A 282,601-nucleotide genomic window follows, 5' to 3' on the forward strand; every position below is an offset into this window, starting at 1 on the left:
CGGCGGAAGATCCGGAGAGCGAGCTGGCCAGGGAAGCAATTCAATCTGGCGATTGACGAAGAACCTTTGGACAATGCGTGCCACGTGTGGTCGCGCATTATCCTGTTGAAATATGGCTGTGGGCAAGCCCTGAAGGTAAGGAAGGACAACTGGCTCCAACACCAAGGAGATGTAGCGCTGGTTTTTTAAAGTACCGGCAATGCGTACTGCGAGAGTGATATCCAATACCGCCCCATACCATAATACCCAGTGCAGGACCAGTGTGGCGGTGCATAACGCAGCTGTTCAGCATCCTCTCTCCACGGTGTCTCCAGACTCGAATCCGACCATCGTGGTGTTGCAGACAGAAGCGTGACTCGTCAGTAAAGACAATTTCATTCCATTGTGCCGTCCACATCCTTCTTTCATCGCACCATTGGCGGCGGAGACGTCTGTGGTTCTGCGTCAAGGGTAGACGAAGCAATGGACGTCTTGCGGACAGACCACTCTGCTGTAAACGGCGTCGAATGGTACGCGCAGACACTGGATGATGCGGTACAGACTGAATGTGCTGTGCTATGGTTCGTGATGTGGCTGAGCGATCCGTCACTGCCATACGCACAATACGCCTGTCATCACGTGAAGTGGTGCACTGAGGTGGATGCGATCGAACACGTCGGTCAGCCGTACCCTCCTGCATCCAACGATCACATATCCGCATTACAGTTGTTTGGTTTCGTCCAACCCGACTACCGATTTCCCTGAAAGATAATCCACAATCTCGGTAGGCCACTATCCTTCCTCTGTCGAACTCGGATACTTGATCAAAAGATGATCGCTGTTTTCTACGAGGCATAATTGATCGTTTTTTTTGAAAAAACCACAAGAAAAACACAATTGCCGTACTTCTAATCGTCGAAATCTGCAAGCCTTAAATAGCGCTTTGAAGTGGCGCCACAGGCGCGCGTGATGTGCGTCTGCGCTGAAATTCTAATCATTTGCATATCTCACCTCCGCTAATGCATGTTGTAAATTTCATATTATTTGCATGCTTCCTTCAGGGTGTTGCATTTACGGTGGCCAGCAGTGTATTTCCTTTATTAATTATCGTTCCGGATAATTTTTCACAAGTCCTTCAAATAAGCAGAGGACGAAGCAATCTTCACGACGTCACAAATTCATCTACAGCAATTTTTACATGTATTTACAAGCAGAGAGATAAACGCTGACCAGATCAGAGTTTTTGAGCATCTAAAGATCTCTTCCAGATCTCTTTTTGAGCATCTAAAGATCTCTTCCAGATCTCTTTTTGAGCATCTAAAGATCTCTTCCAGATCTCTTTTTGAGCATCTAAAGATCTCTTCCAGATCTCTTTTTGAGCATCTAATCCACCGACTCTCTCTCTTGTGATCGCCTCACTATTTATAGGTACGGTCGAAACTTCGAGAAAAAGAATATTCCATTCTATTTCACAGTTTCCAAGTTGGCGGCGCCACCGTACAGAGGGAGGGGATAGAATCTTCTGGAATGTTCTCCGCCAATCGCACCACTTTCCGATAAATAGAAACCGGTATCAACTGTCGATGCTAATAGAAGATTGCGATACTTTTTTTTTGAGAGCCCCTCTAAAAAACATCATCCACCTATCATCTATACGTCGTAACATTGTTCCCCTTTCTTAGAATTGTTCGTCTCGACAATTCAGTCCTTAAGTCGGCAGGTTGCATTCACTGTGGTAAGAGGCCAGTCTGTTGAAGTGGACCACCTTGTACTTCAAGGATGGTGTTTTCTGGATCCAAGCTACGACGTCGTTCAGTCTCTTCACGACTCTGTAGGCTCCTTCCCATGACTGAAGTTTCGGGCACAGTCCTTTCTTGCACTTCGGGTTCCGGAGCCGGACACTGTCTCTTTACTTGAAGTCATGAGACGTGGTCTTCGCATCGTAGCGGTTCTTCATCTCCTCGGTGCCGATGTTGATCCGGTCTTTGGCGATTCGACGGTCTCGTTCCATATGCACCTGCGTTGACGAGAATTCAGCACTCTCATGGGCGGTTCTCGGTAACGGTCCCTGGCGATTTCCTCGAACGTCGCTCCAACGTTGTGGTGTTGAATACGGGCCCGGTGCGCTTCGGAGGATCTTTGCGAGCGGCGCAGTCGTCTCAATTCTTGCATCACTCTTCCACATCGGTCCTGGATTTGCCCCAAAAGAGTCATTCACGGACTTTCTGGAGAGTCTTATTAATTATGCCGAAATGTCCACCGGTCGGGCTTTCGTGCAATACTTTTAAAACTTCTTTCACATGACTCCTTGCCAGGACGATGAGTTGGCACCGGAACGTCTTTCCACCCTCCGACTCCCATTTGCGGTACAGTACGCCATCTCTCATCTCCAGGGAGTCCCAAGCACCCAGTACCTTTTGGTCGTCGGACTGGAAGAGGCGACGTTTTGCCACGCTGGTTTCTTCTAGCTGGGTCTTCCGGGTGTTCTTGTTGCTCAAAGGATCGTCACTAGAGACTAGATGTTATGTCTCTCTACAGGGTTCACCGGTCCGTACTTCTCTTCTGTCTTGAGACAACCACGAAGGTTCTGTGGACCCGGTAAGGGCATCGGCATTTCTATGCGCTTTTTCTTCAGAAGGCTGGATCTTCCTCTTCATGCCAACGGGGATGAACCCTTTTACTGCTTCCGGCGGAATGGCCATCACGTTCTGTGGAGGGAATTCGTCAGGACCACACCCGAGTAGGGTGATGTGTTCCCTCGGCGTGTGCAACTGGTCCTTCCTCATGTCCAAGGAAAATCCATGTTTCTTCAGGACGTACGGTCCGATGATACACAGGTCTTTTATGTCGGCCACGAAGATGGTGTGTCGGTAGACGAGCGTGGCGAACTCCACTGAGACTTCCACTTTTCCTCGCACAGTCATTTTCTCTCCAATGACTGTCTGCAGCGTCAACGATGGTGGTACGTACAGAAGTCGTTGCTGTAATTTTTGAGCCAGGTCAGTACTGACGATGCTCACGTTGGCTCCGGTGCCAATTACCATTCTACATGGAAGTCCGTCAGTTTCGCCTCTCACGTAGAATCCATGGTCTGTAGCTGGGAAACGTGGTACACTCAGCATGGCGCCGAGTGAGCGTGAGCTCCGCAAGTGGTTTTTTCAGGGCTTTTCCAGTACATCCGTGACTTGTCTTTCCGGGTCCCACGATCGTTGGTGGCACTCTTCAGGAGATATTTCAGCTCTCTGATGATGTCCACCGTAGAGTCCTCCGCAACAGCACCGTTGACCATTCGTCTGTCTCTCCTCGAAGCTTGCTGGGGCTGCTTCGAATTTCATAGCGTAGACCAGAGCACTTCTCACGGTTTTGTATTCGCCCAGATGCATAACTGCTGGATGTTGGGGTTCTTGACGGAATTATCTCTTTCATTAATTCTGGAATTATCTCATCGATGCTGGAACTATTTCTTTCATTTATTGTTTTAAACTCCTGTTGATGCCATAAGAAAATAACGGGGGATTATTTTGAACATTTGAACATTCGTTATCGGTCGCGGTAGAATACGCCACTCGTGAATCAATGGCAACTTCGTGGATTTCTTCCGCTTGTCACTCCGCTTACCAATCACTTTTTGGAAGTCCCAATTATCCTCAGGCAGGAATTGGCACAGCTATGTCTTACTCCGCTTAACGAGTCACTCCGCTTGCTAAGTCATATTTTTGCGCTCCCAAGAGTGACTCATAAAGGCGCGTATACACTAGCGCGCGGATCGTGCAATGCAAGCATTCCCAAGCGTTCGCAATGCATTCAGTGGGTACGATATCCGAAGCGAATCATCATCATCAACGATGACTCCGTCCGAGAGCTGTTTCAACTCCATCTGTAGGTTTTGAGCGGCAGTAACAACTATTAAGGAACATGATATGATAAACGAATTTAAATGGCTGTTAATGACGAATTTAAATGACTCAAAAATGACGAATTTAAATGACGAATTTCAATTATTATGACTATTAAATTAAATGACTTTCGCGAAATTAGACGAGGGAAAAAAAAAGGAAGGCTCTAGATAGGCTCAGAAGTACGTACAAACACGCAAACCGATAACGACGCCGTCTTCCTCCTAGATAAGGAGGAAGAATTCCTTTGTGTTCGTCGAAAAAACTGACTCCTACTGAATCGGTTCAAACAGAGCACTCGTCCGGCAATCGAGGGACCCGGGTTCGACTCCCGGTAGAGGCAGAGATGAGTTTTTTCCTTCCTTAAAAAAAAAAATAAATAAAATAAAAAATTAACATCTGAAATAATAAATATCTTCACAACATCCAGTCTTCCGTATATCTTGATTCGTTAATCGTTCGCAACACCGTACAAATTACTGAACAACCGATTGCGAACGCTTGCATTGCACGATCCGCGCGCTAGTGTATACGCGCCTTTAACGAGGTTTGACTGTATACACAATTTCGTAATAAAAAATGTGAGGACATCGACTTTATATAAAACTGAAATTTACAGTTCCTATATACATGGTTCTGACAGCTCTCCCGGGACTTATGTGACCAACGCTGAGCGATCTTGAGAAGTAGAAGTGCTCACAGCATGCGATTGCGTAAACATCCAAGCTGTCAAGCGTACATCCTTGGACGATGGCGACGTACGATGTGAGTTGCCGCTTGAATTGGCTTCACAAATTATCCACAGGTCTGGTCTAGAGCGGTGCTTCTCAACCGCCGGGTCGCAGCTCGGAACCGGGGCCCTGGCATAAGTTAAACTGGGCTGTGAGCGATTTGTCTTTTCATCCCCCCCCCCTTACTTTCCATAATAGTCGAGCGTATGATCGGACGTTCCACTTGGAAAAATAAATCGACCAGGCCGCGGACTTGAAAGGGAGAGAACCACTAATTTTTGAGTGTGTGTGTGAGGATGAGTGTGACCTAGAGAGGAACCAAGTCAGTGGAAGATGAAAAGAATGACCTTAGAGAGCAAGCGACTGGCTTAGACAGCGAAGCATGAGAATAACCTAGAGCGTGAGGGCCCCAGATAAGTGAAAAACCAAAACAGTAACCTAGAGAGCAAGGGACCAGGTCAGTGAATGACCAAAAGACTGATTCATTTCAACTTTTTCCGGGGGGGGGGGGCGCAAAGAACATGTACTAAATGTATGTGTGTGTATATATATATATATTGTTCGAACTATCGACGATAGATAGCGCGATTCGTTCGATGGCTCTCAAAATGTCGAAATCAGTTGATACCGGTTTCTGTCTAAGCGCAGAGACATGCGATTGGCGGAGAACTGGCAGGGCGTGTAGAGAAAAATCCAGAAAGTCCCGCCCTTCCAGACATTGGTTCAACCCCTCCGTACGGTGGCGCCGTTGACTAGGAAACTGTAAAATAGAATTTTGTGAAACGTTCTTTTTCTCGAAGTTTCTCCGGGGTTATAAATAGTGCGGCGCTCACAAGATGGCAGGCTGGACAGGCTCAACGAGATTTTAGAAAGATTCAGTCAGTTGTGTTTAAACTTTGCGATAAAGTTGTTAGCTCTCTGATTAGCCGGTAAATTGCTGTTCTGTAAATAAATCTGTGTTTGTCCGTCGAACCGCTTCTTGTTTTGCAACCTCGAAGTCTTGTGAAAAATTATCCGGAACAATTTGGTGTCGGGAGTGGGGTAATTCAAGATTTGCATGAAGACGAGAAGGATGGACATGGACGAGATGCGAGAACAGCTGAACCAACTGATGTCTTTGATGGGCCAGATGAAATCGAGCATCGAAGAAAAGCTGATGGCCATGAGGGCAGCCGTGAAAGATGTCACCACCTCCATTGCTGCCGTCAGAGAGCCGAAAGATCTGAAGAGTGCCAAAATCGGTCGTGGGACCAAGAAAAATGAGAAAGACAAGTCGTTGGGAACCTGGAAACGACACGAAAAAGACCACCTGCGGAGCGTATGCTCAGTTTCAGTTACCGGTACGGAAGATCCGCCATTCCGAGTGTACCACGTCTCACAGATACACGGAGAAAACCACGGGGTCCACGTAAGAGGCGAGATCGATGGACTGCCGTGTAGGATGGTCATCGACACCGGAGCCAACGCGAGCATCGTCAGGACGGACATGGTTCGGAAATTTCAGCAACCACTTCTCTACGTACCACCATCGTTGACGCTGCAGACAGTCACGGGAGAGGAAATGACTGTGCGTGGAAAATTGGAAGTCACAGTGAAGTTCGCCACGGTCACCTGCAAACACACCGTCTTCGTGGCAGATATAAGGGATCCGTGCATCATCGGAGCGGACTTCTTGAGGAAACACGGTTTTCCTTGGACATGGGAATGACCAGCTGCGTGAGCCGAAGGGATGTATCGCCCTATTCGGATGTGGTCGTAACGAAGTACCTCCAAGGACAGTGATGGGCATTCCAGAGGCGGAAAAAGAGTGCATCGCCGATGCAGAGAAGACCAATGGCAGGACCGGAACTGTTCTCTCACGAGGGTCAGATGGCATGAAGAGAACGATCCAGCCTCGTAAAGTAAAAGAGCGTGGAAATGCCGACGCCCTGACGAGAGGACTGGGTCCACAGAACCGTCGTCGTTGCCCCAAGGCAGAAGAGAAGTGCGGACCGGTGATTCCTGTAGTGAGACAGATAACATCTCAAGTCTCAAGTGACGATCCTTGGAGCGACAAGAATACTCGAAAGGCCCAGCTAGAAGATCCCGACATACGACCGCTCATGGACTGGAAAGAATCCACCGGGAGTACACCGACATGGCAAGACGTCGCCTCTTCCAGTCCGACGACCAAGAGATACTGGGCGCTATGGGACTCTCTGGAGATGAGAGATGGCGTACTTTACCGCAGATGGGAGTCGGAGGATGGAAAGACGTTCCGGTGGCAACGCGTCCTGCCAAGGAGCCGTGTGAAAGAAGTGCTGAAAGAATTGAACGAAAGCCCGACCGGTGGACATGTCGGCATCATCAAGACGCTCCAGAAGGTCCTTGAACGATTCTGTTGGGACAAATCTAGGACCGACGTGGAAGAGTGGTACAAGAATTTTGACACCTGCGCTGGCCGCAAAGGACATCCGAAGAGCACCCGGAACCGCCACAACGATAAAGCGCCGTTAGAGAGAATTACCCCGAACATAATAGGACCGTTACGGAGACGCGTTCGCTACCCAAGACATCTCGTGTCCTACGACACTGGAGGGGAGTACTGAGGTAACTCAATGGTACATGTAGTCTATCCATAATGTACGTGTGGGGGAACTCTTGCATATGCTTCTCGCTTGCACCTGCCTAGTCCAGCAAGCGACAAAAGATAAGGACACTCATATACATTCTCTTAACTATCTCGAGACCAGTCGGTCGCGTGAACCAGCTCATTATTATATTTAAAAATGTTTAATATATTCCTGTGAAATAAATTGTACTAAATTCCAACTTCAAAGTACGCTATCAAAATATGCGTCAAGTGCAATGTTGTCCATTTCCTTTATAAAATAAATTTTATAAAAAAAATTTGAATATAAAATTTATAAAAGATTTTTTCAAGTTTTATAAAATAAATTTTATAAAACTTGTAAAATGCCACCAATAAGATTATCAGTTTCATTTGCTCGAATGTAACCTATGAACTTTATTGGTTGAATTTTTTGAGTTTTATACAAGGGATTTTATCAAACTTTTATAGTGTAATACCGGCCTTACGCTCTAACCACCGTACAAATTGCGGTTATAAAACTCCTGTAAAATTAAGCATATTTATCATTAAACGTCGCCAAATATGTTGGCGTCAATCGTGCCAAATAACCAAGACCGTATCTTGCGATCAAGCTCCAGTGAAGACAAAGCTGCATTAAGAGTAAGCGTGAACAGTCCTACGGAAAAACCGGAATCCAAACATGACATCAGCGCCCCCTATGTTCAGGAAGGACAAACTCCTGCTGCTGGCCTGTGATTGGCTGCTTGCGTCGGGAAGGAATCGTCTTTTTTCCACTCCACGTCATTTTGTTTACTTTACTCACGCGAAGACGCTTGGTTAGGTTGGTTAGCTATTGCTCTTGATTTTTTTCGGCGAATTTTAATCTTTAAAATTCAAAAAAGGTCCTTCTAAGGGCCTACTAAAATTCTCTACACACCTTGTAGCTATATTTATTGAATTGAATTGGATATGTGTGGTATACTTTTCTGGTGAAGAGGGCTGATGTTTGTCAGCACAGAATGGACTGATATTTTTCAGTTGAGCATTGGCTTTAATCAGAGCATGGCTTGATATATTCATTGGAGAATGGACTGATATTTATCAGTCAATAGTGGGCTGTAATTACCATAGAATGGCCTGATATTTTTAGTACGGAATGGTTTGGTATACTTTTCTGGTAAAGAGGGCTGATGTTTGTCAGCACAGAATGGACTGATATTTTTCAGTCGAGCATTGGCTTTAATCAGAGCATGGCTTGATATTTTCATTGAAGAATGGACTGATATTTATCAGTCAATAGTTGGCTGTAATTACCATAGAATGGCCTGATATTTTTAGTACAGAATGGTTTGATATACTGTTCTTGTAAAAAGGGCAGATAATTTTTGTCTTTATCTGAAAATGAATAAAACTAAACATTTCCCTAGTGCGAGAATCACGAAATATGATCTAAAATAATTATTGTATTTCCGTTAGCATAATTTTCAACTTATATTGAAGCTTTTATCATCTTTATGTAATTGTATACTTTTATGCATTAGTAAAGAAGTTGGTAGATATGCGAAAACATACTAAACTTGCAGTCATGTCCCTGACTTTTATCAGGTTTTATACTGAAATGTTTGATAACCACCTATATTGTATGTATTTGCCAAGCGATTTATCTGATTTTGAACAATTACACATTTGTGCTACTTTCTAAATGCTGCAAAAATAAAAGTTTTGTTTGAAAATTGTTTTTGTACTTGAAGCATTTTGTGTGAATGAATTTGGAGTGTTACAATTTACATGCATTAAAAACGTCAATTTTTTTCGCTAATTTAAAAAAATTAGCTCATTACTACACAATAGCGAAATATTAGAGTTGATCGTGCTGGGAAGATAATAGAGTATGGATTGCAAATTGACTGATCTGTATTTTTTAACATAGTCTCCTAAGAAAAAATTTCCGGCTGCTCTGAGAAATTTCTCGATTTCGTAACAGTAGACTTCAATAATAAAATGTCAAGGATGAAATCGGATAGCGAAAGCAAGGGGGCGTGGGTGCCACGCCCATCAGTCCGAAAGTTTCTCCTTCCGCAGTTCAGATGGCGCTGCTATCAATTCCGCGGCCATTCTTTAACATTGAGTGGATACGCTTATCTTTCAAGCGGCTTTGAGTGAAGATGAGAGGAAAAAACCTTCTCCACGCCCTATTTACTGACGTCATAAAATGCTGCTTTTTCATTGGTTGCTGGTTTTGGGTCTGCCGTAGACTGTAAACTTTACTGATAGCTCAGTGGTAGACGCAAGTGCTCGTATGGGTGTTCTACAAAAAATTATTTTCATTGCAACTCAATTCATTATTTATCCTGAGTGGCAACACCACTAGTTGAAAACTTTAATTTTCGTTGGTATAGCGATAGCCAAAAACCCTGTTAAAACAACGACTTTGATTGTATGTAGATATTTACAATTTCTTGTAAATTTATGACGAGGCGTCGTGCGACGGTGAGTTCATAAACGGACGTGCTGTGTTTGCTCTTCGTGATTGAATTCATTTTGTTTTGTGAATTTGTATTTTCGTTCTAACAATTATCAAGTTAAGGAATATAAATAGAAAGACACGGGCCTATCGTGTCTAACATATGTGGTACCAGCGTTAAGCCAACACCTTCTAGAGCAAGTACCTTCTGCTTTAGAAGGTATTGGTTAAGCCGGGTTTTTCCTAGGAATAGGTTTGTTGCGCAGCGTGAACCGAATTAGACCATTTTGCGCCGGCAGAAAAGTTTTACATAATTACGCTACGCGTTTTGTGTTTTCCTAGCGTGGCGCATCAGATCACGTCGGCTATATTATAGTATATGGCCTTGGCATCAGCTACTCTGTCGTCTGCTTGCTCCGGTTTGAAGGGAAAGAAAAGAAAACGCACAAGAAGTGGAGAGAACATCTGCAAAACGCTCGAGCAACGTCGGAAGGTGTTTCCACAGGCCACGGTTTTCCAGTTTATACATAGGTGGAGATAGACTTGGAAGTCTAGGGGGGGGGGGGCACGATGATGTCAATTCATACACATACCTATCCAAAAGTTATTCACTCCAAAGTATATGAAGATGATAATTTGTTATTCCATAGTAACAATACAGTCATCAGTGATCCTTATAAATAAATTGGGACTCTCTCTTACAGCAAACCCTTATCAAACCTTATATCCATAAAGACTTGTCAGAACTTTGCTACAGATATGAATTCTCCAATACAAAGTTCTGAATTGAAGCCAGCAATTATTAAATCGCCACATTCGAAAAGGCCTATTCATTAATTCCAGATAATCATCTAAAATTCCTCAATTCTGAACTTAATGAGATTTGGTCATCGGGCACCATTCCTTTGGATTGGAAACTGGGAAAGATAATCTTTCTTCTCAAACCCAACAAGACACCCACTCGCCCTTCACCATATCGACCAGTTGCTCTCACAAACACAATTATGAAGATTTTTGAACGCATTGTTTTATTCGATTGAACTGGATATCGTTGAAATACAAACTGTTCCCTTCAAATACACATGTTTTTAAATCTAAATCTGGGACACAAAATTTGTTAAATGATTTAAAGTGCAATATTGTCAATACTTTCAAATCTAAAGAGATTGGAATTTTAGTTTCTCTAGACATAAAGGGTGCATACAATTCTGTAATACATTCTGCTCTTATATGGGTCATTCTCAGATAATTGTAATTTTTGGCTTTAAAAAAAAATTTTAATTTTATTGTTTTAATTCCTGATTTTTTTTATGTCAATGCAATTATCCATGTCTGCAATCATGAAAAAAATTACCGGCAGAGATTGTCTGCCTTAATTACAGCCATAATTAATTTATTAATTTTCTACTTGGACATGGAAATGACATTTTCGACCATGGTAATGACAGCCAGAACCATGGCAATGACCCATGTCTAATAATTACACATATATTTATTTTATAAACAAATTTATTAGTTTTTGTAATTTGGTACAGAAAAATTAAAATTGCACATTAATAAATAATGTATAAAATGAACATTTAAAAAAAAAAAAACTTATTTTTGTAAGCTCTTGTCAATTTTAAAACTTTCAGAAAAAGCGAAATGTCTAGATGATATCGGGTAGGGGCTGATATCTATGAAATGATATTTGCTTCAGAAATCCCAAGGCAATCTCTTTTAACTGGCCATTTGAAGTGATTTACACTTTGCTTCCCAGCACGAACCATGAAAAAAAGTTCACTTTAATGTCTTTGTTAATGATCTCAACAACCTCTCCTGCAAGAGAAGTGAAATGTTAAGGAATGTACAATTTTTAATTTATGTATTTGAATGAAATTTTTTATACAGAGGTATACAGGAGGCCTCCACACACTACTCGGGAGATCAAGCAAGTAGTCTATCCTCACACTCAGAATATTCAGGGGAAAAAATTTCACTGCACATGCTAGTATCATCGTTGTGCAGAAAAGAAATGATCGGGCACAGAGTTGGAGAGCTCTGTCTCCACGTCCAATCACCATGCAGTGTTTGTGATCTAACCTAGAAGATTCTAATGGCATAATAAGAAACTAAACAGATGCTGTGGTTTTCAAAACGTGGCTAAGTAGTCTTATCAGATTTTTTTTTTTATTCAAGCATAAAAAGTACGTATACAATTGAAGGAGCTATACCCAAGGAGCCAGAGTGAAAATGATACACAATAGAATACTTATAGGAAAGGAAAAAAGGGGGGGGGAATTAACAAGATATATAATTAAACAGTGACAACTATGGTGGTGGTGTTTTGAGTAATTAACCATGGAGGAAAAATTTACAAGGTAAAAAAAAAAAAGAAAAGTGCTGAGGATGTGTAAGCTCAAGGTGAAGAGAAAAAAAATATATATATACACATATATACACACAAATAAGTTCAGAGGACAAAAAAACAAATTAAATATATATACACCATAATTAAAAAAAAAAAGTTCAAAAGTGTTTTTCTATGTTAGTCTCAGATAAGAGATGGGATTTAATTAATTTTTTGTAGGTTGGCAGAGAGACATTTGTATCGAAATTTAAAGAAAGTGAATTATAGAACTTTGGAATAATATATGTAAAGTGTTTTCTAGCTATTGTTTTGTGTATTAGTGGTAGAGTGTAAGTACTATTTATTCTTGAGGACGAGCGAGTGGTATTAAGGTGGAAGGAAAACTGATTTTTGTGAATGAGCAATAGTGATTTGTAAAAATAAAGATGGCGAAGGGGTAATATTTGTAGGCGGTTATAAAGGGCAAATGTAGGCGAGTGATAATCATTAATAATAAACCGTAAAATTCTATTTTGAATAGAAATTATTGGTTGAAGATTAGTAAGGTAGTCGCTGCCCCAAGCAAGAAGACCGTACATTAAATGGGAATGGAAAAAAAGCATAGTAAAGTGTTAATAAAAAGGTGTTGGTTGAACATTGTTTTAAGTAATAAAATTTGTAAAGCATAAATCTAAATAAATATTTAATATGCGATTTCCATTTCATATCTTGGTCAATATGCAAACCTAAATATTTTATTGTACTGACTTGCTCTAGATCTTGACAAGTGCAAGAAAAATCACTGTTGCAGTTGATATCATGGAAAGTGATACTCACGCCAGATTGGTTAGTAGGAATTAAAGAAAAATTAATAAACTTGGTTTTAGTAACGTTAATTAGGAGGTTGTTAGCGCGGAACCAATTTCTTACTTTTAGGAGATCATTATTAACAGTATTTTGGAGAGATTGGTAATCAGAAGCAGAAAAGAGAAGAACCGTGTCATCCACGAACGCAATTATTTCACCTTCAATATGAAGTTTACAAAAATCATTAATGAAAATAGTAAAAAGAAGTAGGCAGAGTACTGAGCCCTGAGGAATACCTTTTATTATGTTCATGGGATCACTAATGCTTGTAATACATTTAACAGATTGTGTTCTATTGTGTAAATAAGATTTAAAAAGATTAAGTGCATTACTTCTAATACCAAGTTTTTCAAGTTTATGGAGAAGGATGTCATGATTTATGCTATCAAATGCTTTTCTTATATCTAGAAAAACTGCAAGTCTTTCTTGATGCATCAAGATTATGTACAACAGAGGAAGTTAATTTAAGGATGGCAGATTCAGTGTTTTTATTTACGAGGAACCCATATTGATTTTCAGAATAAAAATTATGGTTAGATAAAAATGAATGGACTCTAGTTTTTAATATAGTTTCAAAGATCTTGGAGATAGAAGACAGAATAGAGATTGGTCTAAAATTGTTAAAATCATTTTTATCACCTGATTTAAATATTGGGAAAACAGTAGCTGATTTAAGTGAATCTGGGAAAACACCATTTACAATGCAATTGTTAATCAAGTCGGCCAGGAGCACAATAGTGTCACCCGGTAGACATTTTAGAATTAATTAGGTCAGTACTCGAAACTTTGTTAGATAAATTATTTATGATCTTTACTACTTCATCAGGTGTAGTTGGGTAAATAAAGATGGAATTGCTGTTATTAGAGATATAGTTTTTGAAGTCATCAGATATTGGGTGAGATAGAGAAGAAATGTTTATAAAATGTGCATTGAATTCATTTGCTATTCGAATCATATTAGTACCTGAAGGCAACGTGACAGGGTTTTCGTTTGTTCGTAATATTTTATTAAAAAATTTCCAACATTTGATAGGTGAATTGCAATTAAAGAACTGATTTTGAAAATAAGTGTATTTGGCTAGTTTTATTTTTGATTTGACAAATGATGTAATACTACGGTAAGCTGTTTGTATCCGAATATCAAATGGATATTTTTTAGATTTTAAGTAAAGTTTTTCTTCAGTCTTAATATAGAACTTGAGTTCTGGTGAAATCCAAGGTTTAAAAGCAGCTTTCTGTTGTGTAGGCTTAGTTGTGATATATTTTGTAAAGCCGTTGATTATATTCTCGAGATAATATATAAATTCACCAAACCGAGAATGGGCAAGCTTATGCTGAAGAGTAAATTTATAATTATCTAAATAAGATGAAATGCCACTATAATCAACAACTTTGCATTTTTTGTTAGAAAGATTGGGGGATGGCTTATTAGAGTTATTCACAGTATAAGAAAGTTTACATAAGATAGGATAATGATCAGTAATATCCGTTAAAAAAACAGATGAATTAGATGAATAAATGATTAGAGATATTAGTTAGGCAGTTAGAGTTGCGCAGAAAGATGTGATCAATACAAGTATTAGATGAAGGTCTTGTTATATGACAGATTAGAGGTAAAAATCCATGATTTCTTAGAGTGCCAATATATTCGGAATTAGTATTATGTGTTGGAGCTAATAAATCAATATTAATATCTCCAATAAATAAGATATTTTTATATCTAAATTTATGTAAAAATTGATTTAATTCATTGACAAAATAGTTAACTGTGAATGAATGAGATCTATAGAGACAAATTATATTTAAATTCAATGAAAGATGATGTAAAACACGTTTACTCTCATGATGTTAAAGATGAACTTGACAACCCGTGCAGAAGCCTTCTATCTGTAGGAGGTGTTGCCTAAACAGGGTTGTATGTGAATAGCCAGACCTAATTTGGGCCAAAGCTCACAATCTCTGATACTGCCTCCAGTTGGCGACTTATCCGAAGATGATGTTACTCTCCGCCAGTGCCGTCTTAAGAGTATCATGGGCCCCCGGGCCAAATCATTTTTCTGAGGCCCTACCAGGCAAATTCTCAAAAATCTCAACCAGATCTCATTTTTGTGAGGCCTTTTTTTCTTGAGGTCCCCGGGCCGTGCCTTAAGATGGCGCTGCTCTTTGCTATTACTTCGAAGCTTTTGCCTGCTGGCTGATATGAAGATAAACCCAGGAAAGAAAATGCAATATGCCATTGTGGAAAAATGAACCTACATTCTCTCACTTCCCGAGTGAGCGCTCTAGACCACCAGACTACAAAGTCACAGAATCCTCTACCCTTAGAGCTCGTGTGTGTGCTGAATTGGGGCCATACACGGACAGTCAGGATTAACTCAGGCAAGAGCTCACAATTTCTGACACTGTCCCCAGATGGTGGTTTATCTGAAGATGATGTCACTCTCCGCTATTACTTCAGAGGTTCCAACAACTGGTTAATGCGAAGATAAGGCAAGTCAACTGGCTTTCCCCGCAAAGCCAGTTGAATTTTCTTTCCTGGCTTTATCTTCACATAAGCCAGCTTTCGAAGCCTTTGTAGAAGCCAACTTGTTTGAAGAAGTATCAAAATGGGTGAATTGAACATGATTGTTATAATCGAGAGCTACTGCATTAATTTTGTTTTGCACCAATCTTTTATTTCTATAATCTTGAAGATGTTTGGCAATCAAAAGACTCCAAAAGGGGGGAACCTTGGATTTTGGCAGCGAACTCTCTTTATGGCATCTTAGCTGCCAAATTTTTTTCAGAGGACTTTTTGTGCATCCTTGTCACCTAGATCAACACGCAACAAAAATTTAGAAAATTTTGTCCCTTCCCCCAGAACTTGATTCAGTTATCTTTAGCCACCGATTTGTTTCAAGTCCGAGATTCATCAAACCCTGCTCTAAATTATAAATTTGTATTTCTAGGTGCAGTGAGAAATGGGACCGAAAACCAAGGCTGAATCGAATGAAAGTGAGACAAAGTTCAAGGTCATCATACTTGGCCCGGCAAACGTTGGGAAGACTTGCCTATTGATCAAGTACTGTGACTACCATTTTCCCAAGTTTGTTCAGAACACTCTCAGTATTGATTTCCGTGAGAAGATTGTCAAGGTTGATGGGATTGATGTGAAGGTAAGTAAAAAATCAATTTGGGAAATTTTGTAAAGGGGAGGATACAACAGTTATTAATATTATCTGTCCAAATGAACGACTGAAATATTTTTCAGAGGCTGAACATAAGAACCTTCAAAGGAGTCCGAGAAGGCTTTTTATCTTATCTTCTTTTTGTGCCAGAAGTGTCGAACCATACTCAGTAATTTTGTTGCCCACTCATTCTAATAATTTGTTGTCCTGGGCTATATCCAGCTAAGTCCCTTGAAGCCCCCTCTGAAAATATACCTTGGTCGCTAAACTACTCTATTTGTCACTCCACACTTGCACACTTTCTTAGTAACTCTTTTGAGCTTCCACTGACCTGGTCCCTCGCTTTCTAGGTTTCTGTTTTGGTCTTTGAATGACCTGGTCCATGGCTCTTTGTTTACGCACTCTCATGCTTACCCATTCTCTAGGTCAGTCTTTTGATCACATACTGACCTGGTCCCTTGCTCTCTAGGTCACTTTTTTGGTTTTTCATTGACTTTATCCCTGGGTCCCTGGCTCTTTAGGTTACTCTATCTTTCTTTAGGTCACTCACATACCTGGTCCCTAGCTCATTTTTGGTCTTTTTATGATGGTCCCTTGCTCTCTGCATTCATTTCCCCTGCCGTGCGTATGTGCTTGGTTGACGGCCAAGTCTGCCTGGAGAGTGCGACAGCTGCTGTCAAAATCAACTGTTAGCAAAAACCCAAGTTCTGCTTTTGTCGTGTGTAATTCACGGTGCATATTCTGGATAATTTTGACCACGCTATTTTGACGTACAGGACTGATTTCAAGGAACAGAAAGCAACATTTTTGTGAGTGTGTATTCGGGTGTGGACCTTTTCAACATGGGATACAAGCGATATTTTTATTTGACAGTTATATGTCATCCTCGCCTCTATTGGATAATCATGGATTAATGAATCGTATTGGATGAACGGAAATGGAAATCCACTGATGAATAATGGGGTAAGTCTTCCGTTTTATATTTTTTACAGAGTAACCCCTTAGGGAAATAGATATACTTCCCCATCCTAAATTTCTGATGTTCTCAATCACTAGTAGTGTAGCATATCCAAAGACTCGGAAAAAGGCGCTAATCCATTTTAAAGATTTTTGTCTCTAGATCAAGCTGTTTAGATTTCATAACATTTTTAAATGTTCTTCCACCATTTTATTTCCACCGGCTTAAGAGAGAAGAATACACCATGAGCATAGACAAAGAAGGACCACGAAGGAAGACAAGCTGGCTACAACGACCCCCCTCTCTCACTCAATCTGTGAGGAAGGGAAGATATCAGCTCGAGGACTCAAAAGGATGGTCAGACCTCTCATTAATGAATACGAGACAGGAGAGCCCAACTAATTGGCAGGTAGGGGAAGAGGTCACAGAGAGCAGCCACAAGTATCTCAATGACGTCCCTCTGGTGGAAGTAAAGTTTAGTTCCTCGCAGAGAAGACTGAAAATATTTGCTAATAAGTTCGGGAAGCAAGCCACAGACTGGCTGGACAAAATATCAAATTGCAACAACATTGAGCAACTGGAGCATACCACTACCTCTCTCATGCAGACGTTGAAGTTAATTGGTGAAAGAACACTACAATCCCAACACAGACAGACTAATACAGAGGTGAAGTGGTGGTCACCTAAGCTGGCAGAAGAGAGGAGAAAACTAAGGGCCCTACACAAAAGATGGGAGAAATCAGCTGATGCGAACAAGGCAGAAGCCCAAACCAAATATAAGAAGCAGAAGGCCATTTACACCAAACAAATGACAGCATCAAAAACGGACGCATGGTGTGCATTTTGTCATAGCGCAGTCAACCCATTTGGCGCTGTCTACAAGGCTACTGTGAGAAAGTCCACGTTCTTCCCGCAAGTGCTACTTCTAGGTGATGGGAACAAAACGATCCTCGAAGCAGTAGAGGCCCAACTACATACACTATACTCAATAGATGAGAGTGCAGATCTGGCTGAATATATATCTAACAAAGATGGAAATGTTTCTCACAGAGCAACCAATGACAATCCGGAACCTAGCATTACTAAAAACAAAATTGGGAGAGCACTAGCAAAAACAGGCAAGAAAAATTTGCCAGGGCCAGACAAAATTACGATCCCCATGCTGACCATTATACACGAAAAATTTCCAGATATCCTCGATGCCCTATACAACAAATGCCTCAGACTGAATTCAGTGCCAGCGGCTTTTACAACGAGACAAGTGTTAATGTTCCTTAAGAATGGCAGATCCCCCGACAACCCTGACTCGTTCCGGCCCATCACATTGCTGCCACACATGGGCAAGATTCTGGTGCGAATTCTGGTGCAACGTCTCAAGTATCACCTCGACAAAGTGAACTTTTTACACCAGCACCAATATGGCTTTCGCATGGGCCGCTCCACGGAAGAAGCACTCTGTGACCTGCTGGACGCCATTGATGCGGCAAAAAGAAGCAACCGCTATGTGGCACGTGTCCCTGGACATAAAAGGAGCATTTAATTCTCTGAGATTCCCCATTCTCAGAAAGCTCCTAAAATCGATTCCGGCGCCACATGAAATTACAGCAACTCTGGAAAATCTGTTGGACAGAGTTGTAGGCATGGAGACACAAGGACAGTTTGTCTCTCATCACCAGACCAGAGGCTGCCCGCAGGGGTCATGCTCGGGCCCCATGCTATGGAACTTGGTGGCAGATCAACTGCTCAAATGCAATTGGCTGGAAGGAGTGAGAATACAAGCGTATGCAGATGATGTCCTCCTCCTTTTATCAGCCCCGAAAATTAATGGCGTGACGGCTCATGGGGCGACTGCGATGAAGATAGTCAGTGATTGGTTAACAGAGTATGACTTAGAAATTGCTGCAGATAAGTACTGGTACGTCCTACCATCAAACTGAATGACGACCCAATTTGAAATACAGCTACCCTCAAGTGTAGGCCTAACCATCGATGGCAAACTAAATTTTTTAGCACACATGAAGGAGCAAAAGGCAAAGGCAATGAGGACCCTACAGCGAATGCAGTGGGACTGCAGTGCAGCCTCAAAACAAAATACCAAAGGATTCTCAATACACAAGTTGCGGTCAAGATAATTACATATGGAGCAGCCGCATGGGGTTCCTCTATGACGGTTAGAACGCAGCTCATGCTGAATTCTGCACAAAGAGGATTTCTCCTGTACATCACTAGATGTTACCGCATGACGACTACCATAGCAATGCAGGTGTTGGCAGGTACTCCTCCATTGGCCTTGATCACGCAATTCCTTTCAAAATCAGCCAGACTCACAAGGCTGGGAAGAAACATCACGTCCACAGGAATACATCTTGACTCAACCAATTATGAAAGAAATGTGATAGGATGAACCCAACACCCTGCCAGTGAGCCCATCAATGCCCAGATAACAACTGATGAGCAACTTGTGGACCCCAAAGGCAAAGCAATTTACACAGATGTCTCCCAACCCAATCACTACCAATCAATGGGCCGCGAATCTGCAGGACAGTTGCAGTATCTTTCAAGTGGAGCTGTGGGCTCTCAAAATGGCTAAAGAGCAAGCAGTAAAGTTCCCCTCTTCTTCTTATCGGTCGTAGGTCCTCGGCTGTACCTCCACTATGATTCCAGGGCGAAATAACTGGATTCTAGACTCCCAAAAGGAAGAAAACAACACTTTATTTAATTTATTATCCAACACCTCCACGAAACCGTCCTGTCTCTTCGGTACAAACTTTTACACTACTTCTCTTTTTCGAATGTCTCAACTCGTTCTCGTTTCTCTCTCTCGCGACTCCTGTTTCTCCTCGGCCTTTTTCCAACCTCTTTTCTCCTGAACCTTACACGTCCCATCATCGAAAAGCACATCCATCATTTTTAAATGATGATGATGCTTCAAGAGCATAACTCGGTTTCTCACTGCTACTGTGACAGGGCGTCGGCATTATCTTGCGTATCACCCTTTCGGGACCCCCAGGCCAACGCATGACGCTATCCGGTAGGCGAGTGTTGTACCGTGCAGTAGCAGCTACTTTGGCGGCGGCCATACCTCCCTTGAATGGCAAATAACGGTTGTTCATCCAAGAGTTTATGGGGTGGTGGTCACCACCGGCACAAGAGAAGGATGACCTTTCCCTGCCCTGATTCCTGGGTACGCCGTTGTTGACGATTGAAGATTTAGCCGGTTGGCTTCTGGTTTTCTCGGTCTTCGACTGCCGGTTCGTAGCTCTGTTGATTCCTTTGGCAAATGGACACGAAAACAATCGCCAGTCCGATTGCTTGGACGTTTCCTGCCTAGCCGGGAACTGGTTCGTTGCCGATCTCCTCCTGTTGACAGCATGACCATCGTCGTATCGTTTCGAGTTCATCTCCTTGAGCTGCGAGGCCTTGCCCTCGGATGCGGACGCGTCCCGATTGGTCTTGCACTTGACGAGGGCGAGCGTCTTCTTCATGATGTTCCCGTTGACGTAGGGACAGCGCCTCGTACTGACATATGGTATCTTGGATCCTCGATTGACGACTGCCACGTCGACGACTTCTCCGTGTTCTGATATAAACTGCGACACTGACTCGGGTGTCATTCCCTCGGACGGCATGTTGCAGACCGGGGTCATTTTAGCGCATCTGGTCTCGCAAGCCGGTACGGGCACAATACAGCGCCCTTTAGTGCCTCCTCCGTTGACTTGGAATTTGTTCGAGTTCCTGAGACAGTGCCGGACGACCCTCCAGTCCTTGGTCAGAGTCTTGACCTTCCTGAAAGATGAGACCAACCTCAGGCTGATGTAGCCCTCCTTGTTTCTCTGGATTTGTTTCAGCGGAAAGTTGTTCTTCATGATGTTGAAGTTGGTGAAGTAGCTCTCGACTTGGGATATGATCCTCTCTTCAAGTTCTTCGTTAGGTATGCAAAAATCGTTGTTATTGCCGTTGTTGGCCTTCTGTTTGTCATCGGCAGATGAAGTACACACACCGTCCCTACGGCTCGGCTCATTGATCGGACTTGGAACTGGTACATTTTCCAAGAGTGCGTCGTATGCCGTCGGACATATTAACATTTCATTTATCAAGCGACTCGACACTGCGCAAGTAATTGGCACGTATCCGTGTTTGCCGTCGCTGATCTTCATCATACATATTTTGAGAGGGGCTATCTCACTTTCGCCAAATGCGGACTTGATCCTTATTCTCCCCTCGCCTTCACTGTCGTCGATCTCAACCAAATCAGATCTAACGACTGAGATCTGGGTCCCAGAATCAACTACGCCTCTTATTGTCTTCTGACCACATTTCAAACTCACGGTCTGCGGTGTGTCAATGTCCGCCCCAACACCAGCTGCCGGCACCGTGATATGTGCTGTTAGAACTGTGGTTTCTTCAATCGTGTCCCCCTCTTCTGTCTGGACAGAGTTCACCTGGGCCCGACTCAATGGCTCCTGCTGGCCTCTTGCAGAACAAAACCTTGCTATATGGCCTTCTGCTCCACACGCGTAACAAGTGACTGCAGCTCTCTCTCTGGAATTCGAACCCATCGTCGCCTTAGGTGTGAGGGACTCACCCTGAAGCCTCTGGTTTCCGCTGGCTTTCCATCTCGGATTTTGATGAACCGGTCTTGGGGTTCTCGTCCTGTCACTAGGAAAGGGTGTCTTCAGAGTCCTCTTCACATCATCGAATCTATCTAGTTTCTCCGATAGCTCACTTGGTGACACCATATCACTCCATTCGTCCAGATAGTGTTCTTTAAAATCTGCTGGGACGCGTTTTTTCATTTGATCGGTGATGATTAAATCTCTTAGTTGCTCAAACGTCGTGACCCCCAAAGCCTCCGTCCATCCATCAAAATAGGTACACAGTTCGTGGTAGAAATCTCTCCAGGTGCCCTCTTGATTCTTGTGGCACGAAGAAAACATCTGTCGGAACTTCTCTGGGGTGAGTTTGAATCTCCGCAATAACAATTCCGTAACTTGATTATAGTCCTGTACTTGCTCTTTCGGCTCGCGGGCAATTAACTGGTTCATCTCGTAGGGTAGAAGTCCCAAGAGCTCAGCTAACCAATCTTCCCGTGCCAGGGCCGCGCGACGAGCTTGCCGCTCGAACAGCGCCAGGTACAGACTTATGTCTTCTTCCATTCTGAACTTTTGCATCATGTTCTGGAAATCCCGGCTGGGGGTTCTGCCGCGCCCAGCTTGATTATTCTCCTCTCTTATGGCTCCTGTCTCGATCCTCAGTCTTTCGAGTTCATGTTCCATCTCCTTCTCTCTACGCCGCTCCTCCATCTCCTTCTCTCTACGCCTCTCCTCCATCTCCATCTCTTTCTCTCTACGCCTCTCCTCCATCTCCTTCTCTCTACGCCTCTCCTCCATCTCCTTCTCTCTACGCCTCTCCTCCATCTCCTTCTCTCTACTCCTCTCCTCCATCTCCATCTCTTTCTCTCTACGCCTCTCCTCCATCTCTTCTCTTTCTTTCCTATTGCCTATGATCGTTTTCAGCATCTCTCTGCACGTCGCTTCGTTGTACAGTTCACTTTCCTGTATGGTACTCACTAGTTGCATTAAGTTGAACTCCAGTCGGACTTCTAACCCCAAGTTGGCGGCCATGGTCTCCAGATCCTCCTTGTTCCCCTTTGCCAAATACGCCATCTTTATTTATCGTCTCGATACCGCCGTACAACACTTGCTCCTTTTTTGCCTGGGCAGGATTGCCCCTCTCAGCACCGGTAGTCGGGTTGACTTCACGAAAAAAAAAAACACAGCGTGGGTGCTTGACGCTGCTACTATCCTTCTATACGAACCGGGTGGTTCCACCGTCGCTAGGACACTCTTCTTCGAATTCAGCTCGCAATCTTGAGTCGTTGAAGCTACGACCACATCCTGTCGACTGCGCCAGTAAAGTTCCCCTCTTCTTCTTATCGGTCGTAGGTCCTCGGCTGTACCTCCACTACGATTCCAGGGCGAAATAACTGGATTCTAGACTCCCAAAAGGAAGAAAACAACACTTTATTTAATTTATTATCCAACACCTCCACGAAACCATCCTGTCTCTTCGGTACAAACTTTTACACTACTTCTCTTTTTCGAATGTCTCAACTCGTTCTCGTTTCTCTCTCTCGCGACTCCTGTTTCTCCTCGGCCTTTTTCCAACCTCTTTTCTCCTGAACCTTACACAAGCCATAAAAACAGAGGACAGAATAAGGATCTACACAGATAGCAGAGCTGGCCTGGAAGCAGTAAGAGACCCACTCACATGACACCACAATGCCAGACAGATTCGTAACTGTCTGACCACCAACAGAAATGTCAGCCTGCACTGGGTGCGAGGTCATTCAGGTATCCATGGCAATGAGTTGGCAGATAAGCTCGCCAAGAAAACCACTAAATCTGTTCAGAGCACAAAATCAATTAAGCTTCTCCCTTCCCATGCCAAAAGACTTCTCAAAAGCCACTTAATACAAATGTGGCAGGAGGACTGGGACGATCCTGAACACCCAGGCAGACTGATTCGTGATATCCTACCTCGAGTTGGATGGAAGGTTGTGGGATGGTCACGAGAGAAAACCATTTTCTTTACTGGTCATGGACCATTCCCCAGCTACCTCGAGAGGTTCAAAATATCTAACAAATGTGTATGCGGAGAAGTCGGCACACCACTTCACTATGCCACCAGCTGCCCTTACACAAAAGACTTCCACCTAATCAAACCAAGGCAAGGGCTGGTGAAGGAGGGATATAGAAGGATGAGCCGGCTCGAAAAATAATCACAAACTCTTAGGAATCTCATGCGCTACCTCGAAAAAGAGGGTATCGAGAAACTGTTCAGGAGAAGGATAGACAGGCCACCAGACGACTAAACCAGAGCAGATTACGGGAAAATCCAGCAGACTGGCAGCACAGGCAGCCACACAGCACAGAGAACAATAAGTGAGTGGCCACGTCACGGCCCAAGAGACCTCTGGGACAAACTGTGACCAGGACTTTGAATGGATGTGCAAAAAAAAAAAAAGTTAGTTTACATAGCGGCATAATATCTTAATGTATAAATGTATATATCATGTACATATTTTCTTTGTCTTGCATTGTAAATATTTTTCATAAACAATAAAAAAACCCGCATAAGCCCCCCGAAAGGGATTCAGCATTAAATTGTCCCTAGACGATTTTCCGGGGCTATTATTGGCGAATTGAATTGCTCTCTGCATTTTTCTCATGCTTACAGACTCTATAGGTCTTGCTCTCTTGGTCGTTCTTTTAGTGTTTTAATGACCTGGGCCTCTTTGCTCTCTAGGTAACTCAGACCTGGTCCCTCGTTCTCTAGATCACTCTTTTGGTCTTTCAATGATGTCATCCCTCTGTCTGTAGTTTTATTCTTTTCATTGTTTACTGACCTGGTACTCTCTTGCTCACTAGGTTACTGTTTTGGTTTTCCACTTACCTGGGTCCTCGATCTCCAGGTTGCTCTTTTGGTCTTTCAGTGACCTGGTGCCTAGTGCTCTAGGTCATTCTCATGCTTACACCACAGGCCTGTCATTTGGGGGGGGGGGATCAGAGGGGGCGTTGCCCCCGGCTTTTGAAAATACACTAAAAATGGTGTGTATATATTAGAGAAGTAAAATTCTCTGGTATGATTACTATTATAAATAACTTGAAAATATTCTTATAAGTTCTTGATGCGAATATTCTCCTGTTATTTACACTGGTGTAAGAAATTAAGAGAATTTGCAGACTTGGTTGATTATCTCTAGAACTACTGTACTGATTTTAATGAAATTTGATATGGTCATACATTGATGCAATACAAAACAAATAACCATTCAATAATTGTGTGTGTAATACACATGCATGATCGTGCGTAACACTCGTTGGAGTTGGAAGGTATGAAACAGCGGTTGCAGAATAAACAAAAAATTGCCCTCCCCAGAGCGTCCCAGACATGCTCTATAGGGTTAAGGTCTGGAGATCTGGCTGGCCAATCCATCCGGCAAATTTCCTCACTCTCTAGAAAATCGTCGAGCAGAAGAGCTCTATGTGGCCTCGCGTTATCGTCCATTAAAATGAACTCAGGGTCAATTGCACCCCTGAAAAGGCGAACATAGGGCTTCAAGACCTCATCCCTATACCTCACACCAGTCACGGTGCCTCTTTCAAAGACATGGAGATGTGTGCGGCCATCCAACATGATGCCTGCCCAGACCATTAAACCATCCACCATAATGGTCGATTTTGCTTACATTGGAGGGTAGGTAGCGGGTCCCTGGTTCTCTCCATATGAATGTATAGCGAGAATCAGTGCTTAGGCTGAAACGGGGCTCATCAGTGAAGAGAACGGTTACCCATTGATCCATACTCCAATCTCTATGCAGCATGATAAACTGATTCTCCTGTCCATAGAAGTGAGCGGGACGCAAAAAGCAGGTCTCCTTGCAAACAACCCTCTCTCAGGAAGTCTTTTGGAAACAGTCATCCTTGATACACTGGTTCCTGTGGCTGCATACAAGTCACGAGAGAGCTGAGAAGCTGTAGCACTCCTGTTACACCTCGTTATAATCGACAAATGGCGATCTTCTCTGGCTGTCGTGGCTCTTGGGCGACCTTACCCAGGCTTTCTCTCGATGGATCCGGTATCCTGGAACTGTTTCCATAAGTTACACACGACGCTGGGCCTTGAATTGAACTCAAATCTACAAATCTCAAAACTACAAATCTAGACTTGAGATTGGCCTGCTTCTAGCCTTCCCCACAATTCGCCACCTCATTCCATCATCTAAACGTTGGTGGTTACTCATTTTTACTGTTATAATTTGAAATTAACCTATTGCTGCAAAATAACGCCAAGAAATTCGCCGAGATGTGCTAGCGAACGAAATGCGTCTTAACTTACGCGCGCTTATAAAGCCTGTTTCTCTACTGGCTCCGCCTACACACATGTGTACGCTTACGTATTTGGTGTACAAGATTTGCATTTTTGTCTAGAAGCAGTGGTTTTACATTCAATTCAATTCTTTTCATGAAATTCGATAAGATATGTAAATTCTCTTAATTTATTTCACCAGTGTATAATATACACTGCTGGCCACCGTAAATGCAACACCCTGAAGGAAGCATGCAAATAATATGAAATTTACAACATGCATTAGCGGAGGTGAGATATGCAAATGATTATAATTTCAGCGCAGACGCACATCACGCGCGCCTGTGGCGCCACTTCAAAGCGCTATTTAAGGCTTGGAGATTTCGACGATTTGAAGTACGGCAATTGTGTTTTTCTTGTGGTTTTTTCAAAAAAACGATCAATTATGCCTCGTAGAAAACAGCGATCATCTTTTGATCAAGTATCCGAGTTCGACAGAGGAAGGATAGTGGCCTACCGAGATTGTGGATTATCTTTCAGGGAAATCGGTAGTCGTGCTGGACGAAACCAAACAACTGTAATGCGGATATGTGATCGTTGGATGCAGGAGGGTACGACGGACCGACGTGTTCGATCGCATCCACCTCAGTGCACCACTTCACGTGATGACAGGCGTATTGTGCGTATGGCAGTGACGGATCGCTCAGCCACATCACGAACCATAGCACAGCACATTCAGTCTGTACCGTATCATGCAGTGTCTGCGCGTACCATTCGACGCCGTTTACAGCAGAGTGGTCTGTCCGCAAGACGTCCATTGCTTCGTCTACCCTTGACGCAGAACCACAGACGTCTCCGCCGCCAATGGTGCGATGAAAGAAGGATGTGGACGGCACAATGGAATGAAATTGTCTTTACTGACGAGTCACGCTTCTGTCTGCAACACCACGATGGTCGGATTCGAGTCTGGAGACACCGTGGAGAGAGGATGCTGAACAGCTGCGTTATGCACCGCCACACTGGTCCTGCACTGGGTATTGTGGTATGGGGCGGTATTGGATATCACTCTCGCACTCCTCTAGTACGCATTGCCGGTACTTTAAAAAGCCAGCGCTACATCTCCGAGGTGTTGGAGCCAGTTGTCCTTCCTTACCTTCAGGGCTTGCCCACAGCCATATTTCAACAGGATAATGCGCTACCACACGTGGCACGCATTGTCCAAAGGTTCTTCGTCAATCGCCAGATTGAATTGCTTCCCTGGCCAGCTCGCTCTCCGGATCTTCCGCCGATGGAAAACATGTGGTCCATGGTTGCTCAACGATTGATCCAGATTACATCCCCAGCTGCCACACCAGATCAACTTTGGCAACGCGTGGAAGCTGCTTGGTCTGCTGTACCCCAAGAACACATCCAAAGTCTCTTTGAATCAATGCCGAGGCGTGTGGCAGCGGTGATCTCCAACAATGGCGGCTACTCTGGCTACTGATTTTGGCAGGAACCACACTTCACAGAAGTCTATAAATATAATCATTTGATGCTTGGTCAACATGTTATCTACAAAATAAATATTGTTGCGATATCTCTTGTCTTTCTTGGTGTTGCAATTTGGGTGGCCAGCAGTGTAGTTACATATAATATCCTTGAGAATATTCTCTGGGAGGACTACTTTCATAAATTACTGGGAATATTCTTATAGAAAATAAGAATTATTCTGAAGTTATTAATAATAGTCCTTCCAGAGAATATTCTCCTTGATGAGAATATTCTTCAGTTACCGAAATCTTTTCAGAGAGTATTATCAAGAATATATGTAATAACATGTATTATAATAAATAATCTCGATAAATAACTTGAGAATAATTATTATTTTCGATAAGAATATTCTCTAGTAATTTATAATAGTAGTCCTTTGAGAGAATATTCTCTGTCACCGTCTCTCTTCCCGTCAAGAAGATGGGAATATATTGAAGTTTGTAGACCACAATATTAAAGTTTGAAAGCAAGAAAATTAAGCCAACAGGGCTGAATTGCACAACTTTTAAAGAAATATGATACAGAATTTAACTGTATGTGCATTGAAGAAAACAACAGTTCTACAGCTGTAGTTGTATATCTTAGAATGAAGGTGATTATATAAGAATAGCTTCCTTCATCATACAACTTTGGTTTAATTTCTTTGGTTAATTTCTTTTGTTTTGAACTTATCTCTGAAAATTTATCTAATTTTAAAATAATTTTTTAAGGTTTTAATCTAAAGGTTTCTAAAATCTTTATAACCAAACTTTTAAAACCTCTCATCATGGACCTGGAGAATATTCTCAAACTAAAGTTGTCATTGGGGGTGATTATACCAAAAATTGTTTTGTTGTAAATGTTTCAGGCAATAAAAACTGATTTATATTTCACAATATAAACAAAATTATTAAAAAAAATTAAATTATTTAAAATAAAAATGAATATTCTCGATTATTCTCCAATTTTTACATCCAGGGGAATAGGTCTATTCTCTGGAAAATATTCTCACCTCACATCTCTAATATATATACATACATTGAGTACATTTTCTTTGCTCCTCCCGGAAAAGGTTTTAATGAATCAGGCTTTTGTCATTCACTGACTTGGTCCCTTGCTCTCTAAGTTACTGTTTTGGTTTTTCATTTATCTGGGTCCTTGCTCTTTAGGTTACTCTCATGCTTACGCTGTCTAAGCCAGTCCCTTGCATTCTAAGGGCATTTTTTTCATCTTTCACTGACTTGGTTCCTCTCTTGGTCACTCTTATTTTCACACACACTCAAAAATTTGTGGTTCTCAATCTTTTGAAGTCTGCGGCCTGGTCTTAATTTATTTTTTCAAGTGGAACGTCCGGTCATACACACGACTAACGGAAAGTAAAGGGGGGGGGGGGGGTAGAATGAAAAGACAAATCGCTCACTGCCTAGTTTAACTCATGCCAGGGCCCGACCTGCGACCCGGCGGTTGAGAAGCACTGCTCTAGACCAGACCTGTGGATAATTTGTGAAGCAAATTCACCCGGGAACTTGCATTGTATGCCACCATTGTCCAAGGATGGACAATGGTCCCCCCCCCCCTTGACTTTTGAAAATACACTAAAAATGATATATATATATATATATATATACACATACATACATACATACATTGAGCATATGTCTTTGCCCTTCCCCCCCCCCCTGGAAAAAGTTGAAATGACGGCTCTGGGTGCTTCTGCTCAAATCAATCGTATAGGTCCAAAAATGCCACCTTTTTGGTGTCAAGACCATCGCTTTATGGTTTTCCCTAATCAAGAAGTTGTTTCTTTCATCAGGCATCACGAGAGACGATAGTCGTTTGAAGTTTTGGCTTGGAACGCGTGGTTTGGTGTTACGCCCCCCTCGTTCTGCATTTGTGCCTTACCCTTTACTTAATTTTTTTTTTCTTAATTTTTTTTTTAGTGTTTCCCCCTTTAAGTACAGTTTTCTTTATTTGGTGAATTTTCAGTAATATTTTTATTTAAGTTCCTGAAGTGAAGTTCATTAGGTCAAGGCTCTTGGTTAGGGCCTTGCCTGTTTCTGGGGTCTAGCTTGACTCCTTCAAATGTGCAGCTATGGCTGTTCTAATAGATACACAGCCAGCGGGCAGTGCAGACAAAGTTTCGTCTACAATTCATAATTGGAATGTGCCGTTAACTGATGAAGACATCATGGGCAGTATTGGTGAGTCCCCTAGCATTTTGTTAACTTTCAAGTTTTCGGGTACAGAAATTATTCCCAGATCCAGGCCGTTGAGCCTGAAAAAAGATATTTGCACAAAGATCTCAGATCCTAAACACATCTCTGAGATTTGATTTACGCACGCTGGAGAATTGCTAATTTCTAAGGAAAATATTCACACTGCGAAAGAGATTATAAAAAAAGAAAATATTTTGAATATTCCCGTTAAATCGTTCCTTCGGAAGGATTCGATTACCTCCAAATTTCTACTAAATATTCCGTGTGATATTGCAGTAGTGGAAATTACGGAAGAGCTGCAATCTGAGGGGTTACAGGTCATCGGTATTCGAAGGTTTGTAAAAGAAAGAACTCCCTTACAAACTGTTCTGGTTACGATCCTTGGTAGGAACATTCCGCCGGAAATAAAATTATGGTTCTTGATATTTCGGCCACGTAAATTTATTGAGCGTCCTAATCAATGCCTCCGGTGCTGGAGCTACTTCCACTGCTCAAAGTTTTGTAGACTGACAACTCAAGTCTGCAAACCATGTGGCCAAAATCATAACCACAAAACCTTATCTCCTGCATTAACTGTAAGGCTTCTACTCATCTTGCTTCTGATTGTCAGTGCCCTGCTTATGTCTTGGAGTCAAAAGCATATCAATATAGAGCCGAACATCATGTTTCAATAAACGTAGCTCGTGCAAGATGTAAAATTAATTTCTCTTCATATGCTGCTCGGACCAGCATTTCCATGTCATCTGACTTTAGTGCTCTCAAGGCTGAGATCAGTTCCCTGGTCCAAGCGGAAGTGTCTGCCATTAAAAAAATTGTGCTTAAAGATCTGAAAATAAGTCTTCGGGAATCGCTGAATGACTCTATCAGAGTGTTGATTCCCGAAATTGCCAATTCGGTCAACCTAGCTGTACATAAGATGAATATAATACCGCCACTTAATTCGAATGTGAATATGGACACTTCTGGTTCTTCGACTGCTATCTTCAATCAACCTTTGCCCCCTGAGCACAATGATGATTGTGACTTTGCAACGTCCCTTATGGGAGTTGCTTGCCCGGTTCGAAATATCCAGCAATAAAGTGGCAAACGACAAGTGGAAAATGATTGCAACAAACTTTCGCATGAAATATTATTATTCATTCAAATTAATTATAGGGTTAGTCAATTTTAACAATGGATTAGTATAACGTGGAGCCCTCTATTTGACGTTAACAGTAAAGATACTGGCTCACCAATTGATGATCATCAACAGTCAACTTGTACAGTGATCGGTCATCCGATGTTGTTAGCCTTTCCCGTAAATATCAGAGGAGTTTTCTCGGTTGAGAACCGGAACACCTTGATCAGTTCCTGGGGGCCTCTCGGTTGAGGGCCGGACCACCTTGCTCAGCTCCGGGGGGCCTCTCGGTTGAGGGCCGAACCACCTTGATCAGCTCCGGGGGGCCTCTCGGTTGAGGGCCGGACCACCTCGATCAGCAATGAAGAACTTTGACTGTGAAGATTATTTTATATTTTTGATTCCGGACCTGCCGGAAAACAGATTCAAATAATGTAGATTATTGCATTTTAACAATTCAGCCTAAGGCCAATGGATACGGTAGCAAGACGGTGAACCGTCCTACTAGAGGGCTTCAGTTGAATAGAACAAGATTAGACGAACGCGATGTGAGAGACAAAGAGGGAGGAATTTATACTCCCATTTTACAAGAAGTTTGGGACCACATGTCCTCGCAAGGCCTTTTCGCCTCAACAAAAATATCGGATTTACATATTCATGCGTCACTATTATAAACATTACAATTTAATTATTACATTGGAATCTGGCAACATGACACAATCCGGAGAGCTGATCAGACTCTCCCGATTATGTAAACATTACCAACAAGACAATAAGAATTGAATTGTTCCGACGGAGGTCTGCAGCCCCCCGCCGAAAATAAGTGAGTACAACACTATATTTTCCGTACAACGAGACTTGTAACAACTCCCCCGGGAGGTTCTTCAATGAAAATAAAATTAACTGGGCAAACCCTTAAGCCTCGCCCAACTATACATATTCTGGATCAAACCCCTCCACGAAAATAGCGGCATCGTCGTCATGAGGGAAATTAATTTATGTGGGACATCAGTAGCCCGACCTCTGGCCCGTTCTCGTTCGACAGCCGAAAGACCCCACCAGCCGAACTAAGCGAACATTCTGGCCCTTACCGGTTTGCCAGCGGGTCCTCGGGTGGTTTCCGGTAACTGAGAGGTCCCTGGGGTCTAAAATAAGAAGGAATTTCCCACATAACGACAAGATCACCATTAACGTAGAGGGATCGGATCCCGATACGTTACAACTTTTCTCAAGATCCTGAGTCGAACATTTTCTATATTTCTCCTGTGGAAAGGGCTAAGCAAAGACGCTTAGCTAAGAGGCTGAAAAATGACTCTGCCTCAAATGTTGGAACCGTTGTGTTGTATTTCATTTTTTGTCTCCTCCCCCCCCCCTTTTTTCCCCCTCTCGCTTAAATTTATTTTTCGCTTGATCTTTTTTCCTTTCTCACTGTTATCGAGTTTGATAATGGTTTTTCTTTACCTCATTAAGAGCTGACAGAAGTTCAGATGTTCTCTCATTTTTGTGATAAAATCGAGTTTGGTTGGATTTTTTTTCCCTCCCTTTCCTATTGTTGTTTTTCTCGCTTGATATTTCCTTTTTCTTTCTCAAAAAATATATATATATGTGTGTGTGTGTGATTTTTTTTCATTTATTTCTTTTTTTTTTACTGTGAATTGATGCTTTTTCCCTCTCTTCAGTTAAATATACTTTTCTAGTTAATCCTTTCCAAAAAAAAACTATGAATAATATGAATTTTAAAATTCTTCAATGGAATGTCCGAGGCATCAAGTCCAAATCAACCTTTATCAGAAATTTTTGTTTAAACTATGATATGTTTACAGGAGACTTTTCTGGAACCGGAGGACCATTTTTTTCTTGCTGGTTTTCAGATTTTTAGAAATGATCAACTTCTCCCAGGTGGTGGTTTAGTGACCGCGGTGAATTCATCTCTTTCTTCATCCTTGATATGGAAAATTTCTGATCCTTTTTTTGAAATTATGATCAAGTTTTTCTAAACAATTTTTCTATGTATGTTGTTAATTTTTATTTTCCTCCAGGTGTTTTCAATATCGCTGCTATCGACAATATTTTCTCATACATCTCTGGGAATTTTATCATAATCGGAGATTCCAACAGTCATCATTCAAATTGGGGAGGACATTTTGCATCTCCTGCAGGTACTATGTTATTTAACTGGTATCTCAATCGTAACCTTTGTCTAGTTCCTCCTTTTTGCCCCACCTTTTATAGCAAGGACTCACAATCTTATTTTGACTTATGTTTCTGTAGCCCAGGTCTTTATAGATATATTATTAGGTCTCCCTGTGACTCATTATTCAATAGTGATCATTTGCCAATTAAGATTTCCGTCTCCTTGAATAGACAATTCATCTCTCAGGAATTCCGTTATATTAAATGATCAGCGGTAATGGCAGGTCTCTCTGTCATCCCCACTACTAATGATTTCGACAACATTTACAATCATGTTGTTTCCATTGTCAACTCAGCTAGGTACTCTGTGTACCGGAAGAAACAACCTTAGCTCAAGTTGGATAAAGAAGGGCGCATTGCTCTTATCGAAAAAAACGAGCTTTCCGTTTGTTTCGCCGTGTGCCCTCTCAGGACAACTGGACTAAATGTAAAAGATTAGCTTCTGTTTCTCGTCGCCACCTTCGCATTCTACGATTGAAAACTCTGGCTCAAGAACTTCATCCTTTTACTCAGCCCTCAGTTCTTTTTTCTGTCTTGCGTAGACACTGTTATATCGTGGCGAAAACTTGGGATGATTCCCGACACATTTTCAAGATTGCTAATAATAGCTATGTTGATCCTCTCGTACAGATCCAATTTTTAAAATCTAACCACTTTTCTTCACCTGGCCGGTCTCACACTGTAACTTTTCATGGTCCTCCTCATGAGTTCCAGATTTACATGGATGCACCGTTCACTTCCACGGAAATTCGTAGAGCCACTTGTTCTGGTCGTTCAACGACCCCTGGTCCAGATGGTATTCCATTGAAGGTGTATAAACTCCTTCCAAATAAGGGGATTGAATTTCTGAGTGCTTTTAATACCCTTTGGTCTTCATCGCTGGTGCCGCCGTCTTTTAAAGAAGGACGTATTATTTTTATTCCCAAGTCAGGAAAGCCAACAACTGATCCGAAGAACTTTCGTCTTCTGACTCTTATAAACACTATTAGTAAAATCTTTGAGAGAATCATTCTTTTTAGGATCACTTGGATTGCATTACGATTTGAGCTCTTTCCAAAAAACTTTTATGGTTTTCGACCGAAAACTGGTGCCGAGGGTTGCATTAAAGATATGGTGTTCTTTATTTCATATGCCCTCCAAAAGGGCTACACTAGTTACATTATTTCTCTGGATTTGAGAGCTGCTTATGATTCCGTGAAGCATGATTTGATCATTTCCAAATTAGCCTGCTTGGGCTTCCATGGTAAATTTTTAACTTGGCTCTTTAATTATCTCTCAAACCGTAAACATGTTATTCATTGGAGGGGTTCCAGATCTGGTGCTTTTGCTCCCATTACCAAGATTGAATCTACGACAAGTATGTCTAATCTTGCTTTTACAAAAAATGATAACAATACTGCCCCCAAGCCTCAGCACATACCTAAAGGAAGAACAAAAATAAATAATACGAATGTTTCTAATGAGACAACAACTATTGAACATAATTACTCATTTCCTAGTAGAAGATGAAAGTAACATATCAGTTGAAGCCACGCCTTTTCCAATTTAGGAAATAATAATTCTCATGAGTAGGCTGACCCTATTTCCTCGAGGGAAATACGGGACATTGGGATTCCAAATACGGGACACCGCCAATTATCGCCAAAAATGATGCCAAAACCAAAGTTGCCAGATATTGTTGAAATTACGGAAAAATCACAATGGTGGGAAATGAACCATTACTGCAAATTGAAGTGGATTAAAATGAATTCCACGAAGAAAACATTCACCAAAGACGAATGTGGGAGATTAATATTCTCTTTTATAGTTGTAATTATCCTAAAATAATTTATTAGTTGAAAAATGATGTCAATCTTTGACTTCAATAAAGAATAAAAATTCAAGTAGGCTTCGTGTAAAATGCGGGAAAAACCGGGACACTTTTGCCAAAAAGTCGGGATGACCAAAAAAACAGAAAATACCGGGACTGTCCCGGGAAATACGAAACGTATGGTCACCCTACTCATGAGGGATTGCTTCAAACGTATATTAATGGCAAAGACAAATCAGGAAAAGTATACTATCATTTACTACATCTACTTTTTTGATACTATCATGAATGCTTCCATGAAATTACTCACAAATAACATTAATGGCTAATAATCACATCTATAATGTTAAATATTTAAAAATGATTGCCTGAAATGCCAGAAGCATAACAAATGATTTGCATGAAATTAGAGAAGTACTCGAAAATGAAAATATTGACTTGGCACTTGTTGGCGAAACATTCTCAAAACCTTGTCATCAAGCCAAAGTTGCAAATTTTGATTGTATACGTAGGAACAGAAGATTTGACCATGGAGGCAGAGTTGCCATATACATTAAACAGCATATTAATTATGATGTTATTGAACTACCAGACTCCAGAAGTGGTGAGGCACTGGCCATTGAAATTAACAGAAATAATAATTCTAAAATTTGAATAGGTGTTATTTACAAACCCCCTGATAACAATTTTGATAAATTATTGGACTTTTTCTTTGATTGCTCGTGTCCTGCAGTACTCTCTGGTGACATGAATGCAAAATCACCATTATGGAACTCCACTAGAAGAAATCAAGCTGGCAGATACTTGGAGCAATACTGCAGACTCAATAACATAACATATGGTAATGAAAGACCAACATATTATCCTGATAATACAAATTTCTTGCCTGATGTTCTAGATATTGCAATAGCAAAAAAATCTTCAAATTCCCATCTCTGTTGAAGCTATTTCTGTCTTCACTTCTGATCATGATCCTATCTGTATAGAAATTAATTTTGAAGTTCCTGTAAGCAATAAAAGTAAAAAGATCACCAATTGGCCCCTCTTCAAGCCAAAATTATCTGAATTTAATCCACATAATGAAGCTAGTAATTACGCCATTGATATTGAAGAAGATATTGATTCTATCACTTCAATAATAAAAGATACAATAGAGAATTCATCAAAAACCAAGACATCCAATAATCCTCTTGCGTTACCAAAATACTTGAAAGAGTTAATAAGGAAGAAAAAAATAAAGCAAGAAGGAAATGGCAAAGAACTCAGGATCCTGCTCACAACAGAAGGTATATTAATTTAAGAAGAATCTCTAGAACAGAAATTAGAGAATTTACAGGTCAAAGATTCATTAACTTCATCGGTTAGATGATGGTCGGTGAAGATGGTTGGTTCATTCTTCAAGATTTATAATTCCTGCAAACCTAAAGCAAATAGGATGCCTTCAATCCATGGTCCAAATGGATTGGTTTATACAGATATTGACAAAGCAGAGGTTTTTGCTAGCGTTTGAGCTTCAGTTCTCGCCGAATACTAATACCTCAAATATTAGAGTTGAACATGTCAGGCGTACAATCAATAGATACTTCAATAATCCACCTATGAATAACATTGAAACACTTTATCCCACGGATACTGATGAATTAAAAGCTATCATCAAACACTTAAAAACAAAAAAGGCTGCTGGACATGATTTAATTACCAATAAAGCACTTAAGTATCTTCCAGAAAATTTCATTTCATATTTTGTCAAAATTTTTAACAAGCTTATGGAACAGATATTTTCCTAGGAATTGGAAACATGCAATTGTTAAAGTTATACCTAAGCCCAGACAAGACTTACATTTTCCTAATAACTGGAGACCGATATCTCTTCTAAGTATATTAGGAAAATTATTTGAAAGAATCATTGTTACAATAATTGATAAATATGTGACAGATAATTCTATTTTGGGTCCTGAGCAACATGGTTTCAGAAAAGAACATTCGACATCTACTCAACTGCTAAGAGTTATTGAAACCCTTCAACTGGCTCGGATCCACAAAGATACAGCGGCCGTTGCATTCTTAGATTTAAAGAAAAGCTTTGATAAGGTTTGACGTAAGGGCCTTATCTACAAATTAATTCGTACAAATTTTCCTTTTGCCATAATTAAATTTGTACGTCATTATCTTCACTCTAGAGCATTTTCAGTTAAAATAACAATAGTGTTTCTTCCACAAAAATAATCAGATCATCAATTGCACAAGGAAGTGTTCTTCGGCCTCAATTGCATAATTTGCACATGATGGATTTTCCTATTGCTCCAGTAGGTATAACAGCATTATATGCTGATGATGCTATGATTATTTCTACCAACAGAAAACCTGAAAAGCTCTTAGTAATTTACAAGAGTTACTCTACTCAGTTGAAGAATGGTGCGAAAATATAGTGGACTAAATGCTAATAAAACAGTATTTATGAGGATAACATCCAAATTAATACTTCCAACACCTGCTTATGTTGAAATTGATGGCAACTTAATCACGCCATCTACGCATAATCATTATCTTGGCATAACCCTTTATAAAACGCTTAGTTTCAAAAAACATTGTAATGAAGTCATCGTCAAGGCAGATATTGCCAAACAAATGATTAAAAGACTGTACTACAAGATCTGCTGTGACTGTCAAAAACAGAATACATTTATATAAAATGGCAATAAGACCCATTTTTACATATGCAGCCCCGATATGGTTATATTCGGGGAATTTAGTGCATCTCGAAAGATATCAGAATAAGCCTTTACGACATTTACTTAATGCAAGTTGGTTTGTATGTAACAAACATATAAAGAAAAGATACGAAGATGCCTACAATACATAAATTCACTCAAAAGTTGTCCAAGAATCTCTTCAAGAAATTGGACAACTCGGAATTTGAACCTCTTAGAAATATCTCGGCATATCCAGAGGACCAGTTCTTAAGGCTCAAGAGACCTAAGAACTATCTAAAGATGGAAAGACCTCAACTGACAGGACTTTGATTTTGACTCATTCGATGGCAAGATGTATAAAATCAAGTAAAAATCTTATTTCTTCCTGGTAAGTAGTGCAAATAAGTAAGTTTCTTGCTCTTTATAACTTTAAAAGATTTTCTGTGTTATTGTATATTCTCTTTTGCATTGTATAACGTATGTAATATTGTGTATTCCTTCTAGCAATGTATATAATATTGTGTATTCTTTCTAGCATTACATGTAATATTGCGTATTCTTTCTAGCATTGTATGAAATATTGTGTATTTCAATATATAATGTATTGATATGTTTTAGTAGTTAACCGCTATTGGCCCTGATGAGATTCCTTTAAAAAAAAAAGTGTGTACTTTGGCTTTCTTTTCGGTTTTCACTGCTATACTTCAAAAAATGGATGTTTTTGTAAATATGCATATGGACTAATATTTTAGTATTTATCACGATATTATTCATTTAGTAGTAACGCTGTCACTGTCAAATTGTCATGATTATCCAATTACAAATGAACTTCCCTACTCATTATTATTAAGATTTCATGGAAACAACCTCCTCTATATGAGGCTATTGAAATTCTATGGAATTTCACACCAACTGTCTACCGACCACGTGCACGACTGTCCCGGATTGGCAGGGACACCACCCAGGAGGCAATGCCCCCCCCCCCGTATCTCTGCCCATGATTACCTACAACCATTCAATCTATTTCCGCCTCTACTAAGGAGCTCACGCAGCTTATCACGCTGGCAGATGAAATCAACAAAGTTGGCTTAGATCCGCAAGAGATTTTGCCTCTCATAATGGACATGCAAAAACAAGTTTCCATATTTACAGAGCAGGTCGATCATCTAAATTTTCGACGCTCACGATCGACGTTGATTTTGTAGGTGCTCCGATGTGTCGCAACAGCCACGTCAAAATTTTGCATCGGAACGACTGACATTGTTATTATCATGCCTGTTTCGGAAATTTAACTCGCAAATGCAGAGTTCCACGAAGTCAGGAAACGAGTGGCAACTGGCAGTCAGCGGGTGGTAGCTTACCTCTTTCCTTACACGTTTACGACAGGACCACAAAAATCGTTGATATTTGATTGATACTACTGGCAGTGACGTATCATGCATTCTGGTAGGTTGTAACTCGCGAAATCACAATCCACTTGAACCGTACGCCGCAAATCAATCCAGAATCAAAACTTATGGTACAGAACGTATCCGTTCCCATAATTGGTGCTGATTTTCTTCGACATTTCGTGCTCTTGGTCGATCTCCAAAAGAAACGGCTGGTTGACTCTATCACCAACCTCAGCAATTCCGGCATACCTCAAGCTTGTTCCCATTCTACTGTTCGTGTGATTGACGACGACTCTCGCTACCATACAATTTTGAAGGAGTTTCCAGAGTTAACTAATCCATCTGAAACGTTTCACTCTCTCAAACACAACACCGTTCATTATATTCGGACCACTGGCCCGCCTAGAAGGTTTAATTCACAGGTGCTTTACACAAACGAATTCGAGTACATGGTAGAACAGGACATTTGCAGGCCTTCCAAAAGCTCTTGGGCCCATTACACATCGTGACGAAAGCTAATAACCGCGGAGTTCTTGGTTCCGAGTACCGAGCAGCCCACGGATCCACTAATATTTGCTGCAAAACTAGCGAACAACATTCATAATATTGTGCCCTCTCCTACTGCTAACCACAATAAACTGAAGGTCTTCATCCATCTCCAGCACTACAGACATCGACTCACTGTGTTTGCACGCAAAGATTCCGCTCCAGTGCACCTATGATAGCCCGTTTCAAATCATGCAGTGGACGCCCAAATACTTTGTGCTACGGATGAAAGGTAACCATGAAATGGTGTCTATAGACCAACTAAAGCCAGCATTTTTGCTGCAGGTAGATGTGCTACCAGAAAACTCTCAGCCAGTGACAACGACCACCGAACCTAACCTACCACTGGTAGTGAGAGAAAAGTCTGATTCCCCCTAATCGCAACTGAAGTCACTGGTGGGGGAGGACTGTGTGGGGTCTGCCGTCAAGTAAAAACCCAACAGATGGCAGCACAAATGCTGGCAGAAGGAAAAAATCTTTGTGAGGACACTGTATCTGTCGACACCACTAATCTACGAACGTTAATAGTAGTTTGTTTTCGACCGTTGAGTTCGCCATGCGCATTTGTCATACTTTGTAAATATGTTTAATAAATAACAATATTTATTCCTGTAAAAAACCATCGAGAAGAAATATAAGTATGGGGCAAAAGCCCATTCACTCGCTCTTCCGAACAGGTGCTCAGAGTGTACCACGTGACTTATATATGCAAAGCTGCCATGTTTGGCGGTTATCTTATGCGCTTCGTAATTTGGCGAGTTCATAATCGCACGCTTTGTCCGCGGAGCTTTTTGCCGTGGTATGCAGAGTATCTTCAGAAAATGGATGAAAACTATGAAAGACGATTAATTCTAGAATTAATGAAAAAATAATTTCAGAATTAATTGAAAAATATTTTGGATTTAATGAAAATTCTAGGACAAATTCATGAAAATTCAGAATGTCTGAAAGAAATAATTTTAAGTTTACTGGTTTTTAAAATAATTTTTCAGAAGTTAAAATCCTATCCTAAATTTACAATAATATTTTTTTTTTTTTTTTTTTTTTGTTACATAGGAGATTTCCCCCAATCACAATGTTAAATTATTTTAAGTGGATGCTGTTAATTAGTTTGTATTGGTTAAAAGTTGAATGGAAAGTTAATGTAACTTAATCTTTGTAAAGGTTTTAATTTAAGTAAACTTTGAATACTTATTGTAGGGTTTTCCCCCAACGGGAAGGAGCGTGATGAGATTAGAAAGCGTGGGTGGGGGGAGAAAGGCCCTCGACGGGAAGAGGAAAGAAGCTTGGTGCGTTTTCAGTTAGTTAGAGAGTGGCTCCTGTGGACTCAGGAGATAATTTCAAAGGCTCGCTGTAAGCGAGGAGGACGTGTTAATAGTATAATGTTTATTGTGAAAAAGTATGATTAAACCAAATATTATATATAAAAGTGACAGAGAGTGCTTATGATTGTGGCAATCATTCATTGAAAACGAACCCTACATAGTGGTGTCAGAAGTGGGATCAGTAGAACTATACTGAATTGAAACTGACTATTTTGTGCGAAGGTGATCGCAGGAATTAATCATCGTTAAGCGATTGACAAAATAGAAGGATCAGGACTGATCACTTGGCGTAGCTAATCACACATTGGGTGGTCACCAGTGTCTCAAGACATCGGAATATTTATGTGAAAGCTCGACCATCGGCAGAAACGAACGAGCATCAAGACTTTCGCCTATACTGAGGTGAGCGGTCACATTTTTTTTTGTTTGTTAGGCGAAACCGAACTATTTTCGTACAGTAATTTCATTAGATACTGATTTAAGAAAAGAAAAAATACTAAAAATGGCCATTTTAGCCAGAGGACGAAAAGCGGACCTGCTGATTTTAGCAGATGAGTTACGGGTGGAAGTCCCCAAAGACGCAAAGGTTGTGGATTTGAAAGAGCTAATTGTGAAAAGCCCTCATTATGAACCTGAATTTGTGAAAGAATTACTAAATAGTATTATTGACGAAAGAACAGAGTGAGAAGCAAGAAACCACGAATTAGAGGTAGAGAGAGAGAGTAAAACATAATGAAAGACGTGGAACACGTGGCAACAATGATTTTATTGGGTATTTGAATTTAATGAAAGGTGTAATGCCAGAGGTGACAGAAAACATAGAGGATTGGCCTTTTTTCTTTCATCAAGCAGAAAATATGTTTAAGTTGTATGAGGTCCCGGAGGAATACCATGGGAAAATTATACTGTGTACTTTGAAGGGGAAGGCTGGATGCATAAGCATGAGACAGGCAGAACCCGATTTCGATGATTACAACAGAATCAAAGAGATGATTTTGAAGGAATTTCAAATCACTCCCATTGAACATAAAAAGAATCTAGATACGATGAAAAGGAAAGCAGAAGAAGCGTGTAGTCAATATGTGGTCAGGGTGGAAACAGCTGTAGATTTATACCTCAAGTCGAGGGAAGTTAACACGTTTGAGGATCTGAAACAATTGGTGATCATTGATAAAATAAAAGAAAGCCTGTCCCCAAACACCAGAACCTATATACAGTTGAAAGAAACAGACAGTTGGTTAGATGTAGTCAAACTCGCGAAAGAAGTAGATAATTACACGAGTGCAACAAATAATAGCGGTTCGCATTCAGGAAATGAGACAAATTTTTCTGACATAGGATATTATGATAACCAACGGAATAGATATTTTTGTGAGCGAAACCATGGAAAGAAATATTCTGATCGGAAGCCACTTCGAAAGGAAGGTTGTTTCATTTGTTTGTCAAGATTCCATGTAAAAAGGAACTGTCCTGAAAATAAGAACAGAGTCAACATGAGTAATAAAAGAACGGGTAATTTGGATACGAGAGTCAACCAGATAGAAACAGAAAATGTACCACAAGATCCAGAAGCGTTTTCAGTAAAAGGAATCGGTATCAGTGACGATATCAGACAAAATTCGGGATATATCCAATCTATCACCGCATTGAAGAGAATGAAAGTTAGCATTGAGGGAAAATTTGTGAATGCATTGATTGATTCAGGTTGCCAAATTTCTGTCTTAAGAGAAGATTTGGTCCCCCACAAGACAGAGTCTAAAGCAAAGACATATTTGAAGCCTGCATTCGGAAAGCCTATTTTGGCAGGTTTGAGACACATCAATCTGGCCATTCCCAGAACGGACAAAACAAGTGTAGTCCACCACAGAGCTATTTTGTGCGCTATTACGCCCCACATAAGTGAAATGTGGCCATATTGCATCCACAAATTATCAGCTTACTCAAAGGGGAAGTGAAGGCCCAAAAGTTTGCAGCTGTGAACAAGAAGGATATAACGGACAACGAAATGCAGGCAAAGCAACAGGGTGGGAGAGATGAAGGAGTAGATGAGAGAGAAAAACAGAACACACTGTCACCCCACAAGAAGAATTTCGAAGAATTCAAAACATTAGTGACCCACTGGTTGCCGAATGGGAGTCAGCAGCGAAGGGTGAGCAAGGAAACAGCGGACTTTGCTCTTCCACAAAGAGAAAATGGGGGTTGGTTTTACCAAAAGAAAAAAAAAGTTTTTTTGTGAAGGGCCCATAAAACTTCTTTTGAGGGACATGTACAAGAGTTCTAAGAAGCAAATGACAAAGTCTGGTACTCATTTTATTGGGAGGGGATTGTCAAGGATACGAAGGAATTTTGTATGTGCATGTGAAGCGTGCCAGTTGAGAGGAAAGAATGAAGTCTCAGGCAGAGCTCCAATTACTACGTTAGTAGGGGCAGAACAAAAACTCATACTGTGCCCGACCATCATCACAGCACCTGGAAGCGGACATGGTAGGGACAGATAATGTAAGCGCAGACGTGATATCGCTTTTACGAACGGAATGAACTGATAATGAACATTAATGTTTACTTGCGTTTTATTGCAAATTATGTAAATATTTATTGCTATCAGTATCGTGTTATTTGATCATATCCTAGTTTCTATTACCCATATCAATGTATGTAACCAGTTTGTCTTGTAAAATATGTTATGCATATTTCACACTTAGGAAGGGGGTAATGCAAGGTTTTCCCCTATCGGGAAAGAGCATGATGAGATTAGAAAGCGTGGGTGGGGGGAGAAAAGCCCTCGACGGGAAGAGGAAAGAAGCTTGGTGCGTTTTCAGTTATTTAGAGAGTGGCTCCTGTGGACTCAGGAGGTAATTTCAAAGGCTCGCTTTAAGCGAGGAGGACGTGTTAATAGTATAATGTTTATTGTGAAAAAGTATGATTAAACGAAATATATAAAAGTGGCAGAGAGTGCTTATGATTGTGGCAATCATTCATTGAAAACGAACCTTACACTTATGAAACATAAAACCTCAAGAGTGATATAATAAAGCAAACACAGTGAAGAACACTTTATTAGATATTGTGTGCGTGTGGCACCAACTTTTATTTCACAAATATAATCATCCATTCAAAATTCAACTCCAAGTCAAATTAACATCAAATTGTTTATTCAATAGTTTTGATGATATATGATGCAAATAACGGATGTATAAACACGATGTAAATAAGATGCAAATAAACATTATGTATAAACACGATGTAAATAAGATGCAAATAAACATTATGTATAAACACGATGTAAATAAGATGCAAATAAACATTATGTATAAACACGATGTAAATAAGATGCAAATAAACATTATGTATAAACACGATGTAAATAAGATGCAAATAAACATTATGTATAAACACGATGTAAATAAGATGCAAATAAACATTATGTATAAACACGATGTAAATAAGATGCAAATAAACATTATGTATAAACACGATGTAAATAAGATGCAAATAAACATTATGTATAAACACGATGTAAATAAGATGCAAATAAACATTATGTATAAACACGATGTAAATAAGATGCAAATAAACATTATGTATAAACACGATGTAAATAAGATGCAAATAAACATTATGTATAAACACCTTGCTGCAAATAAACATGAGGTACAATCTCCCCCCCGTATTCGCTGGGGTTACGTTCCTGAGGTGACCGCGAAGAATATGGAAATCCGTGAATAACTGAAACCATAGGGGTTTTTTTTGTATATCTCGTTTATTGAACATCAGGAGAAGAGCAGGGTGACGCAAGGGTAGAAAGGATACGTAAAAGAGGGTGGAGATGCTTTCTTGAAAGAACACTGTGATTTCTGTTTGCCGTTTCTTCTTCATATCATCAAGTATGTTGGAGTATGTTTTGATAAGACTTCCTCTACTAATTTTCTACATGTGAAGCACATACCATAGAAGGATCTATGTCATGAAAATAATCTATTGCTGATTTAAACTTGCGAAGCCCTTCCGCTATGTTACATATGTTGAACTGGTCTTTACTTCTTTATCTTGATCATCTTCATCTGGTACAGTTTCAGGAGCAGTCACTCAGCTCCATTACTTCCTCTTGGGTTAATGTCTCTAAATTGCTATTAATTTTTAGCTGTTCATTTTCTTTATCCATATCATTGAATTTTTCTCCCCTCACCTGTTTCGCTAACGTGACAATGTCTTTTATAATTTCCTTGGAAATTTTTCTAGCTGCCTCCTGGTCGGCAGAGGCTTGATCGTAAGTGATTTTTTACATTGCGTTATCTAAATCGATTCTTAAACCTATGAAATCAACCTTTTACTTGCATAAAGTTCTGATGAAATAGACGTTTCACCAGCTCTTTCCTTTATAGAAGAGTAAAAAAATTTTCGCCTTTTAATTTATAATATTTCAATCAATTGGAATACCTTTTCTGTGGCAGTCTTGACCCACAAAAAACAGCATTTTCTCTATGAGAAACACATGGGTCCCATAGGTACTGCAAAGTTTTCGCTGCTATAGGTGTAGCTACAGCTGATTGAATTTCAGATAGAATTCACAGTAGATTTGTTGATTTCATAATGGTGGGCAAATACAGCAATTGATTTACTTTCTCCACAAGCAACTCAAATTTTGTAAACAAAACACGTGAATGACGATTGTTAGTGTTGACAACAAACTTTTTTCAATGAAGGAAAAAAAACAGTGAATACAAAAGGGGGGGGTGTCAACTGTATAAACACTATGCTGGGAATACGATGCATAAACACGATGGGAATAAATATGATGTATGAAACAATGCTGCGATTAAATAAATGCTTGAAATATGGTTCCATTTTTTTTTGGTTGTTGCAAAATTACAGCTGGTGCCATCAATAGTCATAGAGACTACTTCCACACCAGTCTCTTGAACAGATTTCAAACATTCATTCATCAGGTTGGCCATCTGATACCACTTTTGCATTGCCAATGGGTGTGATAAACATTTTTTGAATATCTTCCTCATGAACTTGTAAGCCTTGCTTGAATAAAACTAATGTTAAGGCAAAGGCTCCAAACTCCTGTGGATACTTTTCCATTTTTGAGCTTTCGTAAGTTCTGCTGCTGGACCAGGCAATGAAAACTATAAGGAAGGTGAAAACGGCTATCAGAAAAAACAAGTACCTAATAAAGGAGCAGTTTATTTTCAATAACAAGCGGGGATGTGTGTTTATTTTCAGGAATTGGGGGGTCATTCAAGTATTACGTAAGCAGCGATTTTCAGCCATTTTTGACCTCCCCTTGTCAGCAACACTGACTTTCTCCTCCCCCCCCCCCCAGCAAAATTTCATCAGCAGCATAGAATATTTCATATCTTCAAAAAGGGGTGGTTGATGACGTAAGCAACCTTCAAACCCCCTTCCCCCTTGTCATCGAAAGTCAGCAAATCTGAAACTACCTCCCCCCCTCGATGCTGACGTAATACTTGAATGACCCCTTGGTTCTGAACATTTTTATATGGCACTGAACTAGCATTTTGCTATGTGTATTCAATCAAATAGCAAAATGCCACAAGTCAATTTTCCCAAAAAATTGATTTGATCGCATTCTGGAGTCTCGCTCATCAAAATTTTGTCTATCTTTCGGTTTATGAGGAACCAATGAAGGCAAATTGCAGTAAGTCAAAAAGCCACAGTATCACATTTTTACGAAATATTGTTTACAAATTTCATGAAATTTTGAAAAAGTGACATTTTGCCATCAGAGCACAGAAATGAGAATATTGAAAAAAAATTTAACGTGGACATACATAAAATATACATGATAAACAAAAAAATTAATTGCACATATACCTTGAATACTTGTATAAATTTCTATAGTGATTTCAGCAATTTTTAATTCTCTCTCTTTTCATTCATATTTGCAGTCTTGCACGAATAATTACCATGTTTTACAAAGTCGTTAAAAATAATATTCAGGAAAAAAAATTTAACGTACGAACATTTGAGATATGGATTTCTTTCCATTTCATTAGGCGAATAATTTTTTTTTGTTTCAAATCTAAAACTTTACTACTTTGGCATTTTCAAGAAAAGTCTATATTTAATCAAGATGTATTCTGGCATTTGTGCATTACTCACAACTGAGCTAAAAAAAACTACTGACATGACCATACATGCAACAAGAGATTTGCAAGCACTGTTGACCAAGTTGATTGTCATTGGTTAGTTTATTTACAAAACTAGAGAAGGGAAGTAGGAAATAAAAACAAAATGTCTTAAATATATGCTGTACCTAAATTCTTCACTCTAATAATGAATTTAATTCATTTCAAACCAAAAACTTCGGCTTAAAGAAACGTGCAACTGAAACAGATATTTGAGTCATCAGAGTTCAACTGATAGAAAATTGACTGTAGGTCTATATAGAATAACCTCATTAAAAATGCAACCATACCTCTAACATATTAGAAGCAGCATCAGAGATTGGAGACTTTTTCTTCATGATTTCCAGCATTTCTTGAAGAGAACTGACTTTTTTTTTCTGCCCAATATTGTAATTTAGCTATTATTAGCTTATCCTGTGGTTAGCTATTTTCAAAGCTTCAGTAGCTTATGGGCAGGGGACTTCATACCATCAGAACCAAAATCTCCAAGGTAGTATTTCTTTTTGTTTTTGGCAACTGCAAAATATGTTAACAGTAAAATTAGTGACAAGCACCAGTTTCACGTCAATCAACATGAAAACATAAAACAAAGTTTCGTGTTAAGAGAAACATGTCCACGAGTTTTCACATCTGCATTTTGAGAGACGTTTCTTATGGCAGACTAGAATCAAATTCATCTATGAAAAAATAGTTTAAGCTGGATCATAACAGAAAACTAAATGTGTTTTGTTACCTGCATTACTAGGCACATTGAATTTTCATCACTTTTCCGCTTCTTTAGTGACTTTCCAACAAGCTTTTTTTAGCCATGAACTTCTCCCGATCAAAACAGTCTTCTTGCTTGGAGCAAATTTTGGAGTAATCAGAGGTCTTCTCTCCAAAGATTGATTTCCCAAAGCTGCCTTTTTCCATGATCTTTAGGAAAACTGAAAAATAAAGAATATTTGTGTCAGTTCAAGGCGGAAAAACGAAACTATTGGAATACAAATCCAAATAACATGTTAAAATTGTTATTATTAACAAATTATGTTTTATGAGCAATATTTTTTTTGTCCCCCAGCTACTACTTTGAAAATTGCTTTACTGTGGGCTCTGAATCTATTTTTTTGTTTATTTATTTATTTAACTTTTTATTTATTTTCACTTACTGTTACTTTTTAAATTTTTGTAAAAGCTGGGGGTGGGGAAATCGCCCTCTCCAAGAAATTATCATTTTAGGTACAAAAAATTAACTTTGATTTTTCAAAAATCAAAATTCATATAATTTTTTCCATTTTTTTTAAACTGCTCAGGTATGTTAAGTAACCAGTAATCATGTGCAAAATTTGGTTAAAAATCGGAAGATCGGTCGAAAATGGGTTGAGGAAAACGCATCCGAGCTGCAGTAGTTGGCGAAAAATTTGGTCGCCAAGAAGAATATCAACATACTTGTGAAACAGTGACAAATAGATCAAAATTTAATTAAATTTTTATTCAAGAGTGCAGAAATATTTATAACCATTTAGTTGTTAAACTGAATTTCAATATTTATCCAAAAATTAGCAAAAATGTGCACCTTATTGAACAAAAAAACGCACGTTTTAATGAATGCACTTCTGCATAGCAAACTTTAATGACTAATATATATTTGAAAAAATTAAAATAAAGAACGATTTTACGTACCTGTGAAACGTTATTCGTCTCCCTTCCACACTCTTCTCATCACAAGCGTAAGTATAGCACATTAGCACCATTATTAACAAAAATAACACGCGAGAGCAGACGATGCTTCCAAGAGTCTAGGGTAAACACCCAAAAAATGGCCGCGGAAGGAGGGAAGATTGTTTATAGGTCACGTGACCTCTACTGTCTGCACCCGAAAAATAGGGTTTCCCTCACTCTACTGTATTTCTCCTCAAAGCGGTAAACACGTTTTTTCGTCCGCAGCTTTGTAATTTGAATTTTTTTAAATCGTTTCTTCCGATTAAACATCTTCACAAAGAAAATATAAAACTTTAAGCTACACTGCTCAAAACAATTAGGGGAGCACATGGTTTTAACAAAATTACGCAAAGATGCATACCGATAAGTAACATAAAATGAATCGTCCATAATTTAAAGCCTAGCAGGAAACGGAAGAAAACTTCATATTCAAATCAAAGTTCATGACGTCAAAAACCAGAAAAAGGAGATAAGGGCAGAAACGTCTGTTTTACTGCCGTAACTGTGAAATTTCGATTGTGCAGTATTTTTTTTTTTTTTGAGACAAGGTGACTTGAGGATGTCTCAACAACGTGATTTACCGGAATCCATGGCATGGCGTGTTATAGGCAGACTGGAATCCGGGCAAACGCAACGTAGTGTCGCGGACGCTGTTGGAGTCGCCCGAAGTGTTGTTGCAAGGCTGTGGAATCGATTCCAAGAAACAGGAAATGTTAGACGTCGACCAGGGTAAGGTCGGCCACGTGCCACTACAGCAACTGATGACCGGTATGTACGGTTAACGGCCCGTCGAAACAGAACAGAGAATGCTACGCAACTGCAAAGACGGTTGCTCTTGGCAAGAGGACGAAGGGTGTCCAGCCAAACAGTACGTAATCGGCTTCATGAGGGAGGGCTCTATGCACGTAGGCCAATGGTCTGCATTCCGTTGACCCCACGCCACCGTGCGGCCCGAAGAAGATGGGCTGCTGAACATCGAGATTGGAGCCAAGTGCTGTTTACAGACGAGTCCCGATTCAGTCTGGAGTGTGACACCCGACGTGTTCTGGTATGGAGGGACAGGGGCACTCGAAATAACCCCGCATTCGTTCGTGAAAGGTCACAATACAGACGAGCTGGTTGGATGGTATGGGGTGGAATCAGCATAGGCGGACGTACGGACCTGCATATCATTCGGAATGGCACTTTGACGGCCCGAGGGTATGCAGACGAGATACTGCGACCTCATGTCATCCCTTACGCTGGAGCCATTGGAGATTCCTTTGTTTTCCAGGATGATAATGCCCGACCGCATAGAGCTCGTCTGGTGGAGAACATGCTTGAAGCTGAAACAATACAGCGTATGGAATGGCCAGCGTGCTCTCCTGACCTGAATGTGGACGACGCATTGCTGCGCGACCAGGGCCGCCTGTTACTGTCCGAGACTTGCAGATTGCACTTCCGGAGGAGTGGAACAGTATTCCCCAAAGTCTGATCCACGAAAGGAAACACTTATAATTTATGAACAGTATGTAGATGTGATTTCTCTATTGCGCATCGAAAGACTGACATGGAATTATATTATTCTCAGGGGCAATGCAGAACCTGCCTTGGGGGGGGGGGAGAGAATGTAACTTTTTCTTAATTTATTTTTAAAAAAAAACCGAATTTTTTTTTTGATCGAGTCTATGAGTGTCGGGGGAGGGGGGTACCCCCCTCGGGAGAATCTCCGGATTTCTGGATGCCAAAAGTTGGCACGTCTGAAACCGGATCCGTGTATTGTCCATTTTCATTAGTTTCCATACCGTTCGCCATGACTAAGTATTCTGGATAATTATCCTTCAGTGTAACATACTAAGTTCACAGTGAGGAAAAGGGGAAAATTAGTATTGGACGTCAACTGGACCAAAAGCCAACAACGTGGCTAGCCAAGCCTCGAAAAATGTACTTATTGAAGTAGGCCTAAATATACTCGACACTACTATTATCAATAAATTACTTAAATATATATTTTTCAAAACCACAAAATATAATATAGAGATAACCCTAAACACAAAAATAACCGAGCAAAGTTAATTTCCAAACCAGCTCCGGCAAAAAACCACTCCTCCTCCCGAGACAAGACTTGATTAGCAGGAGTTCCTCGACAGCAATGGAGTCTATCGTAAACACATAGAAAATGGCCGCGGGAGGGGGGAAGATCGTTTATAAGTCACGTGACTGTCTGTACCTGAAAAATAAGATTTCCCTCACTCTACTTTATTTCTCCTCTAAGTAAAAAACCAGTCTCGCTCCAGCCTCATTGCCCAGAATATTTTTATTTATATATTTTTTCGTTATTGCATGCTTCTTGTTCGAATTGTTTTTTTGATGAGAACCAATGAGTTTCCATAGCATAATTTTTTTACACTCGTTTTGCAGCTACAGATCAGGAACTCTTCCGAAACACCCTCAGCCCGTCATTCTTCCGGAACTCACACGCCGTGATGTTCGTATTCGACGTAACGGACAGCAGCTCCCTGCTGAAACTGGTTTACTGGATAGAAAAGTGCGCGGAACACGGTCTCAATCCGGACACCGCAGCGTGCGTCATCGTCGGCAACAAGTGCGACGACAAGGCGAGGCGTTCGGTCACCTGGGACTACGCCATGACGTTCGCGCACGAGCAAAGGATGCCGGTGTTCGAAACCTCCGCCAAGGAGGACGAGGAGTACAGCAGCATCAATTCGATCTTCGAGGCCATTGCCAACAAACTCGTCAACGGCAAGAGGAACGGCGGGAAGAGTGAAGCGAAGGGCTTCAAGTTGACCGATCAAGTCGTGGCGGTTAAGTCGAGGTCTCGGTGCTGCTTGTTTTAAGAAGAATATGGTCAAAAAACTCGCGCATATTATCGTTAACGAACCAATTCAGCTAAATTAGCGTGACTCAGCGTGTGTGTGTGTATTGTATACAAAACATGTCATTGCTACAAAAATGTGTGTATCATGGCCTTCATGTTACTGAGAAAACGGGGAGGGGGTAGCGTCAAGGTCGTGGGTGCTTTCACTATAATTGGTAGCATACTTCCGAGTAACCCCCAGAATATATTTAGATATAAAAATTTCTCGTATAAAGCTTAGATTGATAACCCACGGTGGGGGGTTTGAAACATTTCCAATGCTCCTGTCTTATCGGCGTAACGGGTCCATGGGAACACGGGTTGAGAACTCGTGTTGTACTGAATTTTATTCTATAGAAAGGACTGTGTGTGGACTTCATTTTACTCACGGGAAGTTGGGGGGGGGGGGGAGAACCCCGGTGTTCTCATTCGTCTTATTGACGTAAAAGGTCTGCGGAACATGAAAATATTAAGAACTCCTGCCTTTAAACATTAATCTGAAAGGGCCTATGGACTTACTGGGGCAGAGAGGAAGGGAATTCTTGGCCTTCATCTTATCAACTTCAAAAGGTAAGTGGAACACAAAAGTGGAAGAACGATATGCTGAATATGATTCTGTAGAAAGGTCTCTGGCTTTCATCTTATTGTGAAAGAATGGCCCTCATACTATTAGCATAAAGGGTCTGTGGAACATGAAAGGTCAAGAATTGATATGCTGAATATGATTCTGTAGGGTCTGCAGCTTTCATCTTATTGTAAAAATAGAATCTCTGGCCCTCATCTTTCTTTTGGTCATTCACAAAATTGCATTCTTTCTGAGTGACTTATGGTCACTCAATGGTTACAGTCTTTCTTGCTCACTTGAGGTTGCCCCCCCCCCCTCTGCTCTCTAAGCAAAATCAGATTTTGCGCACCTTTCTAGTTTTCTTGACTACTCATTTCTCGAAATTGCCGCCCTGGGCTGTAGCCTGCTTTGACTCCCCACCCTCTTCCTGTAAATATGCTTCTGCTCAAGCTAACATTTGAAATAAGATGAACTATTCCTGAGTGACTGGGCCCTGTGAGCCTGACTTGTGTGTGTGTGTGGGGGGGGGGTAGGCATCGGAATGGGCCTCATCGATATTCTCACGCACCTCTTGGCGAAAGATTAAGGGATACCAATCGGGGTTTATATTCAACATTCCAGATCTGAATACTGAATTACTTGATTTTTAAGACTCAATTACATTAGGCGAGTTTACTAGCTACTTACTGCTACAAAAGTCACTCTGTATAATGTTATCTAGTACACTTGTGCCGCTTGCTCTGCTAGTGCGAGTAAAGTTGCAGGGTGGGCTACTTTTGTCGCTACTTGCAGTGGTTTTTGCCAGCCGCTGTGATGGTGGTCATAGTGACGGACTCATGTCGCGAGGACCCAGATTCTAACCTTGCTGTTACCACAGTGGTGGTCGGTTGAAGCTGTTTGTCTATGGTTCCCAACATCGAGTTGCAAATGCGTGCTGCCCCCCTTCCCCCAACCTTGTTAAAAAGTGTCGGCACAGAGAGCAACACTCTTACAGTGGTACAATTATTCAATCATTACACTTCACTCTTAGTTAGAAATATTGATGGCAAATGAGAGCACTACACATAACAAGCATTACACAGAAACCAACTTCACAACACGTGCTTGCACATTCGGTATCATGGGCGGAGATACGTGCGGGGGGGGCATTGACCCCCAGCATCAAAGGTGAAATCGACTGATCTAATGCATATATGTATAGATGAATTGACACATCATCATCGTGCCCCCAGCAATAATGACCGTGCCCCCCTCCAGACTTCCAAGTGTATCTCCGCCTATGTTCGGCGTGTACCAATTCGTTAGAAATCCCGTAGAGCAGCGGTTCTCAACCTTTTTTTTTGACTCGCAGAGCCCTTTTCAGCATAGATCCCTGTTTGACCAACACCACGTATAGAACAAGGCCATCGCACGAAGCTCGGGACGTCACTGAAGAAGGCCATTTCACCTATTGTCATTGGATATAGCAGGTCGACGCATACGATATCTTTACCTTTTTTTCGCAGTGTATCCAATTGCAATACGAGAAATGGCCTTCATTGACGTCACAAGCTTCGCGCGGAGGCCTTGTTCTATAGGTGGTGTTGGTTTGACTCGAGGAGCTTTTTATATATATAATTTTTATGGCGGACCCCATGTAGACCCCTTTTTTTTATTTATAAAATTTACTGAATTATTTTATTTTGCTCGAGTCGCTGCGGTGCCCATGGGAAGTGCACACGGAGTCCTAAGGACCCCGCGTGTGTAATTGAACCTCGCTAGGCCAGTTGAAATCGGTTCTCTCGTCATCTACTTCACTCGCCCAATGTGAGTGAACCTTTAGTGAACGCTTTCTGTTTTCTCTGCTGAAAATGTTTGTAAAGACTTGACATGTACATGATTTTTAACATGAGGTGACCCCCCGGGTAGTTCATGAATTTGGGTGGGGGGGTGTTGGGCCCCCTGCGATCAGGCTCAATGTTGTTTCTTAAATTTGTGGATATATATGTATTGTTTAAGTTACAGGGTTGTATATTGCCCTATTATAATTTTTTTAGCAGATTCGTAAAGCTTTACTGTATACTGAGGCACCGGTGTCTCATCAAGGACAAAAGTCTATTATATATATATTAAACTACTTTTTTCATGAACATGTTACGTTCTTAATTTGTTGTTGTTTTGTATTTGTTCTGGATGATGTCTCTCACAAGTTTTCGAGATGGCAAAGCACGAAGCAATTTCAAAGACACCATGGATTTGTTTTCCAAAACAGCCGTTTAGGTACGAATCGCTAAACAAAGAGTGGCAGAGATCTTGTATTGTGAAAACTCTACAGAACTCCTCATGGTTCTGCTGTAGCGGTGCTTATACAGTCGAATCCTGTTTTAACGAATACTGATATAGCGTAAATCTTGTTTTAACGAACACTTTTAATCACACTAATCCGCCAGATAAGTTTTCATAGGAACAATGCAAAAAACCTGGAATTCCTTTATAACGAAATTTCATTATAGCGAAATGATTTCTGCGGTCTCTCTTGGAGTTCGTTATAACGGGATTCGACTGTATACAGGTGAAGAAAGGTTCGAGAGAGTTCTACCATAATCTCTTGATAACCACGATGTCGCCAACTTATCGGTGCTGTCGTGGAATTCGCCAAGTTCGTCGTCAATTTGGTGGGATTTACAAAGAAATGCGCTAATGATAGCCATAACATTTATACAAATACAAATACAAATACAACGCCACAACAGGCAAATTGCCCAACGAGGTGGCTGACTTAAGAACATCATGGATCCCCTACCTACTACTGCTACACCACACATGCAACCCCCCCCCCCCGCGGAACCCCCCAACGAATCGGTACATGCGGGAATGTGCGTGTACGTGTAGTGCAACCTAACGTAAAGTTTTGTTTCTGTATAATGCTTGTTATGTGTAGTGCTGTCATCTGCCCCCATTACAGGCGAAAAAATTCCATAATTATATAAAATAACAGGTCCTGACTAATTGACTCACTGGCTGATTCATCATCGCCGAGCCGAAACCGCTCTGGTGCCATATTTACGAAATTTGGTCAGTAGTTTTGCTTTGTAATGTAAAAACTCACAGACGAGGGATTTTTCAAAATTATACTGTGGAGGGGGTCAAAAGTTATGTGGGGCAATCAGGGCCGCAACTATGCACTTTTTCAGCCGGGGCAAGGATGCATTTTGGCGCGCCTCCTCGGCGGTAGGGTTGCCGGACTTCAAAAAGCGTTTGGGCCATTTATTTAATTGATAGATACAACTACTGGCAAAAAATCATCATCGATGAGCGTTTCCCCCATGTGTTAACCTACAATATTCGTTGCTACTACACATACTGAATTTTCAAAACTCTTTCTTCACCAGGATTGTTCGTGCAAGAAATTATTCATTTTGCTGACCAATGTGCCCTTTAATAATTTTTTTTTTTACCTGAGAGTACCTATTACTCTGCGCGGAATGACAAAGCAACGTGGTACCATAGCTGTATAGGCTCACACGGGGGCTTCGGGTGCATAGGGGAACCCTCGTTGAAATTGTTACCCCTGCGCCGAACGAAGATAACGTGATTGTTGTGGACAGGAAACAGAAATGTAAGTATTTTGTACAGGAACAAGTAAAATAACTTTTTTTCGATAAGTCAGAGAATGAAAATATTTACTTGTGTGAAATCTATTTAAATTCATTAAAACCACTATGCACGATACATAGTACACCGCTCAAAACAATTAGGGGAGCACATGGTTTTAACAAAATTACGCAAAGATGTATACCGATAAGTAACATAAAATGAATCATCCTGGATGATCCATAATTTAAAGCCTAGCAGGAAACGGAAGAAGAAAACTTCATATGCAAATCAAAGTTCATGACGTCAAAAACCAGAAAAAGGAGATAAGGGCAGAAACGTCTGTTTTACTGCCGTAACTGCGAAATTCGATTGCGCAGTATTTTTTTTTGGAGACAAGGTGACCTGAGGATGTCTCAACAACGTGATTTACCGGAATCCATGGCATGGCGTGTTATAGGCAGACTGGAATCCGGGCAAACGCAACGTAGTGTCGCGGACGCTGTTGGAGTCGCCCGAAGTGTTGTTGCAAGGCTGTGGAATCGATTCCAAGAAACAGGAAATGTTAGACGTCGACCAGGGCAAGGTCGGCCACGCGCCACTACAGCAACTGATGACCGGTATATAAGGTTAACAGCCCGTCGAAACAGAACAGAGAATGCTACGCAGCTGCAAAGACGGTTGCTCTTGGCAACAGGACGAAGGGTGTCCAGCCAAACAGTACGTAATCGGCTTCATGAGGGAGGGCTCTATGCACGTAGGCCAATGGTCTGCATTCCGTTGACCCCACGCCACCGTGCGGCCCGAAGAAGATGGGCTGCTGAACATCGAGATTGGGAGCAACATGATTGGAGCCAAGTGCTGTTTACAGACGAGTCCCGATTCAGTCTGGAGTGTGACACCCGACGTGTTCTGGTATGGAGGGACAGGGGCACTCGAAATAACCCCGCATTCGTTCGTGAAAGGTCACAATACAGACGAGCTGGTTGGATGGTATGGGGTGGAATCAGTATAGGCGGACGTACGGACCTGCATATCATTCGGAATGGCACTTTGACGGCCCGAAGGTATGCAGACGAGATACTGCGACCTCATGTCATCCCTTACGCTGGAGCCATTGGAGATTCCTTTGTTTTCCAGGATGATAATGCCCGACCGCATAGAGCTCGTCTGGTGGAGAACATGCTTGAAGCTGAAACAATACAGCGTATGGAATGGCCAGCGTGCTCTCCTGACCTGAATGTGGACGACGCATTGCTGCGCGACCAGGGCCGCCTGTTACTGTCCGAGACTTGCAGATTGCACTTCCGGAGGAGTGGAACAGTATTCCCCAAAGTCTGATCGATAACCTCATCGCAACCATGGCAAACAGGTCTTTTTTCCGTCTTTTTTCTGTATTGCGCATTGATACGCGTGTACTATCCATTGTATGCCAATACGTGGCTGTCTCGCACGGTTTTCTTCACTTTTTTGCTTGCTCCCCTAATTGTTTTGAGCAGTGTATATATGTATACTAGATAGGGGGCTTTGCCGCTTGTGTGGCGGCCAACCCCCTTCCCCTTCTCTTCACAACATATATTGTTTATTTCGTCCCACTTCATCAGAGAGCTATGAAAAGTGACATGTGAAAGCACCAGCATAGTGACGAATTTTACAATAATAAAGGAAAAAAGCAAATGTAATTAATCAAGTACCCCCAGAAAACTTGGGGGTCCCCAGACTGGAGCCCTGTTGGACCACGAAAAATTTTTACTTGTATTCATTTTACCAACATATAAATTCCAGGGCTCCCAATCAAGAACCCGGGACCTAATTCGCAGAATTTTAGAATGCAATTCATCCAGGGTCCCAAAATGAAACTTGTCAACTTCCACATGTGGCCGCGACCTGGAAGCTTGTCGGACATCCCCTCTGTGAGGGCCACGAAAAATTTTCGTTTGTATTCATTTCACCAGGGCCCCAATCAATTACCCTTGATCACAATACGCAGATTTTTAGTGGGGCCCCAAACTGGATTTATCTCGGGCTTCGCTGTAACAAATTTCACAATGTTAATGAAGGAAAATTTCAGATGAGCATTAATGAAAGAGATAATAATAAAATTAATGAAAGAGATAATAAAATTAATGAAAGAGATAATAATAGAATTAATGAAAGAGATAATAAAATTAATGAAAGAGATAATAAAATTAATGAGAGATAATAATAGAATTAATGAAAGAGATAATAAAATTAATGAAAGAGATAATAATAGAATGAAAGAGATAATAATAGAATTAATGAAAGAGATAATAATAAAATTAATGAAAGATAATTCCAAAATTAATGAGAGATAATTTCAGAATCAATGAAAGAAATAACTCCAGCCTTAATAAAAGAAATAATTTCAGCATTAATGAAAGAAATAATTTCAGCATTAATGAAAGAAACAAATCCAGAATTTATTAAAGCAATTACTCCAGAAGTAATGAAAGAAATAATAATTAATAAAGGAAATAATTTCATACTTAATGAAAAAAATTTAAGAAATAATGAAGGAAAATTTCAGAATTGATGAAAGAGAAATTATATCACATTAATGAAAAATAATTTAATCTTTTTTTTTTTTTTTTACCGTTAGATGAGTTCTCTTATTACATGAGTTAGATGATCTTTTTTTTAATCTTTAAAATCCAATATTTAGAGACGAACTGTACATTTCCATGTGCAAATTGCCAGGCGGGAACTTTGTTTTCACCAAGTCACGTGATTTCCTTGCATTTGATGTCGCTACCGTCGCGGCGGCTGGATGCTCCCTCCAGTAATATAAGCTCGATACAAGCCTCAGAATCTTTGTCGTCTGCTTCTCTCCAGGTTACCTGTTTTGGACGTCTCCTTGTGTCCTGAAAAAATTACTGAACTGGCAGTGCGAACTTCCAGTTCCGTTAGTGAACTTAGCTTATGCAGGGAACCGAACAAACCGACTTCTTGTCTGTCGTCTGCTCATTAAGAGATTCTTTGTTTTGGACGTCTCCTTATGCTCAAATAAAATAACCGAACTTTTAGTTTGAATTTCCAGTTCAGTTTATGAGCTTTCTTTATAAAGAACTGAGCGGAATAAAGAATATAGTTTTTTTTAATTTAAACTTCATCATCACCACTTGAGACACTTTTAAATTTGAGATTAGATGGCAGCACATTACTGTAAAGTGGAGTGTGGAAAAATTCACATTTCACGATCTTACCTGTCGTCTGCTTGTGTGGAGGTCCTTTGTTTTGTATGTCTCCTTGGGTCTTGAAAAAATTACTGAACTGGAAGTTTAATCTTTCAGGTCAGTTTATAAGCTTTGTTTATAAGGAGCAAAGCTGAATGAATAATTTAGTGTTTTATACCTGAGCTTCGTCATCACCACATAAATATTTTTAAAAATGAGTGTCTTAAAGTATTCTAGAGCATTAAATTAATTTTAATTCCTTGAAAATTGTTAGTGCCATTGTGAATTCGCTGCAAATGCTACAAGGCAAAAAAAAAAAAAAAAAAACTGCTACGGCATAACGTTTCAAGTCACTAGGTATATACGGGACTCATTACTTCCTAGATACAATATCTATAAGACGTACTGGCCTAGCGGGAAGACTGAATGCATTTATCGCACCCACGTCCTGCAGCAGTGTTCGCTAGTCTGGGCTCTTTGTTGGGGCCTTTGTTTGGGCATCTCTCTACGAAAGGGTGCCAAATCCGAGTTTGGAAGGTAAAAAAAAATTGTTGAACTGAGAAACGCCATCGGGGGCACCAAAAATAGATCCTGCACGGGCAAAGATTCCTTTCTCTTTTCTGCCCCTACCCATTTGTACATCAAGGCCACCTTAAGACCATTGTAGACCCGGGGCCACAACTAGAGCTTTGGTCAGCTGTGTCAAGCAAGCATTCTGGCACTCTCCTGTAATGTTGAAGCAGAATTGGAAACAATTCAGAAAAGAAACTATAATCGGTGTTCTTAACTAGGGACGGTTCTTTGGCCGTGCGACCTGCGCGGCTGTATGGGGCACCGCCAGATGCGGATTCAGGTCGGCGTGTCGGGAGAAGCGAACTGTGTAAGTTCGCTTCGTCCGTCGATTGGATCGTCCCTTTTTTTACGGGACAGGAAAATTTTCCATTATTCGGTTCTTACCTATCGCCCCCACCCTAACGCAATCCGTTCCTGAGCAAAGGCAGGCATCTTCAGCTGCTGCGAATGGAGCACAGGCAGAAATATTCATCTTGGAAAGAAGCTGAGACAGTCATCTTAAACTGCGAAATGAGTGGAGGCAGAAATATTCAGCTCCGAAATGAGTGGAGGCAGAAATATTCAGCTGCGAATAAAGTCGAGGTAGAGATCTTCAGCGGCGAATAGATCCTAGGGAGAGATCTTCAGCTGCGAATGGAACAAAGGCAGGTATCTTCAGCTGCTAATGAATCCGAGACGGATATCTTTAGCTGCGAATAAAGCCGTGGCAGACATCTTCAGCTTCGAATGGAGTGAAGGCAGGCGGATCCAGGGCGATGTGTCGGAGAAACGACTTCCTGTGTAGGTGCATTGGATCATCCGTATTTCACGGGACAGACAAATTTCTGACATATTATTCGGCTCCTGGGAGGGGCGATCACTCCCCGTCTGGATCCGCTCTTGGGTACTGCTCTAAGAGGAGTGCGAAATTCGAGTTGAAAAAGTGGGAAGCTTTGTCGACAAAAAAAAACGGGCAGGGGACATCAAAAATAGGTTCCGCACAAGTACAGATATCTTCTCGCGTCACCCCTGTTCTTCACGCATATAGGTGCACCAGGTCCCCCTCCACCAGCAGGGTCACTGTGTCAGATTTTTTTCACCGGATATTCATTACTCTGTAATGAATTTAGTATAAAAACCATGGATCCCATATCCTATAGAGCATGACTCCTAGGCTGGGGATGTCTGTTACGCCTCCAGGCCAAACTTTTCATGCCCCACCTCTGTAGTAAGTTTATAATGTGGGAAAATACACAAAAAAAATGATAATTATCGTCCCGTGTCTGCTCCCCTCTAGTTGCGGCCCTCGGGAGCAGCGTATCTTGTGACCCGGGCGTCGGATCAGAGGGGGGTGGGCTCCAAAATGCGTCCTTGCCCCGGCTGACTAAGCATCTAGTTGCAGTCGTTACAGACCTGCCTATTTTTGTAGGAAGGTCCGCAACTAGTAGGGGTGGACAAGCGGGTTCAGTGCCCCTGGCACCGGACCAGAGAGGGCACCAAACAATACAAAGGGATTCACCCAGGGACGTATGTCGTAGAAGGAATAAGGCGGTTGACGACAAACACTTCCTTTTACGATTCAGAGATATTATTAAACATTGATTAAACACAATTAAACAGAATCTACAAGAACGAGTGAACCGCGTGACTGTCTCGTTTGAGCGGCAAAGTCCAAGTCCAGTTCCACCATCGCGCAGGCGCGCTCTTTTCCCTATTAGGCGGACAGCGCCATCCAGTGGTGGACGCTGTCACCACAGTACCCCTTCTCTAAGTGACGGAGTCACATCGTTGAGTAATTTAGTCTATCAGGAGCTCGGACTATTCTGCCGGACCGGGTACGTTGAGTCGTAGTGGGCGCAAATGACACGTGTCGGGGGGTTGGAATAGTCGTTGTCATCTTCTGTTCTAGTGTTGATGGAACTTCGATGTCTGGCCCATCCAGGTACTCGTCGTTGAGGAGATAGGCCGGTTTGATTCGGTCGATCGAGATGACGGATTCCCTGTTCTTGACACGTACACGGAAAAAGTTTTCGGAGAGAGACCTTCGTAGGTCGGTTGTAGAGGGCGGCGAACTGCGTCGGTGCGAACGAAAACGTGTGTACAGGTCGTCAAGGCTTGTGGAACGTAGACATTACGTGTGATGCCATATCTCGAAGTCGGGATCGGCTTGAGTGTGTTCATGGTGCGTTTCAATTTGTCGAGATAGGTGATTGCTGGCTCCGGAACATGTTGTTCGACGAAAATCTCTCCAGGCAATCTCAGCGTTTGACCGAAGACCATTTCGGCAGTGGTGGCGTTGAGGTCTGGTCGAAAGCATGTTCGGAGGCCGAGGAGAGCCGAAGGAAGACTGTCGACCCAATCACTTGTCATGCTAGCCTTCAGTGCTTGTTTGAGCTGACGATGTTTGCGTTCGATGAGCCCGTTTGCTTTAGGGTTGTAAGCAGTCGTATGGATGTGATTTATTCCGAACTGTTGAATTTGTGGAATAGGTGCGATTCGAATTGCGAACCCTGGTCCGTCGTGATTGTCTTCGGAATTCCATATCGTGAAAACCAGTTGGAGTATAATGCTCGAGCACAAGTCTCTGCGGACGTATCTCGGATTGGGATTGCTTCGATCCATCTTGAGAATCGGCAGATAACGGTTAGAAGATATTCGTAACCTTGGGAATTCGGGAGTCTGCCCACAATGTCGATGTTCAGATGAGCGAATTTCTCCGACGGCACAGGAAAAACTCGGAGAGGCGATTGGGTGTATTTGTGCACTTTGGTTCGTTGGCAGGCGATACAAGCACGGGCGAAGTTAGTGACGTCTCGTTTTATGTTTGGCCAGACGAAACGTTCGGTGAGGAGTTTCACAGATGCTTTGACCCCTGGATGGCATAGAGAATGAAATTTTCCAAACACTTGTTTGCGAAACGCTAGGGGAACAAATATTCGCGGGACTTTTTGCGAATGACCAGCATAGAGGTTCAGTCTGTATTCGGGGAAGAAGGTTCGCTGAATTTTTAGTGAATTTTGATTGTTTGTCGAACTAGAGTCGAGAAGTTTGGCGAGTTCTGGATCGGTCTGTTGGGCGTCGGCCAGAAGAACGTAGTCGATTTCGTCGAGATGGAGTGCGTCAGCTTCTAACCGAGACAGAGCGTCTGCTGGAGTGTTGAGAATGCCAGGCAGATATCGGATGTCGGTAGTGTACTCGCTGATGTAACACAACTGTCGTTGGACGATCGGAGAAGCTGACTCGAGCTTCTGGTGGAATGCATGGGAAATTGGTTTATGGTCTGTCACGATGGTAAGGTGACGACCTTGTAATTGATGGCGAAAATATTTTACTGCGAGGTAAATAGACAGTAGTTCGCGTTCGTAAGTACTCTTAGATTTCTGAGTAGAATTGAACGAGGTACTGAAGAAAGCTAAGGGTTTCAATCGATCGAGTAAATCGACGGGATCCTTATTTGAGGCGGTTGTGTGTGGGAGCTGCCAAGATGAGCCTTGCCGATTGGCTACGAGCGTGGACAGCTGCCGGTCGTGTGTAGAGCAGTCTGTCGAGAATCCGGAGGACGCATTGGTGTGGTTGTCATGAGCCGAAGGAACATCTGAAAAAAGTTCGCAGAGAGCGGCCCCAGCATGCGTACCACTGGCATCGGTAAGCAGAAAAGGTCGAGAGTTCGGTTGCGGATGAGCAAGTAGAGTTGGTCGGCGAGCGCTTGCTTGATGTCGGTGAAAGCTTCCAGCTGGTCGTCCGTGAATTCGAGCGCACGTGTTGGTTTGTATTTACCTTTAAGGCAACGTTGGAGCGGATCGATGATTTGAGAACATAGTGGGATGAATCTTTTGTAGAATGCGATCATACCAATGAAACGTTTCAGCTGTTTTAACGTTTTAGGCGGTGGATAGTCTTTGATGACCGCGACTTTGTCGGCGAGCGGTTTGAGACCGTGAGCGTTGATGGTATAGCCCAAGAAAGTCAATTCAAAGACAGCCAGAACTGATTTGTTCGCGTTGAGCACGAGACCGTAGGAATCAAGACGTCGGAAAACGTCTTCCAGGTGACGTTTGTGGTCATCGGGTGAGGCACTGTACACCAAGATGTCGTCGCGATAGCAAAATGTGGAGGGTAGACCACGTAGCACCGTGTCCATAAACATCTGGTACGATGATGCGGCACCTTGCATCCCAAAGTTCAAGCGGGTAAATTCGTATTTGCCTAAGGGGCACACAATTGCAGTTTTGTGTTGATGAGGGCCGTATATCGGGATTTGAAAATAAGCCCGAATCATATCCAATTTGGAAAAAATTGTGCAGCCGGCTATCTGGTTGTTTACGTCCTGAATGTGCGGTACGGGGTACAGTTGCGGTGTCGCGTTGCGATTCAGCATGCGATAGTCACAGGTGAGACGAAAAGAGTTATCTTTCTTTTTCACAACATGGATTGGTGACGCATACTGCGAGTTGCTGGGTCGAATGATACCAAGATCTAGCCATGTTGCCAGCTCGTTTTTGACGAACGCATATTGTTCAGGATTGAGCCGTCTGGACTTACATTGCACTGGGGGATTTTCCTGGGTGTCGATATAATGAAGGACATCATGTTTAGGTGGGTCAACTTTCGGGTTGAACGGCCGGGTAAGCGACGGGAATTTTTTCAGATGCGAATGAATTTCGGAAGTCCCGGAAACGCACAAGACAGGCGAGATTTGTAAATCTACTTGCTTACCTTTCGTTAACAGTCCTGTCGTCGAGTCGATCAACTGATTGTTGCCGATATCCACCGTCAGTTTGTAGTGGTTCAGGAAATCTGCGCCGATAATGGCGTGCGACGTTTTGGCGAAGATGAAACGCCAGCTGAAGTCTCTACGAAGACCGAGATTCAGCGAAACGACTCGCGTACCACCGTTTGGTATGATTACGCCGTTCGCGGCGTATAAACTAAACTCGGCTGAAGAGTTGAGCGACGTGGGTGAAGGATGAGGAATAATGCTGACTTGACTGCCATTGTCGACCAAAAACACCTGGTTGTCGTTGATATTACGGACGAAAAGGCGACTTGCTGGTTTGAAAATAAAGTTTGAAAATAAATTTGGGAGGAGTGCGCCTCATTTCCCTCCCCGCTCACAAGTTTTTTTTTTGTGCGCGTGGGCGGCGCCGTTGGACGAAACGCGAAAAAACGAACACGGTGACCTACATTTGCGCGCTTTCTCTTTGAAACACGAATGGTAGTAACACATACCTGCGTTATCTCGCGGTGGCGATCGGCTCTCGCGTCGAACCGGTACATCGTTGTGCTGTTGTTGAGACCTGGAAATCCTGTCGACTTTTTCGGTGAGCGCTGAAAGTTTCTCCGTGAGTTCTGTGAGTTCCGCGATAGCACGAGCGGTTGATGTTTCCGATGATACAGTTGCGCTTTCGGCGTTGGTCGGAGTCACTGCAAGGATTTGGTCGGCTTGTTTCGCTAAGGCGTCGAGAGGCTGTTCCGAAATAGACAAGATACTCTGCACGTGCGGCGGGAGTAGGTTCAGGAACAGTGGTTTCAGAAAATCGTCGGCGGGTGAATTTTCAGAAAGTTCTCGCATGCTTCGTAGAAGGGCTGTAGGACGTTGACTTCCGAGAGAGAGCTGTAGCAGGAGCCTGGTTTTGGCTTGCTTCGATTGGCCGTATTCGGAAAGTAAGGTAGTTTTGTAGCGTCCGCGGATTGAAGTAGCGGTTTCGCAAGCTTCAGTTCGTCTGAGCCAAGCGCACTGATGATGAGTTGGAACTTTGTGAGATCATCTTCGATCTTGTGAATGAAGAACAATGCCTCTGCGCTGCTGAAGAAAAGTTCAGGTTCGCGGCTCCAGAAAGGTGGCAGTTTCACATTCGTCGCCATGACAGTAGGTGACGGTGGAGGCGGAATGGAAATTGAGCAGAGGAGCGTTCGGGATCGGTCGGGTCACCACTTGTCGTAGAAGGAATAAGGCGGTTGACGACAAACACTTCCTTCTACGATTCAGAGATATTATTAAACGATTAAAGGCCCCTTTGTGAGGCCCCTTTTCTATTGAGGCCCCACGGCCCGTGCCCGGGTGGGTCCATGCGTTAAGACAGCACTACTGACACGACTTCAGCCTTGATATCCCTGCTCCAGGATGTGGGGAGGGGGATGCGGAATTCAAAAAAATAAAGAAAAACATTCTGAAACACACGTTAGAACTACATTTGGAAATGTAGATTGATTCAAAATTACTACAGCATATTCTTAATACGTTCCCGCTTAAAAAGTTTTCTCGCTTAGTACGACTTATTTTCGTGATCCTAACTTTTACTAACACTTATTGAAATTTCCCGTTTAAAACGTTTTCCCGCTAACAACGTTTTTCATGAGTTTTTGGAAAACGCTATAAGTGGGATTCACTTTATATGAGCTCTTCAATGTTATTTACTTGTGTTTCTTGCCACAAACAAAATCCAAGATTGCAATCTCAATATTTGAATATTAAAATTTGAAATTCAAAAATTACGGTCTGGACTAGATTGTGTCGAATATTAACAACACTAGCTGCAATCAGCCCAGGGGCGTCGGAAGTGTTTCGAACCTGTGGGTGCCCGTCTTGAGATTCATGCAGGAAATTTCGATTTTTGAATCAATACTGTGGGTGCTCGAACCCGTTCTACAAACTTGCGTGGGTGCTCGAGCACCCACAGCACCCCCGGCTCCGACGCCACTGAATCAGCCTCTCTCTCTCTCTCTAAACCTCAGATATAATTTATTTAATAGTAGGCAATGAACTACTGGGGCTGTAAACAACGTAGTTCATCCTAAATGTTCGGAAATTTCTGCTCTTAAATGTTTTCATGCATGAACAGGGTCGGTTCTGGACAATTTTCAAGCGCAAGCGAATGATGTTTTGGAGATTTAAAAAAAATAATCACCCCTTTCAGTTGGCGCCATTTGCGGCCGCGTAGTTCTCAGGATTCAAGATCCGGCTCTGTTCACGAAACGAAATATCTCTTAATGTTGGTAATGCACTAGGTGAATAATTAGATTGCGGGGGAAAAAAATCAGAGAGAAACGTCTTACTTTTTTTTCTTTTCGTAAGCTCAGTAGTAAAAATTGTCAGAATTCAGAATTTACACAATTGTATATCCGTCTTCCCTAGGGAAACATGACAGTTTAGAAGTTTCCAGGAAGGCATGTAATTAACACTCCAGAGGACAGTCGAGGTTGCCTCGCTCCGGGGCAGAACATCAATAGTGGAAGCATCGCCGAATGAAACTACAAACATTCACCTTGTGCGCACTATTGGTACCTGCAGACCAGATGGTAACTCCAACGAGAGGGGGAAGGAGGTTTTCAAGGGGAAAAAATTGCTAGATATCTTATCTAGTTTCCATTTTCGTTTGATGCTCTAAGCATGTTCTTTTTGGTAAATATAATGTTATTCTTTAACGGCAGAAAGAAACTCCAGACTTTTTTCAGGGATAAAGAATGCGACCGTCTGCATAACGCACACTCTTTTTTCTTTTAGAAATAAGCCACTGCCATACCTAATAATGCTAAAAATAATATTGTTGGAAACTGAAAGCCTCCTTTCACAATCAATAATAGTTTAATGGGAAAAAAAATTAAATTTTAATCAAAAGTTTTCAAAACATCTGCTGAGAAAGAAAATGGGTTTCTTTTGGAAGAATTGCGGCCCGGTGCGACCGCACCTTTTGCACCCCCCCCCCTCCCCTAAGTCCGGTCCTGATCGGAGACAAGTTGGGAAAGAACAGCATAGGTGAGGGAAAGAGGCGTTGTCCCCCTTAGTTTACGATGTTCTTTCACAACTTTTCGCAAATTTTTGAATTTGCAACAACTTTCCAATTGGGTTTTTTAGGACAGGGTGTCCATGTAAAATCAATTTTTTTTTTATTTTGTGACACACTGTATTTTCATTCTGAAAACCGAAACAGAGTAGTTTCTGGACACGTTTTTAGCATTTTTCAAATTGAAACCTTACCTCTACGACAAATAGTTGATGAGATGAAGGGCGAGGCCACCCTATATACAGTCGAATCCCATTATAACGAATACCGTTATAGTGAAAATCTTGTTTTAACGAACACTTTTCTAAACCCCCAGATAAGTTTACATAGGAACCATGCACATACCTTGAATTCCTTTATAACGAAATTTCGTAATAACGAACTAATTTCTTCCGTCTCTTGGAGTTCGTTATAACGGGATTCGACTGTATTAAATCCATGGTCTACTGACCAAATTTCATAAATATGGCTCCAGAGCGGTTTCGGCTCGGCGATGATGAATCAGCCAGTGAGTCAATTAGTCAGGACCTGTTATTTTATATATTATGTAATTTTTTCGCCTGGTAAATAGCCATTAACGCATTTCTCTGTAAATCTCACCAAATTGACGACGAACTTGGCGCATTCCACGGCAGCACCTATAAGTTGGCGACATCTCGACGCCGAGGGTGATATCAATATGGTAGAACTCTCTCAAACCTTTCTTCTCTGTATATAAGCACCGCTGCAGCAGAACTATGAAAAGTTTTGTAGAGATTTTACAATACAAGATTTCTGCCGCTCTTTGTACCTAAATAGCTGTTCTGAAAAACAAATCTTTGGTGTCTTTGAAATTGCTTCGTGCTTCGCCATCTCGAGAGCTTGTGAAAGACATCATCCAGAACAAATACAAAACAACAACAAATTAAGAACGTATCAAATCGTTTAATCAAAAAAGTAGTTTAATATGTATATAATAGACTTTTGTCCTTGATGAGATACAGGTGCCTCAGTATACAGTAAAGCTTCACGAATCAACTAAAAAAATTATAATAGGGCAATACGCAGCCCTGTAACTTAAACAATGCATATATCCACAAATTTACGAAACATCCTTGAGCCTGATCGAAAGGGGGGGGCGCTCCCCCCCCAAATACATGAACTACTCGGGGGTTCACCTCATGTTGAAAAAACATGTATGTCTTTACAGACATTTCAGCAGAGAAAAAACAGAAAACGTTCACTAAAGGTTCTATTACATTGGATGAGTAAAGCAGATGACGAGAGGACCGGTTTCAACTAGCGTAGCGAGATTCAATTACACACACGACTAGTAAAATCGCTCACTAGATGAACTAGCATCTTGTTCCTCTACCCTTTCCTTTTTTTAACTGTCGTCCTTCAGTTTCGTTGGGAGCCAGAGCGAAGAGAAAGAAAAGCAGTCTACCCGGTATAGCATCCAGGATACGGGAAAAAAACCCGACCACCCCTACTACTCAACCGTATATGCACCTCTTACACATTCCTCAACGGGATTTCTAACGAGTTGGTGAGTGCCGGAATGTGCGTGTAAGTGTTGTGAACTTAACGTGAAGTTGCTTTCTGTGTAATGCTTGTTATGTGTAGTGCTGCCATCTGCCGTCGATATTTTTAAGAGTGAAGTGTAATGATTGAATAATTGTACCATTGTAAGTCGGTTGCTCTCTGTGCCGAGACTTTTGAACGGGGCTGGGGGAGGCAGCTCGCATTTGCAACTCGATATTGGAAACCACAGAAAAACAGCTTCAGCCGACCACCACTGTGGTGACAGCGAGGTTAGAACCCCGGTCCTCGCGATGTGAGTCCGTCACTATGACCACCATCACAGCGGCTGGCAAAAAACCACTGCAAGTAGCGAGAAAAGTAGCCCACCCTGCAACTTTACTCGCACTAGCAGAGCAAGCGGCACAAGTGTACTAGATAACATTATACAGAGTGACTTTTGTAGCAGTAAGTAGCTAGTAAACTCGCCTAATGTAATTGAGTCTTAAAAATCAAGTAATTCAGTATTCAGATCTGGAATGTTGAATATAAACCCCGATTGGTATCCCTTAATCTTTCGCCAAGAGGTGCGTGAGAATATCGATGAGGCCCATTCCGATGCCTACCCCCCCCCCCCCACATAATTAAGGCTCACAGGGCCCAGTCACTCAGGAATAGTTCACCTTATTTCAAATGCTAGCTTGAGCAGAAGCATATTTACAGTGGGTGGTGGTCAAAGCAGGCTATAGCCCAGGGCAGCAAATTTGAGGAATGAGCAGTCAAGAAAACTAGAACGCTAGAAAGGAGGGCAAGGGACAACTACCCAAAGAGTGAGCATGAAAGTGTGCAACCACTGAGTGACCATAAGTCACTCAGAAAGAATGAGAGTATGTGAATGACCAAAAGAGTGACCTAAAAGAGCAGAGATTCGGGTCACTGAATGACCTAAGGGACATGCTTGTCCGACGAGTTGCAGCCCGTCAACCACCTCCTACATGTGTACCGGAACTTCGGAGAGCATTGCTTGCTGAGTGGAGTGATCTTCCCCAAGATCACATCGATAATTTGATACTCAGCATGCCTAGGCGTTGTACGGACTGTATTTCATCGCATGGGAGACATACAATGTATTAACCATCATACCAACCATGTAATAGTAAGTTTTTGTGAAGGAGATATTTTTTACAATTGCTCCAGGGAGCAAAAATCGTAGTTTTTATGAATGGTATCATACATACACCATCGTTTTTGTACTTTATCTTTTGTTTAATAAATGCGCTTTATGAATAAGTAACGTTTGTTTTGTTTCTGAACCTTTATTTGCCGGAGATGGCATTATCTTTAATTTATGGACATGAGTGTATTTTTACAATAAGATGAAAGCTGCAGACCCTTCTACAGAATCATAATCATATCAGTTCTTAACCTTTCACGTTTTCATATACCCTTTATGCTGATAGTATGATGGCCACGGACCCTTCTTTCACAATAAGATGAAAGCCACTGACCATTTAACACGGGGTTCTCAAACTGTGCGCCTCCAATCTTTTTTCAGGGGCGTCACAGAGTGGTGACACTGACAAAGGTTTTTGGAAAATATTTTTTATTAAAAAGCTCCAGGGAGCCGAAGCATTGAATAGGGGGAAAGGGGTGCCTCGGGTGGGAAAAGTTCGAGAACCCCTTCTTCAACAGAATCATATTAAGCGTATCAGTTCCTTTCATGTTCCGCAGACCCTTCATGGTGATACGATGAGGGCCAAAGAGTTTTATTTCAAAATAAGATGAAAGATACAGATCCTTCTACAGAGTCATACTCAGCATATCGGTTCTTGACCTTTCACATTTCCACAGACCCTTTGCGTTGATAAGATGAGGGCCAGAGACTTTTTTCACGGTAAGATGAAAGCCACAGACCCGTTAACAGAATCATGTTTAGTACATCGTTCTTCCACTTTTGTGTGTTCCACTTGCCCCTTGAAGTTGATAAGATGGAGGCCAAAAGAAACCCCTTCCCCTCTGCCAGTAAGTCCTTTCGAAGGTTTTAACAACTGACTTTTGCGAAGATATATTTTGGAAAGAGAGAAAATTCAACTGTCCCAGCGGGGAATCGAACCCACGTCCTTTCACTTTCCGGGTGAACGCCCTAGACTACAGAAGCACCGAATCTCTCAATCTTTCCTTGGAGCTCGTGTACACTGAAAGGGACCGTACATGGACGGCCGGACCAGACTCAGGCCAAGCTCACAACTTCTGACGCTGCCACTAGATGGCGACTTATACAAGGATGACGACACTCTCTGCTGCCACACGAAGGTTTTAACAACTGACTGTTGCGAAGATATATTTTGGAAAGAGAGAAAATTCAACTGCCCCTGCGGGGAAGTTGGGGATCGAACCCATATCCTTTCACTTTCCGGGTGAATGCCGTAGACCACAAGACTACAGAGGCACCGAACGCCGGGGCAGTTGAATTTTCTCTCTTTCCAAAATATATCTTCGCAACAGCCAGTTGTTAAAACCTTCGTATGGCAGCAGAGAGTGACGTCATCCTTGCATAGGCCGTTTTACAGATTAATGTTCAAAATCAGGAGTTCTTAATATTTTCATGTCCCGCAGACCTTTTACATCAATAAGACGAATAAGAACATCAGGGTTCTTGCTCTCCCCCTCCCCAACTTCCCACGAGTAAAATGAAGTTCACTCACGCAGTCCTTTCTATAGAATAAAATTCAGTACATCACGAGTTCTCAACCCGTGTTCCCATGGACCCGTTACAACGATAAGACAGGAGCTTTGGAAATGTTTCAAACCCGTGGGCTATCGATCTAAGCTTTATACGGGAAATTTTTATATCTAAATATATTCTGGGGGTTGCTCGGAAGTGTGCTACCAATTATAGTGAAAGCACCCACGGCCCTGACGCTACCGTGATGAGGGCCTGGTACCCCCTCCCCGTTTTCTCAGTAACATGAAGGCCATGGACCCCTTTACAGAAGCATATATTCAGCATACAATAATTTAAAGACAATAAATTAAGTGTTATCTCATAAAAGTGCACCCCCATCCTCTCGAAATCTCTAAAGGGACCACTAAATGATCCATAGATATTGGTGTGTAAGTGCGCATAATATAAAGCTGTGGGTGAAGGGGAAAGGACATGCAAATCCATCTATGGGGTAAAAAAATCTGCAGCGGGAGTGGCCGTGGTTGGTAAAAAGATTAGCCACCTATGGGATATTTTATAAATGCCTGAAAGGAAAAAACAAATTTCAATCATGAAGCTTTCGCAACTATAAATACGGTTCTCCGAGATACACACATTTTTGTAGCAATTACATGTTTTATGTACAATACACACACACACACACGCTGAGTCTAATCTAGCTGAATTGGTTCGTTAACAATAATATGCGCGAGTGTTTTGACCATATTCTTCTCAAAACAAGCAGCACCAAGAGCTCGATTCAACCGCCACGACTTGACCGCCCAACTTGAAGCCGATCGCAGCACTCTTCCCGCCGTTCCTCTTCTCGTTGACGAGTTTGTAAGCAATGGTCTCGAAGATCGAATTGATGTTGTTGTACTCCTCGTCCTCCTTCGCGGAGGTCTCGAACACCGGCATCCTGTGCGCGTCCGCGAACATCATGGCGGAGTTCAAGGTGACCGCACGCCTCGCCTTGTCGTCGCACTTGTTGCCGACGATGACGCACGGTGCGGTGTCCGGATTGAGACCGTGTTCCGAGCACTCTTCTATCCAGTGACGCAGGTTCAGCAGGGAGCTGTTGTTCGTTACGTCGAATACGAACATCACGGCGTCTGCGTTCCTGAAGAAATGCGCGGTGACGCCGTGTCGGAAGCGTTCCTGACCTGCCGTGTCCCAGATCTGTATCTGCAAAACGGGTGGAAAAAAAATTATGCTATGGAAACTCTTCATTGGTTCTTATTGAAAAAAAAAAATTCTAACGAGACGCATGCAATAATGAAATATTCGGGGTTTGGCAAAGAGGCTGGAGCGAGACTGGTACGGGAATAAATATTAATATTTATTAAACATATTTACAAAGAACGATAAATGCGACGGCGTCGATGGCACATGACGAACTCAACGGTCGAGGACCGAACTACTATAAATGTTCGTAGATTAGTGGTGTCGTCTACAGAATATATTGTGTCCGCACAGAAAGACTTTTTCTTCTGCCATGGCATTTGTGCTGCCATCTGTCGGGTTTTTACTTGACGGCAGACCCCACAGTACCCCCCCCCCCCTCCCATTATGACTTCAGTCGCGATTTACAGTGATCAGGGGAATCCGACTTTTCTCTCACTACGAGTGGTAGGTTCAGTGGTCGTTGTCACGGGCTGAGAGTTTTCTGGTAGCACATGTTCCTGCAGCAGAAATGCTGGCTTTAGTCGGTCTATAGACACCGTTTCATGCTTACCTTTAATCCGTAGCACGAAGTATTTGGGCGTCCGCTGCATGACTTGAAATGGGCCATCATAGGCGCACTGGTGCGGAGGCTTCACGGCATCTCTGCACACAAACACGTCAGTCGATGTCTGAAGTGTTTTCCTTCAAAAACCTTCAGTTTTTATTGTGGTTAGCAGTAGGAACGGGCGCAATATTAGGGTACGTCCATAGTGAACCGCTTCTCGCTACTCGCTTTATCGCGGCTGAAAATAGATCGTGAAAACTCATTGGGGCGACCATAGTGCGCCCGCCTACCTGCTTTTACCGGCTGAAACTGCTTTCACCCGCTTTAACCGGAATAAATTGTTATTTCTTTTTCTCGCTTGACCGGCTCACCGCTTGCACTTTAAAACGGATACTTTCCTCTAAGTGTTCGTTTTATAGTGGAATAGTAAATCGACGGAGTTGATTGACTAATCGTTGATTAATTATGACATAATAAGAGCAAAATCGTTAATCATCAAGTAATTAAGGAAAATTAACAATTATAGTGAATCCTATTGGAGTTTTTGTGATAATTAATTATTGTCAATACTAATCGTTAACTAGATATGACATAATAAAAGTGATATCGGTGATTAATCATTAATTAAGGTTAACTAACGATTATACTGAATCCAACGGAGTTTTTGTGACGGATAATTGTTGCTAATACTAATCGTTAATTAGTTATGACATAATAAGCGAAATCGTTAATTAATCAAAATACCGTTGGATTTCGTTTTAGCGTTAATTCGTTAATTAACTAATTAAGTTGATTAACTAATTAACGAAAAACGAAATCCAACGGATTTTGCCGTTAATTAACTAATTATCGGCCAGTTTAGTTTTATCGTCATTAGTTAATTATCGATCATGATTTAGTTTTATCATTAATATAAACTAATTAACGATAAAACTAAATCAAACGGAATTTTGTAACGATTAATTCTCGTTTTTCTAATCGAAAATTTGTTGTGGCACTAAAAGCGAAATCGCTGATTTATCATCAATTAATTAATTAACTATAATTAGCGATTACACTAAACCTATTGCAACTTCAAGGCGAGTCCTATTCATTTCATGTACGTATTTTTTGTTGTCAACAAAAACACAATAGATCCCCACGTGATAGCTCTATGATACCAACTGCTCATGCAAGCAGACGCTCCCGCGAGCGGTGCACTATAACCACCACCGGCTAGAATCGCGCGAGGTCATCTCGCCTTCTACAACTGCCGCGGTTTAAGCAAGAAAGCAAGAAGCGGTGCACTATGGACGTACCCTTACGCATGGTGTTCGCTAGTTGTGCAGCGAATGTTGGTGGATCCGTGGGCTGCTCGGTACTCGGAACCAAGAACTCTGCGGGCAATCGCAGTGTGGCACCATAGAGCAGTTCCGCGCATGTGGCCCCGAGTTCGGGTCGATAGGTTGAACGGAGGCCAAGGAGAACAATTGGTAAGGCATCCATCCACCCATTGGTCGGTGAGTTGGCATTTCAGAGCTGCTTTTAGTGGCCGATGGAAGTTTTCGACCAGGCCGTTGCCTTGAGGATAAAATGATGTCGTTCGAAGTTTTTCTGTATTCCTAGCAGCTGCGCCAGTTCTTGGAATAACTGTGCCTCGAACTGTCCGTGGTGTTTCTGCTAGGTACGATGAATCGGGAAACCGAAGTTGACACAAAAGATCTTGAAACGGTTTCCGCCGAGATATCTGCGACAGGCACAACTTCCGTCCAGCGTGTGAATCTGCCAATTATTGTTATTGCGTATCGTTTGCCCCTGGCTTGGTGGAAGTGGTCTGATGATATCGATGTGTACGTGGTCGAACCGTGCGTTCGGTAGCAAGAATGTACCGGAGTCGTTGCACTTTCTTCAGTTGACATTAGTATGCATGGTGTCACCCATGTTTTACAGTCCTTTTTGACCGGCGGCCAGATGAAGCGTTCAATGATGAGTCGCGCGCGCGTTGCGTTTCTTTCACTCTTGGATGCGAGAGTCCGTGAGTTACCTTGAAGACTCGTAGTCGAAAGTCCTTTGGTATATACGGTCTGACTCTTCCGTCGGAAATGTCGCATAAAACTTCGGCTGAAGTTCCAGGTAGAAACTTCTGAAGCTGCAGTGAAGAATTCGATCGGTCGTCTGTGCTTGAGCAATTGCTTCGTAATCGATTTGGCTGGAAAGTTCGATCGCATTTATTCGGGAGAGAGCATCAGCAACCTGATTGTCAGAACCTTTCACGTAACGAATGTCAGTCTTAAATTGTGAAATGAACGAAAGCTGTAGTGTCTGTCGAGCTGAAGTTTTTCCGGTTTTTGATTGAAGGCAAACATTAATGGCCTGTGGTCTGTGAGTATGCGAAATTGCCTTCCTTCCAACATGAATTGGGAATGTTTCGTAACAGCGAATGCAGCGAGCAATTCTCTCGATCATAGCCGCTAATACTTTTGTTCTGCCTCACTTAGTTTTTTCGACAAAAAAACCAGAGTGGCTCGAGTTTATTGCTGTTGAGTTGTTGAAATGGCATAATCCGATGCATCGATATACAAGGCTGTCTGAGCGTCTGGATTAGTGTGCACGAGTAGTGTCACCTGAGCTAACTACTGCTTGGTTTGTGTGAACGCCTGACGATCTTCTTCTGTCCGCGGTACATCCTTTTTTTCGTTTTTGTTAGAGCCTTTGAGAAAAGCAGTTAATCTGGCTTGTTTGTATGCAGCGTGTGGAAAGAACCTTCGATAAAAATTTAAAAGTCCTAGAAATTGTCTCAGATCTTTGATGGTTTTCGGCAACGGGTAGTCTAGGATAACTTGTACTTTTTCGGGTAGAGGTCCAATGCGGAAACCTTATGGCCGAGGAACAAAAGTTGATTCGTTGATGAAAGCGACACTCCGAATTCGCACTTGGATACGTTGAGTTTTATACCATATCGGTCTAGCTGTAAAAATTTGTCGGAGATGGGATACACGCGAATCTTCATCGGCTGAAAAAACGAGTATGTCATCTAGGTAAGCGAAACAGTTCGGAACGTCACGGAGAATTTCATTGATGAAACGTTGAAACGACTGGTCAGCGTTGCACAGACCGAAATTCAGGACCGGAAACTCAAACAGTCCAACAGGAGTGATGGTAGCGGATTTTTTGAATGTCCAGTTCGTTGACTGGAATAGCGTGGTATGCGCATAAGATGTCTAATTTTGAAAAGATGTTCATACCATGAAGAGCATGTGAAAAGTCCTGGAGATGAGGTATCGGATAATGGTCATGGACGGTTTGCACATTCAGTCGTCGATAATCTCCGACGGCACGAATTGCACCATTAGCTTTCGTCACGATGTGTAACGGGAAAGCCCAATAGCTTTTGGAAGACCTGCAAGTGTACTGTTCTACCATGTACTCGAGTTCGTTTGTGTCAAGCACCTGTGGATTAAACCTTCTAGGCGGGCCAGTGGTCTGAATATAATGAACGGTGTTGTGTTTGACAGAGCGAAACGTTTCAGATGGATAAGTTAACCCTGGAAACTCCTTCAAAATTGTATGGTAGCGAGAGTCGTCGTCAATCACACGTACAGTAGAATGGGAACAAGCTTGAAATATGCCGGAGTTGCTGAGGTTGGTGATAGAGTCGACCAGCCGTTTCTTTTTGAGATCGACCAAGAGCCCGAAATGTCGAAGAAAATCAGCACCAATTATGGGAGCGGCTACTTACGCGACGATAAAGTTCCACTGGAAGCACCTCCTGAGCCCAAGGTCTAAGTTAATGAGTTCGGTACCATAAGTTTTGATTCTGGATTGATTTGTGGCATACGGTTCGAGTGGATTGTGATTTTGCGAGTTGTGCGACCTACCGGAACGCATGATACGTCACTGCCAGTAGTATCGATCAAATATCGACGATTTTTGTGGTCCTGTCGTAAACGTGTAGCCTGTGACTTATGGAAAGAGGTAAGCTACCACCCGCTGACTGCTGAGTGGCAGCTGTCGCGCGTTTCCCGACTTCGAGGAAGTGCGAGGATCTCTGCATTTGAGCGTCGAAATTTTAGACGATCAATCTGCTCTGTAAATATGGAAACTTGTTTTTGCAAATCCGTTATGAGAGGCAAAATCTCTCGCGGATCTACGCCAACTTCGCGGATTTCATCTGCCAGCGTGGCAAGCTGGGTCAACTCCTTGATGGAGGCGGAAAGAATAGATTGAATGGTCGTAGGCATCCATAGTAGGAGCCCACAGGTTCTTCAAAAAGTCGTCGCCGATTTCGTCCCGGCACCAACTCTCGCATTTGACGGAGCAGAAATGACGGTTAGCTGTCGCCCAACTGTAGGTTCCCCCAAAAGCTCACGTATTCGTATGGCTTCGGAATAAGCGAATTAATCTTCGTTTCAATGCCTCGTATTTATTTGTTTCCGGAGGTTGGAAAACGAAATCAGAAACGTGAGATAAAGTATCTGCGTTGATTGAGGTGATGAAAGCGGCATATTTAGTTTCGTCTCTCGTGATGCCTGATGAAAGAAACGACTCCTCGATTTGGGAAAACCATAAAGCGATGTTCTTGACGCCAAAAAAGGTGGCATTTTTGGGACCTCCAGGGGTGCAAGTGCCCCTCATCCATTTCGGAGCAGCAAATTTCATTTTTGGAGCAGAAATTTTGAAAATGGAGCAGAACTAAACACGAACTATATCTGCAATATAAGGAGTAATTTTTCTGTGAAATGTGAAAAGTTTTGCCAAAAATGGTTGAAACAAATAATTCTAAATAAATTCCATTCACAAATTAAAAGCCATTTAAATTTTTTCTGAATTATCTTATCTGTCATTAATAAAACGTGTATTACTGAAATGACGAATACAAATTATTACTCTTTTCAAATTAAGCAACATGCATACTGAAAACCTAGGCAGCAAGAATTTCTGCTGCTTGAACACCAAAATCTTATTCCTCCTGATATAGCAAAAAAAGTGCGTGCAGAATATAATAAGAGTTTCCGTGAAAAAAAAAAAATTGGCTTCTCACAGAATTTAAAGGGATTATTAAATTTAAAAGCAAAATGCAAAAAATGAGAAAAATATAAATACCTTATTTACTTAAAGAATTTCTCAACCTAATAGCATGTTAATAGATTACAAATCACGATTCGCTTTCAGAAGTACAGCATCTCAATGAATATTTTTTTCCAATTTTTTATGCCCTTGAACATAAGATTTTGTATGTCTTATTCCATTAAACATTAAAGAATTGCAAGGACAGATTTTTCAATGTTCGAACAGACTTTTATTTATTTGTTAACAATGAACTCTTTTTCACTGTCTGTGTTACCATGTGCTGAAGATAAAAAAGTCTTCACCAAAACTGGCAAAATTTTGAACTTTGGGCAGCTTTCAAAGTTACAAAGTTTGAATATGTCTGCCCAATATCTATCTATCTATTCTCTGAACTGATTTCACTTCTTGTAATTGTTTGGATTGTAGTACAACCCATTCATCACACATAATCAATAGTTCTGTTGGTGATACAATGTTAAACAACATCCCAGCAATACGTGAGGGAGTAATGTACCATCCCAGCAATGCACGAGAGGGAGTGCGAAAAACAAGAAAGGGTGCAAATATTTCATTCTCTCCAACATGTTTTGGAAAAGTAGGACATTAATATATATTAGGTATCTCACAGAAGTTATGTAAAATGAGCATGCCCTAGTACAAACTCCTTCCTCTGACTGTTGTTAAGAGCATGCCACTCCCCCACCAATGCAGTGGCGGACCGTGCGGCCATATTGGGCGCCGCTCAAGGAGGGGTGCCAAATGGAGTTGAAAGGGTGAAAAAGGTTTGTCAACCAAAAAAAACGTGGTCAGTAGCGCCAAAAAAAAAAAAGGTTCTGCATGGGTAGAGATTTTTTTCGCTCAAGCCGGCCCCGTTCGCCAAATCCGGATTTTCGCGATGTGAAATTGTTACGATCGGCAACCGCCGATGATAACCACATGACCGCATAGTGGCTAGATGACAAAACTATGAATATTTTAGATGGAATTTTTACATTCTATTTTTTCCCAACGATCTCCGAAAAATTTCGGTAATTTAAACGAGTAAACCAATCCTCTTTTCGATGCATGCCGTCTTAGAACGCAGATTGGCAGCCGCGAAATTACCGTTATTTTCAGTATATAGCAGGAGAAAAAACGGTCTCCGAAATCGGAAAATTCGGCATATTTATTCAGGGACTTTGATAGCCCGCCAGTTATACCAATAACAGTACAGGACTTTATACTTCAAGGTAGTATAACTACTTTCCAAGGTCACGAGATAACTCGATTGTGGTAGATGGTGGGAAGTGAAAATAAAATTGAAGTTTCTAACCCCCCCCCCCCGTATCTTTTTCCGTGTCTCGGAAAGAACGTGTCCCGTGAACATCATTTTCATGCGAATTTTTGCTTAATTAAGGGTATTTGACGTACTACAGTGCATTAGCGGTACCTCCGCGAACCACAAACAAGAATTGGCGCAAATGCGCAGGGATTCGGCGCCTTGGCGCACCATGTAGCAAGAGAACCGTTTCGGCGCAGTTTGGCGCAATTGGCGCAGCTCTTGCACCCCTGGACCTCTGTACGATCGATTCGAGCAGCGGCACCCTCGGCATTAGTGACAGACATATTGCTGATAGCGAAAGTACGATGCGATACAATATACAAAATTTCGTAATAAAGTGAGGACATTGACTTTACATAAAACTGAAATTTACAGTTATTATATACATGGTTCTGACAGCTCTCCCGAAAAGAACGAAATCGGGACTTATGTGACTATCGCTGACCGATCTTGAGAAGTTAAAGTGCTCACAGCATGCGATTGCGTAAACATCCAAGCTGTCAGCGACGATGGCGACGTACGATGTGTGTTCCCGCGTGAATTGGCTTCACAAATGAGGCTTTTCGAATAGACGTCATAATCATCACCAGCATCACTACTGAGGGACGTACAGTGGATGATCCCCATAGAGATTAATGTTAAAATTTCCGATTTTAAGCGTAAAAATGCGGAAATTTAGTAAGGTTTTCCCCTTTTCCGCCACATCAATAATTTAAAAAATTGAATTGAATCTTTGGTTTTCGAAATATTGAGCTCGCTTAGAGATACGAAACCTAGAAAATTAAATATAAAATAATGAGCCAGACCCACTTTTGAGGTGGATATCCATGCAATAACATTAATTTCAACTTTTTATTTATATCTTCTCAAGAGGGAAAATGAGAATTAATGTCTCCGTATTGTCTCATATTATCCAATTGCATCAATCCATATAGTTTAGGATGTTTTTAAATTAAAAACATTCACAAGCACGTGTAATTCTTCTCACTTAAAATAAGACTCCGTTTCACTCGTTCCGCTGCAAAAATGGGCCGGAGTTGCTGGTAGGCAGTGGTACAAAAATGTGCGGAGCGCTAAGGGTCAATTTAGATTTGTTTCTTTCATGAATCGCACATGAAGTTGCCATATTGGTTACCTTGTATGTCCCTCAAGAAAGAGGGAAATATCATGTGATCCAAAAAGCCTCATTGTCCATAAGTCCGGTCTAGAGCAGTGCTTCTCAACTGCCGAGTCGCAGGTCAGGCCCTGACATGAGTTAAACTGGGCCGTGAGTGATTTGTCTGTTCATTCAACCCCCCCCCCCCCCCCCATTTACTTTCTGTTAGTCGTGTGTATGACCGGACGTTCCACTTAGGAAAATAAATTGACCAGGCCGCAGTCTTCTAAAAGAGACAGCCACTAATTTTTGAGTGCGTGTAAGGATGAGAGTGATCTAGACAGGAACCAAGTCAGTGAAAGATGAAAAGAATGACCTTAAAGAGCAAGGGATGGACTGAGACAGTGTAAGCATGAGAGTAACCTGGAGAGCAAGGACCCAGATAAGTAGAAAACCAAAACAGTAACTAAGAGAGCAAGGGACCAGGTCAGTGAACAATGAAAGAATGACTTACAGATGGAGGGACCAGCTCAGTGAAAAACCAAAACAGTAAAATAAAAATTCAAAAATTGATCCATTACAATCTTTTCCTGGAGGGACAAAGAAAATGTACTCAATGTATGTAACGTTTTCCAAAGCCGGGGGTAACGGCTCCCCACGACCCCCCCCCCCCAAATGACGGGCCTGGTGTAAGCATGAGAATGATCTAGAGAACCAGGCCACTGAAAGACCAAAAGAGTGACCTAGAGGTCGAGGACTCAGGTAAGTGAAAAACCAAAACAGTAACCTAGAGAGCAAGAGACCAGGTCAGTAAACAGTGAAAAGAATAGGCCTACAAACAGAGGGAGGACATCATTGAAAGACTAAAACAGTGACCTAGAGAACGAGGGACCAGGTCTGGATTACCTAGAGAGCAAAGGGGCCCAGGTCATTAAAACACTACAAGAATGACCAAGAGAGCAAGACCTATAGTGTGTAAGCATGAGAAAAAAGCAGAGAGCAAGGGACCATCATTGAAAGACCACAAAAGTGACCTAGAGAGCAAGGGACCAGGTCAGTAAACAGTGAAAAGAATAGGCCTACAAACAGAGGGAGGACATCATTGAAAGTCTAAAACAGTGACCTAGAGAACGAGGGACCAGGTCTGAATTACCTAGAGAGCAAAGGGGCCCAGGTCATTAAAACACTACAAGAATGACCAAGAGAGCAAGACCTATAGTGTGTAAGCATGAGAAAAAAGCAGAGAGCAAGGGACCATCATTGAAAGACCACAAAAGTGACCTAGAGAGCAAGGGACCAGGTCAGTAAACAGTGAAAAGAATAGGCCTACAAACAGAGGGAGGACATCATTGAAAGACTAAAACAGTGACCTAGAGAACGAGGGACCAGGTCTGAATTACCTAGAGAGCAAAGGGGCCCAGGTCATTAAAACACTACAAGAATGACCAAGAGAGCAAGACCTATAGTGTGTAAGCATGAGAAAAAAGCAGAGAGCAAGGGACCATCATTGAAAGACCACAAAAGTGACCTAGAGAGCAAGGGACCAGGTCTGTGAGTGACCTAAAGAAAGATAACCTAGAGAGCCAGGGATAAATTCAATGAAAGACCAAAAAGTGACTTTGAGAGCAAGGGACCAGGTCAGTATGTGATCAAAAGACTGACCTAGAGAGTGTGTAATCATGAGAAAAACATAAGAGCCAGGGACCAGGTCAGTGGAAGACCAAAAGAGTTACTAAGAAAGTGTGCAAGTGTGTGAGTGACAAATAGAGTAGTTTAGCGACCAAGGTATATTTTCAGTGAAGGGGCTTAGCTGGATATAGCCCAGAACAACAAATTAGTGGAATGAGTGGTCAACAAAATTACTGAGTATGGTTCGACACTTCTGGCACAAAAAAAAGATCAGATAAAAAGCCTTCTCGGACTCCTTTGAAGGTTCTTATGTTCAGCCTCTGAAAAATATTTCAGTCGATGATCAACGCCAAGGATCGCATCGCCATGGGCTTCAGTTGGAACATTTGGACAGATAATATTAATAACTGTTGTATTCCCCCCTTACAAAATTTCCCGAACTGATTCTTTACTTACCTTCACATCCTTCCCGTCAACTTTGACTGTCTTCTCACGAAAATCAAAACCGACAGTGGCGCAAACCGACTTGGGGAAATCGTTGTCGCAGAACCTGAATGTTAGGCAAGTCTTCCCAACGTTTGGTTCGCCGAGCACAATGACCTTGAACTTTGTCTCACTTTCATTTGATTCTGTCTTGGTTTCCGGTCCCATTTCTCAGCAGTCAGTTGCTCCTTCTAGAAATACAAATTCATAATTTAGAGTAGCGTTTGATGAATCTCGGGCTTGATACAAATCGATTGCTAAAATTATCCACTTGTGATTACTGAATCAAGTTCTCGGGAGGAGACAAAATTTTCTAAATTTTTGTTGCATGTCGATCTAGGTGACAAGGATGCACAAGGTCTTCTAAAAAAAAATTTTTTGGCAGCTAAGATTCAGTAGAGAGAGATTGTTGCCAAAATCCCAGGTTTTTCCCTCTTGGCGATTTTCAATTGCCAAACATTTTTAACATTGTAGACATTAAAGATTGGTACAAAAGAAATTAATGCAGTATCTCTCGTTTATAACAATCATGTTCAATTCACCCATTTTGATTCTTACAAGCTGCTTCTACAAAGGTTTCGAAAACTGGCTTATACAAAGATAAAGATAAAAAAGAAAAAATTCGGGGTAAAAGAAATTAGTTTGTGGGGAACCTTGCCTTATCTTCGCATCAACCAGCTGTTCAAACCTCTGAAGTAATAGTGGAGAGTGACATCATCTTCGGATAAACAACCATCTGGTGGCAGTGTCAGAAATTGTGAGCTTTTGCCTGAGTTAATCCCAGCTGTCCATGTATGGCCCCAATTCAGCACACATGAGCTCTAAGGATAGAGGATTCTGTGACTTTTTAGTATGGCGATCTAGAGCACTCACTCGGCAAGTGAGAGAATGTAAGTTCGTTTTTCCACAATGGCAATTTCATTTTCTTTGCCGGGTTTATCTTCACATCAGCCAGTGGGCAAAAGCTTCATAGTAATAGCAGAAAGTTACATTGTCTTCGAATAAGTCGCCATCTGGAGGCAGTGATTGTGAACTTTGGCCCAAGTTAGGTCTGGCTATTCACGTACAACCCTGCTCAGCCAGCACCTCCTAGAGATAGAAGGTTTCCGTACAGGTTGCCAAGTTCATCTGTAACGTCATGAAGGTAATCTGATAAGACTACTTAGCCATGTTTTGAAAACCACAGTATCTGTTTCGTTTCTTTGCAACGGATCAGGATAACGTCCTTCTCCATTACTGTTGTTAAATTGTTATGTGGGAAATAGTCATGTTTAAGCCCCAGGGACCGCTCAGCTACCGGAAACCATCCAGAAGTTCTGCTGGTATACCGTCACGAGCCAGAAAGTCTGCTTAGTCCTACGGCCATAGGGTGGGGTCTTGCGGTCGTTTGACGAGGGCGGAACCAAGGTCGGGCGGCTGATGTCCCATCAAAATTTATTTCTCATGTGACATATGCTTAATAATTATTTAGTTTGGGGATTCTCCCGGGGAAGATATCACATCGTCTTGTTATAATGTTATTGTAATTTTTACTTACCTGTTTTGGCGGTTGGCTGCAGACTTCCGCCGGAATAATTATTTTATTTTTGTGTTTTTCAGTGTTTGACGTAACAGGCATGATCGGAGAGCCTAGCCAGCTCGCCCGATTATGTTTAGCGTTGCCACTGAGGAATTTTGAAATATTTTTTGACTTTGTTTTGCATGCAAATTATTTTTGTGAATTGTTGAATTTTTTATCGAGAGATGGAGTGTTGCCGGTGGAAGAATGGTCATGAAATTTTAATATAATATGATCTAAATAACTACCATTCTTGTTCCCGGCGGGTCCGGTGAAGATGTTTTTATAAAAGCTAAATAACCAATTAAAGAGTCTTGCAGTTCAACCCGTGACTAGTTGCCCTCTGGCAGATGAAACCCTGAATGGTCTGGTTCGTGACGAAACTTCTGGTCTAACGCTATAGAAACGTCCAGTACCTCTATCGTCGACGTTCAACTGGCTGGACTCCGATGAACTTAAAGGCCAGTCGTAGTCCAGGCTCTGTCCCTGGTGGGATGTAAGCCATTTACCCGGGGAGTTGGACCACGCTGGAGAGGATTCCGATGAACTGTCATTGATGATTGCTGGGAGGTCTACCTGAAAACTGGCTGCTGACGACTCGCTCTGAAACTTGGGACATTGTTCTTCGGTTGGTTCCAACGACGTGATCTACATCGCTATTGTATCTAGTGCACTTGCATCTCTTGGTCTGCGAGAAGAAAGGTGATGTCCGGCTAAATGGACATGGACTTCTGCGGTGAGATCCACGCTTTTTTATAACTAAAATTGATGTCAGAATAATTGACTTTAACGCAAAAAATATTGTTTTAATGAACGAAGTCTAACTTAAATATGTAAAATAACCATAAAATAAGAAATGTAAAATAACCGTTACTGTAATAAAGCCTTTTGAAGTGATACAAAACAACTTGTTTGTTTGTTTCCTGCTTGTTGTCTGCCTTTAACTGGATAATTCAAACCGGGCACGTGACCCCATTAAGGGATGTTACATCTTCTTATTTTGCCGTTAGAATCTTCTGGGTTGGCTTACAACAAACACTGCACAGTGATTGGATGTGGGGACATAGAGCTCTCCAACTTTTTGCCCGATCATTTCTTTTCTGCACAACGATAATACTAGCATGTGCAGTGGAATTTTTTTCCCTGAATATTCTGAGTATGAGGATGGACCACTTGACTGATCTCCCGAGTAGTGTGTGGAGGCCTTCTGCATATCTCTAGGAAGTGCTGGTTTAGCGCACATGAGCTCTAAGGAAAGAGGATTCAGTGGCTTAGGTAGCCTAGTGTGCTCACTCTGCAAGTGAGAGGACGTGGGTTAGTTTCCCTGTGAGACCAATAGGATTTTTTTTCCTGGATCTATCTTCGTATCAACCAACTGTTGAAACCTTTGCAGTAATAGCGGAAAGTGACACCATCTTCGGATATACAGCTTTCACTTCTGTTGTCCCGAAATTCAACAAGGTACCTGCATCTAATGTGCGATATCAATCAAAATATATAAGGGGTGATCACAAATGAAAAGGTACGAAACGACGTAAAAACGTAACAGTTAAATATTGCATATTCCGCCATGGGAGAACGTAGCGAGACATCTCGGGATGCGATTGGAGTCTCTGACTGGGATCGGAGCATGCGCGGGCGCCCGCATGCGCAGGAGAGAGCAGAGGCTCTTATCAAAAGCGGCATCCAAATGATGCGGCAGTCTGTATGAGGACAAGATGGTGTTCGTGTTGCAAAATTCGACGATTGAGGAGCAGCGAGGTGTTATCCGATTTCTGACAGCGGAAGGTGAGAAACCAGCAGCTATTCATCGCCGGATGGTGATAGTTTACGGGGAGAAATGTGTCTCTGACAAGTCTGTCAGAAAATGGGGAGCCCGTTTTCGTGCAGGCCGCGAGAGTGTGGGTGATGACCCGAGACCAGGCCAGGCAAACACTGTCATCACGAGCGATCTCATCGACAAGGTGGACGACCTAGTGAGAAGTGATCGGCGTGTCACATTGCGAATGTTGGCGGTGAAGGTGGATGTCAGCTATGGAACCGTGTGGACAATTGTTCACGACAGGTTGCGATATCGGAAGGTGTGCGCCGCTTGGGAAAAGGAACTGCGTATGGGGCTAGCACTCCAACATCTGTTTCGGTATCAGGAAGACCCCGCTTTCATGGAGCGGATCGTCACAGGTGATGAGACCTGGTGCCATCACTACGAGCCAGAGACAAAGCGGGACAGCATGCAGTGGAAGCATTCATCGTCACCTCCCCCTAAAAAGTTCAAAGCCGTGCCGTCAGCAGGCAAGGTGTTGCTCACCGTCTTTTTCGACGTTCAAGGTCCGCTACTTGTGGAATTCCTCAAACACAGAAAAACCATTAACTCTGATGTGTACTGTGAGACACTCCGACGCCTACGCAGGTCCATCAAGAACAAAAGACCAGGGCTGCTCACGAAGGGTGTGGTTCTGCTCCATGATAACGTGCGTCCACACGTCTCCAAAGTCACACACATGGAACTGGCCAAGTTCAAGTGGGAGCCGTTGGACCATCCGCCTTACAGTCCGGACATGTCGCCCTGCGATTTCCATGTGTTTGGTCCACTGAAGAAACACCTGAAAGGGAAGCGCTTCAACTCGGACGACGTACTCAAGGACGCTGTGAAGGACTGGGTCTCGTCACGGCCACAGGAATTCTAGAAACAAGGAATCCTGCAGCTTTTCATCAGTGGGATCGTTGTGCTCAGGCCTATGGTGTATATTTTGAATAAAGTCTACATTTGTACCCGCCGTGTCGTTTCGTACCTTTTCATTTGATCACCCCTTATATATCAGAAATGCGGGAAAACTATGAAAAATTGTACACAATAATTTTATTAATAAAATACTGGGATAATTTATGCGGGGTAGATAAAGAGTTGCCAAAACTAGAAAAGACAGATTCGGCACGAAAAAAAAAGTCACCAAGTCGGCATGCTTATAGAAAATTCATGGCAACAGTTTGTCACAAGTGCATGAGTGATCAAGTGATTGAGTAAGTGAGTGACAGAATGAATTGGTGAATGAGCTAGTGAATAAGCGAGTAACCATACAAATAACGAATGGTTCTACAAAAGTCAATGTTTCATCCACTCTGGAGAAAACGCCCTCTAGATGCTTTCCGACACCACATTGTATGGCGAAAAATGTCGCCAAAAATCGCCAAGTGGGGGGATCATACCAAAGCTTCAAAAGGGGGGGGGGAAGAAAGGGGTGCCAACAGCCTCGGTTTCAGGATGTGGGGGGGGGTGTGCAAGCACGCCTTGCAGCCCTTTCTACTAAATACTGAAAATGAATCGATATTATTTATGTGTAGGAAATAGGAAAAAAAAAAATCCCTTACGCAACTGATATATTTGGAATTGAAATTTTTTTTTTACACCACTGATTGGGATAATAATATTGTAAATTTTTGCAGTTATTTAAGACTACGAGGAGAAATAACCGACTATGGTTCCATCTAGTGTAGTGGAGACTAACAACGTTATTTCCACGATCAAAACAAATTTACAGGAAATTGTAAATATTTACACACGGAAAGTTTTCAACTTAAGTGCTAAACTTTTAGTGGTGTTGCCACTCAGAATAAATAATGAATTGAGTCGCAATGAAAATAATTTTTTGTAGAGCACCTGCCAAAATATTCAGAGTGATTATATGACACTTATTTTATAGAAATTCTTATATTCTTGCACATCCATATTATTATTTTTTCAAAAATGTCCCATTTTTTTTTTCCCAACAGGACATCAGCTGACATTCAGGTTGCCATATTTCAAAAGAGAGCAAGGAGGACGTTCGCGCGTGCACCATCAGTGTGACATCATTTTCCAACAGATCGCGCCACTATGCTGACCAAAAAAAGATCCAAATAATTTTTTAGAGAACAGTGAAAGGACAACTATACGCGATGATTCGGCGTTCAGCCACGTTACGGGAAGGACGCTCGAGTGTTCGCTGCGAGAAAAACCGGTTATCCTTTGTTGAAAGAGAATATTTTTTTTGTTTTTGTCTGAATCGTATTTATTCAAATTTGTTTTTTTGTGGTTTTTTTCTCTCTCTCCCCTTTCGTTTGCTCTCAACTAGAAATTTATTTTATGATAGATAAGAAATGTGGTGATACATCAAAAAATACAAACATGGAAGTGGATGACCCATGTGTTTTCCAAACCAATCATTCACATATGGATATTTTTAAAAAAAAACCTGACTTTCTAGGATTTTCTACGTTTCATATCATGTTGGTTCCGATTGATACCAAGTTTCCGAAATCGAAACCGAAAGTCTTCAGCCAGGCATTATCTGAAGGCTTTCGATCATCGAAAGATCTACAGGCTGTGAAATACACAGCGAAGGGCGACCCAATAATCGAAACAACGAACATTAATACAGCATGTGACCAGTGCCGTCTTAAGAGTATCATGGGCCCCAGGCCAATTGATTTTTCTGAGGCCCTACCAAACAAATTCTCGAAAATTTCAACCAGATCTCTTTTTTTTGAGGCCCCCTCTTCGCTTGAGGCCCCCCGGGCCCATGACTTAAGACGGCACTGCATGTGACCTTCTAGACTTGAAATCCATCATGGGTATTGCAGTTAATTCAAAATTCATGCTGGAGGAATTGTCATCAAGATTTCTCTTGCGTGACGTCGAAGTTGATGAAGATCTAGGAAATGTTGCTGACGAAATTGAGGGAAAAAACGATATGATGGTTCTATCAATACGTCGTTTCAAGTATAAAGGTAAGCCAACAAACACAATACTCATGCAATCGTTGGGCCACTACCTCCCAGAAAAAATAATTTTATGGCTTGAACGCCACAACATAAAACTATTTATTGATCCTCGACAATGCAAAAAATGCCATAAATATACCCATGCAATGAAGCATTGTTCTAACCACTATTGTTGTGTGTGGAAAATGATCAGAAAACCATCCCACCGAAACTTGTGTTTCTCAAAAATTGAAATGCAGTAATTGCATGGAAGAGCACGCAGCGAGTGACAGATCATGTGATTACTTTAAACAGGAACAAAAAATTTTGGATTTTAAGTGTGTCAATCACATAACATTAGCCAATGCACGTAAGATTTTTGAAAATCGAAAAAAATCTCAAAGCGAGAAATTATCTTCGATACAGCAAAGCGACATTCCAGATACGTCAAATTGGATCACCAAAGCTGAGATCACAGACATGTTTACCAAGTTGCATGAGGATTTGGGTTTGAATAACAAGAATTCTCCGATCACAAATAACTTTTGTTCATTTATAACATAAAGTGAATTTAATGAACTGTTTGAATCATTGAAGTTGGAAATCGCTGCAAACATGAAAGCGATGATTGAATCGTGCGTGGACGAAATTCGGAACTTACAAGATAATGTCACTCCACCAAGGAAAAAATCAAATAAGTATGGAGCTACAATTTCCCCTACTTCCGGTACTTCTACTTCCTCGACCCGGCACGGTTTTCTTCACTTTTTTGCTTGCTCAAAGATGTTTTGAGCAGTGTAGATATAATGAATACGGATCAAGAACCAGCAATATTTATTCAATGTATTATTCAATGTTTCCCTACGAGAAAAGCTCACAAACTGAACTGAATAGCTAGCTCAGTTCTTTCTTACGAGCACAAGGAGCCATCAAAAACAAAGCACCTAGAATGAAGCAGACGACAGCAGAAGTTTTTGTTGACAACAGTTCCCTACGATCCAAGCCCACAAACTGAACTGTACTGCAAGTTCAGTTCTTTCTTAAGAGCATAAGGAGCCATTAAAAACAAAGTACATAGAATGAAGCAGACGACAGCAGAATTTTTCGTTCACAACATTTCCTTACGATCCAAGCCCACAAACGGAACTGGATGGCAAATTCAATTCTTTCTTCGGAGCGTAAAGCCGGGTTTTCCTAGGAATAGGTGTTTTGCGCCGCGTGAACCGAACAGTATAATTTCGCGTCGGCAGCAACGTGTTACATTATTCCACACTTTTCTGGTCAATCTTTGGTCGCTCACTGACCTGGTCACTCCTATGCTTACAAACTCTCAAGATCAATCTTTTGATCATTCACTGCTCTGCCCCCCCCCCCCCCACTAAAAATTCCCTATACCGCATAAGGTAGCGTGTTATTTTGTCGTTCAGCACGGATAGCAAAATTCTGTGCTCAGAGAAACATCAGGTCTGCGAAGGTGTAAAAATTAAATTAAAATGCCCCCCCCTTTCCCATCTGGTGGTGGTGGTGGGGGGGGGGAAGTCAGAAGGCAACATTTCATGTAAAAATAAAATTTTTCCTTTCTCTGCGAGAGTGCCCCTCCCTCCCCCCCACATCCTGGAGCCAGGTCGCCCTACACCAGAGTTTCTCAACCGCCGGGCCCTGACATCAGTCTAACCGGGCCGTGAACTGTTTTCACTGTTTCATTTTTGCCAATTTATTTCACATTGGTTGTGTGTATGACCGGGCTTGCACTCACAAAAGCAAAACCAACCGGGCCGTGGGCTTCTAAAGGTTGAGAACCACTGCCCTAGACTGAGTATTTGAGTGGGCGAATTTATAGTGTAAAAAATCAATAATAATACTTGTACCGGGCCCATTGTGTGTGTGTGGGGGGGGGGGGGGGGGGGTTGTAATGGAGCTCACTTAAACCATTGAGAGTGGATATAGTCCTCAGATCACGAGAAGAGTTACGCGAACCCCCCACTCTGTAGAGGGTCCATTTCGGCACGGGGAAAGGATAAAAATTATCCCGGGTTGCCACACGGTAAAGGCTGTCTTGGCGCAAATCTCGGGTATGCGGGTATTCTTCACGCTTCAGTGAACTCCGTCAGTCGAAGACACGTTTGAGGGAGCTTTTTGTGTTGGCGTTTGTTAAAAGAAGTACTACTCGAAAAATTCGAAGGGAGTGGTGATCATTTAGTAATGAAAGGAGTGAAATTACTTTAAATTAATAACTGAATTCCTAAAATAATAAAATAAATTAATTTTAAATTACACTCATGTCCATAAATTAAGGATAATTCAGAATCACACGGAAATCGAAATCTAAATTAAAAACTTCACCTGTAGAATTATCACGCACATCTGCAAGAATGATATGCAAATTTCAGGAAGCCACCAGATGATGCCGATAGTACGTCACAATGACGAGAGTGTAAGAGGGGGGGGGTATATAAGGAATGGTGGCAAAGAAGTGAAATTGTTCACAAGAGTTCTGTAAGGCGCTCAGTGCCATAAGCGAATAGTTATGACACAGAGGACGCATGTGGATGATTTTTTACGTGGTAGAATTATCGGCAGCCTGGAATGTGGGCGTACTCAGATGGAAGTATCCGAGGAACTTGGAATTGCCCAAAGTGTCATCTCTATGCTTTGGCAACGATTCCAAGATAACGGAAATGTCAGTAGACGTTACAGTACAGGTCGCCCCCGAGTTACAACGCCGAATGAAGACCGGTATTTGGCAGTAACTGCCAAAAGAAGCAGACGGAGCACAGCATCTGACCTGTCTCGTCAGCTATCTGCAGCCACGGGTACCACAATTTCAAGGCAAACCGTGTACAGACGTTTGGGAGATATTGGTCTATATGCTCGCAGGCCTGTCAGATGTGCTCCGCTCAAGGCAACTCACTGTCGGCAGCGATTAGCCTGGAGTAGAGAACATGCAAGCAATGTGGACATTGTCACAGTGGGCTTGTGTGATGTTTTCCGACGAGTCCTGGTTTAGCTTGCAGTCTGATTCACGTCGGACTTTCATATGGAGAACGCCAGGTACCCGTTACCACCAAGACAACATCATTGAACGACACACAAAGTTACGGTGGTGCAGCATTGCTCGTTTGGGGTGGAATTATACTGGGTTCCAGAACAGATCTGCATGTTCAAACCGGAACCACGAAAGCCCAAATTTATCGGGACATCATTCTGGAACAACATGTACGTTTGTGTAGGGGTGCCATGGGCGCAGAATTTGTGTTTATGGATAACAACGCCCGTCCTCTCCGAGCAAACATCGTAAACGAATGCCTTGAATCTGAGGATATAACCCGTATGGAATGGCCAGCATTCTCACCTGACTTGAATCCGATAGAGCACGTGTGGGACATGCTTGGCCGACGAGTTGCAGCCCATCAACCTCCTCCTACATGTGTACCGGAACTTCGGAGAGCATTGCTTGCTGAGTGGAGTGATCTTCCCCAAGATCACATCGATAATTTGATACTCAGCATGCCTAGGCGTTGTACGGACTGTATTTCATCGCATGGGAGACATACAATGTATTAACCATCATACCAACCATGTAATAGCAAGTTTTTGTAAAGGAGTATTTTTTACAATTGCTCCAGGGAGCAAAAATCGTAGTTTTTATGAATGGTATCATACATACACCATCGTTTTTGTTCTTTATCTCTTGTTTAATAAATGCGCTTTATGAATAAATACAAATACAAATGCAACGCCACAACAGGCAAATTGCCCAACGAGGTGGCTGACTTAAGAGCATCATGGATCCCCGAGCCATTTTTTTTTGGAGGCCCTACCTACTACTGCTACACCACACATGCACCCCCCCCCCCCGCGGAACCCCCCAACGAACCGGTACATGCGGGAATGTGCGTGTACGTGTAGTGCAACCTGACGTAAAGTTTGTTTGTGTGTAATGCTTGTTATGTGTAGTGCTGTCATCTGCTCCCAGTTTTTTTTTTTTTTTTTCTAACTATGAGTGAAGTGTTATGGTTGAATGATTTACCGTTGTAGGACTGTTGCTCTCTGTGGCGAGACTTTTTAACGGGGAGATCGGCTCGCATTTGCGCCTTGAAGTTGGGAACCACAGAAAACCAACTTCAGCCGACCACAACGTTTGTTTTGTTTCTGAACCTTTATTTGCCGGAGCTGGCATTACCCTTAATTTATGGACATGAGTGTACTTTAAATTAATAATTTAATACAAAAGGAGTATTATTTTGATATAATAATTTATTGCTACTGTAAATTATATGGCATTTTGTTCGGTTTAATTTCTATACCGCAGCAAGAGAATGCCACCTGCTAGCAATTAGCCATTCTTCGTCTGTTTACCTTCTCTTATAGCCATATCATCGTTAACATGCCCGCTTGTCAAATTTGCAGTTACTTCTATAGCCACCTTAAGGGCATGCCCCCCCCCCCCACCAGAGCAGAGCTGACAGGGATCCAGCGCTGGATGATTCTAATCATTTTTTACAACTATAAATTCATTTTAGAGTGACCCGTCGAAGATTCCAATCTGAGAGCCCGGCTGCAAGATGTGGGGGCCATGCTTAAGGGCATCGGAAGAATGGTCCTCTCATGCTGTAGCTGGGATCCTGGCTGGGATCTCTCCATTCTGAATTTACAGTGTGGAAAAAAAGAAGAAAATTATAAGAATTCTCCTATAGGCTGAATTTTATCAGCCCATCCAATGTGGGGGGGGGGGCATGGTCGAAAATGATTTATACAATACAAATACAACGCCACAACAGGCAAATTGCCCAACGAGGTGGCTGACTTAAGAACATCATGGATCCCCGAGCCATATTTTGGAGGCCCTACCTACTACACCTACTGCTTTTAGTAAAATTTCTAGGAGGCCAAAATAGCGCTAAAGACGCCAAACGTTAAAGCACCGTTGCTAATGCGCTATTCTCGATGGGCAGTTGCTTTACCTAAAAGTAAATAATAGAATCGTCCGGCGTGACGTAGCCAGTGTTCTTCTCGTGATCGGTGGACTATACTTGATTTCGTATTCAGGAGAGATTCACCGACAATTCAGTTGAACCCCCCCCCCCCCCACACACCAATGAACATCTGGAGGGAGGGGCACGATGATGATGATGTCAATTCATCGCATGCTTATGTGAAAATTCCGGTGCGTATATTCCTATGCACATTACATACAGTCGGCTACGTATGCAGAATTTTCTCGAGGTGGGGGGCTTTTCATTTTTTTTCTTCGAAAGGGGCGGTGGGGGGGGGGGTTAGAACCAAGGCCGTCTTAACAGCATCATGCGCCCCCGGGCCAAGTGATTTTTCTGAGGCCCTACCTGACAAATTTTCGAAAAATTCAACTACTCATTTTTTGAGGGTCCCCCTTCCCTATTCTCGAGTCCCCCGGGTGGGCCCATGCGTTAAGACGGCACTGGGTACAATGAATATTTATTTTCCACCGGCCAAATATACACTCATTGCCATAAAAATTTGCGCACCCAGAAGAAGTCGTCAAAATGAAACGAAATTTTACACATGTAAGTACTACGTTGATATAAGTAAGTGATTAGAAAATCCAAGAAAAAGGATCATTTATTGCAGAAAAAAGTACAGATGAACAGAAGTTTTAGTTCTCTGTTGGACCCCCTCTAGCGCGAATGCACGATGCGATACGAGCGGGCATTGAGGCATACAAGTTCCGTATGATGACATCTCGTACCACAGTTGCTGTAAATGCGCCTCTAGTTCGACCAACCTCGTAGGGTGTTCCACTTGCCGTCCCAAATGATCCCAGATAAGCTCGATTGGTGACAAATCTGGAGATAGAGCAGGCCAGGGAAGGGTGGTAATGTGGCGGAGGCAGTCTTGTGACATCCTTGCTGTGTGTGGCCTAGCATTGTCTTGTTGAAAAATGACTCCTGGGAGCCCTGCCATGAGTGGCAACACATGTGGCTGAAGGATGTTATGGCCGTACCGCTGGGCTGTCATTGTGCCATGGATCAATATTAGGGGTGACCGTGTATCGTAAGGAATGGCACCCCATACCATGACACCAGCTGTGGGAGCGGTGTGTTGCTGTAAAGCGAAGGCAGGATTGAAGCGTTCACCACGGGGCCTCAGCACACGAACACGATTGTCATCACTGCTCAAGTTGAATCTCGATTCGTCGCTGAAGACGACCTGGTTCCATTCCGTTGCAGTCCAATCCCGTCGTGCTCGACACCACTCCAAACGGAGGCGTTGGTGGGTGGGTGTCATTGGCAGCACACGTAATGGGCGCCGCGATACCAGATGTCCTTCAGCCAGGCGCCTTGCGATGGTTCGGGAAGACGCAGGGGCCCGTAGTGAAGCTGCTGCCTGCGTCTGGATAGCGGCCAATGAGGCAGTTGGCTCTACGCGTGCGTTTCGGATGGTGTGACGGTCTTCTCGACGACTGGTCTGTCGAGGGCGTCCTGAACCTGGTCGCCGTGTAAATGACGTCTCTTCTGTCCACTGGTCCCAACGCCTCCTCACAGTAAAATCAGAACGGCCTAGTTGACGAGCTAACCACCCAGCAGCTTCCATCATCCCGATGATTCTTCCCCTATCGAACTCTGACAACTGCTCATATGGTCTTCGACGGCGGCGTAACGGCATGTCTACCTCAGCATTTCCTTTGCAAACGATTAAATACACTCCAGCAAGCTCTGCTTACCTGTTTTATTCTCCAAGGAGAACGAAGTTCAACGCCCTCTAGTGGCATTATGCAATGCGCAATCACGCTGCATTTCTAATCATTTGCATATCTGCCCGACATGTACTTTCAGGCCAATTTTCATTTCGATCCCACAATTATTTCTTGGTGCGCAAATTTTTATGACAATGAGTGTATATATCGGGTCTGGGAATCGATTAAAAATTTTGACTGAAATGAAATCAGAAATGTTTAATGGAACATTGTGAAATTCTAACCATTGTTAACAAACGCAGCATATTGGTGACTTTGTAATTAATATTAATTGATGCTATAGGAAATATTTTATTAATTTCGCGCGCATTCGCTAGCTGTAAACAAATATAGGAATAGATTAAGTATTAAGAGAAGTCGAGGGGGGGGGGGGCTTTTTCCACTCATTGAAAGAGAAATTTGATATGTTGAACATATTTATTAAATCTATGGGTGGAGATACGCCCCCCCCCCCACCCTCCAGAGTCAATGACGGAACCGGCTTATCTAAATGTAAATGCATACATATAAATTGAATTGCTAAATGTAAAAAGGGGGTCGTCTCAAGTTTTCAGGAGAGGCAAAATATGTATATCTTGTCCAATAATTTCTTTTAGTAAAAAATTCAATTGCAGTGTCTGTGGAATACATTTAATGAATCCCTCAGAGGGGATTTTAAATTTCAATTTCTTAAGAATAGCCACGAGAGAGTAAAGTCTGATGCGGACATGACCCCCTTTTTACAATTAAACATTTTAGAGCCCCAATTTCCCAATGAAGTCTCAGGAAAACACATGAATAAACAAATGTACGCAGTGAAACAAACTTGTGTATGTACGTTTGGCGGTAGCAGTTCATCTTGCCTACACCATGTTTGGCATAGACACTCGGATTCGTGGTGCTTGCCTTCCTCCCCAATAAATTTTGTAATTAGACGTAGCCTGCTCCCCGTCCCCACCAATTCATGGATATGCAATGTATAGCAAACTTGCTGACCCGGCACATATCAGACCAGGATGTGCCACATTACTGGGGCTCCAATTGAAAAAGCCTATTTAAATAATATAAACTTCTATGTACAGACATAGTGACATGATTTCCTTTTCTACGTTCGAAGAAAACCCTCAAAAAACACTGGATTACTGAACGGGCCAGACTAGCTGACCGCCGAATTATCCAGAATCTTTGCATGTTCCTCATGCTGACGATCCTGAATCCAGTACACATGGGACGTCGAATAACTAATACTGAAAAGTGAAAGATTGTTTAATTGTAAGAAGGAATATCTTGATTGAAAAATGAAATTTCTTTAATATTTGAAAATTGTTCGCGTACCTCTCCCGATACCATGGGATTTGCTTTCGACGCAATGGTTGATGAGATAAAGGCCATGCTAGCACTTATGGGACATCTTGTATATATTATCTTTTCAGTTTGCCTTAATCAAAATAACGATTCATTGGCCATTGATTCAGTCACACACGACATAAAAGTTTCAATACAAACCCAAGTTTTTATTCAAGCATTTAAGAAAAACAAATTTCATGGAACTAAAGCACGAGTAAGGAAACAAAAAGGAACTTGTAATTCGAAAAAAATATCTATATATTTTTCCAATAATCATCGGCCAAATTGTTTCTTCGATACAAAAAAAAAACAACACACGAAACATCTCAGTATAACAAATTCCCTCGATGGAGGAGGGGAAAAATCAACTATTTTACGATAAATATACAAATTGATCGACTGGTTATTATTTTCGAAATGCGATTATATAAACTTCAGTCCAGAATATTTATATATATGTATACGAACATGCGGTTGTGTGGGAAGTAATACAGAGTGGACAAAACTAAATGTTGTATCAATTTAAAAAAAAACAAAAGGTAAACTGTACAAACGACGGGATAGTTAAAGATGATCTATAGGGTCCAGCAGGTCCCCTAGGACAGACAACCTAACGAAGAGCTTTTACAAAATAACATTATAAGCCTCACAATATATATATATATATTTAGATATATATGCGTTTATACTTCAAAAATCGATACCTCTAAGAAAAATATACAAAAATATTGTTCCGTTTTTTTTCTTCTCTATCTAGGTCTTCATAGCAATTAATTCTTCAGCGTAAGGCCCTGTAATAACATCCCGAAATATACACTGATTGTGGTCAAGTGTCGAGAAACTGGGGAGAAAAAAAGAAATGATGAATCACACATTTACATAAGCGAAACTATGCTTGATGAGAGTTATTTTTGGGTTTTTGTCAATGTTAACTAACTATATCGAGCACCACGATGATAGTTCAATCGGCGGAATTATTATCACACGCACACAATCTGTGTTTATACATGACACAAATATTTCAATTTGTAGAATATCTCTCTCTCTCTCTCGTGAAAAATTCCGAAAAAGCTATCATTTATTACATTGGTCCTCGAGGAAAAAAAAACATTTCCCATTCGAAATAAGAACCACGTTCGACAGCCAATCACAAACCTGAATAGAGAACATGTGATAATTAACATTGGAAATTAAAGTGCTTTAAATCGAAAACAGAAAAAAAAAGGCATTCATGAAAAACATGCGTCTCATAAAACGGCCAACAAATTAACATTTCATTTGTGGCAAAGTTTAGATTTTGACAAAAATAGATGTGTATTAACAAACATACATGTTTATCTATACCAGGGGTTCTTAACCAGTAGTCCATAGACCCCCCCCCCTTCCTTTGGTAGTGTCGCCTTAACACATGGGTAAACCCGGGCATGGTTCATGAGCCTGGAGTGCAGGGGAGCCCCTTATGAAAATTAGGTGAAATCCAATTGCATTTTTACCAACATAGGCATTTAAAGATTGGTAGGCAGACATTTCTAGTGATATTGCGGGGCGGGGTGCTTTTTCAAGACAAGCCTTGAGAAGGCTTCATGAGTTAGGATGAGGTCGACTCATTTTAATAGCGATATTTTTATTGATATAATGGCTAGACAACCTTCATTTTATAGACAAAAGGGATCAACAGCTTTCACTTTATCAATTCAAGGGGTAAGAAACCATTTTATTAATACAAAGATTCTGCAACATTCATTTTATTGATACAGAGGGACTATATAATGCAGGGGAGGGGACAACACGTCAGCAGGGTTGTAAAAAACCCAGCCCGGGCGGGTTTTTTTGGGCAAAATTGAATTTTTTTTTCCCACAACCACAAAATATCTAATTTAAACATGTGTACATCTTACACTTTATGCCTAAATATATATTTTTAGTGCATGTTAAACTATGTATTTGATTAATAAAATAAGAGAATAATTGTTCACTTACAGCCCAGGCGGGATTTTTGGGCAAAATGGGAGGAAAATTGAATTTTCTTTTTCCACAACTTCAAAATGTATGTACAACAGGGTGGGTTGAAAAAAAAATGAAGTTTCATTTTCAAATTGCTATAGTGCGGAAAAGTTGCCTCTTTTAATAAGAAGAAAAACAACATAAAAAATTATAAGATCAGTTGCTATCTTCGGGTCGCGCATAGTACTTGAAGATTATGAAAATTGACAAAACTGAACATTTTTCTTAATTTTTTAATATTACTTAAAATTTTACGATCGACATGCAAAAGTTTGTTATGCTTATTTTATGGTTCAATAAAGTAAAATAAATTAAAACATTGATATTTCAATTTTTATCGGTCGCGCAATGTGTTCGAAAAACTGGAATTGACTAAATTTTTGCAAGTTTCATTGTGCAAAAGTTAGACTTTAAACATGAACACTTGGAGAAGAAACAATAGAAGAAACTGTAAACCGGTAAATCCTAGTCAATTTTGGTAACTATAATGTAAAGTACATACACTCTCCTACTTTGGATGGTTGATTGGATAGAGTGTAGGTGAAACTCAATGTGCAGCCACTTCTTCATGGTAAATTCTGGGTCATTTTGTTCTGACAAAGCATGAAAAGAGCTGTACAATGAAACTTGCAAAAATTTGGTCAATTCCAGTTTTTCGAACACATTGTGTGACCGATAAACATTGCAATATCAATGATGTTTTAATTTATTTTACTTTATTGAACCATAAAATAAGCATAAGAAACTTTTGCACATCGATCATCAAATTTTAAGTAACATGAAAAAAATTTAAGAAAAATGTTCAATTTTCATAAACTTCAAGTACGATGCATGACCGGAAGATGTCAATCGAGTTTAAATTTTCTTACGTCATTTTTCTTTTTATTAAAGGAGGCTACTTTTCCGCACTATAGCGATTTGCAAATAAAATATTTTTTTTCGACCCACCCTAATGCACATCCTTTATGTGTACATTATCTTATATTATGTACATTATCTTATATTACTTAAGTATATATTTTTGATGAATGTTAAACTATGTATTTGATCAATAAAATAAACCATGATTATAAGTAAGGGAATAATTGTTCACACACAAACACACCCACTTCTGTGTAATTATATCTGAACCTTCAGTTGTATGCAGAACTGCAGCAAGAAAATTGTTTGTGGTAAAATAAATGAATTTGGAGATAATGAAAATTTTGAGAAATCAGAAGGGTACCTGAATCTTTTTTTTTTTTCTCCAAATTTTTCAGACCCCGCAGAAAATGTAACCAAAAGTGTCCTGATAAGTCAAAAATAAAACCTTTCAGCTATGTAACCAGAACCACATTTTTTTTTTTATAATTGAACCCAAACTTTCAGGAGCTTAAGTCTCTCTCATGCTTCTCTTTTTCTTAAATTCCTCACTGTTAAAGAATATCCCTACTTCATTAAATTAAATTCTGAAATATTTTTAAAGGAGCAGTGTGTGTGTTAAAAAACGATCTGGCTAAGAGGAGGAGATGTCATTCTGAGGATTCATTACTCTGGAGGTGTTTTCCACTTGTCCAAATTAGCCATTTTTTGGGAACTTAAAACCACAGGATAACTTGAATTATCATTAAAAATAAATGTCAATAACATTATTATATATTAATTTCCCTTTATACAAGAAACCTGTCATGTATAGCAACTGACCTACAGAATGCCTTCATCTGGCTGACGATTTTAACAGGCAAATTTTCTGGGGTCGGGCAGCATCTTGACTTATTACCAGCATCTTGAAAAATCAAGCTAAGGCTTATTTTCTGCTTAGGTGTTATTTTCACATAAGAAAAACTATACTTTTTGTTCTGTTTCAATTGAAGATGTTCGTTGCCAATGTTCAATTCAAGAATCCCACAGTTATTTTCTTTTCATTATAAGATAATGTTATTTCTGTCTCTTGATATTTCAGTTATCAAAGTCTGATGTACCTGTATAAAACTTATAAAAAAGTATTGCAAAAACATGTAAATATTTTTTGAATGAAAATTCAGTTTACATACATTGGTTCGCTTTTTCACAGATGCTTCAATTTATCTATACAAAGATTTGTGTGTGTGAAAAATTGTGTATTATAAATAAATTTCTGTAGGTATGCTTATCACATATATCAGGTATATTTTTTAAACTAAGGTCCGTGGTTACAATTTTCTGTTTGTGATTTCTTGTAAAATATTTTAATATGTGGATCTCATACCTAAATGCTTACATAAAAAGGGTAGAGGAATTATAAAAAGTGTGTTTGTGATTCCAAGAAATTATTCATTATCACATTTTTGTTCCTAAAAAATCATTAAAAAATATTTCAAAATATACTAAACACTGCACTATGCAGCAATTTTTGGAATACATAAAACTAAGCTCAAACTAAAATTTTAACCTGAAAGTAACACATTTCCTTCGAAAACAAACAATATTCCCTAAAAAAAACCCATTTTCCCCAAAAAAACCAGGTTTTTTAGGCAAAACAGCCCGGAGGAGGGGGGGAAATGGGCATCTACCCGGGGAGCAAATTTGACAACCCTGCATGTCAGTGGCCTTCCTGTTATTGGTACAAGGGATCTGGGCCTTCATGATACAAAGAATAAGTTGCTTTCATTGTATTGATACAGGGGGAGGGGGTCTGTGGCATTCATTTTATCAATACAGGGGGTCGGTGGTCTTCATCTTATTGGTACAAGGGATCTGGGACTTCATCTTAATGATACAATCAATAAGTTGCCTTCATTGTATTGATATGGGGGAGGGGGGGTCTTTGGTCTTCATTTTGTTCATACAAGGGGGGTCTGTGGCCTCCATTTCATTGGTAAGAAGAGTCCATATAATGCATAAGGTTAAGAACCCTTGGTTTATACTAAGTCAACAGGTAGTGACATGTTTAGATAGACCCATCCTTCTTGCATGAAGATGGGTTAATTAACAGGTAGGATCAGGTAGGTGGCCACAATTCAACAGAGTAATGTGTAAGTGTATAACAAATTACATTTCAAATGTATGAAAAAAAAACCACTTTCAATACCTACATCAACACATTTTAAGCAACTTAATTATATCCCGACGACTCTCGTTACACATAAATTTCATACACTAATATCATGCGTCAATTACTAAAAAAACAGCAACTGTTTTCAACATAGAACAAAAAAAACAGCGCAAAACTGGACATAATTTTGAAAAACTCATTCTTCCCGATTTCACATAGCGAAAAATATTGTAATCCTACCAAAGAGCATAACTGGTCAGAAATCAGAAGGAGGGGGAAAAAATATCTATCAGCCGTATAAAAGGCCAAGTTCGACACAACTGATCCATTTCTAATGAAAACAGAGCTAAAATATTTATATATGCATCAACGTACATCCCCCCAATGCTATTCACTATAAACATTTGTTTTTTTTTTAACGGACAGAACTTCGCATGCAATAACGTATACAACAAATTGAAACACGTAATATATAAATTATACAATCAAACACATTTTTTTCTTCTGCCATTTCCATGAAAATTTCAAACAACTGTGTATATATATATATATATATATATACACACACACACACACATACACACACGCAATTTACATGCATTCATGAAAAAAAGAGGGAAAAACACAAAAGGGGGGGATATTACAATAATAACCCTTTATCATCAACCAGCGGGAGAGAATAAGGAAGAAAATTGTGCACTAAACCACATTGTCGCTTCCGCCCCCCTAACAACAACAAACATATACAATGTAATAATAACTCCCGAAACAAACAACTAGCGTTAATAACTAAAGCTGCAAAAAATTTACATTGAGCATATTTCGGCCGTGATGTCACAGACAACCATCATCAATATATATAAAGCTTGTGATCAAGCAAAAAAAGGGAAGGGGGAATACCCCACCACCCCTGCATACATGCAACGCTGATCACAATACTGTACTTCATAGTTTGTGCTATGTATACATATTTAAAATGAAAACGAGAATCGTCCGCAAGTCTTTTTTCTTCTTTCCCCATCAACAAATGCAAATCACTCTTGTTTGTACCATAAATTTGTTATCGTCACAAAAGCGACAATATTTTTGTCCGCTGGGAACGATGGTTCACGTCGGTTCGGACAGCAACTGCTGGAGCAGGCTCTTCTTCTGGTCAGCTGCCTTTGGTTCGTCCACCTGCAAACGAGAAGAGATTCAAGTTGAATACTCTATTTTGCATAATGTCGCAAGAGGGAATACTACACATGGGTAGCTCCAACGGTATCAGGAAATGGTATGAAAATGTTCATGCAATAATTTGTTTGAAGTCAGATGTTCCAATTTTTTTAAACAACTTTTGGGACATTGAGTTGTAAGCAGTTTACGAGATATTATATATTCCGGGCCATGGTCTAACGTTTTTTTCCTGGCATTTCCCCACATCTGAGGCAGGTATCTTCTGAGGTTAAATGCATGTAGGTTTCTGCAACAAGCGAGAAACAACACATCTAGTGTAGTTATTCTCTATGTAGGCTTCTGAGGATTGACTGGCAGCAGAAGAGCCACATTGGCTGGCTTGGGTGAATGTGTCATGCTATGATTGGCTATGTGTGTGTGTGTGGGGGGGGGGGGTGTCTAGTGGCAATTGGCTGTCAAGATCTATTGTGGTTGTCCTCTATGGCTCTCGTCAGGCGCAAATCTGGGTTATCTGCCCCGCTGAAGTAACAGGACCTAAACTGGATGCACCTTCATTGTCTCTTCCTTTTGATTTATGTTGTTGTGCTTGAATATTTCAATAGCTTCTCTATGAAGGCAAGCATAGCAGTGCACCTCGAATGATAATATCTTGGTTTTTAAAATTTAATTTCATGTCCGGTCCACACATATGTTCTGCAATGGCTAAAAGTTCATTTAACTTGGCTCCCATTACTTCAGTGGCACAGCAGAGAGCCAAGATGTGCCCCGGATGAGAGCATGAGACGAAATGACCTTGACAGCCAATCACCACTAGACTCCCATGCACAGCCAATCAGAGCATGACACATTCACTCAAGCCAGCCAATGCGGCTGGCCGATTAAGCCTCAGAAGCCTATATAGAGAACAACTTGACAATAGATGTATGAAACCTTTGCCACTTGTTGTAAAAACCTAAATGTGGCCAACCTCAGAATATGCCTGCCATAGATGTGGGTGAATGTTGGGAAGAAAATGCATTAGACCATGGCCCAATAGCGAAACCGCTTGCAACGCATTGAAAGCCAGCCATTAAAGCCTCAGACAACAACTTTCAACACATACTATTTTTTTGAAACTGTGTATATGGCACATCTTCAAAAAAAAATTGTCGTAAATTGGTTAGTTTAGTGCCATAAGGAATCAATTTCTACGGTAGAGCCATAACCAAATTTGAAGATTCATTTTGGCATGGCTGCGGAGCACAGGTAAGGAACCATTGTGTTAGATCATAGGTACACAAACCCTGCCTCGCTGGCCTAAACTATAGCCTGTTTAAAAAGTTTATATTTTTCTTTTGTTGGCATCTCTGTGTATTCATCACATTTACAATTGCAAAAGCTGGGTTTTCCTAGAAGTAGAATTTCTGCACCGTGTGTGCAGTGTGAAAACGCTGACGGATCAAAAACCTGAAATTCAGGTTCTTTTACCAATCAGCATTTTCACACGGAACGTACCCTAGAAATCTGCTTCTAGGAAAACCTGCTCGAGAAATTCAACACCCGAGTAGGCAGCATACAATAAAATCGAAAAGGAAATCCACAAAAACCCGAACTTTCTCCGAAGATATGTCACATTGCTGTACTGCAATGCTGTTGCCAACAATTAAAAATCCATTCTAAAATCATAGACAGTCTTTGGCAACTTACCCTAGAGCTTGTAGAAGCTGCATTAGGATCAGAAATATTGTTGCTTTCGTCTGCAGGAACATTCAGAAGTGACTGCGAGAAAGCCTGTGGTGAATTCAGTCGCCCTTCGCCTGTTGAATGTTTAAAAAACAATCTTCAGAAAAATGGAGGTAAAACAAAACAAAAGAAAACTGATTGGTAGACATACACATGAATACAACAGTAATAAAAAGAAAATGCACAATCTGACTGGCGCATGATAAGTGCTTACCGGGTATTTGTTCTATGGACAGACCTAATTCCTCTAAAGCTTGCCTGTTCAAGGAAATCGATCCGCCAGCTGCAAGTGAAGAGGCCAGTGTCATTTTAGATGTCGAAAGTCCCTGAAGCTGTGAACAAGAACAGGGGGGGGGGGAAAGTTTATATAGATTCAAACATCACACAATTACTTCCAACATGATATCTCCAATTAATGAAAAAAAATCATAAATATATGGCTAAGCCTGCTTATAATAAAACCGGCTGTTACAAAGTGTGAATTGCTGAATTGCAATAACATTTTTTTTCCATCCCAGTGAACCTGCAATGCCAAAAAATAAAGTAAAAAATATCGCTTATGAAGAATTTCCATATTTAAGAATATCGGATGTAAAGTTTTTCGCAAGAATTTAATTTTTCTTTATCGGATTTAGTCCCATAAAATCAAAAATTCACTTTCAAGAACAAAGCCTGAGTGTGAAGTACTATTACTAAGGAAGTCTATGAATGTGTTTTGTCCACACACACACACCACCATCTACAGCTAAAAGGTAAACGCTGGTTCTGTTCATTCCCAAACTTGCTCTGAATATAGAGAAATTTGTAAAACCAGTTTCATTCATATCTCTTGTTTGTCTTTTTAAACCCCAGGACATGCCCTTCACACCAAAAGATTCAATCCAGTGCCCCCCCCCCGAGATAATTCTTACGATCCCCCCCCCCCCAAATTGTAAATTCACTACACAGAGGCCAGTGAAAAGTCTGGTCCAGGGCCCCACCAAAAATACCAGCCTAGGAGCCCTGCTGCATGATGTGGCAGGATTCCCAGCTAAATCTGCTTGATCATTCCCCTGAGCAAACTCAAAATTTTCCCTGACCAAAAACGTATACCCCACTCAAAAACTCAAAAAAATTAGAGAAATTAGGTTTGTGGGGGGGGGGGGGGGTATCCCCCTAGACAACATAATCATAGCGTAACATTAAAAAAATCCTTTTTAAATTTCAAAATAAATTTTACCAATTCCCACCCTCACGATACATGAAGAAAACCTACCCCTAAGAAAATTTGCTTTAACTTCCCAGATAGAATAACGGGTCTCTGTCGTTTGAGGAAAATAAAAAATTCTCCCTTTCAGCTATAACTTTTATTGTGCCTCCTCTAACATTTGAAAAAATGGCACAGACCATTGTTCGGCCGAATGCTTCAATATATTTATGTTTTAAAATAGAAATTTGTCATTTCAAAATTTCAGAAATAGACTGGGAACAGCTAGGAGAAGGACATTTCCTTAAGCCGGGTTTTCCTAGGAGCAGGTTTCCTGTGCCGCGCGCAACATGATTTGCCCAGCGCGACACACCGTCCACTCACCATTAAGAAAAGCAGTACGACGGTTTTCCTACAGAGCGCACTACGGCTCGCGGTAGAGCTTTATGGCGGGCGTGTTTGGCCGACTGCTTCTGGAGGAGTCAAATGCGTCGTGCACCGCGGTTTTGCCGATATTCTCTTCACTCTCTCTTGTGTTTTCTTTCCCTTCAAACCGGAGAGCATGCAGATGACAGAGTAGCTGATGTCAAGGCCATATACTATAATATAGCCGCCTTGATCTGATGCGCCACGCTAGGAAAACACAAACGCGTAGCGTAATTATGTAACACGTTTCTGCCAGCGTGAAATGGTCTAATTCGGTTCACGCGGTGCAAGAAACCTATTCCTAGGAAAACCCGGCTTTAGGAAATGAAAATTTGTTCAAAAGAATTTGAGAAAAATCTATTATCGAAAAGATTAAAAACAGAGTGGCGACTTTTCAGAAACTGTAATATAAATAGAAAGTGGCAGGAAAAAGTTCTTTATATATTTGACAGAAACTACTGCGGACACAACTTAGGCAGATTTCGTGAGAGTGACACACACGAAAAGACGGGTTACAATGATTCAAAAGATAAGCAACGAAAAGGCTACTCAGGAAGACTCATTTCGTGTCAGTACAATCAAAGAAACTCTCACCATGCTTCCCGCAACTTTTACAGCATGTGAGTTGGACATGAATGAATGAACAAACGCCAGGGTTACGGCCACCAGACTTATCCCATTGCAGAGATCTCTTCCAGCCCAGTTTCATGGCAGAGTCTAGAACAAAGTGAGTGCACCTAACAGTCTGAGTGTGTAGCTAGTGTTGTGTCTTATATTTCATTGCTGCCATCTATATTTCAAATTGTGAGTGAAATGTAATGATTGAATATTTGTAACATTGTAGGCTTGTTGCTCTCTGTGGCAAGACTTTTTAACAGGGAGATCGGCTCGCATTCGCGCCTTGAAGTTGGGAACCGCAGAAAACCAATTTCAGCCGACCACCACTGCGGTGAGGTTCGAACCATGTGAGTTGGACAATAACAATTTCAACTGGTTCATGTGTAGAGAGGAGAAATCCAAAAAAAAAAAAACAAAAAAAAAAAAAACCAGGCATATGTATTAATTTTTAGGGGGGGGGGGGGGAAACACAGCGAAACAATACTCTATATAACACCAAATCCCTCTACAGTGATATTTTTTTATATACTTATAAAATAGTTCGAGAGAGAATATGATGCACAAATCACCTGGGTAGGAAGTGCCTGCTGCGCTCTTGCACCAACTATTGCTCTGAGTTCTTGGCGAATATAATCTGAAGAAACTTGAGCATTGTTCGTCAGTCTGGCCCTTTAATTTTTGCAATAAAAAAAGAAAATATCAATGGTTCAATTTATTCATGATATTGCATTAATACATACAATGTGCAAGAGAAACCTCTTTACATAATTATTTGTAACAATTAAAAACTCATTTTGCTATTTACAATTGAGAAGGGAGTGGGGGGGGGGGGGGAAGGAAATAACTTGTGCATGTTAGTCCAATATTATTAAGGTTGATGAAATGAAAATTCAAATTGAACTCTTTTGTGCATGAATGGCTATATAATTTCAGTTGTCTTTGAGTTTAACCCTTTGGCAATCCTGAGATATCTTGTCAAACAAGTTTGATGGTAATCACAGAAAAGTATGGCAAAGAATTCCTATTTCATCAGCCGAGACTATAAGCGGGGTGACGTTAAAAACCATCGATATCATACCAGAGGTATTACTTGTACATAACCATACATGCAACTTGTAAATATTTGTGTGGGAAATTTTTTAACAAATTAGTACATGGCAGAACACGTGTTCTGTGTGCATAGGCAGATACAAGAGGTGACAAAATCGCCTTCCCCTCCAACTAAAAAAAATGTGTTAGTGGCATAGATAGCATGGAGGAGGACTGTCGCCACCCCTGTTCATTACACACACACCCTAGTGATTCGCCTCTCCTTCCCATGTTAAGAGTCTGTGTTTACAAACATCTGAGTGCACGTATGGCTATAACGTATTTATAATATGTTGTCCGAGTTATAAATATTTTGTGTTTGGGTGCTGTTGCCATCTCTCTTCTATTTTTCAATAGAAAGTGAAAATGGCAGATACTAGTTTCTGCATTATATATAGAGTTAAAGTTTCTATCTACAGCCCAGGGCGACTACAATCCTTGGCACCCCACCCCTTAGTTCTGGTCCTTACTTGGCCTGGGGACATCCACAGGTGCATGGGCAGAGATATGGGGAGGGTAAGAGCAGGGTCAATAACAGAGCTGGCTGATCTGATGTATAGAATATATATGAATTGGCATCATCATCATGCCCCCCCCCCCCCGCCTTTCATGAATATCTCTGCCTATACCCGGGTGCATAGAGGGAAGAAAGCTCATGTACATGGGAAAAAAAATACTTCAACACAACACGATTCCAAATGTGGATATGCAACTTCAAAATCTCAGAACATCTTTTGTGTGTGCTGTCATGGCAGCTCTGTTTATAAAGAATTTTGTGCCCCTGTACGTAACTTCTGAAATTGTCGCCTTTTGAAGATCTGTCAAATTATAGGCAGGGGAGCATCAACTCCCAAATAAATTTTTTATACGAGGGTAAACTTTAAAAATAATTGTAGGGGTGATAGTACTCATTGAGACAAGCAATATTTACAATGGAGGCTACGGTTGCAATAAACTCAGTGTAGCGAAACTTAGAAACAAGTCCAACAATCCAACAAACACAAGTTCTCACTTTGGGTATCATTTCTGCTCTGAGAGAGAAGAAGCAATTCTCCAGAACATACCTGTACAAAGCTGCCAACTTTGGAGAGTTAGAATCAGGGAGGTTTCTCCATGCAGATCTGAATTATGTACAAAAATAAATATTTTATAAAGAGATTTTTGAAAAACACCAGGGATTCCCCACTTTTTTGAAAAAAAAAAGGAGGCATCGCGCAAGCCATCGCAATCAGTGCCAGGTCACCAATCATCGCCAACCAGAGGTTAAATTACCTGTCATTACTACTCTCAAATCAAATCCCACAAACAAAAAAATCACCATCGAGTCTGAAATGGGACATATGGTCAAAGCAGATACAAGTCATCTTGCTAATTTTGGATGTGAAAAGACCGAATTAATGCTGGCTGTTTGGCAAATTTTGTTTTTCCTCAACGAAAATGAAATATTTTTTGTGATTCGACACAATGGCAACAATTTATGTTACACTTTATAACGTCATTTCGGGGATAAAAAAATTCTCAAGTTTTTTTTCTAGAGGTGAACTTTTTGGGAGCAATTTTTTCCCTAAATGTGCAGATTTTTAACAATCATGGTCAAAATTCAAGAGGTATAAAAAACTTTCTAGAGTATCTCCCAGACTAGATATTCAGAAGCCTCCCAGAAAACCTGTTTGCTCAACTATGCATGTACGAGACACCCATAAATTCTACAGAAAATCTTGTTGCAAGAACCCTTGTTGCAGCAAATAAGATTAATATAGCACCTATAGTCTATGAGTCTTTCATTTGTCATGCCAGTCTGTCATTTGTCAATGTGAACTGTGCAATAGCACCCTTGGATGTCACTTTGAACATTTTCATTGAGTCTTTTGCTGATCTGCATGGGATTGTGCAACTTATGATTTTGTTACGTCTCAAAGTTTTCACTGTTGGAACTTCAACATGGACAACACTTTTCTCACACTCTGACTAGATCATGACCATACGTTCCATTGTAAATATTGTTTGTCTTTACAGGCAATGTCACTCCTCCAATTAATTTATGAACAATGCATATATCCATCTGAATACTACCTGAACTAGTTTTTATGGAAATTTTTAAACATTTCTCCTAGTAGCCGCTGTATCTGGTACACGTGTGAGTGTGCGCGCACACACACACAAAATCCATGTTTTGTTTTCATTGGATAGCAAAAAAATAGTGAAATAATGTTGCTCTCACCGTTCTCCGATGCTGGTAGCAAGAACCTGAAGGTTTTGCCTGTCGAAGGTGAAATAAGAACCGTCCTGAGTGACATTCAAAGTCAAACCTCCAGCAGATACCGTCGTTGGCGTGTAGCTGGATACTGGAACAGCTGAAACAGACTGAGAGAAGCTGGGAGATTGGAGAGGCTGCGGAGACAGGAGTGGTTCTGTACCCGGGAAGTTAGAGGCTGTAGCCTGCTGTTGTTGGCTTTGCGTGTTCCTGACAGGAGCTAGACGTGCTAAATATGGATTGATGGAATTTTGTTTAGCTGTGATCAAAAACAAATGAATGAAATAACACTCGAGCATGTATATGTAGATTATAATGTATGCAAACAAGTATGCGAAACTTCCTTGTAACTGACCTGGTCCAGATATAGTACGTTGAATCCTCTGTTGTTGCTGCTGTAATACCAAGTGCTGCTGTTGCTGCTGCTGCTGTTGTTGTTGTTGCTGCTGCTGCTGCTGTTGTTGTTGCTGCTGCTGCTGCTGCTGTTGTTGTTGCTGCTGCTGCTGTTGTTGTTGTTGTTGCTGCTGCTGCACCTGACTTTGACTCTGGTAAATGGCGGCTGGAGACAGTGGTGGGAAAGAGCCATCAGGCTGGGTTTGGAATGGTGAGCTCCGAGGATTTTGCTGTCCGGAATTTGGACTCGGCAATGACCTCATTAAGAGCTGTTGCCTCTGCTGTGCAGTCAGTTTCACCTGGTTGGTATTGAAAGTCTGAAAAATGACAAGAATATATGAGGGAAAAAAAACGAACCTATAGTACTTTTTGGAGGAACGACTGGACTTGTAAAATTCAAGCACTTAACCATTCACAAAACAAAATTTTGGACAAAGAGAATTGAATAATACCTGAGAAAGTTGAGCATTGAGCATAGGATTCTGCTGCAGAAGATTATTGGCAGCATTCTGAGCTTGTCTCTGTTGCCACTGGGCCACTGTTGTAGCTTGTTGCTGTTGTTGTGGAGACAGCTGCTGTGACGACAACTGTAAATGAGGTGAGAGAGATCCAGAGAGCTGGGACACTGGCGAAGAAGAATGACTAGAGGTAGTGCCCTGCGAGAACGAAGCTAAAGCGGCGGCATCATGTGGAGAAAGTCGGGACTGCTGCTGCTGGAACGTGACGGGTGGCGGAGTGGGACTAGCAAAAGCTTGTTGAGAAAGTGGGGAAAAGGGTGATTGCGCATTTCCTCTCTGGTTCGGTGAGAGCTGGGAAGGGGTAGCTGGCTGACTGACAGGGCTTGGGATACGACCAATGAGATTGGAGAAGCGTGGTGAAAGTTGAGCCTCTGATAAGCTGGTGGAACGCTGAAATATATGAACGATTGTGATTACATTTTATTCTTCCTGGTACAAAATAACAATGCTTATCAAAATCAATTAATAACAAGTCACCCTCGGGTGAAAGGTTAAATCATCCTGCCATGAGTTAATTTGCTCCTCAATTTCTTTACATGAATATGAAGATTAATTTTTTTAATATAATTTCATTGGCGAAAATTTATTGTGAAATTGTATAATAGCATTGATATTTGTGAAATTAATTTTCTCACCTTCCATAAATGACCTTCCACCATTCATGGAGGTGCCATATACATTTTGGATCAAAATACAATAATCCTAAAACAGTCTTGTGTCACCTTGGCCACAGGCAACCCAACTGGTTCAATAGTGTTGCCATCTAATTTTTCATCATATTTTACGATCTATTCGTATTTCCCATCTGATATGCAAATGTACTTCCCACGACGTAATGAATGTATTTATGATGTAATCAATGTTCGGAAGATTATGATGTAAAATAAAGTTTTTGATGAAAGATGGAAGGTCCATGGAGAACAAGTGGTCCTTTCTATTGTTTTTATAACTAGCTCAGCAGAACTGTATTGAGTCACTTGTGTTAATGCTAATCGTCATGTCTCAAGTTGTCTCGCCTAAACTACCTCCGTAGTTTACAGCTGAAGATGTAACCCACTAAAAAATCTTTCATCATGTCTTAGTTCATATCCATTGCATAGTCGTCATTTTGTAAAGCACGTTTATTTAAGGCTTAGGAATCAAATGGTCTTCTAATGGTTCTGTGAGCTTAACTTATACTGACATATTTGGTGCGAAAATGTGTCACTAAACTCCAGGTTCCTGTATCGTCACGGTGCGCGAATAATGTTCAGACGGATTTAAATTACTCTCTTCCGGCTTCAAAAATTGTTCCTGACCTTACATGAGTAAGTGTCTGAGTGAGCACTAAGTACTCTCTCCCTGGTGTGTAAATTTTCTGGTCGTGGTCCGATAATGTTCATGAACTAAACTCTCACAGAAACTAACCCAGTGATCTATTTTTTTGAAGTTGATTCAAGCAGGTGGCATGTTTCTCGTTAATGATGGAAGAAACACGCCACCTATTTCGTCAGCTTGGACAGGTTTTATTATCCTCAGCCGAGACAGAATTTTCAATACTTTGCAACAGATGGCTCTCTAATTTGCATCCAAAGATCACTCACACTCAGCAAATACAAGGGTGAACTCTCCAGACGACCAGACATAAACATCACCCCTCCACGACTCATTTTGTGTGACTTCTGACCATGTGGTCCTGACGATAGCTCTCCATTGTAGAGCCGAAACGTGTCGACCAATTAAAATTTTGTCTTAAAATCGTGCCAATTTTTCATATAAATTAAAACCAGTCAAAGTTCTAATTTTTGCGATAATATTGTTTGGTCTGCTGAAAAAAGCATTAAAGGATCACCATTTTTACTCGGAGCATGGGCAATATTCATAACTGGTTTCAATCTCAGCCAAAGGATTTCTACAAGTAGGGTATTCATAGCTTGGTGAAACAGTAGGATAAGTACTTGTGTAGCTATAGAGATTGCGTTTGAAATAAAGTATGTAATTTCTCAAGTCCTTCAATTCCGAGGCTCTAGTTCTGTTTTCATTTGATCCACCCTTATTAGTTGAAAAATGAGAAATCACAAAAACAACTATTTGCAGCTAAGCAGTCTTACCGCTGTATGTGCTAGTGACCATGCCTGTTGCCGCAGGACCTCTCGATAATTAACATTATGGAAAAGAAATTAGCCTTCTAAATATAGAGTGTCCATTACATGGGAGCTCCACTATATTAACTTGTTAATCACATGAAGTCATAAGAATATTACCTGAAGAGCTACATTAGGTGGAGCCACTGTATTATTGAGCAAATCGTTAATATTCTCAGGAAACGATGTGGAACCCTGGGCATTTGTAACATCCATAGGCTGCTCGGTCTGCATAGTCAGCTGCTGCTTTTGCTGCTGTTCGAGAAGTCTCCTTTGCTCAAGGTAGAGTTTCTGTTTGCGTTCGATCAATGACCGTCGTATCTGTGAAACAAACACAAGCCAAATTAAAAGAAGGAAATTGACATTGAGATTTTAATTTAGTCTTGAATATAAATACAAAAGTATGTTCAGCCTGCTCATTACAATCACTCTGGAGAACATCTCTCACCTACAGTGAATTTTAGAATATATGAATATTGGCAAATGACCCTTTGTAGCAAGATATCGTTTATATATCAACATCCAAACCATAACTAATTGCCATGAAAAAATTTGTGTTCATATTAGACAGACATAAATACAACCCCACAACAGGCAAAATGCCCAACGAGGTGGCTGAGAAAAAGATGCCCATAAAAATATGGATGTCATATTTCGAAAATACAGCAACCCAATTAAAAATGCAATTAATAAAAATTATAAACAATATATACACATGATAAAAATATTATACGATGCCCATAAAGAATATTATGGTTGTCTTATTCTAAGTATGGATAGCTTCTCGATTTACCCCACCATGTTTATCGTATTTCCTTTTAAACGTGTAAATTGTGTTACAATTTACAACCTCCGGGGGTAAGTTATTCCATTTATTGACAACCCTATTAGAGAAAAATTCCCTGCGACACCATAACCTTGCATTGTCCCTTACCAATCGATACTTGTGTCCCCTTGTAAAAGCAGTCAATTGGCCGTGTACTAAAAGTTCATGGTCCATCCCATTGAAAATTTTGAACACTTTGATCATGTCTCCTCGACACCTGCGTTCATCCAATGTAAACATATTTAAAAAATGAAGTCTCTCTCTTCATAACTCAAACCCTGTGTGCCAATAAGGACACGCGTAGCTCTTCTCTGCACCCCTTCAACCAAGTCTATGTCCGTCTGTAGGTATGGTCTCCAAACCCTTACAGCATACTCCAGTCCAGGATGAACTAAGCCTCGAAAAAGTGGAAGAATGATACCACTTGAAAGCCGCCATAACCCGAAATATGACACAAGGGCCTTACCTGATTCACATTTGCTCCAATATTCTGCTGCAATCCCATCCTTTGCACCGCAGTCAAGCCGAGAATCTGCTGTCCGTTGCCTATGATGGTGCCACTTGGTGTCACAACAGGCAACCTGACTCTGCTGGTAACCAACGAGTTTGTGTAAGTGGGAGGCTGCGAGCCATTGGAAACCTGTTGCAAGGCAGAGAGAGCAGAAGAAGCCGTGAGAGCAACTGGGACTTGCGCTACTTTCCGCACCACAGTGTTCGGAAGGTGCCCAGACTGAGAAAAGGTCTGGAGGAGCTGGTTGTTCTGCAGAGTCAATTGACTTGTAGGAGCGACTTGTAGAGATTGTGTAGTTCCCTCAAAACTCATCAATTGTTTTTGGATGGCACTTATAGCTATCTTTTCACTGATTTCCTGCACTGTAGGTGGGGCAGCTACTGGCGGCGCTGTGGCAACAGGAGCAGCTGGGATAGTTGAAGCATTGCCTGCATCTATGACATCTTCCAAGATTTTCAGTATGTCACTTGCTTCATCGCCAACTGTGGTGGCGATATTCATTTCTTCCTGCAAACTGTATATCTGTGGGGGATAACAAGCAAACAAATTAATTGTAACAGAAGACAATTATAACAACAGTGAAGATGCTCTCATTAAAATATTAAAAAAAACTAAGATGACATTTTTACCTGATCTAAAATTTCTGCCAGCCCAGGATCAGAGGACTGTGTTGTCTGAATAGTACCAGCAACAGCCAAGTTCGGGTCATCTACAGCCACAGCAGCAATGCTATCACTCAACATATCCCTGAGTCCCCGACTAGAATTCTCTGATGCCGTTTGGGCAAACTGAATCCCGAATGCGTTGGGCACTACTTGCTGTACAGATGATGTAGACGGCACAGACAGGGACCTGGACAGGAGTGTATTAGTGTCCATGCTACTGCTCAAGATCCTATTCAGGAAGCTTTGCTGCTGTTGAGGTGTGAAGCTTGTCTTGTTCAACAAGTTACTGGCGGCCTGGAGGTTGGCGGTTGGGTGCTGCGTCACGTGCCCTCTAGTGTCAGAGGTCACAACATCCTGTTGTATAGACGCCGATGTCAGCAGTAGCCGATTCGAGGTCTGGATGCTGAACGCTTGTGCACCACTGCTGGTAGAAGCTGCCGATGATGAGGTCGAGGATGCGGTGGTGTATGGAGTGTGGATAAGTTTTTTTTCTAGGTTCTTTGGCAGTCGCTCTTGAGGTAACTGTGTCATTATGGTGTTCACGATGCTAGTAGGAACTGAAGGAGGTGTACGAGGAGTCTGTGCAAGCATTGAAGCTAACATTGGATTTTGTCCAGCAAGGTGAGCCTTAAAAAAAACCAAAGAAAAATGAATTCTTATGTCACCAGGTACTATGTAAAAGTTTAATGCATTTATATGGATAGGAGACTCAACGACATGATTCTTAAGAAATCATAAAACTGGAATATATAATGAACAAAATGAGGTCGAAAAAAAATAAATGTCATATATATACCCATACATGGTTTGCACTTTGTCTTTTGTTAGGAAAATCGCTCGTGGAAACTGCTTTTCGCTTGTTAGAAACAGCTTCGTTCAAGCTGAACACAGCTGAAGAAGCAAGACTAGTATCCACATTGGACGATTTGAACCCGGAGTCCTCCATGGAGGTTACATTCATGATATCTACACTGCCCCTGTTTGACTGCTGGATAACAAAAAACATATTTCAAAAACGTAAGTAGTAAAGATAATCAAGTTTTCATAGGCATCATGAAAAATTTTGTATGAGAAAAAAAATCTACACATAATGACGCAAATAACCATCACATGCGATCAAGATAAAGTTTATCGTAGACTAACTGGTCCAGCGCGCGCGAGTAAACATTCAAGTACCTTTTGGTTTAACACACATTACAAATTTAAAGATAAACTAGACTAGTTACGCATATAAGTTCCTTTTCATTCATATTTCACCCTTGAAAAGAGGTATTCAGCTCGTGTATGGCGCCCGAAAAATTTCAAGCAGAATGTGATCTATAACAGTGGTTTTCAACCAGGGGGCCATGTGCCCATCCACCCCCGCAGTCCAGGGATATTCTAAGCAGGCCACAGGGGAAAATCAGGTGAAAGGGGGATACAGAGATGGGAAAAAATAAAGCTTTCAATTGAAATATGGTTTTGGGGGGGGGGGGAAATGCGATTGCTTTCAGAATGCAGCAGGGCTGTCCACAAAACCAGAGAATATCTTGACCCATGGGGCCCCATGACCTGGGGCTTACATGATAAGATCTGGTGCTATGATTTTCAAATGTAATTATGTAAATATGCAAGATGTTACTTCTAGTTAAATGTTAGGGCCCCAGAACATCACTTTACCAAGGGACTCATTAAAAGCCATGTATAAAACCCTTACAAGAAGGAAGCTCACTGAGTGCTAATTCAGGGTGATGTGTTGGGAGATTTGATTTATTGTGTAGGTTCATTGAATAGTCTCACATTTTACACAGACCTATTTTTCCCTCACATAATTTGGCTCTTGGGAGGAATGATTATCCACTTCCTCTGGATTCATGTGTGTTCCAGAGATCAATCTTATTTACAATGATCTTTGTTCATTATAAATTCAGTTCTGAGTAAATTAAATTTGATAAGTAGAAAGATCTTGCTTTTGGATGAAGGTAGGAAGCATAAGAAAAAAAAATACAGTCCAAAGGGGGGAAGCCATAGGCTGAAAAAAGTTGAGAAACACTGGTCTACAAGCCATTCATTTACATGGTTATCATACAAAGCAGGGGGGGGGGGGAACAAGCTCAACATTTTGTTTCGAAAAGAGCCTACCTGTAAAGTTCTCTCCGAAACTTCTGATTTCAGAAGTTGGTGTATTAAATCTTCAGATTTACTGGCAGTAGTAGCATCACCTTCATCGTTGTTATTCAATAGCTGTAATGCATTACAAAAAAAAAGTATGTAAGTTACATTCAACCATTGCTTGAATGATTGCATACATTCAATTTGAACGCATCAGTGTGATAAGAACTGTTGAAAGCTTGAACTCCCAACACATACTTTAACAAACTCATGATTATATACTCATGACTACTCCCTATATCAACAACAAACAAATCCATTCTGTAAAGACCTGTATAGTTAAAAAAATTTATTTTTTCGATACATTCACTTCTTTTCTAGGTAATATGTAGATTATTGAGGCCCGAGAGGTAAAGCACCTGTATCAGAAGAAACAGTGTTAATAGCTCGTATAGAAAAAAAAGGCAAATCAAAATACTTCAACGAGCACGGCCAAAGCAGGTGATAAGAGAGAAAATGTTTCGATTTTTTGAGATCCACACTTAATCAAAGATCATTGAAGAATTTCAGCATTTAAGTACACTTCCCTTACACCACGTGGTGGCCAAAAGACAGATTGCAATTTCCAGCCAATTTCCATTCACTGTTTTGTACAAAAATTCTGCACCTAACTCAAGTTCTGAAATTACAAATTTGTGAAGAAATCGGCTAATATGAAAATTTGTTCAGGTTTGTGTGCACTTTTCCAGGTTTTTTTTTATTTATTTAAAAACGGCTCTCACTGAGTATGCAATGAAAATACATCCCTCATTTTAGTCAATCTTGTTACTTAAAATAAATATTCAAATAGACCGGGTTATGTCAAAATCTGTTTCCCTTTCTCTACATCAAGTATTAAAATTTCAATAATATTGATCCAATTATACTTGGGTCGAACAGAAACGATTGACACAAACCCTCTCAGGTCGTAAACCAACTCTATACGACAGTGAAACACCAAAAAATTTACACGAGAATGTAAAATTTATCAGCTAGTGACTGAACAAGGAGAGTGGCTATTCTTCTCACAGCCGTCATTACAAGCATACACAGTAAAGATGAAAGGCGATAATCACAGCCAGCGATGGACATTAACAGTTTTTGGGGAAAAAGAGAGGTGGGGTTTTCAGGAGGTGATATTCATTGTCATATGGTGTTAGTGTAACAGAGACAAAACATCGTTCACAAGTTTAATAGTGGACAGGAAAGTACAGCCAAAGATATGAACACCACCCACAAGATATTGCGTACAGCAGCGTACTAGTTTGATCTAGCGAACAGGCACATAAAATTTGGTGAGCTGCACAATGAAACAGGATTTTCTTGAGGAATATTGTAGTTGATTATTCACAAAAATTCATGCAAGGTCAATGACTGCAACATGACAAGGAATCACTGGCTATTTATAAGCAGATGGTGCAGCAGCAGCAGCAACACCCACGAAATGGTTCGCCACAGTCATTCAGACACTCCCAGCCAAATGGCAAAAACATTAAGTTCATCTAATCAATATAATATTCAGTTTTTGTGAATAAACTATTTTCCATCCCATGACTGCATTTACATCAATCATTTCTGTATGACCTAAATATAATTGTATTGAACTTGTCAGACTCATATTAAATAATATATAAATACATACCCTTCGTAGCATGTTGTTGTCGCTCAGTCTTTTTTGTCTTTCTATATCAGGTTTATTTGAATTCATATTCAAGAGGCCAGCCATTCGGCTACCAATGTTCCGGTCACCAAAACTAGATCGACCCTCAGAAAGAGGATCATCATCATCTTGATTCAACAACTCCCTTAATATATTGTTGCTCCCAGAGACAGGAGCCTGGGGCACGCCCACAACAGCAGCAACTGGTCTGGGCACCTGGGAACGGTTTTCGAATACATTGGAACCGCGGTTCAATATTACGACGTCCTCATCCCTTGAGCTAGACTTTTGATTATTCAGTTGGTTCATATTGCTGTTCATGTCTGTGTTGTTGGTGGTACCACTGCTCTGCATTAATAAATTACGAAGTTTTTGGTTGGCTTGAACATTACACAGAATATCTTGTTTAACTGTTGCACTGTTTGGTATATTAGACACATTATTAACAATATTCTCTGCAGCAGACGCAGTCCCCTTTTCAGCTTTAGGCGAGACTCCAGACCTAGGAGAAACTTTCTCACTGATCACTTGCACAGGCGATGGGCTGAAGGAGCCACTGTTCCGGCTATACGGCGTCGGAACCCGTCCTGGGGTAGCCGGTGAAGAGTTTGCAGACATGCTTTGAACTGTAGTCACTTCTGGGCTGAAGGCACTGTTTGCTGACAACTGGCTGCTTTGCACCTTGCTCGTCGAAGCACTACCGATTTGAGCAGCCATCGTGCACACAACATTCGGAGCAGGGGAGGCTGGTTCCGAATCCTGGGCAATTGAACTGCCGTCCATATTCCATGCAGTATTCGGGAATATATCGGACATGAGGTCATTAAGCCCCAAATCGGTGGTGGTGGCGGCTGGGCTCATGGCAGTAAATGTACTACCGTATGATGTCGAGTTAGGAATTGATAGGGACGAAACTGTGATGGCCATGCCAGCACTAGAGCTTGGGACGGCTGATCCCACAGCACTTGTCGAGGCACTCACAAGGCTCGGTTGAGTACTGGATGTCTTTAGATTCCCATCAGCTTGAGCAGGCACTGGGTTATCACTTTCCCTGCAATTAAAAAGGGGAGGGAACGCTTTCAATGAAACTTGAATAATAAAGCATTTTCAAACGTGGGTCCTAGATAATTCTCAAGAAACAAAAAAAATCATGTAAACAAAAATAACCTTATTATCGAATGAGTCGACATAATAAATTCTTGTTCGTTCACAGACTGCTTGAAATGAAACAGTTTACTCTTTGTTTGAACAGGAACATAACGATCAGGACCAACTCGAAGCTTATAAATAACTGTGGTATTTGACGATGCTTGCAAGGCTGATAAAATAAAAGAAGAAAAAAGTTATCAAGACAAATAAATGTAAAGAAAATGGTTTAAAAAACTTCCATTGAAATCACTAATTTTTTTTCTAGATCAAAAACGTCATAGAGATGGAATAACATTTAAAAAAAATGCAAGTTTAAAGCGTGACATGAATTAAAAATAACATTCAGTGCATGGTCGCTTATTTTGGTTCGAACAACCCACGGTTCTCTTACGAGTTGAATGGGGTCACTATCCCAGATGCAACTAGGGTCACTGATTTGAAAATTCTCATTGACGAGCGGCTTAGGTTTACTGAACATTGTTCAACAGTGGTGAAAAAAAGCGAATAAAATGCTTGGTTTCATTTTAGAAAAGTTATGAAAGAACAGCAAAAACAAACAGACAATGCTTCTTTTCCCCATTTATGCTGTCCTTTCCAAAACTTCCTCCGATTTTTGAATTTTCATTAGAAACTTGGAATTTTTTCTTTGATAGCCTCGGGAAAGGCAGGGAAGAAAATTTTTAATTTTGTTATACACTGCATTTTCACTGTCAAAAAACTGGTACAGGGTAATTTTTAAACGCCTCTTGAGCATTTTTAAGATTACCATACCTTTATGACGAACGGTTGATAAGATAAAGGGCGCATTAGCACTTACAGGATATCCTACAGGCACTTACAGGAATTTTCATAGTAGTCTCAAAATTTCGAACCCTGAAAGTTTTGAGTTCAGATAATCTGAAGCCCTGAAAAATTGTGAATTTTCTTCTTAACGCACACTTCCCCCCCCCCACCGAAGAAAACTTCACCCCCCCCCCAGGAATGCTAGATAGAATGTAAGCATTATACAGTACTTTCAGTTTAAAAGGGATTAGGCAGCCCTATAATGAGTAACTGGTGTAATAACACATTGGACTCCCTTGAATGGACATAGACCATTCTAAATTTCGGGGGTCGATGAGAAAGAGGAGCAAGTTTGACAATTTTCTTCACAATGGTAGACAATGGCATTGTCCCTTAATTGCTTACGTAAAATCATTTGAAAAAGAGTTGAAAGCTATCAGTGTCTCACCCCGCCCCCCCCCTACTCTTCTTGATCATCTTCACGCCATTTTCAGTCATTTTTTTTACCTTACCATATGACATCATAAGATCTCTACTCTGTGCTGTTTGTTTGCTCCATGAGATGATGAATAACTTTAAGTAAAAGTTCTTTTAAGTAAAACCAACATTCAAAGTATATTTTTTATTGTTTTTTTCATATTCCGAGACGGTCTCAGGCTCATCCACCTCGAACTACGGAGACTACAGATGTCAATGTCAGTAGAGTACTGCTACATGCTCAACCTCTGAGCATTTTCTACACACATCTCATCTATCAAATTCAGCAGATTTTATAATTACAACTATGTCACCTCTTTAACTTGCAGAGCATTTTGGCATCGTGAGAATCAAACCTTGGTCCAAATTTCATGAATTTGCAGTGTTTTAAATGATTTTTTTTTTTAAATTGTGTTGCAACAAATAATGCATTAAGTGAGATAGCGTAAAGCAAGGGATACCTGTACAGCTAAAACTGTTGAATCTTGAAAAACCCCTTTTATAAACAATATGCGAAAGAGTACAATATGCGAAAGAGTAAAAAAACCCCTCAGATTTCTTCTTAACTACAAGAGGCATTGCAGTTGCTATAACGCTCCCTCCCCCACTTCTCAGGGAGAAAGTGAGAGATTTGCTCTCTTAACACAGCATGCAAATTAAACCATCAGTTTTTAAGTTTAAATTTCTGTCAACACTCCCCCCCCCCCCCGACTAACTTTCCCGTCTTTCACTTTGGTCAATGCAAAAAAAAATCCAAATTTCCACTCACTGTCTTTAATATGCTGGACAAACTTTGTGGCATCAGAAGGATGGCAGAGGTCCTGAAACTTACAGTCAACCAATTCCTTGCTCAAATACTGGCTATATGCAGCAGATACTCCACTATAATAATAACAAATAATATCGGACAAAATCAATTAATAACTTCAGAGCATGATTATTTTTGTTTCTTAAACTTCATACTTTGGTTAATAAGAATTCAACTTCCAACCATGAAATTACTCAACTAACCTCACATCAATAGCCGTGATTTTTCCAGTGACATCCAATCTTGTGGTAAACTGTTCAACTCCTAAAGAAGTTGGACTTTTCTCATTCGGTGGTATCCGCCTTGCAACGCAGGCTAATCGATTCTGGCCTTCTGAAATTGAGAATTAAATCTGTTAAATTTTTTCCCCCTCGTTTTCCACACCAACACTACATAATTGAAGTTCATCTTCTATTAGATTATACATGCATTTCAAAAACTCCAGTACATATACTTTTGAATGGCTAACATTTTTTATGGGCATAATAAGAAGCAATACAGATATGATGACCACATTAACTATATTTTACGGAACATAGCCATACTTTCCATTATCATTAGGCATCAGACTATTCTAAAGAAATTTAGTTTTTCAACGATGCTTCCATGAATTTATAATATTCATTGAACACTTTTGTTATGTTGAATGCTATTTTTTTTTCCTTCTATAAAATCATTCTTATTAACCAAGATTTATAGAAGCCATTGATTTTCCACACATTGGCAGCTTTTAGAGACAAATTGGGAATTTCGTTCACAACTGCAGATGCCCCGTATTTTCCAGAGTATTGATTCCCATTTTCTGTAACTTTCACAATACAATATGTTCAGCATAGCAATAAAGAGAGATAATATAGTGATAGAATCATCTACCAGCCATTTTACGATCAAACATGTATAAAAAATGGCTTTCAATGTGAATGGGCTGCCATGTTTATGTTCATAGATTTAGATGGCTTTGATCACCTTTCATACAGGCTACCATGCCTGGAGCAAGGGTGGGAAGTGACTAAGTCCATTTCGGAGCAGCCTTGGAGCAGCAAAATTCAGGAATCTGAGCAGTTTTGGAGCAGCAAATTCGGAATTTGAAGCAATTTTGGAGCAGCAAAATATGGGATTCGGGGCAGATATTTATAAATTGGAGCAGTGAAATTAACAAGAATATTTTCGTCAACCCTCAACCCTTTTCAAAATAAAACTGCACTGTCTTTTGTTATCAAACATCTTTTCATCAGCTTGATTTTTGTTTTTGGTGTTTTAGGCTTTTGACACCTTGTTTGAAAGAGCGGCTGTCATAAAATTTTTTACACCAGTCTATTTAAGATGATTTTTGCTTACTGAGGGCACTATTTGCTGCCTTGAACAGCAGCACTTCAAATGAGCTACAAAAATTTTATAAGTTTTTAATTTTTTTATACTTGGAAAGAAATTGTTGTGAAATGGGAGAGAATTTCGGAAGAATCAACTCGATGTTTGGCGATTCAGCACTCATTATCTGGCGAGATTGGCGATCTGAAACTCGTTATTTGGCTGAGATTGGCGATCTGAAACTCGTTATTTGGCTGAGATTGGCGATCTGAAACTCGTTATTTGGCGGAGATTGGCGATCTGAAACTCGTTATTTGGCTGAGATTGGCGATTTAACGCTCGTTATTTGGCGATATTGATGATTTAACACTCGTTATTCGACAACATTGGTGATTTAATGCTCGTTATTCGGCAACATTGGCGATATTCGGCAAAGTTTCTAAACTAACATTCGAAATTCAGCGGACATGCGCTTCTTACTTCCGGAATGAAATTTTTTTTCACGAAACATCGGAATTAACACAATGTTAATCGACTACGGTAATTTCTGCTGCTTCCAGTGATGACTTTTTTTTAAAACGGAAACACTCAAATTTGCACTTTCAAGCTGAAAGGCATTGCAAACCATCTTCAGTTCCACGATCACGGATAATATCGGGGTTTTGCGATGGAAATCCCGATCAGGGGCCGATAGTTTAAGTATAGTGGAATAAAACAAGCTCTTCTCGTAAAGAAACGTTTCTTGGCTAGCAGGAACAAAAATTTTTTGGCGTCCTTTCCGATATTCTAGGCATACTGAAGCGGAATTCGCTATTGGAGCAGGATGGCACAAGATATTAGTTTTGGCGCAATTGGCGCAGAGTTCCCACCCCTGCTGGAGTCTAGGTGGCAGAAAAAGCTCTTGCGATGTCGCAAGAGCTTTTTCATGTAATAGGGATGGGTGGGCGTTGCTTTCAAAAATTAAAAAAAAAAAAAACAGAGGCAGCAAAAACAGCAATCTCAATATTTCTTTTCTTCATTTTTTGAAGTCTTTATTCTTTTTATGTTGATGGCAATAATTGAAAACCAGCAAAATTGGATTCAAAGTCCGGAAGCCCTGTCAATGTTGCGAAATCCGACATTGCCAGGCTAAATCCTGAAGTTAGCAACTCCGTATATGTAGTCACAGAAACTACTACTCAAAAAATGAATTGAGAACTAGTTTTATGACTTATGATCAAACCAAAATACTAACAAATATACATTTATTCCCCCCATATGCTCTGCCAATAATACCATACAACTAACTTAAAACGAAGCAATAAAATTAAATACAGACCTGACTCCTTTTCCCTGTTTTCCTTGGCGAATGGGAAAAAGACAGCAGAGACCTGCATGTTCTCGTATTGAGCAGCCACACTACTTGAGGACTGCTTGTCTTCCATATTTGAGGCACCATCTGCACTCTCCGGTTTCATAAGAAATCGACAATTGAACGATCCTCTCTTGCCAAGTCCACCAGTTGGTTCAGTTGCCCAATTGGACCCATTACCTGGAATGAAGGAATAATTGCAAAACTGAATGGAAGTGAAGACGACAACTATGAACAAATTTTATGACAATTTGAATGCTTGAGGTGAATCTAAAAAATAATAATTGAAATACACTCTCCCTCTTTTTAACCCTTTCAGACCCTGGAACCACAAATGTGGCGGCTACCTTTTCTTACTGTAGAATTTTTTCTTTTGACCTTAGCCCACGCACATAGTGGGGCAACCAAGAGGTATGAGAGCGTAGAATAAAAACTAGTGACAAAAACAATTCTATTGTTTTGTTTTACAAAGAACATACTTCAGAGGCAAAATGAATGAGAGAAAGAGGCCACTCAACGAGGTGTGTGGCTTGAATAAAAAAGTTTGTTTACACCTTAATCTGATGCTTTTTGCTGTCCACTGATTCGTCCATTTTCTCCTTTTCTTTCTCTCATTAAAAGAAAGAGCTTCGGCAGAGGGATTATCATCACACCCTTACATTTCAGAACCCCTCCAGTCATTTTCTCTATCCTCTTCACCATGCACAAATCTATATATATAAAATTGATTTTCTGTCTGCCTGTGTGTGTATGTCCTCTATACAAATCTACAATTTTAGATCTATCGTCGGCGAATTTTCCATATATACCAAACGGGACCAGACTTGTGAACAATAGGCTATTTTAAAAGTTCGTCAGAGCTGGGCAAATGCCCAAAATGGGAGAAAAACTGTCAGGCAGCAATGGTTTCTCAGCCTCAACAATCACTTTCGGAATTTTTATTTCAGTTACTGTGGTTCCCTAGCAATGCGTTTTAGACGTACATATGCCTTTACAATGGTTTGCCATATTTTCCCCACATTCAGCCCGAAAGAAACACAGTGTTCTTAGGAAAGGAAGTGTCTGTCCTCTGTAGTTTAATGGCAGAACATGCGCCCAAAAAGTGCAAGGTTGGTGGTTTGATTCCCCACAGAGGAATGCGACTTTTCTTTCCAATTATCTTCTCTTGGTATCCAGTCACCTGTACTTCATACTTAGCATGAAAAGTAGCTGAATTTGTCACAGAGAATTTGCCAACTTGGCGTGTACTTTGATTATGGAAATCGTGTTAAAAATCTGAAAAAATAAAGATGAATACAGCGGAACTTCAGTAAACGAGCAAAAACTTTGAACAAATTTTGATTTGGTTAACAAGTGGTGATTTGCATTACAAGCAAAAGTTTCGAGCTTTGTTTATTTATTTTCACGTTTTCACAACTGAAATGATGGTTTTTGCTTTCTTCCATACAGGTAGTGGGGAATTGCAGGTAATATTTTACCCTGCAGTCTCCAGTCAGTATGCCTAACTAGAAAAATTAACACATGTGTGAGCGCGACTATTTACAATACGAAAGTGGATGTAGCATTGTAACTATGTGTATATGCACACGTGGAGAAAACTGTGAGATGATTGCATTATTGGACGTGACTTCGAGAGGCTAGTTCATGTATAAAAGCCAACATTTGTCTAAGAGACCATGTTCCTTACAGAAGACTATGGGACTAGAGGTGCATGGAAGTGACATTCGAGAAATAGTGGTAGAATGTGGCCATAGATGAACTGATGGATTCCCTTTGCACTCAACAGCAAGAGCTTATGGAGGGTATCTCGTCTGAAAAAAAAGAGAAGTGAGGAGGCTGTAGCAGTGTGTGAGCAATGAATCTGTCCAACAACAATCCAATTTCTCATTCCAAAATTACATTGTTGGAAGGAAATCCTAAAAAAGAGGCAAAAGCAAGTGTCATTGGATAGGTCTCTTCTTAAAGTCACACAAAATGGAAAAAGTTTTCAAACAGAGTCTGTAAATTGTCTCAAACACAGTTGCCCTCTTTTTTTTCGTTGTTTGGAGTAACTTAATTTGTAAACATTATCTCATTGTATGTTTATTTATGGGATTAATATACAACCTCTGACAATAAAGTTCGGTGAATGAAGTCAGATCGGCCAATCTGGCAACACTGGCAAAGCAAAACGCTGCACATGCGTAGCGACAGGTGTTAACCATCTGCCACCACCTTTGTTCAGTTGAGCGTCGTTTGCGCTCCGTGAAAGACTTGTTTTACAAAGTGCTTGTTTAGTGCGTTGGTTCTTAACTGAGAACAGGAAAAGGAACAGGAAAATCCACAAGGAATTTCTACTGAGGGAACGACAATGAATGCTGCAAGGTACATTGAAATTTTGACCCGTTTTATGAAGCGTCTACGCATCCAACTAAACGTGACGAGGCTTTTGAACTCCATCCCAAAAGAAGACTTCTTGCAAAGTTTCCAGGACATGTATAGATCTCAGCAGTGCATAGTAATGGGAGGTGACTATTTCGACAATGTAAGGTAACTTTCATTAACATTTCATCTACGTTAATGTTACAGGACTATTCACCAAACTTTGTCAGAGGTTGTATTATTACATTGTTTATTATACATCACGGTGTTGCACATCATTGATTAAATGCCACTTTTCTTAGTCATTTTTATGTTAATGAACAATTGTAGAACAAATTATTCGAGTTTCCAATATTTCTTATGCAAATTTGATTCAAATAACGAGAGATTCAGATCATGAGCACGTTGGCAGAACAAATTAAACTTATAAACCAAAGTTCTACTGTATTGGTTTCCAAGTATAAAAAATGTATAAAAACATTTTGAAAATTCCAAAAAATGAATGCTTAGGTCTAAAAGGGTTTAAAGTTTGGACAGTTCGTAGAGATCCAACAACAAATAAGCAACAAAAACTATTCTGAGCAAAGCCAAAAAACATAGCAGAATGTATGACATTAAATGACTGAATCAATAATAGTTCTTGTTGCAAATGACCATACAAAAAGCTAGAGCATTCAAATTTAAATAGGTATAGAAGAAAAAAAAAGACAATTACCTAAAGACATCATAGGCAAAAGATTACTACTAAAACGAGCACGGTCACTTGGATGAATTATGTTGTATATAATTTCGTCCACAATTTCATCCTAAAAGGAAAAAGAAAACACTCAATTTACCTCTTTCAACAGTCACTGATTTAATATTTCACAAAACGCTTCGGAAAGAAAAAATTCCTATAAATAAACCTATCTGATCTTAAAATACAGAATATAACAATAATTTTTTTCTCAAATACAGTGTTCTTTATAGAACCCAGTCACTGGGTGGACTTGGCAATGCAATTTTAGTTAACTGGGCACTATCATTATACCAGGGTTTGACAAATCCCAGGTAACTAAAAAACTGGCAATTGGTACCTAATATTTTGTGTGTGTGTGATTACTAAATAAAAGTCTGATAAAAACACGAAACTTGCGGAATTTATATCAGCATGTGTTGTCTCAACTTGGAAAGGGATCACCAAGTCCAGGAAAAATATAAAAATAAGTTTTTTTTTGGACTAATTTTTCGAAAAATAATTCTTAGCTCAAAAAATTTGACTGGCATGTAAATTCTTTTCCGATTTGTCAAAGCCATGCATTATACATATTTTTATATACTGGCCATCTGAAATCTTTAACCATACAATATGCAAACGCCTCCCCCCCATTGGGGAGGGGGGGGGGGAGAACAGAGCAAAATGCAATATTGTGTTCATAAGAAGAAAACGTTCAATGCATGATTTAGTCTTAGTACAGTTTTATGCCTCAGCTTATGAAGATAATTCGTTCCAGAGTCACATTCCTCAGATGTTCTCATTGATTTCTATGAAAAATATCATTCAACTCAATCTGGGTACAGCCCAAAATTTCAGAAAGATAAACTTCATAAAAACACCAAGAAGCACTATAAAAAGATCAAAACTGAGTGAAAGCTAAGCTGAACAGATTCAAAAGTGGATGAAGAATTTAAAGCAAAATCAGATACCAAAGATATTTTTATTTTGCACCATGTTTGTAACATAGTCGCGTTCATGGGTATCTTTTTATGTGATCTGGTCAGCTCATATTTGTCTCACACACACAAACAGAAAAATAACAGCCTAGAATATCTAGATCATTCAGTTTGATGTCTTACACTGAGAGAACATTTGCACTGAAAAAAGCCTGTCCAGACTCTTTATTAAATACATTTTTCCATCCTAGCTAAACCATTCATTTTACATGAAATGACTGGAAAGCTTTCTGAAGAGAAATAGAGGTATAACTGGTGTAAGTGTTTATTAGGCAGACATAGAGTCTGCATGTAGAGACAGAGAGTGCTGATTATAATCAGGCTGAAGTAACAGTAGTTCTGGTAATGATTGGCATGAAAATTCAGCTCACAACACAGCTGTATTATGTTATGAATCCCTATTCACCAAAATAATCATTAGGCAGAATCCATATTCCTTAGCCGAGGTAAGAATACAGTGAAAATAATCTTTACCCACCAAAAAAAACAGATATCGCTATACAATGCAAAGTTTTTAGAATTTATCTCCAACATGCCTAATGTAAGAAAAGCTCACCAATTCTTAGAAAAGAATATTGTTATGGTTCTTCATTATGGACAAAAAATATGCTTAGCATCGAAGAAATTTGGCAGGTGCTTATTATTTTTTCCCTCCAAGACTTGTCAAGCTTTGTTCTAGAACAAGATGAACTAAGCCACGCAAAAGCAAAAAAGATCACATGTGAACATGAAAAAAAAACCGGTCTTTTATAAACCCAACATCCTATTTTAGACCACAGCAAATAAATAAAACACCTTAAAGTACCAAAAAAGCTAAGCTACTCATCAATTGGACTAGTCTTACTGACTTGCCGCTACGGTAGTCGAGTGGTCATAATGACAGACTCGCGTCGCGAGGTCCCGGGTTCAAATTCCACCGTCACCACAGCGGTGGTCGGCTGAAGTTGGTTTTCTGTGGTTCCCAACTTCAAGGCACAAATGCGAGCCGATCTCCCCTTTAAAAAGTCTCGCCACAGACAGAAACAGACCTACAAACAGTACAAATGCAATTCAATCATAACATATCACTCACTTCATTTCTGAAACATAGATAGCAGCACTGAGAAATCGAACACAACCTTACGTACGCACTCAGATTGTTAGGTACACACACAGTTACACTTCCGGCACAACTCACTAGGTAGTAAATTGCCCATAGATGGTGATAGACCCGAGTTGTCCTAACAAAAAACAAAACCGACCCAGAAAAAAAAAAACCTTACTGACTTGACAATTTCTCTAATCCGGAATTTACCATTCAATTAGTGAGTAACATGATAAGACATGGGCAAAACAAACATTGGCTCAGCAATGTGTTATAAAACCGCAAGACAAGACTACTAATGCTTCTTTAGTATATACTTTACTAAATGATAAACTTACCTGAGTATATTTTAGAAACGATGTAATATTTTCCGAGACAAATTCTATTTTCCCATCAATGTTTACAACAAAGAGAAAACCATCGAGAGCCTGGAAGAAGAAAGGAGAAAAATTTGCACATACAAACATATACAGAAAAATACACATATATATCACATGCATATCGTTTTTTTTTGTTTTTTTAAAAATTCTGATTTTGCATCAAGATACAGAATCAAAACTAACCTCTAGCAAAAGGGGTCCATAAATATCGTGGGCTAATATAGTAGGCTTGCTTGACGAGACCTCACTTTGCTGCAGCTCATCACTCTGTCCAGGTTCTATAAAATAAATAACCAAGCAAACGTGAGACGAGAGAACTTGATACATATTCATTTTTAGCATTTTTACACATATTTCAAAGACATGTGCTACCTGTGGTGCCCCCTTTTTATGTAGATGTGCGAGTTAGTTTGTCCCATGAATCAAGAACAACCCTGTATTGATTGATCTCGCAATATTTTTTTTTGAGAAAAGTTATGATTCTTGAAAAGCAACTTGTGTGCATCAATTTGTTTCAAATTTGGCAAGACATTAAAAAGAAACAACTGAAAATGTTGGAAGAAGATTATGGAAAACAACTGTAAGCTTCTCCACAATGTTAGGAGTTGTATCAGCTGTTCCACATAGAAAATGATGCAAAACCTGGGGTCTCTTGTTCCCATCATATTATGATGTTTTAGTGATATCGTGTATCTGTCTCGGCATGTTATCACCAGAAATTACTTTGATTGATCTTGCAATTTTTTGTTTCGATTGACTTAATAAAATGCAGTAACTGAGATAAAATAGGTTAGAAACTATACTAATAAATGAGACACCATATCTAGTGTTTAGAACAGTGAAAATAAGTATAATAACCACCTTGTTTGATTCGACGGATCTGATTAACAGTTTCCTGGAGTATGGCACATTTGTCTGGTTTGGCAGAAAGGGAACTCATGTCAGACACGCTAGCAGAAATAAGTTCTGCCAGTTCCTCAATATAAATATTCTCTTGTTCTCTGCGACGTTTTTCATTAAGGCACTTGTTCCTATAATGTCAAAGCAAGTTCATAAAAAAAATATTCCTTTATACACAGGACAAACAATAATGTTCATCTTTTCCACAGGTGTTCATCTAAATGTTCGTAATTTACAACATAGATCCATCAGAAAATTATACAGTGGAAACTCGATAACTGAAATCCTCGAGAGGGAGAGGGGTTTGAAAAATATTGTTACAATTGGTGTGAAGTTGGCAAGGCAGGGTCGCTAAAAAAAAAAATGATTTTTTTTTAATTTTCAGCTTGAAATATCAACTTGTGAGGAATAAAACATTACCTAATTTTTATTATATAAACAGTTAAAGGTTTAAATGTTGTATCTTCGAAAATATGACTGAACAATATCAAATTCTAAAGTGTACTTTCCACATATAGAAATGACTAACATTAATTTTTTAGACAATATTGAAGTCGTAAATACTAAAACAAGTACATAGTCATACATGAAATAGACATTTATTCATATACATAAAAGGAAAAACTTGTATAAAATTTCTGCTTTCTTGAGTCTCTTGAAAAGAAACAAGCTTAGCTGCATTTTCGTCCGATAATCTGTTTCTTAAAATTGATTTTACCATGCTCTACGTGGAAAAATACCCTTTCTACTGAAGCTAATGAGGCAACAACTGTAAAAATTTGTACGAGTACTTTTCTACAACATTCCTTTTTGAAAACAATTGAAATTTATTCCACCACCAGGTCTGTCTCTTCACCTATAAGTAGCATCTCTTTTTTTTTTTTACCTTTCTACTTTTACAATCAAACAAAAAGCAAAAAAAAAAAAGTATGTTTAAATGAGCTTCAGCAATGAAATCATGCAATTTAAATCAGTTTTTTTTTCTTTTAAAATTCACGTAGTTTGAATCAAATTTTTCAAAAAATAGTGATTAATTTTTAAAAAAATCATGTGATTTGAATCAGTTTAATTAAAAAAATCATTTGATTTAAATAATTCACTACAACCCTGCAGCAAGGTATCAAATATTTTTCATCTTCAATTTTCTAAGAACCATTTGTGTATTGAAGATAATAATTTAATCTAATGGTCATAAGACCATGTCCTTCTAAGGTGGAAAAAAACACAACTTAATCGCTGAAAGACCTGTTGTCTACGGATCAAAGGTTAGTCAACATTTCCAAAATGGTTTAAAAAGTTTCTTCTTTCCCATTTGAAAAATCTTCAAGTTAGCTTCGCGAAATTTTTTGTCATACACACCTTTGTTGCTTTTGTAGTCCAACCCAGTTTCCAAACAGAGGGAAATAACTTCACCCTCCAAAGCATAAGGGCATCTTTGACAAGATGAAGCAAAGAATAGTTTAAATACAGTGCAACCGTGATAACTTGACATTCATTATTCCCATGGCTGGCACAATACTAAATTCAATGGAGGAAAAACCTAATCTACCTCAACAAACGGGAGCCGATTCCAACTTAAGCCGAACATGATTTATACTGCGTTATAACAAATTCATTTTCAGAAATTACCTGTGTGTTGATCAGTTTGACAAAGGTTACAACATTAAACTCCTGTGTGTTTCAAAAATTCTGCTTCATTGTTTCTTGATTGATACGTGTTGAAGATTCCCTCACACCTTTGGGTAGGGTTACTTCCCGTTATTCCATTGATTGGAACATAAAAATTCAACCTATAGACTACGAAAGAGGGATTTCTGAAATTTTAACACAAGAGGTGGGGTCGAGAAAGGTAGACTGAAATGTTTCAAGTGAGAATGAGAAAAATTACAATGCTCATTCACAAATAACAGATCTCCCAGCAATCAAGACATGCTTTTTCTGCCAGATTCAAGATTATCCTCAACACAGAAACCTCTAATAAAAAATTGCATATCTAAACATTTTATGAATACTCATATGATGCATATGTAGATGATGGAACAAAAATATTGCTCAACAATGTACAGGCACACATATGCATACATAAATGATTTTTAAAAATTGTCAAAGATGAAATGAAGTAAAACCTTGCCAACTTGACATCCACTTAAATCTACATGTTTTTTGATCCCTTTCGAATATCGAGTTATCAAGGTTCCACTGTACATGAGAGAAATGTTGTAGGATGTGAACCATGCAATCAATAATACCTTCAGATTTTTATTCAATCAATGTGATAATTGTTCATAAGAGAAAGTTCAATAAGAAATTTCAAAATTAGTAACTTTAAAGAACGCACTGAACTCTTGAACTGAAGTACCATTTTATATAAATAAAATACTGCCAATTAACCACAGCGAAAGAATATTTGAACATGCATAAAATCATAGCATGGTTCCTAACAAAAGCTGCTTGATCATTCCACAAGTTCTTACTGCATCAGGGAAACACTTTTTTTTGCACAGATTGCAGCTGTGTAAAGGTACATATAGCAACTACATCAGCTAGTTTCTATATGAACTTACTTTAGGAATGTTTAACAGAAGCTATATGCAGGGCTCCCACTCTGAAAATTTAAAAAGTAGGACAAGGGGGAGGGGAGAGGAAAAAAAACAGAAAAAACCATGTTCAGTCTTTCAACTCTCTTCTTCAATGCACATTAAATTATGAAGACACTAACATTTTTTAAGAATGACACTCCTTCGATACAACTTTCTAAAGCACAATGCAAAATTTGTAAATTACAGGGTCCAATGTAAATAAAGAAACTGGAAGGTTTTACTGTACTATCCATCTTTTTTTAAAGGAACATGCTTCTTTCTTAAAGGGAATTTACTGTTGGCAATGACAGTGTAATTCATTTTTAACAAATGAAGTACTTTCATTTCTATTCCTTTCTGCTCTCCTCACAATATATATATATTAAATTTTTTTTTAGAATCTTCCAACGTGTAGCGTCTGTCAACACTCTTCGACAATGCACACAGCAAATTATGAAGATATGCAAGTTTTTTAAGAATGATGCTCTTTCGATACCACTTCCAAAAGAAAATGTGTAAATTATAAGGCCCAATATAAATACGTCAAGGTGAGGTGGACCAGATAGTTTTACTGCATTGTCCATCCCTTTTAAAAAGGATTTGTTTAAAAACCAAAATGACTTGGTAACAAAAATAATTTTCGGGCAAAATAAGGGTACTAGCAACCACACACAGGTAGTTTTTCTGTCTCCCTTCACAATATATATTATTATTTTTTATTTTTCTTCGAGTCTTCCACAGTCCAGTCTGTCAACTCTCTTCAACAATGCATGCAGCAAATTATGAAGTATAAGAAAGAACCACTTCCAAGAGCACAGTGAAAAATGTGTAAATTACAACGTCCGATATAAATAAGTCAAGGTGGACCAGATGGTTTTACTGCATTGTCCATCCCTTTTTCAAAAGGATTTTAAATTTTAGCGCTCAAAGCCAGTGTAATCATTTTTGACAAATGAAGCAATTTCATTTCTAGCTTTTTGTTGAGCATTGTAAATATTGTTTATGCCTCAGCATGTCCTAAAATACAGAAGACAATTGGGCACCATCAGAATCATAAAACCTAGAATAGGCCTATGCACCCAATTGCTTTGTTATGCAAACTGTTATGTAACCTATACATAAAATTTGCACCATAATTTTGAATGATGAATGTTACTGTTATAAGACCATGAAGTAAGTAAATTTCTTTTTTTTCAACCAGGAAGAAGTTTTTAATCATTACTCTATTTGTTGCAACCCTCAAACTAACCAAATAAAAAATTAATAAACCAGCAAATGGTCCACATACACCCTAGAAAGTATCACATTTTACCAAAAAGTAGGAATAGTAGGACGAATGGGAGCTCTGCATTCATTATATAATTTCCATTGTAGCGGAATTTGATTCTAAGAAAAAAATTACTTATTTATGTTCTAGATAATTAAGAGAAAGAAGTTAAACGTCAAAAATAACACAAAGTAACTCAAATAAATTAGGAATTTACTTTTTTTTACATAAGTTTTACTTAAAATTTTTGAGGCAAATAATACTTTTATTTATACAAGTAGTGTAAGGAAGCCGAAAAAAATATCCCCTATAAATTATGTGCATGCAATGCTCGATTTTCCTATCCAGAAGCATGTGCAAATCTCCCAGCTCCCCCAGAATAGTTTAGTAGATATTTCCATCTATAAAGGAACCATTTCAAAGCATAAATAGGCACACACACACATAGCTGCCAACTTTGGAGAATGAAAATTAAGGAGGTTTCCTCGCAGATTCAAATACTGTACAAAAATAAATGTGAAAGGAATTTTTGAAAAACAATGCAGGGATTTTTCCCTTCGCAAAAACGTGACATCATGCTCGTAATTGCCAATGTAGGTAAAATGACCTGTAATTACTACTCTCAAATGAAATCTTGCCAAAAAAAAATTATCGTACCCGAAACTGGACATACAGACTTAATGGAACATATGGTCCAAGCAAATACAACTCATTTTGCCAATTTTGGATGTTAAAAGATGGAATGAAGGGTGACTATTTGGCAAATTTTACTTCTACCCTGCGAAAATTAAATCTTTTTTTGTTGCGATTCGGCAATGGTGGCGATTCACATTACACTTGTCAAGTCATTTTTGGGATTAAAAATCAAAGCAACAGTGTTTTTTCAGAAAAATTAGTTGAGAATTCCCCCCCCCCCCAAAAGTAGAGATTCTTTTTACAATCAATGGCCGAAATTCGGGGAAAAGAAAAAATTTTCAGAAAATCCAAGAGACATGGCACACATCAATATCTCCAGCTCATCCTGACACTCTTAGGAGCTGCGATAAACAATTACATAAACAACATCAAGGCACATCAATGATAGAAACTTCTACTCACAACGCTGACTGCGGTTTTGATTCTTGCTGCTTCTTTCTCTTCTTATTGGCTACATTGGGCACAACACTCATCTTAGCCCAGACCTCAATGCATATAATAGAGTGGCATGGCCTAAAATAACAAAAGAGAAGAAAAATTGCTTGAAATTTGATTAAATAACCTTTTCCACGTAAAAAAAAAACAACAAAAAGCTATGGATATTTTTTGGTTAACAAAAAAAAAAAAATGTTTTTCTCCTAACGGTGGATACTTTTGAGCTGGTGACACATGAATTTGTATTATCAATCTGAGACACATAACATCTTGCACTCAAGCTTTTACATTGACAGTAAAAACTTGCTTCATACGAATAAAATATGTGTCCAATTAGTTGTATACTTGTCCGTTAGATGTGTGTGATACAGATGAGTCTAGGTAATCCGAGATGAACAGGACAGAGACTACCTCAAATTACTGAAACCCAGGGTTGGGTTTTCACCAGTGGAAAAAACCAGTGCAAAAATTAGTAGAAATGGAAAAAAACAGCAAAAAATTAAGAAAAAATAATTGTGCACAATATTACATTATAACTGCATAATTATCAATCATTAGAACTACAATATTTTGATGGATAGAGTTTTCCCCAATTTATTTTTTTCCATATTTCTATTATTATTGAAGTCAATCAATAACATTAATAGTAATGATTGTAGGAGCTTTTCATGTAAGTGGTGTGTATTTCGATCAGAACTGTTCAAGTACGGGTTTTTAACAAGCTCACTTCCCTTAACAATAATGAAAAAATACTACACACGCAAAAAACACCTCTTTTCATTCTCAGTCTCAGTTGTTCTTTAGTGCATAAACGCGCATTCAATACACACACGCGTTGTATAGTTCTTATACGAAGCGGCAAATTTAAATTATGATTGTTGCAATTATCAACTTAAGCAATAGGGAAAAGATCATAAAATACTACTAAAAAACCCAGAATACAAGGTTTCTCTAATTGTGTAACTCTTTTATGTGCTTTCATCCTGGTTGTAATAACTTTAGTACTGTGCATATGGCTAAATATTTCCCACATTTCGCCATCTTTTTTTGAGTCCTTATATCATGTAAAGTTAAAATAAGCAAGCTATTGTAATGTCTGCTTTTAATTTGAGATATCAAAAAAAAAAAAAAAATGGCAATCTTATGTTGAAAATTGAAATACTGATCTATTTACATATTAGCTATCTAATACTACTTTGGTATGCAACTTTGTGGTACTAACTTCACTGACCTTTATTAAAACTAATGAAATGAGAAGGAACTTTCTACTCTTATTTTTATGATGCAACTCATATTGTTGGGTTTCATTAAGATAAGACATATGCTTTATTAAGAAATTGTACAAGGAGTTCGCTTAGCAAAAATGGTTTTTATTCATACTAATGTGTCTAATTATTTTGCCTAATTGAATGGAGAAAACAACTGATTCCAGAATTAAATTTAAAAAGTTTTCGGGTTTTTTTGGCAGACGTGAAGTAGATTTTGTCTTTCGGTGGTTCGTTCACATGAGTGGCGAACATTTTCAAGAATTACGTAACGGCAGACAAAAGGCTACTACTTATGCCTCCTCTAATTGGTCTGTTGAGCCAGATTTTCCCCTCACTGGCCGAAATTGTTCCTAGGGGCTCTGGATAATGCTTGGGTTTCAATCTCACCATTTTTAAAATGGGAAACCAAGCACTGCTGATTTTCATCCTTTCTGTTGAAGCAGTTCTTGTGCTTTTGAATTTCGATTGCTTCTCTAAAATGCGTGGAAAATATCTCATGTCGTTGGATAGCACTTGGGTGTTCGCAAAGAGTGATCTTTGGTCAAAACATGATCTAGGGCAAGTAAGTGCAAAATCTACAAAACTCATAAGTTTTTTGCGCAACCTGCCAGATGGAAATTTAATTGAGCATGAAAAACAGAGCTTATTTCATTCTCAAAATATAAAAAATTTAATATTAACTAGTGTGATGTATCAAGAGGGATTATATAAATTTATGATATTCACCCACAACATTGCAAAACAGTTAATACAAAACTAATCTATCATAAATAGAGCTCCCAATAACTGGGATAATTATCATTACACAGGGTGATTCAAACTGTTTGTCCCCCCCCCCCACCATGTTTGAGCCCCATGAGCCCTATCTGTTTCAAGGTGAAACAGGTAGGGCTCTACCTAGTTGAAACTTTTGAAAGTTTCTACTCCTGTCAAAGTTGCCGTAAGGGTGCTCTTCTACCTAGTTGAAACTTTCAACTGTTTTGGTTCAACTATTCAACTAGGTAGAAGAGCACCCTTACGACAACTTTAACACGAGTATGCTTGAAATTTGCATAATTATAATCCTTGGATGAAGTTTTCACGAGCACTTGATTGGCTCATGAGCACGAAATCTGACACAAGCTTTGAGCACTCTTGATGCTTCCAAGAGCAACAGGTTGAAGATGACTGGCATAAACTAATGAAAAACTGTCTCCCTTTCCCGTATTTATACTTTTAAAGTCAGCTGTTACAGTGTTAAGTTCTATGGACAAACAATTTGACTCATCCTGTACAACAGACTTCTCATTGTAAGCAAATTTCAATTTTTCTTTGCTCCGTGCGATTACAAAATTGTAAAAAAATTCGTTGTATACCCCATAGGTGCCCATTCCAGACTCGAAAACTCTGTAGCAAACTACAGATTTTTCGACTCTGGTCATGAAACATTTCACTGCTGAGGAAAACATGTCATACAAATGAAAGAGAAAGGATCTCTCCGGATGCCCATATGATCAGTATTTATGGGACATTTCAGTATTTCTCTGTAATTTTTTTTTTGGTATAAAAACTGTCCCGTTCCTTCCAATATTCTCAATGAAGCCCACTTGAAAGTTTTATTCTTCACTGAAATGCAAGCCGATTATTACAATTACGAATATTCATCTCACAGTATGAAATGTGCTGCTTCCTATGAAAATATCTATGAGATAATGTAACTACTAATACACTGGTCTTTTGGATCATAAGACCACCTGTCCTTAGTATGACAGTGAAGTCACTACTGTTGCTGTTTCTTTGTGGAGGGGGAAAAAAGGTCTTTGAGATAATACACTACCACATATGTGTGATGCGATCCTCATTCATGAATTTGCTTAATACAGAGCATCCGAATGTTGTGCAAAATTAGAAAATGTGATAAGAATGAGAAATTTCGATACTGTATATAATTTTCAGCAACTAAGATACTTAATATGGAAGAAAATTTATATTCAGGCCACTTTTATGAGACTTTTTTGAAAAAAACCCACTTATACTATCTTACACCATTTAAAGGTATTTAGCTTGGCGGGTCCCACGATAGATATTTTTTCACGGGCCCTTCTATAATGAATTTATAATGTGGAGAACCAAAATTAATAGGAATCTTTGCTTCCACCAGCCTTACCCTCTAGGGGGCCATGATCATAAAGTAGTGGTTCTTAACTTTAATTGCCCAGGGATACACTTACAATTTTTTGCATTTGGCAATAAGCCCAAGTTTATTGGCAAGTGGTTTTTTTTACCGTAAATATAGTATGTAGTACATAGTTTGATAGTCGTTTTCAGGTGGTAATGTAAACCTGGATGTGCCAAGATGCTGGAGGATCAAAGTGAAAATAATTTTTGAGGGCCACAAGAAAGTTTTTGCACTGGGCCAAAAAATAAGACTTAAACAGGTCCCAGACTAGGATTGCCTACATACATGCATCAAACCATGCCTCCCTAGCTTTATTGGTTTATGCACAAAACCGTTGGTTTTGAACAAACCTCATATTCATTACCTAGATGGATCCGTGCTTTCATCCTTGGCTTCTCGCCACAGATGCACATTGCAAATATTGTAACTCTGTCTTGAGCCTTTCACTCCCAGGTCGTCACCCTGACAATTGGATCTTCCCATCTTGTTGGAGTTCTACCTTATTTTCGTTGACCATATTTACAAAACCAGCTGTTTTCTTTGAATCTTGCTATGTAGCCTGCCCATCTGCTCTTGCTTATATATATTGCCTTTACAACATCTTCTAAGCTTGTTTTTGCATGGACATTCATGTGATCAAGTTTGCTGACATAGCTCACCATGCTATAGAGCGTTGAATGTGCAAACTTCACGCTTTCCTCTTCCTTCCTTTTCCGTTGAATTCCGCGTTTCAGCTCCGTAAGTCGTTGGAAGTAGAATATGACTATTGAAAAGATGATATTTTCTTCATTTCAATTTTTGAATCTCTATCAGAGTTCTTTTAATTTTATCAAATGCAATACATGCCATCTATTTTTCTTCGGCTAAATTCAAGTAGTTTGAATAGCTTGACCAAGATAAATATATGATTCCACTCTTTCCGAAGGGGGTAAACTAAATTGTACACTATAATAAGTATTATTTTAAGATTGAGATATTAGGACAATATCATCGGCAAAAAAAATAAACATCTGTAGATGTTCACCATCAATGTTTATACTATCTCCTAGTTCGGTTTTGTTGTGCAACATGCTTTCAGGAGCACTAGTAAAAACACTGGGAGAGATGTGCGACATCTCCTTGTTGAGAACACCTCATTTTATATTACATGTGATTGGTTTATTAAAGTGCGTGATTTGGGTATATAACTGCACTCATTTCCAAAAGTTGAAAGCACGCGACGGCTTATATAACATAACTATACACACACCACACCACTTTAACAGTGCCCTTCTGGATTGGACAATTAATAAAACACAAAAGCATGTACTACACTATCAGCAAATATTGTCTTATCAAGCAGAAGTAGATTTAACGGTGGGCGCACACCAGAGGCCCAGAAAAACCCAAACTTTACATTACTTTCTAATTTAAGGGGCCCAATATTTTCTTTTGCACCCGGGACCTCGACTGACTTCAATCCACCACTGTCACCAAGTGATGCTGCAACAATAGATGTAACAGTGGTAAAAGTCACTCGTGGATTCCGCTTCGGTACTATAGCAATACACCAATCATCAGATGGGGGATGGTAACACTGGTTGACAGTGGCCATGTCTCCGGTCAGCTGTTTCACTTGCTTCGGAATTGTTTTCGTAATCGGTATATAGCTATAGTAATTAAGCGGAATCTATGAGTGACCTCCACAACTGTTACTTCCAAGGTTGCAATACAACTGGGTAAGACACTATATGCTGGTACAGAGTGCTGACAGCTCCACATGAAGGGACTGCAGCATGCGAGTACCACATGTTTATGTTCCAAGAGCATGTGTCATAATGTTATATAAGCCATAACGTGATTTAACTTTTGGAAGTGAGTGTGCATGTACAATACAGCTCATTTTGTTGTAAAGCCAGTTTTACGTGAATCGCCCCATACTTTCACCATATAACTAGGATTCCCTCTTTCCACAAATAAATCAGTAAAAGAACTCACCAAAACTATCAATCTCATTACAAGATTCTGGAACCGGACCAATAACTTCCATGGTATTCATTAAATCCGTTTCAAGGATTCAGATCTCCCATTTCCTCAAAGAGGAAAAAGTAAAATAAACCAAACACTAAAAATAAAAACCATCTGCCATTAAAACAAACCCAAGGAAGAGGGGGGGGGAGAAAAAAAAAAAGGAAATCCCATGGAATCTAACAAATTCGGAGGATGACTCAACCTCACACACACACTCCTCTAAAAACAAGTGAGGAAACAACCTCAACACACAAACAAAACCGCTCTTTAAATCCAACAAGAGAATCCCATCCACCACGGACGGCCATATTTCCGCCAACCCCCCCCCCCCCCAAACAACACAATTTCCCCGACATTCAAAAAAAAATTCAATATCTTTTCACAATATTTTAAAAAAACAATTTCCCGTTTTCAAAAAAAAAAAAAAAGACAATTCATTAAAAAAGACAATAATAATAAAAAAAAAAAAAAAGAAAAACTGGCCAATGTCAAGTTCTGGGTCAAAGTGCTGTTTCTTTTTCTTTCTTTCTTTCCATTTCCACAACACTAACCTAGTTTTCACGTAGCACACACACACACACACAGAATATTGTTTCTTTTTTCTTCTTCTTTTCAAAAAAAAGAACTCCTAACACGTCGTATCGGGAAAAGATCGTCCTCCATCGGCAGAAACAACAATGACAAAAAGACACCGAAAGTGACAATCGGAAAAAACATAAAACACAAACCAACACTCACCGTCAACAACAAACGGAACATCAACAATGATCATCGCATCCATAACCATGATGGTTCCCGCAACACAAAAAAGTCGTCGTTCCAAGATGGATGCCGCCGCTGCTGCCGAAAAACACATACGACTGAAAATCCTCCCTCCTCCTCTCCTCCTCCCTTTCCCTCTCTTCTTCCCGAGAGAGAGAGAGAGAGAGGAAAGAAGTAAAAAAAAAAAACTGGCGTGACTACTCGATCGCGCGCGCGCGCGCTCTTTTGGCACACGGAGGGGGGAGGGGGGGAGAGACCCTCTGTATGTTGGCGAACGCCAGGAAAGAGAGCTAGCGATCATCATCATCAACATCACTACGTGCGCACCTCGAGATGCCGCCGCTGTTGCTGAGGGGGGGAATTGTTTGTTTATTGTTTGGAAAATTTCGACGCGAGGATTTTTCACGTGAATTTTATTTCTGGCGATTGTTTTTTCTTTTACTGCAGTGTCAATGGGTTCCCAACCTGTAGTGTTTTTTCTTATACGGGACAGTCCTCTTGGTGGTGTGCGACAGGTAGAAGCGCATTTATGGTTTTTTGCCGTCTAAATTTCTTGACTATAATCTTTCCTCCAATTCACCACCCTGTGCTGTAACCTCACTTGCCCCATCCCCAAAGCAGAATGTTTTGCATTGCTCTGCAATAAGCCCTCTGCTGCATGGAGATGCTCTGCAGTAAAAATCCTCGTAATACCGTTTCCTACACTTTTCCTTGAAATTCTTTCCGATTGTTCAGCAGTAGCACTGATTGTTATGCGATAACAATCGTCGCATATTCTGGCTTTGGAGCAACGACGTACGTCGCATATTCTGGCTTTGGAGCCTCCCACTCACTCCTGCAAGTAACACCCGTGTCTCTAAAGTCACTCTTTTGGCCATTCACATGCTTGCACACCTTTTGGGCGCTCACATGCTGGCACTGTTTAGGTCAAGCACATGCTTGCACTGTTTTCGTTATATATATATACAAATTTCGCCGCTCTTCTTCCATTCTATTAACTTTCTTGGTATGTAATGTCCCAGTCCTGTTTTGGTTACTCACATGCTTGCACACCTGTGTCTCTAAAGTCACTCTTTTAGTCACCCACATGCTTGTACACTGTTTTTGGTCACTCACGCACTGTCACACGCTCTAAGTCACTCACTGGCATGGTCCCGCGTGCTCTTTTAAGTCACTAATTCGGTCATTCACACGCTTGCTCAAACTCTATATAAGTCACTTTTTTTGTTCACTCACCTACTTGCTAACTCTCTAGGTCACTCACTGTCCAAGTTCCTTGCTGTCTGAGCAGAAGCGGATTTATTGATGGTTATACAAACTTCGCCCCCCTTCTCCCATTCAACTAATTTTTTTGGCATGTACTGTCCCACTCCTGTTTTGGCTGCTCACATGCTTGCACACCTGTGTCTCTAAAGTCACTCTTATAATCACCCACATGCTTGTACACTGTTTTTAGGTCGCTCACTGACATGGTCCCGTGCTCTTTAGGTCACTAATTCGGTCATTCGCACGCTTGCTCAAGCTCTATAAGTCATCCTTTTGCTCACTCACCTGCTTGCTAACTCTCTCTAGGTCACTCACTGACCTAGTTCCTTGCTGTCTGAGCAAAAGCGGATTTATTGATGGTTATACAAACTTCGCCGCCCTTCTCTTATTCTACTAATATTCCTGGCCATTCTTTCCCCACATTTTCCACCCCTCTTATCTTGCGCCCTGGACTATAGCCCGCATAGTTCCCCACCCCCCCACTGTAAATACGCTACTGCCGACAGGTATGATCTCACCTAGGCCCAGCGTTTTGGGGGAAGGGGGTGGGGTCGCACTTAAAGTGATAATAAATTTTTTTTTCATAAATTCTAAATTTTAATCCGTTCTGGGGAAATTTCCACTTTGGGCCCGGTCAAGTATTACGTCATCATCGATGGCGGGAGGGGGGGGGGGTTTCCCGATTTGCTGACTTTTGATGACAAGGGGGGGGGAGGGGGTTTGGATAATGCTTACGTCATCAACCACCCTTTATGAAAATATGAGTTAGGATTCAGAGGGGCAGAGCTGATGACGAAATTTTGCTGACAAGGGGGGGGGGGGCGACCAGAAATCATCAAGATCAGCTTCGCAACCCATGGGACTGTGTGTTTCGAAATTAGTAGAACCAGTGACGCAATACGTGTATTTATAACGGGATTGTAAGTGGTCTTGTACTACCCATCTCTCAGAAGCCTGTGCGAATTAAGTTCGGGTCGTGACTCATAAGCTCAAGAATCCTTGGCTGTAAGTGGATTTGTACGGAAGCTGTTATGAATCAAGTTTGGGTGGGTCATGATCCATAGCTCCAAAACCCTGCCGCTGTCGTGGTCGAGTGACCATAGTGACGGATTCGCATTGCGGGGGGAGAGGAGGGGTGTGTTCGAGCCCCACCATCGCCACAGTGGTGGTCGGCTGAAGTTGGATTTCTGCTGTCCCCAACTTCGAGGCGCGAAGGTGAGCCGATCTCCCCGTTACAAGTTTCGCCATAGGGAGCAACAGGCCAACAAACAGTACAAATATTCACTCACTTCACTTGTGAAATAGATGGCAGCATGAAAAATCAACCACAACACTAGATAGATACCCACTCAGACTGTAGAGCCGGGTTTTCCTAAAATAGGTTTTTTGCGCCGCGTGAACCGAATTGGACCATTTCGCGCCGGCAGAAACGTGTTACATAATCACACTACGCATTTGTGTTTTCCTAGCGTGGCGCATCAGATCAGGGCAGCTATGTTATAGTATATGGCCCGGGCATCAGCTACTCTGTCGTCTGCTTCCTCCAGTTTGAAGGGAAGGGAAAGAAAACACACAAGAGTGAAGAGAATATCGGAAAAACCGCGGCGCACGACGCATTTGACTCCTCCAGAAGCAGTCGGCCCAATCACGCCCGACATAAAGCGCTGTCGTGAGGCGTATTGCGCTCTGTAGGAAAACAGTCACGCTGCTTTTCTTATTGGTGAGTGGACGGTGTGTCGCGCAGGGCGAATCACGTTGCGCGCGGCACAGGAAACCTGCTCCTAGGAAAACCCGGCTTCAGGCACAACTCACTAGGTAGTAAATTGCCTATGGCGATAGACCCGAGTTGTACTCGGTTTGAAAGGAAGAAAAAAAAGCTCAAACCCCTTGGCTGTAAGTGTCTGACCAAACAAGTTTGGATCACGAGCCACAGCTCTAAAATCTCCGGCTGTAAATCGATTCATAAGACCCATCTTTGGAGCCCCTGCGAATCAAGGTTGGATCGGAGCCTATAGCCCAAGAGCCCCTAGCCGCTAGTTTGTTTGAACGACCCAACTTTCAACCAACTTCCCGCGACCCTTACGAACCCCTGGTATAAACTTTCATGGGAACGGCGAAGAAATCAATTTTCCACCGCTTTACAACGATTGAACGCATTTAGACTTGAAAGTGGATGGAGGGGGGGGGGAATTAACATGTTAATTTTAGCTCAGAAGGAGAGGGGAAAAAAATCAATTTTTTTTTCTCTCCCTCAATTAATGGCATCATTACGCGGTTATGATTGATGTCCGACGGCGCCCTCTATCTCAGGGGTCATTAATTTATGCACTGCCAGTTTTTTTTATACTTAAAAAAAACAGGCCTGTAAAAAAAAAAAGAAAAAAAGTTTAATAAGGAACAGGAAGGAGAAGAACGGGCGTGGACGACAACACCAAAGAAACGCGACACCAAGTTAAGAAGTTTCTGATTAACTTGCCCGTGTCGGGTTCTCCGACAACGGGCCCCAACGCAGAAGCTGAGAATATTAACGACCATCAGTGACAGTACATGGAAAGAGGTTCGAGAAATCGCCACTCTCTCCCATACGAGATAAATTGGCCCGTGTTTTCTTTTCCTCCAGTGGGAATGGTATCGCCACACGTGGTTCTTCCGGTCGGTCGGACATTCGATTCCACTGCAGAGGGACTTCTGAAGATCAGCTTTCTTTCTAGTTAAAATAGGTTGTGCGGCACACAAAATAAGGAAAACCTATCCACCCTTACGGGAATGATGGAGGACCACGGACATAGGCGCCCCCGAACCTGGGTGCTGAAGCTACTTGAGAGCCCCCAATAAATTTTGTGCGGGGGGGGGGGCGGTTTCCGAGCTTCCCCTCCCAGTAATTAATGAATACACAGTGCACTGCACCTCCCCCCTACACACGGAATGAATGATTATTCAGTATATGCCCTCATGTAATCTTATCTATAAGGGTATATATATAAAATTGATTTTGTGCCTGTGTGTGATGTTCTCTATACAAATATACAATTTTAGATCGATCGTCGCCAAATTTTGCATACATACCAAATGGGACCAGACTTGAACGATAGGCTATTTTAAAATTTCGTCAGAGCAGGGCAAAAAAAAAACTATCGAGCAACAATGGTTTTTCGGTCTCAACAATCACTTTCGGAACGTTTACTTTGGTTACCGTGGTTCCCTAGCAATGCGTTTCAGGCGTGTATATGCCTTTACAACGGTTTGTCACTTCTTTAATCCTGTTAGTATATGTATAATAGTTTATGCCTTTATAATGGTTTGCCACATTTACTCCCAGTAATGAGAGCTTTTTGAATAGAAGACGTCAGAATCATCATTTTGAGGGGCAGGCAAAGAATGATTCCCCCATAGAAATCAGTGTTAGAATTGCCGATTTCACTGTAGAAATGCTGAAATTTGGTGGGGTTTTTTTTCCGCCACATCAATAATTTTGAAAATTGTATTCTCGATTTTTGAACTATTGAGTTCGCTTAGAGATATACGAAGCCCAGAAGATTAAATATGAAGTAATTCGCCGGACCTACTTTTGAGTTGGATATTCATGCAATAACATTGATTTCAACTTTTTATTTATATCTTCTCAAGCATGAAAAATTAATGTCTCCGTATTGTCTTTTGATATTCAACTTCATAAATTCATATAGTTTAGGATGTTTTAAAATTAATTAAGGGCCAGTAAAGTACATCGAAGGAATTCCTCAGCTTTAATTAAGCATTTTTTGAAGCAGAAACAGGCAGAGATGGATAACTTGAAGTTCAGGGGTGGGGGCAGGAGAACCGAAATACTTAGCGCCCTTAAAAAAGGAAAAAATATATATATTTATTTCTACGTGTCTTTAAATCTAGATTTGTTTCTTCATGACTCACGCTGGAAGTTGACACATTGACTAACTTAGACACGGTTTGCATGTCCCTCAAAGAAAGAGGGAGATATCACGTGATCCAAAAAGCCTCACTGAAGAAAACCCGGGCAGCGCCGGGTATTATAGCTAGTATATATATAAATGTGAAAGCATGCCTGTCCTTTATACAAAACTACAATTTTAGACTGATCGCCGCCAAATTTTGCATATATACCAAACAGGACCGGGGGATTGAACCACTAGCTACTTCAAAAGTTCGCCAGAGCTGGACAAGTGCCCGAAATGGGCGAAAAACCGTCGGGCAACAATGGTTCCTAGGCCCCAACAGTCACTTTCGGAATGTTTACTTTGGTTACCGTGGTTCCTTAACAATGCGTTCCAGGCATGCATATGCCTTTACAATGGTTTGCCATTTCCTTAATAATGCCAGTATAACAGTTTATTCCTTTAAAATGGTTTGTAATTTTTTCAATCCTCCCAGCAATTGAAGAAAACCCGGGAAGTTCCGGGTATTTTTGCTAGCACATATATATTTGTCAAACAATCACAATTTGAACTGAAGGGAAAGAGTATAATTCCCACGACACTTCACTCATTGAAGTTTTCAAGCCGGGTCTACACCCGCAGCGCAGAGCTGCGGAAAACCGGTTTTTGAGGTGGAGTTGCGCACAGCGCAGCAATGCGTACCCTCACTATCGTATGTGCTGAACGGCACCGCAGCGGGCAAAAAACTAGTAGCGGCTTCTACAAAAGAGCAGCAGAACAACTTTGAACAGAACGAGGTTTGAGTGGTCGAGCAGGTTGTTCGGAGCGCGCGCCAGCACCGATCATTGCACCACCAGGCAGCGATGCGCGTCGTGGGGAGAAAACGCAGTCCAAATACAATGAGCACGAATAAGCCAGATCCTTTGATGTACCGACTCCTTTTTCCGAACGCGCTGCAAAGAGAGCGAGGTCACGCAAATTTTGAGCCGTTCACTGTCCACATCGACCGCACTGTGCGCAGCTTCACCTCAAAAACCGATTTTCCGCTGCGCGGGACTGCGGGTCAGGGCCGTCATATTTTTTTTTTGCGGTTTCAAACAGTTCAGATTCTCTTCTACTTCTCAAGATCACACACGAATCAGTCATCGGTTTCCCATGAAGAACAATAAGATTCGTTATTTTCAACTTCATTCCGACAATAAAAACATAATTTCATGATATGAAAGGTTCGAATACGCGCTTGAAATAAAATAGAAAAAAGAAACTCCAGAGTCCTAAATGACGAGAGTGTGGGGGGGGGGGGGGGGGGAGTCTCCCCTACAACATGATCCACCATCAAATGAGTCATACGAAATAACCATGTACAGTAAAACTTGGTAATAACGTCAATAACTGGCGGTCTGTTCTGATTCCCCCTTAAGAATAATGTTAATGAGCCTGATGAAAACGGCACGAACTCTGATGTACCGACACGTTTTTCCGACGTTTTTGACACCCAGGGCTGGTCCTAGAAATTTTGCTGCTCCTCGGATACGACTATGGGTCCATCAAGTATTACGTAAGCAGATTTTCAGCCATATTTTTGACCCCCCCCTCCCCTTGTCAGCAAAACACTGACCCCCCCCCCTCCCGTCAGCAGCTTAGAATATTTCATATCTTCAAAAAAGGGTGGTTGATGACGTAAGCAACCTTCAAACCCCACCCTCCCTCCTTATCAACAAAAATCAGCAAATCCGAACCCCCCCCCCCCCCGATGCTTACGTAATACTTGAATGATCCCTATCACAAAAGATTTTTTTTTCGTCACGTCTACTACCCTAATACAGTGGTTCCCAAAGTGTGAGTCGTTACCCTATGAGAAGGGGCGGATCGCAATGAGGATTTGGAGGAGTGCTTCTAAAACTTTTGTCATCCGTGGCTCGTTTGACGTGACAACGTCTCGCCAGAATAGTCTTAAAAATACTTCAAAACACTAAATAGGTAATTATAAATTTCAAAAGCACACCGCGATGTCCTTAACAAAGGTTGACGACGTCCCTAGGAGCCGCGGTGCACACTTTGAGAAACACTGGTCTAATCCCATAGAAAATACACAGACAATTAATAATCACAAAATTTAAGTTGCTCTTTGTCGAAGACAAACTTGGCACTAATAAAGTGTCGACGTTTTTGGAGATATTTTGGGCTGCCAAAAGGGGAAATAAATCGGGCCAAAACAGCAAACTTCGGAGCAACGAACAGGCACATATGAATATCGCAAGCTCACCGCGACGCCCCTAGGAGCCGCGATGCGCACTTTGAGAACCTTTCTTTAGTTCAAACCGAGCACAACTCCGGTCTACTGTCTATGGGCGATTACTGTGAGTTGTGCCGGAAGTGTAACTGTGTGTGTACCTAACAGTCTGAGTGCGTATGTAGTGTTGTGTTCGATTTTTCAATGCCACTACTACTAGACCACACATGCACCTCGCCCATATTACTCTGCGGAACCTCTAACGAATTGCTACATGTTAGAATGTGCGTGTACGTGTAGTGAAACTTGACGTGAAGTTTGTTTCTGTGTAATGCTTGTTATGAGTAGCGCTGCCCTCTACCACCAGTTTGTCTAACTATGAGTGAAGTGCAATGATTGACTAATTTATGGTTGCAGGCCTGTTGCTCTCTGTGGCGAAACTTTTTAATGGGGAGATCGGCTCGCATTTGCGCATCGAAGTTGGGAACCACAGGAAACCAACTTCAGCCGACCACCACTGTGGCGACGGTGGGGTTCGAACCCAGATCCTCGCGATGCGAGTCCGTCACTATCACCACTCAACCACCACAGCGGCGATTTTTCAATGCCGCCATTTATATTTCAGAAGTGAAGTGAGTGATTTGTTATGATTGAATTACATTTGTACTGTTTGTAGGTCTGTTGCTCTATGTGGCGAGGCACTTTGAGAAACACTGGTATCCAAAAACGAGCAATCACAAAATTTTCTCCCAGTGAAATACATTTTAAATCACTGCAGATGGTACCGTATTTCTCGCTGAGGGGTTATTCGTTAACCATATTAGGCGATTTCCCTGACAGTTAGTAATGTGTTTGGCGAGAATTGGTGATATCCCGTATTTATGATCCCCGATTTCCCGTTTCCTCACGATATCAAATATGATCGCTCTAACCATAATGAAATAGCAGCTTCTTGCACAAAATTTGATTGCACACGATTACATTTTTCGTCAAAAAAAGGGTCTCGAAAACGGCAACCTCGGTTTCAACGACAAAAATTCACGGAATCTTCAATGTCGTCATAACCGAGTTTGACTGTAGTGAGCCATGAAGTTGAAAAGAGAAGTTCTTAATATCAAAGTTATTCATCAATAACTTTTCCATACTGAAAGGGCTCTGCAACAACACTGTTGGAAGAGAATCTGGTTCACTGATACGGCACCTGAACGGTTGTTGTACAGTACCAGACTCAAATGAACAAGCAGCCATAACCCTTCAGATAAAAAAAAAAAATAGCGCTGTGACCTACATGCTATATAACACTACCGAACCCAACGAGGATGAAGTTTCCTCGAAAAATAACATCCTAGGAAGGGGCCCCTTTACGGAATTTATTTTCTCCTTCCGTTTCGGAACCTATTTCGCGATGATGCAACCATCCACAAACCCGTTCCGATGTGTTACGTCACACGATATAGACATTCTCTTTCCCCCCAAGCCTTCTTTTCTACCTGTAAAGTGGCATATAAGTAGCTGTATGGTTTTCCGTCTTGGAGATGGGAATCCCACAAAACACGTGAACTAAAAAAAAAAATAATTCTATATGTTAAAGTGAAATACACGCATTACACAGGGACCCAAAAAGCCAACGATATTTTATAGTAGACTTTCGATAATCACGCCCGTCCAGTAATCCGGCATCTTTTAGGAGGGTTTTCTTCGAGAATAGAAGAGGAAAACGTGCCACTATATATCTGTGCGCAGAAATTTATACTATTTAAATGGGGTTTTTTTTTTTTCATTTGACTTCCAGTAATCCGCCACAATCTGGGTCTGATAGGTGCCGGATTAGCGAGAGCCTACCGTTTTGCTCTGCGTTAGCCAGCATGCCGATAAAACATCGAGGAGGACCAGCGTGCCCGGAATACCCGCATTTTCCGGCATGCCGAGAAATTCGAGTCGCAGATTTTGGAAAATTCTTGAATATCTTTCATTCCAAAATTTTTTTTAATTAAATCTCGCTTTTTCCGGCATGCCGGAAACGGACCAGACCCCAATATTCAACCCCTCGAGGTAAAAGGCTTATATCCCTCATGGGACAAAGCCTGGGCCACGACTGGTCTTACAGACCCCCAATATTCAAAAAACTCGTAATTGCCAAAAATCCTGCAGTTTCTTCACTTGGATCTAAATACGTACTAGTTTTTAGAGAATATCATTCATTTAGAATAATCACTAATTTCGAAAGCGCACCCAAACGGTACTGTGGGGAAGCTGATGTTTCGAGAACTGCTGTTCACAGTGGAGACAAGAAATTTTGTGGTCGTCTTCTAAAACTTCCATCAAATTCAACTGGAGAAACCGCGGGACAACCCAGGCTCTGTCGCAAGAAGCAACGTAAGCACTTCGTCCCACCCCAGGGGGGAAATCATCACCAGTTTTCGTTGAATCTACTTGTATGTCGAAAATTTAGATCAAAATATCGATTGAAACCCCCTCAAGCCCGGAGGAGATATATCTCGTAAGTTGGAGGAGATTCAAATGGAATCGCCTGTTTTTGCAGATGTTTAGTTTAAAAAATTCTAACTTTTAAGCTAATCATTGAAGTAATTTGAAATTTTTTTATGATTGCAAAATAACGTCTTATCTATAATACTGTATATATACAGGGTGATTATAAAAAAACTATCCCGGCATATGGGCCCCTAACTATCATACCATTCACAGAAACTGAATGAAATTTTGGCATAAGGTATTTTGATGTATGCGCTCAAGAATGATATGGAAAACAACAGTGTCACTCTAACAGTTACGGTTACAGTGAGAAAATTTCGAAAATATCAAATGGCAACACCAAGTTTTTTGTATTGGAATGTGATCTCCATTGTGAAAAACCCTAACTAGAGTTCGAACGGCAACTGTAGCATGTAAATCACCGGCGGTAGATAGGCTAAAAGTGAGGACAACCAATAAGGACAGAGAAGCAACATAAAATAAAGCATTTTATTGTGTTTTCTACATGACCTTGTGGAGGACTAATCAGGCTGGGATCTCAGCCGAAGAAACGGTGTGACGAATGAAACGAACATTAATGCTCTGGTGCACGGCAAAGTCCTTGCCTAGCTCCGGGGATTTTCGTGCTACAGTTGCCGTTCGAACTCTAGTTAGGGTTTTTCACAATGGAGATCACATTCCAATACAAAAAACTTGGTGTTGCCATTTGATATTTTCGAAATTTTCTCACTGTAACCGTAACTGTTAGAGTGACACTGTTGTTTTCCATATCATTCTTGAGCGCATACCTCAAAATACCTTATGCCAAAATTTCATTCAGTTTCTGTGAATGGTATGATAGTTAGGGGCCCATATGTCGGGATAGTTTTTTTATAATCACCCCGTAGTATCACTTGTATTACCTAAAAATGTATATAACATTTTCTTTTTGGTGAAGTTTTTTTTCTCATCTTAAAAATCGGATTTATAACTCGACCTCGTTGCTGTAACAAAGAATTACTAACTCAATTACACAGGACATTTCACCTAATAATTATTGTAAAGGTCGTTTTTAGCTCAACGGGCTAAAACTGGCTCTTTACAATAGCATCTCGGATCCCCACGTGTTAAGCAGCAAACGTTCATCACTCACAGTAAAATATAATGAATAAAAATAATATAATAATTATGATTACGCAAAGCTACATTATTCTTCTTCCAAATGATACCAAGCATGCAGAGATCGCGCGAAATAATATAATGGATAAAAAAATGATAAGATATGCAGTTGGCCTACGGTTGGGGTTAAATATGGGTCACATATGCGAGATATTTTTAAAAGAACATCTAATTGGTTCCACCAAACAGCCGAAGTTGAATTATAAACTTTTAATAATGAATTTCTAATCAGATTGTTCAAGTCGGTTAGCTCAACTAAAATTTTCAACTGTGGTTAACAACTGATCGATTAACCGACCCAATTAATCGATTAATCGCACTTATCACAAAGTTACTGTTAAATTATCCGCGACCACCAAAAACTTGAGCCCGAGAGTAGGTTATTGAAAACATTCTCACGTGGCAGTTTACTGTATTCCGATTTCCTACGAGAATTCGGAATCAATCGGTGCCAAAAGGCAGAAGATTAGAGAATAGAAACTTATGATATAGCGGTCTACTTTTCAAAGATTCAACGCAAAACACAAAAATTCTCCCAATCATTAAAAAAAAACACGGAGAAAATGCAAATCGATAAAAAAGAACCAGAAACAATGAAAGCAAAAGCCAAGCAACTTACGGAGGAAAAAGAAAAGAGCCATAAGAAATGCGTGGAAAGAAAAGGGAAACCCTGTGGTTGGATATCTTGGACGATGTGCTCCACTCACGTGCACGCACACTAAACAAATGATAAAAACTCAGTGAGTGACAGCTGCCGTTTCCGTTTACAGATCTCAGCAAAGCAGGCCATTATGAAGATATCCTGCACACACGGGCATCAAAGCGCGCATATACCTACTTCATGTATACAGTCGAGCACTATTTTAACGCTTTTTTGGGGGGGGAAAAAAAATTAGAACATCTCAAAAACTAGCAAACGCAGTCCATGCTCGAATTGGAAAGTAAATTTATAGTATTGTACATATACAACGCGAGTTCAAATTCTGAAAGACGTTCTTCTAAGCATACAAAGTAGTAAAACAAATTAGCAAAAAAAGAATTGAATACTTTATAAAAGGATAAAATACTTTTTCCGTTTTGTTTCAGGAAATTACAACCACCTGAAACTTGTTTCAAAAAATTAGAACATATGGAAAACAACGGAGATCATTTCATGAATATTTTCATACTTTTGAATAACTGCCCAGTTATACATTATGTGAACTTAGGATACAGTGCACAGCGAAAGTTTAGACACTAGTTGAGATCACACAGTATCTCAACACTATTAATTGCAAAATCACAAATTAAATTAACACTTATTAGGGTGAACATGTACTTTATTTTCAAATTAATAGAATTGAACCGCTTACTTTATAGACACTAAAATTACAAAATAAACAGAAATAGCACAAAAATTTAGACAATGTCGAATTTTCAGCAAAGTAAAAATAATTAAAAGTCTGGTTTGATGTCCCTTCTCCTTAATAAGTTAGTTTATACGGGTTTCCACGGAAGAAATTAAATCTTGCATTATCTGCGGCTCAAAATTTTGCCAATAACTCTCAAAGATAGCTCTAACATCTTCTACAGACGAATACTATCGATTATTTTCATAGACCTCTCTACAAAATGCCTCAAAGAGTCTCAATACGTTTAAGATCGAGACCACCTGCTGACCAGTCAAAAACTTCAATATCTTGGGCATTAAACTAGGCTTTTGCACGACCTGCTGTACGCACTATCAGCCTACCACTGGTTCACATTATCTTGCTGAAACTTTCACTGGAGACCAGCTAGAGGTTCACCAGATAGTAATAGATCATGCTCCAGTGTCTATATGTGATGGTGAGCATTTTGGTGACCCTTTTGGTAAAGAGAAGCTATTGATGCAACAAAATGCAGCCGAAACCATCAGTGAACTACCACCTCGTCTACGATTACAATTAGTCCGTGCTTTCTTGGGCAAATCGTGTAAATATTATACTCATGTATCTGACCCATCCAGGTTCCACTTCTTCTCATCGCTGAAAATAACTGAATACCATTTTGACCCATATGGCACACACTTGAGCGAGCCCACTGTAATTTTCGTGTTTTTAGCACACACAAAAGCTGGTTTTCCAATAATTTTTTGAAATACTACTGTGCCTGTTTCTCACATACACGCGTATGTACGCATCGTATCGATTCACACTGAGAGTCTAGTCACACGAACTCCTAAATTGCCACGCAGACATAGTTTGCGTATGCCAGTCTTTGGATTCTCCTGTCATCACCTTTATCTGTAACGCATGCCCCCCCCCCCCTGATCGGTGTTGGGTACTATACATGGGCGGAGATACGGGGGGAGCGTCAAAGGTGGAGTCGACTGATCTAATTTATAAATGTATATATGAATTATCATCATCACCGTGCCCCCCCCCCCAGACTTCCACGTCTATCTCCGCCTATGCTACTATATAAACCACCTCCAGATGATATTCGGTAGACAGACATTTCAGAACGTTGTCAGAGCACTGAAATTTCCGAAACAGTCTGCCCTTCCGATTTCAGCTTCCATATTCTGTTTAATTTTTTCAGAACTGCTCACTGTAGCTCTCAGCATCTCAATCGAGCGTATACGTTGCAGCGTACGACCCCCCTGCAGCGGTTTTAATCCGTTCGTTTGAAAAACCGATTCCAGGTGGGTCCAGTTCAAACAGCTCAAGAATCAACTTTTGCAAACACGAATTTCACTGTTTTCGTAAAAACTTATTTTTATTACGAATTACGTGAATTTCATAAGTGTCTAAACTTTTGCTGTGCACTGTAGCTCAATCATTTGATCCTTTTTGTCGCACCACGGTTATTTCCTGCACACGAGGGCTAATCAGACCGGGACCTACAATTTATTGCCGATTCTGAACGGTAGCTTGTTTTACACTCACCGAGAGGTTGGTGCACTAACTCTTCGATGTGGGACTCCATGCGGTAGCAATATTTTTTGTGGTCATGTCGCCGTTTCTGTTGTACCCCTGTGCCAGGAAAGTTTCAGACAAGGACGAACCTGGTATCGAACTCGTGTGCACTGTAGCTCAAAATTTTGATATTACGGGTTGAGAGAGAGAGAACATTTCTACAAAAGCACAATTACTGCGCATTTGCCTCGACAGTATGAGAAAACCTGTGCCGATATTCAACGAATACAATACAGGCTACTGTGGCCATCTTTGACATTGATCACGGATTTTATGCATCAAGGTATTGAATCCGTAAGTCTCCGGCACGTACCATTATTAAACCTCAACCATGGCTCCCATTGCTACGATTCTAAAGCGGTTATTAGCTTGCTTACATGTCGATATCTTTTATTTTTCCACAACATGAGCACGCAATCTCTCGATAAGAGTTATCATCGAGTACCATATTCAGATATCACGAACCCAGAGAAACATTGACGAAGTTAGACGAGTGTATGGACGAATTCCTTGGTTAAAACTTCGTTTTCCCATTTACAAATTCTTCAGCTGTCGGTATATACTTTGAAGGAAAATGGCAGATGCTTGAATTTTCGTGTTTTGTTTAAAATGTGGTGTTCAAAAGTATGACTACTCACTGCGGTGAAAAATAAACTGGCTACAAAGCCATCCGCCATTAACGTGCTTTTTGATTAAAACCAAAGAGACGATCGAAATACAGATATGGCGGTTGGACATTCCCTCGCGGGGCTTACGTATTCAAAAAAACTCAAACAGGTATGGTATACAACACTTACGAATATTCTCGAACTCTATCATCACCAAAATAACAATAAACAAGATGGAATAGGTGTACTTAAGATAATACTATCACTTAAGACATAGGAGGAGTTGTAGCTCATATAACCATCATTACCCCCCAAAAAAAAGTAATAATAATAAAGTCCACCTCTGCCCATACTGTCAGGAAAAACCACTGGAATTCGTATCCTCCCTGTAGTGGACAACGCGGTAACCATAAATTTGACGGCGCCGATCTAGACAAGACCACGAGAAAATGAAAAAAAAGAATCCCAATTGAATACACCCCGCGAACACACTCATCTATATGCATATAATTGTGTAGATAAATGTTTTCACATATCCACACCAAACCGTAAAAAAAAAACAAAAACTCCATATGCTTGCGTACACAAGGCGATATCGGACTCGATAAACCCCAAACAGGTTCTGTTATAGCGTCCATATATACATCTGTAAAGAAATATTCACTTTAAAAAAATATATATACATAAAATTAAGTATGTTTGTATTAGGAAACAATGGACCATCTTTTATAAGAGGGTGGAGCCCACAATTCCCCCCCCCCCTCAATTTTGGGTACCTCCAACTGTGTTAACCTCACAACCAACGTTGCACAGTCGATAATTTATTTTCCTTAAAAAAAAAAAAAATAGCGGCGATTATATTCGTGTCAGATATACATGCATCCTTGAAAATAAGTTATTGGAAATTTTAATGATAACTAATCTCCGAGTACAGTACAGTGACGTCGGGAAACAAGGCTAAATATGCACGCAATAGTATTTGCGTGTGAAAAATTCACGATCAATGATGAAGAAAATGGGGGGAAAAAAATGAACCTATTTTTCTAATCGATTCTCATAGATATATCGCGTTTTCTTTTACGCACACACGTCTAGGCAACCAGGTACATACAAAAATAAAAAACTTTCGGACTTCGATATTAAAGCGCACACACACAATCACATCTCCAAAGGTGAGTGTGTGTCCGTAGTACTCGTCAAAGCAACACACGTATGGCTTCTGCCCGTTTGATGTACGTGAGTGGTGCAAAACCTTAAATGCTTCGAATCCAGCCTGGAACTACATAGGAGCAGGGCTGGACAAATCCCCGACGCTAGGTCACCATGGCGACTAAAAAATTGGTATTGGCACCTGGAATTTTCTTTTGTGTGGTTACTAAATAGCAGGCTGAAAAGCAGCACAAAATGTATGGAATTTACATCAGCATATCTGCCAACATATGAAAGAAGGGTCACCATGCCCTGAAAAAGTCAAAAGCAGCATCATTTTGGACCTTTTTCTTCGGATAAATATTTTTTGGCACCTAGATTTTTTTTTTTTTTTTTTTTTTTGCGATTTTTCTAGCCCTGCATAAGACGCGCGTAGGTATCCCTAGAATATCGTAAGAGGCGTACCACGATTGCGAAGTTGAACTTCGACACCCCAAAGTGTTTTATAGAAGCAGGGGGCGCAACTAAGGGAAGGCAGAGTGGTCTGATTTCTCGGGCGCTGAGTTTACTATTTTTTCCCGTTAAAAACTACGGGGGTGGGGGAAATGAGTACCGGGCCCCAGGCGAGACAGAGTGAATTTTTGTTTCCAACTAGGGATCTGTATAGAAGTTCGACTTTACCGCTAGAAACGGGTTCGTATTTCTAAAAATGATATATGTAAACTTAAATACTTCTAGAAATGTGCAAGCAGCTCACGCACCCCCAAAGCAGTATATGCTGAAATCTGCGGCGTACGCCGCTGAACAATCTGGAAAAAATTAAAAATTAAAAAAAAAAGAAGAAAAATCTATAATGGAAATTTCTATTGCAGAACATTCCAGTCTGCCAAGGGTTCGTTGCAGAACAATGCAAAACATTTTGCTTCTAGGCTCATGCAAACCTTAAATATTGTACCATCACTGATTTTTTGACGTTTCTATTACTTTATTGTACCCACGGACGGGGATACGCGTACAGCGAAGTTGGGAACCCAGACCCAAAATTGCGAACCCAGATCGGTGGGTCTGGGTTTGCAATTTTAGCCTGCATCCTACTTCAGTTGCCCGTAAGCACAGGCAGCTACCTTCCCCCGTTCAGTGAAAAGCAAAATATTAATGACATGGGTGGGAGGGCGGAGATGGACATTTGCTCCCAGATCACTATACATGCTCTCGGTGATTTCCCCTCACCCCCGTTTGAGGGGCCTGTATCCCCTTATGCCCGTAAGCCCAGGGGGTTCTCGCACTTTCTCCACCTGCGGCACCCCCTTACCCTAATCAACGTATATCCGCGGTTCCACAGAGCAGTTTAACAAAGAATCTCTTCGAAAAACCTATGTCGGTCCGCCGCTCCTCGGAGCTTCTGACAAATGTTGGTGGCGAACAGTTTGAGCACCCCTGCGTAAGCCTTTGACCTCCGGAAAGTGAAGCAAGCAGAAAAACTATCAACATGGCTCGGCACAGCCCACATGACTAGGACGACTGGATACGAACTACTGATTTCCTTTACAAACTTTGATCTCATCTCGTGACTAGTCATATCACTAGTGGTCGAACTTGATAAACTGACTGTTTGCAGGAGATTGCTTTACTTTTCGAATCCTCTCTGACGGACAACTGAAATAGTGTGAAAGTACCTATACCTAACCAGCAAAGGGGAACCAAGTTTTCTGACTAGAACGAATAATCAGGACTCATCTGAACAGTAAAAAACAGAAACAAACTATCTATACACAGTAATACGTAGTTTCGGATTGATTCGAGTGTCGCTCAATGAAACCAAAATAGAGGTATCGAATTGCATTTTTTTTAATCTCCAAACCCGGAACGAGCCAGAAGCTTAGAAAAAGAAATCAATGAATATTCATCAATTATGCTAATTAGGCCTAAAGAGGGCCAAGACAAAAAAAAAGAGAGAAAAGAATGATTGCCACAAGAGAGCAACCTTCACATGCTGAAAAGAAAACCCAAGCCAACTGAAAGAACCTGACCTCACCCTCAGGACGTGAGAAAAGACGTTCTGTCTTCCCCCTGCGCTTGTGAATGCCTAATTACGTCCATCAAAAGCTGTCACAAAACAACTGAATCCTCCATCAACAGATGGCCGACGTCGACATCCACAAATTATCGATACGCAAAACAAACGTGTCATACATAATTGCGTTATTTTCCCCTCGAAACTTATTGCTACGGACACAAATCTACAAAATTTTACGTAATTCGAAAAGACGTCGACGACCGCCACTATCTCTCGCCCATTAAAAAAAAAAAAACCCGGATGTCGAATACAGTTAATGTTAAAAACTGGGGCAAGTTTATATAGCTGTCATTAAGCACACACACACGAACATACGCTCTCTTCCCTTACGTTGCCCCCTACAAAATACACATGAAACGCTGTATTTATTAGAGAAGTCGCTCTGGTATCTACCTCCCCCCCCCCCCACAACTTGATAGGAGGCACCGAGAGCTAAGCACCAGTTGAACACACACACACACACACACAATTTAAGTGCAATTAATGTGAAACTGCTACCGGGACTCCAAGAAGAACGAACCTTTATACAAATGGGACTTTCTCTGTGTCCTGGTTTAACTGATACCGAAACAGATTTTTTTTTTGTTACCCAAAATCATCATCAAAATACCTTTAAATAAAGTGAAAATATTTGTGTGGTCTTCGAAATCATGCGTGCAATATAAGCACTTTTTTTCTTCCTTCGGGACAAGCCCGAGTGTTGCTTGTCGTTAAACGAGGGCAGACGAAGAAATAGACCGTCAATTCAGAAAGAAGGGCAGCCATGATATCTCCGGGGTTTACTTTCTTTCGCATTCTATCTATCATACAGCAATTTGTATGACGTAGAAGTTGTAAAAAAAAAGAAAAGAAAAAACGAAACCGAAACACTCGGTTTCTGAATCGGATAATTAATTGTTACGGTACTGGGACCACTTCGGGCAACCGAACACAGTTAAGTACTATATGAGTCGCGTGTTTCCAAGTTTATCTTCGGAAAGAACTGATGCGTATTCCTTCAGGCAAGCTGAAATAATTTCCACCCATTCAAGACAGGAGAACGTTTTCTGAATCGTGCAAAAAAAAAACAGCGCGCTATAGACGATACAGCTTCACACGAACAGCAGGCATCTTCAACATGTTTTTCGTGAGTGTTCCATGCTTATACCCGATTTCGTACTCCAGAGGAACTGATAAACACTTTTCAATCAAATACCCCTTCTCCCACTTTAAGTTGTATTCAATAATTAGCAGAATGATGATTTGCGGGTTTTCCATTATTGTCAGGAGTTTCTATAAAAGTGCTCTTCTTTACTGATGATGGGCGTAGACCAGGCAGTCGGCAACAACTCAATCACCACTCCCTGTATCAGTCAAACCCCAAAGTGATCCTGATAGAAATTCAATGATATTAAAGACGAATATATGGGTAAGGGGCGATGTGTAAGGGAATAAGGCAATTCAAGAAGAAAAGGTCACACAGTGACTATTTTATGGGGCAGCAGAACCATTATTCCTCATTCAAAGGCTATCATAGTATGGGGAGAGTGCTGGTCTTCAGTTCTCGATCTCCGCCTGGGCGGCTCGCGAAAATCGAGCTTTGGCGAGCGGTCTCGTGGTAGCTCGCCGGTCAAGTCTATTTGCCGACACCTGGCATAAGAGATAGTCAAGGCTCAAAAAACTAGAAAATTTCTGATGCATTAGCATGACACCGTTGTTTCCTTTTCGTTCACTCCGTAATCGTCGATTTACCACTATTACATTGGGTTTTTACAGGTGCGTTATCATTACGACACGATACAACGCCATTGAGGACGCGCATCACTCTCATTGAATGGACCTAATCTTACAACCTGAGAAACACTGCCATAGAATGTATGGTTCTCAAACTCAAGCCCCTCCGGGCTTGTGTGTTTTTTCGTGGCTTCACAACAGTGTAATAAAGACCAGGGCAAGAACATCAATATCACCAGCCATGGATGGAGATACGGGGGGGGGGGCAGCGTCAGAGGTGGAGTCGACTGATCTAATGTATATACTGTATGAATTGACATCATCGCGCCCCCCAGACTTCCAAGTCTATCTCCGCCTATGTCACCAGCTCACCAAGACAGGTTTTGGACCCGACAACAACCTTCACGATGGTAGACGAGCATCTTACCACCATGCCACTCGGGCACAGTGTTACATCACTGTCGCCAAGGGATATTTGATATATAGCTTGCCTTGGAAGGATCGCACTGATCTCTTTGGCATAGGGGCCGTTCAAGTATTACGTCAGCATCGATGGGGGGGAAGGTGGTTTCCGATTTGATGACTTTTGATGACAAGAGGGGGTTTGGGTAATGCTTACATCATCAACCACCCTTTATGAAAATATTTTTAATGGCATCTTACTCGGTGCGCCAAAAACGAGAAAAACCTTTCGATGGTTTGTGGGCACTTGAGTAACACCCCCCTCTTTCCCCCCCCCCCCCCATTGATAAGTGCCCTACAGAGCCACTTTAGTGATCTCTAAATGTATCGCGGATCCAAGTGCTGTGGAAATGTGTCCGGGCCGCTTAAGCACTCTGGAACTGTGCCACGCATCACTTAAATAATCTGAGAATGTGCCGCGGGTAACTTGAGGGATGTACAACCACACTGGGGGCCACTTAAGTGCTCTAAAACTACGTCACAAGTGTTTTGGAACTGTGTCCCGGGTCATTTAAGTGATCTGAAAATATGCCACGGGCCGCTTAAATGTTCTGGAATTGTACCACGGGACACTTAAGCGATCTGCAAATGTGCCGCTTAGTTCAATTTTACAAAATTAGGTTTGAAGAGGGCAGGCCGCATCAGATAACCACCCCCAGGGCCATATTTGGTCCACGGGCCTTTATGTGATTTATCATTCTATGACTTAGAGGGTGGGTCGCAATGAATTTATCAAAGATAAATTTTGAGTTCATAGCCTTCAAATAACATTAAAATTAACAGAAATTGATTATAATAACAAATATAAAGGTATTTCCTTCCGAAATTTCAATTGAAAAAATTATTTTTTTGCATTAAAGAAATAAATTTTTGATCGTGGGAGGGGGAGCACGAGTCCCCTATGTCCCCCCCCCCCTCTGTGTACATCTCTGATCCCACTAATATGCGTTAGGATTCAGAGGGGCAGAGCTGATGACGAAACGGCCCCATAACAGAAGTTGCCTATGCATGTTATACGTATGTGTTTGTATAGTGTATCGTGTTGTAATTGCTTTAGGTGTCTTTATGTATTCTGTACGTGTGTGTTTATAAATTTCAATTTCATTAAAACAAATACACATTCCAGAGCTTGAAATTACACTCTGATGATCCACATCAAAAAGGCAATCCAGCAGTGTGTTCAACTTCCGAAAACAAAACATGACCAAGTGAAAATGACAGATTATAGGCCATTAAGGAAAAAAAAAAAAGGCGAAAAGAAGCCACTGGTAGGGCCAAAAATAGGACGGTGCGACGATGGTTTATTTATTTGAGTACTTGAGAGATTGAAGGGTGGGAAAAAGAAGTCTCTAGCGCGATGAGGTTTTTTTTTTTTTTTGTTTTGTTTTTTCCTTCTCGCATCCAAATTCGGGAGGCAGTGTTTTTTCAAGCATCGCCATCAGCTTCGCGCGCTCGTAACCACAAGGTTTTAACCTTGGCGAGTGGTCACTCACCCGGCAGAAACCGACCTTGAAAACCCAGTTAACTTGGCGTCCTGCCCTCGTTTCTTCTTCGCGAAAAACGACTGACGCTCACGAAAATTCCCCCCCCCCTCTCTTAAAAAAAAAAAAAAATCTCTTCTTCATGAAAGAGAAAAACAGGAATAAAACAATATAAGAGAAAAAATTTTTTTTCATTATTATTACTTGGCCAACGCGGCAAACAAAAAAAGCAAAAACGCGTCACAACCTGGCGATGACCTACTAAGGAAATATCGCCAAGCGATAAATTCTTTTCTTTTCGGTTTTTCCGAAATCACCGAGATTTTCGGGTTTCTTATTCCGATATATAGCAGTGTTCAGTGATGGGAAATTTCGCATATTCGTGGGAAAAATTGGCCGAAATTTGCCCGAGTGGGAAATTTTGCGAGTTCATCAAACAAAGGAATTTTTTGAAAAAAAAATAGAAATTAACGCAGCGCAATACTTTTCTAATACAATAATAATTATACAGTGCTTTTGGCAATACTTTTCTATTGTAAAAATACTTGATTACGTATTTTTTCCCGATACACGGCAGCACATTTTCAGCAATGCGTGGGAAAAATTTAGTCGAAAGGGAAATTTTGGAAGAGGTTACCATCACTGGCAGTGTTTCTCAACCTGTGGTCCGCGACGATGGTATAGGTGGTGTCCACAAGCAGACTTGATGAAATTAATTCTAATGCAACTTAATGCTTACTGAATGAAAAATTATTCAGCCTTTGTAACTGATGTTGGCGTTCCCAACCCCCCCCCCCCCCCCATATTCGATTCCAATAAAAATTATACCTTCGTACTTGGGTTTGTGGAAACAATGTCGGGAATTGCAACACTTCGGGATGCGATAAATACTGGGTATCACTAAATTTAGTCAAGTAAACAAAAATGTACTTCACAATGAAAATGTTCAAATGATCTAATGTGTATCAGCATTATTTCATTGAGAAAAATACGTTAAACTGGGGTCTTAAGTAGGGTAAAATACGGGACATCGCCAATTGTCACCAAAAACGTTGCCAGAAGTAGGCGCAATCACCCAATTGTTATTGAAATTGCTGAAAAATTTCGAGAAAAACGTTGAACCTGAAAAATACGGGAGATGAATACTTATTGGCATAATTATAATATATAATTTATATATTATGAAAAACACTGTGCATTCATGACCTTAGTAAATATTACAAATCCAATATTTATTGTATAAAAAAATCGGAACCACCAAAATTAAAAGGAATGTCCCGTAATACGGGAGACAAGTGGTCCCTCAAATTGTTTGACATTCTACTGGTCCTCGGATTCAGAAAGCTGTCAAAGTTGTCAATTAAGAAAGCAGACATCAATATGTGTGGGACGTGAAATCAAAGAAGGTTTTTTTTTTTTTTAAAAAAAAAAAGCAGCCCAAAAGCAAAAGTGAAGAAAATTAAGTCGGTATATCCGAGAACGTTGAATTGCATCGACGTTGAAAGCGACATTATTCTCTTTGGAAATCGGCCGGGAAAGCACTTATCGACGTTGTATCCGATGATCGAATTTAGAACTGCATTCGACTAATATAGGGCTGGACAAATCCCAGACGCCACGTCGCCATGGCGACTGAAAAATTGGTATTGGCGCCTAAAATTTTCTTTGTGTAGTTACTAAATTGCAGGCACTGAGCAACACGAAATGCTTGAAATTTTATAGCAGCATATCTGCCGACATGACCAGATGGTCACTATGGACTGAAAAAGTCAAAAGGAGGGATAATTTTGGGACTTTTTCTCTCCTTCGGGTAAAAATTTTTTCGACACCTATAAAACTGTTCTGGCACCTAGATTTCTTTGCGATTTGTCAAGCCCTAGACAACCTTCTCAACATTTTTTCGTCCATGACTCTGTTCTGCCAACATTGTGTTTTCATGTACCAATCTTAACTAGCGCTTCCCACCCCCTTTCTTACTAATTAAATTCGGCGGGGGTGGGGGGGGATCTATCAAACATTTTTAAGTGACGAGATCTTTCGCCTCTTTAAAAGCCTTCTGTTTTAGCACTGACAAAGCAAAGATATTTTATAAATTTGATTTCTCAACGAAACGCATTTCCCCTACACCCGTTACTTTGCATCTTCAGAAAAATGCGGTAACACCCCCCCCCCCCCCCCCCAACTTCATTAAAAAGATATGGCATTTTGAAGAAAGTATAGTGATTTCTGCTGTGCCGCTTGAAGGGTTAATGGGGTCCTGTTGTAAAAGTTTTCTTTGAAAATGATCCTTCATTTTGTAGGAAGCGAAACAATCTAGTTCATAGTTTCCCAACCTTTTCTGTCCCATCGCCCCCCTTCCTTCAGAAATTTTTGTCTCCCATCGTCCCCCAACGCAATCTAACCCATAGAATCCTATGTTATACCCATAGCTTCTACCGCCCCCCCCCTGGAACATTCCATCGCCACCCAGGGGGCGTTAACGCCCACGTTGGGAATCACTGATCTAGTTGATCCCTCTTTCTGTAATTTAGTGAAGGGACCGGAAAATGGACTCGGATAAATTTCGGCTGGACATACCCTGAAATTTATTTACAACTTATAGCGTTCAAAAATTTGATAAATAATCTCCCCACCCTTCAGCTAAAATCATGTCAGCCTCCCTCTTGTAGAGGGGCCTTGGAAAGGGGGGGGGGTAGGTTCCCCAGCTGCACTGGATTCTAAAAATAGCCGAACTTTTCCCACCGTATTTCACGTGAATGCTCTTCATTTCCTTCACATATGTTCCTGCACTTGTGTTTCACATTTCTCTGTGAATCCCTCCCACCAACTATCATGGTTTTCCTCAGCGCAGTCTTACTTACTGCATGGACCCAATCCGGCGGGCTCAAATCCATTGGGGGGGGGGGGGTGCCCTCACGACAATATCTGGCAACATGATTTTTCGAGAATAAGTGTCGTGATTCGGTTGGCTGGTGTAATTCCAACCAGGTAATGGGCCTCAGAACATCGCTTTTCTCGGGACAACCATGATATTCTTCGGCCCTGGCTCAAGCAATTACACTTGATTTTCACAAGTCCAGGAATATCCCAGACGTGCGGGAGGTAAAATCATTAATTTCTGTAATTCGTTGGCTTAAACGTGATTTATCCTCCCTTTATCACTACGCTTATTTTAAAGCAAGGGTGCTTAACCTTTAGAGGTGTGCGGGCCATTCATTGATTTCAAAACGTGTCATGGGCCACTTAATTTAAGTCATCTGGGACTGCACCGCAGGTCACTCAAGTTATCTGTAAATTTGCCGCGGGTCGCTTAAGTTTTCTAGAACTGTGCCGCGATGCTCTATAAGTATGTCACGGGTCACCTAAGTGATCTGTAAATGAGCTGCGGGTCACTTCAGAGATTTGTAAATGTGCCGTTGGTCACTTATTAGGCCGCAAGTGCTCCAGAAATAGGCCGCAGGTCACTAAAGTGATCTGTAAATGAGCTAAGGCAGCTTGGGTGACGTGGAACTGTGCCGCAAATCACTTCGGGAACCTGTAAATGTGCTCTGGGTTGCTTTAGTGCTCCAGAGCCATGCCACGGTAATTGTGCTATGGATCACTCCTCTGGCAATGTGCCCTGCCGTGATATGTAAACGTGCCGCGGGTCACCTAATCCATACGGACATGTGTTACGGGCCAACCGAATAATGTGTAACCGCACCGCACGTCACTTGTGATCTGGAAATCAAGTTCATTTTCATTAAACTACGTTTGGCGTCGTGGGGACCACATCACCAGATGACTCTGGCCACGTCGAGAGGGCAAGCGTGCCATGGGTTGAGCATGTATGCTTTAAAGCAGCGGTTCTCAACCTTTTTTGACTCGCGGAGCCCTTTTTAGTAAAAAGATTCTATGGCGGAGCCCCGTAGGCCCATTTTTTAATTATCTATCAGTTATGGATTTATTTTTACTACTTAAAAATAGTTATAATTTTTTTAAATTTTACTGTTTTTTATTTTCCTCGAGCGGCCGCGGAGCCCCTGGAGAGTGCACAAGGAGCCCCAAGGGCTCCACGGAGCACCGGTTGAGAACCGCTGCTTGAAAGGGTCACCTCTGAAGGGCCAGTTTTCAGAGGAACTCTGTTAGAGATTTTACAGTTTTTCCACACGATGGAATTTTGGAGCAAAAAAAAAAAAAAAATCCTGGAACAAATCCTGTATATCAGTACCAGTCCACGTTGGCGAAAAGCCGCCTAGTCTAGCAACCATCGCTCTCGAATTTTCACCATTACCTCTAAAACAAAAAATCGGACCCTGGAGATCTTTTCCCCTCGCACCCTTCTCTCTCTCTCTCCCCAAAAAATAAAAAAAATCAGATAAAAAATAACAGAAGAAAAACTTCCGCAAAATTTATTGTCGCGGCGCATGTAAAACAAATAAAGTGGTATACAACACAGATAGAAACTTAGTAGAGAAAAGCGACATGCAATAAATAATTAAACTTTCTTATTCCCTCTCCTTAACTCTCCCAATCCCGGCAAAAGCACCGATAAGTCCACGGTACATATATTTGAAGTCTTTATGGTTGGAGCACGGTCATAAGGAGAGAGAGAGGAAAAAAACGAAGAGAAATAACATAAAATGTAAAAACGAAGTCATTTTCTTCTTCATACACGAGAGATAGAGAGAATGCCGACGGATGCCGCCGCCCGTGACCTAAATTGGAAATTTCGATGATGGCGGTGTTTGAACGCTGTATAACAGCCCTTGAACTGTGTACTTCATGTCTCTTTTCTCTACACGGAAAAAAAACATACACATATAATTCAACACACAACCAGATTTTTCTTCTCTTTTTCATTTTCAAATCTCTGCCGGTGTTGTTTGTCCGCTTTTGTTTAGCCACTTGTGACCATTCTCTACCTCATACAAGAGACATCACGTTCCTGGAAGGTCTGAACCCGCTTTTCAGAAGTAATGAAAAAAAGAAAAAGAGAACAGAATAGAAGACGTTCATCCGGGTGGACCGGGATGTGATAAAAGTGTGAGGGGAAAGCGTTGGAACTGGATAGAAAAATATAGGGGGGGGGGGGAAACACGCTTTGACTGAGTTTCGATCACACATACGATTGACCTGCATTTCTGAGGTGACCCTTGGATCAACGACAGAGAAATCGTTTCAAGCGCCGTAAAGAATGTGTGGGGGGGCTCCTAAACTTCTGCATTCGCGGCACTTCACTGATTTGAAATTGCAGTCCCATTATTAGATCAGTCGTTCTTACAAACCTTTTTTCCCCTCTCTTGCAACAATACAATACGGCACAACCACACCACAATCGTATTGCACCAGTGCAGGTGCAATGCGATTTACCTTATCACACACACCCCCCCCCCTCCCTTAAATAATACGTTTTCTTTGTGTTAGAAAATTTCTCGTAATTACCAATTCACTAACTATCCATTCGTTAACATTCGCAAATTTTTTAAACATTATTCAATTTCTTTTTAGGCAATGGTAATAATATTTTTGGCTATTTCATTTATCGTTTTTCCACTTAATTCAAAAACTACACTAGAAAAAGCACTTCGTTTACAATTTCCGAAACATGCGAGGAAAATAAGTGTATTGTTCTTTACTTGTGAATTACAGCCCTAACAACATGCTGTGTATATACTAGAAATCTTCAACCTGGTGCTCCCCCCTGAAGCCCCGAGAGCGCTCGATGCTAGTGCCCGATTTGGTGCTCGCGAGCACTTGATCAACGTTCCAATTAAACACCTTGTACAAATTGCATTCAAGGATTGAAACCATCCTAATTTTACGCATTTGTATGGCAAGCATGCCGTAAGGGTGCTCTTCTTTTTTATGATGGGTACAGGCAGTGCTCGCGACTAGAAAAAGGTTGAAGACCTCTGGTTATATACAGTCGACGCTGGTTTTTACGAACCCGTACAGACGTGAAAAATAGTTCGTAAAATCGAAAGTTTGTAAATGGGAAAGTCGTTTAAAGTAGGACTGGGGGAATCGATTAAAATTTTTAACTGGTTAATCAGAAAAATTTTAATCGCTTAATCGAATATTTTTTGTAATCATATATTATTACGATGGTATAAAAATATATTTCATTGATATCACTCGCATATTCTGTACATGTAAACAAATATAAGAATAGAATAACTTAATTAAGAAATTAAGGCTGCCCGCTTCAAGCAATATAATATGCTGAACATAATTGCCACAACCTGTAATTTCTTCACTTGCATATTGTCGTGTTTTTTTTTTAAATAAATCGGTTATTTTTGATTCTTATTCACTGATTTCGAAACTACTTTCGATTATACTGTAGCATGCTTGCCTAGAAACTCCTCTCGAATGGTACTTGTGAGGAGATGAGCTGATACTTCCAAAAATACGGAAAATGTCTGTCCATAGTGAAAACAGTAAATTTTGGTTTTGTCTAAAATTCCCATCAAACTCAATTTGAAACTGAAATCATCAAGTTCCGTTGAATCTAATTTCATGAAAATACTGATTCAAATATTTTAAATATGATCACTTATCCAAGATGTTCTGTATAAAAAAACATGATTTATGACGTCTATCTAAGTTAACTTCACAAACTTTTAATAAAAATTTTGATCGAATCGATTAATTCAACTAAAATTTTTAACTGCAATTAACAACTGATCGATTAACTGACCCGATTAATCGGACCAGCCCTAGGTTTTACCAACTCTAACAATTACTTTACGAATGGGAAAGCCCTTCAAAAAATGGCATATCGTTTGGGACCACACAAGTTAGTAGAAATGTATCAGCTTGTAAATTAGAGGTTCATAAAATCAAGTGACAACTTGTAACTGGACAAAACAGCAACAGAAAAATCAACACAAAGCATGTTTGAGGGTATAATTTTTTGGGACCAAATTAGTTCGCAAAAACGTGTAGTTCGTAAATTGGAGGCTCGTAAAATCGAGCGTCGAATGTACGTTCGTTTGGCACTAAATTTTTTTACCTTTTTATTTCAGGGTCATGCTGACGATAGTATCAAATCAAAGCGCAGCATGACAATAACGCGAGGTACATAAACCGCAAAATATCATTCTTCCCCTCCATTAAAATGAGGCAAGTATGGTCGCTAACCGAAAAGAAACTTTTGCAACGCAAATTCGCATAACATGTTCTTGTGAATATGAACAAGGAAATGAGGTGTCAAATTGTCGGTATGATTAATATTGTTCAAAGAAATCAGTAATTAAATTCTCATAATTTCGATTTCCCTGAATTAATCAATCAACATTTTATATTTTTTCTTTTCATCTCGCACCCTCATCCCACACCCCCGGTTAAGAACCACAGCATGTAGGCGTCACGGAACCCTCAGAAAGACCCTAACAAATCACAACATCCTATAAACCACACTCTCCCGATAACGCAATAGTCTATCTACCAGAGCCGCCCTTAGGAGGGCGGGACAGGTGGGATCACAGCAAGGACAGTAAATTTGGGGAAGGCTTTCACCAATTCTCTTAAATTATTTCGTATATTAATTCTGAATTTTCATCAATTGCGGAATTATTAATTTCATCAATTCCGAACTTCCATCAACTCTGGAACTGTTTTCTTTCCTCAATTCCTGAATTATTTATTTCATTAATTCTGAATTTTTATTGGTGATGAAATTATTTGTCAATTATTTTTAGTTCATCAATTTCTAAAATATTCATTATCTTCGGGAATTGTTTCTCCAATTAGTTTAAAATTACCTTCACTGCTAAAATTGCTGATGCTACTAATGCTGAAATTCTCATCAATTTCTGTGTTAATTTACATTTAATTGTTGTTTTCTCAGCATTGCTGCACATTACGAAATAGCACATTATTCCAACATGTTTGCCCGTGAATCACTATCCACGACCTAAGAAATCCTGGAAATAATATCCTTACTCTAGAGAACATTTGCAACACTATCAATTTTCCAGGGAAACCTTGGAATATGCTACTATTACATGCTATATTATATGCTTGTAATCCATGCTCTAAGGTAGCCTTTCTCAACATGACTTAACGAAGATGGGGACAGATGGTTCGCAAGCAGACTTGAAAATTCATTTCTAATCAAAATGTAAATTAGTTACAATAATATAATACTTGGATAGGTCGAAATACTGTAGAAGATTCGATGCACGTAGATAGTGAGTGGCCTGTTGAAGACTGCGGCCCTTTTCCAGACACTTCACTCTTCCTTGGCTTTGTTACTTAGAGGGAACGCTGGGATAGGGCAGTTGTTTTTTTTTAAATGTGACCCTAAGGATCCCCGTGGGTCAGCAAGAGGTCGCTTATAACCAAAGCAAGTTTTGAAAAGTGTTTATTAATTACGCTGCTCTACAAAAAAAAAAAAAATTTTTTTGTTTGGTGCCTCAAATTTTTTACTGTGATTTTGACTATATTTGTTGTGTTGGTTTCAAATGTGAAAACAGTTTTTCTCTATCAGCTGTACTTTTGAGACTTAACATAGCTGAATTATGAAAATATGTTATCATACAATGCACTGAGGAGTAGTAACCTTAGATGAGTTTTTTACGTTGATTGGTTCCTGCTTTTTTTCTTCCTTCCTTTCTATACTGCTATCAGCTGATTGTATGAAGCCATATTTGTTGACCCAATGTTTACACCTAACACAACTTATAAAAAAAAAGTTTTCTTTCAAACGGAGAGCAACTGCGGTTCTAGGTCTATCGCCATTGGCAATTCACTACCGAATCAGTTGTGCCAGAAATGGTTTTTTGTTTTGAAAGTTGATGAAAAGAAAAAAACGACATCCAGCCGAAGAAGTGTTAATCACCCTGGTGTATTTTGCTGCATATGGTGGTGAGTACACCCTAAAAGAACAGAAAAGCCATTCCTGATTTTGTTAAAAGAGCTCACCTTGAGTACTATGGCATCTGAGACTTGGTGATCAAGATAAGTTTGGACTCCACACATCGTGTGTAAAACTTGTACAGAACACCTATGACAGTGGACTGATGGGAAAAGAAAGAGTCCAAAACTAGGTGTCCCAATGGTTTTCCACTTTGAGGACTGTTATTTTTGTACTGTGAATATTACTGGCATAAAACCAAAATAACTGTAGCAAGTGGACATATCCTGATTCACCCTCTGCAAGACTCCTTGCTCACTCTAATAAAATCAGCAGCTTCATAAAATCAAATTGCTAAAATTAATTGAAATCGACACAAATCACATTAAAATTTGTTTAATAAAATCGTGTGAAGTCAATGTTAAAAAATAAAAGTTTATGAATGTTAAATGTGAAATTATAAAAACTAGTTACAAAAAACAAAAGTTGTGAATTTTATCAATCAAAAATATTACTTTCACTTGAAAAAAACAATTTAACCTTGTGAATTATTCGGTGTTATTTTTGTCATCTGGACTTTGAAAATATCTCTCAATGAAAGCACTTACAAAGTTCACGTCTGAAAAAAAAAAGGTCAAGAAATGGAAGAAGTGACAACAGAAACTGTGAACTCGAAAAGAAAAGTTTAAAAAGAAAGAGTTGGGTTTGGAACAGATTCCGCGTGGTTATAACTGGTCTTCACCAGAGAGCGGAAGCCAAAGTTTCTGTGAGCAGGCATGAATATTACTACTAGAGTGTGAATGTTACTACCATGGCTTGACAAATCCCAGGTGCCAGATAACCATGGGGGGGGGGGGACTAAAAAATTATAGCCTAAAATGTTTCATGACTTATCACTAAAGATCAATAAGTCCCGGAAAAGTAAAAAAATAATCGTTTTAGACCATTTTTTACTAGAAAAAAAAAGTCTCATTCCTAAGAAGTTTGGCTGGCGCCTATATTTTTTAATTTGTCAAACCCTGGTTACTGCAGTCAATGCTCGTTTTTACTAGGGCTGGGAGTCCATCACAATTTTCAACTAGTTAATTGAATTTTAATCGAATATTTTCAAACTGTATAAAAAAAACTCATTAGGTGTCTTTTTTTATTAATTGATGCAATGAAAATATTTTTTATTCATTTATCTCTGGTATTTGCTAGATGTAGAAGCTGCACGCTTGAAAAAATGCTGAATATTTTGTCAGATCCTGGAATTTCTTCGCTAGAATCTAGTTGTTTGCTTTCAAATCAGCGATTTTAGAGGTCAGTCACTATGATTTCCTCCCTAGAAGCTGCTCCCAAAGGTACTAGGAGTATACGGTACTAGGAGCAGGGGGGCCTGATGTTTCCCTGAATATGAAAGTTGCTTGCTATTCACAGTGGAGACAACAAAATTTTGTACGGAAATTGAAATCATGACCAGTTTTTGTTGAATGGACTTTTACTTCCCCCATGTCAAAACATCTGATGAACATATTCATTCAAATATTTTTGAATATATTTCGTTATCTAAAATGTTATATATAGGAACATAATTTAAGACACCTAATCAGTTCTGTCAAATAAATCTAATAATTAAATTATGAACTTTTAATAAAAATTTTAAATTAGATTGAGATCGAGTTGATTAACTCACCTAAAACTTTTAACTGCGATTAACAATTGATCAACTAACCGACCCGATTAATCGAACCAGCCATAGTTTTTACCAACTCTAACAATTACTTTATGAATGGGAAAGCCATTCAAAAAATGGCATATTGTTTGGGACCACACAAGTTAATAGAAATGTGTTGACTTGTAAATTAGAGAGTCTTAAAATCAAGTGACAACTTGTAACTGGACACAACCGCAACAACAGAAAAATCAACGTAAGCATGCATGCACCACCAACTGTATTATAATACATTCAAAACTACATGGGCCTACAGAACATACTCCCCCCCCCCCCTCAATGTTCCAATTTCCTTTTGACTTCCTTTCACTTCACTCTCAAATATGCTTGAAGCCAGCAGAAAGTGGAGCAAAAACATTCTAACATATTCACTATTCATACCTATTGATTCGTATGTGTATAAAGATGATGTGGTGGGACAATAGCCGCCAAGTAATACGATTAATTATCTTGCTGATTTCGTTGGTGGCCGCAGAACCAAAAGGGGTCCATTGTTCTTTAGTGCTGTGATCCATGTCCTACTGAGCTTTATTGCTTCCTCTCTATCTCTATGACAGGGCAATGCAAATCGAGAAAAAAAAATTCAGGCACCAACCTACGTTTTAGGAGCCAAGCACATTTCTTTTGCCTGAGTAATTGCACACAGAAAAAACTTTAGGCATCAATATAAATTTTTTAGGTGCCATGGTGACCTGGCACTTGTCAAGTCCTGCTCAAAATATTACAAAAACTTGTCTGTGTTTTCTGAAATACCATATTTCCCTATGCATAATATCTGCATACTAGGGGGTCATTCAAGTATTACGTCAGCATCAAGGGGGTTTCGGATTTGCTGAATTTTGATGACAAGGGGGAAGGGGGGTTTGAAGGTTGCTTACGTCAACCACCCCCTTTTGAACATATGAAATATTCTAAGCTGCTGACGAAATTTTGCTGACGGGGGGGCGGGGGTCAAAAATGGCAGAAAATCTTACGTAAAACTTGAATGTTGAATGGCCACCTATACCTTTAAAAAGCGTAGGAATTTTTTAGTGTGAATTCGTATCTGCCAATTTTTTTTACAATTAACTGGTCAAAAACTACTTCCTGAAGATTTATTTATAACTATCGTACAAATGCGAACCGAAAAATCAATATTTCTTATACAAAAAAATATCCACTTTCATTCTCTAAGATTTCATTATTGATAAATAAACTTTGGCAAGTACATTACACAACAGGGCATGACACATCCAAAAATGATTTAGGGACCAGCAACATCTCTCAACAGCAAAAGCATATGGGTCATTCTCATAAAACTGGCCTAAATTGTGTCCTTAGCGGTCTACGTTAAATACATTTGACATAGAACTTTCTTTTTCTGGTCACTTTCTATTTGTACCCTTGTTTTCTGACATGTCTGTTTATAATTTTTTCATCAATAGTTTTTCTAAATTTGGTTGAACAAATTTTCTTTTCTTGAAGAAATGTGTTTTTCCTAGCTGTCCCCCTGTCAATTTCTTCAAATTTCACAAAATGATAACTTTCCATCTTAAAACAAAAATATATTCTTATTTTCAATAATACAGTCAAACCTCGTTAATGAGTCACGCTTTTGCAAGCAAAAATATGACTCAGTAAGCGGAGTGACTCGTTAAACGGAGTACGCCATATCTGTGCCAATTCCTGCCTGAGGCCAATTGGGACTTCCAAAACGTGACCCGTTGAGCGGAGTGACGTGTTAACCGGGTGACGCACTAACGAGGTTTGACTGTATATATTTCTCTAGTGCCAGTATACAGTCATACCCAGAATCAAGCAGAGGTGCATTTACGGTTTTGCTGTCCATGAGCTATGCAAATTTTGCCGCCTTTCTTCCCCATTCTAGTCCAATTTTTCTTGACTACACTTTCCTCAAATTTACCTCCCTCTACTATAATCCACTTGCCCTCCCCCCCAACTCTGGCTGTAACTAGGGTTGGGCAATCGGGGAGCTGCCCTGGGACCCCCCCCCCCAGAAAAATATACACTTATTTTGCGTAATAATAACCTTGCAAGGAACCACCAAGAAAATGTCTGTCCCGGGCTTCCCCCCCCCCCCGAGAAGGCATGCTATGGCTCCGTCTCTCTAAATCACTAAGATGCTCATACTCTATTTTAGTCCTTCATATGCTTGCACACTGTTTTGGTCACTCCACATGCTTGCACACTGTTTTGGTCACTCCACATGCTTGCACATGCTCGAGATCACTCCTTTTGTCACTCAATGACATAGTTCCTTGCTTTTATAGGTCACTCTTCTCATCATTTACACGTTTACAATATGCTCTAGGTTACTCTTTTGCTTATTCACCTGCTTTCAAACTCTCTAGGTCACTCTTTTCACCACTCACTAACCTAGTCCCTCACTGTCTCTGCAGAGGTGGATTTATTAAGGGTTATTCAAATTTTTCCACCCTTCTTCCATTCTACTAATTTTCTTGGCCACTCATTCATCAAATTTGCCACCCTGAGCCCCACCCCCCTGTAAATACGCCACCAGACTTATGCTGCCCTGATTTACACGATTTTCTATGAAAAATGCTTTGTTTCTTGAATTCAGCATACTTCATAAGAGTTATTGATTATAGTTGAGATGGGACGCAGGGTGTGTCCGGGCCTTCAATGTTCAAAGCTGAGATGGAAAGAATATATTTTAATTATGATATTGTAATTAAGTAAACATATATTGCGAATTGAACCCAAAAACCATATATATATGGATAAGCCGAGCTAATTTTTAAGATGCTAAAAGAAAAATCCAGGAAAAAGCTTGAGAAAGCTAAACTTTGCCAAAGATTTTAAAAAGCAAATAACACGGAACTTCCAACCATTTGGAAACCATTTTTGAAGAACGGTTTGGTCACCACTTAGGAAGTCGAGTTCAAAATAATGCTAAATTTATTGACAATGCACCGCAGGTCACTCACCTCCCACTATAATTAATTTCAACACATGGTTTACATGGTTTTATACAAAGAAATGAAAACTGTACCAACAAAATCGCCTTGCTTTAAGGCAAGCAGCTCATTTCTTTTGATAGACCAAATTGTTACCAAATGTTATACATCACATGACTTTCGTTTGTACATTTAGTTAATTGCATGTAAAAAAACGTGCATTTTTGTTAATTTTTTTGCAAAAAGAAAAAATAGTTGTTAATTGGTTCACCACTATTCAATGTATTTGTATGCGAAATCACATCCCGATTAATGCAAATTTGACTAAGCACGTATTGTCATCCTACCTATCGCATAACTCGGAGGTATTTTACTGTACTTTGAAATTTCATACTGTTCTGGACACAATTTCCACAAGACTTCGAGATTGCAAAACAAGAAGCCGGTATGATGGACAAACACAGATTTATTTACAGACCAGAAATTTTTACGTATTTACATGCTAATCAGAAACCGAACAACTTTCTCTCAAAGTTCAATCACCACTGACTTTTCAGTCTCTCTCAATTTTTTAATCCTCGTTGTGGTCCCTTATAGGCCTATAGATTCTGAGAAATTTCTAGTGAGTTCTACGTGGTTCTTGGAAAATGGCGCCACTGTCTGGAGGGGGGAATCTTTTGGAATGTTCTCCATTAATCGCACTTCTTTGCGATCAACGAAAACCAGTATCAACTGCCACTCTGCCAACAGAAGATTGCAATATTTTTCACAGCCACCCCCCTCCCCTAAAAAAAGAAAATTATGCCGTCTATCGTCTATAGGTCATAAAAATATTTTTTATCCTTTTAAACACTTTTAATCAATAGTTTATAACTGAATGAAAATTTCACACATTCCCCATTTGTGACATTAGAAATATTGGTTCAAATTAAGGATAGGACGAACGGTGATTTAGCCAAATATCAATTTTCTTAAAATTCATCAAAATTATGAATAAAATTTTGGTTTTTAATTGAAAATAAAATAATTGGTAATTTCAAATGATTGATGTTGAATTTTAATTAATTTTATTTTTGTATTAATTTTAATTTATTATTTAGGTATTAAAAAAACTGGAAACCAAAAAATTTTTGTTGCCGTGATACTGACGATTAAATTTAATGATGATATATTGCATTTTAATATTACAGTAATACCTCGGCTAACAAAGATGATTCATTCTAGAATCACATTTGTTAGCAAAAATGTGATTTCCCGTAGGTTTCCATGGAAAAACGTTTGATTCTTTCCAGCTTCTGCCAAAAATTTAAAGATAAAGTTTCAAAACACCAAGGAATGCTACAAAAAAGACAAAAAAACTGATTGAAGGCTAAAATGTTCAGCTTTAAATTGTACAAATGAGAATATACAGGAAGATGAGAGATGCTGAAAAAAAGGTATTTTTATTTCCCACAACCAACACCAGCTTTAGTCTACTAAAGCTTGTATTGACATGACCCAATCAAGTTCATGTGTTCCCATCCATTTCTGATTTGGTCAGCTCATTTCGGTGTGCGATAAGCTGATTTCTCAGTTCATCAGACTTTTCATAACATCAGCTTTTCTCCTGAAAAGCAGATGTTTTCAACATGCTCAGTTTTTTACCAGTACTACAAAAACACGCAAAAATGTCTTTCTCCTGGCATCGGGTAACAAGGATAAGTTTTAAAAAAAAGTAGGTAAAGCAAGTTTTGATCATAAGTGGGGGAAGCGAAAAAAAAATTAAAATTTCTTGGTTGCAACATTAGGCTGCAATAATGTTTCATCTGAAGACTTTGCTTTGCCAGTACCTCTCATACTCTTGCAGAACAAAAACAAATTAGAAATCTATTGTCTCCGTAAAGCCCTAAAATTAATGAAAAAAGGAGCGAGGAAACACAAAATGAAAAAAGAAATAATAATGCAATTGACAAAAAAACTGTTCAGAATGTCAGCGCTTGTCAAAAATGAAGATGAGCAACCAAAATAGATGGAACATGTTGCAAGTGCCAAGCATTAAGCAAAAATATCAAGTTGAGTATTGAAACAAGCAAAAATGCAGCATCAGATTTGCCTATCTCTTAACAAAAATCCTGGTAATAGTGTTTTCTTCACATTTCTTTAAAATTCTGCCAGATTGTTCTGCATACACCAGCACTGATTATCCTACGATGTACGCTACAGTTTTCTGCATATTCTGCTTTGGGGACAGACAGGAAAATATAGGAACACCCAAAACATCGTTTTAGCATCAGGGAAAATGACATTGGCGAGATATTGTTGTTTTAGCATAGTTGAAAACTTGACAAAAAGGCACATACCGTATATTAACCCCCAACAACATTCTTAGGCTAAATTAGGGATTGAAATTCAAAACATAACATTTTAGACTTAATAACAGATTTATAATGATCAGGGCTTGACAAATCAAAGAAAAATAAGGCACCAGCTTTGTGCCGGAGTTAGTAATCACACATTAAAAGCTTTGAATCCTCATGCCACCCTGGGATTTGTCAAGCCCTGTTAAACTGTATATTGGCAATTAACCCATAACATTTTTAGACAAAACGCAAGGGATAGAGATTAGCATTTTTGGAGATTTCTCAGCACTGACCTTCAACAACCCCAAACATACACCTCTGAGTGTCTGTGGATGGGCGAAAATGGCATTACCTACTTACAATGCCTAAAACATCGGACAATTGAGAACTTGCTGTGTTTCAAAAACAAGTCAACCATAAATAGTGACAAACACAATTAATTAAAGAGACATTGCCATTCCGGGAATTTCCAGTGGAATCCACGACTCTGGAATGGACTGCAATAACCATCGGGGTCAGTGAAACAACACTAAAATATCCTGTAATATATGAAAGGGAATTCAGTGAGGCCTCGCTACTATGATAAATCCATCTGCAACAGATATTCCCCCCCCCCCAAGTCTTGTCTAGAAATGTCTATACTCTGTTAACACATTCGCATCTGGAAATGAAAATTTGTTTTTAAGAAAAAAAGCATTGTTGTCGGGAAACGAGAATTCTTGTTTTGTGACACGTGTGCACTTTCTTGATAAGTTCTTAGATAAAGGAATTATATATTTACAGTGGTACATTCTTGCCTTTGTTAGTGTTATAAATTAACATTATAAACGAGTGAAAATTTCAATGAAATATATTAATCACAAAAATACTCATCGCAGTTTTAATTCACACATAAGTTGAAAATATCTTTACATTACTAAAATACTTGGATTTATATGAGAATCTTAGGAAAACATCCCAATGTGAATGTGTCACGCTACTACCTCTCGATATAACGCATAGACGGAGACAAACTTGAAAGTCTGGGGGGCGTGATGATGTCAATTTATATACACGCAAATACATTATATCAGTCAGCTTTACCTTCGACTCTGGGGGGGGGGGGCATTGTTCCCCCATATCCTGGAGCAGGGTCCTAGACTGGGATATTTTGCGGACCCCCCCCCCCCCTCGACCAGACTTCCACGGGCCCCTTTATGATGAATTTATAGCGTGAAAAAGCGCAAAAAATTATCCCATGCCCCAGGGCTGGAACCCACCCCCTTGTGGGGACCATGATGACCCCCCATATCTCCGCCCATGATATGACGGCAATCCCTCTACGACGATATTTATTTCTTGACCAGCAGTGTCTCGTTATATCGAGGTTTCACAACATCTCTCTCCAACATCCTCCCACTTACGGTCAATGAACGTATTGAGCTATAGAGGCCTTTTAAGAAAGAAAAAAAAAACTGAATTAGGGGAAATTTCAATGGATGAGAGCGAATTGAGTGGAGGATAAAATAATGAAATCGCGATGGCGCTTGCTTAAACTATCCTTGAATCAAGCTGCTATCCACTGACACATTAATTTCTTATAGAGGTAAGGGGAGAGAAAAACCCGTCATGGGTCATGGGCCCGTTGTTGTCAAGTTCAAGTTTACAACGAGAAACCGGACTTCAGCTGTTCAATGGGATTCAAGGAAAAAGCTTGACACGAAATGAAAAAATCCAACTAACTCACCGCTTTAAAATCACATCGCTATTCGTCGATGTTGCGGATTACGGGTCACAAATAAACAAAAACGTCTAATCCCGGAGATGGTCAAAACACAACTTGTCTCTCAACACATGAAATTCATCACCACAAACACGGAGACAAACATTTCACCAGCGCCATCAGCATAATAATATAACGAGGGCTATTTTTTTTTCTTTTTAATAACGGTTGCCTGGACTCGCTTTGGTCATTTCACCCATGGAAAGTCTTTCTCTACGGACTTCAGCAACGAACCGCTTGGAGCGGTTGATGTTCTTCAATCCGATCAAGAACCAATCAATTGACTCGGCAGAATGCGCATCATGAAAAAGTAAACAAGAGCACTCGTCTGATTGATCAGATGATGAATTTCCAATATTTAAAGACAAAAGGGGTGAGAGAAACCATGTCACTCTCCGACGTGTTCACACAAAGTATCCAGAACCAGAACCAGAATAAAAATTTTAAGGGGATGCCTGGCCCTTAAGCGGGCCATATATTCCCCATACAGGCTGGGGGCCCGTCGCGTCCCCCTGATGAAGGAAAAAAGACAAGGGAGTAGTGTTTGTGTAAATATGTATGTGAGTGTACGAGAGGGGAAAGGTTGGGAAAAATTCCTCTTTTGAAAAAGTTAATTTATGGTTCACTGGTTTTCAATTAAAATTAAATTTGGACGATGAAAAAATGCCACCACTTCCTTACGATGTTAGTATTATTATGAGCTTCGCATGTGAAGAAGCCCGGTCGGGCAACGCTTTGATGTTGGCCTGCACGTCTGGGATTGGATCAGACGCCTTCGTGATTCCGTATTGGCTGGAATCTGAAAAGATACATGTTATGCACAAGATAAAATTGCAAGAAGTGGGAAAAAAGAGATAGTGTTAATACGATTATTTTTCAAAGTCAAGAAAGGATAGAGTAACGATGAAGAGAAAGTTTAAAAACACGATTTTTTTTTTTTTTTTCACAAAATTTTTTTCTAAGTTTTTTTGAAGATGATTTTTTTTTTTTGACAGAATGAAAGTTGTGGAAAGGAAAAAGAAAAGAAAAGAATACCTTCCGATTAAATGCTGAGAAAAGTTTTTTCGATTTTTGGCGAGGCTTAGGTATCCGAGATAATGTTCCCGGCCTCGTATAAGAATTTTTCGAAGACTGCTCGCCGGTCTTTTTTGGAGTTAAACTTGAGGATATCCTCGAAGCAAAGTTTTGCGTATTCAAACATATACAATGTTGAATTTGGGCAATGGTCTTCGTCAGATCCGGTGAGGTCGCCGATGTTGTCGGCCTTTTTGGTTGCCGATGGTGCCGGGCGTGGTTCGGCAACTTTCTTGCGTTTCGGTGCGGCTTTGCTGGTCGAGGCCTGTTTGCTCGGGAATTTTTCCAAGTTTTTTGTAGAGTCCGTAGATGGAGGGAGCGTTGCGAAGTCCGTAGAGTTTGAACTCGTTTTAGGATTGGTTCTTCAAAGTATGAAAGACTAAAGCCGGGTTTTCCTTAGGAGCAGGTTTCCTGTGCCGCGCGCAACGTGATTCGCTCAGCGCGACACGCCGTCCACTCACCAATAAGAAAAGCAGCATGACTGTTTTCGTACAGAGCGCAATACGCCTGACGACAGCGCATTACATCGGGCGTGATTGGCCGACTGCTTCTGGAGGACGCTTCTGAAATGCGTCGTGCGCCGCGGTTTTGCCGATATTCTCTTCACTCTTGTGTGTTTTCTTTCCCTTCCCTTCAAACCGGAGCATGCAGACGACAGAGTAGCTGATGCCAAAGCCATATATTTTATATAGTAGCCCTGATCATATGCGTCTCGCTAGGAAAACACAAACGCGTAGCGTGATTATGTAACGCGTTTCTGTCGGCGCGAAATAGTCTAATTCGGTTCACGCTGCGCAACAAACATATTCCTCGGAAAACCCAGCTTTAAAGCTAAAGAGGATTTATTGCAAGATTGGAAAATGAAGTTCGGAAGGAGAGTACACGTGCTTCCGTGGGAAAATCGCAACACCAACCCCTCGCAGTTGGAGAGAGTGCTTTACCATTGAGCTACGGAGGACTGGTACTTTCTTTCCTTAGGCCGGGATTGAACTATGAAAGTTTTATTAAAGTCCTTTTGTAAAATTCAGGTCATGCGTTGAACCAAAATGAACCTTCTTGAGAAGAATATCTACTGTACCAATAACGGATTAAAATTTTAATTGTAATTATAAAAATATCAATTGTTGAACATCTGCTGGTCGCCAGTAAAAATGTTTGTGCCAATTAACAGGTGCCAGATGCCAACAGTAATTCAAAGCAACCTGATGCGCATATGCTTCCAGACATGATTTACTTACAGAGCAGGTTTTTAACGCCGCGTGCAACGTGAATCGTCCAGATTCTGCTGTAAATACTTGTACGGGGCCTTAGAAAACCAGTATGATGCATTTTCCCACAGAGCGCAATGCCAGAGCATCTCACGCCAGTGCTTTACGCCGGGCGTGATTAGTCGACTGCTTCTAGAATTCTACAGAAGTCAAATGCATTGTGCACCTAGTGTTCCACACATTTCTTCATTTTTCTTTTCTGTTTTCTTTCCCATGGCCCCCAAATGCTAGTACCGGGCCCCCTAGGCCAGTATTTTTCGCTTGGCCCGAACCCCCCCCCCAACCCCTCGGAAATTATGTGCACCCCTAGCCTGAGAAAAATGTGCATTTTTGCAGGCAAAAAAACGAAACCACTTTCGGAAAGAAAAATATCTATTATATATATATATATATATATATATATATATATATATATATATATATATATATATATATATATATATATATATATATATATACGTATATATATATATATATATAATATTCCCCCACACACAAAGGAGAAAATCTAGCACACACTAAAGAGTTTGTATATACAATAAATACAACGACAATCGATAATAACAATGATTTTTTTTTCAAATTTTATGTGGAATAAGGTAATAATAATATAAAAATGGGGCTATTATTTAACTTTCAAAAGTTGGATCTTGTTTCAACATCTAGGCCCTTTAAGAAAAAATTAACTTAGTACACTTATGGAACATCTTAAACGAAGAAGAATGTTGCCTTTCTTTTTTTTTACAACAAATGCAACCCAAGATATCACCATCGTTCGGTTAAAAGTTGTGGGTACTGTACCTACAAGTGTATTGTTAAAAATAAAAGGCAATAAAAAAATATATGATGCTAAGTTCACGATATTCGTCGATACATATTTGTGTTTTCCTATGAGGTATATCTGAAAAAAAAATCGAAAAAAACCACCACGGGCCGCCCCCCCCCCATTCCTGTCCCTTCAGCCGGGTTTTCCTAAAAGTAGAATTTTAGCGTCGGGTGCAGCGCGAAAACGCTGATTGGTTAAAAATCTGAAATTCAGGTTTTTTGACCAATCAACGTTTTCACGCTGCGCGCACCATAGAAAACCTGCTCCTAGGAAAACCCGGCTTTCCCTTCAAACCGGAGCATGCAGACGACAGAACAGCTGATGCTCCACGCGAGGAAAACAGAAACGCTCTGAAGCGTGATAAAGTTACAAGTTTCTGCTGACGCGAAATGGTCCTATTCCGTTAACAAGGCGCAAAAAAATTGCTCCAGGGAGTAGGTTTTGTTGCTCCGCATAGGATAATTTCGCATCCGCGGAAACGTGTAAAGGCCGGTACACACCACTATGACGTGACGTGTCAGGTCAGATGGCGTGGGATCATATCAGACATTGTACGGTGTGGGCACTGGTCTGAGGTGTATTAAGGCCGAAACACTACGATGACGAATTTGTGAAATCTTATTCGTGGAAATTCTGTGACGCCCAAATTATGTGAAGTAGAATTTCCACGAATCAGAATTTATTCTCTGGCTGTAGCCATCTCAGCCTTTATACCATCAGTCGAAATGAAGCCGATGTCTGTGTTGGTCGTGATATCTACTACTGTACCATCGTTTTGAGAACTTACAACTATTTTGACATTTAGGAAGAAATAACTGCATTAATCGTTACAATAAAGTGTTCGAGAAGAACGTGGATGCATCCCATACAGGGCCGCCTTTACCATACAAGGGTGCCCCGGTGCGAAAATAATAGCTGGGCCATTTAGCCCCAATTTTTTTTTTTTTTTTCATCTGTGACATAGGAATCGAAAATTCATAAAATGAAAATCATCAAAATTCGAAATGAATGCAAGGAGAAAAAATTTTCAGAATTGGTGAAAATATAGAATTATAGAAATATAGTGAAACCTCTCTCTACAACGTTACTCGATACAACAATAAATTGCTCTACAACGATTTTTTTTTTCAAGGCTTGCTCAGAAATGTTTATACTCGAATGTTAAACTACTGCCTCTCGATATAACGATAATCCCTCAACAGCGATATTTTCTCTAGGTCCGCAGAATACCGTTACATCGAGGTTACACTGTAATTCCAGAACTGATGAAAATTCAAGAATTGATGGAAAATTCAGAATTCCGGAATTGAAGAAAACTCAAAATTGCAGAATTTATGGAAAATTCAGAAATCAGAAAATTCAGAATGCCTGAACTGATGAAAATTCAGAATTCCGAATTGATGAAAATTCAGAATTCGGGAATTGAAGAAAATTCAGATTTCCGAAATATATGGTGGAAATTCATGACAATGCAGATTTTTAGAATTTATGAAAGAAATTATTGCTACTGTAAATGCGGGGCCCGGTGAGAAACGCACCTGTCCCACACCCTGAAGGGTGGCTCTGATTCATGGGCGGAGATGATACGGGGGGGGGGGGAGCCCCCCCCCCCGCATCAAAGGTGAAGTCGACTGATCTAATGCATATACGTATAGATGAATCGACAACAGCATCATCTTGTCCCTTCCCCCAGCAATAATGGCCGTGCCCCCCCCCCCTTCAGACTTCCAAGTCTATTCCGCCTATGCTCTGATTCCCATAAATGCAGATCGGCAGCTATCTGGTGAGCCAACACCTATAGCAGAAAGCCTCCGCGCGATGCTTTAACATCACTGAAGCCATTGAATATAGCAGTACGACGTATTTATTTTATTTTATCGCACAACCCAGTAGGCAGATTGCACTTGCACTGGTAAGATAGAAAACTGGAAACATAAAAGAACATAAATCAAATAGAAAAACACTTCATAAAAGGAGTAAAGTTAAAATCGTCCAAGGAAGAGACGAATCCAGCATAGGGGGCAGAAAGGAGGTCATGAGGCAGGTTGTTCCACAGTCTAGCTGAACGGCATCTGAAGCCATAGAAGTAGCGGTCGCCTCTGGCCACAGGAATTTTCAATTGAAGACCGTGTCTGCGGAGGTTAGGTAGTCTCTCCAAGATTTCGAAAAAAGGGCTATCGGAAGGTAAATATACCATATTATGAACCAGTTTATATCACATAAGTAGGTCAGATCGAGCCCTCCTCCACTCCAAGGCCTCTGCACGGTTTGCCATAAACGTCATTCAGACTACCAAGCAAGTTTGCCACATTTTGAAACACATCATCCTATTTCGTTTCTTCTTATTTTGGCGTAGAATCTTCCTGATTGGCTCACAAATACCGCATAGTGATTGGATGTGGGGCATAGAAATCGCCAATTCTGAGCCCGATCATTTCTTTTCCTCACAACTATGATACTGGCACGAGCAGAGAATTTTTTCCCCTGAATATTCCGAGGGAAAATGGACTACTTACTGACGTCACAAGCAGACTGCGGAGACCTTCTATCTCTAGGACAGTGGTTCTCAACCTTTTCAAGAACGCGGCCCGGTTTCATTCATTTTTGTGAGTCGGTCAAACACACGAACAACGGAAAATGAATAAGGAAAAATGAAACGACTAATCACTCGCGGCCCCGTATGAATGATATCAGGGCCCTGTACTGGGCCGCGGCCCGGCGGTTGTGAAACACTGCTCTAGGAGGTGCTGATTTGAGTCCTCCAGGAGCAGTCGGCCGATGTAAAGTGCTGGCATGTTGCGCTCTGTAGGAAAACAGTCGTACCGCTTTTTCCATTGGTGATTGGACGGAGTGTCATGGTGGGCGACTGACGTTACACACGGCGCAGAAAACCTACTCCTAGGAGGAGAGGCTTTAGCCAACGCCTTCTTAAGCACTTCTAGCTAAAGATGGCGCTGCTTTAGCTCAATGGTAATGCTGACGACAATGTTTATTGGAGAAGCGTCATTGGCTAGAGCAACGTTTTAGGCATCTTGTTATTGGCTGTTCGGAGTCTCTTTCTTTTCGAAGTAAAAAAAAAAAAATGTACACGCAACTATGTGAATTTATTTCGAGGAAAAAATACATAATAAATTCAGCGGAAAATATATTATTATAAAGCGAAGAAAGCGTATCACACATGGGAAATTTTTTTTGTGATTCAGATATTTAGGCTGAATAAAGAAGAAAATTCTATAAAACTAAGACCTCTTCAACAAAATCAGGGAAAAATGGAGGGCGGAAGAAACTTTCGGCTAAGCCTTTTCCCAAAAGCATTTATTTCTTGTACCAAAGAGGTATTTCTGCTTTAGAAATCATATTTTTTTTAGTTTTTAAAAAAAAAACAACCAATCACCATGGTTTCGATAAAATTTAAATATCATGTAAAGGAAATAATGATTATTGCAATGACAACCCCCCTTCCCCCTTTTGACCTTTGGAATTAACCGCTACTAGGTGGCGCGCGTGTCAGTAACCGCGTTGGTTTGAATTTTCTTAGTGGTATTGTATCGAACGACTGTCAATTTAGATCAGATTTTATTTGGCGTTCAAGTCAAGCTAATTAATTAACCCCAGTAGTTAGTTAATTTAAAATTTGCAGATAGTACTAGTTGTTGTTGTTGTTTTTAAATAAGGTAATTGATTATTTTGATAATTATTTAATAAGTTATATCTCGATAGCGTCGATGTCATGCGGCTTTTTTATTGTTGGTATATCCATTTTTTTCTCGTCTGCTCGTTGCTTGAATTTGATTTTCCTTAAATATTTACTTCTGATTCATGCAGATGGGAAAACAACTTTGATCAAAGAAATTGATCAAGTTTCTTTGAAATAGGTTATTTTTCGTGTTTACGTCCAATCAGTGTGAAATGGCTGAGTATTCAGTGTAAACATTTGAAGTTTCTCGGTTTATTTTTATTTACATTTTATAGATTTTGTATTAATGGTGTACATGTTGTATTATCTTGGTATTGCTATAAAGAACTTTTATAATCTGGTGTGTACAGTGCCCTCCCGCCAATACCCTTGCATCCCATGGCCACTGCCAGGGAGGGGCTGATATGGGAAATATGGTCAGGGCAGTCTTAACAGTATGCAGCTGTGGTGGTCATAGTGACAGACTCGCATTGCGTGGACGTGGGTTCGAACCCTACCAGCGCCACAATTAAAATTCGTCCAGTGGTGGTCGGCTGAAGCTAGTTTATTGTGCTTGCCAACTTTGAGGTGTGAATGTGATTGGATCTTCCCGTTTAAAAGTCTTGCCATGCAGAGCAACAGGCCTACAACGGTGTAATTACTCAATCATTACAGTTCACTCGTACATAGTTGGAAAATTTGATGGCAGCATTACACATAATGCATTATACAGAAACTTCACTGAAGGTTCGTAACACTTACACGCACATTCCAACATGTACCAATTCGTTAGTTCCACACAGGAATATGAACGAGGTTGATGTGTGGTTTAGTAGTATATATATAACAAGAATTATATTGTATGCCCATACTAAGTTGGCCCTTGACGTGCGAAGGGAGTTTTTATTTTCTGAGGAGGGGGAAAAACTCACTAAAAATAGCATAAAAGATGCCAACGGAAAATACTAATCTGCTCCTTTTTTACTGAAAGAAGATAAATGGAATTGTCCATCGTGACATTTCATGATGTAGCCAGAAGCCAACTCAGCGTGGGTGTACAATACATAGAAACAAACTTCACATTAGGTGTGAAGGGTGGTAATTCAAATCCCGCCCGCATCACTAGTTTTTTTCTCTTTTACTTTCATCTTTGATTTTTTGGATTTTTTTGTTTTGTTTTGTTTTCACTTGTATTCAAAGTCAACATATAAAGTGTTGAGTTATCCCTCGAAGGGTTGCCTCAGCTTACATGTCCCACCCCCAGGGCAGGACTGACAGTGCTCCATCCCTGTAGTCTGGAACGATTCCCGTTATGTTTTGTTTTCCCTGTTAGAAATTCAATATAGGTACCTCCCAAAGTTTGTGGGGGTCATGGCATGAATCAACAGTTCATTAATATTTAATGATATATTCGGCAGTGAAGGGTCATGATTATTGTATGTCTTATTGCGTGAAGTGACAGACCAGTGAGTGAGCCATAATAAAATAAAACTGAAATCACATCGCCCTAATTATAGTACAGATGTGATGATTATTTGTTTTATTTATTTTCAAAAGGTATGGCAAACCCATGTATATAAATTAAGCCCAGGACTTAATCAAATCTGCCGTACATAGAATAAACGCTTGGTGTTGTCTCTATAAAAGATCTGGCAAGGAGCGTGATGTCACTGCAAGTCTTCTGCCATATATCAAATAAACGCCCTGCTTTGTATACTTATCCTCTGTGAATTTTCTATGTGTGGTTACTAAATTGGAATCTGTGGACAATATAAAATTTTTGGAATTTATATTAGTGTATCGTTAACAAAAACGGTAACTATGTCCTTGAAAAGTCAAGAGAGATTATTTTTTACTTTTTTTTTGTGGGAAGAAAGTTTGGCATCTAGATCTTCAGTTTATCAAGCCCTACTATAAGCAGATAGCAAATATTGTGAAATCAATAAAGAAAGTTAAATAATGAAATTTTTTTTCAAACCATAGTTCCCCAAACTTTTTGTTCCATCGCCCCCAAACTCAAGCCAACCTGAAGCTTCTACACCCCACAGATCTTCCTATCACCCCATTTGGGAAACATTGGTTTAGACCAGCGGTTCTCAGCCGGTGCTCCGTGTGCACTTCTCAGGGGCTCCGCTGTGACTCAAGGAAAATAAAATAAGTAAATTTGACAAGATAAATGAAAAAATGAGACCTACGGGCTTCTGTCATAAAAATTATATATAATAAGGGCTTCTCGAGTCAAATAGGGCTCTGATATAAAATTATGTACTGACGAGTCAAAAAGGTTGAGAACCGCTGGTTTAGACCAGTGATTCCCAACGTTGGTGTCCTCCCCCCATATGACAACTTTTAGTCCAGGTCATGAGAGGTTTTAAAAGTTATGAAGATTTTAGAAACCTTTAGACTAAAAAATTATTTAAAATTAGATAAATTTTCAGAAACAAATTCAAAGCAAAGTGCAAAAGTCGATTGACAAAGGAAACTATTCTTCTTTTTTTTTTTACATTTATGTAACATTTCTTTGCAAGTTATGCAATGCAACCCCATGCTGGTTTCATTTTCTTGTTTTTTAAACTGATATTGTAGGCTACATACTTCAATATTCCCCCATCATCTTGATGGGAAGAGAGATGGGGACAGAGAGTATTCTCCAGTTATTTATAATAGTAGTCTCTCCAGAGAGTGTTCTCAAGAGTATTTGTAATAACGTGTATTATAATAAATAATCTCTATAAACAACTTGAACAATTTTTATTTTCGATAAGAATATTCTCTAGTAATTTATAATAGTCCTTTGAGAGAATATTCTCTGTCCCCATCTCTCTTCCCGTCAAGAAGATGGGGGAATATTGAAGTTTGTAGCCCACAATATCAGAGTTTAAAAAACAAGAAAATGAAACCAACATGGCTGAATTGCCTAACTTTCAAAGAAATACGAGTGATACAGAATTTTTTTTAGTGTGTATGCATGTTGAAGAAAATTAGTTGTGTATCTTTCTTAGAAGGAAGATTATTATATAAGAATAGCTTCCTTCATCAGTCAACTTTGGTTTAATTTTTTGTTTTTAACTTATTTCTGAAAATTTATCTAATTTTGAAATTATTTTCAAAGGTTTTAATCTTAAGGCTTCTAAAATCTTCATAATGAAACTTCTAAAACATCTCGTCATGACCAAGAGAATATTCTCGAACTAAAAGCTGTCATTATGAGGTGATTATGTCAAAAATTATTTTGTTTTAAATGTTTCAGGCAATGAAAACAGATTTTTATTTCATAATATAAGCAAAATTTGTAAAACAAATTTCATTATTTAAAAGAAAAATGAATATTCTCGATTATACTCTAATTTTTACATTCAGGAAAATATTCTCGCCTTATCTTTAGATAACTCATCTTTTAACATGGAAAAAGTAGTCGAAAACATTATTTATAACTTTATCTTGAGTAAAATATGCTTGACTCCTAAGAAATTGGGCTCGCGCTTAAATAGTTTTTGTCATGCCCTGGTGAAATGAATCTGTAAATCAAACGATAATTTTCTGGTGTGGAAAATGTTGAATGTGTTATTTCTGGTTATAATGGGAATCTCCTGATTTCTGGATCCTGAAAGGTGACACTTCTGTAAGTATCAGAAACCAGGTGGTTCCCAATTTTAGTCTTCGTTTATCCACAGTTTCCCTCGTCCCTAAAGTCATATACTGACAAGTTCCTTGCCTTAGCTCAGCGGTTCTACATTTGAGGCTATATAGTCCCCTTGTGGTCTTTGGATATTCTAGGCCACAGTGGCCTCTAAATTTGGTTCACCAAATCAAGTGGAAGGAGAGCCATTTCAAATAGTGAAGACTTTTCTTTCTTTTAAACTGAACACAACTCCGGTTTATCGCTACGGGCGATATTTTATGGGTACTACCGAGGGAGTTGTGGTGGAAATGTGAGTGTGTCTGTGTACCTAACAGTCTGAGGCCGGTATTACACTATAAAAGTTTGGTAAAAGTCCTTTTATAAAACTTGAAAAATGCAGCCAATAAAGTCACCAATTGCATTTTCTAGAATGTAACCAATAACCTTATTGGTTAGATTTTTCAAGTTTTATAAAAGGGATTTTATCAAACTTTTACAGTGTAATACCGGCCTGAGTGTGTGTGTGTAGTGTTGTCTGGATTTTTTAGTGCTGCCAACTATAATATATATATATATATCGGACATGAGTGTAGTGATTGAATATTTGCACCGTCGTAGGCCTGTTGACATTCACGCCTTGAATGGGAAACCACAGAAAACCAACTTCATTCGACCACCGCTGTGGCGACGATGGAGTACAGTAAAGGGACTACAGAAGAGCTGTGAAGAAAATTTATGGTGGGAAGAGAAATAAAGCTTTCAAGTGAAATATATGGTGTGTGGAACAGTGTTCAGTGTTGTAGGGACATAGGTGCTGATGACAATATAATAGTCACTGTAATGACCTGTTGTCAAGTTGGTCTAGAATTATGGTAAAAATTCATTGATATCTTGCGTTCCATGAAGGTGATCAATGGCGTTCATAGATTTTTATTCTATTTAGAAGTTTTGGTTTGAGCATTCGTGTCTCATGCATGCTCCAACTGGGAAGGGGGTGAACAAGGTACGTGTATCTTGTTCACCCCGAATAGTTTATGAAAAGAAGTTATGAAAAAGACTTGTCCCATTTTCATGTGTCCTATTCAATTAAACTGGAGGTATGGTAATCATATTTGCTCTTCGATTTCTTTCTGATATAGTCATCAATCGGTTATTGTCATAAGGAATTCCAGTGAGTCCCAGTGTAATCACTGTGTACAGACATGTTTTCCTCTTCTATAAGCTTGAAGAAGAAACGCCAAATTAGCACACAGACTTGTTATTGAAAGTCTACTGTGATTGAATTAAAGTACATTGATTGCATTCCATTATAGGCTGCTGTATATGCTGCTTGTGTGGCTGGAAAAGATGATGTCAAAGTGAATGATTGCCATAAAGAATTTCAAGCTTTCAAGGCATGTTTTACTATGAATGTAAGTTGTTTTTTCACATACTGTGATTTATTTCCATTTGAAAAGAGTCTGAATATATCCAGACACCTTTATCTGGGTATTACTTTTTTTTGTTTGAGAGCTGGATATTGTCATTGTATGTTATTTGCCATGTAACTTAAGTTTATTGTGACTTGAGCTTTCGTTGAAACTCCTCGTGAATGCTTGACGTTACGGTAGAGATGCCATGCAATGGAACCAAGAAAATGTCAATTATATCTCGAGGCAAGTGGGCCCCTCTCTTCCCAATCTAGGCTTTCACATTATAAGAACAGTAATAGACTGCTGTGAGTGAGTTGCAGTGTCTAAGGCAGGGCTTGAAGAATCAGAAAAATATTTAGGTGCCGGCAAAATTTCCTTTTTAGTGAAGCATGATTTTTCCTTCATGGAAAAGTCTTACGTAATGTTTTTTTTTTTTAGTTTTCAGCCCCGTTTTAGTTTTCAGTATATGCGCCATATTGTGGTAGCGTTGGGAGTTCTAGCACCCGCTTGACAACTTTTTTCCCTTTTAGGGAAGAAAATAGGGAGCAAGAATCACCCCTTTTCTGTTTTGGGGGACACTTGGGGAGTGTAACCTCCTTTCCTATAATACTTTGTGATGCGAATTGAACCGGCCAACCTATGACCGCTGACTACATCTGAAAAGTGGGATTGAAGTGCTGGTCCATTTAAACTGGTTTTGGGGGGGAAATCCTCAAATGGGCCATTCAAGTATTACGTCAGCAATTTTTCGCTTAGGTGACCCGTGGCACAGTTCCAGAGCATTTAGGTGGCCCACGGCACATTTTCAGATCACTCAAGTAGGCCCGTTTCTCATTTTTCAGATCATACAAGTAGGCCTGTAGCACATGCACAGATCACTTAAGCGATCTGTGGCACATTTAGAAATCCCTTGAGTGACCGTTTGCGCAGTTTTAGAGCACTTAAGCGACCCCCCCAGTGCGGCTCTACATCACTCAAGTTACTTAAGTGGCATAATTACGGATCACTTGAATGATGTGTGGCACAGTTCGAGAGTACTTAAGCGGCCCAAACACATTTCTAGATCACTTGAAAGATCCACAAAACATTTACAGTTCGCTGAAGTGGCTCTCTAGGAGACTTATCAATAGGGAGATTGTTAGTTCAGGTGCCTACAAACAACAGTTCAGGATGCCATTAAGAATATTTCATATTTTTATAAAGGGTGGTTGATGATGTAAGCATGATCCAAACCACCCTCCCCTTGTCAGCAAATCAGAAGCCCTGTTCTCCCATCAATGCTGACGTAGTACTTGAATCACCTGAAAGCAAGTTTTAAATCCCATTTCTCCCATGTAAAACGATTCTAATTCAGCCTAAAATTGCATGTAGGCAATTTCTAATTAGCCCTCATTCATAGAAATTGACAATGGTACGACAAAAAACAAATTGAAATTTGTTTTTTTTTTTTTTTTAATATGCTGTAAAATCTTTTATCGCAGTAACTTTTTCTTGTTCTATTCCAGCTGAAAAAGATGAAGTTAAAGTAACGAGATTGTCGAATCTGCATCACCTGGAGGACCACTTCTTACAGTTCTCAACTAAACGATCGTCAAAATAAAGTGTGAAGAATGGATGCTTCCTCGAGTGAGTGGGAACTGAGTAAAGAGAACATTCAGCCGATAAAACAAGGTAGAAAAGTAGACTTGCTCAGAACTGCTCTTGCTGTTCATCCAGATGACAAGTTTCTCGAGAAAAGGCGGCTCTTTGAGCAGGAGTTGAGATCGTATGCCGGAGACGATCCTTTAAGTGTGTGGTGTGAGTACATAGTATGGGTCGAACAAACATATCCGAAAGGTGGACGGGAAGGAAACATTTATAAACTCGTTCAACAATGTCTGTCTGTCCTGAAAGACGAGGAAAAATATTATAATGACGAGCGTTTTGTAAGCATCTGGCTCAAATTCGCAAGCATGTCCGCAAAACCAGGCGAGATCTTCAATAACATGTACACACGTCAAATAGGTTGCCAAACGGCAAGATTCTACATCACCTGGGCTTGGGAGATGGAGCAGCTTGGTGATTTGAAGCGTGCCGATGAAATCCTCATGGAGGGCATCAAAAGAAATGCCCAGCCTTTAGATCTGCTCAAGTCTACACATCAGCAATTTGAAGTGCGGTTGTGTAAGTCATTTGCATCCGAACCAGAGAAGAGATCCGCTCTAGATTCTGATGCTCAGCATAGGTCGGCGTTCACACTATTGAAGACGCAGAAGAAAAACAAAGCTCCGGTCTCTAGAGTTGGCGATTTCACACAACAAGCTGGCCAAGACAAAATGAAAGTCGCTCAGCAGATCGCGCCGAAGCCAGTTGGGAAAGGAATTCCTTTCAAGATATACAGCTCTGAAAACAACCAAGTATCTTCTCTTCCTGTGCAGAACAACCGAATGCCTACATTTGCGCTCAATTCTGAAGGCAGTAAGGAAAACGAAAAGAAACCGGGTAAATGGACCAAAGCAAAAGTCCCTCAAGCCATTAGTCGTGTTCCAAAAGGACCAGATTTTGTTTTCCACCAAGACCGGACACCTACTCCAGGTTCAGTTAAGAAGCCAGCAGAAGTTCCTAATGCTCTTGCTGTAAGAAAGCAGGTGACGACACCTCCTATTGCTCTGTTCGAGCCTCCAGATCCTAAAAAACGACCCATGTACAATAAAATCAAAGTATATGGAGGAGCGGAGGAATACAGTTTCGAGGAAATAAAAGCAGTTGCTTGGTTCAAACAGCAGAAAAAGCGGGAGAAGGAACAGCAACGCTTGCGAGAAAATGAAGAACTGAAAAAACAGATACAAGACCTAAAGGATAAAATCATGTTTCTGGAGAAAATGGCGCTTTTCAATGCTCATCAGGAAGTAGAACAATCGTCTGATACTGCAGTGCCAAATTCTGTAACAACCAATCATCAGGTTCAAACATGCCCGCCTGATTTCAATGCATTGGCAATGAATCACGATTTTATGTCCAGATCTAAAAATATGCTAGAAATGATGCTTGGTGTCGACAGGTCAAATAATGCATGTGTTATGAACTCTGCAAAGCGCTTCGTCCAAAACACTGAGCCAGCTTCTCAGAAGTCCTTCAATGAAGTCTGTAACTCTCCAACTGTGTCTGACACCATAGCCAACATGGTGCAAGAACTATACAATGGCACACTAACTCTAAAATCAAATGATTCTTGTAATCAACCTTCTCCAAATTTATCTGAAGGAAGGCATAATTATTTCGGAGTCGATGACCAGAATCCTGCTCTGTCAAAATCAGGTCCCAGACTTTCCCTTACTTCCGGAAGCGAGAAAGATAGATCCACGCCCTCCGCATTCAGTTATCCTGAACCGGGGCCTCTATCCAACATCAGCAACCCTCCTATGCCTGTTCAAATTACAGAAGTAGATGAGAATGTGCCGAGCAACGATCCCCCAGTGTCAATACCGTTTCCTATATACAGAGACGAGAGCCACATCGACAGGGAGAACATCAGGAATGCCAACTGGAAGCAGATGCCCTTGGACTGGGAGCATCACGAGGTGGAAACAGAAAACATGTCCAAGAAAGAGAACATAGCTCCTCTCGATCGACAGAAAGAGATCGCATCCGTAAAAAGGAAGATTTCTGGAATTCTTCAGCCATCGACAAATGTACATTACGTTCCATTGGAAGAGCAGCAGAAGATGATGGAAAAGGAAGAGGAGGAGGAAGATGACGAATGCCTAGCCATGCTGTTGCCTGATACAGATAATTTCACCATAGTGCCCCCTCTGAATGCAGAAATGTTTGCAGCTGCAGCTCAGTTCGCCTCCACACCATGTGTGAGAGGATTTGAGGAAAACAAGAGGGACGTAGATAATAGCGGTAAGGGAAACATAAGTTCTTCATTGATGCCACCACCAAGACAGATATCGGAAAGTTCTACAATCTTAGACAGTCTTCGAGATGCAGTCAAGATATCTGATTTACAAAAGGTTCACACCATAGTCAAGAGAATAGTAGATGATGAACGTGGTGTGGAAAACTATGTCAATCTGTATGACGGTCTTAAAGCTTGTTATGCTTCCGCCGAATGTGCGGAAATAAGAATTGTGATCGGGCAAGTCACTGATGCTATCGAAGTGAGCATGGGGAAGATGAAGGATTGCAGTGCCGGAAATGTAAATTTCAACACGTTCCGTGCTGCACATCTGAGTACGATATTTGAAACCAGCAGGGAAGGTTCGACTAAATCATCGTCTTCGTCCTGCAGTTCCCTGGAGGCTAATAGGTCCAAACACGGAATGTATTTCTCTCAGAATCATCCATGGTCTGTCATGAAAACATCAATCACCGATTCCACTGCAAACTCTACCTCAAAGTCTCTTGCAAATGCTGCTCTGTCTGTGAGTAATCACAGTATTGTGAAACATGGCGTCTCGAACTCGATTTCTTTCAATTTGTTACATAAAGTGCCTCCGGAGAAAGAGTACTGTCCGGACATAGATCCATTTGATCCTAAACTTACTTCTGCCCTTCTGAAATCTCTCCATGTACCGATATCGCAGAAGGAAAACTTCCACACCAACAGCGGTAGCTTGGGAAATATAAAGGCTGGCATGGAACTGAGCATAGGGAGCATGCGCTGCGTCATCGAAAACCAACATGCAGAAGGTGCGTACGCAAAGGTATATTCTGCTCGTCCAGTCAGAAGCCACATGTTTGACGCTAACCAGAGTGTTTTGCCTTATAATCGCCTGGCTATAAAAGTATGCAAGCAGGCCAACGAATGGGAGTTTTACATCTGCTCACAGGTGAACGACAGGTTGAAGGATAGAAAGAACAGCATTGACATAATTGATTCTGTCATCCAGATAAAAGAGGCTGTGTCGTACAGGAATAACTTGCTGCTAGTCAGTGACATGTACGAACTGGGCACCCTGCTGGACATCATAAACGCTTTCAAGAAGAACGATTCAGGTAAAAGCACTGCGATCCCTGAAATACTCGCTATGTATTTCACCTTGGAGATGCTGCAGATCGTTTCCACCATACACGAATGTGGCATAATCCACGCTGACATCAAACCCGACAACTTTATCTTGAACGAAATCTCAGTGGAAACGATCACTCCAGACACATTGCTTGGAAAGACCAGGAGCCTGAGATTGATTGATTTTGGCCGTGGCATAGATCTCACACTATTCAACCCCGGAATCACTTTCAACCAGATCATAACCACGAGTGGGTTCCAGTGTCCCGAAATGAAAGAAGGCAAGCCCTGGGTCTTCCAGCCCGATTGGTATGGCGTGGCCGCCTCTGTCCACGTCATGCTGTTTGCCGACTACATGTCCATACAGAAGAACAGGGACGGGAAGTGGGAGCCGAAGAAGCAGTTCAAGCGGTACTGGCAGCTGGACGTATGGCAGCCATTGTTCGACAACTTGTTGAACATCCCGTCATCGTACAGCGTTCCAGATTTTAAACCTACCATGAGGGTCATCTCGACGCGATTGCAGAAGAATATGAGGGACTTAAAGAAGTGCCTAAGGCAAGCACAGCACTACGGACAGAAGTAGCGGCAGTTGCAGCAGAATCACAACCTCTTAATGTAAAAAAAGTCAATTAGTTTTAGAGTATCTTTGAACAAATTTTTTTTCGTCATCAGTGTACATCGTTTTTTTTTTTTTTAATCTTTTATTGTTATGACATTTACCTCAACCAATACAAGCACGAATATAATCAAGGGGGTGTTCGTAGAATAGTGGCAAACCCCATTCCCGTTCCTCTCTGAGAAAGGAAATTGATGGAGATTTCCTCTCCTGTGCCACCAACAGTTGGTGCTTGCTGAACAGTAACTCAGACCAAAACACAATTTTTTTTACGTAGGTTCGTAATACAATCAGACTTGACTTCTCGAAGGTTGAAGTGGCATTTTTTTTTCTCCTGCCAAGTTTTTGAGAATCTTCTCATTCTTGCCATACGATTGAGATTACCTTTCTATGGCACCAACAGTTGAGTCACGGCATTAAATAAGAAAAGGCGAATGTGCAAATATATATTTTTTCCTTTGTACAGACAGAAGATAATTGTCTTCGTTCTCTTAATAAAGCCTATGGGACATCGATGGCATGAGCTCCTAACAGTATACACGCCTATGTAAATCTGTAATGGATCGGTTTCAGCATTTTTGCTGCTGGTCTCGTATTAGTGTTTTTTTTTGCCAACTTTGGCTGGTGTGGCAATGAAAAGAGATTTCCTGGCTGTGGAGCTGTAGTCTAGCTAAGTTGATGCACTTGTGTGTGAGGGGGGGAGCGGGTAAGGGGATCGGCAGTTGGAGTTGTTATACCTGATCTTCTTTTCAAATAACGACAGGCACCGAGGAGGAGCTGTGCTATCTCCTGACTCTGCCTGATACCATGACCTAAAACTATCTTATCATGTCGTTGCTACACTGTGATAGTATTATAAAACCAACTATTTCCGCTGCCGCGATAACGGACCGTACCACAGAAGTGGAGGGCAGTTATACATTGGTACAAAAACTTGTGTGTGGGGAACAATTTTTGTTGCTTGCTGAGAGTGTGTTGATCTCAAGTAATATTGGGTGATAAGGTGCATAGTTCTCAAACTTCTGGTTCCATCACCCCCTTCTTTAGAAAATTGTTCTTCTCTTTGCCCCCCAATGCAAGTCCACCCATAGTATCCTATATTAAATCCAAAGCTTCTACTGCCCCCTCCAGGGGTGATAATGCCCACTTTGGGAAACACTGGTTTAAAAGATCAGCTTTGCTGTTGGTAAAGAAGAAAAATGCTACTTTTTATATAATCCATATAAATTACCCTTTGGATGGAGTTACCCTTGACAGAGGATGGTTACAGATAAACAGACATGACCACTGACCGCCCAGAGAATTTCCTGTCAGGAAGATTTTTCAGACTGATTTCTGGATTACAATCGGGGTGGAATTTTCCTCTGGAACTCAATCTTCATTCCTATCTGTTCCGCAAGTGCTGGATTAATTTAAGATTGGGACTATTCTCGCTCCATATCACAATAATATGCTTTCTTACTAAAGTCATCGTAACCCTGGTAGCAACTATTTTTTTTTTCTTTTTGGCGCAGTGTAGAATTATCTTAATAGAGGCAATTGTTGGTTCTGTAAGTACTGTTGCAGTGTAAGAATGACATGTTTGCCCGCTGCATTCTTCCAATTGCCTTATCGTCACTTGTTCTCAATAAAAAAAATCAAAATCTTGGCTCCATCTATCGTGAGCCAAACCGTTAGATCATATATTGTATCCGTGGCTTATACCACTCGCCTGGTCTGTTCTAGTTTTTCCGCCAGAGTGTGTTCAGTGTATTTTCGCTAAGTGGATTGTCCACTTAGAGAAAATACTTGCTCAGAATATGCCAATGTCGTAAGAACAACAAACAAGACCAAAACGTCTTTAACCAGAACTACTAGCTGGTTTCATTTATGTAGGTGGCAAATAATTATTCGCAATTAGTGTGCATCATTTTACTTGATAGTCATTTTCGGGTGATGCCATTATTCTACGAACTCCACCTTTGATTATTGTGATACCTGTAGATACTTTGAAAAATATGAAAGTGCTGGCATTATTTTCTTTTAGCACAATTATTTTCAAACTTTTTAGGCCACTGAACACGAATATTTTAACTGGTCTCGTAAACAAACCAAATACAGACTTGTCCCTCGGTTTCCCCATTGAGCACAGTTTGGGCACCCGAAAGACTGTTTCATTGTAAGGAAACTTAGGAAGTTCTTGTCATTTTTTTTATCATTGGGAGCAACAGTATTTACTGCAGATTTCGCATGTAATTAGTCCTGAAGTGTCTGCATCTAATACTATAATAATGTAAATCCTCTATTGGCATCCAGCATCAGTCGCCGTGCCTCCAGATGTGCAATGCCCTTGCAATGAAAGCTAGGAGAGTGGTTATGGATATACAAAGCAGTCCGTAAGTGCATGAGTTGAGTCTGCCTCGTTTATATAAGACTTCTTGCGTAGGTGGTCTTATAGGGGAATACGAGAAGTGATAATCTGTGGGCGCCAAGGTCTAGATGGATTTTTCAGATCCTTCCATTCCCTGGACAACCACCTAAATGGGAAATCCTTTGCAAAGGAGGCAGATCTGCACCCAGGCACTCAGATTTCTTTGGGACTGCTGGACGTTTAACAGGTTTAGTGTTCAGCTGGAGAAATGCACACTGGAGGTTCAACGCATTGAGTATACAGCCAAAGACATGTTGGCAAAAAGCACTGGTGGTTTAATGCATTGAGTGTTTATCTGGAGACATTTTAAAACTTCCAGCACATTTTGCCAATCTGGCTTCCCCCCCCCCCTCCCCAACACATTAAATTTCCAGTGCTTTATTTCAACATGTCTCCAGCTGAACATTTAACACATTGAACTTCCGGGGTTTTTGTCAACATGTCTCCAGCTGGGCATCCAACATATTAGGAGAATGTACTGGAATTTCAACATGTTGAGTGTTCAGCTAGAAATATATTGGCAAAGAAGCCTTGGATACCAATTGGGGATTAATTTGAGGACTAAAGAGATGTGATATATTCGCTGCATAACATTTTGTTTCTGATTATCAGAGATGGCAAGAACACTTCTGGTAGCTTTATGTACCTTGAACAGTGATATTGCTTGACATCAAGAATACCAGATATTGCAGCGACAAGTGTGTGGAGATGATCACAATGAACGACGTAGTGAAGTGGCGAGATTATCACTGAAATATATCCGGAGCTATGTCTCACTTGGTGGTCATTAATCAGTGCTGGAATCTTAATAGTGATCTTGCATATAAATTTGTAATGCAGTTGATAAGTCGAGCGTTTTGGCTGGCCTGAAGTTTAAAATTGGTGCCTACTTCATTTTTTTTTTTTTTTTTTGTGTGTTAACGTTTTGCCTTATTTTATTTTATTATTTTAATAGTCTTTTTGTTTTGATATTTGTGATTGGACGCTTATCTGAGGTTTGTCTTACGATTTCAAGCTTTGTTTTAATATGTAACAGCTTCATTATGTTATTTCGGCTATTGTATCATTTTGATTTTTTTTTTGCTTTAGATATACATTAAATGATTTCGTGCAACACGCAGTTGTTCAATTATAATTTCGTTCAGGCCTTCATTTTGTATTCAGAAGGACTTCAGAAATTTTAGGTGCCAGGTGGGGGTTGAAAAAGTTTTCCCCAAATTTGTCAATGCGGAGAACATGAAATTTTAAATTGTAAAAAAAGTTGAAGAAAAAGAATATACTTGACTCTCTCCCCCTAAGAAATTTGCCTGATGCATAATTTTTTGTTTGACTTGTCAAGCATTCAGTGTTGAGCAGTGTTATTCGATTGCTGGTAGGAGTTTCCTATTGGTCTGATGAAGCATAGACATCTTCAACTTTGAATTGAATGTAAGCAGGCTTTTTCACCAGCCATTGAAACCAAGGCAGGCATCTTCAGCTGTTAATAAACCGAGGCAGGAATCTTCATCTTCCAGTGAAACCGAGACAGGCGTCTTCAGCTGCTAATGAAATAAAGGCAAACATCCTCAGCTGCAAAAATAGCGGAGGCAGGCAAGTATCAGGGCTATGTGTCGGGAGAGGTGATTGTGTTTGTTTTAGATAGTCCCAATGGGGACTCATAAGGGGACAAAAGTTTCCCCTTATTATTTTTTGATCTGCTCCTGGAGCAATTGCTTTCATGTATGAGGCTTCAATTAAGCGAGTCTAGGTTTAAATCTTGTACATTCACCCCAAAGCAGAAGGCTTTGCATTGTTCTGCAACGAGCTCATAGCTGACTGAAAGTGGTTTGCAGTAAAAATTCCTTTAGTGTGTTTTCTATGTGGAAGATTTTTTTTTCCTTCAAACTTTTCCGAAAATTGTTCCGTAGCAGCACTGATTGTTCTGTAATGTATGTTGTAGTTTTCTGCATATTCTGCTTTGGGGGAAGATATTTCCTGAAGTGTTAAGATAAAGTTTTGGCTGTAAAAAAGAGAGAATCCTGTATGCGACAGTCACAATGAAGTGACCGTATGAAAAAGTCATTTCTTATGTTGTCACTTCACTTTCACTGATTTCTTGCCTGTCACCTTTTGTTACCAGAACTTATCGTAAAAAAATATATCGCATCAATAAATAGCTGCCGAGGTAAAAAAAAAATAATTTCATCCTCCAAACCACAAGATGAGATTTGGCTTCATCGTGTCCTCATCATGTGTGATGATTCTATCCTTTTAACCCTTACAACGGTGATTCCGAGTTATCTCGTCTAACTTGATCTGCGGTATTTTGAGGGGATATTTGTAGGGAAAATCATCAGCTCAATATGGAATGAATAAAAATATATTTGAAAAATAGGTGGCCATTTCTAGGGGTTTACAGATTTCCATTGTCGCAGTTATAATGCAGATCAGGAAAATTTAAAAATCTGTTAAAAGTGATTGATCATGGAGAATCGTTCATCAGTGGCAGAGCTTCCACATTTGGTTTCTACTTTTAGAAGAGAAAAAACACTCTAGCATGGAGTGACTTGATGAGATGTAGTCAAGTCTCATCTTAATGCTTGGAGGATTATATTACAGCTTTTCCCAAAATGTGTTAGGCAGAAAAGGGTTCTTAACCTTTTGAATTTCACCGACCCTTTTTATCAATAATATGCTGCAGATAAGATGGAAAATGAGTCTACTGCACCCCCCCCCCCCACAATAGATTTTTTTGTGGAGAATTCATTGCCAGAAAAAATTAACTCCGTACGATTGACCAATATGACATTCCACCGCTAGGAAGATTCGTGACAAGCAATTCATTGACAAGGTAATAGTGAAAAAATAGGTGAGTATATATATAAAAGAGCAAGTGAGTCGCTCAGTCTCTGGTGACACACTTTCGTCTGAATTTTCCTAGTTTTTTTTTTTTCAACAGAATGTTCACACAATGTATATTATAATGTAAAATTTTTTTTTCTTAACCTAGCTCGCAGACCCAGCGGTTTTGTTCCAGGTTTTTGAACTAGAGCGTTTTTTTCTACAATGTGCATGCATATAAATCCTGCATTACTTATACTTTAAAAGTTGGGGAATTTAGCCATGTTGGTTTCATTTTCTTGCTTTAAAACTGTGGTCTACAAACGTCCATATCCCCATCTTTATGGGAACAGAATATTCTCTCGGACTACACTATTATAAATTACTAGAGAATATTCTTATCGAAAATAATTATATATATATTCTCAAGTTATTTATAGACTAGGGGGACTTCCCTTCACAACATATCTTGTTTATTTCGTCCCACTTCATCAGCGTGCTACGAAAAGTGACGTGTGAAAGCACCACTTCCTGAAGAAGCGAATTTTACAATAATAAGCAACAAAAAACAAGATTCATCAAGTACCCCCAGAAAACTTCCCCATGGGGGTCCCCAGATTCAATTCGCTGAGTTTTAGTGGGGCATCAGACTGGATATATCTCGGGCTACCGATGTGTTGCGAATTTTACAGTGTTAAAAAACAAAAATCCAATGAGATACATCCAGGGGGGCCCCGAATTAGAACCTGACCTGGGAGCTTGTTGGACACCCCCCTATGAGTGGCCACGAAAATTTTTCATTTTTATCAATTTTACAACGAATAAAATACAGGACCCACATCCAGTAGCGGGGATACAATTAGCAGACTGGCTTTATCTCGGGCTTCTGCTGTTGCAAATTCTACAACAGAAAAGAAAGATTCATCCAGGGCCCCCAAAATGAAGCCTGTAAACGTGGGGTCCCTGACTTGGAAACTTGTCGGTCATCCACCGCTGCGAATACCGTGAAAAATTTTCATTTGTATTTGTTTTACCAATGAATAAAATCCAGGCCCCCAGCCAATTACCCGGGGCCCCAGACTGGCTTTATCTCGGGCTTCCGCTGTTGCAAATTCTACAACAGAAAAGAACGGGATTCATCCAGGGCCCCAAAATGGAAGCTTGTCTGTCATCTCCCACTGCGAGTGCCATGAAAAATTTTCATTTGTATTCGTTTTTTAACTCCAAACGTCGCCAAATCCAAGCCCACCCATGCAGCTACCCGTGACCGAATACGTAAATTTTATGGGGGCCCCAGACTGGATATATCTTGGGCTTCCGCTATCGCAAATTTTTCAACGTTAAAGCAGAAAGAAAACAATGAGATCGATCAAGGGCCCCTGGAAATGAAAATTTTTAACTTCCCCATGAAGGTATACGTGCAATCCACTCGGGTACCCCGACCCGGACATTGGGAGCACTGGTGTTATATATATATTATACATACCTCTCGGCATGACCCCCCACAAGGGCAGGGCTGTAATGATTCTTATCACTTTTTGATTTTTCACACTATAAATTAACCACAGAGGGACCCCTGAGAAGCTGGTTTGGCAGCTCTCCATCTAAATTCCAGCCTAGAGGCCCTGATATGGGAGCCTCTTGGTACATGCACATAACATGGTCCCAATATATGCTAGAGTTAAATTTGACCCGAAATCGTAACCGACTTAATAACACAAAAACGTTACATAAAATCGTTACTAATTTCGGTTGCTTAGAAACGCCCTTTTCGAGTTTGTGATTTTATATTATAGAGTAGATAGATTTATTATAATACATGTTATACAAATATTCTTGTGAGAATGTCTAGAAGGACTTCTATAACTGACAAATATTCTGATCAAGGAGAATATTCTCTGGAAGGATTATTAATAACTTGAGAATAATTATTTTTGATAAGAATAAGCCCCAAGTAATTTATAAAAGTAGTCCTTCCAGAGAATATTCTCGAAAATTTTAAATCTCTATTGGAGACATTGGCAGAAAGCATTTGAGGTTCAACATGTTGAGTGTACAGCTACACACATTGGCAACAGAGCCTTCTTAATGCATGGTCTCCTCATGATAATGTCATCTTAAGATTTTTTGATTGAAATGCAAATTTGTAAGTAATTGTTTTTAGTCAGGTAGAGGGGGGGGGGGCGTCACTGTGGTGGTTGAGAGGTCATAGTGACAGACTTGCATAGCGAGGATCTGGGTTCGAACGTCACCACAGTGGCGGTCGGCTGAAATTAGTTTCCTGTGGTTCCCAACTTTGAGGTGCAAATGCGAGCCGATCTCCCCATTAAAAAGTCTCGCCACAGAGAACAACAGGCCTACAACAATAAATCATTCAATCATTACATTTCACTCATAGTTAGAAAAACTGGTGGTAGATGACAGCACTACACATAACATGCATTACACAGAAACAAATTTCACGTCAGATTTCACTATACGTACACGCACATTCCAACATGTACCAATTCGTTAGAGGTTCTGCAGAGGAATATGGGCGAGGTGCATATCTGGTTTAGTAGGTAGGGGGGGGGGGTCCCATGGCTCTGACTAACAAAAGTGCTAGAGGTTCAATGTACAGCTAGAGATAACTGGCAAAAGTACTAAGGGCTCAACATGTTTAGCTGCAGGCAGGGCCGTAACTAGATACTTGGTCACGCGGGGCAATAGCACATTTTGACGTCCCCTTGTAATGTTGGAGGTTTCAGAGAAATTTACATCCCCTCAGGTGTCTATAGCACCTGGGGCACGAGACCTGCCTGCTTACCCCCTCGCCCCCCCCCCCCAGTTACGGCCCTGGCTGAAGGCATGTTTGCAGAAAATACTGGAGGTTCAATGCCGAGGACAAATAAAAATTTATTTATAAATATTTTGCGCTGTGACATAATCAGGCTGCCTACAAAGTTGACTTCAAAAACTATCGATAATGTTGAATCTCTTTCATTGGCAAATACTTGAGTAGATCACACACATTCATGGGCGTCAAAGACACTTGGCTGCATTTTTTAGAACTTGCCTGACAGTTATGTTGACGCGCGAAGTCTTCAAATAGTCCGCGAACGGCTGCCACGACCCGCCGCAGGGTTTCGCCAAGCCGTCCATCACATCGCTGTCTTTGACCATGCGGGGCACGCCGTGGTACACCAGACGGCTCTCGCCGGACATCACGGTGATGTCCCCGCTCCTGATCATCAGCGGCAGCGGCCTCACCTGTTTGGTCTCGCCGCCGAGCAGGAAGACGGCCGACTGACCGAAGCTGAAGGAGATCAGCGGCGCGTCGACGTCCAGCTCCGAGTTATCGACGTGTCCGCCGAGCATCGAATGCATGCTGTAGTAGTTGACTATCGCAGCCTCGGGATTGAAAGGGTCGAAGCCGAGACTCGAGGCGACGCATCTGGACAGCAGCTTCAGACACCCGGGGAATTCACACTTCCGGTCGTCCGTGTACACTTTCGTCTTCCAGTTGTGGTGGTAGCCGAAGGTCGCCCAGCGCAGCTGCCTCAGCCTCTCGTTGTCCTCCTTCCGGACGTCCGGAGACCATATGACGTCGACGTCGTCGTGGAAGTTGTCCAGGTTCGTGATGGACGGCTTCCTCGAGTACTCTTCCAGGCACTTGCGGATCCATGTCTTCTGCCCGTCGACGGTGAAGGGATTGCGTATGAAGTAGAACCCTTTCTTGCCCGTGACCGTGTATATCGCCCACTCCTTCTCTGGCAGGAGTCCCAGTTCCTGCAGCAGCACCGAATGACCTCTGTCGTCTGCCGCGTTATTGAAATCCCGACGGACGCGCTCGACTTCCGGATGAGTCGTCTCGACGTCCGACGAACATTTCGAGAAATCGAGGACGCTACTAAAATCCGGAGGAGGCTTCTTCCTCTTAAAATACTTGAACTCCGCCTTGAAGGGATTGTCCTCTACCTCGTGCTGCTGCTCCATGTTGTTTGTAAACACAGTGATTAGTAGGTTAGTGTTAATAACTTTTGGAATATAATGTTTTAAAAAAAAAAAAAAAAGAGAGACACAGCCGACTCGATGTCATGAGTTGAGTCGGCTGTGGTCTAATTTAGTGGAGCAATTATTTTTTTCATATAAAAACTTAATGCATTATGAATTATTAGATTTTACGGCAAATTTGTTTATAATTTCAAAAATTCAGTTAGATTTTTATATTCTTTGAAAAATCAGGTGGTCAAAGCCGTCCGAATTCATTGTTTATGTTGTGTTTGGACGCGGGGCGCTGTTATCATGGCTTCCCGGATGAAAGTTTTATCTTTATTATCCACCGTCTCTCAGGCATCGTAAGTTGCTCTTTCCTGGGCCTCATCTTAACGCGTTCGGCCTACCCGAGCATGGCCCGTGGGGGGGGGCTCAAGTGCAGTGAGCATCATGAAAATGAAAGTTGGTTAAAATTTTCGGGAGTAAGCATGCATGTGAATTGGTAGGGAAGGGGTGGGGCCTCAGAAAAATCGGCCTTTGCCCGAGGGGGCCTCATGATGCTCCAAAGACCACCCAATGATAATTAGATTTATAAAATGATGAGGCTCATGCTTCCAATCAGATGTCAAGGGGGCTCCAGAGTCAGGGCCGTCTCAAGAGCGTCATAAGCCTACCTGATTAAAAATGCCTGCATACCAGTTTGCATGCCTCTTTCTTGGCCCCCCCCCCATACACTTGAGGCCCCTGAGCCTTGCCCATTTGGGCCCATGCATTGAGATTGCAATGCCCAGAATATACATTCATCCTGCTGGTTCCCCCATGATACCGTGAAGATGGCTGTGCTCTCTCTGGCTTTTTAATCTTTTTGCCAAAAAATGGTAATTTCGGTAATTCTCAAAAAATCACTTTCCATTGAATCGCATTCACTGCATGCTTATGTTTTAATAAAAAGTGGGTGTGGTTATTTAAATTTAAGATCCTAAAAACAAAATTCGGGTCCCCAAGAATTAGAGCCATTAGGATTGTATCTTCGTTGAGGCCTCTCCCCCCCCCCCCACACAAAATAGTATATTTCAAAGATTTTTAACAGCGGACTGATGCGAAGATATATTTTGGAAAGAGAAAATTCAACTGTGTGTGTGTGTGTGTCCCTGCGGGGGAATCAAACCTACTTTCTGGGTGAATGCACTAGACTGCAAAGGCAATGAATGTCTCACTCCGAGGATGATATTCTTCACTATCCACACATACAAAGCTCGTTCAGTGCACACAAGCTCCAAGGAAAGATTGAGATATTTGTTGCCTTTGTAGGCTAGTGATCTAGGGCATTCACCCGGAAAGTGAAAGGACGTGGGTTCGATCCCCTGCAGGGACAGTTGAATTTTCTTCCTTTCCAAAATATATCTTTGCATCAGCCAGCTGTTAAAAACATTTGTAGGGATAGCGGAGAGTTACATCACCCTCACCCCAAATAGTATATTTGTAAGGTAAGAAAAAAAAAAAGATTAGTTGCGGGCTGGAACCCGGTCAGCCACCCCCCTCCTTTCCGGAGGTTAGCTGGACCTTATAGTGTAGCACTTGAAACTTGATTTGCAGCAAGATATGTGCTTTTAGTACATTTAAAAATCATTTAAGCTATCCCCAGATCACTTAAGCGACACGTGGTACACTTTTCTTAGCGACCGTTTGTGTCAGTTGACAGTTTGAGGACACCTAAGTGACTTGTGGGATATTTCCAGATCACTGAAGCAGACAGCAGCACAGTTCCACATCTCTTAGTTACACATCATACATTTCTGGATCATTTAAATGATGTATGACACATTTCCAGATGCTCACAACATGTTTCCAGATTACTTAAGCAACGTCCAGCACTCTTTCACATCTCTTAGCAACCTGTTGCACATTTATAGATCATTTAAGCAACCTGTGTTACATTTGCAGAATGTAAACAACATGTGGCACATTCTAGAATACTACTAAATCACACATGCACCTTATGCACCATTCACATTCCTCTGCAGAACTTCTGACGAATTGGTAAATGTTGGAATGTGCGTGTCCGTGTCGTGAATGCAGCGTGAAGCTTGTTATAATGCTGCGATCTGCTATATATTTTTCAAACTATTAGTGAAGTGTCGTGATTGAAGATTTACCATTGCAGGCCTGTTGCTTTCTGTGGCGAGACTTTTTAACGGGAAGATCGGCTTGCATTCGCACCTCAAACTTGGGATCCACAGAAAAACAACTTCAGCTGACCACCACTGTGGGGTTCAAACCTGGGTCCTCGTGATGCGAGTAGTGAAGTGGACTTTTATTACCAGCACGCCCCATTCCCCATCCAATAGTGAAGTGGGCCATTACTAAACCATACATGTACCTCGTCCATATTCCTCTGCGGAACCTCTGACGAATTGGTACATGTTGGAGTGTACGTGTAGTGAAACCTGATGTGAAGTTTGTTTCTACATAATGCTTGTTATACATATAACATGTTATGCTGCCATCTGCCACCAGTTTTTCTTAAGTATGAGTGAAGTGTAATGATTGAATAGTTGCATCATTGTAGGCCTGTTGCTCTTTCAATGGGGACATCGGTTCGCATTCGCGACTCAAAGTTGGGAACCACAGAAAAAGTGAAGTGGACTGCAGTAAACTTTCCGATCACTCAGGAAGTCCACAACATGTTTCAGGATAACCTAAGTGACCTAGGACACAGAAGCCTCTGGAACAGTTTGTCATCTATAACGGGATTGAAAGCTTTTTTAAAAAATCGAGAAAAATACTCTATTATGCACTAGATAACCAAATACAGTTGGATCTGCTTCCCTTATCTGGGAAAAATAACAAATATCTATTATACATGAACTTCGTTGCATTTGTACCTTTTTGATAATCAATACAAGATTCACGGAAAGTGTAAGAATTTGGTTTTTGTGTGAAAATTTGTAACATCCACATTTGTTATAAGCGAATCAGACTGTATTTCAAAGTATGATTTTTGTGATCTCGTTGTAGATGCCGTTGTCCTGCTCATATGTCAGTAGGATCTCATGGTAACTTTTCTGATTTCTCTTCCCCCCCCCCCCTGCAAAATGCCTGTATTTTATAAGGAAGTGTGTATGTGTCAACTCTTTTACCTTTTTCTGTGAATTTTTTTTTTCAGGGCTAGGATATACAAAAAGCATCGCCACTGCCGAAAGTGAAAAACAAAAAGAATATGCATTTGAGGTGAACCAAATTGTGATTTCTCAATTTCTTTTTACATGTCTAGCCTATAATCTCTGAGACACACACGGGGGATTCTTGACCTTTAATGGCCCGTGGAATTTTTGTGTAAATATGATGAAGTCTATAGACCCTCCTGTAAGAAGAAAATTGAGGCCACAGACGCCTTTACAAAATAATATTCAAAACATATATAGTCGGACTCGCTTATAACAAACATGGATACAATAAATTTTCATACATAGTGAAGTTTTTCCCCCATGTTAGAGAATTTTGTATTGCTTGGTAGCTTGTGCGGATATAATGAATAGTTTCGCTGGTTTTTCAGTTGGTTATAAGAAGGCCAGACTGCATTACGATGTGAAAACAATAAGCCATTCAACTCAATCCATGGCCAAATGTGACCTGCGATATCAACCTTAATTTTTGCAAAATTAACTAAGTGGCACATTCACAGATAACTTGAGTAACCCCGCAGCACATTTTTAGCTAATTTAAGTGCATTGTGGCACAGTTCCAGATCTTTCAAGTGACCCGTGGCATATTTACAGATCACTTGAGTGACACATGGCATTATCCAGATCACTTAAGTGAAACTACGATGGAGTTTTCCATCACTTAAATGGTCTGCAGATTGCTTCGTTCCCAGATTCTTCAAATGATATAGTGCGGTACAGTTCCAGATTCCTCAAAGGACTCTCAGAACATATACAGATCATTTAAGTAACCTGTGATGATGTTCCAGATCACTTAACCAAGTGGCCTGTTTCTGTTTTCAAATCGGAAGTGGCTCCGCACTCTCCTAGAGGTTGAACACCCTTACTATAAACAAATCATTTTCTCCTCCGAGCCCACAGTCTCCCTTGAAATCTCTCTATAATAGACTCCCGAGGGTGTACAATGGAGCCCCTGCTCTAAGGCTTGCTGCATGGAATTGCCAATTCCCAAGAATTTTAAATTACTAGAAAAGATGTCAATTCTGTCTCACTCAACTTGACGACAAGTGAAAATCTCACCAGAATCTTATAATAACAGATAAGTATCAAATAGGATGTTGAAGTATTCTACTGAATGTGACAATATTTGTCTTTTAATGTCTTCGCAGATGGCATGCTCGAATATACGTTACGGGCGAGGCGTTACCCAGGAAATTGGAATGGTGAGGCCTCTTTTGAAAACTTTTTCACTTATGTTCAACCACAGTATTTTCTTGTGACAATCATTTCCGTGCTTGTTTTCATCTTGGAAGAAAAACGAAGAAACTCTACATAATTGTAGATTTAATTTTAAATAATGTACTGTCTCTCTCTCTCTATTGGTTTTTATTTCTGTCATGGCCATTAGCTGGTCTGCAAATTATTTCTCCTGCTTAGTTATTTTTTTCCAGTCTGCAAATTATTTCCCCTACTTATTTTTTGCCGGTTCTCAAACTATTTTTCTCTCATTTACTTAGTTTTTGCTGCAAATTATCTTTCCTACTTAGTTTTTGCTGCAAATTATCTTTCCTACTTATTTATTTCCTGCCAATTCTTAAATTATTTCTTAGTTTTTGCGAGTCTGCAAATTATTTCTTCTGCTTATTTATTATTTTGTTGGTCTGTGAATTTTTCCTCCTATTTATTTATTTTTTTTCAGTACTCAAATTACTTGTCCTAATTATTTTTTTGTTGGTCTGCAAACTATTTCCCCCATTTATTTCTTTTTTTTAGGTCCGCTAATTATTTCTCCTACCTATTTATTTTTCATCGATCTGCAAATTATTTCTCGTTCCTTTATTTTTTGCTGATTTTAGAAGAAAATTATTGTGTAATTATCACTGAGTGTGGTTCATTAGCTCAAGCATCGTGTCTCCTTTTCCCTTAGGATTTAAGGAACTTGAAAGTGAAAAATGTTCTGGTCGTGACGGACCAAAAGCTTTGTGAGTTGCCTCCGGTTAAACAAACCCTCGATTCTCTGGCCAAGTATTCCATCGGGTACGAGTTGTTCGATAAAGTTCGTATAGAGCCGGACAACAATAGGTATGTATTGTGGGAAAGATATTCCTTGTTGAATTGAAATCGGTATTCCATGCATTTGTAACATGTCATGTACTAATTACTAATTTGCAACACCAAAAGTCTAGAAGCTGCAATTGCGTTCGGCCGAAAGACTGATTACGATGCTTTCGTAGCTGTAGGAGGCGGGTCCGTCATCGATACCTGCAAGGTCATAAATTTATTCTCGAATGACAAGGAAGCTGAGTTCCTGGACTACGTTAACGCTCCTATCGGCAGAGGACTTCCAGTCACGTGCCATTTGAAGCCACTGCTGGCAGGTATGTAATGCATTTTTCAACCCGTCCCTACCTTGTAGATATCCTTTGTTGAACGTTTGAGTCTCCATCAATTAGGGGGGGGGTGGCAAAGGACAGAGGCAGATTTATGATTTTTCTGCCTTGGGAAATACAAATTTTGCCGCCATTTACCCATTATAGTCTAATTTGCTTTACGCCCACTGATTCCTCAAGTTTGCCTCCCTCGACTATAGCTTGTGTGACCCCCTCCCCATAAATATGCCTTTGTCTCTAAATAACTTTTTCAGTCACTCACTGCCCTGGTCCCTTGGTCTCTAGGCCATTTTTTTGATTGTTCACTGATTTGGTCTCTAGGTCACTCTTTTGTTAAGCCCGATGATCATATACAATCTAGGTCACACATGTTTGCATAGGGGTGTGCAAAAACCTTTTCCCTCTCGAGTGGAGATTATGCTGTATTTTTGTAGTAATTTTTGTAGTAAAAACAAATGTTGACCCCCCCCCCCCCCACTTTTACTTGAGAAATTTCTGCATACACCACTTCTTGCACATGCTCTAGGTCAGTGTTTCTCAACTGCCAAGTCCTGACATCAGTCAAACCGGGCTGTCAATGATTCACAGTTTCACTTTTCCCATTTACTTCCCTTTATTCTTGTTCATAATTAGGCATTTGACATAAATTCAACTGGGCCACAGGCTCCAAAATATTGAGATCCCCTGCTCTAGGTCACCGTTTCGGTCACTCACTGACCTGGTCGCTAAGGTCATTCATATGCTTGCACACTTTGTTTTTGGTCTAGATTCGAGGTCACTGTTTTGGTGATTCACATGCTGGCAAACTCTCTCCCCCCTGCTCTCTGGGCAAAGGGGCAGATATATTGTATAGTGAGCTATACAAATTTTGTCACCCTTCCATTCTACTAATTTTCTTGGCCAATTGTCCCTTAAACCCCCCTCTCTGAACCTGCTGTTCTCAGCTAGTTCCCCCCCCCCCTTCAGTAAATATGCCACTGACTGCAATGAATATTTCTTGTGACATGTTTCGTTTTGCATCCTCAGCACAATAGCCAAGCAAGGGTGCTCAACCTATTGGAGATTGCGATTCACTTCATTGGGTTTGGAAACATCACACAGGCCACTTAAGTGATCTGAATATGTGCTGTTGGCAGACTTAACTGAATTTGGAAATGCTCCCCAAGTGAATTAAGTGTTTTTCTCTTCTATGCTTGAAAGTAAAAAACTGCTGGATTATTGGACCAGCCAGATTAGCACATGGCCAAATTATTGAGAGAGTACTGTGTTTAACATTTTTTAGTTTCAGATTGGGAGCCATATACAAATTAAGTTTTTGTATCTCCCTCAATAAGGGTTTTTTGTTTGGGGGGGGGGGGTTCAACTATCACATATGAATTCCGTTCCCTTTGCTGACCATTTTTCATATTTTTGTTGAATTTTAAAATGAACTATAGAATTCATACTCCTTTTGATCAATTGTGGTGAAATCGCCTGTATTTATAAAATGAAAATACATTTTCTCAATGCCATGTATTTTTCTTATTCTGTTTCTTTATCAAGTTCCGACTACTGCTGGTACAGGAAGTGAGACTACAGGTGTCGCTGTGTTCGATCATCTGCCTTTGAAAACAAAGACAGGTATTTATAAACGTGTTTTTAATGTTTCGATTTTTTTCTTCTTATTCGTTCACCCATGACTGATGGCGGTTTAATTTTCTAGTTCGGCTAAAGCGATGCTAAATTCAAGTCTTAATCCAGGGTGTCTATACCGTCATCGGAAACGCCCCCAAAAAGTCACAAAATGAGGAAATGAGCCAAGAGATAAGAAGGGGGGGGGTCACTGATTTTTTTTATGAATTGATGCTCCATTTTATTCCCGAAAGTTGTTCTTAGCGCAAAATATACTTGCAATCATGTGAGATCATCTTCTTGGCCAGTGTTTCCCGAAGTGGAAATTCCGCAGAGGAATATGCACGAGATGCACTTATGGTTATGTAGCAATATCTAGAACAAATTAAATAGTTTTCCATAGAAAGACCTACGGAAAATCTCATTTCAGCTTACAAATATGATTCTGCCACGAATTATCTTTATTAGTGGAAGTTCCACTGTTTATTTAAGCAGAGGTTCTTAAAAGTTTTTAGCCACGACCCAAAATAAACAACAAGGTCAGCTTCGTGACCGGTGGAACTGTTTGGTCAGGACTCGTAGCTCAAGAGCTCCCTCCTCGCTGTCAGTGGATTCGAACGCCTATCTCAAAAACCCCTGTGAATCTAGCACGGGTTGTGACCTATAGCTCAAGAATCCCTAGCTGTAAGAGGAGGATTTGTACAACTCATCTCGTAAGCCCTGTAAATCAAGTTTGGCCCTGATCCATAGCTCAAGAGCCCCTGGCTGTCAATTGACTTGAACGACCCATCTCGGAAGTCTTGCAACCCATAGGTTGAGAACGCCTGATTTAAGCTGTCAAAATCATTCCTGATATGTGTAAACACCATTAGTAATTGCATTACTTTTTTAAAGTTTTCTAAAACTAAGCTAAAATTCATAAATGAATAACGGAACGATCCACATGCTGAATCTAATAAGATAATTTTTTTCTCCCAATCTTGCATAGGTATTGCTCATAGGTCCCTGCGACCAACTCTTGGACTGATAGATCCACTCCACACGCTTCACATGCCAAACAGAGTTGCAGCTTATTCGGGCTTCGATGTGTTCTGGTGAGATTTTCAAAGCAGTAGCAGAAATCATACATAAAGATGTGATTTTTTTTTCTTCTTGCATGTGAATTTTTTCAAAGAATATCATAACGGGCCTCTGAAAATTTTCAGCCATGCTCTAGAGTCCTACACTGCTATTCCATACACTGAACGCACTCCAAGACCGAAAGATCCGATTCTCCGTCCAGCATATCAAGGTAGCAATCCAATCAGCGATGTATGGGCACTAAAAGCACTGGACACCATCAAGAAATACTTCAAAAGGTATGGAAGGGGATTCAAATTGCACACTTGTGGAGTTAACTATTGAAAAAAGCTTTTACGTATATTTCATTACATCAAGGATGTTAAAATTTTTGGAGAATGTGGACCATTTCATTGGTTTGGGAACATGTTGGGGCCATTCAACTGATCTGGCAATGTGCCGTGAGCCACTCAGGTGATCTGAAAATATGTGCTGTGTGTTACTTGAGTTATCTGGAAACATGCTGTGAGTTACCCACGTGGTCTAAAAATGTGCTGTGAGTCACTCGGGTGGTCTAAAAATTTGCTGTAAGTCACTCGGGTAGTCTAAAAATGTGCTGCAAGTCACTCGGGTGGTCTGAAAATGTGCCACGGGCTGCTTGAGTGATCTGGGAATGTGGAGTAGACAATTTAGGTGATATCGAAATTCATTTTAAGTCACTTAAATTGGTATGTGCCAAGAGCCACAAAATTGATCTATGAAAATGCAGCAGGCCACTCAAGTGATCTGGAAGTGTGTCATGGGCCACTTGAGAAGTCTGGAAATTAAAGGCCAGTCACTTAAAGAATCTATAAATGTACCAATTGAGTGAAGGTGATCTGGATATGCGCTGGCAGCTTAAATAATCTGAAAATGTGCCATGAGCCACTTTATTTATTTGATAATACTTTGTGGGGCCACTTGAGGGGTTTAGTAATTTGTTACTGGCCACATCAGATGGGGGTCCATGAATTGAGCATGTATGCATCACATCCATATCTGCTAGTTTTTCCTGCCACTGTGGTGGTCGGGTGGTCTTAGTGACGGACTCACATGGTAAGGTCAGGGTTCAAACCCCACTAGCACCACAACGGTAGTCAGCTGAAGTTGATTTTCTGTGCTTCCCAACTTCGAGGCGCGGATGTGAACCGATCTCCTAGTTAAAAAGTCTCGTCACAGAGCAACAGGCCTAAAAACGGTACAAATATTTAATCATTACACTTCACTTCTGAAATATAGATGGCTGCACTGAAAAATCAGACATAACACTAGATACACATTCAGACTGTTAGGTACACACATTTACACTTCCGGCACAACTCATTGGGTAATAAATTATTTGCCCATGGCGATAAACCTGATTTGTGCTCGGTTTGAAAGAAAGAAAAAGAAAAGTTTTTCCCTGCAACTTTTATAAATATTGTTATTGTTTGTATAATTTCTTAGGTCCATAAGAAACCAAGATGACTTTGAAGCGAGATCCGAGATGCATTTGGCCAGTGCTATGGCTGGAATCGGCTTTGGAAATGCAGGAGTCCACTTATGGTAACCATATTACATTCTCAATTAACTTACAAAAATTTATTGCATCCAAATTTCTCGTGTTGTAAGTATCTAATAATAGATGGAGCTTTATTATTGTGAATCCATATTTTCGACCGTTTTTCCATGCTAGCTGGAACAGGATCGTCACTGGAACTGCCGCTGTCCATCCTGTAAGACAGTTATCAATTTACCTTTAGTATGTAATGTATACTGCAACGTTTTCATTGCATTAAGGGTTTTTGTATTCATCGCTGCAAGTGACCAGGCAAAGACACATTGACAATGAACAAATACAAGATATACAGAAGACTGGATGTTGTGAAGATATTTATTATTTGAGATGTTAATTTTTTAAGGAAGGAAAAAACTCATCTCTGCCTCTACCGGGAGTCGAACCCGGGCCCCTCGATTGCCGGACGAGTGCTCTGACCACTAAGCTACAGAGGAGATAGAGATTTTCCTTCGCTAGAGCGTATATATGCCGAACGGAACCGTGCAATGGACGGTGAAACCGATCAGCTAATAGCTCATGGACGACGAGCCACCAGAGGGCTCGTACGGAAGACTGGAAGAGGCAGAGATGAGTTTTTTCCTTCCTTAAAAAATTAACATCTCAAATAATAAATATCTTCACAACATCCAGTCTTCCGTATATCTTGTATTAACAAGTGGAGAGCGACATTCATGTCATAATGAACAAATAATTTATTAGGTTTTCTAACAAAGAATACTGAACTGAAAAGTTAATCACCTTCACGAGTCAGGGAATTCAAAGGGGTCGAGATAAGTTCACAAGCATCCAGTCCTCTTGATGGGCAGTAACGAGTCTGTAGGGTCTGGTTGATAACGAAGAAACCATAGAATCTGATTAGCAGCGACGAGCAGTCAACGGCAGTGAGTTCGGCGGCGACGAGGTCATAGGGTCTGGTAGGCGGCGGTGAACAACCGGTAACAAGGTTGTAGAGTGCGATAGGCGGCGACGAACGATCGGTACCAAGATTATAGAATCCGGTCGGCAGAGAAGAAAGATCGGCAACGAGTTCGTAGCATTCCAGTCGACAAAGGTGAGCGATCGACGACGAGTTCGTAGGTTCCAGTCGGTGGCAATAAACGACTGAGGACGAGTCTGTAGGCTCCCAATATTGGATTTAGTCCATCTGATGATGACGAATCAAGAGCGTTCAAGAACGGTAAGTTAGTCCAAGATAGCAGATCGAGAGGAGTCTGACAACTCGGCATAGGCAACTTCTGGTGGAGGTGACCCTCAGTGAAGGAGGAAGTTCAATCCATTATTTTTCAGAGACCTCAGCAATGATTTGGCAGGTCGCTTCCAAAGATAGAGAACTCTTAGCACACCAGCAGAGCTCACGCGCTAACAAATCACAAAAAGCAGCCAGTAAGAAGGAGCTACGCCTTCTTATACAAGTTAAAGTGCTCCAAGAGCCACCTAGGCTCATTTGCATACCAGGAAGAAATTCTCTCCGCACTAGTGCAGTGACGTAGCCGAAAAACATTCATCTACGTGAGGAAGATGACGTCACTCCCCGGGAGATGTACAATCTAGGATCATTGTTTGATCTCGGATCGGAGATCGTCACAATACACATTTTGTGTTTGAAGAGTTATTGGTTTTTGTTCTTTTCTAGCCATGGACTTTCTTACCCGATATCTGGCTTGGTGAAAAGCCATGTTGCCAAAGACTATATCCCTTCTTATCCATTAATCGTAAGTCATTCTTGAATTATTTTTCAGTAAGGCATTCCTTTGATGTTTTTTTTAAGTATGCATACATGTTAATTGCTGTTTTTATATCTCGAATAGATAATAGAAGGAAATTCTTTTCAAGAGATTCTTATAGTAGATATATGACAAGTGCAAGCACACACAAAGATCACAGTGGTCAATGGGACATCCCCTTCAAAGACGGGAGGGAGTTTCTAACTAAAGATAAAAGCCTTTTTCTGTACACTGAATATTGTGTTGGCCAACCCATGGCACACTGCAGTTTCACCAAACATTTTCCCGCTGGTGAAGTTTTTCATCACCAAAAAGGGGTACTTCATATGCCATACATTCTCAATGGATGGCCCTCCAAATTAACTGGGACCTCAGTAGAATTTTGCAAAAACTAACTGTCATCATTCATACAGGTATTGTTCTGTTAAACAGTGGTTATCCCACGTTGCATCCTTTCACTGTAAATGCCAATGGAGGCCGTGGTTAAAATGGTATCGAATTGCAGAAAAGATAGCTCGCATGTAAGAATATGATCCTGTTTTTTTTTGTTTCAAAATTTTCCATATTGCAATATAAAATTTCATGCTACAAAAAATTGAAAATCACGAAATACTTTATTCGATTGTGACCTTCGACCAATTGCCAAACTACTCAAGTAGCCTACGAAATATTAACAAAGGCACTTGTGAGCAGCCTGCTGCACATTTCCAGATCTCATAAGAGGCCCATGAAGCATTCTCATATCACCTGAGTGGCCAACAGCACACTTTCAGATCATTAAAGCAACACCTGAAAAACGTGCCACATTTCCAAATCGCTTATGTGGACCATGACACTTTTATTTTAGATCACTTAATCTGCTTGTAGTACATTTGCAGATAGCTTATGTGGCTCATGGCACATCTTCAGACCACTTAATCAGCTTGTGGTACATCTTCAGACCACTTAATCTGATTGAGTCACATTTTCAAATCGCTTATGTGGCCCATGACACATTTTCAGGTCACTTAATCGGCTTGTGGCACACATTTTCAGGTCACTTAATCGGCTTGTGGCACACATTTTCAGGTATTACTTGTTTAACTGTTGATGAAATCTTACACACGATGTCTTCCCCCCCCCCCAGTGCCACCCTTTTCGCTCACAGGCTGTATAGATGTATAAATATGCCAGTGGCAGTTAAGAGGGTTAATCTGATATAGTGGCCTGGATAATGGTATTTCCATATCAATTCAGAGACCTGGGCCCAGTTACCAAATCACTTGCGAAAGATGAATCATTTCACTAAAGTGGCTTGTGACATGTTTCAGATCACTAAAGTGACTCATGTAGCACATTTCCAGATTACTTAAGTGTTCCCCCCCCCCCGACATATTTTGAAACCAATAAAGTGGCCTTCACTCTCCAAAAGGTTTAGCCTCCTTGGCATATACAGTGAAACCTCATTAAGTTAAAGCAACACAGAAAATAGTTCGATTGAACCAAATTTTGTAACCCACACGCTAAACAGGAATTTGATTTTGCCCAGTGTGAAATAATATTTGATTTGTATCAAACGAGTTTGACTTAACCAGGTTTCTGACTGTAAAACAAAGGTGCGGAATAGCCGATTGTATCTGCTGAAAACATGGTGTGAATGATAATAAATAGTTTCTGTGATTGTTTTTTTTTTTTTAATATGGAAAGCATGTTCTTGAAAACTATTTCTTTTTTATTGTTGTAGCCACATGGTCTGTCAGTTGTGATAACGGCACCTGCAGTTTTCAAGTTTACCGCTCCGGCCTGTCCTGAACGACATCTCAAAGCTGTCGAAGTACTCGGTGAGAAAACTTTTATGATTTTTTTTTTTTCTTTTCATGCGTGAATATGGGAGATATTGGGTATAGTTACAATGTTCATATGGCCAATGTTTGGTATAATGACCATTCCATTACAATGACCGGTAGGATAAATCTATAATATTTTGTGTAATGACCACTGGATATACCATTCATTTTTGACAGAATTGGAGATCGAATCATTATAACGAGCATTGACTGTATATGGAGTGAGAATGATATAAGTGGGACCTCCAGCTGCGAATACCAGTAGGATCAACACTTAAATTTATGCATGTGCATATATCAAAGGGTGAGATAATACTCCCATAATAATGATAGAAAAAATAGGTGTTTTTTTTTTAATTTTTCAACAGAGGGCACCTTCAAATCTAGTTGCACAGAAAACCGAAAATATGATTAAAAAAGAAACATTTATTTTGTATGTCGGTGTCAGACCTTTTGGCAAGCCCACATTTATTTCATATGGCAGTGTGTCAGACCTTTCGGTGAGCCCACATTTATTTCCTATCGCAGTGTCTGACCTTTTGAGGAGCCCATATTAATTTTGTATTACCAGACCTTTCGGCAAGCCCACATTTATTTTGTATTTCATTGTCACACCTTTTGGCGGGCCCACATTTATTTTGTATGGCAGTGTCTCACCCTTTGGCAAGTCCAAATTTATCTCATGTCATAGTGTCAGACACTTCAGCGAACCCACATTCATTTTTCATCGTACTGTCATACCTTTCACAGTGTCAGACTAGAAAAGATTTCCTTTGTGCCCTCTCTACATAGGTAGGGTCAGGTAGGGCAAATATGATACAAAAAAACCAAACTTTTGCATGTTCCTCTCAACCAGCAATGATACAAAATAGAAAAAATAGTGTTAGCTTCAGATTTAGGGGGAAAGTAAGAACGCATACGCTATTACTTTTAAACTTGTGTACTTTTTTAAAAAAAAACACGTATCATATTTTTCTTCCCAAAAGGGGGCAATTGTGATACAAGGCGAGGGCAAATGTGTTACACCTCTGTTGTTCAACCCCTGTATGGAAGCTGGGATGGCATTTTTGACACACACATATTGTAGTGTATCAATGTGTCCAAAAATCATGCAAATCCAACATTAAATGCCAGAATCAAATTACAAAATTTTTGTATGATAAAAAAATTGTATTTTTGTACACAAATTAAGTGATTAGATACATGTTTATGTCTTGGAGAATTCATTTGGATATATATACTTTTAACTGATTTGATAAAAGCCTTAATTGAATCTGGTTATATTTAGCATATATTTAGAATTGCAGAAGTGGCGCAAACACGAAAGCAAATCTTTGCTTATGAGGTAGCTTTTTGACGTATTTGTTCACCATTTTATAGCCCGAATTGCTTGAAAGTTACAGTAAAAGTTGTTCATGTACCTCACAAAAGTTGACTCTAAAAATGTAGATGCGTCACTTTTTTTTTTCTTTTTAATGCCTTGAATGCTTCAAATTTTTTAAGATATAATAGGATGTGAAAAGTGTAAGAAACGAGCAATTCAAATATACTTTTCAGGTTTGGTTTGGTCAACAATATAGTGTTTTTTTTTAAGGTGTATTTTAATTGCTCTCATTTTTGAATGTAACATATTTACCCTACTTGACCCTAGGTCTTGTGTTTAGTGACTGACGGTGAGCATGTTTATTCGCTATCTGACTCCTTAACTAAAATGATGCTTCTCAAGAATATTTTACAATGTGGGCCAATTAATTTAAATTTATTAACGATTGTAAATGTTAAATCTAAAACAACATATTAGACGTTAAATGTTTTAGCCTCATCAGCTTGCGGCTTACATAAAGAAGGTTGTAGGAAGAAAAGCCTTGGAGCAAAGCAATGGTCAGTTTATATAGAAAGTCTTGGCATAACTCCGCCACATGCATATGTCCTGTATGTTCATAAGCTATGCAAGTCCCCCCCCCCCCCCCAGAGTATGCGGCCCTATGAGCAGCTCCATTTTACAAAATGTACTTGTTTCAGGCAAAGATACTTCGAATGTCAAGAGAGCTGACGCCGGTCTTGTGTTGTCCGATATCCTGAAAGAGTACATGTATGATTTGGGCATAGAGAACGGATTGAAAGATCTCGGCTACACAAGAGATGACATACCCGCTTTGGTGAAAGGAACCATTCCTCAGGTAATAACAATTTTAAACCTATGATTCCAAATGCTTGCATTCGTTTCCCCCTGAGCTGTATTGTTATTAGGCGGCACAAAAACAAATTTCAATTGCAATCATTAGCATCTGACAAATATTTAATAGCTGCCCACCTTGGACAATATGAATTATTAGGGTGATTATTGGACTTGTACTCTTTCACTTAGACCGAATTCCTCAGGATAAGACCTATTGCTTTTCCCCTGAAGTCTTCCGATCTAGAAATTCGATCGTGCTTATGATTTGATTCCTTGAGATATTGAATGTATATTGACTAATCTATTCTTTTTATTTTTTCTAACTATGAACTGATTACTACATGTCATATGTATTCCAAAAACTAACATGTACGTAAAATAACTTAGAAAACTAACTTAATCGACCCTATTGCCTCGAAAATAATCTTGTAGTTGCCAACTTTGGAGAATGGGAATTCGGGAGGTTTTCATGTGGATCCAAATTCTCTGTTCAAAAATAAATATCAAAGGGATTTTTGAGAAAAAATGTAGGGATTTTTCATTAAAGTAAAATTGTAGGGGTTTTTTCCTCAGCAGGAACGTGACGTCGAGCAAGCCATCACCGATTATCGCCAAACTGTCAATCATCGCCTACCAGTAAATTACCTATCATTGCTGCTCATAAATCAAATCTTGCCAAAAAAAAAAATCGCTATAATGCTCAAAATGTGACATACTGACTCAACAAGACATATTGTCCCCACCCCCTATGTGAGAAGCATGGATGTGCAATGTCCTTGGGGAAAAAAAGAATGTGGGAAATGATATTTGAATGTTTATTCTACCCATGTTACTCTATGGAAGTTATTTTTCAACTGTGTTTTGTATCATGCTTCGATAGGGATACATATTCACGCGTCAGCATAGGCATAAACTTATATCCGATCCATGGGCTTGAGACCCCCCCCCCAAACATTTGGCACTATCTTCACAGTAATCTTATGGAAATATTGCATTTGAAGCCCCCCCCCCCCAATCCCATTTATGCGTTCCAGGCAAAATAAGGTATCCAACCAGCTGATTTAAAAAAAGGGAAAAATTTGCACATCCTTTCATGAGGGGGAATGATTTAGTCAAAGCAGATACAAGTCATCTCGCTAATTTTGTATGTCAAAAGGCCGAATTGATACTGGCTATTTTGTGAATTTTGTCTTAACCCCCCCCCCCCCAACTTGAAATATTTTTGTGATTTTGACGAAATCGCAATTTACATTATGTTTGTGGCATCATTTCGGGCATTAAAGAAGCAAGTATTTTTTTCGGGTAAATTCTTTGTGTGGATAATTTTTTTCTCCAATATTAAGGACTTTTTACAATCAGGGTCGGAAACGGAAAATATAAGAGTCCAGGGGATAGAGTAGAAATTTGTGAGACTTGGTAGATAATCTCATTAAGAAAAATTTCAGGAAAAGCTAAACATGCAGCTTTTTGAGACAGAATACAAAATCTATTTATTACGATATATTAGTTATCGCTATGACTGTGAATCTCCTCATTTCTGAAACTATTACAATCTCACTTGCAGGAAAGAGTCACTAAACTGGCACCGAAACCACAAAGCGAAGACGAGCTGTCGAAACTTTTCGAGAACTCTATGACGGTCTATTAATCCACCCATATTGTTGTCATTCGATACTATTTTTTTATATATTAATGTTACGAGGGTCATTCTGAATTGTGACTTTTGATGGAGAATACAATTTCGAGGAGTGGAAACTGTGTTTGTTTCTTCGATGTTCTCTTGTAATGAACTTAATTCTGAACACTTATGTATCAGACTCTCGTTAATTCTGAAAATTTCCCCCCTTCATTAGGCAGTTTCCACCTTAAAAGAGGTTTCCCGTGATGTGATTGTGCTCAGATTACTTTTCATTTGAAATTTCATATTCACGCTTTAAAAGCACTCATTATCCAAAAGCATTAATTATCCTTAAGACAATTCTTCTGTTCTATTCAAGACAAGTTTTCGTTTTGTGCAGTGTTTGTCTTATACAGGTTTCACTATACCAGGGTTGGACAAATATATTGCCCGTGGCATGTAAAAATTCTGCTTGGTCATGTATTTTGATACTTTCAACCACATGCTCGATGCAGGCAGGTTTGTGGAAAATTTCGAGAGTTAAAAAAAAAATAAATGCAATATATATGTATACAGTATACCGGGGGTCCCATCAAGACCATTCAAACTCTGTACAGCCAATGAACTGTACCTGTATGACCTATAGTTTTCGATTAAAATGCTAAAGAAAAGTATATGACATCATATCCGGTACAAGGAAGAAAAACTTTATTGGAAACGTGAACATAGGAAGATGTTCAAACTATCCACCCCGCATATCAAGGCATGCATGCGCACACACACTATGAAATGATGTGGAAAGTTTTTTTTTTTGTTGTTGCACCAGATATGACGTCATACTTTTCTTTCGCATTTTTCTTGAAAACTATGGGTCGTACAAGTACAGTTCATTAAAAAAATTTTATGCATTCCAAGCGAGGAATCTTGCTTTGCAGAGTTTGGGCGATCGTGATGGGAGAGCCTGTATATTACTGCCAAATCCCAAAATTGGCAAGTTTACGAATCAGCCAATTTTGTTGTGAATTGACTTGGCCAATGTCCGAATTTCGGGCTATGGCCAACCAGTTCGGGAAGTGGCTGGAGATCCGTGGTCGAAGTCCAATAACAAAAGATATCATTCTGAGTCATCGCCAAGTTTGTGTATTTTTTCGTGATAATTATTGCAGCATTAGCTATAGCAACCCATCATATTGCAGTCACGATGCAGTAATTATTTCTTTGTTCAAAATTTTTGCCAAAAAAACTATATGTTTATATTATTTTTTAATAATTTTTTCCTCTTGTTACATGGAGCTAATCCAATACATCTACTATATATAGTCACGTATCACACGTTGGCGATGAAAAAAAGGATTTTGTTGCCTACTGGATCGTCTTACATGTACATCAAACTTTGGCCAGGGATCTCTGGCCACTATGGGAATTGGCCGACCAAATCTCGAATCAATTCTGAAATTTGGACTTTGGCCAAAACTCTCGGCCAATTCACGAAGTGGTTGCCCTTTGGCAGTAACATATATATATTTCTCATTATTTAAATTCTTCAGTAAGTATTTTCATCAATAGATGGCAACACATTTGTTTTGAGTGTGTGGGGAAAATATTATGAAAAGGGGAATTTGGTTGGCCACCCTATAAGAGTTTTACAAAAGTTCTTTTATAAAACTTGACAAATGCAACCAATGAGCTTATTGATTGTATTCGCTCAAGTGTGACTGATATGCTAATTAATAGCATTTGACAAGGTTAGTGTAATACGTAACAGACTTAGACTATAGGTGGTCATCACTGATCGAAAACTTAAGGCGGGGGAAATTTCTTAGCATTGTAGAGAATTTTGAGATTTCCTCAAACAAAGTAATAATATGATTTTTTTTTTCTAGTGTACAACAATGCTCTTAGTTTTCTATATTATCTGCATGATTTTCATCAATAGATAGGAGCACATTCGTTTCTGAATGTCTGGGGGAAAATCTGCTCAAAAGGGGAAAATCTTCAGAAAAATTTGACTGACCGAGGTTACTAATAATGGTGACTTGTGGCCAAAATTGGTCCATGTGGGAAATTTTGAGAGTTCAACACAGTGGTGGATTAAAGTCGGTCGAGGCCCCAGGTGCAAAAGAAAATACTGGGCCCCCCCACTAAATTAGAAAAAAGTGTGAAGTTTGGGTTTTTCGGGGTCATTTTGAAGTCGGCCCTGGGCATACAACTGGGGCGCCCACCATTAAATCTTCCTTTGGTTCAACAAACAAAAAAAATTTTTAAATGAAAGATAAATACAATTCAATACTTTCCCAGTGTAAAATAATTGATTCCGTATTTCCAATGGCAGCACATTTTTTCAGAATGTGTGGGAAAAATTTAGTCAAAAGAGAAATTCTCTTTGCTGAAAGCAATGCTTTTTGATCATGTACTTTTTTTTGTTACTTACAAACTATTAATTTTTAACTACAGTAGAACCTCAATTATCCGAACACATCAGGGCCGAAATGTGTTCGGAAAAGTGAAAAGTTCAGGAAATCGATTTCAAAACTAATTTGGTAACGCAAAGGAAAAAGAAATTCAGCAACGAATTATAACCCATTCCCCCCCCCCCCGGCAAAACCGTGATAATAACTGTTTTGTTGTCAAGAAGATGCACCCATAAAATTAACATGAATTCATCAAGATGAACGCAAAAGACGGTAGCTAAATCTGCTCCTGTTCACGCTTTTGTTTGCTTGTCAATCGATTATAACTACATAAACTATTCCCGGATCGACCCCTACTTACATCTATAGCTCACAGGTACAGTATGCAGTGCCGTCTTAACGCATGGGGCCCACCTGGGCACGGCCCGGGAGCCTCGAAAGGAGAGGGGCCTCACAAAAAATGAGAAGTGGTTGAAATTTTCCAGGTAGGGCCTCAAAAACATCACTTGGCCCGGGGGCCCATGATGCTCTTAAGACGGTCCTGACAGTATGTACAATTGTTTGGAAGTGGATTATTGTACAATAGAAGGAAGCTATCGAGTTGGGAGATAAGAGGATTCAAGTTCCAATAAAATACCAACTGTTGAACATCATTGACGATAGAAAACTGAAAATTAGTTGGGTTGAAAAGGTGTTCGGTTGACTGAGTTCAGAAAATTGATGTTCGGATAAACAAGGTTCTACTGTAGTAACTGATTTTTAATGTCTGAACAGGTTCATAAAAAAGAGCGTTGATTGTACAAGCGAGGAAAGTACAGTCAAACCTCGTTAATGAGTCACTCTTGGGAGAGCAAAAATATGACTTAGTAAGCGGAGTGACTCGTTAAACGGAGTTGGCCATGGCTGTGCCAATTTCTGCCTGAGGACAATTGGGACTTCCAAAAAGTGACCCGGTGGAGTGACGTGTTAACCGGGTGACACACTAACGAGGTTTGACTGTATATCTAGAAAATGAACGTAGCCCATTCTTGGAATTTGTTCGATTTTATAAACCTTCGAAAGTCTAGTTTTTTTGGCTCGAATAACCCTCGTATTAATTTGTTGATGGATAAAATTTTTAACAATTATTTGATTGATGTCTTTTAATGTTTCCTCTAACAGCGAAACTGTTGTTAAGTCAAATGATTTTAACTAATATAAAATTTATATATTTTTTTGTAAGAAAAGCTTTTTATATGAATGTTATGCATATTCTTGTATCAAAATCTATTAAAGTTATTGCGTTGATGTTCCGAACTGAATCATTCTGGATCATTAATAATTACTTTCATTATAGTTTTGCATTTTCAGTACTGCAATTTCGTTAGCCCTTTTAGACTCTGTGTCCGTCTCAATGGACATAACATTCAAATGCCCACAGAAAATTTGTTTCTCATGTGATAAGGTTCATTATTGGATTTTTGATATTGGCAACAATCCCTTTACTGAATCAAATTTATATTTTTACATTGATAACAATATGGTGGCAACTTTGACACAGTTTGTCAGTCATCTGCGCTTCTTGGCTTATATAATGAAATTTGTTTTTCTTTTTCAAAAAAATTCCTTCACAGTGAAATTTTATTGTAGCTTTTTTATAGTGTGTCTATACCTTATACTTCTTACGTCATAGAATATTTTGTCATTTTTACTCGTATTCAAGCATTTGCGTGAATATAATGTCCCTTGAAATGGACACTGTAGTCTTAAAGGTAATACTAAACAACACATGCACCTCGTCCATATTCCTCTGCGGAACTTCTAACGAATTGGTACATGTTGGAATGTGCGTGTATATTTTGTGAGAACCTGGCAAGAAGTTTGTTGCTGCGTAATGCTTTTTATGTGTAGTGTTGCCCCATCTGCCATCAACTTTTCTTCATACGTTCATTCTTGAAGGTAACAAAACTTTTTTCCAGTATTTTGTTGTTGCGTCCTTATGCTTGAAACTTCAATTGGAAAAGGATTCTATGGCAAAGACATTTCAAAAAAGTGTGATTGGGAAGATCAGCAGCACATTTCAGCGGTTATGCGTAATGTACAGGATGTGCCAAAATTAAATTACTTTTATTTTCAAAAATCAATATAAAATCAACGAATGGACATGGTATGGTGATTGCAATGTCATGGTCAAGCATTTTTTTCTGGGGGTACGGAAAGAAATTGTAGAAAATTTTCATGCATTGCTCCTTAAAACATGTAAAACAACAAAAGTAAAATTTTGAAAAAAAAATACACATTTGAGTTGCTTTTCACCAAGCACCAGGTGGTGCAAGGGGTGCGGTAGCAGACTTTAGTTAAGACCCCAAAATTTAACACTAAAAATTCACTGGACTAACACTAAAATTCTGGATAATGTCTCACAAGTCCTTGAAATGATCAGAGGATGAAGCAGTTTTCAGGACGTCACAAATTTATTCGCAGAAAACAGCTATTTTACAGACACAGAACTCGATCGACAAATAAGAATCTCGCACAAAGCTTAAAGTCCAACAACACTTTCTTCCTTTCTGTCCGTGCATCGTTTTCAGAGATTCGTCGAACCTTCGAGAGACTGTTTCCAGAGAATTCTGTTTCGTAGTACCAAGTTAAAGTTGGTGGCGCAACATCCCAAAGGTTGAAAGAGATTCTTTAGACAAATCTTAGAAGATTCGAACATATCTTGACATTTCCTATTTGGCAATAGGAGATTACTGTCCCGAGGCGTTCTTCATAAATTGCAGAAAGACCCAATTTTCGTAACACTGCCCCTTTCTTTAAAATTATTCGTCCCGACAATTTAAAAGTCGGTGGGTCACACTTTGTCATTCCCTATGGTGAGGAGCCAGTCTGTTCAGGTGAACCACCTTGTATTTTGACGACGAATCGTTTTGAATCCGAAGTACTCCAATTACTGATGGATCAGAATGCCCAATTTCTTTTGCATCCCGTACTTTGACTAATAGCGAAAGGAACTATAGCCAAATTGATAAGGAAGCACTAGCCATAAAATGGGGGATCGAAAAATTTCATTATTATTTGATGGGACGTAGATTCACATTGATCACAGATCACCAACCATTGATACACATATTTGGAAAAAAATCAAAGTTACCAGGATTATGTGCTACACGCTTACTTCACTATGCTCTATTCCTGCAAAATTTTCAATTTGACATTTGTTACAGGAAATCTGAAAATAATGGAAATGCAGATTGTCTGTCACGATTTCCACTTGCTTGTGAAGGACTGTTTTCAATGGACAGTGTTTCATTGCATCACCTGGAACACATATCAAAACTTCCTATGAGCTACAAAGAAATAGCTATCGCTTCTTCTCAAGACCCTGAATTGAGGCCGACATTGGAAAAATTACGCCAAGGTATCACTTTAGGTGCAAGAGATAGAAACTTTTCCTTACAAAGTGGGTGCATCATGAATGGACTTAGAGTCTACATACCCAAGAAATTTCAAAATTCAATCTTGGAAGAGCTACATGTGGGTCACATGGGAATTGTGAAAATGAAAGCGTTAGCAAGATCATATGTGTACTGGCCAAAAATTGACACAGATATTGAAAGACTTTGCAGAAATTGTCCTAGCTGTGCTCAGTTCAAAGGTTATCCACCTAAAAATGACATTCATTACTGGGAATATCCTTCAAAACCATGGGAAAGAATTCATATAGATTATGCCATGTATGGGAACAAGACGTACTTACTTATTGTGGATGCTCATTCCAAATGGCCAGAAATTTACATCGTTCCTAACATGAACTCTAAGACATTGATCAGTATTCTGGACTCTTTGTTTGCACGTTATGGAATGCCAGGTACCATAGTCTCTGACAATCAAAGTACGTTTGTGGGGGAAGAGATGCAACAGTTTCTGAAGTCATGTGGAATACAACACCTCACTTCACCACCTTATCATGCAGCTTCAAATGGACAGGCGGAACGACATGTTTTCAACTTGAAGCAAGCATTACGATGTCTCAAAAGTAAAAATCTACCCGAACAGAAAGCTCTCAATATCTTTCTTCTTGCCTATAGAAGAGCACCTCAGGTTTCTACTGGATATAGTCCAGCGTCATTATTTTTAAAAAGGGAATTGCACACGAGATTGGACTTATCACGGCCTGACATAGTCAGAGAAGTAGAAGCAAAGACCAGAAAGAGAGTTACATTTCTTGATCATGTTTACGAGGTGGGACAGAAAGTGGCTGTAAGAGACTACAGATCTCCATATAAAAAGTGGGTTTTTGGTGCTGTTGTTTCCAGAGACGGGGAACTACAGTATACTATATCGGTACAAAATCAGCTATGGAGGAGACACAGTGACCAGATTCGTCCAGTTGGACCAAGCATAGCGTTAACTCCAGCGATAATACCAACACCATCACAGGAAGTAACTCCTGAACCAGTGCAAGCACCATCACTTCAAGACAGTGATGTTCCATCGCCAGAGGTGGAAAGTTCAACCATGACACAACCAACTGCTGTTAAAGGACATGATCCTGTGTTGAAGTCCCCAGACACACCATTAGCTGTGCGACGGACCCGAAGAAATATAAAACCTCCAGAAAGACTCAATTTGTAAAGGGGGAGGAATATGATATATCGATTGTATATCGATTATGTAGTTCATCCTTATTATTTAGTTGCAAGTGTGTGGCAACACTATGTTTTGTTTATGTTTGGTAGAGTAAAGATGTCAGTAGAAAAACGGACGCAGCAGGTCTTGAGTCTGTCTCATTGTCCACATATTTAGTCGTTATTCCTTGTTTACAAATCTAAATACACTACACACATTAAATTTCTTCACGATTCTGTAGGGTCCTTCCCAAGATGTCTAAAGTTTCGGGCGAAGTTCTTTCCGGCGCTTCGCATTCCAGAGCCAGACGAGGTCTCCTTCCTCGAAGTCACGAGGCGTGACCCTCACATCGTAGCCGTTCTTTATATTCTTGGAGCCGATGTTGATTCGACGATCTCGTCCCATAAGCGCCTGCGATGGCGAGAATTCAGTGCTCTCGTGACCCTCGAATGGCACTCCAACATTGTGGTGTTGAAGATGGGCCCGGGTGCGCTTCGAAAAACTTTACGAGAGAAGCAGTTGTCACTATTCTTGCACCACTCCTCCTCATCGGTCCTAGATTTGTCCCAACAGAATCGTTCACGGACCTTCTGGAGAGACCTAATTATGCTGAAGGAATCCACAGGGAATAAATCGTGGCAATTGTCAATAATATAAGATGATATATTATCTGTTGTATGTCGGAATCTTCCAGTTGGGCCTTCCGGGTGTTCTTGTCACTCCAAGGATCGTCACTTGGGATGTTATCTGTCTCACTACAGGATTCGTCGGCCCGTACTTCTCTTCTGCCTTGAGGCAATGACCCGGTCTGTGGACCCGGCCCTCTCGTCAGGGCGTCGGTATTTCTATGCGCCTTTACTTAAGGAGGCTGGGCCTAATTCCTCTTCAAGCCATGGGAGATGAACTTTCTTTTCCGCTTTCGGAATGGCCATCATTTTTCGTGAAGGAAATTCGTCACAACCACACCCTAGTAGGGTGATGTGTTCCCTCGGCGTGTGCAACTGTTCATTCCTCATGTCCAAGCAAAAATCCATGTTTCCTGAAAACAAAATTGGGGTGATGTGGTTACAACGTGTCGCGCTATACGAAGTTCGCCGCAAGTGACGCTGCAAGCTGAACCCCCCTTCCATGAAGGAAATGTTTCCGTACTAGCCGATGCAAAGGCCATCTTCGCAGATCTCCTGTGTTTACATTTCTTTGTTTACATCATCACCGCCTACCCCGCCGCCCGTAATGAAACTGTGAGGGGAAATTATTCAAGAAATAACAATTAATTGTAGAGAACTATTCTTGCTCCTTGACAATAACAATTATTTGAACGGAGATGTTGTTGTTACTCGACGACCTTCACAAAACTCACTTGGAATTTTTGAAAGTAATCGACGCTAAAGGTACAATAAATATATGTATCTCTAACTACAATATTTCAAAAAAAACCACATGTAGGGCAAGGGTGTTTAGACCCTTTAGGAGAGTGCGGGCTACTTCATTAAGTGATCTCTAAATGTGCCGCGGGTCACTTAAGTGGTCTGTAAATTCACCACGGTTCGCTCGAATTATCTGTAAATATGCCGCTGGTCACTTATGGGAGCTGGGAATGTGGCGCAGCCAGCTTCGGTGATATTTTTTATGTCCCGTGGATTGCTTAAGTGCTCTTGAACTGTGCCGCAGGTCACTCAAGTGATCTGGGAATGGCCTACGGGACACTTAAGTTACTAGCGACACAATTCCAGATCACGTAAGTGATCCTCGGCATATTTACAGATTACTTGCGTGACGTGCGGCAGATTTCTAGATCACTTGAGTCACCCACGACACATTTCTAGATCACTCAAGTGACCTGCTGCTCATTTCAAACATGGGTGCCCCCTCCCCCCCAGTGTCAAAGGTGAAGTTGACTGATCTAATGTATATATGAATTGACATCATCGTGCCCCCCCCCCCCCAGACTTCTAAGTCTTTCTCTGCCTATGTTTTCAAATCTCGTGATCGACAGTGCAGTTCCGAGATCACTAAAACATCCTACAGTATATTTCCAGAGTACTGAAGTGACTCGTGGTACAGTTCAACATCACAGGTGGCATGACGTTTAACACCATGGGGGTACCAATCTAGAATAGTTGTGTACAGTCTGTTGTCCGGTCTTGCAATATGTCCAGCCCATTTCTATTTCAAACGTTTAATTCTTTCCACGATATGATATACCTTTGTGTGGTTCCTTATCCAAGTGCTTCATTTTCTGTCTCTCCTTGTGATGCCTAGCATACAACTTTCCACGCTCCTTTGTGTTATCTGTAGCTTTTGTATCGTCTTACTTGTGAGTGTCCATAAGTCGGTGCTGGGAGCGCACACTGGTTAAACACTTTTCTTTTCAGGCATAATGAAACTTCGGAATTACAGTTTTTGCCCAAAGTGCTCTATCAACTCCTGATCCTTGTGTTTATTTCACCAATGATTCTGTTGTTCATATATATACCTTCCTACTTCTTCTATCTCTGTGTTGTTGAGCAGGATCTTCGTCTTCAAAGCAAAAGAGCTGAACTTTAGTCTTTTTGCAGATTCATTTTCAAACTAACCTGAATACTTGCCTTTGCCAGTTCTTGTATCATTTCCTCTAAATCATCTGGATTACCGCTGATAACAACAATGTCGTCAGCAGAAAACGCCATACAAATAAAGTGTATATGAGATTATTTTTTGACCAAAAATACCGTAGTTTGACTTAACGTGCATTGACTGTATTACTATTGACTGACAATGACTTCTTCGGAGAAGAAAAAAAAACGTTTTTTACGCAAATACAATAACAAAATTACTTAAATGAGTGTATGTATATATATATTTTCAGTTGTCAAAGAGTTCTGCCGAATAGCTATTGAACACTTGCATAAAGGCATCAATCCAAAAGTCTATCAGGTTGCAGCTCGTGAGAGAAGAAAAAAAAACGTTTTTTACGCAAATACAATAACAAAATTACTTAAATGAGTGTATGTATATATATATTTTCAGTTGTCAAAGAGTTCTGCCGAATAGCTATTGAACACTTGCATAAAGGCATCAATCCAAAAGTCTATCAGGTTGCAGCTCGTGAGTATGAAAGTGTTTGTCAATAAATATCACTACTACTATCCTTAAACATCTCGTACACATTCCTCTGCAAAATTTAGAATAAATTTGTATAGGCCGAACTTTCTGTTCTTTCCCAACTTTTCTACGATTTTTGAATTCTAATATCTCAGCAAATATTGCACTTAGGCCAGGATTGCACTATAAAAGATCATCAGTTGCATTTTCTCAGATGTGACCAATATGCTTATTGGTTGGATTTTTCACTATTTCCACTTTCAAAATTAGTACAGGGTAATTTTTGAATGCCTTTTAGGAATTTTTTAAATTGGAATCGTACCTCTATTACAAGTGGTTGTTGAGATAAAGGCTGCATTAGCACTTACAGGGCACCTTGTATAACCTAGGAGTTTTCTTGGCCGAATGAAATGTTAATTACATAACAGATTTGCTCAATCTACAATTTTCTTTCTCAGAGAAATTGAACGTTGAAGCTGATCTGGTGCAAAATGCTGTGAACGGAATAACCAATCTTTTCACTGAAGCGGCTAAAGTTAAGGTCTGATATTCCGTCTTTGTTTTGTTTGTAGTATATTTTTATGAGGTTGTACCATCCCCTATTGTTATATGAACATTTTCACCCCGGTGATATTTCGTGATTCAATCACAAATCAAACTTTTTTGCCCACCGTTGAAAAGATTCCAAAATTAAAGATAAATAACACACATTTGGTTTCTTATTCTGATCTAGGCCGCAGAAATAGAATTCCGTGACTCCATCCTCGTCCTCGGATTTGATAAGGAATGTGAAGAGGAGCTGGTCCATTGTTACTTAGAGAATGAACGGGAACTCAGGACGTTGCTGGCTTCTTTTGAGATAGAGACTCCAAACTACAAGAACTTGGAATGGAGGCTCGATGTTCAGGTATTACAGAGATTTCCCTTGCATATGAATGAATTTTGTCTGTTAAACGTTTAATTCTTCTATACTGCACCATTTTGTGTCCATTCATTTGGTCAAGAATCGTCTAAAACACTATAGTTGAAAATTTCCACTTGATATACAGTCAATTCTCGTTACAATCACCAATTAGCACAAAGTCTGCAGTTGTTGCGATCCCTACGAGAGGCATATTTATGGGGGTGGGGAGGCAAGAAGGCTGTACCCCAGAGCAGCAAGTTCGGGGGAGGGGGGACCTGCAAATTTAAGTTTGTCAAGAAATTTAGAATGCAATGGAGTTAAGAGTGACAAAGCTATAAAGCCTCTGCCTAGAAAGCATATTAAGCTTATTGAGTCTGCAAGTATGTGAGTGATCTAGGGCAGTGTTTCTCAACTGCCGGGCCCTGACATCATTCATACCAGGCAGTGAGTGATCAGCCGTTTCATTTTTTCTCATTCATTTTCCATTGGTCATGACCGGGCCTTTCACTCACAAAAATGTGCTTATATCACTGAGTGTGACAGAGCCTGGGTGTCTCTCGGTTCCTATCACTATCACTCACAAAAATGAATGAAACCGGGCTGCGGGCTTGCCAATGTTAAGAACCACTGATATAGGGAGTGTGTAAGTATGTGAGTGATCTATAGAGTATGCAAGCATGCGAGTGTCCTAGAGCATGTACAAGCATTTGAGTGACTTTGTACAAAATGGAGTGACCTATTCTGAGTGCACAAAAGAGGGAGAGGGACTAGGTCAGTGTGCAACAAAAAAAGTGAGCTAGAGAGGGTGCAAGCATGTGAGTGACTAAAACAGTGTGCAAATATATAAATGGGAAAAAAATGACTTGATCATAAGGGAGACCTAGGAACCACATCAGTGTGATCAAAAAAGTCACGCACAGCGTAAGAAAGGATGTGAGATACCAAAAGCGTGACTTATAGACAGACATATTTATGGGGCGGGGGGGTAAGTATCAGGGTGGCAAATTTGAGGAATGATTGGGCCAACAAAATCAGATTAGAATAGGTAAAAGGTGGTGAAACCATAAATCTGTCTCTGATCTCTATATTCAAATTGAATTCACACCAACTAAAAGTCACCATTGAGCTCAAAAACAGGACACATACACACTAGCTCAGTGGTTCTCAACCTTTTTTAGCTTATGGCCCACTTTGAACCAATTTTCTTCTCATGGTTCCCTCGTCTTACCTAGGGCCCCCTACCCTCATGAAGGAGCGAAACATTTTCTACTTACTGAATTTAGTTTAATCCAAACTAAATTTACAATGAAAAAAAATTTTATTCATAAGTCAATCAAAGTGGAGGGGAAGAGAAGATTGCCACCTTTCTTAAAGGACATATTATATGGGAATAACAGGTATGTGCAAAATGCGAAAAACCATCCAACGAACCTACACAATAAATCGCCCCTACCGACACATCATTATGGGTCCACACCTTACCATGGGCTGGAGCTGTCCACGGTAAGATGCAGACCCAGAATTATGTGTCGGTAGGGGCTTTTCTTCTGAACTTCCTTCTTTTGGAGGTTCTATGCATGGCCGTCCCACTATCATGGTTCCCCGTGCAAAATTCTGGGGGGCCCCTTCACGTAATCGAAACAACTTATACATATTTACACTCAAAAATCATAGTGCCATATGTGACCGTGAAGGGTCTCCATGAGCTCCATGCTCACATAGGTTTAGATGGCTCCTGCTTCATGGACAGCTCTGCTGGATTCTGAAAGTTTAGTCACATTTTTTCCCCAACATATGAAGAAATCAAGTTTTCAAGTGAAATATCTCTCTGCGAGGCCCCCTTCACCACTTTTCATGACTCCCCTTTCATCTAATTTTCACTCGTGGCCCCCCTTAGAATATCCCAGGACCGCAAAGGGGCCATATGGCCCCAGGTTGAGAAACACTGCACTAGCTGATTCTACTACCGAGAGGCCAATCTAATGTTGGCTGTTTGAAAAATTTTGTCATTTCCCTAGGAAAAATAATAAATTTCTTGATTTGATTAAATGTTATGTATGTGGCATCATTTTGAGGGGGGGGGGGGAATGGGACAAACAGACTACTGATTGTCCCATTTCCCCAGGAACTTCATATAGTTCCGAAACGCGTATAGCCGTGTTCGTTTTGGAATTTTGGGTACCCTCAAATGTCGATTACTTAATCTTTGGTGATAATTTTTTTTTGCCTTAACACCAGAAAAAATAGATATCTTTTTCTCTCACGGAGATACAAGAATTTTTGGGGAGTCTGAAGAGTGGGTTCAGAAATTCAGAAGCCTTGGCAGCTATGGTAGAGGGGGGTGTCTGATGGGATAAAAAAAATTTGAACGGGAACACTCTTTAGGTCACTCACATGCTTGCTCATGCTCTACATCACTGTTTTGGTCACTCACGTGCTTACACACTCTCTAGGCCATTGTTTTGGCACCCACAGGCTTGCACACTGTCCAGGTTACACATTCTTGATTACACATGCTTGCACATCTCTCAGTCCCCTTTTGATTATATATACTTTCCCACTCTCTAGGTCACTCTTTTGAGTACATGTGCTTACATATTTTTGTCACTCATGTGCTTACATATTTCTGTCACTCTTGTGCTTACACACCCTTTAGGTCACTCACAGGATTGCACACTCTCTAGGTCACTTTTTGATTGCACATGTTTGCACATCTCTCAGCCACTCACAGGCTTGCACACTCTCTAGGCCACTGTTTTGATTTACATGCGCTTGAACACTCTCTGGAAAAACACAAACCATAAAGTGGCACACAATATCCAAATTCAAGATCGCTTCATTGCTGGTTTATCGCATGCAGTGCCGTCTTAATGCATGGGCCCACCCAGGCATGGCCTGGGGGCCATCAAGAGAAAAGGGGCCTCAGAAAAACCACTTGGCCCTGGGGCCCATGATGCTCTTAAGACAGGCCTGATCACATGTAAAGGCATGTAAAATCCAAAACATTTTTTCTGCCTTTTCTGAAGACATCACCCATCTTCTTCTCCATGCTGCAATAATATGACGCCACCATATTAGCATTTTTGTGTTTACCATATTGGTATTTTTGTGTTTTCCATATTTTCATATCTGTTGTTCCCCGGGTTTTTTTTTCTCGGACTGTGACCTGCATTGTGCTTACCACAGATGTTTATTTTTCATTGTTCTGTGTTTTCCAGTGTTATATAACTGATGTATCTATATATATAAAATTGATTTTCTGTGTGTATGTTCTCTATACAAATCTACAATTTTAGATCGATCGTCACCAAATTTTGCATATATACCAAATGGGACCCGACTTGAATGATAGGCTACTTTAAAATTTCGTCAGACCAGGGCAAATGCCCCAAATGGGCAAAAAACTGTCCGGCAACAATGGTTTTTGGGCCTCAACAATCACTTTCCGAACGTTTACTTTGGTTACCGTGGTTCCCTAGCAATGCGTTTCAGACGCGTATATGCCTTTACAACGGTTTCTCACTTCTTTAATCCTGTTAGTATATGTATAATAGTTTATGCCTTTATAATGGTTTGCCACTTTTTCAATACTCTCAGTAATGAGGCTTTTTGAATAGACGTAATAATCATCATCAGCATCGCTTTGAAAGTCAGGAAAAGGGTGATCCTCATAGAAATCAGTGCTAAAATTGTCGATTTTAATGTAGAAATGCGGAAATTAGTGGGATTTCCGCCCCATCAATAATTTTAAAAATTATATTGAATTCTCGATTTTTGAAATATTGAGTTCGCTTAGAGATATACGAAGCCCAGGAGATTAAAAATGAAGTAATTAGCCGGACCTACTTTTGAGTTAGACATTCATGCAATAACATTGATTTCAACTTTTTATTTACATCTTCTCAAGCATGAAAAATGATGTCTCCGTATTGTCTTTTGATATTCAACTGCATTAATTCATGGTTTAGGATGTTTTAAAATGAATTATGGGCCCGTAAAGTACATCGAAGAAATTCCACAGCTTAAATTAAGCATTTTTGAAAGCTGAAACAGGCAGATGGATAAATTAAAGTTCAGGGTGGGGGGGGGGGGGGGGTGGAGATCGAAATACCTAGCGCGCCTTAAAAAAAGGGGGAAAAAATATATTCGTTTCTATGTTTCTTTAAATCTAGATTTGTTTATTTCATGAAGTCGCTCAGGAAGTCGTCATATTGGTTAACTTAGACATGGTTTGCATGTCCCTCAAAGAAAGAGGGAGATATCACGTGATCCAAACAGCCTCATGGAAGAAAACCCGGGCAGCGCCGGGTATTATAGCTAGTAATATATATAACTGATGTTTTCCCCCACCCTTTTCATACATATGTACCATGTACCTGGACTGTGACGTGCATTGTGCTTCCACAAATGTTTAATTTTTACATTATTTTGTGGTTACTATATATAATAAAAAGTGTTCTCATGTTTGATCAGGTAGGGTGGATGGATTTGATGGGCTGGGGAAGGTGTTGCTACTTTTCCAACAGATACCCTTTACGTTAGAGGTTCCGTAAGGAATATTAACGTGGGTATCTGTCTGGTAGTTCAAGTTCAAGTAACACAACACCTTAATATGGAATGCTGTCACTAACTGCGAGGTTTTCCTCCGTCTTTACACAGGTCGCTAGCAGATCCTTGAAAAAACCCGGCAGCCCTACAGTGCTCATATGCCTGGAACTTCAGCAAGGAAATGAGACTTCCAAGACTATGCTGCAAACTGACCCAGTGAATCTCCTCCACATGACCGATGTCCTGGACAAAGCTCTTCAGGAAGCCAAATCACAGCACTCGAGGAGGATAATGAGAAGTACAAAATGAAGTTCCGCTACCTGCTTGATTTATCAGTTTCACGAGAACAAATAATATTTGCAGACATTGAAGAATCCCAGACTTTTATCGTGATCGGGAAAACTGAATGCAGTATGTAACATTAAACAAATAAATTTGTCAATTTTTGTATATCAGTTTCGTGTACATAATCAGGGCCGCAATTGAGGGGGGGAGGGATTCAGGGGGTCTTGTGTGCAAAAAATTCACACTTGCCACTGCTTACAAAGTATGTATCTGGTGTACAGCTTTGCAGTTCATAGAATAAATTATACCGTAATTGATAGTAAATGTTATTAGTTATTCATAAATTCATGTTGAATGTAAACGTTCAATACTGCTGTAGAAAATAACGCTGTATACACAGGGTAATTAAAAATATCTGGACAAAACGTTGGGGTGTAATAGAACGAACCTAAACCAGCAAATATCTTCAAACAATGCATGGATGTCACGTAAGCGGTGAACCACTAGAAAGTGCTGTTGTTGAACACATAAGGGGCACTGTTTTTATCACTTGTCATTTTTATCATAAATGTCAGAGGTGTCGGTGGTTTCCATGAATCAGTAAACAGCAGACAGATTCATATAGTGCTGTGGACAGAAATGCTCTGGAAGTCATGTCCAGCTGTACCACAAATTTTTTCCAACAAGACACATAAAGAAGATCGGGGAAGCCTTTAGAGCGATCGCACCCTTGTCTGTAAAAAACAGGCTCCTCTATCAATGTCATTCAGAATACAGGGTGTGCAAGGAGTGTGTGAGGACACCGCAAGAAGTCTGTTTTGCACAGACACCCTCAAGCAAATACATGCTACTCAAATAGGGAAAATATCTTCTTATGCCCTCTAACCTGTATCAATAATACAATTTTTTTACTGAAAGAGTGGCGATCTCCCCCCCCCCCCCCCAGCAATTGAACGCCAGCTTTTCGATCTGGTATCGTACTCTGTTGGTAAACACTCCCTGTGCAGTAGAGCATCCCCCCAATCGCAACAACATACATGGAAAGCTCGTCTGTTTTTCCATCCCTTCTGCAATCAACGATATATGACAAGCAACAAAAACCATAGCTTCATACATTCATTGACAGTGCCATCTAGTACTTCACCATGTGACGAAATTGCTTGTTTGAATGTATGCTGCCTTAAAGATTTTCCCAATGAGTTCTCTTAACCCAGTATACAGGACAGTTTAAAAATAATAATCGGTAATGCCTTGTAAGCAGGAGGAGACATTTCAAGTTGTTTTTTTTCACTACTCATAAGTGTTTTACACGTCCTCCTTTCGTTACGCGGCACTCATCTATACAGGGTGATTCAGAAAAGATGAGAAAAAACACTTTAAGAGGTGATAGTACACACCAATACAAACGTCATCAAAGAATGCATGGTCTAAGGCGCCATTCAAGTATTACGCAAGCAGATTTTCAGCCATTTTTGACCCCCTCCCCCCCGTCACCAAAATTTCGTCATCAGCTCTGCCCCTCTGAATCCAACTCATATTTTCATAAAGGGTGGTTGATGACGTGAGCATTATCGAAACCCCTCTCCCATCAAAAGTCAGCAAATCCGAAACCCCCTCCCCCTCAATGCTGACGTAATACTTGAATGACCCCTAACATGAAACGCAAACGCGCTAGCACGTTTCGAAACGGCCGCTTCACAAATGTTAAAACTGCATTCCTGTTTATCTGGGGAAAAAGAACGCCATGCATGTAAATGTAACCTGGGGAAGAAGGAGGAACCATATGCAAATTTGCATCACAGTGAATAAAAGGTGCCGACTCAATCATGGCTCCCCATAAGGGGTGGGCTGACAAGGCTCCAGCCCCGGGAAGATTTTAATCATTTTTTTTTGTTTTTTCACGCTATAAATTCATCATAAAGGGGGCCCGTAAAAGATCCTAGGGGCCCTGCTTTAGGATGTGTGGGGGGGGGGGGGCATGGACTCAATATTACTAAAGTCCGCAATTATCCCGTAGGTTACAATTGTTAGAATGGTTGCACGCTGGAATAACTTCACAGGGCTGGAGCCCGTGCCTTTTATTCACTGTGGCGCAGATTTGCATACGTACTTCTTTCGCCAGGTTACATTTGCATGCATGGTGTTCTTTTTCTCCCGATAAATTTCAACAGGAATGACGTTTTAGTGTTTGCTGAGCGGCGGTTTTTTTAATATCCTTTTATCTTATGGCGCAGTTAAAATCAAGCAAGGATGTCGAGAATTCAGAGCACTCCGTTATCGTGCGTCCAACAACAGTGATATCTGTTGCGACATGATACTTAAAATACACCCACACCATCTCTGGAGGCACCATTTGTGCATAATCCTGCACAAATGACGCAATAATTGTTAAGAAATTGAGAATGAGGTTACCTTAAAAGAGGTTTCTCTGTGCATGTTGTATTCCAGCACAACGAAATACCCCCCTCCCCCTCCACGCATTATACTAATTAAAGTAGAAATATTTATTGAAATTCTACAAAATCCATGAGAATGAGATCTACAAACATAAACAATTACGACTAGATGGTCTTTTTTTTGGCTCTGCAATAATGTACTCGTCTCTAATTGGTCCCCCACAGCTCCTTGCGAAGTTCATCAATGTCTTTCGGGTACGTGTTCAAAACTTTGCCGTCCAACTGTAAAAAAAAAAAGAAGAAAAAAATAGAAATTTCTGTCGAAATCATGGAAAACAGAAGTGAATAATGGGGAGGTAAAATGATAGAGTTTACTCTTACAGGCAGCTGAGAATTTTCTGCGAAATAAAAAAAAAATGAATGGTTTGGATATTGGGTAAGCATAAAACTGGTAAGAAACATGAATCGAGTATTTCACAGACTGGGTGGGATATTGGCCAATAAAAAACCTCGACACAGGAAAAAGAAAACGTTTTCGAAACTAAGGTTAGAAACATAGCGCCGGCAGAGCCGTCTTAAGAGCATTGTGGGTCCCTATGACTGAGTAACATTCCTAGGGGGGGGGGGCCCTAACCGGTGAATTCTCGAAATTTTCAACCAGATCTTTTTTTTGTAAGACCCCGGGCCATGCATTAAGACGACACTGAGCTCAAGTAGGTTTTTTTCAGATTCCGACAGTCTGTGTGCTACCTACCGATTGGTGAAAAAAAAAAAATCTGAATTTCAGGTTTTTGCGCAGACTGTCGAAATCAGAAAATCGGCCTGCACTTATGTTAGTACCCCCTTACAGACTAGAGGGAAAATAGTAGTAACAAAATAGCACGTATAAAATTACCTTCTGAGGAGCATCCATGTCAATGCTCTGGAACGGTGGGGGTGCGGTCCTCCTTAACCTGTCGAAGAATCACCAACAATCTATATTTCGGTATTCTGATAATTCTTCCATTCATGTTCGAACAGATTTAAAATGAAATTAGAATTTCATCGATATTGAGCTTAAAGCATATTTTGTCAGCTAATTCTTCTATATGGTCCACACATATTGCGAACGCTTTTATTCGCAAATATCTGGTTTTGACAAAGTACAAATGGCACACACAGAATCCATAAAATAATTTTTTTTTCTCAAGCAGGAGGGCGCTGTTTACAATGCTACATTATTTCTGTGTGACACTAACTCGATACATATAGAAATGTCCTCTCCACTTGTCAATACAGGATTCATTGAAAGACTGGTTATTTGTGGGGTTGAAGATTACAAGGAAGAAAATCCATCACTGCCCTCCACGGGGACTTGAACCCCGGTCTCTCGCTTGCCGGACGAGTGCTCTACCATCTAAGCTATGGAAGCAGACAGAGTATTTCGACTTTGGAGCGTATATATATCTTGAAAGGCACCGTACATGGACGGCGTCAACAATCAACTAATAGCTCGTCAATGACATAGGCCAACCAAAAGGGTATGTCATTAACTCTGGTTGGCCTATGTCATTGACGAGCTATTAGTTGATTGTTGACGCCGTCCATGTACGGTGCCTTTCAACATAGAATATTTCAACCTTGGACGTATATAATAATGAGTATTGAAGTATTCTTACCGTTTCCATAGCTTAGATGGTAGAGCACTCGTCCGGCAAGCGAGAGACCGGGGTTCGAGTCCCCGTGGGGGGGCAGTGATGAATTTTCTTCCTTTTAATCTTCATCTCCACAAATAACCAGTCTTAAAATGAATCTTGTACTAACTCGATAGTCATTGCACATCTTAAACCATTGGTTCATGCTCACAAGATTCCAGAATTTTTAATTTTGAGATTATAAGTAACTGCACGTCGTTTTTTGGGAACTTTTTTTTGTAATTGAAAAAAATGTTTCCAAAAGCCAAAGTTACAGAGATATTCGCTGTGCAAACAATTTGGGGGGGGGGCAGTCCTGTATAATAGAGAACAACTGCGAGACTTACTGGACATCGGTTTTCTTCTTGAGGATGAACGGGATGAAGGCTGTGATGCCAACTGCCCAGGCGGCGATGAGACCAGCTATCGGAATGAGCTGAATCAGAGTGGGAATGAACAAGAATTACGTCTCGTATCAATTATGTTTCAATTCTACACAAACTTTTGTCGTGCATTACTGCTCTAGAAGAAACCAATTCCTTCAAATACACACAGAATAAAAAAAAATTACACAGTCGATAACTTAAAAATGTTAACGAATGGGACGGACGGACGAACTTGAAACTCTTACCTCCCAGTGTTTGCGAAGAGCAGAGAAGCTCATGAGGCGTTTCATTCCAAGGGGATTATTCATGACTCTGCTGATCGGTGGTGCTTGCGAAACAGCTTTGGGAAGAGAAAAGATTACGAAAATTGATTACGATTTACGATTATGAATTGAGCTCAAATTAGTCTTTTGAAAGCATCAAGTTAGAGCCAAAGAAACCAAAAGAAGGATAAAATGCTGCATTGCACAGTAATTTACGCCGAATGGGTATTATTGCCAGAGCTGGATTTATGGTTTTGCCACCAGCTGGCCACACAAATTGTGCCGCCCTTCTCCAGTTCTAGTCTGATTTTCTTGACCCGCTGCCCCCCCCCCCCACTCCAGTAAATACGCCTAGTTATCTACGACGCTCTTTTGGTCACTCACACGCTTCCTTACTCTCTTGGTCATTCACGCGCTTTAATTAGGGCCGGGTTAACCATTAAGCAAAATAAGCACGTGCTTAAGGCCTCAGGAGAAAAGGGGCACCACAAAAAAAAAAGTTATCAAATTATATATATTTTTATTATTGTACAATTTCTATCACAGTATATCAACCATTCGGTAGAAAATCCTCAAAGATCATATTGGAAACGAACGTATCTTGAAATCACATGCATCACATGCGCGGAGATACGGGCGTGAAAGGTGGAGTCGACTGATCTATGTATATATGAACTGACATCATCATCGTGCCCCCCCCCCCCGAAGACTTCCAAGTCTATCTCCGCCCTATGCTTGAAATTCATCTTTGACGCAAGATGAGACGCATATATCGCAATTAGCAACAATATTGAAATCTCAAATCTAGCGAAACTAACAATATTGCAAACCAGAGAGAGTTCCCGTTAATGCTGAGTTTTTGGAATGGAATGTCACAAAATTTCCATAAAGTAAGGCTAAGGCATCCTTAACAGTATCACAGGCTCCAGACGCTTACGCAGATAGGGGGCCCCCCCGGGCCCCCATACTCTCCAAAGGACGATTAAAAAATTAAAAATATTTTTAAGGAAAGATTTAAAATATCGAAAGAATATCCCCTTTTTTTTTTATGTCACCAATATCTGTAAATTTAAAATGCTTTTTGTGAAGGTTAGTAACTCAAAATTTCTCTGGAAAGAAGATTCCTTGTGCTCCTCAAAAGGCCCCAAAGGTGTATTAGAATAGAAGCATAGTATAGAAATCTAAATTTTTATACGCTCCCCTTGCCCCTCTAACTTCCAATTAGAAAGTTGCTGCCCTGTCTCTCTCTCCCCAGCGGCCAACAGAAAAAAATTCCACGTTTCTCGGTGCAATATTCACAGAATTTTCGAATTCAAAAATCGGGGAAAAGTTGGGAAAGGAGCGTCGCATGTCCGATAGTTTTTTGCTGTTCTTTTTTTATTATTATCATCATCATCATCATCATCATGACTTTTCTCCGTTTTTTGAATTCAAATATCTCAGCGAATACTGCAGTTACAAACTGCATAGAATCTCTTCTGGAGAAAGACAGGGCAACAACTTCACAATTAGAAGCTGGGGGACGCGGGGGGGGGGGGGGCGTATAAAAATGCAGATTTTCTTTATTTTGTGACACACTGTATTTCCACCCTTCAGGGTAATTTTTTAACGCCTTTTGAGAATTTTTTTAAATTTGAATCATACCTCTATGACGGACGGTTGAAGGCCAGATTAACACTTGCAGGACACCCTGTATATTAAGGGGGAGGCATGGGGGGCAGATAGACATGAAAGCTGCGGGCATGACGATGATGATACCAATTCATATACATGCATATACGTTGGATCAGTTGTCTGCGTCATTGACGATAGGGGGAGGGGACAGCCCCCCCCTCTCCGTATATCCACCCCTTTGGGGGGGGCAAAACTCGCGTTTGCCCAAGGCCCGAACTTATGAGACTAGACTTGCAGCACATCAGGCATTCATTAGAAAGAGCCCTGCAGATGGCTCTTTTTGAGTCATCTTCAGGGACGGGCTTAAGTATTTTTCGGCCCCTCTGAACAGGGGTTTTCCAATACCCCAGGGTGTCCATGGGTATTCTGGTGCCCGAGAACGACTTTAAAACTCCTTCGTAGTCATATATATAAAAAAATGCCATTTGGCAATAAATATGGACAAAAGTGTCCACTTCCCAGTGAAAAAATTGCAAGTGCGTCCCCAGGCACTCGAAGATTTGGGGCTCTCAGGGCTAGAAAACCGACTATCTACTCAGGCCCTCAACCTTAAAGGTTTGCTAAGAAGTTGAAGTCAAAATGTAATCAAAACATTTTTATACCCTTTTGAGGCCAAAAAATTTAGCGGCCCGGTGCGGCCTCACCTGCCTAAATCCGGCCCTGGCCATCTTGGCCGGATGTTCCCGAATGCCGTCTTGGACACCCCCCCCCCCCACCTAACCCACATTAACTACCAGTAGGGGAAAAATGGGGTTTTCAGGACAATAGGCACTCCCCTTTGCTGCCCACCTGCTGCCCTTTGCTGCCACGCGATAAGGGAGGCTGCTGCCCCGCGATAAGAGAATGAGGGACACTAGATGGCGCTTTACAGTTTTCTTTCCCAAATTAATTTTTTTTATTGGGGGTCATTATTAAATTAAAATTTTTTATGTCTAAGAGGGATCTTTCCCAAATTAAACTTTTTATATCAGTAGAGGGGTTGTTCTTGAATTAAATTTTTTTTATGTCACACAACACTCCATCTTTCTTAAATTAAACTTTTTATGTCAGTTTTTTCAATCTCAACAATGACGTCACCCTGTGTATACCGAAGCTAACGAGAAAGAGAGGGCTATGGCACTCGAAAGTCACGTGATCAACCGGGTTCTACTTTTTTCCCAATCATCCTAGAAAATTAAAGCTAATGACGAAAATTAAAGTTTCCAACATCATTAAAATATCGCATGATGTCACATTAGGGATCGTTCTTAAATTATCGTTTTCTCTAACTTACTTTTTTTTTTTCAAACAGGTTTGATGAGGGCTTAAATTATTTTTTTAAAATAAAAAAAAAAATTATCGAGTTTAGCAAATACGATACCAAGGAACCTTTCCCAAATTAAATTTATTTTATGTCACATCAGGGATCTTTCTTATATTGCATCCTAAAATATTGTTTTTTTTTTTTCAAAGAAGTTTGATGAGGGTTTGAATTACTTTAAAATAAAAAATTATCGTTTTTTTTTTTACGATGCAAGTCGTTCTTACTTTTTATGTCAGTTTTCCCAAGTCTGGCTAAGAAAAGTCCCTAGAAGTTTCCAACGCTTTTTTTACCGTTCTTAATTTTTTTAATGTAAAAAGTTTTCTTCCCACACAAATTAAATCCCCAAGATGAGCTTAGCTGTAAAAAAAATAATAAAACAAGGGAGCAATAAAATACAGAGCCATTTTATGCGAATCAAGTTTTCATTTATTTCAAATAATTTTCTTCTATCTTTGATTTCAAAACATCAAAATCAATCGCATCAAAACATTTTTCTACGACATTGTAATTTTCCACAAGAATTTTTGCGACTTCGCGAAAGTCAATTAAAGTTATAGCGTGATCTGAATATTTGTAATACATGTCATCTACCTGCAGACATTCATGGCCCAGCTGATTGGCATAGCCCATAGAGCATCCGTGACAATCAATAACATTTCCAATGGTAACTGAAAGTTTTTCACTCACCAGTTTAGCGAGAACATCTGTAATATCCAAAGAGTTTGTCCCTTTAGTCTGGATTTCGCGCACACACAATTTGAGATAGTCCAAGCAGAGTGCTTTCTGGATGAACTTGGTGATATACTATGAAGCTGTTGTTTTTCATCACACCAGAAAAGTTTATCTGCTACGCAAAACGACATCTTGACGATGTTTCCAAAACACTGAAACTTTTCACCGTTGCGATGAATAGATTGAATGATCACAGCATCACCGCTGTAATCCGCTATCAAATTCTCGGACACTAAGAATGTTCTTCCGACGCGTTGAGACATACTGCGACGGGAGAATTCAGTTAGCAAGCATTGCCACACGTATGGAGAAAGGGTCACACCGTTCTTGCCTGGCTTCACGAGTCCCTCTTCTTCGTAGTATTCGCGTATGTGAACTTTCACTTCCCCGTTGAAGATCGCTACACTAACATAAAAGTTCTCTTCGATGTGGAATATGTTGGTTGGTAGTTGGCTTTTATCGAAGCCACTGCTGCGAGATCTCTTAGCTGGTGGTGATTCTGCCACGGCTTTCCTCTTTGTCTGGACTATTTTCCGGAACGTGAGACTAACGCGAACGTCTTTGACTTTCGAGTCCTTTGGAATCGCATGACGCCACAGCTGGTTAGTTGGAGGTAGCATTGTCAAGAGGCTGTTGTGCTCGAGGATTCGGTCCACGGACTTGTGCTCCCGACGAGAGAAGATGATGTTTCTTTCAGCGCCCAGGGAGAGGCAAGCGATGGGATGATCTTTCACGAGCTGCGCCTCATCATCAGAGTGAGGGGAGATGCTCTTCTGTCCATCAGAGTATCGGTTGATGACAACGAAGTTGTAGTCGTAACCTGTGATGCTCTCGACCACAGCTTTCAAATCCAATAGGAGAGGCGTCCACGGTTGGGCTTGGAGCTTCATTCCAGAAAATTTGTAGAATAAATCGGGGTCGCCGTAGGCTGCGTGTTGGCGGGGCATTGGATAAGTCCTATCACCGAACTTGAAGATGCATTCCTCGGCCGGACGGTATACGATTTCCCTTTCAAGTTGTCGTAGCACAGCATTGGGTTGTTCCAGAACGTTTTGTGCGTATTCAAAGCAAAGACTTGTCATTTTTTTTTTTTCTAAACGAGAAGAGTGACAACACATTCAATCCGCAAATCTCACGATAAGAAAAAATAGATGAAAATTATTCCCCAAACCAATGAAATATATATTTTTTTTCTGTTACGCATAAACAAATAATTTAAAAAAAAATTGTAACTATTATTAAAAAAAAAAAATTAGAAATTAATTTTAACTATCTAACCATTCAGCGTACGCCATGACCTTCCCTCTAGCACAATGACCCTTTTGCAGAGGGTGAAAGCTGCAAGAAACGCTGTTTGTCGCTAGCGATTTAGGAAAGTTCAAGACTTCTACCGTTTTCAAATTAAATCGCTGCTCTAGAAATTTTTTTTTCTGCATGCAATTAACATAAATTTGACTAAACTTATTATTTACGCTTACGAGATGAATTTTCATCAATTTATAGTCGAAAAGACCTTCTTCCCATCCAATATTATGGATATTTTTACTAACCCAAACCATTTGCTTAAAATCTTCATCTGCAAGCTCATCGCTAGAAAAAGGTGGCAGATAGAGTGAATGATACACTCTCCCTGTGCCTAAATTGAAGCAAGCCATTTCCTTAACTACATATAGTCCATTTCTAAGCATTACCCCTTCCAGATCAAGTACACAAGAAGCCATAGTTATAAAAAAAAAAAATTCTTACCGAGTGAGATTTGCGGAGAGAGAGCGTATCCAAAGCGAGTGAGTGAAGTAAATCTGTCTACCCTACAGCTTTTATATGCGAGTATGTGGATATACTATGTTGGAGTCAAATATAATCAGTACTATTGCATTGGCAAGCGCAAAAAATAAACAGTACCCCATTTGGTGATTTGATAGCACCAAAAAATAATCAACAGTATAACATTCGACTGTATAAAAAATAATCAGTACTACATTTGGTAAGTCAAAAATAATCAGTATTGGCGTGCACAAGTTGAGTCAAAAATAATCAGTAGAGTGAGATTGTCACGAGTACCCAGATGCATGTGAGTCACCGCGATGACCGTCGGCTGTACATGAATCATCGATAACGCTCTGGTCATCACCTTTCGCGATAAAAAGTGTCGTCTTCACACGATCTCTCATTTCGTTTTTGATCTCAATAGAGTCAACTTCATTTCAGCTTTCTTTCTTCGTTCGCATTGGAAGTATGAGTTCTTTCGTGAATTTCGGGATTAATGAAGAAGATCTAGTTAGGTTGTTTGCTGATGAACAAAATTTCATTGATGAATGTCTCAACGATAATTTAATTAGTGGAAGTGAATTTAAATTTTTGGTAGAAGACGAGGAGAATTTCGTCAAACAATGTATGAGCATGAATAAGCGTATAATGGAAGAAGCTGGACCGAGTGGTTATGCTCCAACAGAGAAGAAGAAGAAAAAGGTCAGTGTTTTCTTTTAATTTTTTTTTTATTGCTTTTAAATTTCATTTCATGTCGCGAGGTAAATTTATTTCGACACAAGAATTCAAATACATAGAAAAAAATATATTTTATTCAGTTGTATATGAGTACATCCGCAGACTCGTGAATCAATTTATACATTTGCGAACTGGTGAGATTAACGGCTTTCGTAGTGGGTGCATTTCCGCTAAAATAGCGTATATCGTAGGTTTTATTGCAATACGTGAGAAAAATATTTCCTCCCAGCGGAAGAGAGGAATTACATCTTTCAAAGTCCATTTGATTTTTATATGTTGTTGCTATAAGAGTAAATAATATAACAATCAGTATCGTGAATATGGCGAACATTCTCTTGTGTCTTATCAGTTTTCCATGACTCTCCAATTCGTAGGACCAGCAGCTCGGTAAATCGAATGACGGTACATCCGTTTTCCATGCGATTCCCTGCTTTCTATTGTTTTGATCGTAGATCACGGCTTCCACTGTTGTTGGCATTTCAAAGCTCTAACCAAATATGTTTCAAAAATGGGTTTTTTATATAATCTCTCGGAGCTCCGGTTTCTTCTAGTGCTTTCAAGAAAATCTCTTGACCCACCACGGGTGATTTTCTTCGACCGACCACACTTGATATCAAATCGCGAATGTCGCTTCCTTTGATGAGTCTGCTCTTATAAACGATCGAGCCGTTAGAATTAATTTTTAATACGTTCGGATGCTTATTTATATGCGTGATAATTTTTTCTGAGTGCCCTCTTTGCGATTTCGGGACAGAAATCAGAGCTATTGGTGATTCGTCAACTTTATTTTTCTTCTCTTTTTTTACTTCTTGAATTTTCGGTTCTGGTAACCGCGGTGGATTATTCTCGGCGACGTTGATTCTCTTGTTCAGCATATTCTGATAGAGTTTAATTTTTATAGCTTCGGGCTCCTTGCTTCGCAGTATTTTCAACATCTCGTTGTCCAACTCAGAAAGCTGCTCTTTTGTGGTCGCATGACGCGATAACAATTGTTCTGGAACCAGAGCGAATTTCTGTGCGTGCTCCATTATCTCGTGAACAAAGTGGCGAGGGTTTGTATGGCGGCTGGGATTAACTGGAACAAAAAACCTCCTTTCTGAATCAGCACGCGCTTTTTCTCGTATAGCGGCGTCTTTTTGCAGGCGAGTTTGCGAAGTGTATTTCTGTGTCTTTTCAGTTTGTTTTTCTGTTTTGAGGATAACGGTATGACACCCTTCAAAATATTGAGTGAGCACTCGCAGACTGTCTTTAATGCTGATTTCGGTAATTTCTTCAACAAATCGTTGCGTTTATTCCTCGGACAGGCAGAGAGTAGACGAAGCACTTGTTGCTTCTCCAATGCCATACTTTTAAATAACGGTATTTTTATTCCAACCATATGCTATATGCTATAGCCTTCTTCAGCGCGCAGTGCTTTATCATGCTTTCGTGGCGACAACAGTTCGCGCTCACTTCTGGCAAGTCCACAATATTGGGGCAGAGAATGGCATCGAGATTATAAACCTTTAACCCGTACTGTTGCAGTAGCATCCGGCACTTGTCGTGGCCTTTCGCATACAATACGACTTTTGATAATCGCTGCAAATGTTGCTCCAGCATTTCAAAGGGTACATCACCCGCCGACCACGATATTTCGTGTATGTTGTTGGTGACGTAGAGACATTGGTGTCTATCTCTAGGAGATAATTCCGAAAATTTTTTGGGCGGTTTGTATACAGAGTGAAAATTCTCTCTCGAATGCATGAAGCACCACGCCAACTCCTTGATTATGAATGTTCTATCCGACAGCTGGAAACCCTCGACCTCTATCACTGCCGTCATTTTCAAAAATGGAAAGTTTCATTTCCTGGGTTTATAGATATATTGCGTCTGCCCAGGTAACACGTTAGTGCGCAGGCGCATTTCTTCCTCCGTCTCGGGTCGTAAATCTACCATTAAATACGAATACGGTTTTTTCGTGCTATCCTCGAACACCTCGTTGAAAAATTTGATTTTGCTGGGAAACAGCTGACGTCCCAGGTGGGTCACTTGACTGACATCTCTTCTATTTTTGAATAGAAACATATACTGTGCGTTCAGAGAAACGTTTCTCATTTCCCGCCCCTGATGAAACACGTTCTGCACAATGAAAATCACAGTCAATTTTCTGTGGTGGCTGTATTTTGTGAAAAGGTTTGCTAATTTTTTCTCGCCGGATAGCTCGTTCATGAGATCATCTAAAATCACCAAGCTGTCTTCTTCCACGCTTTCGAAATTGCTCCCCTCTCGAAATTCCACGTAGTCTTCCATGTCTTCGAACAGGGTCTGATATTCGCCGTAAAACCATATAACGCGCTTCGGGTGAGGTTCTCGAAACATTTCGTTTCTGTGTTTTAATAGTTCTCTGAGAAAATATGTTTTTCCCGAACCGGTAGGTCCGGCAATGAGCACGGTGCTCGGATGTGTCAGCTTGAAAGGTTCCATAGTAAATGACAAAAAATTACAATGCATTTTTTATTTAACAGAAAAATTTTTCTTTACAAAGCTTGCTACGCGCATATCGTTTTGCATATTAAAACGCGATACAATATTATTCATACTTTCGCCGATACATCGAGAATAGATAAAAAAAATCACATAGTGACCGCACACGGTTGTCTTATCTGATTGTAACATGACGTCATTATAGTCGACGCGCGAGTAGCGTCGTAGAAATCTGTTTATGTGTCCCTTCTTGAAATAGGTGGGCGGGTTCCCGTAAGAGTCGAAGAAATCAGCTCTCGCTTCGTTTTCGATGTAAATAGCCAACCAGTGCGTTCCGGGTTCGTTCTCTCTGTCCGTGTTCACAACCAGTGCAGCGGGATACGCGATCACATTTTCGGGTAAATTATCACTCGCAAAAACACCTAGGAAAGCCTTTCGTGTGTGGGGGTGTGTCGAGAGGGCGCGCTCTATCTGTTTAGTGTTCATCCCGCAAAGTCACACAAGACGCTTCTGGACTTTGTTATTTCCACCAGCGATTCGAATTCGGCAAATATGATAACCGACACGGTCTTGGTCAAGGCTGAGGAGAACTTGAGTTCCACTCGCAGATTACCCTGCTTTTGTAGGTGCACGTGTCCGCAGTCGCTCATGTCGGGTATCAGGTTGAAAGCGAAGAGGCTGTAACCGCCGGCTTCGTATTCTTCTCTGCTCACGTCACATCCTTTATCTTCTCCGGGCCTTCCGGTGCCCACGAAGAGTGTGTTGTAGGCTCTGATGACGTGTCTGTTCCTAAAGTCTGGTTGTAGCGACGTGTGGGGGACGGGTCTTCCATCGATAGAAACAGAAACAAAGTTGACGTTGTTGTGCTTGAAGTCGAAGGGGTTTAAACCGAACGTTCCGTTGAATGCTTCCGTGTCCACCATGCCCATAACCAATCGCTTAGGCATGACACCCAGAAATACGTTATCTTGCACGAAACTCATGCTTCCCATGGATATCGAATAGACCTTGCATATCACGCGGTTAATGCAATATTTGGCTGTTGTTTTCTCGAGCGCCATGGCATGCGCTACAGCCACAGCAGGATTCATTCTTACTTTACGCACAAAAATACTCGCTTGCTCGATAACCACGTCGCAACCCTGAGCAGCAGTGATCAGAAAGAACTCGGGTTTCGATCGAACCAATCTCATCTTCAAGTCCACGAGAGAGAGCATCAGCTTCGGTTGATAGAATATGTCGACGTGAGGCACGCCCATCATTTCAAAAGAATTTTCCGCGAGTTTTGCTCTCTTCTTGGCCCCTTCGTTCTTGGTGAGGTCAGACATGTGACCTGCAGTGTCCTTGTAGTACCCCTCGGCTGTCAGGGGTCCTCTCTTTGCATCCGATCCGTAGTTAAGCAGTGTTTCCAGGTAAGCTCGATACGGATAAGTGTGTGATGAGTTCGTGAGCGTTCTCCCGTTCAGCGAGACGTCAATCTGGGAGAAGAGGGAGTGTAGGAAATTATTCGCCGTCGAGACCGCTTCGTCGGATTCTGGTTTTGTCACCTTTACTCTGACATACAGCTGAGTGGCAGAAAGGTCTATGTATTCTTCGGCACTACCGGCCACGTGAAATTCGAGGGGGGCCCCCGAATCACGCACTTGAGATATGGGATGGTACTGGACCCACTCGGCTGATTCTATAGAGGTTTCCGTGGGTGGCACCGTGAACAGATCGGCTTCGCTTTTCAAACATTCATGAGAATTTTCGTGGATTAAAGCCATCGCTGAATATATCGGATGTCGACAGCTTTCTAGCTCTCTTCTTACTGACAGTTTTCTTGACGAGTCTCTTCCTTTTATTCTTTCCTCCGAGCATGGATTTGACTTTACTGGTCGCCCTATCCGTGAGAGACCTTCCGGCTTCCTTGGCACGGTCGCGAGCAGCTATCTTTGCGTCTTTTCCTTGAACGATGTCGTTGGCGAAATCTACGCCCGAGCGTAACAGTTGAGATCCCACGGCCTTGGCACCTCGCTTCAACAGCGGTACGGCCGATCTGAAGAGAGAGCTGAATATGGACCCGAGGCCATAACCTCTTTGCAGAGCGCTACCCTGATAATATCCGAGTCCGTTTCCAGCCTGTGTCAGATAGTAATCGTTGATGCTGTGGGCACAGCTCCGATACGGCTTATAATGCATGTCGCAGTCTAAAGTGTAGTTTCACTATCACCTTTCCACGTTGAAATGTGAAAAACTTGCCCATGTGCGTCCTTAAATACATGTGAACGATGTCGAAACTCTTTCTGGCTAGCGGCATGTAATGGGCGCGTTCGAAAGACACGCTGACTATATCCCCATCTTGACCGCTAGTTTTCACGATTCTCAGTAGCGGGGCGTAGGTGTTACCCACGACCTGAGGTTCAACCAGGTTGCAGTACACGTACAAGAGATGAAAGTCCAATTTAGGATCCGCTGTGAAAGAGCCGTCGACGATGGTCGGGCCCTCTATCAGGCCGGGCTCGAAACCCAAGTTTTCAGCTATGCCGTGTCTGAGTCTGAGCTTGGCGTCTTTCTTGAGGTTCACCTTCACTTTTTTCGTGACTTTGTTGTACGTCACACCGATCTTGTCTTGAAAATTTTGAGTGGATATGGCTTTGATCAGTTCAGGGGTCGTCTCGTAGAAACCCGGGGCTATGCGACCGGTCTTCATTACCTTGTTACCGACATCGAATTCGAAAGTGTTTGTCTCTTTAGTGATGTTGTGGAACGAATGGGGATAAATTATCTCTGACAGTGCGACTTCCATCTCGGATTCGAACTCCAGGGTGTTTGGGAGTTTAACCACGAAATTCGAGAGCGTGTTGTCTGGAAAAAAGTCCATGGAGGCATCGCTGGGTAAAGTGAGATAGAAAGAAGCCATCTCGAAAATGACAGATGCGTGCGCTGTTTCCGGGTTTTTATAGCACTACCCACGAGTTGAATTTTTTCGGATACCCGCGAAATTTCACGAGGTACTGAACTATTCCTTTTCTTCTCCTCTTCTTCAAAACTTTTTCTATCGGGAATTTCTCTCCCATCTTAACACCGACCATCTCTTCGGCGTAGAAGGTGCCCTTGATTTCTTCCCCCATCAGATCTTTGAGTCGGTAAACGGGAATTTCCCTTCTAACGCACTCGCTCACCACGAATATCTCCTCGGTGAAATTGGACTCGTAACCCCTCTCGAAAGTGTGCTTCGATCTGCTAATGCGCACGTGATCACCCACTTTAAACTTACATTCTTGTTTCTTGGATGTATTCCCATAGAGATTGTTCCACACCTCAGACTCGTTTCCGGGGTTCACGTCGACCGGTCTCATTTTTATAGATCTGTGATACCTGTGATTGTAACTCCACACGAGATCTTCGATCATGTCGATGTAGCGATAAGTATTCTTGGCAGTGAAGTACTTGTACATCCAGTTTCTGAGCGACCTGTTCCACCTCTCCACCACGCTGGCTTTGATTTGTTCGTTCTCCGTGGTGAAAAACTTGATGCCCTGGCGCTTTAGATAACGCTGTACTGGCGCGGCTATAAACTCTCGCCCCTTATCGCTCTGTAGCGCCACTGGTTGACGTTGTTGAAAGATGCTTTCTAAAGCTTTGACAACGTTGTCACCGGTCTTTCTTTTGAGGGGTATGACGAAACCATATTTGGAGAAGACGTCGATGCATGTTAAAAGATAGTTGTAACCGTCGTTGTGAATTGCTAGATTACGCATGTCCACCAAATCGATTTGAAATTGACTGTTCAGACCGGCCACTATTGTTTTGTTGCGGGGAAACACTTTTTTAATGGACCTGTGTAACGTGTACGCTCTCTCGCCAGCCAACCAATCTCTGATTTCTTTTTTCTTTGATGACTTGAGCACGCGCTTGAGGGCGGATACGCCACCGAAACTAGCGGGAAGACGTGGGTTTCTGTATCTCTCATCCATTGCTTGTGTTAGACTTACGTGTGCTACATTCCCTTTTTATTTGTTTTTCAGGAGCGACACCTATGCGAGACTTGCGGTAAGGAGTTTTCCCTGCGTCGAAATCTCAATCAACATAGGTTGACGCATGGCGAGCGCCAGCACAAGTGCTCGGATTGCGGGGCTGCTTTTCACCGCAATAGTCACCTCATGCGCCACCAACGCAACATGGGCCACGCCCCCCAAAGAGCACCCCAGCTTGGAGGGGCAGCACCACCGCAGCTAGGAGGGGCACCGCAGCAGGGAGCATCACCTCATCTTGGAGGAGCATCCCAGCAAGGCGGGGAAGCGGCCCAGCCTGGGGCATCGAACCATCACCGAGCACCACCGCAGCAAGGGGCAGGAAGGCAAGTCAGGCGTGCTTTAGGCATGTTATCCACTCACGAACTGACCCCCACACCAGACACAGAGATGGACATGACTACCTTCCTCGACAGCGTGAGAGGGGAATTGACACAGCGCTTGGGGGAAGATATGATCACTCATAGATCATTAAAGTGGAATTTAGTTGCGACTGCTGTGTTTTCGAGGAGGGGTAGTGACGGGGAAGACGAGTTCTGCAGCGGGTATCTCCGCAGCAAGATGCTCACCACTTTAGATATCGAGCAAATCGATGAACAGCTGCAGGAAGCCTTCGATAAGGTAAAGCAGGCGACAGAGGATTTCGAGGGCTGTGGGAGTGGGTGGGTGCTCGAGCGGGTGCTCTTGCTTGAGCTGAACACAAGTAGGTATCAACCACTGGGTGCAGCTAGTTACATCACATTGCCAAATGGGGTAGCCAACAGGGGAGCCATCATCAACATCAAGAACCACGACGAGAAATGCTTCCTCTGGTCGGTGTTGGCTGCCCTACACCCAGTGCAAGTACATCCCGAAAGGGTGAACCAATACGCGCAGTTTGAGAACGAGCTTGATACCACAGCTCTCAAATACCCGGTGACCCTAAACCAGATTGGTAAATTCGAAGTGTCGAACTCTCTGCGTATAAATGTTTTTGGGTGCGAGGGGATGGAAGTTTTCCCTCTTAGGATAAGCGAGGCGTCATCGCAGACCATCATTAATCTGCTACTCATCAGCAACGAGACAACGGCCCATTATTGTTTAATCAAAAATATGTCTCGTTTGCTATCATACACCACGAAGCATAAAGGTGCTTCTTATTTCTGTAATTACTGCCTTCAAAAATTCTCCACCCGTGAAAAACACAATGCACACATATCGCATTGTCGCGAGCATGGTCCGCAGCGCGTCACTTATCCTAGTGAGGGGGATAACATCATGTTTTACAAAAATCACCATTTCCAACTTCATGTCCCCTACATCATATATGCAGATTTCGAGGCAATCCTGGAACTTGTAGAAGGATGCGATCCGAACCCCTCGTTTTCCAACACCACGCAGAAACATCATCACCGCCCCTGCGGTTTTGCATATACACTTGTGGGACCCGATGGGTTGTATGTGAAAGAGCCCAAAGTTTATAGGGGTGAGGATTGCATCAGTGAATTTTTCCGGTGCATCATCAATGAAGAGCGGTTTGTCATGAGCCAGTTAGATAACCCGGTGCCTATGCGGATGACTGCTCATGATCAAAAAAGTTTCAGCGAAGCCTACACTTGCATGGTTTGTGAGCAACCCCTGGGCGATGATAGGGTTCGTGACCACTGTCACATTACTGGGGCGTACAGGGCCGCACTCCACCAGAAGTGCAATCTCCAACTGCGGCTTAGGAGATTCATACCGGTGATTTTTCACAATCTGCAAAACTATGATGCTCACTTTCTGGTGAAAGGTTTGAGCGAATATCCAAACCGAAGGATCGAAGTGATCGGGAGGAACATGGAGAAGTTTATCTCCTTTTCTCTCGGTCGCTTGCGATTCTTGGACTCAAACCAGTTCCTCAATGCGTCATTAGAATCCCTTGTGAAGACTATGGAGCCCGGTGATTTTCTAAACTTGTCCAAATGCTTCGGGGGTAAAAGTCATTACCTTCGAAGAAAAGGTATATATCCATATGAGTATTTGAACTCGTTCAGTAAATTTAATGACCCAGTGCTGCCCCCAAAAGAGGCCTTTTACACCTCTCTTGGGGATCAACATATTTCCGATGAGGATTATGAGTACGCACATGACGTTTGGAGAGAGTTCGAGCTTGCTAATCTCGGTGATTACCACGATCTGTATGTAAAGACAGATGTGCTTCTCCTCGGGGATGTGTTCGAGCGTTTCAGGAGGCTGTGTGAAGGCAACTTCAAGATAGACCCTGTGCACACGTATACATCCCCTGGATTGGCTTTCAATGCATGCCTGAGGATGACCGGTGCCAAGCTTGAGCTGATCACTGACCCGGACATGCACCTCTTTTTGGAGAAAGCTGTGAGGGGTGGTGTGTCAGTTATCTCCAAACGATATGCGCGGGCAAATAATCCTCTTGTATCCGGTTATAATCCCAGTGAACCAACTTCTTATATTATGTATTTCGATGTAAATAATTTATATGGTAAATGTATGATGGAGTCTCTCCCGGTGAGCGATTTTAGATGGTTGTCACCGAGTGAGATCAGCGAGATCGACTTTTTAGCTGTGGACGACAACGCCGCCAAGGGTTACATACTCGAGGTCAGCATGGAATACCCGGTGAATCTGCACGATAGTCACAATTGTTACCCCCTAGCAGCTGAGAATATAGAGATAACCCCAGAAATGTTGTCACCGTATGTGCAGAGACTCGGTGGCAAACCATCTAAAAAGCTCGCTCCGAATCTGATGAATAAAACTTCATACGTCATCCACTACCGTTGTTTAAAATTATACACCTCGCTGGGGATGAAGCTGACGGGTGTTCAACGTGCTATCGAGTTTACTCAGGAGCCGTGGATTCGACCATACATAGCGTTCAACACCGAGAAGCGAAAGCAAGCTCGGTGTGAGTTTGAGAAGGACTTTTACAAACTTCTCAACAACGCTGTGTATGGGAAGTCCCTAGAAAACCTGCGAAAGCACGTTGACATCCGTTTGGCCAACAACCAGAAGAGCTTGAGGAAGCTCACATCATCCCCAGCGTTCGAAGATTTTCGTATAATCACCGGTGATCTAGCTGTGGTAAGGATGAACAAAATCAAAATTCATTTGGATAGACCAATCTATACCGGTGTGACTATTCTAGACCTATCCAAATACATCATGGCAGATTTTCATTATAATTTTATGAAAAGAAAGTATGGATCCAATGTTGAAGTTTTATTCACAGATACGGACTCGTTCTTATACGAGATTAAAACCGGTGATGTATATAGGGATATGCGGGAGGAGCTTCATCTATTCGACACTTCGAATTATCCCAGTGACCATCCTCTGTTCAGCCTGAAGAACAAGAAAGTGGTGGGTTTGATGAAGGATGAGAACGGCGGCGAACCCGTTGTGGAATTCGTTGGTCTCCGCGCTAAAATGTACTCGATGACCACAGCAGTCGCGGAGAAAAAGACCGCAAAGGGGGTAGTTCGCGCAGTGGTTAAAAAACATCTAAAGCACGAGGACTACTTGGCTTGTCTAAGTAGCAAGGCCACCATAAAAAATAACATGATTAAAATTGCATCAAAACATCACCAGCTGCAGACGGTGGTCATGAGGAAGACGACGCTATGCCCCCGTGATGACAAACGATATATTCTCGGTGATGGTATAAATACATATGCATATGGACACTACGCGATCCCCACGACGTAGTGTTTTGTAAATATTTTTTCTTGTAAATATTATCTTTCTTGTAAATTTTTTTTATTACTCAACTATTCAATGTATATATCTTTAATCATGTAAATAAATGAAAACTTGATTCGCATAAAATGGCTCTGTATTTTATTGCTCCCTTGTTTTATTATTTTTTTTACAGCTAAGCTCATCTTGGGGATTTAATTTGTGTGGGAAGAAAACTTTTTACATTAAAAAAATTAAGAACGGTAAAAAAAGCGTTGGAAACTTCTAGGGACTTTTCTTAGCCAGACTTGGGAAAACTGACATAAAAAGTAAGAACGACTTGCATCGTAAAAAAAAAAACGATAATTTTTTATTTTAAAGTAATTCAAACCCTCATCAAACTTCTTTGAAAAAAAAAAAACAATATTTTAGGATGCAATATAAGAAAGATCCCTGATGTGACATAAAATAAATTTAATTTGGGAAAGGTTCCTTGGTATCGTATTTGCTAAACTCGATAATTTTTTTTTTTATTTTAAAAAAATAATTTAAGCCCTCATCAAACCTGTTTGAAAAAAAAAAAGTAAGTTAGAGAAAACGATAATTTAAGAACGATCCCTAATGTGACATCATGCGATATTTTAATGATGTTGGAAACTTTAATTTTCGTCATTAGCTTTAATTTTCTAGGATGATTGGGAAAAAAGTAGAACCCGGTTGATCACGTGACTTTCGAGTGCCATAGCCCTCTCTTTCTCGTTAGCTTCGGTATACACAGGGTGACGTCATTGTTGAGATTGAAAAAACTGACATAAAAAGTTTAATTTAAGAAAGATGGAGTGTTGTGTGACATAAAAAAAATTTAATTCAAGAACAACCCCTCTACTGATATAAAAAGTTTAATTTGGGAAAGATCCCTCTTAGACATAAAAAATTTTAATTTAATAATGACCCCCAATAAAAAAAATTAATTTGGGAAAGAAAACTGTAAAGCGCCATCTAGTGTCCCTCATTCTCTTATCGCGGGGCAGCAGCCTCCCTTATCGCGTGGCAGCAAAGGGCAGCAGGTGGGCAGCAAAGGGGAGTGCCTATTGTCCTGAAAACCCCATTTTTCCCCTACTACTACCTAATAGTTCCTATAGTCACTCCAGATAATTACTGAAATAGACTTAAAATAAAATAAACTTTATAATACTAAATCACAGCATCACGGGACCCCTCTATGTTCTTGAGGGGCTCCCGTGCGTTAAGACGTTTACTTACGGAGTATACGCCTGACCTAAAGCATGGGAGTGACCTCGGGTGTGTGTGTGCAAGCATGTGAATGACCAACTGAATAACCTAGAGAGCCACAGACCAGATTAGCGAGGGACGAAACAAGTGACCTAGAGCAGTGTGGTTTCTCAACCTTTTCAGCCCATGGCTTCTTTCAGTGCCGTCTTAACGCATGGGCCCACCAGGGGGCCTCAAGAGAAGAGGGGCCCCACAAAAATTAGATCTGGTTGATATATTCAAGAATTAACCAGGTGGGGGCCCATGATGCTCTTAAGACAGCCCTGGCTCCTTTCGGGCAATATTTTTTTTCTCGTGTCCCCCCCTCCCCCGATCTTATACAAGCCCCTCCCCTCTTACCCTCATTCCGGAGCGAGATCCTTTGTACTAATTGAATTGTAAAATGAATGTATAATGAGCAGAGTACCGTCTGTCCCCGAATCCCTGGGTTGGAGTTCCCTCTTTGTGGCGGTTCTATGCAGGGCCGTCTCAACATCATGTCCCTCCCCCCCAGTGGCGTCGGAGCCGGGGGTGCTGTGGGTGCTCGAGCACCCACGGAAGTTTGTAGAGCGGGTTCGAGCACCCACAGAATTGATTCAAAATCGAAATTTCCTACATGAATCTCAAGACGGGCACCCATAGGTTCGAAACACTTCCGACGCCCCTGCCTCCCCCCCCCGGGTAAAATGATGTTCTGTAGCTGGAAGTATCAACTTACATGTTTGTGCATTTCTTCTTGAAAACCATAGTGTATTAGCTCTATACTCAGTACCAGATCTCATCACGTAGGCCCAGGGTGTTGTTCTCAACCGTATCACAGCGAAGTAATTATTATCATCCCTCTTAAGAGGCGCATTATATGGGAAAAATGGGTCTGTGTATGTAAAAATACGGGACGATCCACAACGAACAAACAAAATAAATCACCCCTTCTCAACACATCATCCTGGGCCTGCACCTACCCTGGGCTATTTCAGTAAGATTCCTTCTAGTAGGAGGTTTTGTGCATGGCCGTTTCGACATTATGCCCCCACCCCCCACATACTCAGTTGGAGTACTTTATATTTAAAAATTCAAGTACCAAATCGCATTGCGTAGTCCCGTCCTCCCCATGGTCACATGGGCCTGTAGGTTAAGATGACCCTGGTTCTTTTTTGGACAACTCTGCTGGATTCTGGAAGTAGTCACATCCCCCCCCCCACCCACCACCGTAGTTCAAAACTCGGCGGTTCAAAACGATGTCCAATCACGTGAGTAACCGACCAAAAGAGTGACAGATTCTATGGCATACAGCGTGTGGAAGAATGTGAATGACGGAACGAGTGACATAAAGAGCACGGGACCAGGTCACTGAGCGATCACGAGAATGGCCTAGAGAGCGGGGGGAACAGGTCAATCAGCGACCAAAAGAGTGTGCAAGCATGGTAGTAAGCAAACGTGACCTAAAGAGGAATCAAGTCGGTGAGCGACCAAGAGATCGGGTACGTGAGTGACTGTGAAGACAGCGTGTAAGCATGCTAATGGCCAAAAAAGTGACCTGTATAGTGTGCCATGGTAGTGACGAAGAAAGCACGTGAACGACCAAGCGTGTGACCTGGAGTTTGTGAGCATGTGGGTGACCAAAAATGTGAGTTGTGCACAAGCATGTCAGTGACCACAAGAGTAATTAGAGACAGAGGCTTATCTACAGGGGGGTGGAGGCTAAGTGGGCTATAGCCAAGGGCGGCAAGTTTGAAAAATGAGTGATCAAGAGGATTAGAATGGGAGAAAGGCGGAAAAATGACAAATCCGCTTCTGTGGGGTGGGGGGTAACCAAACGTCCCTTATGTACATGTGTAAGGATTAAAATTTTCACATATGGGTATGTACGTCGTGGGACCCCACAAGGGTGGAGCTGCTCAAAGACAAAATCATTTTTTTTGCCTTTTCTTGCTATAAATTCATTATAGACGGGCCCGCAAAAGATCCCAGCCTAGGGGGTCCCCTGCCCCCAGGATATGGGGGTGCCATGATTTATGGTATGTAAAGGCATGCTAAATGGGGGGCGGCGGCAGCACGTGTGTTTTCAAGCGAATCAATGGAAAGGGGGGCGATGATGTGTCGCGGGCAGAGAAAGTGGAGATGAGCAAAAATATATTATTACTTCGCTCTAATCCTATTTCGCTCTAATCTTACCTTTCACAAAATGGCGTCTTCTTCCGCCGACTTCCGAAAGACGAATGACGCTTCCGCGTTCAAAATATCAGACGATACGGAAAAGTGTTTCGATTTCTCACGAACTAGCGGGTTTCTCCAAACTTCCCGTAATAATAACGGTCGGTCCAGGCTTTGCGGTTTTTTTACCACCCGTCTGCGGAAGCTTTTTGTTATACACTGGTGTAAGAAATTAAGAGAATTTGCAGACTTGGTCGATTATCTCTAGAACTACTGTACCGATTTTAATGAAATTTGATATGTACATACATTGATACAATACAAAACAAATAACCGTTCAATAATTGTAATACACACGTATGATCGTGCGTAACACTCGTTGGAGTCGGAAGGTATGAAACAGCGGTTGCAGAATAAATAACAAAAATGTGTTAATAGGGGTTATGATCCCCTCTTACAGATAGGTCTCGCAGCGTGATTTCATACTTGAAATAAGGCAGTTTATCATTTCCTGTGGCAATTGGTCCCACTCGTTCAGCAACGCTGTTTTCATTCCCTGGATGGTTCCCGGAGGGGGGGGGGGGGTTGCGAGTTGCAATTGCCCTCCCCAGAGCGTCCCAGACATGCTCTATAGGGGTTAAGGTCTGGAGATCTGGCTGGCCAATCCATCCGGCGAATATTCTCACTCTCTAGAAAATCGTAGAGCAGAAGAGCTCTATGTGGCCTCGCGTTATCGTCCATTAAAATGAACTCAGGCCCAACTGCATCCCTGAAAAGGCGAACATAGGGCTCCAAGACCTCATCCCTATACCTCACACCAGTCACAGTGCCTCTTTCAAAGACATGGAGAGGTGTGCGGCCATCCAACATGATGCCTGCCCAGACCATTGAACCTCCTCCGCCATAATGGTCGATTTCGCGGACATTGGAGGGTGCTAGCGAACGAAATGCGTCTTAACTTCCGCGCGCTTATAAAGCCTGTTTCTCTACTCGCTCCGCCTACACACACGTGTACGCTTACGTATTTGACGTACAAGATTTGCATTTTTGTCTAGAAGCAGTGGTTTTACATTCAGTTCAGTTCTTTTCATGAAATTCGATAAAATATGCAAATTCTCTTAATTTATTTCACCAGTGTATCTTCCCTCTCTTGATTTTTTTTTTCTCTTAGAACCAGGGGTTCTCAAACTTTTTCCACCAGAGGCGCCCCTGTTTCCTATTCAATTATCTAGGTTCTGGTTATCTAGGTGATCGGGGCTCCACCGGCTCCCCAGAGCTGGTTTAACAAAGAATGTTTTCGAAAATTTTTTTATCAGGGTGACAGGTCCCTGGCGCCCTAGGCAAAGGTTGGAGGCGCACCGCGGTGCACAGTTTGAGAACCCCTGCTCTAGACGATGTCAACAGTAAAGTACGAGTATAACAATCAGGTAAAATACCCACACGTCCCGTATTTTCACATATTTTTCGGCTATTCTGCTCTTTTTTTCTGAATGTCCCGTTTTTTTCACTCATTTTCAAGGAAGCCAGCTTGAATTTTTATTCTTTATTAAAATCAAGGATTGAAATTATCTTCCGAACTCATACATCATATTAAGATAATTATGGCTATAAATAGGATATCTGCAATTTTCAGTAGTGCCTCATTTACCGCCATTGGCGATTTTTTAATAATTTTAGTAATATCGGCACTAAATGATAAAAATGTTTACGAAAAAATTGCTTTCTTAAAAAGTAGGAATATTAAAAAATAGTCAGCAACTTCGCTTATCTTTGACATCATTTTTAGCAATGTCCTGTATTTCCTTGTAATTTGGAATCCCAATTTCCGTATTTTTCTCGAGGAAATATAGTCAGCCAAAGTATAGGGGGAAAAAAAACTAGTCTGTTAATAACAGTTGTGAAAATATAGGACAGCTAAATAATATGATTTTTTTTTTTAATGTTGCATTCCGGGATGTATGGTCTATTCATTGTGCCTGTATTGAAATTCAGTAACATATCTACAAGTTGGTATAAAAAAACACATCGAGGAAAAACAGCATGAATCTCTAGAACATTCGAGTTATGATAAAATTCGAAAGATACAACATAGGTCATATAGATATCCCGTGTTTTTGTTTTTTCCTAATTTTTAATTAGCAAAATAAGTTTTTTGCACTGGTTCTACACTTGTGTAATCAAAGATTGATGAAATCAAATTATTTTTCAATATTTAGTTGGCAGAACTGTCTCATTACGAAATATCAAACCACCCAAATGTTTTTTTTGGCTTCGAATTTAGTGGACTATCCAAGGGCGTAGCGGAAGGGGGGGGGGGGACTTATGGGTCTGCCTCCCCCCGAAATGTGAGAAAATGGCAGAAAAAAGGTAAAAATATGGCCAGATCTATTGTTCCATCACTTTGGTCCCTCCCCCCACGAACGAAATTTCTGGCTACGCCCCTGGGGCCGTAAGTTTCAACGGAATGCCTGCACATCGTAACTGTACACACAGGGCCGTCTTAAGAACATCATGGGCCAAGTGATTTTTCTGAGGCCCTCTCTTCTGTTGAGACCCCTGAGCCGTGACCGGGTGGTTTTCCATGCGTTAAGACGACACTGACTATACAGAATGGTCAACTTTAGGATCGTCATTTCAACTTTTTCCAGGGGGGGGGGGTGGCAAAGAGCATGTACTAAAGGTACGCATATATATATATACACCATTTGTAGTGTATTTTCAAAAGGCCCCCCCCCCCCTAAATGACGACGGGCCTGGTCAACTTCGTACTCAAATTCAGAACTGTACCCAGATGCGAAGTCCAGTGTGAAAATAATCTCGGATTCCTTCGTCGCAAGTATTTTGAGAAAAACATCCTAATACGTGTTCTGAATTCAATGTCGTAAGAGATCCTCTGGAAAAGAAAAACTAATCCTAAGGTGGCTGGATCATGCGTATTGAGAACCCAGACATTAATAATAAAAACCGGGACATCCCAGCAAGACACTCGACACTATTCAACGTTTCGCGATATTTATTTGTGCGTTTCAATACTGAGTCGCGGGTCGCAATAAAAGTGTCCGATCCATTCTAAATAAAAATAATAATTTCTCGCTACGAAATTTCGGCTATTGTCCCGCATTTTATAAATTCTTTATGGTATGGGGAGTCAGAAATGAAAATTGGGTTAATGTGACACTCTTGGATAGTTTCAACTTCGTAACAACTTTCTTTTCAAGGCTGCGAACTATAAGGAAACCCACTTCTCAGAACATTATTTATATACATAATCGCGAAACTGATTACAGTAATTCTATGGAATCGGTGGGCAAATGATCACACACTCCATTGATTAAACCGATTTTCAACGATATTTCGTTCGGATAACGGTGTTGTGTGCGTGGTTACATAATTAGCTTAACGGTTATGGCGGACTGGTTATTCCGAAGGTTAGATTGATGGAATTCGAAAGAAACCTCCTTTTAACCACGTGTTTTATGTGGGAAGATTATAAGCACGTGCGTGATTAATGATAGATAATTTCATTCAACGGTGATTTTGATACACCTCTGTGAACATTCTTTGGTGATCCTTGCCCCCCTCACCCTGCCTTATTGACTGCTTTCATTCAATGTTCTATCCATATGGTGTCATGGACTTTCTGGCCTCGATTCTGATAAAGGGGCGGATTTAAGGTTTCGCCTCCTCGGGGTTCACCAATTTTATCGCTTTTTTTGACCACCATTCACAAAATTTGCCACCCAGGCCTGATTCCCCCCCCCCCGTACATGCGCCTTCGGAGTTCGCAGGTCATGAGTGTACTACAAACTCTGTCCTCTTCCTTCTGTTCCGTCGTCGAAGTTTTTCAGCTTTCATACAGCTCCAGAAGTTATTCAGCTTTTAACTTCGAAGACGTTATCTGGCTCTCCAAGCAGTTTAGATTCCACACGGGTCTTGAAGAAGTTGTCCAACTTCTAAACGGCCTCTTGAAATCAAAGCAACAATTCAATTTCCACGGGGTCCTCGAAACACTGCTATCCATCCTTCATACGGCCCTCGAAGTTTTACCTTTTATACGGCATTCAAAACAAGACCGTAGCAAGAGAGGGGGGCTACCCCTAAGAAAATAACTGATATATGGAATGATATGTTCAAGTATTTGTTCTATCATGAGCTTATATAGCAAAGCGACAGTGCCTGGGCGTGCTCGGTTCTAAACTAAACTAAACTTGAGATGTTATCCGTCTCACTACAGGGTTCGCCAGCCCGTACTTCTCTTCCGCCTTGAGGCAACGACGACGGTTCTGTGTACCCGGTCCTCTCGTCCGGGCGTTGGCATTTCCATGCGCTTTTTCTTTACGAGGCTGGATCGTCCTCTTCATACCATATGATTCTCGTGAGAGAACAGTTCCGGTTCTGTCATTGGTCTTCTCTGCATCGGCGATGCACTCTTTTTCCGCCTCTGGAATGTCCATGACTTTCCTTGGAGGTACTTCGTTACGACCACAACCGAGTAGGGCGATACGTTCCTGCGCGTGTGCAACTGGCCGTTCCTCATGTCCAAGGAAAATCCGCGTTTCTTCAAGAAGTCCACTCCGATGATGCACGGATCCCTTATGTCTGCCACGAAGACGGTGTGTCGATAGGCGACCGTGGCGAACTTCACCGAGACCTCTAGTTTTCCGCGCACAGCCATTTGCTGTCCCGTGACTGTCTGCAGCGTCAGAAATGGTGGTACGTAGAGAAGTCGTTGCTGAAATTTCCGAGCCAGGTCCGTCCTGACGATGCTCACGTTGGCTCCGGTGTCTCATGACCATCCTACACGGCAGTCCATCAATCTCGCCTCTTACATGGAGTCCGTGGTCACCGTGCAGCTGTGAGACGTGGTACACTCGGCATGGAGCATGTTCCGTACCGGTAGCTGCAATTGAGCATGCTCTCCGCAGGTGGCCTTTTTCATGGCTTTTCCAGGTTCCCAACGACTTGTCTTTCCGGGTCCCACGATCGTTTTTGGCACTCTTCAGGAGATCTTTCAGCTCTCTGATGATGTCCGCCGTAGCGTCCTCCTCAACAGCGCCGCGAACAACTTGTCGCTCTCGTCTCGAAGCTTGACGGGTTGCCTCGTACTTCATGGCGTAGACAAGAGCATTTCTCACGTCCATATCCACAACAGAAGTTCTTGGGGGTGGGGATGGTAGGGGTGGTCGGGGGTCTTCCTTCGCGGGGCGTGTTAGGACGCTGTGGACCGCGCCGGTGGGGCCTTGTCACGGGTGTCGGGATGGAGGGGGAATCGCATTCGCGGTGCTGTCCTGACTTTGTCGAGCGGGATTTGGGGTTTGGGTGTGTGGTTGTGCTGCTTGGGGGTCGCACGCCCATGATCTCACGATCAATGAGCTTATATCACAAAGCGACAGAGCCTGGGTGTGCTCGGTTCTAAACTAAACTAAAACTATTTGTTCTATCATTTCGGTCCCAAATGCGAAAGAAATTTCAGGCTAAGGCCCCAATTCGAAGAAACTGTCCAGTTTCAGAAGAAAGCAATGAATACGGGTAATTAAGTACGGGTCATATGTTACTTTAGTCATACCGTGTCTTTCGGGAAAAAGATTGAAAGAGGATCTGTGCGTTTTGGATCAATGTGCTTTCGTGGCAGCCAATTGTAGCAGTCACATAATTGAATTGTAACATGGTAACATGGATGAGATGACCATACATCCCGTAGTTAACGGGAAAATTAGACATTTCTTTCAAATACATATTATTCGGCTTTTAATAAAATGATCACGTAGTGCAGAACAGTTTCGTTATGAGAGTGTACTGTCAGCCCGTCGTTCATGCTGACTTTTACTTACTTAATTACTAAGTATTTAATCAATTATTAAGTCTCAAGATTCGATCGTATAGTTTTTTACATACATTGCGTTGTGTTATAGCCATATAAAAACAAATTATCGTAACCCAGTTATTAGACGCACGGAGGCAAGTTAGAAGTTTAAAAATTTATTTCATAGAGAGGTTTAACGCAGCAGACATCAATATAGACTATAATGTATTAATTATAGTCTCCTTAACAATTACTGTTTTATGCGATCAGCGCCAATGCAATTAACCTATACTGTATCTGAGACATTACACACTATATACGACTTCAACAATTACCTAACTGGACATTACGGGTTAAGGAAACGATAGAGTGGTGTACTCACCCCAGTCCTCGTGTGTGATCGCCTTGCCATCTTAGCTGCTGCTGTTTTTCCGCACGGCAATTTCTCTAGGGCGGCACTTATCCCTTTTTTATATTCCGCGACTCTCCACTATATCTAGAGTCTGACTCCCTCTTACTATCTCTGACTTTCCATCTCCGTTCTACCCTCTATCTCTCTCTTACTCTCCCTTTTATCATCAGCCTCCTGATTTTACATCCTCTTCGGCTCCTCCTTGGAACCCCGGATTCGCTCCGTCTCGCAATTTTTCTTTCCGTGCTACATTTCAATTTGCGGCCTCAAGCAAGGGCAATTTGATTGGACTTTCGCGTGACCATTCCGGAGAAGATCGGTGCTATTCATCCCTAATAAAATTCGCCCGTTCCTAAATAATCAGAATGCCTACGTGCACCGGTCACCTTCATATCAATACCTAAGGCGACCCCCCCCCCCCATGTTACAAGCAGAGCACAAGAGCTCTAATTGGCGATGCCGCTTTGTATTTATATTTCCTCTCTTACATCCATTTCTAAAAGCGAGCAATATCCTTCCTATTCATTAATTTTTTCACCATTTCATTATTCTCGTACTCCCTAACTTCTCCACACCTACGCCTCAGAAATCGAATCTCATTCCGTAACAGCTCCTATTCACGTATTTTAGAAAAACACTTTTCTCCTGTCACCAAGCCTTGAGCATGCCAGGTGACGGTTATACACCCGTGTGAAAGTCGTACCGACAGTTTGCTTACGGGTAACCTATACATGACGATTCGATCTCTTTCTAATATCCTCATTCTTCAATACCCTCTCTCTTTTCAAGTTGCGTTCAAATTGCATCTTCTTTTCAGTGAAGGTCCCGAATCCATTGACATCCCTATTCATGTATTTTCCATCCTACATTCTATTTCATAGCTTCATACCTTGCCAGATGAATTGTGCTTCATCGGCAGTTGGCCTAAACAACGTTCTTCCTTTCTTACATAATCTTATATCACTCGTGGCCGCCCTGCACGTGTTCTTTACAACTACCCAAAGCCAAGTTACCAAACACAAAGTCTCAATACCACACCTGTTACCTAGTCACCTTCCAATTAATCTTTTAAATACAAAATAATCCTTAAACAATTAACCATGTAAGTAAATTAACAATTTTAACTAATTACCTTTATATTCAAATAATTAACGAATAATTATGAGCGGAACGGACCCGCTCATAGTACTGCATGCCTAGTACACACACCAAGAAGTGTACCAACATCAGTAAGGTACTGTTATGTACCGTTTGTCTTGGCGAGATCTATTTTCTGATACCTTAGCATCTATATTTGCGTTTCCTAATTTTTTTTTTTCAGATATAGCCTAAAACAACTTCGGTGCGGAAGTGTACCGCACAGCAGGTATACCAACCAGAAGGCATATCAGCAAAAAAAAGGTACCGTTGAATTTATTATACAAATACAAATACAAATACAAATACAAATACAACGCCACAACAGGCAAAATGCCCAACGAGGTGGCTGATAAAAAGATGCCCATAAAAATATGGTTGTCATATGTTTCAAAAATACAGCAACCCAATTAAAAATGCAATTAACACAAATTACAAACAATATATACACATGATAAAATATTATACAATGCCCATAAAGAATACTTATGGTTGTCTTATTCTAAGAATGGATAGCTTCTCGATTTACCCCAACATGTTTATCGTATTTCTTTTTAAACGTGTCAATTGTGTTACAATTTACTACCTCCGGGGGTAAGCTATTCCATTTATTAACAACCCTATTGGAGAAAAATTCCCTGCGACACCATAACCTTGCATTGTCCCTCACCAATCGATACTGGTGTCCCCTTGTAAAAGCAGTCGATTGGCGGTGTACTAAAAGTTCATGGTCCATCCTATCCATCCCATTGAAAATTTTGAACACTTCGATCATATCTCCTCGACACCTGCGTTCATCCAATGTAAACATATTCAAAAAATGAAGTCTTTCTTCATAACTCAAGCCCTGTGTGCCAATAAGGACACGCGTAGCTCTTCTCTGCACCCCTTCAACCAAGTCTATGTCCCTCTGTAGGTATGGTCTCCAAAACCTTACAGCATACTCCAGTCCAGGACGAACTAAGCCTCGAAAAAGCGGAAGAATGACTTTAGGAGAACGCGAAGAGACCTTTTTGAAAATGAGACCAAGCATTCTATTCGATTTTTTGACAACCGCTGAACAATGTTCAGAAAACTTAAGTCGCTCGTCAATGAGAATTCCCAAATCGGTGACTCTAGTTGCATCCGGGATAGTGACACCATTCAACTCGTAAGAGAACCGTGGGTTGTTCGAACCAAAATGAGCGACCATGCACTTATCTACGCTAAACGTCATGCTCCATTCATTTGCCCATGCTGCAATCTTGTTTAAGTTGGTCTGGAGCAACTCCCTATCGCTTTCATTCCCGATTACCCCCATTAGCTTCACATCATCTGCGAATTTGCTAGTAATTCCATCGATACCCTGATCGAGTTTATCGATAAAAAGTGAAAAAAGTATGGGGCCAAGGACACTTCCCTGAGGAACTCCACTTGTGACGTCTGTCCAACCAGAGAATTCCCCGTTCACCATAACTCGTTGCGACCTATCTCTTAACCACGATTCTATCCAATTCAGCAAGTTGCCCCCTATTCCAATCTCGTGTAAACGCTTCAAGAGTTTGCCATGTTGGACCCGATCGAATGCCTTCTGGAAATCAAGGTAAACAACGTCGACATTTTTGCTCTTACCCAAAGCCTTAGTCACGTAATCATAGAAGCAAAGGAGGTTAGTTACACACATTATCAGCAAGATCCATCCGTAGACACCAAAAACGCTCATGTGTTCAAGTAGTTTCGTTACCCCAACTTTTCTGAGATGCACTCAGTTAGGTCTGGAAGATGATTTAAAAGACGTATTCATGGTAAAAAAACATAGTCCATTGACACAAGGTAGGTTGACTAGATCATGCAACTAAAAATTGATTTGTCCCCAGAACCAGGACAAATCTCGATTAAGAAAAAACAACCGGGACACAGTGCCGTCTTAAGGCATGGGCCCACCCGGGCACGGCCCGGGGGCCTCAAGAGAAAAGGGGCCTCACAAAAATGAAATCTGGCTGAAATTTTCAAGAATTTGCCTGGTAGGGCCTCAGAAAAATCACTTGGCCCGGGGGCCCATGATGCTCTTAAGACGGCCCTGCCGGGACATAATGCAAATTCCTTGATAAACACCGAGACATCTTCAAGCATCTTTCGCCGGGGCATCATTTGATCATTTTTGTCGCACCACGGTCATTTTCTGCTCACGAAGGCTAATTTTATACCGGGACCTACAATTTATTGCACATTCCGAACGGCAGGCTTGCTTTTTACGCTCATCAGAGGTTGGTGCGCTTATCCCTCGATGGGGGACTTCCTGCGGTAGCAATTTTTTCTGCGGTCATGTCGCCGTTTTTGTCGTACCCTTGTGTCAGGAAAGTTTTCTTACAAGGACGAACCGGGTATCGAACTCGCGACACCTCTAAACATCCTTTGGTACTTTAGGCGAGTATCTTACCGACCTGGGCTACCGTGCCCGGGGGCATTGCAGTGACGAATTGCACAGCAATGGCTGAAATTACCAGTTGGTGATAAAGCCTGCCTTGTCAACACCTCTCATAAATAATTAACCCACGTTAATGTTATTTGAATGAAAGTACGACACGGTGTCGTCCTTCGGAACAATGGCTGACATTGCCGACCAGCGAAAGGGGGGGGGGGTGCTTGTTCGATTCAAAAGGAAAAGGGGCATCTAGACACCCCAGCCATGCTCTATCTTTTAGGATTTTATTACAATTCAAGAATGTTTGGATTCATGAGTTTCGAATCGATGTGCTTTCGTATACAAATTGTAAGTCATACTATTGAATTTTAACACAGAAAAGGATGCATGGACTATACGTCCCGGAATACGTTAGGATTTTTCACTCCCGTGCAGTCGTGTGGGTATAGTGATGGACGCGCATCACGAGGACCAGAGGATGTTATATCAAGTCAATCATTTCTGACGGTCCACGCTGAGGGTGCTCACTTCGAAAACTTCATTTGTTTATATTTTCTGTCTACATAGGTATATACAGTTATATACATTTTCAAAACTCCGCACATGTCGGGTAATTAATCATAGTTAAGATGGATTAACGAATCGTTTGTCAGAGCAGCGTTTCCTGTATCAAGGAAGGGCAACCATCAAGGGCAACAAGTTTTCGCTCATTACCATAACATTAATGTCCTTTCACTCATTACGTTAACCTTTCATCCTCCGCCGTTCTCGTAACTGTTTGCAGTGCGTCATAGTCATGTTGTTACTGAACAGATTTCTAATTTATTCATGATATTTATTGACCATGGTTTAATTTTTTCATAATTATTATTCATTTTGTAACACTGATACAGCCGCCATTTGTTTTTTTTTTTACCTTCGTCAAGTTACGTTAGCTGATATCTAAAAGGAAAAAAATAAGTTAAATAACAGGGATCAATCTTTCATTTTAAGATCCCATGTTTTTAATTCCATAGGGAAGTGCAACTTCTTCTCCCGTGGTTTTTGCTTTCATTCGTTTTTTTTAGTGGCAACGGGGTGGGAAAGGAAGAATTATTTCTATGAAAATTATAGTGTTGATGCTTTGCAACAATGTCTTTTTTTTAGAATACGACGGAAGTGCTACATTTTTTCTATTCCGATCTGACAGTCGTTAAACATCCATTCGAAACGAAACATAACGGTTGTTAGTGGGCGGGATTACTAACACAACTGGGCTTTTCGTATGTAATAATAATCATCATCATTACGTTGAGGGACAAGCACAGGATGATCGCCGCGGAAATCAATGTTGAAAGTGTCGTTTTAACTATATAAATGCGAAATTTTACTGTAGTAATTTACCGCCACGTAAATAAGTTTTAAAAATTAAATCGCCTTCTTAGTTCTTGAAATCTTGAGCTTGCTTAGAGATAAACCAATGGCAAACGATAACCTGGTTCGAACCCGTGAGTACTTGTGAAAGAGATTTTAGTTTCTGAACCAATTCTGGGGGTTCCGACGCCTTTGACTTGGCCCTACTTTCGAGTTGGATATAAACATTCTATAATATTTATTTCAACCTTTTATTCATACATTTTATCAAACATGAAAAAAAAATGCTCCTATACATATACACTGCTCAAAACAAGTAGGGGAGCAAGCAAAAAAGTGAAGAAAACCGTGCGAGACAGCCACGTATTGGCATACAATGGATAGTACACGCGTATCAATGCGCAATACAGAAAAAAGACGTAAAAAAATTTGGAATTAAGCTTTAATTCTTTGAAAATATGGAAAAAACATGAAAAGATGATTTAGGGCAACAATTTGGTTACATGTAAACGATAAAAAAAAGTACTGTTTAGACATGATGCATGAGTTTTAATAGGGCGTGTGGTCTCCTCGAACAGCTAAGACTGCTGCACACCTGTTTGCCATGGATGCGATGAGGTTATCGATCAGACTTTGGGGAATACTGTTCCACTCCTCAAGAAGTGCAATCTGCAAGTCTCGGACAGTAACAGGCGGCCCTGGTCGCGCAGCAATGCGTCGTCCACATTCAGGTCAGGAGAGCACGCTGGCCATTCCATACGCTGTATTGTTTCAGCTTCAAGCATGTTCTCCACCAGACGAGCTCTATGCGGTCGGGCATTATCATCCTGGAAAACAAAGGAATCTCCAATGGCTCCAGCGTAAGGGATGACATGAGGTCGCAGTATCTCGTCTGCATACCTTCGGGCCGTCAAAGTGCCATTCCGAATGATATGTACGTCCGCCTATGCTGATTCCACCCCATACCATCCAACCAGCTCGTCTGTATTGTGACCTTTCACGAACGAATGCGGGGTTATTTCGAGTGTCCCTGTCCCTTCATACCAGAACACGTCGGGTTTCACACTCCAGACTGAATCGGGACTCGTCTGTAAACAGCACTTGGCTCCAATCATGTTGCTCCCAATCTCGATGTTCAGCAGCCCATCTTCTTCGGGCCGCACGGTGGCGTGGGGTCAACGGAATGCAGACCATTGGCCTACGTGCATAGAGCCCTCCCTCATGAAGCCGATTACGTACTGTTTGGCTGGACACCCTTCGTCCTGTTGCCAAGAGCAACCGTCTTTGCAGCTGCGTAGCATTCTTTGTTCTGTTTCGACGGGCTGTTAACCGTATATACCGGTCATCAGTTGCTGTAGTGGCGCGTGGCCGACCTTGCCCTGGTCGACGTCTAACATTTCCTGTTTCTTGGAATCGATTCCACAGCCTTGCAACAACACTTCTGGCGACTCCAACAGCGTCCGCGACACTACGTTGTGTTTGCCCGGATTCCAGTCTACCTATAACACGCCATGCCATGGATTCCGGTAAATCACGTTGTTGAGACATCCTCAAGTCACCTTGTCTCAAAAAACAATACTACGCAATCGAATTTCACTGTTACGGCAGTAAAACAGACGTTTGTGCAACATCCCGATTTCTGCCCTTATCTCCTTTTTCTGGTTTTTGACGTCATGAACTTTGATTTGAATATGAAGTTTTCTTCCGTTTCCTGCTAGGCTTTAAATTATGGATGATTCATTTTATGTTACTTATCGGTATACATCTTTGCGTAATTTTGTTAAAACCATGTGCTCCCCTAATTGTTTTGAGCAGTGTAGTGATTTTTTTTAAATTTCCCGATGGCCCATAAATTCAGTAGCTTTAGTTCAAGCATTTTTTACTCTAAACCAGACAGGTCGGTACCTATAGAACTTATGAAGAGAATTTTTTTTGCATTATCAAGCACCTATCATTGAGAGAGAAAACTACCTGTCTCCTTTCATGAGCGTCTAAAGAAAGTCGCCACCTTTGACAGTGTAGGTGTCCCTCAAAACCATCGCTGAAGGAAAGGGAAACATCACGTGATCCAAAAAAGCCTCATACGCGTTTCCAAACAGAATACATACAAGGAAACTTCGATAATCACTATGTTTATCGATACTTTAACTATATGAAATTTTGTCCACTCATTTTAAGCAACGAAATTTCCTTCAAGTTTCTAAATACAAGGCGTAACATTTTATTACTCATAGAGCTCGTTGTTTGAACAGCAATCATTATATCATTTGTCACTCAAGTTTTTTTTATGACGTGTGAGACCTTTATTCGTTTTGGGACACGCCACCGAAATAACACGAGGTATTTCTTATAAGATACGTATATCAGTGAACAAATCACCAAACATTCAAGATAGAAATCACAAGATCAAGATCACATTTTCTTGACGGAAATAATTTTATTCGAAAATATTTGGAATTACAAAAGTATTGAAACATAGAACGGAGCAGTGTCAACGGCATCTCGGAACCCTAAGCAAAATGATGACCCGAGGCAATGTTTCCTTCAAGCTGTTCAGCATGGTATATCTATTGGCACGCGCGCTAGACCGCGTAGGAAAATACACCGGGGGTTCTGATACACGTTTTGCGCCCGCATCTCCCTCGCCCCCAATAATAACTTAGTTGGGGCTTCCGATGCTTTGATCATTTACTAGCGGCTCACCCGAGGCCCCATTGCCGTACCTGCTGCTCCAAGTGATCATTTACCTGTGGTTTCCTCGCCTTTAACTATCGTTCACTTATGCTTCATTGCCTTGGCTTTCCGCTCTAGCAAGAGGTCACGTGCCCCCATCGGATGACTCTGAGGGCCACATTTGGCCCGCGGGTCATGGGTTGAGCATGTATTTGGTATATCAACTGATCGCTGTGGCCAGGCTTTTTTTTTGTTCGATATTGATTGGCCTCTGAATCGAATAACCCCTTTCAACTCACAGCTCTCCCTCCCTAAATCATCTCACAACTTTCTTATAATTTTCCTTTCTTTCTTGTCTTCGTTCCTTTCGAATCAGAAGCAGACGATCAATCAAACTATTATTTGAGGTCTGACTGATGATGATAATTATAATTAGGTTCTCCTCTAGTCCTCTAACTGTTCTGTCTCTTCCTATAAATGGAGAAGGAAAATATATTCCATTTTCTTCTCACGTGTGGAGGGAACTCTTGAAGGAAAAAAAAAAGGGGTTGAGAAAAGTGTAAAATAAAAGGTGAGGGGGAAAAATATGTAATATGTGCTATTAACTTTTTTTTTTTTTGTAAAGGACACACGCCCTGTCGAGGAAACATGGCGCCTTCTCGTGCCTTGTTTCATAACGCGTCTGTTACTATTTTTTTTCATTTTATTTTAATGCCTGCCCTGTCGGAGTTCATGTTTGTTGTACACAACAGTTTCCCTGTTACATAAACAAAAATAAAGCAGATGTTCCATTGTATATTAGGCCTGCGGGTGTAGGGTCGGGAGGTAGGGTAAAAGGAGGTGATGATTGGTCGGATAGCCGTACTAGCCTCACCAACACTCTTTGGCCTAAGCACGTGACTATATACATGAAGATTCGCTCTCAAGATTTTGTAAATTTTTTCGAATCTCGGGGAATTGAAAAGTTCAAATTTTTGTTATACAATCGACATGATATAGTGTATATGTTTAATATGTTCAAGTAGTTAACTCTACATACATGCTTCAGCAAAATTAGTTCAAAATAAAAGGAAAAAGAAAATTTAGTTTATCCAGTTTGTACCCCCCCCCCCCCGGTAGGTATATTTCTATATTGCAAGAAAACTAAAATTCGTTACAGCGTTGAAACTAAAGTCCGTTATAGCGACAATTTTCCCTCTGATTGTGAATTGTGGTTATAACGGACTTTTACTGAACCGTGAATGAAGATTTTATTTCATGAGGATTATAATGACGATATTTTATGGAGAAAAATACGTGTTGCCAAATGTCAGCGAAGTTTCCAAAAATTGCTTATAAATAACCCGTGAAGAGAAATACAGCAAGTATGCTAAAATATGTATATATAAACATATTCATTGTAACACAATTAATACAAGGTACAAGTAACAGACGAGCAATCCCTGGATGTGGATCAGCTCTAAGGTAAGGCAATTTTGGGAATTTCTTGGGCAAAACGTCATTGAAACGGAAACAAAAGTGATGAAAAATTCATTATATCCGAGCCGATTGCTTTTTATTGACGTAAAAAGCAAGGTTCATCAGCATTATTCTTTATGAGAATCAGTCCAGACATTGAATTATGCGTTATAGCCAAGGTGAGGTCGTTATAACCAAGTTATACTGTATTTTCCCGCAGTAATTTTTTCAGCTTGCTGTTTCAATATATAAGACACTTTGGAAATGACTCCTTCCTCATTTGAGATTAGTTTTCAATCAATTCGGTTTTTTCCCCTTTAATCGTCTTTCTAACAATAATGATACCAAATAGATGATACTAACAATACTATTAACACCAACATTTACTTACAATATCACTCAAAAATGATTTACTCGACGCATCCATTTTTTAATCTTTACCATAATCATCATCAAATCACGGTTTCTTTTTGAAGATGGTTCACGGTTTCTTCAATCATGTTTGTGAGTTAAAAATTGTTACCGTAATTTTGAACAAACTACAAAACCGTGGCTCATACATAGCTTTGAAAGTTGATTTTTCAGTTTTTGCACCTATCAAATAACTTTTCGGTCCTGGCCAAGGGCGTAGCGGGAAGGGGGTCACGACGACTTTGACTTGGGGGTCTGGTTCCCCCGAAATGTGAGAAAATTATTGAGAAAAGAGAAAAAGATGGCCAAATTTATTGTTTTATGACTTTGGTCCTCCCCCCCCCCGAAATGAAAGTGGTCCCCCCCCCGAACGAAATTTCTGGCTACGCCCCTGGTCCTAGCGTTCTGACTTTAAAGGATTTCGATTAATTATTTCAGTATTTATATATAACTTTAACCGAGTTGTAAAAATTTAGTTTTTAGCCAAGAATAATGTCTGATGTCACACACCATTTAAATTTATTTCGTTTTTGGTTCTTGAATTGTGGCTTATACGAAGCAGTGGCGTATAAAAAGCCACGCGCGTTGTTACGAAAACTATTTTTTTGTTTCAGTCTTTTTTTTTTTTCTAAGAGCGAATTATTTTACCGAAAAAAGGCAGCATCTGAACTGTGAGGGCTAAATGCCCTGGGCTGAAAATTTTAGGCAAAGGACAAAAAAAAAATCAATCTTATAAAATGGTTGCTTTTTATAATGACAAAATCGCCTTTGCCTCCACCTGATAAAAATCCTACGTTCCTTCGTTAATGAGACTTTTATTATTAACCTTATTATTATTATCCTTTATTATTATTCAAAGGAATGACGTGAATTATTAATTACACTAACGGCGACACTTCGTTTATGAAAAACACAATAATATTTTGGAAGTTTTCAGTTAAAGATTGACGTCAGCAGACGATATCGATTTGCAACATATTTATGCTATAAATATTGAAA

The 282,601-nt window shown here is 40.6% G+C and overlaps 11 protein-coding genes, 1 long non-coding RNA gene and 1 other non-coding gene across 22 annotated transcripts; 6 read left to right on the forward strand and 7 right to left on the reverse strand.

Annotated features, from left to right (window-relative positions):
* Window positions 1-9,546: 9,546 nt before the first annotated feature.
* LOC149070811 (ras-related protein Rab-33A-like) lies at window positions 9,547-54,033 on the forward strand. 4 transcript variants are annotated; one of them, XM_089248486.1, is made up of 3 exons: window positions 9,547-9,668; window positions 15,787-15,993; window positions 50,894-54,033. In XM_089248486.1, exon 3 carries the CDS (start codon window positions 50,959-50,961, stop codon window positions 51,328-51,330), a length of 372 nt encoding a protein of 123 aa, XP_089104612.1. In that variant the 5' UTR covers window positions 9,547-9,668; window positions 15,787-15,993; window positions 50,894-50,958; the 3' UTR covers window positions 51,331-54,033. The 4 variants fall into 4 exon arrangements, with proteins under 4 accessions (XP_089104612.1, XP_089104611.1, XP_089104614.1 ...); XM_089248485.1 differs by lacking the exon at window positions 50,894-54,033 and adding an exon at window positions 41,558-43,704; XM_089248488.1 differs by lacking the exon at window positions 50,894-54,033 and adding an exon at window positions 32,719-33,209.
* On the reverse strand, window positions 43,665-48,635 carry LOC149070812 (uncharacterized). Its single transcript, XR_016194967.1, has 4 exons — window positions 48,455-48,635; window positions 47,526-47,718; window positions 47,083-47,308; window positions 43,665-45,769 (listed from the first exon to the last, which is right to left on the reverse strand). It is a non-coding gene; the product is annotated as an uncharacterized LOC149070812 (long non-coding RNA).
* A 13,889-nt stretch (window positions 54,034-67,922) lies between the features above and the next one.
* Window positions 67,923-87,674, reverse strand: LOC149070813 (putative Ras-related protein Rab-33). 2 transcript variants are annotated; one of them, XM_089248336.1, is made up of 3 exons: window positions 87,462-87,674; window positions 82,503-82,720; window positions 67,923-72,407 (listed from the first exon to the last, which is right to left on the reverse strand). In XM_089248336.1, the coding sequence occupies exons 2-3, from the start codon at window positions 82,695-82,697 to the stop codon at window positions 71,955-71,957; spliced, it is 648 nt and encodes a 215-aa protein (XP_089104462.1). In that variant the 5' UTR covers window positions 82,698-82,720; window positions 87,462-87,674; the 3' UTR covers window positions 67,923-71,954. The 2 variants fall into 2 exon arrangements, with proteins under 2 accessions (XP_089104462.1, XP_089104461.1); XM_089248335.1 differs by having other exon boundaries at window positions 87,457-87,674.
* LOC149070814 (histone-lysine N-methyltransferase SETMAR-like) lies at window positions 85,806-86,774 on the forward strand. The gene has a single exon (XM_089248811.1). The coding sequence runs from the start codon at window positions 85,806-85,808 to the stop codon at window positions 86,772-86,774; it is 969 nt and encodes a 322-aa protein (XP_089104937.1).
* Window positions 87,675-97,028: 9,354 nt separating the features above from the next.
* Window positions 97,029-181,847, reverse strand: LOC149070815 (uncharacterized). Of its 3 annotated transcripts, none has more exons than XM_089248730.1 (23): window positions 181,698-181,847; window positions 136,459-136,569; window positions 131,476-131,645; window positions 130,798-130,892; window positions 130,573-130,662; window positions 128,153-128,243; window positions 125,044-125,256; window positions 122,621-122,750; window positions 122,379-122,491; window positions 120,368-120,518; window positions 119,183-120,251; window positions 117,532-117,633; window positions 116,213-116,398; window positions 115,375-116,037; window positions 114,701-115,267; window positions 113,529-113,729; window positions 111,220-111,675; window positions 110,730-111,084; window positions 110,342-110,603; window positions 107,601-107,700; window positions 105,016-105,133; window positions 104,766-104,875; window positions 97,029-103,079 (listed from the first exon to the last, which is right to left on the reverse strand). In XM_089248730.1, exons 2-23 carry the CDS (start codon window positions 136,527-136,529, stop codon window positions 103,011-103,013), a joined length of 5,382 nt encoding a protein of 1,793 aa, XP_089104856.1. In that variant the 5' UTR covers window positions 136,530-136,569; window positions 181,698-181,847; the 3' UTR covers window positions 97,029-103,010. The 3 variants fall into 3 exon arrangements, with proteins under 3 accessions (XP_089104856.1, XP_089104857.1, XP_089104854.1); XM_089248731.1 differs by lacking the exon at window positions 181,698-181,847 and adding an exon at window positions 142,666-142,812 and having other exon boundaries at window positions 116,213-116,395; XM_089248728.1 differs by lacking the exon at window positions 181,698-181,847 and adding an exon at window positions 142,666-142,812.
* Window positions 181,848-188,153: 6,306 nt separating this feature from the next.
* On the forward strand, window positions 188,154-199,320 carry LOC149070816 (mitotic checkpoint serine/threonine-protein kinase BUB1-like). 2 transcript variants are annotated; one of them, XM_089248557.1, is made up of 3 exons: window positions 188,154-188,236; window positions 193,513-193,611; window positions 195,117-199,320. In XM_089248557.1, the coding sequence occupies exon 3, from the start codon at window positions 195,222-195,224 to the stop codon at window positions 199,188-199,190; it is 3,969 nt and encodes a 1,322-aa protein (XP_089104683.1). In that variant the 5' UTR covers window positions 188,154-188,236; window positions 193,513-193,611; window positions 195,117-195,221; the 3' UTR covers window positions 199,191-199,320. The 2 variants fall into 2 exon arrangements, with proteins under 2 accessions (XP_089104683.1, XP_089104682.1); XM_089248556.1 differs by lacking the exon at window positions 188,154-188,236 and adding an exon at window positions 188,425-188,575.
* Window positions 199,321-207,336: 8,016 nt separating this feature from the next.
* AlkB (alpha-ketoglutarate-dependent dioxygenase AlkB) lies at window positions 207,337-208,454 on the reverse strand. The gene has a single exon (XM_089248718.1). It carries the CDS (start codon window positions 208,426-208,428, stop codon window positions 207,475-207,477), a length of 954 nt encoding a protein of 317 aa, XP_089104844.1. The 5' UTR covers window positions 208,429-208,454; the 3' UTR covers window positions 207,337-207,474.
* Window positions 208,455-208,689: 235 nt separating this feature from the next.
* Window positions 208,690-229,294, forward strand: T3dh (Type III alcohol dehydrogenase). 2 transcript variants are annotated; one of them, XM_089248456.1, is made up of 14 exons: window positions 208,690-208,790; window positions 211,447-211,484; window positions 211,595-211,659; window positions 212,762-212,815; window positions 213,520-213,674; window positions 213,774-213,970; window positions 215,525-215,602; window positions 216,582-216,687; window positions 216,799-216,951; window positions 218,138-218,236; window positions 219,883-219,961; window positions 221,697-221,793; window positions 223,822-223,979; window positions 225,543-229,294. In XM_089248456.1, exons 1-14 carry the CDS (start codon window positions 208,738-208,740, stop codon window positions 225,624-225,626), a joined length of 1,416 nt encoding a protein of 471 aa, XP_089104582.1. In that variant the 5' UTR covers window positions 208,690-208,737; the 3' UTR covers window positions 225,627-229,294. The 2 variants fall into 2 exon arrangements, with proteins under 2 accessions (XP_089104582.1, XP_089104583.1); XM_089248457.1 differs by lacking the exon at window positions 208,690-208,790 and adding an exon at window positions 211,307-211,347 and having other exon boundaries at window positions 225,543-226,138.
* TRNAA-GGC (transfer RNA alanine (anticodon GGC)) lies at window positions 218,612-218,683 on the reverse strand. The gene has a single exon. It is a non-coding gene; the product is annotated as a tRNA-Ala (tRNA).
* Window positions 229,295-233,819: 4,525 nt separating the features above from the next.
* On the forward strand, window positions 233,820-241,604 carry LOC149070820 (COMM domain-containing protein 2-like). 2 transcript variants are annotated; one of them, XM_089248605.1, is made up of 5 exons: window positions 233,820-234,009; window positions 235,467-235,544; window positions 236,161-236,243; window positions 236,436-236,609; window positions 241,266-241,604. In XM_089248605.1, exons 1-5 carry the CDS (start codon window positions 233,943-233,945, stop codon window positions 241,461-241,463), a joined length of 600 nt encoding a protein of 199 aa, XP_089104731.1. In that variant the 5' UTR covers window positions 233,820-233,942; the 3' UTR covers window positions 241,464-241,604. The 2 variants fall into 2 exon arrangements, with proteins under 2 accessions (XP_089104731.1, XP_089104732.1); XM_089248606.1 differs by lacking the exons at window positions 233,820-234,009; window positions 235,467-235,544 and adding an exon at window positions 235,581-235,705.
* Window positions 241,605-243,981: 2,377 nt separating this feature from the next.
* On the reverse strand, window positions 243,982-266,060 carry LOC149070821 (cytochrome c oxidase associated subunit FA4L3-like). Its single transcript, XM_089248786.1, has 5 exons — window positions 265,973-266,060; window positions 246,140-246,234; window positions 245,856-245,944; window positions 244,731-244,788; window positions 243,982-244,117 (listed from the first exon to the last, which is right to left on the reverse strand). Exons 2-5 carry the CDS (start codon window positions 246,200-246,202, stop codon window positions 244,043-244,045), a joined length of 285 nt encoding a protein of 94 aa, XP_089104912.1. The 5' UTR covers window positions 246,203-246,234; window positions 265,973-266,060; the 3' UTR covers window positions 243,982-244,042.
* LOC149070822 (uncharacterized protein F54H12.2-like) lies at window positions 255,317-256,600 on the reverse strand. The gene has a single exon (XM_089248812.1). The coding sequence runs from the start codon at window positions 256,598-256,600 to the stop codon at window positions 255,317-255,319; it is 1,284 nt and encodes a 427-aa protein (XP_089104938.1).
* LOC149070823 (uncharacterized) lies at window positions 258,998-262,555 on the forward strand. Its single transcript, XM_089248813.1, has one exon. The coding sequence runs from the start codon at window positions 258,998-259,000 to the stop codon at window positions 262,553-262,555; it is 3,558 nt and encodes a 1,185-aa protein (XP_089104939.1).
* Window positions 266,061-282,601: the final 16,541 nt, after the last annotated feature.

The sequence above is a fragment of the Pholcus phalangioides genome, unplaced genomic scaffold, assembly GCF_987345545.1.
Source record: "Pholcus phalangioides strain wild (caught in Gottingen) unplaced genomic scaffold, Ppha-v1.0 ptg000020l_1, whole genome shotgun sequence".
Taxonomy (NCBI): domain Eukaryota; kingdom Metazoa; phylum Arthropoda; class Arachnida; order Araneae; family Pholcidae; genus Pholcus; species Pholcus phalangioides.

Excerpts from the sequence above, each read along its gene's own strand:
- LOC149070820 (XM_089248605.1), top strand. The coding sequence starts at position 233,943 with ATGTTGTTGTTACTCGACGACCTTCACAAAACTCACTTGGAATTTTTG. Across the intron at positions 234,010-235,466 it reads GAAAGTAATCGACGCTAAAG|TTGTCAAAGAGTTCTGCCGA; the intron begins GTACAATAAATA and ends ATATATTTTCAG. Across the intron at positions 236,244-236,435 it reads CTGAAGCGGCTAAAGTTAAG|GCCGCAGAAATAGAATTCCG; the intron begins GTCTGATATTCC and ends ATTCTGATCTAG.
- LOC149070822 (XM_089248812.1), bottom strand. The coding sequence starts at position 256,600 with ATGGCTTTAATCCACGAAAATTCTCATGAATGTTTGAAAAGCGAAGCC.
- LOC149070823 (XM_089248813.1), top strand. The coding sequence starts at position 258,998 with ATGGGCCACGCCCCCCAAAGAGCACCCCAGCTTGGAGGGGCAGCACCA.
- LOC149070815 (XM_089248730.1), bottom strand. The coding sequence starts at position 136,529 with ATGAGTGTTGTGCCCAATGTAGCCAATAAGAAGAGAAAGAAGCAGCAA. Across the intron at positions 125,257-128,152 it reads TTTGCCTATGATGTCTTTAG|GTAATGGGTCCAATTGGGCA; the intron begins GTAATTGTCTTT and ends CCTTCATTCCAG. Across the intron at positions 105,134-107,600 it reads AGCAGGCACTTCCTACCCAG|CTTCAGGGACTTTCGACATC; the intron begins GTGATTTGTGCA and ends TCTTGTTCACAG.
- AlkB (XM_089248718.1), bottom strand. The coding sequence starts at position 208,428 with ATGGAGCAGCAGCACGAGGTAGAGGACAATCCCTTCAAGGCGGAGTTC.
- LOC149070811 (XM_089248485.1), top strand. The coding sequence starts at position 15,799 with ATGGGACCGAAAACCAAGGCTGAATCGAATGAAAGTGAGACAAAGTTC. Across the intron at positions 15,994-41,557 it reads TTGATGGGATTGATGTGAAG|GGGAAGGCTGGATGCATAAG; the intron begins GTAAGTAAAAAA and ends TGTACTTTGAAG.
- LOC149070813 (XM_089248336.1), bottom strand. The coding sequence starts at position 82,697 with ATGGGACCGGAAACCAAGACAGAATCAAATGAAAGTGAGACAAAGTTC. Across the intron at positions 72,408-82,502 it reads TTGACGGGAAGGATGTGAAG|ATACAGATCTGGGACACGGC; the intron begins GTAAGTAAAGAA and ends CCCGTTTTGCAG.
- LOC149070814 (XM_089248811.1), top strand. The coding sequence starts at position 85,806 with ATGGTGTTCGTGTTGCAAAATTCGACGATTGAGGAGCAGCGAGGTGTT.
- LOC149070821 (XM_089248786.1), bottom strand. The coding sequence starts at position 246,202 with ATGAATAATCCCCTTGGAATGAAACGCCTCATGAGCTTCTCTGCTCTT. Across the intron at positions 244,789-245,855 it reads AAGAAGAAAACCGATGTCCA|GTTAAGGAGGACCGCACCCC; the intron begins GTAAGTCTCGCA and ends ATTCTTCGACAG. Across the intron at positions 244,118-244,730 it reads ACATGGATGCTCCTCAGAAG|TTGGACGGCAAAGTTTTGAA; the intron begins GTAATTTTATAC and ends TTTTTTTTACAG.
- LOC149070816 (XM_089248557.1), top strand. The coding sequence starts at position 195,222 with ATGGATGCTTCCTCGAGTGAGTGGGAACTGAGTAAAGAGAACATTCAG.
- T3dh (XM_089248456.1), top strand. The coding sequence starts at position 208,738 with ATGGCTTCCCGGATGAAAGTTTTATCTTTATTATCCACCGTCTCTCAG. Across the intron at positions 208,791-211,446 it reads TCCACCGTCTCTCAGGCATC|ATGCCGTTGTCCTGCTCATA; the intron begins GTAAGTTGCTCT and ends ATCTCGTTGTAG. Across the intron at positions 211,660-212,761 it reads AAAAAGAATATGCATTTGAG|ATGGCATGCTCGAATATACG; the intron begins GTGAACCAAATT and ends ATGTCTTCGCAG.